The sequence below is a fragment of the Phocoena sinus genome, chromosome 2, assembly GCF_008692025.1.
Source record: "Phocoena sinus isolate mPhoSin1 chromosome 2, mPhoSin1.pri, whole genome shotgun sequence".
NCBI lineage: Eukaryota > Metazoa > Chordata > Mammalia > Artiodactyla > Phocoenidae > Phocoena > Phocoena sinus.
Genome location: NC_045764.1, coordinates 85,615,749 through 85,852,045, shown reverse-complemented (window position 1 = coordinate 85,852,045; position 236,297 = coordinate 85,615,749). Strand labels below are relative to the sequence as shown.

The 236,297-nt window shown below is 40.7% G+C and overlaps 3 protein-coding genes across 5 annotated transcripts; 1 reads left to right on the top strand and 2 right to left on the bottom strand.

Annotated features, from left to right (window-relative positions):
* Window positions 1-7,131: 7,131 nt before the first annotated feature.
* On the bottom strand, window positions 7,132-138,383 carry SHC4 (SHC adaptor protein 4). 2 transcript variants are annotated; one of them, XM_032624094.1, is made up of 13 exons: window positions 136,897-137,729; window positions 97,769-97,839; window positions 71,504-71,567; window positions 68,603-68,722; window positions 57,757-57,810; window positions 54,076-54,127; window positions 44,124-44,247; window positions 42,492-42,663; window positions 40,137-40,197; window positions 32,755-32,928; window positions 27,913-27,920; window positions 18,228-18,479; window positions 7,132-9,547 (listed from the first exon to the last, which is right to left on the bottom strand). In XM_032624094.1, the coding sequence occupies exons 1-13, from the start codon at window positions 137,479-137,481 to the stop codon at window positions 9,392-9,394; spliced, it is 1,893 nt and encodes a 630-aa protein (XP_032479985.1). In that variant the 5' UTR covers window positions 137,482-137,729; the 3' UTR covers window positions 7,132-9,391. The 2 variants fall into 2 exon arrangements, with proteins under 2 accessions (XP_032479985.1, XP_032479984.1); XM_032624093.1 differs by lacking the exon at window positions 27,913-27,920 and having other exon boundaries at window positions 18,228-18,481; window positions 32,749-32,928; window positions 136,897-138,383.
* EID1 (EP300 interacting inhibitor of differentiation 1) lies at window positions 61,080-62,801 on the top strand. The gene is made up of 2 exons (XM_032624095.1): window positions 61,080-62,039; window positions 62,572-62,801. Exon 1 carries the CDS (start codon window positions 61,145-61,147, stop codon window positions 61,718-61,720), a length of 576 nt encoding a protein of 191 aa, XP_032479986.1. The 5' UTR covers window positions 61,080-61,144; the 3' UTR covers window positions 61,721-62,039; window positions 62,572-62,801.
* A 34,093-nt stretch (window positions 138,384-172,476) lies between the features above and the next one.
* SECISBP2L (SECIS binding protein 2 like) lies at window positions 172,477-235,000 on the bottom strand. Of its 2 annotated transcripts, XM_032623158.1 has the most exons (19): window positions 234,701-234,887; window positions 230,645-230,715; window positions 227,254-227,432; window positions 224,951-225,275; window positions 223,238-223,373; window positions 218,505-218,734; window positions 218,186-218,210; window positions 217,730-217,845; window positions 211,897-212,031; window positions 210,354-210,434; window positions 209,643-209,810; window positions 209,360-209,501; window positions 205,873-206,042; window positions 204,974-205,106; window positions 203,014-203,176; window positions 200,703-200,923; window positions 190,710-190,864; window positions 183,501-183,720; window positions 173,580-176,780 (listed from the first exon to the last, which is right to left on the bottom strand). In XM_032623158.1, the coding sequence occupies exons 3-19, from the start codon at window positions 227,367-227,369 to the stop codon at window positions 176,098-176,100; spliced, it is 3,219 nt and encodes a 1,072-aa protein (XP_032479049.1). In that variant the 5' UTR covers window positions 227,370-227,432; window positions 230,645-230,715; window positions 234,701-234,887; the 3' UTR covers window positions 173,580-176,097. The 2 variants fall into 2 exon arrangements, with proteins under 2 accessions (XP_032479048.1, XP_032479049.1); XM_032623157.1 differs by lacking the exon at window positions 230,645-230,715 and having other exon boundaries at window positions 172,477-176,780; window positions 234,701-235,000.
* Window positions 235,001-236,297: the final 1,297 nt, after the last annotated feature.

Here is a 236,297-nt window from a genome sequence, read left to right as displayed (position 1 = left end):
TTCACTACTTGAATTTCCTCGAGTGCGAATGTTCCTGTCACTCTGGTATATGTTAACCTGTCCTTTAGGACAGAGCTGCCCAGTCTGCGGTAAAGTCAATTATTGTATCTACCTTCCTGGGGTAAAAGGGTCCCAGTGAATATCAAGGAGTTGGTAGTACATCCTCTTAACCCTTTCCCATATATATTACTATGGAGTAAAAGTGTTGTTAAAGGTTGTTCACAATCTGGCTAGCTTTCATTTGCTACCTCACCATCCCACTCCTACACTGACCCCTATAACCCCATCCACTAAGCATAAGGGTCTGGCACACATTAGGTACTCAATCCAGAGCAACAGATGAGTGAAATCTCTGACCCAGCTGCCCGTGGTTCCCAGAGTGCTTTTGTTTTGCTCAAGCTATTTCTTTCACCTGTATTGATTGCCCCACTTAACTTCCCCAGCTACTCAGTCTTCAAGATAGACGAGCACCTCCTCTGAAGCCTTTCATGACACACACCTCCCTCCCTTGGTAGAAATGATCTTTCCCCCCTTTGGACACAGTGTACATGTCTTATTATAATCCTTGTTATCTACTATATAACTAGTTGCTATGTGAATGTTTCACTCAGTCCAACGTCAATATCTTAAGGCACTTACTTTGCTTTGTGGCCCCTGGTAGGCACTCAAAACAAACTTGATAAATGAGTAAATGAATGAACCAACAAATAAAATGAAAGCCCTTTGTGCCAGAAAAAGCAAATAAAAAGCATTCAGGTAAATGGCAGTTGTTGAAATCTGAGCCAAGGTGTCTGTTAGTGAGAACTAGGCTTATGGGCTTTCCACGTCTCACGGCAGCCCATCAGCAAGCTGCGTGTAGCATCCTGTGCTAAGGGTTAAGATGAAATGCTACAGCAAGAATGCTAAATGGTCCCTGCCCACAAATGACTGTTTATTAGAGAGATGAAAGAAAAAAGAAAAGATGTTAAGGCAGGAAAGCACATGAGGAGACAGTGTTTATAATCCCTTACATAGTGCTTTAGACGTTGGTAAGTTTTTTCACAGACACTAGCTCACTTTTCCTCACAACAACCTTGTGAGGGGCTAGTACAGGTATTAGGATCCCATTTTACAGTGTAGAAACTGATGAAAAATAAATAAATAATAAAAGTGTCCAGTTAATGTGAGACAGAGACAGAATTTTGAACCCAGCTCCTTTATCTCAAAATCCAGAGCTCATCACTATATATAAAATATAAGTGAGACTTAAGCACCTAAGTCACAAAAAAAATAGAATAAATCAAAATAAAAAATAAATCAGAGCCCCTTGCCTTTTTTAAAAATGGATTTGAGTGGAGTTATGGACATATTATAATCAATGAAAATTTCTTGACGGCCTATCGTGTTTAATTCCTGGTCTAGGTGTTTGATATATAAAGTGAGAGGCAGGACCCCTGCCAGCGAGGCACCCACACTCTGAGGTGCAAGATGCTTACATAAAAAGAGAAATGATAACACACAAAAAAAGTAGTTTACTACATGCAATATGGGTAGATAGTAATAATTCTGGGGAAAAGTGAACATGTAAGGAAGGATCTCTCAGGGAAATTTCCTGGAAGATGAGGAAGAGTCAACAGGCAGGTTGATTAGCAAGAGTAATTGCAATATGAAGGGCAGATCAGCAAAAGTAAAGGATTCTTGTATTTAGAGATAAGATTGGAGAAGTAGGCTGGGACAAGATAGCCAATAGAAGAGCTTGAAGCCTGGAGGGATGGGAAAGGCATGCTACACAGGTAAGGTATGGAAACGCACAAGGAATGAACTTACATCCAGAGAAACACAAGCACACAGAGGCATCCTGGGGTAATAAAGACAAATGCGGAAAAAGAGAGAAAAACTGCCAAAGATGTTGAATGCTGGAAAGATTATTTGTAGAATGTTGGGTCAATGTTTATCCTGCATTTTTGACACATCTGTGAGCTGGGAGGGGCTATCTCTACCAGCCTCATTTACATTTCAAGGGGAAATGCCTGTTGTTGAGATGTGGTCCCTCCCATTCAGATCATTTATAAAGGTGCAGCTAAACCCTCATTCCTTCCTTTTCCTACCTTCTCTTTGGTGTCAGAGCTATCAGGTCAAAGCAATGCCATCCTGTAATAAGGAGTGCTATCCTCAAAAAAGCACTTAACTTAAAGAAGATCTGAGTTCAAGTTCCAGCTCTCCTAGCTACTAGCCATTGTCCACAATTTATTTAATCCTTTTGTGGAGCAAAGTCTTATTTGAAAATAGGAGTGATAATAACTGCTTTGCAGGATTGTAAAAAGGATGAAATAAGATTGTGTGAAGGAGCTTTAAAAACGTAGAAACACTATTTAACAGTGTTATTTGAGGAATATCAAACCATTATTTGTTGTATATTCAATAGTATTTTTTGAGCATCTACTTTGTACCAAGCACTGTTCTAGGGGCTTAATAATGACATAAAGTGTCAAAATGCCTTCCCTGATTAAGCTACTTATCACAGAATCTACACCTGCCCTCAGCCACTATGACCTCACCACCATCACCTCCCCACCACTCAAAGACCTGGCCATACCTGATTGGGCCAAAGGTGAGCACCAGACCCAAGCTGCGCCAATCATATTCCCCTCCCAGATAACAGAAATGACTCCATGAAACTGGGTCAAGTGGTAACCCTACAGAAGCAGATTTTTATTACATTTTCTGTATTTTATGGGAAATATGCTTCTTCCATAGCTGTGTCATGTATATGGTGGAACACAGATGACGATCATGAACTTCTGCCACTCAGAGCCATGGATCTGCCTGGTTCCTGTGCTTTATGAAGCCTGACAGTTCATCTTTTCCTTGGTTCTGTGATAATCTGAACTTTAAAACATCTTTTTACTTGAATAAGCTTGTAAGGGGTGGAATAGCGTTCCCCCAAATTTCAGGTCCACCCAGAACTCAGAATGTGACTTTATTTGGAAATAGAGTCTTTGCAAATGTAATTAGTTAATATGAGGTCATATTGGATGAGGATGGGCTCTAAATCTAATGACTGGTGTCCTTAAAAGAAGAGGAAAGGACACAGAAAGACACGCAAGGAGAAGACAGCCACGTGGAGACAGAGGAACAAACTGGAGTTACATTGCTACAAGCCAAGGAACATCCAGGGCCACCAGAAACTGGCAAGGGATTCTTCCCTAGAGCATTCTGAGGAAGGATGGTCCTATCAACTCGTTATTTTCAGACTTCTAGCCTCCAGAACTGTGAGAGAATAAAATTCTGCTGTTTTAAGCTAGTTTGTGGTACTTCGTTGAGGCAGCCCTAGGAAATTAATACAGGTGGGTTTCCGTTCTTCGCAACCAAATGTTTATGACTAAGATGCATTTGTGACAGGTTATATTTGAAAAGTCTAGACCAGTGATTTTCCAAACATGATCCATGGCCCACTGATGGACCTTAAGGATATTCCTGATGGGTCATTACATGACACAAACACACAAGTCGTTTCTCCAGTTATCATGGGAAAATAACTTGCAATTTTATAGGTTTTTATTTTTACATACAGCTACGGTTTACCTAATAGGAATCTACCAAGTAAGATGTTAGGGGCTACTAATGTTTAGAATTTGTAAATCAAAGTTAGCATGTTATTTAAGTTTACCAAGAAGGATTATTCATCATTTCTATGTGCAACATTGTAAAGTTCCTGCTCACGCACACTTGAAGACAACTGAAATTCCCACTTTTGGGAGAGGGATGTTAATAGCACCATTCCCAGGAAGTCATGGTTTTTAAGAGCTGTTATTCCTGCCTCTTAATTATAAACCAGCTTTGCTTGGCACCATTGATACCAATTAAGTTTGTTGTGAGTTTGGTTAACCTAACTGCACGTAGTGTTAACTGCTTTAATATATTAATTTACACTTTTCCTATAATGACTTTAATATCCAAGTTGAGGTTCAATTTTTGTCACTAGTAATCTATTACTAAAGTCAATTTATAATTCCTCTGAAATTTGCTTATGCTTTATTGAAATGTGTTGGCTATTAATTTATTCTATTTAAGTAACTAACAATGTATTATCAAGGCAAGTGATAAAATTACTCATTTTTTGAAAAATATATAGGGCAGTATTTTGGAATATAAAACCATAGGAACAGTAGTCATATTCCTCCCCTAAAAGTGAGTAAACAATTCCTCTTGTTCCTCTCTAGTTCTTTATCGTCACTGCGTCATATTTTTCACAACAAGAAAAAAAAGGGGTTGGGGGATGAAAGGTATGTGGGACAATAGTCTTTTGCCTCTTCAATGCTCTCCGGCCAAAAGTGTGAGAGCCAATTGCCTGGATTTAATGCTTACGAGTTTCCATAGCATCAAGGTTTTTAATCAGAAAACCAGTAAAAGCTATTAGAAAAGTGATGATGACCATTTGATAAAGATCCAAAGCTGCAAAAATTGTATTTGAACATGGAATGCAGACCCTCCCAGATGCCACACTCTGCTTCTGCTTCTTGAAACAGTAGAGTAAAAAGGAAAGAAAGAAGTACCAAGACAAGATTATAAAACTGGTGTGTACTTTATAAGCTTACATAACATGTTCAATGGATATTAACAAAATACAACATAATGATACCATTTATAAGAAATCATAGGATTTATTTAAAATGTTAATGTATTTGAACACTTAGATATTATTGTCCAGTAATGGGATACATGTTTAAAGTTATTTGATATTCTTCTATTTTTGGTCAGGTTCCCAGAAGTGAACTTTGGGATGAAAATTTGAGTGCAAATGATTTACTCAAGGGCTTCCCTGAGCAAGCTGTTAGGGAGTGAGGAAGTTGGACAGGGAAGGGGAAGAAGCCAGGCAGGGATATGTTTTCAGGAGAAGTGCTGGCCCCAACCTGACCCTACAGGGAGCTCTGGAGCGTAATCAGGATGGGGCAATTGGCTGAGCCTTCCTGTTCCTGCACCAGGGAAGGGGAAGAGGAAGTCCATGGGCACTTCTGGCTCTTGGTAACCCAAAGCAGCTCCCCTAGCCTGAGGTTGTCCTTAGAATCAACAGTCACCTGTGCAGGGAGTTAGGAGCAAAACACACAGAATTGGCTCAGCGGATCTGAGGGGGTCTGGACAGAGCTGACCGTCTATGTTTGCCACCCTTTGATCTTATCAATGTATCTTTGGAGATGCCATCAAACATTTACATTTGAGTAGGTAATGAAGGTGTTCTCATGCAGCTCAGCCAAATGGCCCCTCCTAGTGCTAGAAGGATGGGACCTGGGACTACGAAGATGAGCCAACCACCATGTTCGGTGGATTTAGTATATTCGGTGAATCTGCCAAGGGTTAAAGTGGCAATCTTCTTAAAATCTCTTGCCACATCTAACTTTTACCTCCCAACTTGTTTTAAATTAAACTTTTTATTTTGAGAAAATTGTAGATTCACATGTGATTGCAAGAAATAACACAGGGACATCTCCTGTAAGCTTTACCCAGCTTCCACCAATGATAACACCTCACAAAACTGTAGTACAATAACACGACCAAGATATCCACATTGATACAGTCAAGGTTCAAAACAATTCAATCACACAAGGATCCCTCATGTTGCTCTTTTACAACTGTACTCACGTCCCTCTCTCCTACTGACTCCTTCCTTAATCTGTTCTCCATTTCAATAATTTTATAGAAACAACATTTCAAGAATGTTATATAAATGTAGTTTTATGGGACATAACTTTTTGTGATTAGCTTGTTTTTGCTCTGCATATTCTCTGAAGATCATCTAAGTGGTTGTATCAGCATCTCATCATCTCAATCTTTTTACTGCTGAGTAGTATTCCATGGTACGGATGTACCACAGTTTGTATAACATTCACACACCAAAGGAACATTGAAGACTTTTCCAGTTTTAGGTCATTACAAACAGCGCTACTATAAACACTCCTGTATAAGTTTTTGTGTGAACGTAAGTTTTTATTTCTCTGTGATCAATGCACGGGAATACAATTGTTGGGTTGAATGTAAGTTGCATGTTTACTTTTTTAATAAACTACCAAACTGCTTTTCGGACTGGCTGCACTATTTTACAGTCTCCCCAGGAATGTATGTGTGATCTACTTTCTTCTCAGCCTAGCTAACATTTAGTGCTGTCATTATTTTTCATTTACTCGTTCTGTTATGTGTGTAGTAATAGCTCATTGTGGTTTTAATTTGCATTTCCCTACTGGCTAATGACGTTGAATATATTTTCACCCGCTTTTTGCCATCTGTATACCTTCAGTGAAATGTCTATGCATGTTTTTTGCCCATTTTCTAAGTAGAATTTTTATGTTGAGTTTTAAGAGCTTTTAATTTATTCTAGACCTTTGGTTTGCAAATATTTCCTCCCAGTCCACAGCTTGTCCTTCATCCTCTTATCAGAGCTTTCACAGATCAAAAATTTGTATTTTTTTCTCTCTTTTTTTTTTGGCTTGTTCCCCGACCAGGGATTGAACCCAGGACCTCGGCAGTGAGAGTGCAAAGTCCTAACCACTGGACCACCAGGAATTCCCAAAAATGTGTACTTTTGATGAAGTACAACATACCAGTTTTTCCTTTAACAGATCATGTCTAAGGACTCTTTGCCTTGCCTTATATCCTAAAGACTTTCCTCTATGTTGTTCTTTCCTAAAAGTTATCACAGTTTTACATTTCACATTTAAGTCCATAATCCATTTGAGCTAATGTTTACATAAAGTGTGAGGTTCATTCTTTTGCCTACAGATGTACCGTTGCTCCAGCATCATTTGCTGAAAGGCTATCCTTCGTCCACTGAGTATAATGCCCCTTAGCCTCCTCCCAGTGGAGTCCCCAGGGCTGGTTAAGTGCCTCCTCTGTAGGCCACAGCTCCTAAAAGGCAGCCCTTTCACACAGCTCTCCCTCCAGATTCTGTTACTGCTCCCTCCCCTACTCCTTCACTGGTTGAAGACCACTGCATCCTCCCTTGTGGCTTCCCCATACTTCACCCACACCTTTGTCAATAGTCCCTTTATCAAACTCTCCTCTAGTCACCCAATTTAAGTGAGCCAGCTGTTTCCTGTCAGGACCCTGATGCATCCTACAAACGATAAATTTTCCAAATCCCAAACATCAGACATATACTGTCAGTCATCACAAAGCAATAACCATTTATTTTTTTTAAGTTGTTTACAGGTATTTATACACAAATGGATTTCCACCTTAAGACAGATGAAGATAAGGATGTGACCTTAAAAGAGCATGCAGGCAAACACTTCTTTTGTTGTTTCCCTTTAACTGTGCCCATTGTTGCAAGTGTGGTGTTTGCTCATCCAACTACCACACCGTTACAGTCAAACACTGACCATCTATGTGTCCTGCTCACGCCAGCTCTACTCTTTGCATCATCTTCTATCAAGAACTTCTTCTGGCCACCCAGTTATCACTCTGCTCAACCAGAATGAGACCACAGCCCTGCTCTGTCTCTTTTAAGATAATAAGACCACCCATAAACTTCGCTGATTTACACCCATGCTCATCCCCTTTATGAGGACAAATAATCAAGAACTACAGTGTATGCAAAATTGAGGAAAGATACATTATTTCCTAGTTGTATAAAAGGAAACAAACCTATCTAAGAAGCCAATGGCAGTCAAAGTAAAATAAAAGCATAAACCTTCACATAAAAATACTAGAGTTCAGTGTGCTTGGTTTCTGATGATTTCTCTGTGAAAGAAGTTTCTCTCATTTTACTTAAAACTTAGCAAACGTTTCACAATTACAAACATTAAGTTGTATCTATACATCCAAAGCGAAGTGGAATTAAGGCAATTGTCCAGATAACTCAAGATAAAAAAAATAAACACAAAAAACTCTAAAATAATGGCCATATCTCTATATGCAAAGGCAGGTAGAGGGCTGAGACCGAAGCCGTTTTCTGCCACTCAAAATAACCAAATCTACTTCTACTACCATCACTTATATTTTTCCAAAGTTTCAATGTTTTTGACTGAAAGGCTCCAGATCTCTGCTATCTGAATGATGATCTCAATGAGCACAGACACAGACTAAAGGAAAAAGCTGCAGTTTCAAGCTTAATTATACAGGCTGGTTATCAACACTAACCCCTAATAAATGAAAAATTTGCCTTTTATAAATTCATATTATGTTAGGGCTGAAATGGACCTATGAATTCACCTAGCCCAGCTCCCTCATTTTATAGACAAGGACACTGGAGTCCAGACAGGTTCAGCAAGTTGCTCAAGGTCACAATGAGGCCCAGTCCAGTGCTTTTGCTTACACAATGCTTCATTACATCGTTGGTTTACCAAGTGTGCCTGCATGTGTCAAACCTTTCCAATTGTTTCATTCAGTGTTTTCTCCCTGGTACATTTTTTCTGGTCATATCTAGAAAAGGTGCTAAGGATACATGTAGATGAGGGCCTATGATTCAGTCACCACGAATCAACGGGATATTTCCCCATACTTTAAAATAAATTCGGTGCTTTAAATAAGAATGGAACCAATTTGGAGACTGAATATGAAGAACACTGGTTTGTTTGCCATCTTTTAAATCCATGCACTCATGAGCTCTTTTTTTGGGGGGAAGGGTGAGGGGGAGAGGGAAGGAGGGAGAAATACGATGAAATCAGAAATGACATTGATTTGGCTTCTTTAGTTTGTCACATGTTGCATACAAACAGTCCAAATACCAAAGATTGAGAAATACTAGGACAAAAAATTTGGGCTCCAACCCTTTAAACAGCAAATGGGACAGGCCAGTGAAACTGACGAATGCTTTCAGTGGCCCTTGATTTGATTCCACTGGTATAGACACCGTCCAAATTCAATGTCCAATTTATTTTAACACTGAGGTGAAAGTGTTACCAAACAGAAAATGTAATAAAGTCAATAACTATTAAGCAAATGGCTTCTTATTTTTATAACAAGGAAAAACTTTTTTGGCAAATGGTTCTATAGTTATAGAATATGAAGACATTTAGAACTAATCTCCCCAATATGAAAATGTCCCCAAATTATCAAGTTGAAAGGCACATACCACTGCCCCAGCAGTTCATTCAAGTTGTCTTCAGCACGTGAAATTTCAATTGTGCTTTTTTTAGCTTGTTATCAATGCAATATGGCCTTAAAAAGTGACATCCGTGCATATGTATACTTTCTTTTCAAAGGGACCCATCCTCTTCCCTTTTTCTGATTTTCACTTTCTGAAGATCGATTTTTGTTAGTTCTTTGTTTTATAAAGGACCTAGTCCATGATGGTCTCAGAAAGATACACTTCGCAGTTTGTGCTCTAATTTATCTAGAAACCAAGTGTGAATTATTTTTGTGTCCTAATACAAAATGGACTTTCCTGAAGTATCAGTGTGATGGTACTTCCATACTGTCATTTGTTGGAATGCAAAAGTACTGGATTATTATCTTTTCTCACTGGTTGTTTAAGGCTTACTTCGCTTCCAGAAGAGATGATTGGCAAACTATTATCCATGTGGTATCTGATAAGGTGGCCAACATTATCAAATACATGATCCTTGGTCCTCACCTTGAAAAGGAAATACAAATGTATTTAGGTTAAATGATAATGGTTCTCCTGAAAGGCATAAACAATCATAGGGTAAAAACAGACATATCCTTGAATGAGGTAACTGCTGAATAAAGAAAAATAAAGATACTTTTCAATTCTGGATCCCTTAGTAAACAATTTTCTCATTCCCAATTACATTTTTTTTAATTTATTTTTTTAAGATTTTTTTTCATTTGATGTGGACCATTTTTAAAGTCTTTATTGAATTTGTTACAATATTGCTTCTGTTTTATATTTCCTTTTTTTTTTGGCCCAGAGGCATGTGGAATCTTAGCTCTCTGACCAGGGATCGAACCAACACCTGCCTGCACTGGAAGGCAAGGTCTTAACCACTGGACCACCAGGAAAGTCCCCCCAGTTACATTTTATTGGAGCATAATTGCTTTACAATGGTGCGTTAGTTTCTGCTGTATAACAAAGTGAATCAGTTATACATATACATGTATCCCCATATCTCCCTCTTGTGTCTCCCTCCCACCCTCCCTATCCCACCCCTCTAGGTGGTCACACAGCACCGATCTGATCTCCCTGTGCTATGTGGCTGCTTTCCACTACCTATTTTACATTTGGTAGTGTATATAGGACCATGCCACTCTCTCACTTCGTCCCAGCTTACCCTTCCCCCTCCCCATGTCCTCAAGTCCATCCTCTACGTCTGCATTTTTATTCCTGTCCGAGGTTCTTCAGAACCATTTTTTTTTTTAGATTCCATATATATGTGCTATCATATGGTATTTGTTTTTCTCTTTCTGACTTAATTCACTCTATATGACAGTCTTTAGGTCCATCTACCTCACTACAAATAACTCAATTTCGTTTCTTTTTATGGCTCAGTAATATTCCACTGTATATATGTGCTACATCTTCTGTATCCATTCATCCGATGATGGACACTTAGGTTGTTTCCATGTCCTGGCTATTGTAAATAGAGCTCCAATGAACATTGTGGTACATGACTCTTTTTAAATTATGGTTTTCTCAGGGTATATGCCCAGTAGTGGAATTGCTGGGTCGTATGGTAGTTCTAGTTTTAGTTTTTTAAGGCCTCCATACTGTTGTGCATAGTGGCTGTATCAATTTACATTCCCACCAATAGTGCAAGATGGTTCCCTTTTCTCCACACCCTCTCCAGCATTTATTGTTTGTAGATTTTTTGATGATGGCCATTCTGACTGGTGTGAGATGATATCTCATTGTAGTTTTGATTTGCATTTCTCTCATGATTAGTGATGTTGAACATCCTTACGTGTGTTTGTTGGCAATCTGTATATCTTCTTCGGAGAATGTCTATTTAGGTCTTCTGCCCATTTTTGGAGTGGGTTGTTTGGTTTTTTTGATATTGAGCTGCATGAGCTGCTTGTATATTTTGGAGATTATCCTTTGTCAATTGCTTCATTTGCAAATATTTTCTCCCATTCTGAGGGTTGTCTTTTCATCTTGTTTATGGTTTCCTTTGCTGTGCAAAAGCTTTTAAATTTCTTAGGTCCCATTTGTTTATTTTTGTTTTTATTTCCATTTATCTAGGAGGTGGGTCAGAAACGATCTTGCTGTATTTTATGTCATACAGTGTTCTGCCTATGTGTTCCTCTAAGAGTTTTATAGTGTCTGGCCTTACATTTAGGTCTTTAATCCATTTTGAGTTTATTTTTGTGTATGGTGTTAGGGAGTGCTCTAATTTCATTATTTTGCATGTAGCTGTCCAGTTTTCCCAGCACCACTTATTGAAAAGGTTGTCTTTTCTTCTTTGTATATTCTTGCCTCTTTTATCAAAGATAAGGTGACCATATGTGCATGGGTTTATCTCTGGGCTTTCTATCCTGTTCCATTGATCTATATTTCTGTTTCTGTGCCAGTACCATACTGTCTTGATTACTGTAACTCTGTAGTATAGTCTGAAGTCAAGAAGCCTGATTCCTCCAGCTCCATTTTTCTTTCTTAAGATTGCTTTGGCTATTGGGGGTCTTTTGTGTTTCCATACAAATTGTGAAATTTTTTGTTCTAGTTCTGTGAAAAATGCCATTGGTAGTTTGAGAGAGATTGCCGTGAATCCATAGATTGCTTTCAGTAGTATAGTCATTTTCACAGTGTTGATTCTTCCAATCCAAGAACAGGGTATACCTCTCCATCTGTTTGTATCATCTTTAATTTCTTTCATCAGTGTCTTATAGTTTTCTGCATACAGGTCTTTTGTCTCCTTTGGTAGGTTTATTCCTAGGTATTTTATTCTTTTTGCTGCAATGGTACATGGGAGTGTTTCCTTAATTTCTCTTCCTGATTTTTCATCATTAGTGTATAGGGATGCAAGAGATTTCTGTGCATTAATTTTGTATCCTGCTACTCTACCCAATTCATTGATTAGGTCTAGTGGTTTTCTGGTAGAGTCTTTAGGACTCTCTATGAATAGTGTCATGTCGTCTGCAAACAGTGACAGTTTTACTTCTTTTCTGATTTGGATTCCTTTCATTTCTTTTTCTTTGATTGCTGTGGCTAAACCTTCCAAAACTATGTTGAATAATAGTGGTGAGAGTGGACAAACTTGTCTTATTCCTGATCTTAGAGGAAATGGTTTGTTTTTCACCATTGAGAATGATGTTGGCTGTGGGTTTATCACGTCTGCTTTTATTATGTTGAGGTGAGTTCCCCCTATGCCTACTCTCTAGAAGGTTTTTATCATAAATGGGAGTTGAATTTTGTCAAAAGCTTTTTCTGCATCTGAGATGATCATATGGTTTTTATCCTTCAATTTGTTAATATGGTTTATAACATTGATTGATTTGTGTATATTGAAGAATCCTTGCATCTCTGGGATAAATCCCACTTGATCGTGGTGTATGATCCTTTTAATGTGCTATTGGATTCTGTTTGCTAGTATATTGTTGAGGATTTTTGCATCTATGTTCATCAGTGATATTGGTCTGTAGTTTTCTTTTTCTGTGACATCTTTGTCTGATTTTGGTATCAGGGTGATGGTGGTCTCGTAGAATGAGTTTGGGAGTGTTCCTCCCTCTGCAACTTTTTGGAAGAGTTCGAGAAGGATAGGTGCTAGCTCTTCTCTAAATGTTTGATAGAATTCACCTGTGAAGCCCTCTGGTCCTGGGCTTTTGTTTGTTGGAAGATTTTTAATCACAGTCTCAATTTCAGTGCTTGTGATTGTTCTGTTTATATTTTCTATTTCTTCCTGGTTCAGTCTCAGAAGGTTGCGCTTTTCTAAGAATTTGTTCATTTCTTCCAGGTTGTCCATTTTATTGGCATAGAGTTGCTTGTAGTAATCTCTCACGATCCTTTGTATTTCTGCAGTGTCAGTTGTTACTTCTTCTTTTTCATTTCTAATTCTATTGATTTGAGTGTTCTTCTTTTTTTTCTTGATGAGTCTGGCTAATGCTTTATCAATTCTGTTTATCTTCTCAAAGAACCAGCTTTTAGTTTTATTGATCTTTGCTATCGTTTCCTTAATTTCTTTTTCATTTATTTCTGATCTGATCTTTATGATTTCTTTCCTTCTGCTAACTTTGGGGGTTTTTTTGTTCTTCTTTCTCTAATTGCTTTAGATGTAAGGTTAGGTTGTTTATTTGAAATGTTTCTTTTTCCTTGAGGTAGGTTGTATTGCTATAAAATTCCCTCTTAGAACTGCTTTTGCTGCATCGCATAGGTTTTGGGTCATTGCGTTTTCACTGTCATTTGTTTCTAGGTATTTTTTTATTTCCTCTTTGATTTCTTCAGTGATCTCTTGGTTATTTAGTAGTGTATTGTTTAGCCTCCATGTGTTTGCATTTTTTACAGATTTTTTTCCTGTAATTGATATCTAGTCTCATAGCGGTGTGGTCACAGAAGATACCTGATATGGTTTCAATTTTCTTAAATGTACTGTGGCTTGATTTGTGACCCAAGATATGATCTATCCTGGAGAATGTTCCATGAGCACTTGAGAATAAAGTGTATTCTGTTGTTTTTGGATGGAATGACCTATAAATATCAATTAAGTCCGTCTTGTTTAAAATATCATTTAAAACTTATGTTTCCTTATTTATTTTCATTTTGTATGAACTGCCCATTGGTGAAAGTGGGGTGTTAAAGTCCCCTACTATGACTATGTTACTGTCGATTTCCCCTTTTATGGCTGTTAGCATTTGCCTTATGTATTGAGGTGCTCCTATGTTGGGTGCATAAGTATTTACAATTGTTGTATCTTCATCTTGGATTGATCCCTTGATCATTATGTAGTGTCCTTCTTTGTCTCTTGTAATAGTCTTTATTTTAAAGTCTATTTTGTTTGATAGGAGAAATGCTACTCCAGCTTTCTTATGATTTACATTTGCATGGAATATCTTTTTCTATCCCCTCACTTTCAATCTGTATGTGTCCCTAGGTCTGAAGTGGGTCTCTTGTAGACAGCAAATATTGTTTTTTTATCCATTCAGCCAGTCTATGTCTTTTGGTTGGAGCATTTAATCCATTTACATTTAAGGTAATTATCAATATGTATGTTCCTATTATCATTTTCTTCATTGTTTTGGGTTTGTTATTGTAGGTCTTTTCCTTCTTTTGTGTCTCCTGCCTAGAGAAGTTCCTTTAGCATCTGTTGTAAAGCTGGTTTGGTGGTGCTGAACTCTCTTAGCTTTCGCTTGTCCGTAAAGGTTTTAATTTCTCCATTGAATCTGAATGAGATCCTTGCTGGGTAGAGTAATCTTGGTTGTAGGTTTTTCCCTTTCATCACTTTAAATATGTCCTGCCACTCCCTTCTGGCTTGCAGAATGTCTGCTGAAAGATCAGCTGTTAATGTTATGGGGATTCCCTTGTATGTTATTTGTTGCTTTTCCCTTTCTTTCAATATTTTTTCTTTGTATTTAATTTTTGATAGTTTGATTAATATGTGTCTTGGCATGTTTCTCCTTGATTGATCCTGTATGGGACTCTCTGTGCTTCCTGGACTTGATTGACTATTTCCTTTCCCATATTAGGGAAGTTTTCAACTATAATCTCTTCAAATATTTTCTTAGTCCCTTTCTTTTCTTTTCTTCTGGGACCCCTATAATTCGAATATTGGTGCATTTAATGTTGTCCCAGAGGTCTCTGAGACTGTACTCAATTCGTTTCATTCTTTTTTCTTTATTCTGGTCTGTGGTAGTTATTTGCATTATTTTATCTTCCAGGTCATTTATCCATCCATCTGCCTCAGTTATTCTGCTATTGATTCCTCCTAGAGAATCATTGATTTCATTTATTGTGTTGTTCATCATTGTTTGTTTGCTCTTTAGTTCTTCTAAGTCCTTATTTAACCATTCTTATAGTTTCTCAATTCTATTTCCAAGATTGTGGATCATCTTTACTTTTACTATCATTACTCTGAATTCTTTTACAGGTAGACTGCCTATTTCCTCTTCATTTGTTAGGTCTGGTGGTTTTTACCCTGCTCCTTCATCTGTTGTGTGTTTTCCTGTCTTCTCATTTTGCTTAACTTACTGTGTTTGCAGTCTCCTTTTCACAGGCTGCAGGTTCATAGTTCCTATTTTTGGTGTCTGCCCCCAGTGGGTAAAGCTGGTTCAGTGGGTTGTGTAGGCTTCCTGGTGGACGAGACTGCTGCCTGTGTTCTGGTGGATGAGGCTGGATCTTGTCTTTCTGGTGGGCAGGACCGCGTCCGGTGGTGTGTTTTGGGGTATCTGAGAACGTAGTGTGATTTTAGGCAGTCTCTCTGCTAACGGGTGGAGTTGTGCTCCTGTCTTGCTAGTTGTTCGGCATGTGGTGTCCAGCACCAGAGCTTGCTGGTTGTTCAGTGGAGCTGGGTCTTAGCTTTGAGACGGAGAGCTGTGGGAGAGCTCCACCGATTGATATTACGTGGGGCCAGGAGGTCTCTGGTGGACCAATGTCCTGAACTTGGCTCCCCCACCTCAGAGGCTCAGGTCTGATACCTGGCCAGAGCACCAAGACCCTGTCAGCCACAAGGCTCAGAAGAAAAGAGAGAAAAAAGAAAGAAAGAAAAAAAATAAAATAAAATTTTAAAATAAAAAAACTAAAAAGTAATTAAAAAAATAAAAATAAATTTAAAAAAAAGAAAGAAGAGAGCAACCAAACTAACAAACGAATCCACCAATGATAACAAGTGTTAAAAACTATACTAAAAAAAAAAAAACAATGGACAGACAGAGCCCTAGGAGAAATGGTAAAAGCAAACCTATACGGAAAAAATCACACAAAGAAGAATAAACATTCACACTCACAAAAAGAGAATAAGGAAAAAAATATATATATATACATATATATACATATATCTATATTTAAAAAAAAGGAAGAGAGCCACCAAATCAATAAACAAATCTACCAATGATAATAAGCTCTAAATACTAAACTAAGATAAACATAAAACCAGAAACAAATTCGGTGCAGAAAGCAAACCCCAAGTCTACAGTTGCTCCCAAAGTCCACCACCTCAATTTTGGGATGGTTCGTTGTCTATTCAGGTATTCCACAGATGCAGGGTACATGAGGCTGATTGTGGAGATTTAATCTGCTGCTCCTGAGGCTGCTGGGAGAGATTTCCCTTTCTCTTCTTTGTTCGCACAGCTCCTGGGTTCAGCTGTGGATTTGGCCTCGCATCTTCATGTAGGTCGCCCTCTGGTTTCTGCTCTTCACCCAGACAGGAGGCAGTTAAAGGAGTGGCTAATTAGGGGCCTCTGGCTCAGTCAGGCCAGGTGGAGGGAGGGGTACAGAATGCGGGGCGAGCCTGCGGAGGCAGAGGCCAGCGTGACGTCGCAACAGCCTGAGGTGCACCACGTGCTCTCCCGGGGAAGTTGTCTGTGGATCATGGGACCCTGGTAGTGGTGGGCTGCAGAGGCTCCCAGGAGGGGAGGTGTGGATAGTAACCTGTGCTTGCACACAGGCTTCTTGGTGGCTGCAGCAGCAGCCTTAGCATTTCATGGCCGTCTCTGGTGTCCATGCTGATAGCCGTGTCTCCTGCCCGTCTCCAGAGCTCGTTTAGGCGGTGCTCTGAATCCCCTCTCCTCGCGCACCCCGAAACAATGGTCTGTTGCCTCTTAGGCGTTCCAGACTTTTTCCTAGACTCCCTCCTGGCTAGCTGTGGCGCACTAGCCCCCTTCAGGTTGTGTTCACTCAGCCAACCCCAGTCCTCTCCCTGGGATCTGACTTCAGAAGCCCGAGCCTCAGCTCCCAGCCCCCACCCACCCTGGTGGGTGAGCAGACAAGCCTCTCAGGCTGGTGAGTGCTGGTCAGCACAGATCCTCTGTGCAGGAATCTCTCCGCTTTTCCCTCTACACCACTGTTGGTGCGCTCTCCTCCATGGCTCCGAAGCTTCCCCCCGATCCACCCCCCGTCTCCTCCAGTGAAGGGGCTTCCTAGTATGTGGAAACTTTTCCTCCTTCACAGCTCCCTCCCAGAGGTACAGGTCCCATCCCTATTCTTTTGTCTCTGATTTTTATTTTTTCTTTTGCCCTACCCAGGTACATGGGGAGTTTCTTGCTTTTGGGAAGTCTGAGGTCTTCTGTCAGCATTCAGGAGGTGTTCTGTAGGAGTTGTTCCACATGTAGATGTATTTTTGATGTATTTGTGGGAAGGAAGGTGATGTCCACGTCTTACTCCTCTGCCATCTTTAAGGTCCCCTCCCATTACCTTTTTAAAGCAACTGTCATTCCCCGTTAGGAAAATGGTAAACACTGTCACCCAATCCAAATTTGCAAGCAACCTTTTTGCCATGTTACTTTTTGATACATTCTATCATATATATTCCTATAAATATTTTGCCTCATAAAAGTATGACCACCTCTGCTCTCTTTTGGTTATTATTTGCATGTAATATCTTTTTCCATCCTTTCACTTTCAGCCTATGTGTGTCCTTAAATCTAAAGTGAGCCTCCTATAAATAGCATACATATAGTTGGATCCTGTCCCTTTAGCTCTCCATCCAGTTATTCTGCATCTTTTGTTTGGGAAGTTTAATCCACTTACATTTATAGTAATTATTTATAGAGAAGAACTTACTATTACTATTTTGATAATTGTTTTTTGTCCAGGATCATTTCTGTCTACAGGTATCCTCCGCTCTAGCCATACCTCTTTTATTTAATACCATTCTACCGCTCTGGTTGCTCCTGTGATTCCTTCCTTATGCTCCAAATGTCTCCCTTTAAAACTTTTGCCCTCTTTCAAGGTTCCTCTTACACGTCAGACCCTGCAAGAAGCCTTTTCAGTTTGCCTCAATCAGAGCACCCCCTTCTATCCTGAGAAACACCATAATGCTTTGGTTGAACCATTCTTATGTTATTCATCCATAATTATTTAAGCATCTGTCTTATGAAATTATAAGTACCCTGAGAGCAAGGACTCTGTATGTGATACTGATCAATAGTTAACTATGAATCCCTGTACTTCCATGTAGGAGGTATTCATTTAACTCACTGAACTGCACTGAGAAGGGCAGAAAGAGGCTGTCCTCTAAGTGATCCTCTAGGGTGGCTCCCACTCAAACCCCTCCACTAGCCTCTATTTACCACTTCCTGCTCTAGCTGGAGGGTTCAAGAAAAAGTAAACCCTTAACCTTAAACACTCTTCAGTATCAGGCTTTAGACCTATCACTCAGAGTAACCTGAATCACAAGATCCTGTGAAACTCTAATGGGGGTCAATAATACCTTGCCTTCGGGATCCACCAGGAGAAGATGTTTTGCCTGGCCTCCCTGTAGCCCACTCAGCACATACTGGCCAGGAGATGTTGCACTCTCTCGAACCAAAAAGTCCCCATCCTTTACCAAGAGGCTCTCTGCTGCTTTCCTGCTCAGCTTGCCGTGGTAGCAGTCTTCATTCCGCAGCTGCTGCTTAATGTGTGGCAAAGAATGTGAGCTGGCAGGCTGGGCCGTGGCACCTGGCTGAACAGTTTCTGGTGCCTCTGAAGTCAAAATACAAAGAGAGACACCGCCAAGTTACCTCCTCATCCATCCTTTTGTTCATTAATTCATTCACTCACCAGATATAATTTGAGGACCTACTGTGTGCCAGGCACTCTTTAAATAGTGCTATTTCTGGAACAAATGGGGTTTTTGTTTCTAGAATTTCCAACAGTCTCTAATTTAATGGTAGATCCAAACATTGCCTTTGGCTTCTGTTACCAGGAAAGCCTTGCCCAGGTGCAGTTTTCCTTTCAAATGAGAAATGGAACTGACCCATAAGAACTGCTTTCATAAGTGCAGAAAGAGTCTCTTTATGTCCTATGTTAAAGAGAAAGAGGTTTATGCTGTACCTGGACTATAGATAACTTCTAAAACATTCTCAAATGCTTTGAAAATGCCTACAGTAACTTTGGGCTATGCCCACTTTTTAATATTCAGCTTTTTCTTTTAAACCAAATTACTAACATGCTTCAGAGATGCTTCTGTCCATCAACTTTAAAGCCGTGCTGAAGCTCACAGCATTCCTAGTAAATGACCACCTTGCTGTTTGTGTAATTCCCCTGCCTGGACAAAGCAGAATTGATCAAGTAGAAGAAGGTAATCATCAGGGAGGCATGGCCTGAGGCAAGTTCCCACGGCTCTACAGAATAAATGTCATCCAGAGTTGAGAGCACTGGGGATGAGAAGGTACATCCAGGTAGCCTTTTATAGTATTATTGGTACTCATAGTAATAACAATTATTACGTAGCTCACATTTATTGAGTATGATAGGCACTGCTGCTCAATGCTTTACATATATTATCCTGTTTGGCTCTCAAAATTAGATGGGAAGGAAATGGATCTTTAAAAAGGTTAAATGACTTACCCAAAGTCACACTGCTAATATGTTGTAGATCTGCGATTTGAAATGAGATCTATCATCAGAGCCAAGGTTCTTAATCACCACACTCTAAAACTTGGCTTGGATGAGAAAGTCTTTTAATTTTCAAAACTGGTCTAGCCACTCTACCTCTGTATAACCCACAAAGGTCCCTAAATAGACAGCAAAGCTATCAGGATGATATACAGCATCTCTAGAAGTAATAACACAAAATTCTCAGGTCTGAATCCAGATAAAAGTTGTATGTTTGCTTATTTATGTTTTTTTTTTTTTTTTTTGGCTGTGCTGCACAGCATGCGTGATCTTAGTTCCCCAGTGAGGGACTGAACCTGTGCCCCCTGCAGTGGAAGCATGGAGTCCTAACCACTGAACAACCAAGGAATTCCCAAAAGTTGTATGTTTAATATGGCAAATTTACTAGGAAAATAACCATAGAAATCAGACTTTGTCTTTTTAAATTCAAAGGATCTTTTGCATAGAAACTAGCTTTCTCTTTATAAATGCAAAGGAATGTTTACATGTCCTTACACAAGGGTCTCACAAATGAGAAATCCTCTTGACTTTAAGTTTTATAACTTACACAAAACAAGTGCCCTGTAGACATAATCCAGTCTCCTATTAATATGTTATAGTTTTGGCACTATTTAAGAACTTCTCTCTGCATATCACAATTTCAATGCAGCATTCATGAATATAACTTTTTCAAAATATCTTCAGTCTGTATCTAATGGCTAAACATATTCTCCTCTACAATCAGGTTCTTTCTATGGTTACCAGAAAAAGCCTGAAGAAATGTGTCCAGATTTGATGAATAATATTTGTAGTTGGCCTTAGTGCTGCCTGCTTTCAGGCATAATAGAGAACTTCTGATGAGTAGTTGTGTGTGTGTTTGTGTACGTGAGAGAGAAAGTGTGTGAGTGTGAGGGAGATGCATGCATGTGTATGTAGGTGCACACATCTTAGTGCATGATGGTTTTTGGTTTATTCTGAGATTGTGGAGCACTCTTGGACAAGAACAAAACAAAAGAAAAACAGACATTATATCATCTTGAAAAGAGGCAATAGATCATGGGCCAACCTGAGGATATGGACATTATTTTCCTAACACAGTTTCCCAAATTAGCACAATTTCAATCATCCAAACATTTGCTGAAAATATAACTTTTCTAAAAGCTGGGAGATTTTCAATCATCCAAACATTTGCTGAAAATATAATTTTTCTAAAAGCAGAATATCTAACATATTTTTTAAACTTTTGCTTTAAGTTTAAAAGTTACACATTTAAAAAAAAATCTGGTAAACACAGAAAAACAAAGAAAATTAATCACTTTTCATCCTATCACCAAATACAACCACTCTTTAACATTGTGGTGCATTGTCTAGTATGGACTCCTTTTCATACATAAAGTTGACTTTGAAAAATATAATCATAATTTAAATACAGTTAATTATATATAATTTCCATATACTATTTAATGAATTATTAACTTGATATAATTATATTTTCTCAGAAGTACTGACAGTTAAGGAAGCAACAAGGAAGGTTGCTTAAATCACTCTGGATTGAACTGAGATCAAAAAAGAAAAAAGTGACAGGAATCATGGAAGAAAATAATCATGTCATCTTGGAGTTCCCATTAGCAACTAAAGACACAGTGTCACAACCAGAAATTCAGGAAAACATAAGATATATATGAATATCCACACCCATATGTATCTGGTGAGTAAAACTTTTGAAATGGGGGAATATGGTTTAAGGAAGAGAAAAAAATCTAACATCTAAAATCTGGATTAAACAATTGCAAGTAATTCCAATGAGAAAGAAAGAACAAGACATTTAAAGAAACCAATGTGAACTGTGAAGACAGCATATTCATGCATTCAATTTTTTTTAAAGCACATGTAAATGGATTTTTTTTTGACAGTATTGATCATTATACTAGCAAAGGACAGGGAAAAATTAGATGTCCATCAATAAGGGATTGGTTATACGAATTATGATTCACTCATACAATAGAATACTATAAAACAATTGAAAATAAAAACGGTTTATGCATCCCACATAGGAGCACCTAAATATATAAAGCAAATATTAACAGACCTGAAGGGAGAAATCAACAGCAATACAATTAGAGTATGGGACTTTAATACCCCACTTTCAAAAATAGATAGATCATTCACATAGAAAATCATAAGGAACACTGGACTTAAATTACACATTCGATCAGATTGACTTAACAGACATTTACAGAACATTCCATCCAAAAGCAAAAGAATACACATTCTTCTCAAGCACACATGGAACACTCCCCAGGAGAGATCACATGTTAGGCCACAAAACAAGTCTTAATAAATTTAAGGATATGGAAATCATATCAAGCATCTTTTCCAACCAAAGTGGTATGAAACTAGAAATCAATTACAAGAAGAAAATTGGAAAATTCACAAATACATGGAGATTAAAAAACATGCCACTGAACAACCAATGGATCAAAGAAGAAATCAAAGGAGAAGTCAGAATATAACTTGAGGCAAGTAATTTAATTGAAAATTAAAATATTTTGAGACAAATGAAAACTATGTACCAAAACTTATGGGATGCAGCAAAGACAGTTCTAAGAGTCAAGTTTTTAGCAATTAACACCTCCATAAGAAAAATGAAAGATTGCAAATAAACAACCTAACTTTACACCTCAAGGAACTATAAAATGAAAAACAAACTAAGCCCAAATTTAATAGAAGGAAAGAAAAAAACAAAGATCAGAACAGGAATAAATGAAATAGAGAGTAAAAATACAATAGAAAAGAAACTAAGCTGGTTTTTTAAACGATAAACAAAATAAGCAAACCTTTAGCTAGACTGACCAAGAACAAAGAGAGAGGACTCAAATAAATAAAATCAGAAAAGAAAAAGGAGACATTACAAATGATACCACACAAATACAAAGGATCATAAGAGACTACTCTGAACAATTTTATGCCAACAAATTGGATAACTTAGAAAAAATGGATAGATTTAGATCCCTAAAAACATACAACCCACTAAGACAATCATGAAGAAATAGAAAATCTGAACAGAAGAATTACTAGTAAGAAGATTGAACAACTAATCAAAAACCTTCCAACAAAAAAAAAAAGGTCCACAACCAGATGGCTTCATTAGGGAATTCTACCAAACATTTAAAGAGTAATTAATATCAATTCTTCTCAATCCCATCCAAAAAATAGGAGGGAACATTTCCAAACACATTTTACAAGCCCAGTGTTACACTACTACCAAAACCAAACAAGGATACCACAAGAACAGAAAATTACAGGCCAGTATCACATGTGAACATAGATGCAAGAATCCTCAACAAAATATTAACAAACCAAATTCAACAATACATTAAAAGCATCAAGTGGCATTTATTCCAGGTATAAAAGATCAGGAACAAGACAAGGATGCCCATTCTCACCACTTTTATTCAACATAGTATTGGAAGTCCTAGCCAGAGCAATTAGGCAAGAAAAATAAATAAAAGACATCCAAATCAGAAAGGAAGAAGTAAAACTGTCCTATTTGCAGGTGACATTATATATAGAAAACCTTAAAACTCCACCAAAAAAAGAGAAACTGTTAGAACAAATAAACAAAGTCAGTAAAGTTGCAGGATACAAAATTAATACATAAAAATTACTTGCATTTCTATACACCAATAAACTATCAGAGAAATTAGGAAAACAATCCCATTTATGATAACTTCAAAAAGAAAAAGATACTTAAGAATAAACTTAACCACGGAAGTGAAAGATCTATACATTGAAAACTATAAGACATTGATGAAAGAAACTGAAGAAGATACAAACAAATGGAAAGAAATTTTGTGTTCATGGATTAGAATAATTAACATTTTTTAAATGTCCATACTACCCAAAGCAATCTATAGATTCAATACAATCCCTATCAAAATTTCAATGGGGGCTTCCCTGGTGGCGCAGTGGTTGAGAGTCCACCTGCCGATGCAGGGGACACGGGTTCATGCCCCGGTCCGGGAAGATCCCACATGCCGCGGAGTGGCTGGGCCCGTGAGCCATGGCCGCTGAGCCTGCGTGTCCAGAGCCTGTGCTCCACAACGGGAGAGGCCACAACAGTGAGAGGCCCGCATACCACAAAAAAAAAATTTTTTTTCAATGACATTTTTCACAGAAAAAGAATAAACAATCCTAAAACTTGTATGGAACCACAAAAAATCTCAACTAGCCAAAGCAATCCTGAGAAAGATGGATAAAGCTGAAGGCATGGTGTGTCCTGATTTCAAACTATATTACAAAGCTATAGTAATCAAAGCAGTATGGTATTGGCATAAAAACAGACACATAGATCAACAGAACAAAACAGAGAACCAAGAAATAAATCCATACATATAGGGTCAATTAATTTACAACAAAGGAGCCAAGAACAGACAATGGGGACAGGATAGTCTCTTCAATAAATGGTGCTGGGAAAACTGGACAGCCACGTGTAAAAGAATGAAACTGGATGCCTATCTTGCACCATACACAAAAATCAACTCAAAATGGACTAAAGACTTGAACATAAGACCTGAAATCATAACACTCCTAGAAGAAAACAAGGGGTAAGCTCCTTGACATCAGTCTTGGCGATGTTTTTTTGGATTTGACACCAAAAGCAAAGGCAAAGAAAGCAAAAACAAGCAAGCTGGGACTACATCAAACCAAAAGTTTGCACAGCCAAGGAAACCATCAACAAAAGGAAAAGGCAACCTACAGAATGGGAAAAAATATTTGCAAATCATTTATCTGATAAGGGGTTAATATCCAAAATATATAAAGAACACATACAACTCAATAGCAAAAAAAAAATCCAATTAAAAAATGGGCAGAGGAACTGAATAGACATCTTTCCAAAGAAGACACACAAATGGCCAACAGGTATATGAAAAGATGCTCAATATCACTAATCATCAAGAAAATGAAAATCAAACCACATGAAATATCACCTCACACCTGTTAGAATGGCTATCATCAAAAAGACAAGAGGTTAAGTGTTGGTGAGAAAAGAGAACGCTTGTGCACTATTGGTGAGAATGTAAATTGGTGCAGCCATATGGAAAACAGAATGAAGGTTCTTCAAACATTCTTTTTTTTTTTTTTTGCGGTACGCGGGCCTCTCACTGTTGTGGCCTCTCCCGTTGCGGAGCACAGGCTCCGACGCGCAGGCTCAGAGGCCATGGCTCACGGGCCCAGCCGCTGCACGGCATGTGGGATCCTCCCGGACCGGGGCACGAACCCGTGTCCCCTGCATCGGCAAGCGGACTCTCAACCACTGCGCCACCAGGGAAGCCCCAAACATTCTTTTAAAAAACTGCCATATGATCCAGCAATTCCACTTCTGGGTATATATCTGAAGGGAATGAAATCACTATCTCGAAAAGATATCCACATCCCCATGTGCACTGAAGCATCATTTCTGACAGCCAAGACATGGAAACAATCTAAGTATCTACTGGCAGATGAATAGATGATATAAATACACAGTGGAATATGATTAAGCCATAAAAAAGAAGGAAGTCCTGCCTACTGCAACAAGGATAGACCTTGAAGGCATTATGCTAAATAAAGTAAGTCAGACAGAGAAAGACACTGTGTGATCTCACTTATATGTGGAATCCAAAAAAACAGAACTCATAGAAACAGAAAACAGATGGGTGATTGCCAGAGACAGAGAGTGAGGGATGGGGGAAATGCTAAAAAGGTGCAATCTTCTAGTTATAAGATAAATAAGTTCTGGGGATGTAATGTACAACATGGCAACTATAGTTAACAATTCTGTATTGCATATTTGAAAGTTGCTGAGAGTAGATCTTGAAAGTTCTCATCACAAAGAAAAAGAAACTAACTATGTGAGGTGATGGATGTTAACTAAACTTAGCGTGGTAATCATTTTGCAATATATATGTATATATATCAAATCAGTATGTTGCATACCTTAAACTAATACAATGCTATATGTCAAATTTTATCTCAATAAAACTGGAAAAAAGAAAACTACAAAATATTATGTGCTACTTTGGACAAATCTCTAAAATAGAGGAGTGAAAAAGAACAAGTACAGAAGGGGATACTCCATTTAGTTTTAAAGAAGAATGATTAGATAGATAGATTGATCATTAGATCTATCTGTAGACAGACAGCGGTACATAAGTAGATAGCTAAATACTTAACCATGCATTAACATTTTGGAAGTAGTCAGAAGGAACTCTTAATATCTTAGGGAACTATATATGGTGTTAAGCCTTGGGAAAGTATATATTTTAAAATAGCATTATTTATTATTTCGATTTCTTCTATGAGTATTTGTATTACTTTTTAATTAAAAACACTGTTTATATTGGGCTTCCCTGGTGGCGCAGTGGTTGAGAGTCTGCCTGCTGATGCAGGAGACACGGGTTCGTGCCCCGGTCCAGGAAGATCCCACATGCCGCAGAGCAGCTGGGCCCGTGAGCCATGGCCACTGAGCCTGCGCGTCCGGAGCCTGTGCTCCACAACGGGAGAGGCCACAACAGTGAGAGGCCCGTGTACCGCAAAAAAAAAAAAAACACTGTTTATAGAATAAAAAATGTATACAAGAGTCAAGATAGCCACCTAACTAAAGGGAAAATCAGAAGAGGGATATACTTTTGTGAGAAAAGTGTCAGTCAGGGTTGGGGGACAATCCTCAGTTTTCTGTTGTGGGAAGCAAAGCCTACCCTTTTCTCCCCACGTGTTATAAGACTCCATCTCTGATTCTGGAGGACCATAAGCAGTCTCTTTATGCAAGTAGTTATATTTTATAAAATCGCCAGAACACTGATTTAGTGAAAACGGAACCACTGCCCCTAGGACAAATGCAGGGTTAGGTTCTACCAAGCTTCAGGTCACAATATTTTTATCAATCGATCAATCATTACATAAACTTGTTTTATGTGTGTTTGGGTTTAGACACCTTATTTAGTATATATTGTTGATTTAATAACACTAAACTCATGGCCAACAGCACTGTAACTCATGCTTGAACTCAGCTTATCTAAGACACATATTTTCTCTGTAAGGCACATCACAGCCTTCTTGCACTTAGGAACACTAGACAGCACTTCAGCACTACACTTGGGGGTCATTTTAAACAGCAAGGTCATCAAGAGGTAGCACAAAAATGTGGGAAATGTGGCACTAAGTAGACCACAAAAGTTCACTTGTTTACAGTATGAGCTGAAACAAGAAAGCAGAGTGTCGCCTTGTTTGACCTCAGTTGGGAATGTGCACATTGGGTGACACAAAATTTCTGTTGCTTTGCACATATCCACAAATGACCACAAACGTGCCATGAGTACTGATTCTGGGATTACAAATAAATCTTAGCAAGTAAGCAAATTTTCAAATATGGAACCCACAAATTATGAGAATCAACTGTATATTATTTATCAGTATGGATTACTGGGTGTGTGAAAACTATAAAATAGAAATTTATCGCGTTACTGAGGGGAAAAATACATTCACCTCTATAAAGTGTCTAGAAAGTTGGTTAAATAAGATGTTAACATAAAATGTTAAGCCTAAGTGAAAGATCGAGGTGGTACTAAGAAAAAAAATTAATCTGTAATACAAAGGAAAAATTACATGTCTATTAAGATATATTAAAAAGCCACAGTAATGCATATATAGTAATTAATATACTGGTATACAACAAGCAAGTGGGCCAATATAAAAAGCAGAATAAAGGCCCAGAAACAGATTCACACATGTAGAAGGAATCTAGTAAAATGGAGAGTGGCACTAGAGAAAGAGGACATTATTTAGTCCATGTTGTTTGGAAAATTAGATCACTTTCATAGATAAAATTAAGTTAGACCCCCTATGTCATAGAAAATATAAAGTTCAAGTGAAATAAATATTTTATTTGGAAATAAAACTATAAAGGCAATAGAAGAAAATGTAGTACAAGCTAGATAAAGAGGAGGAAATTTAATCCAAAGACTGTAGAAGGAAGACATAATAAAGATAAAAAATGGAAGTCAATGAAACAGAAAACAAAAAAAATAGAAAAAAATTAAAACAAAATCTGGGTCCTTTGGAAACAACAGTTAAATTAATAAATCTCAAAGAACAGTGATCAAGGAAAAAACAACACAGAAATTACAAATAACAGGAAAGAGAGAAGGCATTCTTCATGCAATAAAAGGACAGTGAAGGAATATTATGGGAAATTTCACGTAGAACTGACTCTAAATGGACAGAGTGAAATCCTACTAAGTTTTTAAGGAAGATACATTGCCAAAGAAATGACAATCCCTTCTTGTCTATGGCTTTTTGGCCTCTAAAGCAAACTCCAATCTCTGAAACCCACATCAACAGGAAATAAGCTGTACAAGTGGTGAAGCCCCAAGAAAGGCACTTTCTCCAACATCTACTTTAGATGGACACACGAAGGATAACAGCAGGGACAACCCAGATAACAATGGACAAGGAGATTCCTCCCATAACACTGAACCAGAGGCCAAGCAAATCACTTTCTCCACTTCCGGCTCAGGGAGTCTTCACAATTACTGCCTGGCAGGATTTGGTAATCATTATGGACCAATGACCACTGTGTGTTTTGCCTGCTTCCCTTTTGTGAATGTGGGTTTTTATTGAGGCTATCTTATTCCTCTTCCACCACTAATTTTGGGTGTGGAAGAGGGCAGACAACTTGGCAAATAGTAAGGATTCTCATCCAATCTTGATTGAGAGGACTTCATATCACTCAGATGTCACAGACTTTAGGCTGGATGCTGTAACTGTTTGGGGTATTTGCAAGGTCTCCCTTTGGGAGAAGGCATATGTTCTAAGTGAAAAGAAGAGCTCATGCATGTTTGAGTGGCAGAAAGGTATGCAGTGGCAGGGACAGTTAATTGTGTGCCAATATCTATTCTCCCTTTCATTACATTATGGAATTCCTAATTTTTAGCTGGGCACATGGCCACCCAGCTAGAGTAACGTGAAGCTAGGTATGGCCCCATGTCTAAGTTCTGCCAACGGCAGGTAAGAACAAATGATGTCTGCCGCTTCTGGGTCATGTCCTTTAAAGAAACATGTGTGCACTCCACGTGCCTTTCTTACTTCCCACTGGCTGAATACAGATGGGATGGTGAGAGCTCAAGCTTTTAGACTAAAGATAGAAGACCTTAGACCAAACTGAAGCTCTTAGACCAGAGATGGAAGCCAAGTGTCACAATGGCAAAGCTGTCCCACCAGTCCTATACCATCCATCTTTGGGCTATTAGCTAAAATAAATAAACTTCAGTCCTTTTTACACTATGGGATTTAGGGGGGTTTCTTTGTTATGGAAGCTAAGACTGAAACTAATAATAAATCAATACAAAAATTAGTTTCAGTACTAATGGTTTCCTTCTGCCATGTTTGATCAGACTAAAGATTGTGTTAGAGCTTTTTCTATGTTGGCAGTGTGACAGGATGAATTGAGGAGCCCTGAAGGCATACTTGAGATATATTAGGTTCATGTCTCTGGATTTGTTTTTGTTATGTTTTACTGAACTAATTAGTAACTAATCTGGGTAAGGGAGGCTAAGTATGCTTAAAGAAGATAAAGAGGATTTTTGCAGGAGGAAGGAAAGAAACAGGAGGAAACATTAGGGGGGGAACGTTAAGAAGTGTATTTAAGACATTCTGCAGGACGTTATATATAAAGTTATCCCTACTCCATCTTACTAGATTTTCTTAAATCAACATTATTTATACTTTTGGAGTTGGAGTTAACTTTTTTTGGAGGGAGCAGTGATACACTGAAATTAACCTCAAAGGGGTAGCAAGAAGTCCAGGAGGGCTATGGTACATTAAATCCCAAATGGAAATAAAGAGTGAGAGAGAACCAGAGGCCTAAATTATTAAACATATTGCCACCAAGGCAGGGAGAGGGAAAAAGGATGATAAAAGAAAGAGGCTAGAATCAATGAAAACGCATTTTGACATTATAGTTTTAGACAGAACAAGCCTTATTCACTTTCAACTAATGACAGGAATGTTATTATGGATTAATTTTGCCTTTCATATTATTGAATTGTCTATGACAAGAGGCAAAGTTTCTTTGCTTGAGTTATAACGATTTTTAAAAATTTATTTATTTAATTTATTTATTTTTGGCTGCATTGGGTCTTCATTGCTGCACGTGGGCTTTCTCTAGTTGCGGCGACCGGGGGCCACTCTTCGTTGCAGTGCACAGCCTTCTCAGGGCGGTAGCTTCTCTTGCTGTGGAGCATGGGCTCTAGGAGCGTGGCTTCAGTAGTTGTGGCTCGCAGGCTCAACGGTTGTGGTACATGAGCTTAGTTGCTCCGCAGCACGTGGGATCTTCCCAGACCAGGGCACAAACCCACGTCCCCTGCATTGGCAGGCAGATTCTCAACCACTGCGCCACCAGGGAGGTTCCATAACGATTTTTAACATTGAAGATTTGCTTATAAAGGAACTGGAGTTGTAAATCAAGGAATATCCCAGATTACATAATTTGGGCCACCCACTAAATATATTTTCTAATAAAATATTGTTGCTTTGGGGCTTCCCTGGTGGCACAGTGGTTGAGACTCTGCCTGCTAATGCAGGGGACACAGGTTCGAGCCCTGGTCTGGGAGGATCCCACATGCCGCGGAGTGACTAGGCCCGTGAGCCACAACTACTGAGCCTGCGCGTCTGGAGCCTGTGCTCCACAACAAGAGAGGCCGTGACAGTGAGAGGCCCGCGCTCCGTGATGAAGAGTGGACCCCGCTTGCCCCAACTAGAGAAAGCCCTCGCACAGAAACGAAGACCCAACACAGCAAAAATAAATAAAAAATAAATTAATAAACTCCTACCCCCAACATCTTAAAAAAAAAAAAATTGTTGCTTTGAAAAGTCCATGAAATGGAAGCTATTGAGTGTATGCTCTTATAAAGTTATTTCCAAAACCTGAGGTCCAAGGCAGGCGGGGTGGAAGGGACTAAATTGGGAGACTGGGACTGACATATACACACTACTATATATAAAATAGATAACTAATAAGGACCTACTGTACAGCACAGGGAACTCTACTCAATTCTCTGCAATGGCCTATATGGTAAAAGAATCTAAAAAGAGTGGATACATGTATATGTATAACTGATTCACTTTGCTGTACACCTGAAACCAACACAACACTGTAAATCAACTATACCCCAATAAAAATAAAACTATATTTGAATAAATACAATTATTTTTTTTTTGCCGTACGCAGGCCTCTCACTGTTGTGGCCTCTCCCGTTGCAGAGCACAGGCTCCAGATGCGCAGGCTCAGCGGCCATGGCTCACGGGCCCAGCTGCTCCATGGCATGTGGGATCTTCCCAGATCGGGGCACGAACCCGTGTCCCCTGCATTGGCAAGTGGACTCTCAACCACTGCACCACCAGGGAAGCCCGAATAAATACAATTATTTAACCTAAAAAACAAACAAACAAAAAAAACCCCTGGGGTCCAGAAACTTTTTTTCAAAACACTGTCCCTCTAACATATATTAGCTATCCACACAGGCTACTCCACATTAAACAGTTAAATTCACTGCAGAAATCTGTATTCATTGCATATCCCATCATCCATGGCACAAGATGCTCTCTGTGGTGGACATGGAGATGCACTACCCAGATCCCACTTCAAGGAAGGACCAAGTACCCCAGGTGCTTTACTGGGGCTGGTCTCCAGCTGACCATACCTTCAGGGTCTGCCTCAGCTGCAGAGAGCTGCTTGCCCAATGGCTTGCCCTCCTTCATGGCCCACATCCAAAGACTGAGATAAGTGGGGCTAAAAGGCCCTGCCCTTGGGCCCAATGTGGGGCAACTCTGACGGGCCCCCACATGCTCTCTGTAGGGTTGGCTGAGGCTTTGTCAGGCCTGCATGGTTGCTCCACCTCTCCCTCTGCCCAAGCCTGCTTTCTTCCCCTCCTTTCCTGGTACTGATCCCAATAAAGACCCTGCATGCCCAGCTCCAACTCAGAGTCTGCTTCTGGAGAACCCAACTGGGTTGTTTGGTCGCCAAGAGTGATCTTGGAAAGCTTGCAAGAAGATGGCCTACTTGCCACCTGGCTGGTAATGAAACCTTTGTCTCAGTCTAGAGAGTTAAGGTGGTCAAGTGAAGCTCAGCCTCAGCAAAATCTCCTTCCAAACTTTATTGTCACTGCAGCCACACTAGCTGGAAAGTCACCCTTGGCAGTCTAGAGTGACCTCCTGGACTAGTGAAAGGACTTTCTCAGCGATTGATTCTCTACCTTTGGAGTGAGCCAAATCTGACACCAATCTCTGAACCCAACAAGATCCAGTACTTTATGAAAAGTATTTTTTAATTTATTTTTTAGTTGATTGTAGGCTTTTGGCTTGTTTTGCTTTTATTTATTTATGTTCCTGTTTATGGACTTACCCCTGGAAGCAATCTGGCAGGAAAATGATGTTTGTCTTACTGTATTTTACTCACAGTACCTAGTTGAAGAAAGAAGTCACCTTATTTTAGTGCTATATAGATGACTTACTAAGGGGTTTTGAAATGAATAAAATTAACAACATCACTAAACAGAGTTGGAACAGTGGCCATTGTTCCCCATGCAAACAAACAAATTCAAAATTATCTCCTGGCTTTGACAGCCCTTCCTTCAGCAAAAGCACACAGCAGAAAGCAAAAGTTGGAGTCAATTTAAAGTGTTTGCAAAGATTATTCAAAATCAAAGTTCCAAAACCTTGAAATCCGTAACATCGCCACAAAGTTCTAACTTTTAATAACTGTGGTGAGGGATTGAGGTAAGAAAGAATACTTTTAACTCTCTGAAAAATGAGGCCAAGGAAATAGCGTTCTTTAAAATGAGAGACAGTATAGTGAGTTGAACAGTGGCCCCCAAAAGATATGCTCAAGTCCTGATCCCTGGTACCTGCATATGTGACCTAATTTGGAAAAAGGGTCTTTGCACATGTAATTAAGTTAAGGATCACGAGATGAGATCTTCCTGGATTTTGGGCCTACCTATAAGAGAAAGGTGTTGTCCTGTAAGAGAAAGAAGAGGGAGATTTGAGACACAGGGGTAAGGCCATGTGAAGACGAGGGCAGAGATTGGAGTGACATGTCTACAAGCTAAGGAACACCAAGAATTGCTGGCAGCCACCAGAAGCTAGGAGAGCAACATGAAACCAGTTCTCCTCCAGAGCCTCCAAAAGGAGCCAACCCTGCTGCCCTCTTGATTTAGGACTTCTGGCCTCCATAACTGTGAGAGAATGCATTTCTCTTGTTTTAAGACACCCAGTTTGTGGTAACTTGTTACAGCAGCACAGGAAACTAATACAGGCAATGAGAAGCCACTTACTTTCACGGTACCATAGGGTCCCCAGTGGGTGAGCTGGACTTTGATTTCCGGCAGAGCCCAGCGTGCTTTGAAGAGTCTGCGTATTGATGTAGCAGGGGTCGTCGAAGAGATCCACTCGGCATGCGGGCTTCATCAATGACGTGTCTCTTTGGGACTGTACCCCTCTCTCGTGTGCATTACCTATAGTGAGTAAAGATCAATGTACGGTGTTTTTGCTTTGGAAACAAGAAATAAAATCACGTTTGAGTCCAGAATTGACAGGAAGGGAAAAGCCATGCCCACCCCATGCAAGGATTGAATACTGGCTTTGAGATTTCACCTGTAAAAACAAAATAAGCACAAGTCTTTGAGAGAAAGCACCCTCTTTTGGCCTCCCTGCCCCTCCCTGCCCGTCCCTCAGCTGACCCTTTGCTTCAACAGCAGACAGCAGACAAACCAGGAAGATGTGAAAGAGGAAGAGCCAGCGGAGGAAGGACGCTGACCGGACAGCAAACAGCACAAACCCGTACACGACACCGCTCAGAGCTGCAGCCCAGGAACCAAGAAAACCACACGTGCCGTGTGGAACTTGAATATCTACTAGTTATTGCAACCGCTTTTCAAAATACTCGTTACTTAATTTTAAATTATTAAGAGTGGGAAGTCTGTCTTCCCTTTATTGCCAAAGTTTCGTTTCGCCAAGCACAGCCCTGCACCAGCTGCTGATGTTCATTCTGTCATCTAATGGAAAGAACTCACCCCTCAGGTTACGTCCTCTGTCCCCTTACTCTGCCTTCTCCTCTCCATTCTATTCCATACATGTGGCCAAAATGATCTTTTTACAACTGAAAATCTGATCCTACTTCTCAGAGGTTTAAAAACATTCACTGCTTCCCACTGCTCTTGGGATACAACTCAAACTCTTCAACAAGCCCCAGGCCCTGCTCCTGGGCACCCAGCTTCCATTGCAACCCTGTCCTCCCCAGTCTCTGCCCCTGCTCACATCAGCCTTCTTGCACTAGAATCCCCACTGTAAGGCCATCTTCTCTGATTGACATGCCCCCTTCCCTCCCCTTCTCCAGCACCCTCATCCTTCGGTGAGGTCAGTTTAAACATCTCTTTCTCAAGAGAGCCTTCCCTGACTTTCTCAGACTAGACTATGTCTCTCTGCTTCCCTCTGAAGCCCATACCACAAGAGTACTTAATTCTATTATGTTATTGTTTCTTAATATCTGTACTGCATCTAGACTGCATGTTCTACGAAGACACACATCCTGTCTTGCTGACAGCTGCAGCCCCTGCCTCTAGCATATGCCTGGAACACATTATCACATCAACAAATAGTTACGGCTTGAATGGATTACAGCACCATATTTCACTACCTGACGGCATGAAGTACTTTGTACCATTCAACTGGTCCTGTCCTGAGAATGCCAGGACAGAATGTTTTTGTCTTTCTGTTTACACAAGTACCTTTATAGTTTTGGCCATACATATACAAGATCCCCGTGAGGCTGCACCTAAAGCAGTGACATTGTTATTTCATTGTCTTACCGTAAAACATCAGTCCTTCCAGTCAACTAAACCCCTTCAAAGGACCAACGTCCCACTGGATTTCACAGCATGGTGAAGAGTGCTGTGATTCTTATAACACAAGTATGGAAACCTAAGAATACACCAGATAGGGGGAGCCCAGTCAAGACTACAGTCCTACCATCTGCTCCTCCTTTGCTCCTCTCTGTCCGGTCCTGCCTGTCACCCTGTCCCACGTCATAATCTGTACGTGGAATATTCTGAGGGAAGGGTGGGATTTGACAGAGGAAGGGGCAATAGGGCCCCTCGTTTCTTTGTTGCTTTTGGCAACATATTTCCATTTACTTTTTTAAGTGGATTTATGAAATATGTTATCCAGTTTAAACTAAACTTACTTTCACAAATGGACAAGTGGCTAAAGGATAACTGCAAAAAGATCAAGGATTGAAGATCATTCTTTTACTGAGTACAGGCTCCTCCTTAGCTACACTCTGAGCTTATGAACAAGAATAATCTAATTAGATCAGAACTTCGGCCTCCTAACAGTTAAAATTATCAAGATTGAAATGTGGATTTATGTCTGTTTTCTTTATCAATAATGCCCTAAATGTATACCAGACCTTGAGATATTACCTAATGATAGTATTCAGCCACTATAACTAGCGAGACAATTTTTAAAAATGTCTATCATTGACTGAAATTTTCTATTTCTGTGTGTGTTTTATAATACATGCATAATATATTAGCACAGTGTAGAGAACTGATGCATGATTGAATTACTATTTATTTAGGAGTGCCTGCTCATAAAAAGTTACTGAGGGCTTCCCTGGTGGCGCAGTGGTTGAGAGTCCGCCTGCCGATGCAGGGGACACGGGTTCGTGCCCCGGTCCGGGAGGATCCCACATGCCGCAGAGCGGCTGGGCCCTGGAGCCTGTGCTCCGCAACGGGAGAGGCCACAACAGTGAGAGGCCCGCGTACCGCAAAAAAAAATAAAAAATTTACTGAAAGTGGAATATGATGAACAGTATTTGTAAGAAGTCTGCTTCTAAATTAACATGGACCTGGGTTCCACAGATCCCTGTGGTATCTCTTACTATTTGTGTGGCCAGGGGCAAGTTACTTAACCTCTCTGTCAGTTTTCATACCTGTAAAATGGGGATGCCGAGCTTAAAATACATTGTGAGGATTAAATGAAAGAATGTGGGTAAGCCCCTCACTGAGCATAGTGCCTGCCTTGCAGCAGGCGTTCTTCTCACTGTTCAGTTGTGTGTCTACTGGGCCTCTCTGCACATGACGCTTATCTCTTGCTGTAATATCCTTCCCATCCATTTCTTGACCTAACTCCTATTTGTCCTTTAAGATTCTGCTCTGAATCCCCCTCCTTCAGGAAGCTTTCCACTGAGTCCTCCCTCCTCCCCCGCCCCCCACCCCAGGCTGGGTAAGGTGCCACTCCATAATAAAGTGTAGGTCTCTGTTTACTTCCCTGTCTTCCCCTTGAGACCGAAAATTCCCTGAGTCCTGAGGAGAGACTAGAACCCATTTTTCTGAGTATCTTCTTCATCTTCAATGCCTGGTATGAAGCAGATGCTCAAAAGGAAAATGTCAGCCGAATGAACAGATGACTGAATGTCTACCCAGTTTTCCTTTCTTAGCAAATGTGACCCCACCACGCTCTCAAGACCCCAAGTCAACCCTTAGCGCAGGGGGCTGACTCATCTGCCCCTCACAGAGCACTGGCATGAGCTGACCACATCAAGTTCACCATCCCACAGGGTTACACAAAAGCATCAATGTCTATACAGTCTCTCTTAAAAACTACCATTCCCTTTTCTCAAATGCACCATTATATCTAAGTCAGCAAAGTTGTCTTAAATTTAAAAAAACAAATAAACAAACTCACCCCATGCTGAAATTTAAAATCTTTCTAGGATAAAGTGTGTGGTTATTCAGAGCTTAACTACACACGCCAGCCATCATGCATTCCAAAAGTTCTTTGTGCAAAGTGTTACTCTGAGAAACTATCCAACCTGCCTAAGAGAAGATTTGTGGCAGAAAATAAATACATACACGGTGTATATACTGGAGGTACCAAAGTTTTTAAGTGCTAGCCCTTAGGGTCTGTGGGAATTTAACATCTTTTTGATTAAAAATATCAACATTTTCATTTTGACTTGAAGGTTGGGGAAACAGTATGCTATTTTGCTAATTATTTTTTTCCACAAGGGAATTTATTATTAAGGACAGGGATCTTTTACACATCTGGCAATAAATATAATTAACTCCTTCAACAGGAAGCCTACTGCAGTACTTATTATACACCAGAATTCAAATTTTAAGTCAATATTTGAATAAATGTCTTTGAATTAAAAAGCCAAAACTTGTTGAAAATGTTTGTATAGGTGTCTCTCAAATGCTTATGTGTGAATCTCTGGGAAAAGCCATAAAAACTGTCTATTTGCTATTTTGGCAACTGCTGTTAATTTGGTGACTGGTCATAAATTTCTGATCTTATTTATTTACTTATTTGGCTTCATCGGGTCTTAGTTGTGGCACGCAGGACCTTTGTTGCAGCATGCAGGATCTTGTGGCACGTGGGCTTCTCTAGTTGCAGCATGCGGGCTTCTCTAGCTGCGGCACGCAGGCTTTTCTCTAGTTGTGGTGTGTGGGCTCAGTAGTTGTGGCACGTGGGCTCAGTAGTTGCAGCACGCAGGCTTAGTTGCCCCATGGCATGTGGGATCTTAGTTCCCCAATCAGGGATCAAGCCCATCTTCCCTGCATTGGGAGGTGGATTCTTAACCACTGGGCCACCAGGGAGCCCTCAGATCACTTTTAAACACATACCCAAGTAGTCATAGGCAGGCCCCAAGATAGGAACCCCTGACTTCTGGGTGTCTGTGGATGAAAAGACACTGAGTTAGGAAAGTCCTTCCTGTCACAGCAGGAGGGACTTATACTTGTCACAGCCCCCGGAGCAGGGGTTGAGTCCTTCAATCCCTCTATGTGCTGAGTGGCTGAGGTCTGGGGAAATGGCTTCCTAGCACTCTGGTTCCCACTGGAAGTTAGAACCTGCTTTTCTAAGAAAACAATGCTGTAGCTCAGTGATTTTCAGGGGAAGAGGATATCCAGCTGGAGGGTTTTTTCCAAACTATAAACACTATCTCTCATCTCCCCGAGATTCTGAAAGGTTCCCAGCCATGAATTGTTACCTTATTGCCACCAAAAAGGAAGACAGTGTGCTGAAGCTCAGTATTGGTCCCAGACTCTTCCACAATTAGAGTATAACTGAAGAACAGATGCTTACAATAGAATATCCTATTGTTGTATTTGTCATTACAACATATGCACTTAAGCTCCAGCATAGGAAACCAAATAGTAGAATATGGTCACTTGTCTAGGAGATAGCCAACATGGCTAAAATTAATTCTACGGAAAAATAGATTCCAGGCTCCAAATAAGTGTTTATTACAAAAGTCTGTTCTTGAGTTTGGATCTGATAGTGGCTTAGGGCATGTGTAAAGCATGAAAGAATAAGGGGTTACGTTGTTTGTTGATTTAAAGGAGAAATAAAACCAAGATAAACAGAAAGAACAAATTGGATTCTATGACAAGGTTATACTTACAAAAAGAAAAATCTTGAATAAAGTTGAAATGGTGTTGCTTTGAGGGGAAGGACACTTTAAAAATGTAAAATAAAAATCAAGGTGAAAGCTTCTGAGGAAAAAAAAAGAAAGGAGACCTTGCCCCTTTTCTCTGATGGTAGTGTCGTGATTTCGAACATTCAACATCATTCTAGAAATGTCGAGGATTCCTGTTCAGTGAGTTCCCTTCAGAAGCTAGGTGGCTGAGGCCAGCGGGGCGTGTCATGACGACTGCTTAATGGGGAGGAGGGATGAGCTGTGGGAAAAGAGGTACTGGGGCAGGGCGAAACATTCTGGAGTTCCACAGGACTCTCTCCTAGATCCAAAACTCTCTCTCCCCCTCCATGTACCCTCTCAATGCAGTGATCTGGGAACTGGTCCTGGCACACTTAGGAATACCAGTACTCATTTATACTCTTTCTCTCCCTTCCCCTCCCACTTCCCTCTCTGTGCCTGGATAATTCCCACTCATCCTTCAGGTCTTAGTTTGGTTGTTACTTCTTTTGGGAGACCCTCTCTAGCCTCCCAGATTAAGTTAGGTTTCCCTGTTATTTGTTCCCGTAACATCCTGGGCTTTGAAACGCTCATCACATTTGTAAGCACTGGTTTAAGGTATGCCCTCTGGCTAAACTGCAAAAGACATGAATGCCAATTGTGTCTCCATCCCTAGCACCCAGCTCAGGGCCCCACCCACAGGATGACCTGATATGATCACTGAGTGCATTGTTGGATAAATGAAGAACACAGAATGAGAAAAAACAGGATGTGGAGACAGTTCAAAGTGAGCTTCAGCACAGGCAGAAAATGGATACAAGACTACAAAGCACATGTGGTATGTTCCTGACTATTAAATCCTAGGTTAGGAATCTCTAGGGTAAAGGAAAAGAGGAAGAAGGAAGGAACTGCAGCTCCTAGAGGACACAGTTTTAAAAAGACATTTACACTTGACACTAATTTGTTTTAGTCATATTATTAAGAATTCATTTGGAATTTTAAATTCCTTTAAAGAGTGGCATCGAATTTTAATTTCCTTCAAAAAGAACCAAGTTTTTAAAGAATTTAAAATACTGCCTCTGCTCACTACTCTGATTATTTTTGCAGGGTGGAGGAAAGTGGTAATCACAACCGTACCAAGACCCTCATGTACCCCCACTGTATAAGAAATAATAAAATTCATGGGTTACACTGGCAAAATTCCATAAGAAATATGAAGATATCCTTGGAAGTGAGAAACTACCTTCTAGTTGGCAAGTGTCTGCTAATTTAATTTGAGTTCCGAAGTGTGGTTCTCCAACTCTATCCTCCACTGCATTATTTACAATGTCCAGTTATCTCCCCCTCTAAAGCTGCAAAATTGTCCTTCCCAAAGAAATAAATACTTTCAACAATTTATAAGAATAAAATGACTAACTAGCAGTAGAATGTTTTTATGAAAATATATTTCCAACCTGAGAGTCTATGCCCTACATTTGTGTTGTGGAAAAGTTGTGCCTGATGTCAGTTATCACATGCAGTAATAAGACATTTAATGCCCTGGCAAGTACGGGGTGTATGAACCTCTAATTGGGACTCTCACATTTCAGATTTCTTTTTGTTCGCTTTGCCAAGCAGAAATAAAGGTTTTTTCTTAATCCTAATGGATCTGACAAGCATCAATTTTCATATTAGCTTATTGTCTGATATTCTTTGAAATGGAACTGCCTTGAGTTTTGAGTAGAGAAATCACCTTTCCAGTAAGAGAGCTTTCATGATATCCAAGCAGTGAGGGACTTCCCTGGTGGCGCAATGGTTGAGAGTCCGCCTGCCAATGCAGGGGACACGGGTTCGTGCCCCGGTCCGGGAAGATCCCACATGCCGTGCAGCGGCTGGGCCCGTGAGCCATGGCCGCTGAGCCTGCGCGTCTGGAGCCTGTGCTCCGCAACGGGAGAGGCCACAACAGTGAGAGGCCCGTGTACCGCATAAAAAAAAAAAAAAAAAAAAAGCACTGAAAGATTCCATAAAGCAGCATTGTAGTGTGGAAGAGTACACAGGAGCAGGGGAGAACCATAGCTTTTCAACTGACACACTTGTGGCATTCTGTGCTTCTCAGAATGTGGGAAGCCTGCAACTGAAGCATTACATGTTTGGTTATATACACCTGACTTTCCCATGAACTATTTAAGAGCAAGGGCCACACACGACCATATAACGTAGAAGAAATAAGGCGAGTGGCAGATGGGGAAGGGCAGTTGTACCTACCTATTGCCCTGCTTTGTTCTAGACAGTTCTCATACACACTGCTGCACTTGGAGTTTCCCGGCTGTATAAACAACAAATTGTGAAACATTTACAAACACAGTAAACGTTCATAAACTTTCAAAAAACACACAAAACACTAATAATGCTCCCAGCAGAATTTAGCAGACAACTCCATTTTCTGACACAGGAAGTGTCTGACAGGTGAGAAAAAGAAACTGAGATTTTGGACGGGGAGTATAGCCTCCTTTCCCAGTGCACTGATTTGGAACTGCAGAGGTGGGTCTGATTAGGGTGGGGGAGGTCATAAATGTAAGGTCTATATCCTGAGGGTTATAGACCTCGGCTTGGGAGGTCACATTCCAGGATTCAATCCAAGCTCAGCCAGAAAGTGTGATTTCCAGGACACTTATATAAACACTGGCCATTTAGCAAACCTCTATTTAACCGTGAACTGGCAGATTGGAGCCCCACTCTACTAAGGTTTGTGCCAGACCCACTTTTCATCCTTGAAAAATCTCATGCTATCAAAGGCTTCAATTATCCCATATACACACAGCTCTCTTCTGTAAGGGTATGGGATCTACTGATGCCTTTGAGAAGGGCAATGTCTTTGCTTTAGAAAGATTAACCCAGCAATACTATGCAAGAGGGTTTAAAGGAATGAAACTGGAGACAAGGAAGGGGCTTTCAGAATCATCTGGGCAAGTGAGGACCAGAACTTAGAAAGATGCAACAGGAATGAAAAAGGTTGGGTAGATTTAAGAGACCTTCATGGTAGGATCCTAAGTCTTGAAGACTGAGTTGATAAGTGTGAGAAAACAAAAGACTGTAGATCAGAGAAAGAATAGGAGTGCCATTAATAAACATGAGTACGTCAGGAGAGGGATCTAGCTTGGAGTCAAGGTAAAATGCTGAGTCTAATCTTGGTATAAACAAGCAATGAAATGCTTGTGGCATCACAGCTGGAGAGGTAGGTAATGGCTGAAGACAGAGAAGCTGGTGGAGTGTGTGCACAGGTGGCATGTCAGAGGAGAAACCAGGGCCAAGGGCAGAGCACTGGATAGGGATTCCACGGTGGTAAGGCTTGGGTTTGCAGGGGAGGGCATGCAAGAAAACAAGATATAAGAAGGAAAGATGTGGGCTTCCCTGGTGGCGCAGTGGTTGAGAATCCGCCTGCCGATGCAGGGGACACGGGTTCGTGCCCCGGTCCGGGAGGATCCCACATGCCGCAGAGCGGCTGGGCCCGTGAGCCATGGCCGCTGAGCCTGCGCATCCGGAGTCTGTGCTCCGCAACGGGAGTGACCACAGCAGTGAGAGGCCCGTGTACCAAAAAAAAGGAAAGATGCAACTTACTTTGAAACGCATCAAAAATCAGATGGATTGATGGGTGATAGCTAACAACATAGGATGACAGGGCAAATAGAGTAGAATTATAATTGTAGAATCTAGGTGGTGAGTATATGAGTGTTCATGTGTAATTCTTTCAACTTTTTTGTAAGTTTGAATATACTCAATAAAATGTAAAATGTTAGAAAACATGAAAAAAGAAAGAAAAGCAGCAACTAGAGATGCAGAATGAGAATGACATGACGAAAATGTTTAGAAGCTAACAGAAGAGGTCTGAAAAAAAAAGAGGCAGCCAACAGATATCACAGGCTATAGACAGATTCAGAATATTGAAGAAGGAAATAGATTTAACAATTAAACCGTTGGTGACCAAAAGAAAAGTTGGTGACCACTGTACAAGAAATTTCTATCAAGTTGTCAAGCAGAGTTCAGATTTTGGAAGCGTAGTGTGGATGTGAATGCAGAAATACAGGCAGTGTTTTCTAGAAGTTTGTGGGTGAAAGGAAGGTGAGAGAGAGGTAGGACATTATTAGATGAGTTGGAGGAGTCCGAGTTTATTTGCAGACAGAAGCGAAAGAACAAGTAGACAGACAGAGAATAAAGACTGAGACAGAGGTTGATGGACAGAACAAGGGCACAGAGTTGGTAAGAGGGGATGGGATCAGGAGCTCAGGGAGAAGATTAGCCATGGAGACAGTAGCTAAGGAAGAGAACCAAGGAGAACACAGGAAGACTTAGAGATGCGGAAGGGTGAAGCTGAAAATAACATGTTGGACCGTCCTTGTCTTCCCAATGAAGTAAGATGTGAGGTCACTTGCTGAGGATGAGGTTGGGGGATTGGGAGTAAAAATTATTGAGTACAGGTTCCGACAATGATTCACTCTCTGGCTCTGTACTGAGGAAGATGATACCTTCTCTAAACTAGCATTTGGTAATCCTCAAATTAAGCTCTCAGTGGTAAGGACAGAACTGCATTGTTAGTTCTAATAGCATTAAAATGTTACTTACCAAATAGCACAACTTTTCACACCGTATGGGGCAGTAAGCCATTTGTTCTGTGGTTTGAACTTTGATCCGTACATCTGAAACACCACCTGCAGGCGGCTGCTTGCCCGGGATTTCATTGTAATACTCACGATCTTCTCTCTCCTCAGCATGGTCATCAATGTGCACCTCCTCACTGTAAGGGAAAAAAGAATCCCCAAGAGGCTGGGTGGGAATTCAAATGCTGTAGGGGATGTAGAGTGATCAGAACCATGCAAATCGTCCTGAAACAGCTGGATGGAAGCAACCAGATGGCTGAATTGTTAGGTTTCTGTAGACAATTAAAGTGGGGTAAGCCAACAGAAAGTGCCAAGGGTGATGCTTTTGTGTCTCCTCTCAGTGATAAAATATATACATACACATATATATATGAACTCCCTGAATGTCAGTTGTTTTTGTCAATCGGATAAAAACACAAAGTTTTCCTGGATTTTTCCAGCACTCTTTCATTGTACCATTTTGGAAATGTTTTGCTCAAAGGAAATTTAAATATTGGGCAGTGGGCCTGGCCCAGTTTACTAAACCAAGATGAAAAAAATAGAAGGCTATGGCCAGCTAACTTGTCTGCACAAATCTGGAGTATATGAGATTCATAAAGAAATATTAGAACCATATGTGGCAAGTGGGGAGATTTGTGTAAACATGCATTGTTTTTAAAATTGAAACAGGGCAAAAAAAAAAAAAAAACAGATTTTTCTTCCAAATTGGAATTAGGAAAAGTTTCTTATGAGAAAGAATAAATCAAGTCCATTTGAATTGAGCTGATTCCACTGACAACCCACACAGTTTTGTTGGGTTCATTACATGTCAACAAAATAACAGCACTAAGAGGTAAGTGCTACCCTAGGAAAAATTCAACAAGGCCTGCTGGTAGCCCCTCCCCTTTGCTACCCCAGACCACCTCATACAGGGAGATCTCCAAACCCGGTGTCTGTTGATACACAAAATGACAAATTAGGGGGGTTCCAGAAATGCATTTAAAAGTGTCCAAATATTTTATTTCTTGGGTGTGAATTCTGCAAGTCAGGGGCCTCACTGCATTCCACACGTGGTGGAGTCTGACAGGCCTGAAAAGGGTTCAGCTTTCATTGTGGACTAGACAGAACAACCAGATCCCTGGGTCATGTCATGTTCTACTCCTGCCACAGTCCGGCTGGAGCTGATCTATTTGCACTGCAAATGAACAAACTAATAGGAATTCCTGCCACAGACATTTGACTCTTATTATTTTGCTCTTCTTTCTTAATTTTTTTAACTGATCTGCAAGGGATGTGGGGTTGAAACAAACCTAAGAAATTTGTTCATGCTCATTGTATGACATTAGCTAATTAATTTATAGCTCTGTATACCATCAGAGAAACAGGGTCGACCCCTTCTCACTTTTAGTGTTTCCTCTAATTCTATTTCAAAGCAAGAGGAAATACCTGAACAAATATGAATGGAAGAAAAATAGAAATGTCACTATTAGTTTGTACTGAAACTGTACCTATTTTTAAAAAAAAATTGCTAAGTTCATCAGTCAATTTAAAATGCCATATGAATTTTAAAACGAAACAAAATATGATAAGTCAAATAATTATAGAACTCCTGGCTGACCTTTCAGAAGAAGTATTCAAAGAAGGATTTTTCAAATACTGTTTAAACCGGAGTTCAAAAGCCTGCCCTATGGTACTTATGACGTCTTGGGCCATTCCATTGCTGCATTCCAATATGTGGCAGGCTGCAAGAGGACACACAAAAAAATTACAATAAATTTTCAGTAAGAGAAGATTAGATAAGTTCAAAATACTCCCAGAACATGAACTGGTAATTGAGTAAAAGTAGGTTTATAAGCTCTCTTCAGCTCTGAAATGGCATACTTCATATTTCATATGCATCAAAGTGAAGAAACATTCATATCTGACAACTAAGTATCTCAAAACACTTACAAATTTGGGCCTGGAGGCAGGTATTTGGGGCCCACATTTTAATAAAGGCAGACTGATCTTGACTAATAATGTGACCCATGTTCAGTGTTAGCTCTAGAATTCAATACAGAAGATGCTTAGGGCAGCAACCTGACGGGAAGATGAGGTTTACAGCCTTGTCTTTGCATGGTACACTACAGATGACTGAGAAAGGGTAACTCTCTAAACCTCCCCCCACAAAACGGGGGATGAGCTACTGGTGAAGAGAGGGGCTTTAGAATACCCCCTCCTCTAGCCATCCCCTTTCCCTGTCATTGCTACTAGAAAGCGGTGATGGTATGGTAATCCCTGTCTTTGAAATCCTATTAAAGGACTATCTCCAATAAACATCCAGACCAAGATTCCATGAAGCTGACATTACTAGAAGATATTAAAAATTTTATTAGACACTTTCTTTGAAAGACAGTTACTGGAAAGGGCTAGTTATCACTAGCAAATTAAAGAAATAAATTGTGGAGGGGGCAGCTGACGGAACATCACAAACGAACTGGCACATCCGCTGCTGCTGCTTCTGTGTAAAAACCAGAGCTTGTGTTCAGGGACTATAAATTAATCTCCCCGTCATATGGAATATCAGTTGCCTTGGTTAGAGTATGGTGTTGTGCTTAGGGCCTTACAATACAAAACCTGAATTGAATTTGAAGTTTCCTCAGGATGGCTTAGAAAAGAGTCATAAGGATGACTTAAAGATATAGGCAATAAAGTCTCATGAGAAATTTTTAAAACGTATATTGGTTTGTATAGCCTGAAGAATTGAGGGATGAGGAAAAGCTTGATAATGGTTCAATATATACAAGAATGTTGTAAAAACTGTCAGCTATTCTCCGAGAATAGGAAAGGCTTAAGTGAGTACATAGCAAAATAGCTTAGATACCAGGGAAGCTGTGAGATGGTGGAACTGTGGAACCAACACTGGAACATTTTACTAAAAGGGATACCTGAGGAGAGGAGGATACCTGTCGTGATGGAATGATTTAACTGTGTTGACTTGGAAGCGTGAGTTTAGGCTCTGCATTGTCTTGAAAAGGATTTTGTATTATTTAAAGTAAAAGAAAATTCATTCACTTCTAACTGAATTTGCAGAGCCTATAACAGTGGGTTAAGGTAGAACTTACAATGGTGTTTCCTAGCTTTATGCTGATATCATCTCAAGGAATCTCAGATAATTCTCATTTCAGAATTAGCTGAACATTTACTTAAAGAATTGATGTCTCTGAACTTTGGGAAGGGGTGTGTGTGTGTGTGTGTGTGTGTGTGTGTGTGTGCGCGTGCAGGGGGTGGCATCAGTAAATCAAACCATGCTAAGGTGTCAAATCTCCAAAAGGGTTAATTATCATTTCTTACAAGGCTGTCCCTTTAAAGCAGCAATTTGGATCTTGAAATAGACTTAGGAGCCAATTACAGTTCTGAAAACGCAATTAAGAATATCTATAAGTTAATATCCTTTTTACCAAAGGAAAATGTTTGGTCTGTCTTTAGACTGCCATTGTATATTGCCCCTTCTTTTTCTCTACACTAGCTTCACACAGGGACCAACACATAGAATGTGTTCTAAAAATACGTGAAGAATGAATAATTCTGATTTTTCTAATCACACCCATAATTCTACTGTGAGAAATTGTCTTCAATGTTACCATTGTGGGGCAGCATCTCACAACCAGTGAGTGGTACAGATGATTGCTTGGGACATTTGTGAAAATGGTCTCCTCTTTCGTCAGGCCTCATATCCTTAAACCTACAAAGCGCCCTTGGAGATGTGTCCTCTGGTGGAGCCAAAACAGTTGTGTTACGTTCTGAGAAGAAAAGGTAATTCACTTGAATTCTTTTCTTTTCATCCATAAATTCCTGGTCCAATTAAAAATGAAGTCAAGACCAGGAATCATATCAAAATGGAAACAATTTTTGTAATTTTATTTTCTCTTAGGATCAAGGAGATGTCTTGAGATAAAGATGGAAAAGATAACGAGAGAGGCAGGAAAAGGAAAGGAGGGAGGGAGGGAGGGAGGGAGGGAGGGAGGGAGGGAAGGAGGGAGGAAGACCAAAGTGTACCTCCCATGAGAGGGATGTGAGAACAAAGATGGCTGAAAAAACTCTGTGAAAAGATTCAGATCCCAGTTCAAGTTCTAATTATGCCACAATCTGTGTGAATAAGGTACTCTATAGCAAGGTCCTCACCTGCCAAGACAGGGCCCTGCGTGATCTCTGAATCCCTTCTTGCTTTATAGAAATCCTATCCTCCCTCAGTCGCAGTAGCTTAAACCCTCTGAGGTACAGGGCAAGGCACGTGGGCACAGGAATGAATGAATCAACCCACCCACTAAGTGTCCTCTACCACTTCTCACGTACTCCTAAAATGTTTTATTTCTTGCAACTTTGCTGACTCTGATACTTGAGGGTTTTGTCCTGTTCCTGGGCTGATGCTACCAACACACTTTCTGCTTTGCTCTGGATGACCTTATTGCTGTCATATTACTTTTTTTTGGATTAAACAGAAAGAAAACACAGTGGTGCCTATCTCCATGAAAGAAACGACTGGACAAAAAGTCTGACCCTGTGCAGGTGTCCTGTGCAGCCTCACCAAGTTCAGGGAACACACACATTTTGATGGTGCTCTCGTTGCCACTCACATGCTGCTCTGTGAAAATGCTCTTTGTTCTTTTCTAGGTTGGTCATGAGCCAGAATAGGAATGGGTTTGCCCCCTTTCCCAGTGCTAGACCCATCTTCAAAAATTCAGATAAGCACCAGCTTAGCCAGGAATTTCCCAATCTTTAGCTAATGGGAAGGAAGAAAGACAGCATATAAAAAGTCCCAATTCCCCAAGAAAGGATTTGACTTTCCAGTGATGTGATAATTTTGCATGGAGGCCTGAGCCTTGATCTCCATATCTGGAATCAGAAACACACCTGGGTTCTTTTCATCCTGCCTTGTAGCCAGATAGACCTACAATTCTATTCTTAGTATCAGGTACTGTACTATATTAAGTAAGATTTAAAAGAATCTTGGATTCTTATTCTTCTGTCGTTTTCATGTGGTTTCCTAATTGGATAGTCATGGACAAGAGGCTGAAAACAATTCTTCAAGAATAACAGGCCCTTCTTTATTGTTTTATATTTAAATGGACCAGTTTTATTGTTTTCGTTGCTCGTTTGCTTGTTGCTTTTGGTTTTTATCAGAAAATTAGAAATTCAAGAGTGCAGCTTCTCAGATCAACCACCAGATGGTGCTGTGGGACTGAAGCGTGGAGCCTACCACCCCTTAGGAAGAAACCAGCCTGAAGGAGCTAGCCTGCAGTCCAGTCCATAGTTTCAGAATGTCACTAGGACCATAACGCATGTATTTTATAACCATAAACATAAATATACATAAGTGGGTTAATTTAAATTGGTTTTACGGTGTTCTTTTGTTTTGTTTTGGTTTGTTTTGGGGTTTTTTTTTTTGCTTTCTTCAGAGACTCAGGACCATGGCCTTCCTATATCCAGGTAGTTCAGGTAAACTGGAACCTCTTCACAGACTAGATTCAGAGAAAATATTTAAGCCTTTCTGGACTGTACACATTTGGAGTAAGAAGTGAAGAGATTTCCTCATTTACAGCAATTACAGGGGCAGGCTGTATTAGTCACTAGGTAAACTCAAAACACTCTTACTGGAACTTACCTTTTCTACAGAAAAGGCCTTTTATAGAATAAGGAGTTCACTAAAGAGTCCTAGCCAAGATGGAAAAAGTGGCAGCTTCCCTGCCTTGAATGCACTAATGCTATAAGTGAATCAAGCAGATGGGAGACAGTGGGAGCATTCAGGATTATTAGCATGAAGCCTGGCTCCCCCCCGGCTCTCCTCATCCCTGAGGTCTGGCTCCTGCCTTGACCCATGCACTGACACACTGTGCTTCCCATGGTGACCAGTGGCCTGTCAACTACTGGACTGAATGGCATTTTCTACCTCCATTGCCCTTAACTCTTCTTCAGTCTGAGACATTCCCAGGTTCTTCTCCCAGAGAAACTGCTCTTCGTGCATCTCAGCGGATACTCATCTCTTGGTCTTCTCCCACTCCCTGAGACCCTCAGCCTTCTTCTTTCTGGGTTCTTCCTTCAGTGATCTAGCTCACCCTTAGGGCTAAGAAGCTGCAGCTTTTCCAAACCTGCACCTGAAGGTCTGTCTCTCCTCAGGCCCCACAAACCTCTAGGCGTCTCCTTTCTACTGAACATGTTCCCCTGGATGAACCAAACTCACCAGGTAAGTTTACAACATTGTCTTTCTGATTTCACTGTTTTTTGTATTTATTCAAGGAATCAGAACATTCTTTTCGTTTTACTAATGTAATAAATATTCATTATAATAGTTTTAGAAAGTAGAAAGACTCTAGGAAATAAAAATTACATAAGTCTCACTATCCAGGAATAACTACATACTATTAACATTTTGGCATGTGTCTTTCCAGTCTTTTTTTCTATTACATCTTTACTGGAGTATAATTGCTTTAGTGTTGTGTTAGTTTCTGCTGTATAATACACTGAATCAGCTACATGTATACACATATCCCCATATCTCCTCCCTCTTGAGCCTCCCTCCCACCCTCCCTATCCCACCCCTCTAGGTGGTCACAAAGCACCGAGCTGATCTCCCTGTGCTATATGGAGCTGCTTCCCACTAGCTATCTATTTTACATTTGGTAGTGTATATATGTCCATGCCACTCTCTCACTTCATCCCAGCTTCCCCTTCCCCTTCCCCCACCTCTGTCCTCAAGTCTGTTTCTCTATGTCTGTGTCTTTATTCCTGTTCTGCCCCTAGGTTCAACAGAACCATTTTTTTTTTTAGATTCCATATATATGTGTTAGCGTACGGTATTTGTTTTTCTCTTTCTGACTTACTTCACTCTGTATGACAGACTCTAGGTCCGTCCACCTCACTACAAATAACTCAATTTCGTTTCTTTTTATGGCTGAGTACTATTCCATTGTATATATGTGCCACATCTTGTCTTTCCTATCTTTTTTCCAAAAAGTTACCTGGAATCATACCATACGCATTGTTTCATAATCTGCTTTTTGTACTCAGTAACATTAATTGCTGCATGGTAGTACAGTCTATGGATTCATTTAAATAGTTTGCTATTTATGAATACTGAATTTTCTTTTTCCTATTGTATCAATAACACATGACAGTGATCTTTACTGCTTAATCTTTGTGCATGGCTTATTTCCTTAGAAGTGAAGTTGCTGGTTCAAAAGTGTTTACCTTTTTTTAAAGTTTGATGCAAATTGTCAGTTTGCTCTCTGAAACATTTGGATCTGCAGTGTTCAAGAGTTCCTACTACTCTAAATCACGTTTTACCTTTTATCAAGACAAAGTATGATATCTAATTATAATTTGTGTTTCTTTGATTACTAGTAAGGTTAAACTTTTTTTTTTTTAATGTTTCTTGGTGCCTTGTGTGCTCCAGACCTGGAGTCGGTCCAGGTACTTACTAGCTGGGTGAGCTTAGTAAAACCATCTTTTCTCAATTCCAGAGTTTGCTTCTACAAAAAAGGAGTAACATTAATACCTACCTCATAGGATCGTTGTGAGGTTGAAATGAGACCATGCAGACTAAATACTCTTGATAATGCCTGGCATGTGGTGAGCACGCAGTAAGTAACTTTCTTGTTCCTATTTCTCTATTGGATTGCTTTTCCTATTTGTAAAACTCCCTGTTTCTTTAGTGCACACCACTTCAGATTGCTCAGGACAGTAATAATAATGGCTATCATTTATAGCATACTTACAATGAGCCAGGCACTGAGAGATTTGCATCGCATACAATATCTCATTAAATCCTCAGGATCATCTGATTTCTTTTTTTTTTTTTAAATCAATGCTTGTATCTAAATAGCTCCCAAGTACTATTAGTTCACAATTTGGTCCAGACTGTCCCTTCTTCCCCCAGTGCAGTTTAAAGCATCATCACCCCTGCCCAGGACCAATGAGACGTCCTCCAAATTGGACTTTACAATTCCAGACTGCTTTCCTGCCCTCCAATATCACCTTTACAGATACAAAGGCCAGAAAAATTATCATTTTTTAATTTCAGTAGAATGGCAGAAGCCAGGATAAGTTTTTATAAAGCTCAAAATCTTCAATAGCTCCCAGTGACCTTTTGGCTGGCATTCAAAGCCTCCACAATCTCCCTACCTTTTCAGCCATGGCTCCCCTACTTCTATTCTTTGCTTTCCCTGCAATCCCACCTTTGCCCACCATCCAAACCCACAGCCCCAAGCTCTCACTGCACAGTTCTTCCACCTGCGCCTTTATTCACTTATTGCACAAAGCCTACCTGGGCACCTGCCAGGCTCCAGGCACTATTCCCTATGCTCCCCTACTTCTCCTGCACACCCTACAGCTTCTGTTTCTCTCCCCCGTGATGATGAGCCCATGGTGGCCAGGAATTATTTTTCTCCCACAACAATTACCTCAGCCCATTGTAAATTAGTATGTAATTAATAATTATTTGAGGACTCAAGAGCTGTGCTGGTACCTTTGTACAGAAATTAAAGTCCAGAGGCTCAGGTGAGGGGGAAGGATTTAACACTAGAGGGATGTGCAAGCAGTGGGTATGTCGTGAACAGAGTGGCTTCTCGCAGAAGGCTTCCCAACCAAGATAAACAAGAGAAGGGGTGAGGGGACAAGAAAAGGAGTGATGAGGAGATACTAACTTTTTTGCCCAAGAAAATCACCATAGATTTCTAAGTCATCTAGCTACTCAACAGAACTGTTTCCCTAAAGAAGAAAGATGAGAAGAGACTGTAAAGGAAATGATGCTTTCCCCGTATTACCTCAGTTACTCCTCCCAATAACACCAGCAAGTAGATGTTATTTCTCCCACTTAAAGAAACTGAGGTTCAGGACGTGAAACAGCTTGGCTGAGGCCTATGGTGAGATGGGGGAAGAATTATGATTCCCACCCAGACTGTCTGACTCCAGCACCTTTCTTACTTCCTACACATGGGCTGGGGACTAAAAAAAGAAAACAATGAAACCTCTATTTGAACCATTTCTGAATCTATTCTCAACTCTCAAATCCCATCCATGAGCTCAGTCAATAGTTCTCATAAATGCCTTTGCAGAATCCGCAGGCCGGGATCCCCGTGGATCCCCTTCTAGCAACTCAGCTCTGATGAACTACTAGGACACCAGAACGGGAGATTTCAAAGTGAACAAGTTATGGAATTTAAGAAAAAAAAAATGTCATGAAGAACCTAGGGGTAAGACAGGAATAAAGACACAGACCTACTAGAGAATGGACTTGAGGATATGGGGAAGGGGAAGGGGAAGCTGTGACAAAGCGACAGAGAGGCATGGACATATATACACTACCAAACGTAAACTAGATAGCTAGTGGGAAGCAGCCGCATAGCACAGGGATATCAGCTCGGTGCTTTGTGACCGCCTGGAGGGGTGGGATAGGGAGGGTGGGAGGGTGGGAGACGCAAGAGGGAAGAGATATGGGAACATATGTATAACTGATTCACTTTGTTATAAAGCAGAAACTAACACACCATTGTAAACCAATTATACTCCAATAAAGATGTAAAAAAAAAAAAATAGTGAACGAGTTGCATCGTATTTGCTCTGCCTCTCGTATTTCACTTAAACAAGCAGGGAGATTTGCAAGCATGTGGATCCTGCTCACCATTAGCCTCAGCAAGGAGCAGAATCTTTGAACGCCTCCTGCTGTTTACTGAAGAGCAATGACATGCCTGAGATATTCAGTGACTGATGGAAAAGCTACTAAACATCTGGATTTCCTGATCTATTTGCTCTTCCTTTCACCCTGCCCTTTTCAGGTTGAGAGAAAGGGCTTTGTTGTTCAGAGACCTTCCCAAAAATAGCATACTTTTATTCTTTAGGGAAGCTCAGGCCTGATTAAAAGAGGTTGCTCTTCTGGTATCCTTTGTTGTGTTCTGTTCCTACTCCCCCCGTTTCCCCTTCACTAGTTCCTGTCTCTTCTATCTACTCTTTGAGTAATATCCATTCTTTATTATGTAGTTTAGAGTCTATTTTAATGCAGTATTGCACAGTACTTGTCACCTGTTCCTTCTTTCCGTCTCATCGAGCCATGTTCTCTTGGCCTGCATTTACTGAGAATCTACTCTGTGCCAGGTCCTATGCCAGCAGCTGGTCCTCATAATTTCATTTCTGACAATCACGATCGCTTCCAGATTGACCTCCCTCCCTCCCTGAATCCATCTACTGCATCCTGCTGCCAAACCAACCTTCCTAAATCTCTGTTTTATAAACAGCCTTCTCCACCCTTTGGCCCATAGGAATAAGTTCCTACTTATTAGCTCTCTCCGATCTGCCCTCTAGATGCCCTTTTGACTTTTTTCTCCTCCAAACACAATCGGCATTCTAGTGTTTTATTCACCTGTCCCCAGTACGCCACACACATTTCCGCCTCTGTGTCTTTAGAGCTCTTTGAATTTCCAAATTCCACTCCATGTGTACTTAATAAATGTTTGGGGGGCAGACTCTAGCCCTGCGGTGACAGGGGATGCTGCTCAATTCATAGGCTCTAATTAAGGAGGAGAAGCAACCGAACACTCATCCCTATGAGGAGTCTGAATGTCCCAGAGTTAGGAATGAGAAGCAACACTCTGCATGTCTGTCTGCAGGGGCTCAATGGCCTAACTTCAGGCCCCTGATCCAAAGTGTGGCTAGAAGGTGAGTTTCTTAGGTACCCTTGCCAAATCCTGGGATAAGACAACTAATCAACTCACCCTTCCATTCGCTCAGTCATTCAATAAAAATAGTTATGGAACATCACCTATGTGCAAGGCATTGTGATGAGTGCTTGGGAAACAACGGTGAATAAGATAAACAGGTTCCTGCCCTCCAGGAGCTTTCAGTAGAAAGGAAAGACACTAAACACATAAACAAGTGAGTAAAAGAAATAACAAAAGTGTGGGATGACTGTCAACAGAAGAGAAATAAAGTATTATGACACAGCAGGGTGGCATATACTACTGGAGATGGTAGTATATGAGTCAAAGAAGGTCTCTCTGAAGAAGAAACATTTAAACTGAGATCCAAAAGATGAGAAAATGCCAGACAGAGTGACATGCCAGGCTCCTGAACAGCAAGTGCACAGGCTCAATGCATATAAACACACACACACACACACACACACACACACACACACACACACACACACACACTTGCCAAGGCCACTGCAGGCCAATGACGTCACTGGTTTCGGTCTCAAGGGTAACTCATTTGTCCGCTGGGGATGTGGCAGCCAGCCCCGTCTATTATAACCAAAACAGCTTCTCTTTCGCTTATACAAATAGATGATAAGCCTTTTGGTTTATGGGATGTAAATGGCTCAAATGACTGGTGGGATTTAAATCCCACCTATATATTTTTTCTACTTTGCTCTGGTAGCAGGGCTATTTATTTCGAACTCAGAGTTACTTAATATTTCTAGACCCCAGTATAGCATTCTAGTGACTCTCATCACTTTGCATATTGAAAATAATTGCTTGTTACTTTTTAAAGTTGGTATATACCAGCTCTTAAGAAAATCTAGAAGTTGCTTTCCATACCTCGTTGATTAACTGGATCTTTAGCTACGTAGGCAACATAGTCTGTAGTATCCTATAAAAAAGGGAAAATGATTGCATTTAAAATGAATGCATTGTTACTGTTGAATGATAAGAGTACATTTAGGATATGATACTCAGGCAAGGACCGATACTAAGGTTTCTGTTTAAAGAGCAAAGGAAAGCCATCCTAGAAGGGAACATAAACAAATATACACTATATATTTAGCAACTGTGTGTGGAGTCCACATTCTCTGCCCCTTGGGGAGAGAATTTGAAGATTAAAAATTTAGAGGCAGACCATGCCACTAAGAACAAAAGAGAATGCAGTAGGGAATAGGTTAGGACAAACATTCACCAAAAAATGGTTAGGAACTATAACTCTCCTGTGTTGAAAGTTGAAATACCAGGGGTTACGCAGTCACAAAGGTGTCACAGACTAGGATGTGGCACCATGATTTCCCTGCTGTCCAAACAGATACCACACATATCAGAAAATAAGTTGATTAAAGAGACATGGGTTTTATGGTTGTTAGCTTGCCTGTGTGCAGTGCAACTTACGGAATAAAAGGGCAAAAATACAAGGCACTTATTTGATCAATATACGGAAAGGAGAGATCATTTTTGAGAAAGAGAACCCGTGAAAAACCTAAGGAGTTCAAAAAGAGATGTGTTGCAAACTAGTGCTTACCAGTGGAGGAGGGGCAGGTGGGCAATACAGGGGTCAGGGAGTGAGAGGTACCAACTACTGGGTAGGATCAAGGATGTATGGTAAAACATGGGGAATAGAGCCAATATTTTGTAGTAAGTGTAAATGGACTTTACCTTTAAAAATTGTATAAAAATAAAAAACTTTAAAAGAAAGATAATAGCACCATTTAAACTTATGTTAAAAAAGAGAGACGTTGCTGGCTTTGGAAGAACAAATAAACAAAAAGCTACTTGGTAATTCTGACTTTTATTGAAAACAGTATGCTGATGAATAAGATTTTAATAATTAAAGATGCTTTTTGTTATCTCAGTTCTCAGGAAAAAAAATACACACAATGCCATTTGCAGATTGGAAGTATGACTCTCTAGAGGAAAGATGCAGTCAACTGGCAGGAAATAAAAGCCCATGTTTGTAATACCCTCAAGGACAATCACTTAATAACCCACAATGAATCATACAGGAAACAGATCTCAGGGCCAGCATAACTTGCCTTCAGTTATTTTAAAAAATAACACACACCTAAGTAAATCTCTCTTATGCAAAAAGACAAAAGATTTGAAATATCTTATAAATAAATAAGGTCGTATCTATGAGCTTTACATTATATAATTTAGAAGCAAAGCCACAACTGCCAGGGGCTTGGCTGCTCATTTTAAAGTTGAAGAGGTGGCATGATGCTGTCTGCTATATTAGTTGATGGGAAAGAGGTCATGGGGCCTCTCCAGACCTCAGTTTCCTCATCTTCAAGAGTCTCCAACATTCTCACAGTCCTAAAGTTCTATAACTGTAAATATCTAGGAGAATTTAAAGGATGTTAAAAGTAAAGCACAGATGGGGCGGGGGGAATCTAAGAAATATATTTAATTTTGACATACTCATAATGCATTCTTGAGATGAAGAAAGCATATACAGACACAGAAGCATTCCCAAGAACTGCCTTCAGGGCTGAAAGAAGGAAGACAAGTAAACTGTTTATGAGATGAGAGTAAAAGTGAGGGTGAGCAGCGTGGAGAGGTGAGAGGAACACCCAGTATTTTTGAAACTTTGGAGGGACAATGGTAGAAAGAATGGGTACTACATTGGGCCACGGAGACTTCTGGTTGCCTACCCCTTGGACCGTTATCTGATGTGAAGCTGTAAATTATCTCAGTGAGTGTCCTAAGAAAATACAGACATGTGTTAGCAGCAGTGGGGACAGTTATCACTCCGTGCCAGGCACTGTGCTAGCAGTTTACATGCGCCATTCCACTTAATTCTCACAGCACCTGAGGCAAGGGTGATCATTCCCCATTTTACAGATGAGGACCCTGAAGCTTAGAGTCTAAATAAGTCAAGTCTTATTTGACTCCAGAGCCTGGCACTCCACCATGCTACCTCCCTGACCTGAGGGTAGAACTTCACTTGGGGGACCTCTAATGCCAAGGCTTCTGGTCACTCCAGTTTTCTACTTAAAACCAGCAGGCTTTCTCTCCAGCTGCAGAGAGCACAAGGGTGCCACTCAATTCAGTAGGTACAAACTTTCCCACAGTGGCTACAATTCTTTCCTGTTTGTCTTTGTAGGGGCAGTGCTTTGGTTGGTCAAAAGAAATAAAGAACGGAAGGCACATAAAGACAGTCTAAAAAGAATTAGGATTCTGGAGAACTATGGTAGACACCATGCAGGGCATGCCTAGGGTAAAATAAAGATTTTCATACCAATTCTAAAATGACAGCAATCATTGAAACTTGAAAAGGAAAATTTAGGGCAAACAGCAATAATTATTTTTCACACTACTCTTATAGAACTCATTACTTTAAATTGCTTAAGGAAAGTATTCGAGTTCCTTCATGGATGGTTGAGTTATAATGGGTTAGGAAGAGAAGTAACAGACAATGTGGGCCTTTTCAGACTGGCAGTCAACCCTCTCTGCTACCAAACACATCCTTGGAGTCGCTGTTGAAGCCAGATTACAAGGCCAGATGGAGGGCGGATATAGAGGACCTGGGGATATGGAGGGCCCACAGTAAGTCATATGAAGATTTTTGACTTGGTGGAAGATTGGGGCCCCCAATCCCTGCATTGTTCAAGGGTCAACTCTATATTTCAAGGTACAAGAAAAATGTCACAATGTCACAGAGGAGCAAAACCCTCCTCCTCCTCCCTCAGTTTAAACAGATTTGTTTCTTGGTCAGTCACAGGCTTCCTAGCTTCAGTGACCCTCTCCTTTTGCTCTGGTCCACAGTGGATGCAGTTGGAGGTCAGGGAATGACCCTCCACTCTGCAAAGAAGGCTTGGAGGCACAGCACTGACTCAGTCCCGCACAATTCATGGGAAATGAGCATCACATGGCCTCTTGGTAGGGAGGAACTGCAAGTTTTCTCTCCCCAGCTCAGCGTTCCCTCCATGAGTTTCTGCAAACCTAGTTGCTCGTTTCAGATTAGATTTAGTTGCCTTGGTTGATGGCTAGAATGGCAAATAGGCTTCCCCTTGTATACCAAATCCAGCTGGTTAGTAGGATCTGCCTGGAACTCTGCGTTGAAAAGAATTCTGAGGGAGGACCGCCAAAACACATATGACATGCTTGTTTTTTATGAACTGGATATTATCTACAAGAAGCTTCTCAGATAATAACACAATGGAGTATTATAAATTCATCTACTAATCCAAATACTTAAAAAAAAATCAGTGACAGGAAATATTCTGTCAAAACCAAATTTTTGATTACCAGCTACATGTGGCTATTCACAAACTGTAATAAGATATTTGGAAACGACAGGTAGTGGCTAATATGCTTTACATGGAAGTTCTTTTAACTCTTATAAAAATAACTTTTTTTTTTTTTTTTTTTTTTTTTTTTGCGGTACGCGGGCCTCCCACAGCTGAGGCCCCTCCTGCCGCGGAGCACAGGCTCCGGACACGCAGGCCCAGCGGCCAACGGCCCACGGGCCCAGCCGCTCCGGGCACAAAAGAACTCTTATGAATTCATACTTACCGGATCCCCGCCAGAAGCAAATGAAATAGACTGCATATGATGATTTGCAATAATCTGGAAAACATAAACAAATTAAACATGTATAATGCTAGAAACTAATTATACCTAGTTACACACCATCTAACAGTAACGTACATACATTGGCTTGTTTTGCTTTTGCCTGCTCGGCATGCCTTGGGAAACCACTCCACCCACTTTCTATAATAATCTCACTTAGACCATGAGGTTCAGGTGGGTTTGAGATGCCCATCTCACTACCCCTCTCCCTGCATCTGGATACATGATCCAGGCCTAGCCAATCAGAAAACACCATCCCGCTGGATACAGCAAAGTCAATCAACATCTTTGGGGAGGAACTGAGATGAATAATAGAATGCATCTCTTGTTTCGTCAGTTCAACCAATACATTCCCCCCATCCCTTTATGTTTTTAGGTACTTTTTCTATTTTATTTATTTAATTTTATATAAGTTAGTTTGAATTGAGTTTCAGTCATCTGCCACCAGAAGTATTCTTACTAAGGCACTACTATTAAGACTTCCGATATGAAGCAGGACAATCCAGGTGAACTGCGTTAGTCAGCCAAGAAGACTGTCTCTTTTACTTGAGATTCTAGGCTTGCTTATTTGGAAACCACAGTGCAATGACCAACTTGCAGAGATGTATCTGTCGTACTGTTTATTAAAACAACGATGCACCGATTGGCTAATCCTGTCTTCAGATTTGCTTACCAGAATCTACTGAAGCTGCTTACATATGGTGACCAAGAAATCCTACTCTTAGATGTATATCCAAAAGAACTGTGTAAACACGTATACCGAAAGATCTTCTCAATCAGGATAATCACTGCCCTGTTCACAATAGCCCCAAATTGGAAACAATCCCAATAATGATCATTGTGGTATTCAAACACGGGGCTACTACATAGCAACAATATATTTCTTGGGCAAAAAGAAGCCTGTCACAAAGATTGTATACTGCACAGTTGAATTTATATCAAGTTCAAACGCAGCAGGTATTTTATTCTGTTTGCGGTCAGGATAGTGGTGACTTTTGGTGCAAAGGAAGAGAAAGCAAGTGGTTTTCTAGAATCTTGCAAATGGTGTTCCTTGATCTGGGTAGTGGTTATACAAACATGTTCATTTTGTGATAATCAAGCTATACACTTATGATTTGTGCACTACCCTATATTTATGTTTTCTATATTTATGTTTCAGTTTAAAATGATCACTAAAAACAAAATCAATACACGGATTTCAGTGTCATTCCCATGTATTAGCAATAGCCAATTTGACACTGCATGGGGGAGAGGGGGAAGGTACATTTTACAAGAGAACCTAAGTATAAAACTAATAAGAATCACATAAGACTTTTTGGAAAACTTCATTGAAGGGTACAAATAAGACCTGAACAAGTAGAAAGACATATATCACCTTTATGGATGAGAAGACAATACCGTAAAGATGTCAATTCTCCCCCAATTTAATCTATAAATTCCATGCAATTCCAATAAAAATTCCACCAATGCCATTCAGGGAACTTTTCAAACTACTTCTAAAATTCACACTGGAAGAATAAATGTGCAAGAAGAGCTAAGGCAATTTTTTTAAAGAACAAAGAGACAAGATTTTCCTTATTATTAAGACATATTATAAAACTACAGAAATTCATTAGACTACAAAGTCTAAAAACAGATTGACACTTTTGTGGTTTTTTAGTCTATGATAGATGTGGCACCAAATAGCAGACAAAAGGACAAGTGATTAAATTAGCGGAGGTGGCTGAATTAGCTACATATATGAAAAATATATATAAATAAATCCTGTCCTCATGCTATTTATAAATAAATGTTTGATCCATAAAAGATCTATACAAACATTAGAAGACAGATAAAAGATTATGCTTATGATTTCTGAGGTAGGTAAATCCATCTTAATAGAAAGAAAAAGACAGGAAAGAAACCCTTAGATTTGATTGCATGAAAACCCATTTTTAAACTTTTGCATAAGACCCCCAAAACAAGAAACAAGAGGGAGAATATATTTGTAACATGTGAAACAAAGTATTCACATACAGAGTTTATAAGAAATTCCTATATCAATAAGAAAAAGAAATAAACCCAAAATAAGACCATTTAATTTTCAGAGGTAATATTGATAGAAATGTTCGATAAACATATTGAAAGATAATCTCCAATAAATTAAGGCCATAAAAAATAAAACAAGACGGCATTAAATGGATAAAATTGTTAAAGTTCAACAAAATCATGTCTGGTAACGGTGTGGATATTCTCAGACACCGCTGGCTAGAGCTTAAATTTGTACAGCAACTTTGAGAGCAATTTGACATTCACTAAAAACCAAAGTATGCATACCCCAAAATTCCACCTTTGCACTTCTAGGTTTTTATTCTAGAAAAATACTGGCACATGTGGATGTTCAATTACGCATAGTTTATAATATCAAAATATAGAAAGTTATTTGTGCATAGTTAGGTCAACTACAGTATAGCTATACAAATAGAATAGTATGAAAAAATATATGTCTATGTATACTAACAGGTAAATCTTCAAGACATTGATGAGGGTTTTTTGTTTGTTTGCTTATTTTGTCAGTTGAAGACAATTATGTAAGACACGTAAAAAAAGTAAGATTTTTTCCCACGAGGACATAAAGATTCATGTAAAAGTAAAGAAAAAGGGTTTAAAGAATACACACCAAACTGGTAACAGTGTACCTTTATCTCCTGCGAAATGCAATGGGACTATGTATTTCTTGTCTGTTTTTTTAAAGAACACCGATAATATGCTTATTTGTGAATTTAACTTTTTTTAAAATGAGAAAAACAGGAGAGATGAATGGATAAATTCTAAATATGTTGATCTGCGGTTGAGAACTTCGTGTGGTTTGGAAGTGCGGATTTAGCGGTCATTAGCGCACAGATAAAAGACAGATAAAACCGTGGAAGAGACGCGACTGCCTGGGGATGGGGGATAGAATAGGCGCAGAAAGAGGGAGAGAAAGGAGGGGGGCGATGAGGGAGGAGGAGTACGGGGTCTTACAGAGCCATGTATTTTCAAGCTCATCGCATCATAAGCAGCAGAACGGTTAGGTAAGGCAGTGGTCAAGCAATGCTCTTGCACGTACAGCATCTAGGTCTGAAGTTCGAACGCACGGAAAGCCGACCAGCGAGCCCCGGGAACATTCCCGGGGTGGAACTGCGAGCTGCCGGCCCCCAGTCAGCCCTCCGAGGGGTAGGCGGTGTCTGGGGGTCGCGCACACGCACAAGGTCACGCAAGCGCACGGTGCTTGCGCAAGCGCACAAGCGCACGGCCGCGTAGCTCCGATCTTGCCGAAAACGCCTTGCGGGGAGGTTGAGCCGCTTGCACAATGTCTGAAATGAACGAGCTGTCCGAGCTCTATGAGGAAAGCAATGACCTACAGATGGATGTGATGCCTGGCGAGAGTGACCTTCCGCAGATGGAGGTAGGCGGCGGGAGCCGGGAGCCATCCCTGAACCCCTCCCGCGCCGGGGCCCAGCCACAGCTGGAGGAGGAAGGCCCGATGGAGGAGGAGGCCGCCCAACCAATGGCGGAGCCGCTGGGGCAGCGACGCCTCGCTAGCCGGCCCGGCCCTGGGGAGCAGCCAGGCCAGATCGCGGGCCCTGATTTCGAGAGCGAGGACGAGGGCGAGGAATTCGATGACTGGGAGGACGACTACGACTATCCGGAAGAGGAGCAGCTGAGTGGTGCAGGCTACAGAGTATCAGCGGCCCTTGAAGAAGCCAACAAGATGTTTTTGAGAACCTCCAGAGCAAGAGAAGCAGCTCTGGATGGCGGGTTTCAGATGCATTATGAGAAGACCCCGTTTGATCAGTTGGCTTTTATCGAAGAGCTTTTTTCACTCATGGTTGTCAATCGTCTGACCGAAGAGCTCGGCTGTGATGAGATTATTGATAGAGAGTAGTTAAACGCTGTGAAGAGAGGAGGAAACTACTTGAGGAGAGACCTGGCATTCCACTGTCTCTTGGGTTCATTCCAAATAGTTCCGTGCCAATGAAAAACTTGGTCTTCAAAAAAAAAAATTTTTTTTTTTTTGTAGAATAAAGTAGCGACTGCACAGTTATGAAAAAGGAAATTGTTAAAGAAAAAGGATCTAAATACTGTTGAAACCTGTCTTCAAGAATGTCCTGAAACATTTATGGCTTTGACTTTGTTATTGATCCAGATTTAATTTCCTTGCATTGAGGAAAATATATGTTCCTGTAAGGGATGGCTTTGCAAGAGTAAGTCATGACCAAGATAGACTGCCAGTACAAGAGCCCACTGATATTATATGAGGAAAAGTAACTAATTTATCCAGCTTAGGACATGAGATGTTTTTTGAGTTATTTGGACTGAAAGCAAATTGAGAAAACTGTCAGGTTCCATTTTGTGATCTATCCAAGCCATGGTTATCAAAAGCTAAATTTTTAGTGTAAAATAAATCGAGTATTCTTCAGTATCCCGAAAGGATAATCAAACCCCAAAAGAAATATGTATCATGTGTGCTATATCTTAAAATGTGTTTCCAAGAGCATCTGAGATTTTGTTTGTACATGTATCTTGATCATTTTTAAAGCTACTGTAATCTTTAATTCATGAAAATTCATTGTCTTGAACATTTTTAAAAGTCAAAAATTAAGATGTCCTTAATAAGTTTCAAATGTAGACATTAATGTGTATGTGAAAGTACAAAGAAAACACACTATTTCTAACATCCGTATATACTAGAGAAATATTGTGTTTTACTTGCTCTCTGTTTTTCATTTTTTACAGGCAAAAGACTCTGGTTGAACTTCATAATGTAAGAACTGTTAAGTGAAAATTGTCCAGTAAAAGGAAAGCCCTACACCTAAAAAAGACTTCATGAACAACCCTTAAAGCTTTTAAACCTGCCCAGAAATCCACCTCGGTATCTGAAGTTTCCCTCTGTCTCCTCCTCTAATTAAGCTTGTTAGTGGTTATGCACCAGCATTGAGGATAATAAAAATTTCTTGTTCTGTGTATTTTGTTTGGCTAATGGTATTGCATACATACTTTCTCTAATACTACTTTTTATTGTGTTATACTGGTTTTATTGTATGATTGCAATCACCTTATGATTTAAACTTAATGACTATAAGGGAACGTGCTCCAGCTTCAAATACCAGATTACAAATTAATTTGTGGAAATTAAACTTAGTAAATTCCTATAAGAGAATTTGCCAACCTGGGAAAAACTGCCAAATCAATAAGGATGTTACTGTGGTTCTTAAGATGTTGATGTTCTGTGTGAATAATAATTAGTCAGGAGTCTGTGCCCAGTAAAACTGAATATACCAACAGGTCTTAGGATCAGTACAAAGGTACCAGATGTTTTTGCTCCATTATGGCAGTAAAGGACACATCCAATACAGCAGGACAACTTAGAGCCTTATTTATGTTAACAGTCATCCTGTCTTTTAGGGACGGGTGTTCTTTTCTGTAAAATATAGGACGGACAGGCTTCCCTGGTGGCGCAGTGGTTGAGAGTCCACCTGCCAATGCAGGGGACACGGGTTCGTGCCCCGGTCTGGGAAGATCCCACATGCCGCGGAGCGGCTGGGCCCGTGAGCCATGGCTGCTGAGCCTGCGTGTCCAGAGCCTGTGCTCCGCAATGGGAGAGGCCACAGCAGTGAGAGGCCCGCATACTGCAAAAAAAAAAAAAAAAAAAAAAAAGAAAGAAAAGGACTGACAAGGATGATCATAATTCACACATGAGCTTGGTGGGGAGAGGTGAGATAGATGGGCGAACACTAGATAGAAGGTTAAGTGTTGGCACTTAAAACATCTTAATCCTGCTTCCTCTCACATGGCTCACTTCTTTCATTGCATTTTCAAACAGCTTGTAGATGCAGTTATGAGTCTGGATACATAACTGCTTGTGTGATGTGAATTAACGGGACTCTGGACAAAAAATTAAAAGGGTGCCAGTACACATGAACTGACTAGTTGCATTTACCTCCAGATAAAGATGACGGGAAATAGGTTCAGAAAAAAACAGATCTACAAACCAGGAAGTGTAATTCTCTTTCTCTTAGGGATCAAGTAGGGAGCAAGAGGAGGGGGAAAGAAAACCACTCCCTGTTGGGTTTGAAGGCTCATTTGGGGGAGAAAGACCTGGACTTTCTAACTCCTCTGATGGTTGGTTTGTTGGTCTTAAAACTAGGCAGGGGGCTTCCCTGGCGGCGCAGTGGTTGAGAGTCCGCCTGCCGATGCAGGGGACGCGGGTTCGTGCCCCAGTCTGGGAAGATCCCACATGCCACGGAGAGGCTGGGCCCGTAAGTCATTGCCGCTGAGCCTGCGCGTCCGGAGCCTGTGCTCCGCAACGGGAGAGGCCACAACAGTGAGAGGCCCGCGTACCGCAAAAAAAACAAACAAACTAGGCGATAACCTGAGAGACCGCTGAAATTAATACTTGTTAATATTTACTAAAGGTAGAAAATAGTAACATTTTTAAATGTTACAGTTAAATCACAGACTGGAACCAGCCTACCTGATTCAAATCTGGGCTCCACTGCTTATAGCTCTGTAACTGAGTAGATTAATCTCTCTGCCTCAGGATCCTGAACTGAAAATAAGGATAATTGGATGAACCTTATACATTGTGAGGATTAACTGAAGATATACACACATCTATATAAACAAATAAACGAAAGAAAGGAGTTCTGGGGACGTTGTAATCCTGATTCTTTGATGGGGGGAGAGGATGGGGATGTGGAATGGGGAGAGTTAACTTAAACTTATGAGTGTGTAGTGTGATTTGTGCAGAGCTTTCTAGGTCTATCCATAGTTACTTTAAATGTTTGCTTAGATCAGATGCCCCACATTGGCTCATCTCAAGAACGCCTCTATTTTGTTTGGCTCATGCTTATAATTTTAATTTCTTAATTAAAGACCAACATCTCATAATCCAGAGAGAGCAGCAAAACTCCCAGATTTCCATCTTTTTTTTTTTTCCCCCAAAAGTGGAAGACCTGGCAGCCCTTGACCTATAGTCCCATCGGAAGCATCTGATTGGCCTTTACGCAGGGAAAGTATTCTGTTTGCAATGTTCCCCAGTGTTGTCTCCCCAACATGGAGACCAAGTAGCACTCGTCATTTATCACTGTGCTCGCACCACTGTGTGTTCATGAACCTGGACAGTTTGCATTACCTGCCTGGCCTCTGTAGGTGTTTGAATTGCCTCTCTTCTTGGAGACTAAAGGATGTCTCCATTTTCTGCCCGTTTTACCTTAGCTCTTTAGTACCCGTCTCAATTTCAGTAGCTGTTAGAGTCGATGATAGGAATGTAGAGACGAGTAGAGAAATAGTGGGAGTAGGAGCTACTCAGACTGACATTTTTGCCTAACGCCTTATTAAAGTATGTCAAGGAAGTCTGTTGCTTGAATTTTTTTTTTTTTTTTTTTTTTTTTGGGTAGGCGGGCCTCTCACTGTTGTGGCCTCTCCCATTGTGGAGCACAGGCTCCGGACACGCAGGTTCAGCAGCCATGGCTCACGGGCCGGATCTTCCTGGACGGGGGCACGAACCCGTGTCCCCTGCATTGGCAGGCTGACTCTCAACCACTGCGCCCTGTTGCTTGAATTTTTAAAACAAGGACTATATAAAAACCCCTATAACTTGCTTTTGCAAAATATATTTTCCCATCCCCAAATATGGTAAGTTTTAAAAATTGCAAGCATTGCATGTTTGCGTGTTTAATATCTTATTTTCTGCCTCTGAGGTTCTGTGAGACATTTTCTGGGAGTGAATGGTTACATTCTTAATGTTCTCAGTGACAAGATAAATGTGAACCATCTGACCCATAAATGCTCTGTCATCTATGAATGTATCTATAAACCTGAAGCTGTTCATGTTTTCAGTCCAAAGTATATCTCTGAAGTTAAGGGTGAGGGGAGGATACTTGTATTTATCTTAGAACTTCAGAGGCTAGTTTTCTTTAAGGAAAATTTAATTGATAAATCATTTTCTCATGCTACATCCACACGGTCACTTCTCTGCTGCCTTTATCCCTTGGACATTTTAGCTGTCCTTTTGAAGGAACGTATAAAGCTTATTGAGTTTAAGCATCTAGAGTGGCACATCTTTTTTACACCCCAAACCCCATCCCCGTGGCCATTCTCCCCAGGTCTGCAGAATAGTTCAAAGTTATTTTTAAAAATCAGCCCCTGGGTCTAATATCAGTGAGATCCTAACTTTGGTCCCCACTCCAGCGGTGGGCTGAACACAGCCCATTCGATGCCACCAGCGCAGAAAAGATGTGAGCCACTCCCCAAAGCAGCTCTTGGCTGTAACTACTGGTCGTGGAAGCCACCCATGCCCACTGTCCCTCCTTTTATTCGCCTGAAAGACTATGGACGTGTGGCAATACCAGCTCTAAGTGCAGTGGCCTGGAAGAGGGTAGCAGAGGGGAAAGAGATTTTGAGAATAACGTGCCCTCCACCATACACACCACAACCCTCTTCTTCCTAAATTCCCAATTCACTTCAGTCACCCATGGAAAGAGCCATTTTTAAAAATGCTCATTCAATTCTGCACAGCTGTCATCGTGATGGCTCTCGCTTTGCCTACTCTTCCTCCCCTACAAAACTCAGATAATTCAGGGGTTCCTATACTCAATGAAATCCTGTTACTAAAAGAGTTGAGCATCCCTGGTACCATCCACATGGGTGAAAACTAAAAATAAATTTTACATCCACAAATGTCTTGAGGGCAAAGCATCCGAAGGACAATTAATGTTTCACCTTCCACCCAGATTGGCTGCATCTTCCAAGTACAGCCCCATATGTTCTGCTGTCAGATATCAATGGTATCACCTCTCTTGGATAACCAATCTTGATTCAACCAGACAGGAATCTATTTAAAATTGTTTCATATTAAACATTTTCCTCTATGGTGCTTTATACTACTGTGTAAGCAATGTATTTTATTCTGCTTTTGAATTTAGAAAATAAAGCAAACCTCAAAACCACAAGTGAAACAGTCACAGATGTAGAAAACAAACATGGTTACCAGGGGTGGGGGGAAGCGGGGTTGGGGAGGGATAAACTGGGAGATTGGGATTGACATATACACACTACTATATATAAAATAGATAACTAATAAGGACCTACTATACAAAACAGGGGGGCTTCCCTGGTGGCACAGTGGTTAAGAATCCACCTGCCAATGCAGGGTACACGGGTTCGAGCCCTGGTCAGGGAAGATCCCACATGCCGTGGAGCAACTAAGCCCGTGAGCCAGAACTATGAGCCCATGTTGCTAGAGCCTGTGCTCCGCAACAAGAGAAGCTACCACAATGAGAAGCCCACACACCGCAAGGAAGAGTAGTCCTGCTCGCCGCAACTAGAGAAAGCCTGCGTGCAGCAACGAAGACCCAACGCAGCCAAAAGTAAATGAATGAATAAATAAATTATATAGCACTCTTCTCAATATTCTGTATATGACCTATATGGGAATAGAATCTAAAAAAGAGTGGCTATATGTATATGCATAACTGATTCACTTTGCTATACAGCAGAAAGTAACACAACATTGCAAATCAACTATACTCCAAGAAAAATTTTTTTTAAAAACCTGCAAGTGAATTTTTTGGTAAAAAATGGAAATCAAAATGTTTATAACTGTACTTATATGTTACTGACAATTTTATAATTTTACATATTACAATATGCTTTCCCTGCTAAGTACTGAGTATATGAAAAGGCCTCAAGGAAAAATGCACCATGCAACGGGCACTGTGCTGACTGATTTACATCCAGTGATTTACATGATCTTACTTAATCCTCTAAATAACCCTATAAGACACATACTGTTGCTAAGACCATCTTCTCAGAAACTCTATGTTTAAGACTATAATTCTCATTTCACTGATGATGAAAATTGAGTGGTAGGGTAACTTGCTTGTTAGTGGCAAAGCCAGGCTTTCAACCTACATGTGACCTCAAAGCCTCTTACTGTTTTATCACTGACAAGTACACGTTAAGCCTTGCGTGAGTCCCTGATCAATAGCGCTCCACACAGTAAAAACTTAAATACTAAGAACCTCAAATCACTACATATTAGACAAAGAAAAATTAGACTCTAACATACATAAATAACCTGATATAAGGAATTTAGTTTAAAAAATTAAAAAGTCAAAAAAGAGTGTCTCCTAGTTTAAAGTACATATTTAGCCCAATGCCTGTATATCTTTTATATTTGCTTCAGCAATGCTGTTCTTTGAGAAATAATGTTTACAGTGAGAACAGGCACACCATAGCATCATAAATCATCAAAGATGAAAAAGTTGTTCACACAATAACATTTGAGAAGGCTTTTCAATCTTAAGGGTTGGAAGAAAATGTTTTCTGCTTAAATTTCGGTTAGCTAGAACATTGACCCTAACATCACCCTTCCCCTCTGTCCTTTATGTGCATCCCCAGTCCAACACACAGTCTGTTAGTTCTGATGATGGAATTTCTTTCCCTTTGGAGAGGGGTAGCGGAGAGTAATAAATGACTGACTCAAGTATATTCCAAATGGTACTTAATATGTTCTTTGCACCTTAGTTCTTATTATAAAGCCGATAGGTAGGGGCAAGTATGTAGGCAGTTAAATGCCCCAGTGATGGGTTAGTAATACTGTTGTCCTAATTATTGCTACACATAAATCCTTGGAAGATTTTTTTCCCTCATGTCTTATTAAGTTTTAGGCACACTGTCTGAAACTTTATTCTCTTCATTATGCCCAGACTGTTCTAGAAAAATAGATGATATGTTAAACTATAAGTGACATTCATGATCTTACCTGTTGGTTGTCAAGATTCATCAATGTGAGGCTGCATGTTGAGATGGTCAGTTTTATATTCATTCCCGAAAACTGAAGATTACTTTTGCCAAGAACTGTTGACAGGAACTTAGCTGGAGGCTTTAAAAATAACATAACAACACTCTGTAAGTTATGGATTTTGTTACAGAATGAATATTTATGTTTTTTAAATGGTAAAAAACCAAAAGTTGGTTCTTCAAAAAGATCAACAAAATTGACAAACCTTTAGCTAGATAAACTAAGAAAAAAAGAGAGAAGACTCAAATTAGTAAGATGAGAAATGAGAGTGGGGTCATTACTACCAATTCAACAGAAGTAAAAGGATTATGAGAATACTATGAACAGTTGTATGTCAACACACTGGATTACCTAGATGAAATGGACAAATTCCTAGAAACATAAAAGCTACCAAGACTAAATCATGAAGAAATAGAAAATCTGTGTAGACCTATAACTAGTCAGAAGGAAGGAAGGAAGGGAGGGAGGGAGGGAGGAAGGAAGGAAGGAAGGGAAAATAACGAGTGTTAGCAAGGATGTGGAGAAACTGAAACCCTTGTACACTATTTGTAGGAATGTACAATGGTACAACAGCTATGGAAAACAGTAGAGCAGCTCCTCAAAAAATTAAAACTAGAATTACCATATGATCCAGCAATTCCTACTTTTTGTTATATACCCAAAAGAACTGAAAGCAAGGACTTCAAGAGATATTTGTACATCCATGTTCATAGCAGCATTATTTACAATAGTTAAAACATGGAAGTAACCCAAGTGTCCATCAACAGATAAATGGAAAGCAAAATGTGATATATACATACAATGAAATATTTATTCAGTCTTAGTAAGGAAGGAAGTTTTGACATGTGCTACAGCATGGATGAACCTTGAGGACATTATGTGAAGTAATGTGAAATAAGCCAGTCATAATAAGACAAATACTGTATGATTCCACTTATATGAGATACTTAGAGTAGCCAAAATCATAGAGACAGAAAGTAGAATGGTGGTGGCCAGGGGCTGGAGGTGGGGGGAATGGGAAGTTGTTTTTTAATGAGTATAAACGCTCTGTTTTACAAGATAAAAAAAGAGTTACGGGACTATTCCTAATAAATTGTTTAACTAGATTGTGTAAAATAACTTCATTGCTTAATATGAAATTTCGAAGTTAAAGCTTGGGGGAAATGGGCTTTATAGAAGCAAACAATTCTAAGTATATTCTGTTCTTCAAATAAATGACTTTATTTCTTAAAAAAAAAAAAGAGTTATGGGGATAGATGGGGGTGATGATTGAACAACAGTATGAATGTACTTAATATCCCTGAACTATACCCTTAGAAATGGTTCCAATGGTAGATTTTATGTTATGTGTATTTTACCACAATTTTTCAAGTTGGGAGGAAAAAGAATATAAAAAATATAAAGTGCGTGGAAGAGTCCCTGGCATGTATTAAGTACTCAATAAAAAAGCTAGCTATCAAAGGGAATTAGCTCAAAATTTTCTTTTTTTTTTTTTTTTTTACTTCTTTACATGTGTACTTTCTGGAAAGATGATAGCCTGGCTTGCTTTTGTTTTATTTTGTTTTGGAGTGTGGACTCCCACTACTCCTGAAATGAGAAAGTCTTAAGTGAATAAGCCTGTTTGTTGGGATCTTCCAGTCGGAACCTCCTATTCACAGAGGTTATGAGAGGCAGGAGGAGGCTAGAGGCTACAGACAGACCATCGGTTCTGTCAGAGAAACTAGTAATGGGAGTTCTAGTAGAATTCAAGAGCCATTCTTCAGAGTTTCCCAGATCATGTGGCTCATCTGAGTCACTCTGGGTGACAGTGGGTTCAGTCCTATGCAAAATAATGAGTAATGATAAAAAATTAGGCAGGGTGGTATGGAAATAGAGCAGTAAAGCCGGGACTCTGAAGATCTGGCTTCTTCAGCTAGCGCTGACCTTGATCTTCCTAGTGACTCAAGGCAAGTCTCTTCTCTGAGCCACAGTTTAGCAACTGGCAAAGTGAGAGGGTTCAACTGGGAGATCTCTAAAAATTCCTCCCCTCTTAAACAGACTATACTTCTATAATTTATATAGTTATCTTAAGAGCCATTGCACCTCCCCTTTGGACTTTTCAAAGCAACTAAGTATTCTAGGGATAATACTAACTAGCATTAGCGTTGAAAGCCTAATGGAAGCAAGACACTTACACATCACTTCATTTAATTCTTACATAATTCTATAAACTAAGGGCTATTTTCTCCTACTTTACAAATGAGGAAACCAAGGATTCGAAAGGTGAAATGACTTGATCAAGATCACACAGTTAGTAGGTGGCAGAGACAGGATTTAAGTGCAAGTCTAACATCAAATCTCATGATTTCTTTCAACATGAAAAGCTCCTTCTACCCATTTATTACCCTTACCTCTACCAGCACTCTTGTTTCCATCTGAAAATAGGCCATGGAGTCCTAAAAGTCTAAAATGTTAAAATGCAGAATACATACATTATAAAATATGGAAATTGGAAGGTACCAAAATTGGTCATCTGGTTCAACAGCTTAACTTTACAGGAACAAGAATGGAGTTTTGGAGAGATGAGATACCATGCTCAAAGGTAAGTAAATACCTAGCTCTGCAACGAGATTTTATGACTTGAAAAGACCCAGGTGCTTTCTCCACTCTGACCCTCAGGCATCACCATTTCAGACAGTGTCTGGCAAGTCAGAAAAATTTGAGGGACAAGAACAACTTTGAGTGCATCTCAGATAGCATGTCAAATAATCAAGGCCATTCTAGACCTTGGGTCATGTGGTGGAATGAACTAACAACTATTTTGATACTATCTTTCCCATAGTCAGGGAAACTAAAAAAAAAAAAAAAAACACCAATATTTACCTTTCGCTTTTTAATGGCTCCATTTGCCCCGGGGACAGCTTCACACAGGCGACTTATTGCTTCCCTACAGAACAGAAACCATATAAAGACTCAGCATACAATCAAGCACACCATAAATGTTCAATAAACATTAGCAAGTATTATGACCAAAATGTACACTCACATAATGGTGAGCCTGACATAAATGACCTTCCCCACTCCCACTGGAGAAAACACGGAGCTTAGTCTCTCTGCAGCTCAAACCCAAGAAAATCCAGCAACACCCTAATATTGAAAAATTGCTTTACAGTAAGGAGTCCTACTATTCACCTTCTTCGTCTTTTTTCCTTGGCTTTTAAGGATTGGTTTTCAGTGCTATTGATTTCTAACCAAAAACGACTGATGGAACTTTACTGTCTGGGAATCCTTCACAGTTTTACCTTTAGCAAAATCCTCTATGGTGTGATGAATAAAAAAGCTTCATAGTATCTCAGCACCAAAGATAATTATATACAAAAGAATCCAACACTAGAGGAAGTTTAAAAGGATTGAGAGAGAATTGAACTTCAAGGTGGTCTCAAATGGAGCCTTATTGACTAAGTTACTGCTCCAAGCCATTGAGCTTTCATGTAATTTCACAGAAGAAAAGAAAATCAATAACAGATTTCCTCCTTTGCTTATTTTTCTGCCCTTACTATATATTGCACTTCCTGAGAGAAAAGCACCGCTAAAAGAAGCAGTTGTTCCTTAATGGAAGTGGTGAACGAACTGGCGCCCTCCTCTCCAGAAATGCAGTTATAACTAAGAGCTTTTGTCTCTGGGACTCAGCATTCAGAACCACCCAAGCTTTCACGTGGCGTAATCTGAACCTTCGCTTCATGGCTTTCAACACACATATCAAACTTTTCACAAAGCAAATGGAAATCTCTAAACTCCTTCCGGATCCACCGGACATCATCATTTAAATTAGTACACTGTATTCACACACACACACACACACACACACACAAACACACACACACAATATACAGTTTTTATATATATTAGATTTCATGAAAATATTTTCTATGAGATGTTTTTGATTCCCAAAGGCAGGGGATGCAGAGAGAGGAATGCAGACCCATTAAAAAAATATATACGTTATAGATAGATAGATATAAAGATATATAAATAAATATAGATAGATAGTTAGATCTATATACATAGTATATATGTTCTCAACATAATTACCTACAACCAATGGATAGAAAGGCTTTTTGCCTTAGCATATCTTCTCAGAATTTTATGTTTATTGCTTCTCTAGGATTCCAAACTTGTTTTGTGGAGTCAAACAGGACAACTCAGAGAGTTGGTCTTTTTGGTTTGGTTGGTTGATTGATGTTTTGAGTCATCTTAATGATTAGTTAGTCAGTAATTGCTGACACATCTAATTAATCTGAATTGGCCTCTGGTGTTGCCAAAATAACTAGTCCAGGCACCCAAATACGTTGTTGGTATTTAACAAAGAGAGATTATGGGAAAGGTGTTCTTAGATCCTTTACTCCATGAGAGTCAACAGGGGTGCTTTGGTCTAAAAAGCTCCCTGTAAATGGTTTGAAATAAAAGTAGAAACAAAGGCGGGCACTGATGCTGCCAAGTATAATAATAGTTATTATTAGAAGTTGTTACTTCTATATAGCACCTATAGTTTTATAAACTGCTTTTCCAGGCATTGTTTTCTTGATTCTCATTCCAACTGTCAATATCTTCTAACAAAAAGTAAAGTTATGAATTTGAATTAAAGGGAATGCTTTATAGGATGAGCACCCCTCAAGGAGGGTTTGGAAGGCTGAACCTTCCTGGCAGGGTGGAGTTGGGAAATTCCAGACAGAGGGAAGAGCATGTGTAAAGACACGAAAACATAAATTATCACAACATGTGGGGAACTATAGTACTTTGACATTGATATTGCAGGAGCATAAATTTGTGGTAGAACAAGAGTAAGAGCTAAGAGATGGGATTAGAGTCTGAAAACTTTTTCTATAAAGAGCCAGATAGTAAATATTTTAGACTTTGCTCTGTTGCAACTACTGAACTCTGCCACTGTAGCTCAACCACAGCAGTAGACAACATGCAAAAGATGAGCACAGCCGTGTTCCAGTAACTTTATTTCTAAAAGCAGGCAACTGGCCATATTTAGCCCAAGGGCTGTCATTTGCCAATTCCTGGATTAGGTAATTCATACAAACGGAGTTAGAAATAGTTCAGTTTTAAGAAACAAGAAAATGTTGACATTCATTATACTTTTAGAATTAAAAATTAAAGCAACTATAAGGTACTTGCTCCACTCTTATTACATTCACAGAAAAGAAAATTACAAAGCCAGTATTGGGGGAAATGGGAATAATTCCACTTAAGGTATATTTATCCATTGCTGGTGGCCTTGATTAGTATTAATACAATCTTTCTAGAGATAAAGTTCATAAAAGATGACAAATGTCATAATATTTATCAGAGCTTTTGACAAGGGAGGAGGAATTTGTATTGAAATAGCATTGAGTAGTTATGTAAAAGAAACATTTATTTGAGAGTAAAAAAGCAACCCCAAAGCTTCTGATATAGATATAAAACAAATCAATATAAATATCACCACTTGAAATGTTAAGTATGAGAACTACAGAAATATGGGGGGAATCTATACAAATTAGTGGGGAAAAGTAGAACTTGGAATGGCATATACACACTGGTAGCAGCTATATAAAATTAATTCTGTATAAATAGTGACATAGAAAGAGCATATAAACAGTGACTTGGTTTAGGTGTCTTCTGTGTGTGATTTGCTGTTTCCTGTTTTTGATTCTATTGATGTGTAGATGTAAACAGTGTTATGTTTTCCTTCATTGTACAGTTGATTGCATAAAAAATCTTTTAAAATATTCAAAAGAGGGCTTCCCTAGTGGCGCAGTGGTTGAGAGTCCGCCTGCCGATGCAGGGGACACGAGTTCGTGCCCCCGTCTGGGAAGATCCCACATGCCGCGGAGCGGCTGGGCCCGTGAGCCATGGCCGCTGAGCCTGCGCGTCCGGAGCCTGTGCTCCGCAACGGGAGAGGCCACAGCAGTGAGAGGCCCGCGTACTGCAAAAAAAAAAAAAAAAAAAAAAAAAAAAAAAAAATATTCAAAAGAATGCAAAGTTAGTTCCTCAGCAGGAGTTTTGCTCATGTACTGTGAAGATATGAGGGCATGTCGAGGATGTCCCGATGGAGTGACACAGCCTGCCTCTCTTTTGCCAACAATTGCAGAGATGGGACAATGCTCATGTTACAGATAATAACAGATCTTTATTTCTCTCTCTGCTCGCATCCCCGCTTAGCCTTTAACGCCTCCATCTTTATAGCCACTAAGTCCAGATTTATCTTTTCAGTTTGCTTGGTAGACTTGCTGGTTTCCACTCCACAAAGTTTCACAAACAAAAAAACCCTTGACCAGATTTAGCAATGCTTTCACATTAGAAATCCCTACCTTTAGATTTGTAGCAGAGAGCCTGGGTTTTAATGAAGAAGCTGCTCCTATTTATATGGTCAGGCTCAGCACTCATCACCTAATGTACGTCTTCTCAGTCTTAATAATGTCATTTCACGGCAGGTATTTTATCCCCATTTTACAAATGAAGAAACTAAAGTTCAAAGAATTTTAATAACTGCCTCCAAATAATGCAGCGGACAGTGGGAGAGACAGAATGCAAATCCAAGTCTGACTTCAAAATCCACACTCACCCAGGGAGGGACCATAATGCCAAGTGCATGAAAAGGAGGGAGTCCCAGACTTTGGGAAGTAGGGAGGAGAAACACATTGGTCCTTCCCTTGCTCACTCCCCAGCACAGAAAGAGGCTCCTTTTTGGCCAGTCCTTCTGCATTGTGGCTGGAGTAACCTGCCAAGGGAATAAGGCAAAGGGGTAGGGGTCAGCTCTGGAGAAGGCCCATGAGGATGCCCCAGCCCTTTGCTTTCTATACAGCGGCTGTTATCTCCTTAGGGACGAGAAGAACTTCCAGAGCCCGGCCACATGCCCTCAGGGGAAGAACACACATGTGTGCAAGGCACACTCACTCAGAACTTTAAAGTAAGTTGAGGCACCAGAAGCTTCACAGATTCAGAAAGTCTCTTAATATACAACTCAAAAGAAACAAGGGGAAACTTGTGCTTATGAACTTGCTTTTAAAAAGTAGTTATACTGTACACCCACGTTCACAGCAGCATTATTCACAATAGCTAGGGACTTCCCTGGTGGTCCAGTGGTAAAGAATCTGCCTTCCAATGCAGGAGACACAGATTCGATCCCTGCTCAAGATCCCACATGCCGCGGGGCAACTAAGTCCGAGCACCGCAACTATCGAGCTCACATGCCTCAATGAGAGAGCCCACGTGCAGCAAACGACAGAGCCCACACGCTCTGGACCCCACATGCCATAACTACTGAGCTCACGCACCCTGGAGCCCGCACACCACAGCTAGGGAGAGAAAACCCGCACACCACAACTAGAGAGAAGCCCAAGCACCGCAACTAGAGAGAAACCCGAGCCCCACAACAAAGAGATCACGTGCCATAATGAAAAGGTCCCGCATGCCTCAACAAAAGATCCTGTGTGCTGCAACTAAGATCTGACGCAGCCAAAAAAAATAAGAAAAATAAATAAATAAATTAATTAAATATTCACAACAGCCAAAGCATGGAAGGAACCCACATGTCCTCAATGAGTGAATGGATAAGCAAAATGTGGTATATACATACAATGGAATATGATTCAGCCTTAAAAAGGAAGGAAATTCTGCAATGTGCTACAACATAATGAATCTTGAGGACATTATGCAAAGTGAAATAAACCAGTCACAAAACGACAGATACTGCATGATTCCACTTACATAAGGTACTTAGAGTAGGTCAAAGATCATAGAAAGTAGAATGATGGTTGCCAGGGTCTGGGGGAGAATGGGGAGTTACTGTTTAATAGGTACAGAGTTTCAGTTTCACAAGATGAAAAGAATTATGGGGATGGACAGTGGTGATGGTTGCACAGCAATGTGAATGTATTTAATGCCCCTGAACTATATAGTGGGCTGGCCAAAAAGTTCGTTCAGGTTTTTGTAAGATGTTATAGAAAAACCCAAAACCCAAATGAACTTTTTGGCCAACCCAATACTTTAAAGTGGTAATTAAGATGGTAAATTTTATTTTATGTGTCTTTTGCCATAACAGAGGAAAAGAGCTACCAAAAATAAAGTAGTTATTACTTTTTTTTACTTGAGACTCTAAGGAGAATCACAGGTCTCTCTTCAATAAAAGGCCTATTTGTACAAATGTTTCTATTCAATTTTAGAGGGCCCATCCCACCCCTACCCACCGGCCCTCAGCACCATCCCTGGAAAACCATCTGTGGGCCTCTTGGGAATCCACACATCCCAGGTTAAGAACCACCGCTTTAAAATAACCTCTCAAAACTCTCCTTTCTTTGCTGTTATCAGTGTTAGCAAATCTGAAACCCTAGTCAGGGAAGACACATACGTGCTTGCGATTTGTTGCCTTTCTCCACAAAGATCTTTTCTTCCCCTCAGACTCCGACCAAGAGATTAACTGTAACATTTTCAAGAACAAATAGTACTTTCAATGCTTTCCTGGAGTTCCAGACACACCCTCCGACCTAAAGCACCGACTTTACAAATACTGAGAAAAAAGAAAACAGAGATCCTGAAGCAGGGATTCCTCACAGGGCGGGGGTGCCCCCCACCATCCCAGCTGCTCAAGCAGCCTGCATTTCTGCAGAGCGTCTTGGAAGCTGACGACCATGGGACATTCTCCAGCGAGCAAACATTCAGCAATCGTCCTCTCTTAGAGGAGCAAGACTTTTCAGAGTTTAAACGGCTAAAGATATCCATCCTGGGAGCCTGTACCAGAAAGAGAGAGAGAGAGAGAGAGAGAGACCCACGGCACCAACAGTGGTCACTTTGTTTATTGTTTTGCCACATGAGAGGGAAGGGGAGAAGCGGGCTGATGTAAGAGAATGAGAATGCAGTTGAAGATTTGCTTTTAAGCATATAAAACCCTGCCTACGCCATAAGACCAAAAAAAGATATTTTTGTCTGTTTTAACAGAGTCCAAACTAATCACCCAAACAAAGGCACCTTTCTTCATCAACCCCTGGCCACTACAGTACTTAAGAAGTTATAATTTTTCTGTGTCTTTAACTCTTAAACAGTTAAGCTCCTCTGGGAGCAATATTGCCCAATCTTTGTTTTTTAAAATTTGGAAGGCAATATCCTAATCCAAGACAAAGGCGAGCATTTAAGGGAGGGTGGGGGCCTGTGGGACAGAATGTTTCCAATGAATGCCAAAATACAGTTCTTCAGGAAATAGGAAAGCCAGAAACTGTGTCACATGAGACCAGGCAAATGGCCCAGCAGAGCAGTTAAAAGCAACTATCCCCATCTCCCAACACACACACACACACACACACACACACACACACACACACACACACACACACACACGAGTGGCTCTGTTTTGTCGAAGAAAACAGAAATGAGAATACATCTTAATCCCAGCAAGAGCCTTTCCAAACTAAAACTCAAAAAACATGTAGGCAGAACAAAGGCACAGGGATTTTCCCTTACTTTTTGTCTCCAACATGAACCCTTAAAGAAATCAGTTAACAATGTCGCAGGGACAAGTTGTCACCTGAATGTCTCAAACTGCTTTCCTATTGATGAATGAGAGGACTCGTAAGTAATTCAGACTCCACATCAGTGTGGTATTACGGTGTTCCTATTGTTCTAGGGAAACTAGTACCTGCTTTTTTGAAATCTTTGCCTTCAGAACATCAAGCCTCAGTGATCTATGTGTTCAATTTTGTTCAGCTTGGTGAAATTAAAGACATCCAAGAATGTGTGCAAGCCCCAGACAGGACACTTTAGAACATGAGCCTGCCTCCATGGCGATAAGCACACAATGAGTGCAGTCAATGCCCCTAGACCAGCGGAAAATGGAAAACTTCAAACTCCCTTTGTGCTATTATCAAGGGGCATCGCCCATGCACTCTGGGAGGGTCGACACAGCCCGTAAAATATATCCTTTCATTTTAGAAATAGGCACTTCAGGTCCCAGATGGTCAAATCAAACCTTTCAGGACTGCCCACAGCATTTACTCTCACATGGACTTATCTCACCACTCCGTTCAACCTGGATTCTATTTAAAATCTGATTTTAAAGTACATTTGCAATTCTACCCAACACAAGCCACCATAGAACACAGGTTGTTCTGTCTACTCTGTGATTCTGCCCTTTGGCTCTGATGCAAAGGTTGACCCATCAACTGCACTTTAATGAAGTGAAAGACCATCCTGTCCCCAGGATGGCACCTCCCCCGCAAGTATCTCCCCAGTAAACAGAAATGAAGTGGTGATTTTCTCCTATCCCCACAATGATTTCCTGTAATAGAATCACATGTTTCAAAATGCAAACACATCCCCATACTGATGGCTTATACACCTTCAAATATGAAATGACAACAGAGAAATGGGGTTGATTTCACACAAAACACACTGGAATTGGTAAATCCAAAAGACTGTTCTCCTTTACTTTGGAATAAACTAAAACAACTCTGTTTTAGACAAAATACACTAAAATATTATGAAGGCATGTCTTTTGGGGTTAAAGAGTGTACTGATCATACAGTGTGGTCACTTAAGAACCAAAATTCATTTTTTAAAAAATCAAAACAGATCCAACATAATCACCCATTTTATTCATCGCATTTCACTCCAAATGATGTTTATCTACTTCCAAAAATTAGGCCTATCTTCAAAAAAGGAAGATTTGGTGCCATTTAAGATACTTAAAACAGTTTACCAGAGGTATCTATAATGTTGAGCAAGACAGTAATGGGTAGAACGAGTGTATGACTTCCACCACTGTTTAAAAAAAAAATAACTCCTTCTTTTTCTTTTTTTTTTTTTTTGCGGTATGCAGGCCTCTCACTGCTGTGGCCTCTCCCGTTGCGGAGCACAGGCTCCGGACACGCAGGCTCAGCGGCCATGGCTCACGGGCCCAGCCACTCCGCGGCATGTGGGATCTTCCCAGACCAGGGCACGAACCCGTGTCCCCTGCATCAGCAGGCAGACTCTCAACCACTGCGCCACCAGGGAAGCCCCATAACTCCTTCTTTTATGGGCCATTTGGTGTATATACTATAGATTTTATCTGGTAAGTCCATTTTTTTTAAATGTGTGTGTGTGCCTCTGGAAGGAATTAGTAACTGGCTTAGCCAATTGAATCCACTGGTCGGACAACTTTGGCATGCACATCTGCTAAGAATTCACTGAGATAAACATTTAGGTACATGGCGATCAAACTTCAAAGTTCTTAAGAATTAACTGGGATGCTGGTTCAAAATGCAGATTCCTGGGACTGTTCTTGAGATTTTGATTCTATAGGTCTGCAGTTTAACAGCCTCCCAGGTGATTCTGAAGCAGATCAGTTCAAGGACCACATAGCGGATTAGAACTTCTACTTGAACTCACTGCACAGTATGACTGGTTCTGTGCTCTACAGCTTCAACCAGATGGCCGTATTAGTGGATGCTAAGGAATTAGGTCACCTGCTCCTAGCAGCTACGGTTGGGGAGGCTACACTACCTGCACATTTGATGATGTTCCATTCGGCGAGAAATTTGTATTCAACTTAGTCATATGCTGGGAAAGATATTTGGTATAATCCTCTCCTGTCCACTCTGTCCCCTTTATCCTGGCTATCTCCTCACGGGAAGGGCTTTCACCAGAGGGCATCTGGAGGTCCTGAGCATCTTTGCTCACATGACCCCCTGCACACATGGGTGGTGATAAGTGACCTGCATTCTCTCCCATTTGGCCACCCGTATGCTGGGAAGCCTAGTCCATCTGCCCCTCGAAATGTATTCATGCTCTAGGCAGTGGTTCTCAACCTTGGCTGCACACTGGGGAAACACAGGGGAGCTTTAACAAATCCTGATGACTGGGTCTCATCTCCAGACATTCTGATTTAATGGGTGAGGGTGGGACTACTGGGAGTTTTAAAAGCTCCCTCAAGTGCTTCCAACAGAGCTAAGTCAGGTTGAGAATCTCTTCATAGCAGTAGTCAGCATGCCTTTTTATACAGGACCAGAGAGTGAAAATGTCAGGCTTTTAGAGCCATACAGACTGTCGCAACAACTCACCTCTGCAGTTGTAGCTTGAACAGCAGCCACAGACAATACATAAACGAATGGGCATGCCTGTGTGCCAGAAACACTTATGGACACAAATGTGAATTCCATGTAATTTCCACATGTCACAAAATATTCTTCTTTGATATTTCCCCCCCAAACATTTAAAAAAAGTCAAAAACCATCCTTGGCTCAAAGGTGGCAGAATCAAAATCAGGTAGCAGGTGGTTTGCTCACCCTTCCTCTGGAGCAAACCAGAAAGGAATGTAAGAGGCCTTGGGGTCACAGTCAGCCATTAGCTTGTACATGGAAGAAAAAACATTAGAACACAACCTTTTAATCTTCACAGACAAAGATGATTTATACGTATTTTGGACTTGGTCTTGCTAAGTATCTTGGTACAGGAAGCTGGGTTTTATGAGAGATGGGTCTTCTACTGTATAAATATAAGGATTATGGAACTTCTTCTACATACTGTTAATTATCATCTTCCATTCTTTGTTTCCCCTACCAGCATTCAGTGAAGGGAGAGGGGAACTGACATTCTTCTTCTTTTTTTTTTATATCAACTAAGCTTCATTAAGTGACATGACATCATGTACATGATACAGTACAAGGTGCTTGCAGGAATACAGAAATAAACAAAAGTGTAAAATTACTATAAATAATTGTTAAAAGGGAAAAAAGTGGAGCACTTTAATTTATCTATAACTCTTCTAGGATAATAGAATGAAGAAAGGCTCATTGAGTGGGCTCTGCAATCAGACAGCCAGGATTCAAAATCTAGCAGTCTCCTATAAGCTCTATCATGTGAACAAGTTTTTGGGTTTTTTTGTTTTTGTTTTTGTTTTCGGTACGCGGGCCTCCCACTGTTGTGGCCTCTCCCGTTGCGGAGCACAGGCTCCGGACGCGCAGGCTCAGCGGCCATGGCTCACGGGCGCAGCCGCTCCGCGGCATGTGGGATCTTCCCGGACCGGGGCACGGACCCGTGTCCCCTGCATTGGCAGGCGGACTCTCAACCACTGCGCCACCAGGGGAGCCCCTGAGCAAGTTTTTAAAGCTTTCTATGTCTCAGTTTCTTAAATTGATAAAGTGGGAATAATAACAGTGCTTTGAACAATGCTTCAGTAGATGTTAGCCATTATTATTGCTTTATCCTTAAAATGTCTGTCTGCTTTGAGAACTGGGTCTAACCTGCTTTTTACAATACCTAGTACCCAGCAGCATACGCTATGGTTATAACTGGAATGTTATAAATAATATGTTGTAGAAGAGGTCCAATTATGTCTATTATGCAAGTAGCAATGGATAGTTCACATTTCTATAAAGGCAGAATGCTTATCTGATTTTCTTTAGATACCCCATGGCACCTGCCTTGGATATACTGAATGTTCAATATGTAAATGTTTAGACAGCTCTATGGCACTGAAACAAAGTACAACCCTTGTCCCCCTGCATAACCCAGATCCCCCTTCAGAACAAAGGGAGTCATTGCCCCTGTTGCTGGAGTGTTCACTGCTAATGGCTCACAGCTGAGTTCCTTCCCCAGAACTTGTCTTCTCCTTAAGGCAGTTACCTAGCCCACAGATATGTCCCTCCCCGGAGGCAGTAAGCACCAATGACAAGTCAATACGGGGTTTGAAGGCCCGATCTCTTTACCCACGAGATCTGCTGAAGCCTTTGTTGAGACAGCATCACTATTCAAGCCTCCCCCGCTGCCCCACCAGGTCTAGTCCTGTATCCCTCACTCCCTCAAGTGTTAATTTTGAGACTCTTCCCAGCAAACCTTTTGCATTTGACTCTCCATCTCAGAGTCTGTTTCTAGATCCAGCCTAAGTCCTGCACATGAGCTGCTGCCAGAATTATGATACTTTACTTTGTCATAAACACTTAACTAGAGGATGCCTTTCCTTTTTAAGAATCTGCGTTGTCACAGCTGACAGTGAAAAAAAAAAAAAATCAGAGAAAATCCTCGTAAGTGGCTCAGATGATCCAGATCAAAAAGATCCACCCTCGGGCTTCCCTGGTGGCGCAGTGGTTGAGAGTCCGCCTGCCGATGCAGGGGACACGGGTTCGTGCCCCGGTCCGGGAAGATCCCACATGCCGTGGAGTGGCTGGGCCCGTGAGCCATGGCCGCTGAGCCTCTGCATCCGGAGCCTGTGCTCCGCAACGGGAGAGGCCACAACAGTGAGAGGCCCGCGTACCGCAAAAAAAAAAGATCCACCCTCTTATTAATCGAACATACGTGAAAATGCACATTTTCCTAGAGTAGGTGCAGCTCTCACAAGCTCCAACTCATGTTTAAGAAAAGGGGTCAGAGCCTGCATTTATTCCATTAGGCATTTCACAGTTTTCCTAAGGAGAATCCTGACGGGAAACGGAACAAATCTGCCTGGCAGGTGGAGAGACATGCCAACTGTCCTGTATTTCCTTTGGCCACAAAGCTCTCTTTTTATCAAAGAAAAGTCTTACAGGCTGAGATTAGTTTTTAATGAATTCTGAGTGCTTCCCATTTAGTTCACTCTTCCTAAAAGGAACTGTAACATTGATTTTTCTGGAGATATGTATATATATACATACATACATATATCAGAATTAAAACTCGCTGCTCTGGTATTCCCTAGGCTTTGCCCTTTTCCTTTCTTAAAAGCAAAAATACCTCCAGATGCTTTGGGGATTTTCTAGGGATCCACCTTTTCAAAATAAGGGATTTCCATATGATCCGTGGTCCAACTAAGAGAACTCATTTTGAAACAACTGATAGGGTTCCCTTACAACTGTGGTTCTCAAAGTGTGGTCCCCAGACCAGTGGCATAAGTGACACCAGGAACCTTGTCAGACATGCAAATTCTTGAATTCAAAACTCTGGGAGTGGGGCCCAACACTCTGTGTTTTAACAAGCCCTCCAGGTGATTGATTCTCTCGTGTGCTGAAGTTTGAGAACCACTGTCTGACACAATTTTTTTTCCTTAGTAGAGATCAGAAAAGGATACTAAAAGTATCCTCACCTACATGCTTTTGAGCATCTTTATGAAGGCCCTTCCAGAGAGAACTCACAAACAAGGGATCTGGTATCTTGAACCTAGGACAAATTCTAACCTGAGGTTTGGATGTTTCCTTATTCTGTCACTTCTGGCTTTCAGCATTGCCCTGAGTTTTGTTCCTTAGAATTCTCTCATTTTGACTGAGGCATAGTACAAAAGAGTCAGGCAGCCCTGATTACTGGTTCCACCACTTACTAACTTACTAGGGGAGTTCCATAATTTCTCTAAGTCTCAGCATCCTCACGCGCAAAATAGGATTACTAGTAATATCTTTTATAAATGTTAACTTTTATGATGCTGACTGTAGCTATTAATTAATAATAAACTGCTCTGTAGACTGCTTCCTAAAAGTTGAAAACCGTGTTTGAATTCCTGAACTAGAAAGAGGTTTGAAGTACAGCCAGTTCCCTGGGATCAAGAATCTTTCTCTTCATCTGAATCAACTCCTTGGACCCCAAGGCTCTCTGAATTAAAACTGAGTATCTTCAGCGAATTTATTTTCATTCCTTTGTTCGAACAATGTATACGAATGGGTCCATGTGCCAGACGCTCTACCATGGAGCCAGGGACCTGACTCAATTGTCTAAGAGCTCCTCGTTCTGGAATTTGGTCTAGTTCAGGATGCCAGATTCCATGTTTGTAGAATGTCTAGGTCTTTTCTGCTTTTCTCTACTAGCAGTGACCTTCAAGACCTCCAGAATCATCTAAAGAAATGTGATCTAGGCCTGAAAAGCCCTGAAACCTCTCTGTTAACCAATAAATATTTATTGATCCAACTATGCCCCAGTCACTGTGGCTCTGCAACCTATCAGGCCCATGGAATAGGCTTCCAGGGAGAACCTTAAGGCCCAAAGATGATGGATGATGAAGCCCTTGCGATTGACTGCCCCACTGAAAAAGGACCATAGGGACCCAAGGCCTTCTAGGCCAGACACACTCTGGGGCCCACTCTGGACTGTTTTCAGGAAGTGCCTGTACAACCACAGCATTGGTGTTTCCAGGAGCAATGGTTCAAAAGGCCTATTCTATTGCATTGTTAAATTATTCATAGCAGGAGCTGACCACTATGTCCATTAAAATCAAAATTAGAAACCCCGTTTCTTGGTCCTGGAGACATTTACACAGAGTCTAGTTGAAAATGCTTGGGGTGTTACAAACATTCAGTACTGACTTCTAAAGGAAACCGAAGAGGGCCACAAAAGGGAGATACCAGAAAGTATTCTCAACTGAACTCTGCATGGTAGAGAAGGTCTGGGGGAAAAAAGTTACTAAAGCTAAAAATACTGGGGTCACCCACAAATGCATACGCTTTAACATTCATGCATTTTAGGCTCTGAATTAATTTGTTTCTCCTCAAACTCTTGAGGCCATCCACTATAATCCATACTTAGACATGGACAGATAGCTAACTCTTCTCACTTAGGTCAGTGACTGTGTGTATATTGCCTGTTAGATAGAGAGAGAATGTACGTGTGTGTGTGTTCATACAATAATGTCTACACATCTGTAAGTTTCTATAGATTCATATGGATAAATTAGCAGGCCCTGATTTCAGCTGCAACATATTTTTAGATGCCATTTCATAAAGTGGATCACATTTGCCATGGAAAAAATACTGTAATTGGGAGTTTCATTCCTGACCAAGGATTTCTCGGCAAATCAAATATAGATGCTGTAAACAGCCTGTTGCAGAACAAAACTAATGACCATTTTATAAACCTCTATAAATATCTCAAAAACACTAAAACAATGCCCTACACCCTATAAAAAAGGCATAAACATATACAATACCTATACATGTCGTTTCAAAGTTTCTTGAAATATCCAAACACCACTTAAACATACAGCTCAATTGAATTATGTTCAAAAATTAATACACTAACTATAATAACATCAAACATTTGACTAACAATTTTGCGACCCTTAGATTTTAGTGAAGCATTTGGGGGATGATTTATATATTCCCAATTTTATTTCTAAGGTGTTCGAAGAAATCGATCTATTGTGTTCTTTTCCCTTTGAGGTAGGAATCCATTTTTTACTGCATTTACTACTGCTGTTTTTACAAGCTGTTTTTCCTCCTCCCAGCAAATGCCCTTCTCAATATGAGTGTTACAGAACTACCATAATGTCCCAATGCAACTCTGCCCTGGCCAAAGATGAGTGGCTCAGGATTAGGCCCCAATCACCATCCCACCTAGGAATCTGATATTTGGAACTGAGAAAACCAGAGATGGGGAGTCTCTGCACTCCTGCTGCTGAGGTCTCGGCAGCCCTGACCGTACCCTTCTATTGGTTTGATTGTTCACTGATCCTCAGCTTCCATGAGCTGCCCCAACATCTTTTCAAGAATCCCCCCTTTGGCTTAAGCTAGGCAGAGTCATTTTCTGCTACTTAAAGCCAAAAGACTCTTAATAAATATACCTATGGCAAGTAGATGCACTTAAAATTATTTCTGCCACCTTAAAGCTCAGGTCAAAGCAAGTACTGGTCATACTTAATGACCTAGAAAATGTGCATAATAAATGATTAAAACACATCACAAATTAATAAGCACCATATAATCTCACTTTAGTTTCCAAACATATGACTGGAAAAACCTTATACCAAACTGTTACTCTTGATTACCTCCAGTGATTTGTGTGTTTTTTCTTTTCTTTTACCCTACTTTCCAATTCCCACAATGAGCCACATTTAATTTTTATAATCAGAAAGAAATAGTGAAAAAGTGTTAAGAATTAGATGCTCCACAGAGACCTGACATCAGCGATGGTAATGATCATAGCCGTGCTGTTCTCTCAGTTAGAAGTGATTTTTAAACACAACTCAGGGGAATTCTCTGGCGGTCCAGTGGGTAGGACTCTGTGCTTCCACTGCACGGGGCCTGGGTTCAATCCTTGGTCAGGGAACTAAGATCCCGCAAGCTGAGATGCACAGCCAAAAAAAAAAAAAAAAAAATGTGGATAAAGATGACTCAGGCTTGCCTTTACTGCCTGAATTGTCTCCCAGCATCTTAGTCTATTCACAGCTATAAGAGCAGTTACTTCGCTTCAAACCAAAGCAATGTCACTAGGAAACATTAAGCGCTGTAGGGACAGGATTTGGTTTAAGAGTACCTGGGTTTGAGCCCAGCAAAAGAGCTGTGTGGTCTTGGGTTAGTCACTTATCTTCTCTGAGCCTCAGCTTCCCCCTGCTCATAATGGGGAATTACAGTGCCTTCTCTCAGGGTGATTGTGTGGTTCATAAGAAAACATGAATGTAAAAGCCCTGGGCAAGCGAAACAAGTGTCAGCTGTTGTTAACTACTCTCGCCTCTTGTCCTACAGCAGCCCTCTCCACCAGCATGGTTTCTGGTTGGGTTTCCCGGTCAAGAAGTTAGAAGAGGCCACTAGGCACTCCTTCCCTAATACTCTCAGCTGTGGCACCTGCTAGACAATAGGTCCTGATGCTTCAGTTGTCCTTCTCTTACTGGCTTTGCACCTTTTCAGCAAAATAAACAGACAACATTGAATACTTCAAAAATATAACTCATCTAGTAACTGATACTTTTCAAAAATCATGGTAAAACATACATACATAAAGTTTACCATTTTAACCAGTTTTAAGTGTACAGTTCAGTGGCATTAAGTATTGATACATTCATATTGTGCAATCAGTACCACCATCCATCTCCAGAACTTTTTCACCTTCCCAAACTGAAACTCTGTACCCATTAAGCACTAACTCCCTCCCCTTAAAACCCCTGGCAACCACCATTCTGCTTTCTGTCTCTGGATCTGACTACTCTAGGCACTTCATATAAATGAAATCATACAGTATTGGTCTTTTTGTGACTGACTTATTTTCTTAGCACAATGACCTCAAGGCCTACAGTGTGCTGAATGTTTGTGTCTCCCCAAAATTTGTGTGTTGAAATCCTAACCCCCCAAAGGTGATGGTACTAGTAAGTGGAGCTTTGGGGAGGTAATTAGATCATGAGGATGCGGCCCTCATGAAGGAGATTAGTGCTCTTATAACAGAGGTACCGCAGAGCTATCTAGCCCCTTCTGCAATGTGAGGATACAATAAGTCTGTGATCTAGAAAAGGGCCCTCACCTGACCATGATGGCACCTTGATCTCAGATATTCCAACTCCAGAGCAGTAAGTAATAAATATCTGTTGTTTATAAGCTACCCAATCTATGGTATTTCGTTATAGCGGCCCAAATGCACTAAGACAAGGTGAATCCATGTTGTAGCATGTGTCAGAATTTCCTTTTTTTCAGCTTTACTGAGGTATAATTGACAAATAAAGTCATAATATATTTAAAGTGTACAACATGATAGTTTGATAGATGTGTTCATTGTGAAAGAATTCCCAAAATCAAGTTAACTAGCACATGCATCAGCTCACACATTTGCCTTTTTTTGTGTGTGTGAGAATACTTAAAATCTACTCTCTTAGCAAATTTCAATACAGTATTATCAACTATAGTCATTATGTTATACATTAGATCATCAAACCTTAATCATCTTATAACTGAAAGTTTGTTCCCTTTAACCAATATCTCTCCATTTCCCCACCTGCCCTCCAGCCCTTGGCAACCACCATTCTACTCTCTGTTGCTATGAGCTGGACTTTTTCAAAAAAGATTCCACGTATAAGTAATATTATGTAGTATTTATCTTTCTCTGTCTGGCTTATTTCACTCAGCATAATGCCCTCCAGGTTCATCTGTGTTGTCACAACTGGCAGGATTTCTTTCTTTTTAAAGGTTAATATTCCATTGTATGTATATACCATGTTTTATTTATCCATTCATCCGTCAGTGGATACTTGAGTTGCTTCCACCTTTTGAGTTTGTGAATAATGCCGCTATGAACATGTGTGTACAAATAACTGTCTGAATACATGCTTTCAGTTCTTTTAGATACATACACAGAAGTGGAATTGTTCGATCATATGGTAATACTATTGTTAATTTTTTAGGAACTGCCATATTGTTTTCCACAGCAACTGCACCATTTTACATCACCACCAGCAATACACAAGAGTTCCAATTTCTCCACAACCTTGCCAACATTTATTTTCTAGTTTTTTGTTGTTTTTGGTTTCTTTTTTAATAATAGCCATTCTAATGAGTGTGAAGTACTATCTCGTGGTGGTTTTTATTTGCATTCCCCTAATGATTATTGGTGTTAAGCACCTTTTCATGTGCCTATTGTCCATTTGTGTGTCTTCTTTAGAGAAATGTCTATTCAAGTCCTTTGCCCAGTTTTTAATAGGGTTGTTTGGTTTCCTGTTGTTGAGTTGCAGGAGTTCTTTACATATTTTGAATACTAATTCCTTATCAGATATATGACTTGAAAAAATATTTTTTCCATTCTGTGGGTTGCCTTAGTAACTGTACTTCTTGGCCTCACCTGTGCTCATTCAAATAGTAACTGTACCTGCATGTGAGAGACATTGTGCTAATGACTCTAAGGAAAAGGTGCCCTTGACTTTCACACCCTCTCTCTGTGGGTTTGACTGTCATGCTATCAGAATCCTTCCCAACTGCTTGGGAACTTTTTTTTTAAATAAATTTATTCATTTATTTATTTATTTTTGGCTGCATTGGGTCTTCATTGCTGCACGTGGGCTTTCTCTAGTTGTGGCGAGCAGGGGCTACTCTTCATTGCGGTGCACAGGCTTCTCATTGCAGTGGCTTCTCTTGTTGTGCAGCATGGGCTCTAGGAGCGCAGGCTCAGTAGTTGTGGTGCACGGGCTTAGCTGCTCCGCGGCATGTGGGATCTTCCTGGACCAGGGTTCAAATCCGTGTCCCCTGCGTTGGCAGGCGGACTCTCAACCACTGCGCCACCAGGGAAGTCCCAGCTTGGGAATTTTTTTTAATTACTGTATCTTTGAAGACTTCTAAAAGGAATTTAATTGGCTTTTCATTTCAGATACCTGAGAAGTGAGATCTCAGTCCTAACGAGGTTGTGAGGAACTGGGAGTAGCATAGCTTGAAGCTAGCAGAGGTGGTCACTGTCCACACATTCAGACACACACCACACAAAACCTCCATGAGGGCTCCCTGACGTCCCCACGTGTGTGGGAGGAAGTACGTCCATTCACACCGGTGCCTGCTGAGGAGGATTTGACTGTTATGTGTTGTAACTGTTCTCACCAGCTGATAAAGGTCATAAGCCCTGGCCCTGGGACCCCAGACCCTTCTTGGGGCCTTTACATTCCTTCCTGACCAATGAACAATGAAACTTGTTTTATCCAACCACGTACATTCTGCCTCAGCAAGTGCTCGTTGTCAATTTTTAGCATGACCACTATGAACTAGAGCTGTAACATTCTTGATTTCTTTTTTCTCCTTGCCACTCAGTAAATGTCTTCGCTGGGGTATGTTCCCTTGCCTGGCAAGTTAATAAACTCGGCCCTTTATGCCCGCTCTGGTGTCTTTACTTTGCTTGCCATGTGAGCTGCAATCCCACACTTCACTGCATGGTCTCCTCACAGGTCGACACAGAACCCACACACCAGATGCCAGACAGTTACTCCAAGTTTTACACTGATACACTCATCCATGCATAGCTGCAATCAACCTCATTCATACATTCCTCAGGAAATTTACATAAATGCCAGCCTATTTTCAGACAAATTGATATCTTAATTTAGCCACCTAGCATGCAGATATTTGACCTCTACAGAATACTTAAAACCTTCCCTCCTGATGTTCACATTTCTTATAAAGCTCATCCATGGGACTTTAGGTAAGTGTTCAGCTGCATCTTGGATCTGCTTTGCATCTAATAGTTGCTAACACCAAAGACACACACACACACACACACACACACACACACACACACACACACAAGTATGCATTTGTCTCTGAAGAGCTGCCTTTAATGTCCTGTTGAAGCCAAAGAATCAAAATTTCAAGACAGTGAATTAAATTTGCAGAATCAGGGCTCAGGAGCAGTAACATTCCAAACAGGAAACTACTCCAATTACAACATCCTCTGAATTATGATCTCTGCTTACTTGCTGCTTTACCTACTACCAATCTCCCCAACAGCCTGCTTGCTGTCTACAGCAGCAATTCCAAAAAACACTACTCAGGGTTTTCTTCCCCCATGGAATGGAATGGGGCAGAAGGGAGGGAGTGGGCTTTAGGTTTTAGTGACATGATTTCTTCTGTGTGTGTGTGTGTGTGTGTGTGTGTGTGTGTGTGTGTTTCAGATCAAATGAGGTTTTTGTTTTCTTTATCTTTGTTTTAAAAACCATGATGAATGGTAATTAGATTTATCATGGTGATCAATTTGAAATGTATAGAAATATCAAATCACTATGTTGTATACCATAAATTAACATAATGTTGTAGGTCAATTACATGGCAAAAACAAACAAACTCATTAAAAAGGTCAGATTTGTGTAGAACTACCATATGACCCAGCAATCCCACTACTGGGCATGTACTCTGAGAAAACCATAATTCAAAAAGAGTCATGTACCAAAATGTTCATTGCAGCTCTATTTACAATAGCCAGGAGATGGAAACAACCCAAGTGTCCATCATCGAATGAAGGGATAAAGAAGATGTGGCACATATATACAATAGAATATTACTCAGCCATAAAAAGATACGAAATTGAGCTATTTGTAATGAGGTGGATAGACCTACAGTCTGTCATACAGAGTGAAGTAAGTCAGAAAGAGAAAGACAAATACCGTATGCTAACACATATGTATGGAATCTAAGAAAAAATAATGTCATGTAAGACGGGAATAAAGACACAGACCTACTAGAGAATGATCTTGAGGATATGGGGAGGGGGAAGGGTAAGCTGTGACAAAGAGAGAGAGAGGCATGGACATATATACACTACCAAACGTAAGGTATATAGCTAGTGGGAAGCAGCCGCATAGCACAGGGAGATCAGCTCGGTGCTTTGTGACCACCTAGAGGGGTGGGATAGGGAGGGTGGGGGGGAGGGAGACGCAAGAGGGAAGAGATATGGGAACATATGTATAACTGATTCACTTTGTTATAAAGCAGAAACTAGCACACCACTGTAAAGCAATTATACTCCAATAAAGATGTAAAAAAAAAAAAGGTCAGATTTGTCGATATGAGAGGCTGAAGGTGGAGGGAGGGGAATTAGAGGAAGGGAGTCAAAGGCACAAACTTCCAGTTATAAGGTAAGTAAGTACTAGGATGTGATGTAAACATGATAAATATAATTAACACTGCTGAGTGTTATATATGGAAGTTGTTAAGAGAGCAAATCCTGAGTTCTCATCATACGAAAAACAATTTTTATATTCCTCTAATTTTGTATCTATATGAGATGATGAATGTCCAGTAAATTTATTGTGGTGATCATTTCATGATGTACGTAAGTCAGATCATTATGCTGTACACCTTAAACTTATACAGTGCTGTATGTCAATTATATCTCAATAAAACTGGAAGACAAAGATAAAAATAAAGAAATTATGAAAGAATAATCTTAAGAAATTAAAGAAAGAACAGCATAAAATAAACTTAAAAAGGAGGAGAGATACACTGAAGATAAAGAGGAAATAAATGAATTAGAAAATCAAAGACCAAGTAGATTTGAATAATAAAAACTAAACCTGGTTCTTTCAAAAGAGCAATAAAATAAACAAACTTCTGGCAAATCTGATTTTAAAAGATCACACAAACAAATCAGAAATGTTGAAGAGAGCATAATCACATATATAGAGGCTATGTGAAAATTAGATGAGAATACTATGGCTAACATTATGTGACAAATTTGAAAAATCAAGATAAAATGCCCAACTTTTGGGGTAAAACCACCCCAAAATTATCTTACCAAAGGATAAAAAAAACTTGAAAAGACTAATAAAAAAGAAGATTTGACAATGGAGGTAAAAATCTAACAAGCTCTGAGAGTTGTTTGGGCTAGTTCCAAAGAGTTTTATAGTAGCAGATAATTCCAACATTGTTTAAATTGTGTCAGAGCACAGAAAATATGGAAAGGTTCTGCAATCATTCTTATGAGGCTAACGTATTCCTGAAACCAAAATTTCCTAAGTATAGTTCAAAAAAGAAAACTCACTTAAAATAAGGACGCAAAGGGCTTCCCTGGTGGCGCAGTGGTTGAGAGTCCGCCTGCCGATGCAGGGAACACGGGTTCGTGCCCCGGTCCGGGAAGATCCCACATGCCGCGGAGCGGCTGGGCCCGTGAGCCATGGCCGCTGAGCCTGCGCGTCCGGAGCCTGTGCTCCGCAACGGGAGAGGCCACGGCAATGAGAGGCCCGCGTACCGCGAAAAAAAAAATAATAATAATGCAAAAATTTGAAATAAAATATTAACAAGTTGTATGTAACTGCTACCTATGATGACATGACAATTAAGAAGGGTTTACAGCAGGAATTCAATGATTGTTCCATACTATAAAACTTATTAATGCAGTTCTCTACAATAATAAATTAAAGGGAAAAGTATTTAACCATCATGACATATTAAAATAGTGCCAAAGAGCAAAATTTCCTAATCCTGGAGCCTTAACCTGAAGTTCCATCTTCACATCTATTAGCTGTGTGACCTTGGGCAAGTTACTAAATCTAAATTTCATCTCCTCGTTAGTAGAATGAGAGTTTCTAATAGAGATAATCTTAGTAAAAGTTTTGAGTTCCCACTCCCCCCCAACAACTAAAAAATAAAAATCATGTTGAGAACATTTTTATAGGAGAGAGGAATGACTATGTCATCCTTACTATAATTTTCATTTTCCCCTTCTCCTATTTCCTTTTTTTTTTTTTTTTTTTTTTTTTTGCGGTACGTGGGCCGCTCACCGCCGCGGCCTCTCCCGCCGCGGAGCACAGGCTCCGGACGCCCAGGCCCAGCGGCCACGGCTCACGGGCCCAGCCGCTCCGCGGCACGTGGGATCCTCCCGGACCGAGGCACGAACCCGCGCCCCCCCCGCATCACCAGGCGGACTCCCAACCACTGCGCCACTAGGGAAGCCCCCTCCTATTTCCTTTTGATATTGTTTTCCAGACATTCTGAAGACAACCATCACTGTGAGCCTTTGTCTTCCTAATCATCTTGCTTCTCTTTTCTATCAGGAAAAGCCTCCTCCTTTGCCCTTTCGCATGAACACTAGATTACTAAAAATGAAGATGTGGTCCTAAATCAGTCAAGTGGATAAATGCCTGGGTGAGAACTAGTGGATAAATCTGGAGTCCAAGAAGTGTGATGAGAGCTTTAGAAAGGGTGTAATCCAGGGAACTGCCGACAAAGTACATGGCCTCCTTGTCCTTTTCTCTGCTCGGAGTATCCTCTGTGTTCTAGAGGTCCTATGGATTCAGCCCTCAAACAATTGGCAGAAAGGTCCCTCATAATGAGAAGAATTTGACTCCATCTTTGTCCTCTGTTTCAAACACTGACCCAACTGTTGTATCTTAACCATGGCTCCTCCTTTATTATCAGGAACTTCATGTTGCCGTCTGTCTATTAACTGGAACAATGTACTAACTAGTAGAGACATGGTAAGATCAATTAACATAGGTAGGACATCAGCCTGAATACACCTGTTTGTATGCGTAGTGGCAATTAGCTACATTAGTTTATCAGCAGTCACACCTGATTAATCTGCTTGATGGTAAATGTCAGGAGATATCTGTGGTCACACAAAATAAAGATCTTTCTTATAGAATTCTCACTGGTCCATTGAATTTTTTTCTTGGGTTAAGTAGGATTATGAGTTAAATGAAACTTTGTGAATATGTGAAATTCAAATTGTAAACTATTTGAAACCTGATTCAACAGTTATATATTAATAACATCTTAGGCAATTGGGAATAGAGCAACTTGAATAGTGGCTGAATGTGAATACCTATGTAAGTTGAGAAAAGAAAGGAGAAGGAGATAAAGAAGGAAAAATTAAGAGAAGGAAGAGTAAATATTTGCGAAGTAGGGTGGGAATTAGAGGTTTATGGAAAGTGAGCCACCCTCAAGCTTCCACAAATCTGCCCAGAGCACAATTTGCCATGCCTGAATCTCATACGGACACATCTACAAGGAATAATATCCAGGTACTATGCCAGACACCTCCCCTTGGATCTGTACATTAGTCATGAACCGAATCTTCATGGCAGAGAAAGAAATAGTCTTTTACCATTTACTAAACAGTAGGAAAATACAGACTGACAAATTCATAAAGATGTTTTAAAAATAGAAATTAGGAAGTTAAGATTAACATATACACACTACTATATATAAAATAAATAATCAACAAGGACCTACCGTATAGCACAGGGAACTCTACTCAATACTCTGTAATAACCTATATGGGAAAAGAATCTGAAAAAGAATAGATACATGTATATGTATAACTAGATCACTTTGTTGTACACCTGAAACTAACACAACATTGTAAATCAACTATACTCCAATATAAAATAGAAATTAAAAAAATAAAATAAAAACAGATAGTAACAAAAAATAGATACATGGATGGGAGGGAGGGTATCAACTAGTATATGGTTCTTCTGCAGAACAATCTAGCAATACAGATCTAAAGCCTTCAAAATATTTATATTGTTTGACCTAGTGATAAACCTTGAAGACATTATGCTAAATGAAATAAATTAGTCACACAAAAAACAAACACTATATAACCCTACTTATATGAGGTACCTACAGTAGTCATATTCATAGAGACAGAAAGTGGAATGGTGGTTGCCAGGGGCTGGGGGAGAAGGGAATAAGAAGTTATTATTTAATATACAAAGTTTCAGTTTGAAAAGATGAAAAAGTTCTGGAGAGGGATGGTGGTGGTGTTTGCACAAGATGAAACGCACTTAATGCCACTGAATTGGACACTTAAAAATGGTTAAAATGGTAAAGTTTCTGTTATACGTATTTTACCACAATTAAAAATTCTTCTGAATATTTAGCAACAGGAAAATGGCCAACATGGGAGAAACAGTAGCAAATATTTTTCAGATTTTCTACAAAAATCACTGTAAGCACACGTAAGGAAGAAAAGATCAGAAGGTTTTTCCAAAGCACAAAATGTTAGTAGACATTATTTCCAGGTGGGATTATGAGTGATTTTCTTTTTCATACTTATCTGTATTTTCTAAATGTTCTAAGTAAATATACAGTATAACTAGATAATAAAATAAAATTTAAAAGCCCACCTACTACATCTCTATCCTCTTACCCTGCTTTATCATTATAGTAATGGCACTTATTACTACCTGAAAGTATATTGTCTCTTTATTTGTTTCCTTGCCATAGTCTGTTTCCCCAGGTAGAATGTAAGTTCTCTGAGGTCAGAGGCATCTGCACCCTTTATTCTTGAAGAGTTTCAGGCACTTGATGAGCACTCCATAAATACTCAAGTGAAGGAGAACAAGTCAAAATGAATGGATGAGGGAATGAACAGAAAATCAGTCATCCTCAAGTATGGACAGTGGCATTCCTTTCTCCTGTATCCCCACTCCAGCCACCTGGGGTAGCGACCCTCTTCCTCCCACCTGTAACCAGCTCAGGATTGGAGGAAGGGCTTTCTCCAGATTAAGCATCATCAGAATGAAATAAAACCTGAAATGTGTCCAAATTAGGGCTAAGAGAGTAGGAAGTAATCTAGAAACCCTCTCGCTTAAAGGATAGTTGAAGGGCCTGAGAATGTGAAAGAGAAGGCTTCAAAGGGAGGGAAGATGTAGCCATTTCCAAACCCTGGAAAGTAGTCAGGTGGAGTCATGCATTTACTCCATAAATATCCATTGAGCCCCTTCCGGGTGCCAAGAACTGAAATAGGCACCAAGAATACAGAAAAAAAAAAAAAAAAGAAAAATAGAATTAGATTTCATTTGTTTAACTCCTGAGGGAATACCAAGGATTGGTGAGAAATTTGGAAAGACAGATTTGATGCATTGTAAACAAAAGAGTCCACAATAGCATTTCTTAAAGATCATTTCATGGAACCCCAGAGATACATGGAATGTTCATTTCTGTTACATAAAAAAAGAATTCTGGGGCCAGATAAACTTAGAAAATCTCAAGATGAAGTTAGTGCGTTTTAAACTATAGCACGGGACTTCTCAGGGTCTTTAATACCGTACATCATTGTAAACTGTGACTCTCCTAAAGAGCGTATTCCTTTCCCCAAACCTTTTGGTCAAGAGGACAATTTTTCAAGGCCTCGGACTTCTATAAGATAAGCATTAGGAAAAGTTATCCTCTCTTCATAATGAGAACATTCACCTGTGGAAACTGCGGCCTGCAACCATGGATGCAGACAGGCACTGCAGCTTGCCCCTGAGACACATACTGGCACCACACACTGCAGATGCCCAAGTCTTCATCCTGAATCACTCCTATAAATCCAGTCCTCTCACCTCATCTCCCTCACCTCACAATTTTCCCAGTTACCAGTCTCAGCACTCAATTATTCCCCTTTCCATCATTGCTTTGAACCTGGCCTTAAAGAACCATGCCTTGTGTTTCTGCTTCTGACTTGTGCTCTGTGTAATAATGATTCTGGTTCTTGCCCTAAGCTGCCGGAGGCCACCCTGGGTAACGGTCCCCGGGTTCAACTCTTTCATCCAGCTCACCTTACATGGAGGAGGGAGACCCAGACAAGGAGTAAGAGTTTCTTGGGTCAGGGATGCCATAAATGGGGAGAGCTTGGGCTTGCTGATGTGGAAAGATTTTCCCTGTTCTTATTTTCGGCTACTTCTTCGACAGGTCTGAGATTCTGTAATGTCCTATTTCTAGACATTATTTTAAATACATTTAGTATCTGGGAAACCAGCTATTTCTCTGACTACATCATCTTGTCAGTTCTCATATGAAATGCAGATGCTCCTCCACACAACTGAGAAATCTTTCATGTGATGAGGCAAAGCTACTCATCGAAGGTCACTGGGCTTTGGTGTACCTTCCAGCCTTATGAATAAAAACCCACGATGCCTTTGAAACCTTGTATGAAATTCCTGTGGGGAGAAACTCTTGTGACTTTAGACTATAGTCCTCAAAGTCTGTCCCATTTTTGTTCTCTTACCTTGTAACTTGGGTTCTCATTCCAAAATCCAGTGACCTCATTGATTGCAGCACCTCAATACAGCCCATGTACTGGAAGAAGAAAAGAAAAAAAAAGAACAAGTAGGAAAAAATAGCACAAAGATAGCTCTTGGCTTCAGAGTGATTTCCTGGGAAACACCGTAAATCAGCCCCTGATATCAAATTACATTTGCACACTCAGCCTACCATTGATATTTCCGACCATTAATGGACACAGGCCTTCAACTGCAGTTCAGTTATAACACATCAGCTGAATCCAAAATATGATATCAGGAATACAGCTGTCATCCCTGACCAATGTGAGCTCAGAGGTTAAGAGCTTGGGCTCTGGGGCCAGACCATGTGAATCTGTATCCTGGCTCTGCCAGTTGTTAGTTATGGAACCCCAGCAAGTTATTCAACTTCTCTGCATCTCAGGTTTGTCACAGTAACGTGGGGATACAATCAGAATTGTTGTGAGAGTAAAATTATTTCCTACAGGTGTTCTAAGAGCAGTGCCTGATACATTCATGTGCTCAGAGATCAGAGGAAGCAAAACTAAAGGTAATACAGGAATATCAAATCTTCTAGGGAGATAAAATAAGCATATAAGTGCAGATAATATAGGACAGTAATATAGGAAGGTCTTATTTTTTTTTTTTGCAAGATCATTTATTTATTCAGAGGGTTCAAGGGAAAAAAAAGTCATGTCCTACACCAGGAATGAGTACATTTCTTGAGTACATAGCTTGAACATGGAGTATTGGAAAAGGCATTGAGACTTATAAAGCTAAAAGATGGTTTATATTTAATGTGGCAGCAGCGGGAGCCATCAGGCTGCTGGGAAGAGAGTGATGGGATCGTCTGTGTTTGAGGAGCTTTAATGTCAGCAGCAGTATGAAGGTGGGTTCATGGCGAAGAAAAAGTGAGGATGCTCCGGTCGAGAGGGAAGTAATGACAGCTCACACTGAGGAGGGACGGTGGCAGTAGGAAGGAGGGGACAGATTCAAGCCACATCATAGAAACAGAGACTACACCATTTGGCAGTTGATTTGATCTAGAGAATAAGAGAGAAGGATGAGTCAAGAATGACTCAGATGTTTCCAGCCAGGGTAACAGAGGGAACAGTGATTCCATTAAGAGAAACAGGAAAGCCAGGAGAGGGGAAGATGAGTTGGTTTAGGACCCACTGACTGAAAGACACTGGTGGGGTACCCAGGAAATGACAAGCTGATAGTTGAAAATTGGATTCTGGAATCATGCAGAGGCATTAAGTGTAGGGACTTAGTAGTCTTCTGTGTAGCTTTGCCAGGTGAGGCAGTGGGAGTAATCCTCTTAGCAGGGCCTCAGTTGATGAGGGAGAGTGTTCCTCTGAGAATGAGCTCGGAAATGTTATGAGAGCCAAGTGGTCTGATTGAAAGTGATCTGTAGGCTCCTTGGAAAAGATCTGCTTCCTGTTTAGCTTTCCTCTGCAAGCCTTGCAGCCTCCCTCTGCTTGTGGAAAGATGGCAGGAGCTGGGGGTGCCTCCCCAGATACTTCTTGCAGTATTTCTCAGCGAATTCTACAGATTTCACATCCTAAGAGGAGGTCAGTGCACCAAGTGTTGCTTAGAGCCTCGTGCAGGGTAGAGCGTGCTGGCCAGGACAATTACCTGGCCATTCTCAGCCAGATTCCTGTTCATCATATCCCTCCTGCGGGATCTAGTATTGAGAAAAAAATTTTTTAACATTTTATTCTGTCCCAATCACATTTAACATCCCAAGGCTTGAGTACCTCAACGAAGTAAGCGATGTCTAGAGATTTCTGTTCAATAAACCATTAGACGTAATAGGAAAGGAAAGCTAGATGTAGCACGGTATTAAGCCCATCTCAAAACTGTCATGAGGGCTTCCCTGGTGGCACAGTGGTTGGGAGTCCGCCTGCCTTTGCAGAGGGCGCGGGTTCGTGCCCCGGTCTAGGCGGATCCCACATGTCGCGGAGCGGCTGGGCCCGTGAGCCATGGCCGCTGAGCCTGCGCGTCCGGAGCCTGTTGCTCCGCAACGGGAGGGGCCGCGGCGGTGAGAGGCCCGTGTACAGCAAAAGAAAAAAAAAAAAAAAAAGAGTATCAGGCCATGTCCCGCCATTGCTTAAAACCTCTGGCATTTATTATCAGAACAAACTTGTTGCCATAAACACTTAAACGCTGTGTTTTCTGACCCCTGTTTACCCCTCCCACTCCATCTGTGTCACTCTGCCCCCGTGCACTTTGCTGCCACATTGGCTTTCCTTCTATTCCTCAAATACACCCAACACTTTCCAAATACAATGCCTTTGCACTTGCTGTTCCATTGGCAGCTCTGCCTAGCTCTTCCCCCACTGCACTGCAGGACTAGCTCCTTTTTGTCCTTCAGGTTTTAATTCAAATGTCACTGCCTCAGAGGCCCCCTCCTGTCACCCTTCATCACAGTCCCTCATTTGTTATTTCATGCCACTATCAGGTTTACTTGTCAATTTGCTTGTTTCTTACCTGTCTTCATCCCCCTGGCCATAAGCACCGTAAGAGTCAGGACCATGATCGCCATGGTATTTCCAACACCCGGGACAACGCCTGGGCCACAGTGAATGCTATAGAGTTTGCATCCAACAAATACTGGATGAAAGAGTGGAGAAAGCTTCTACTGTTCAGCTCCAACATGAGCTTTAAAATGAGCAGAGAGAGGTGAAGGTCTGACCGTTCTCCCCATCCTGGGGGATGAGTGAGGAGGACAGAACTGAGGACTCAGAAAGAGACTCAAGAGGAAGGTGGGGAGAATGGGCCCAACTCCCCAGGTATTCCAGGGCTGGGGGGTGTGGTCGTGGGGAGCGCCCGGAGCGATAAAGTTGATGGTGGGGACTCCAACTGGGAGGAGAGTAGTCTGCGGATCTGAACAGGATGCGGAGAAAGAGGCAAAAAAATGTCAGCTGGGACAGAAATGCTCCAAGGCTGATGAAGCTCAACAGCCACGTGAGGGAGGGTGTCAAATGGTGCCATCCTCAGCCCAGTGAAGTGAAGCACCCATGGGGGGATTCTGGTTAACAATGCGGAGAGGGGTTTCTAGTAGAGAGTGGGAGAGCAAGTCAGGGAGGAGGGGAATCTGCCAAGGTTTTGTTCTTAATCACGCTTCCTGGCAATAACCACCTCATGCCCTTCCTTCTAAGGCAGCCCCAGGCATGGCTTCCGATCCCCTCCCCTTCCTCGAAACCTGTTTTGCTTCACACGCTTGTCTGTCATCAGTGGCACACCTTCTGCCAACCTCCCTGTGATAAACGTGAATCCTAGCCTGAGGTGATCGTGACAATAAGCACATTCCCCGCCGACCCTGGGCACGTGAGGAAGAAGCCACTCTGGGCAACGTGAAGGGAGAAAAGCAATGCCTGATTTTTTCCACAGTGACCCTGAAGCCCAGATGCAGCTGGTCTTCCCTTTGACTCATTCAGTCCATTCCACTCTGAAACCATCGCTGTGTGGAAGCAGGGAGAGGGCAGTGCACGAAAAGAATCTGTCTGCATCTTCATTCAGGTACCTGATGACTGCCCAAGCGGAAGGTAGCTGAATATCCAGGCCCGAGGGATGAGGACTTCAGTTTGTTGATTTCAGTATAAACTAGGGATGATAGTACCTCCCATTCATTTATTAAATGTAGATCTGCATAAGACGTGCTCTCTGTTCTTAAGAAACGCAGCCCCGTGAGGATAGGCCAACCATGAAAGAGATGATTTATCTTTCCTTTCTATGAGGTTAGTCATTGTTAATTCCATTAAATAGATGAAGAAATTAAGGCCTATTAAAGGGAAGTGCCTGGCTCGGTTTCATGTATTCAGTGAGACTGAATCAGGGCTTATTCTGGAGGCCACAGCCCATTTCTGGGAACCTTTGTGTGAGCCTTGTGGAACAGGAAAAGCAAAAAGAAAAAGAGTCATCCAGCTGCTCCCACTGACTCTTCCTTTGGTCTTCCCAGGTGTGTAAGAAGGTAACGAGCCTGGGGGCCCCACGGTAAGAGCAGGCATGAATCCAAGCTCTTCAGGGGCCTGCAGGAGGTGGCACATGAGGCAGAAGACACTCCCTAGTTCCTGACCCTGTGATGAGAAGAGGACACTGGAGAGCTTTATTAGAGGCACCCAGGAGCGGCAAGAACGTGGCGACACTCAGACAACCTTCCCATTCAGCACCCGAGGGACGGCTCACCTAGCTCCCGGCTCACGCGCTCCCTTCGTGCCCCAAGGCACTCATAATATTTTTGTACTGTCTGAGCTACAGCCACTTGCTTCCAGGGAGAGATGAACAGCCTATTCATGGCCTGCGTATCTTGGGTTTCGCATTCCAGAGAAGAAATTACTGCAGTTTTCAGAGAAAAGGAATGAGAGCTAACTTATGGGAAATTTTCACCTGACTCTTACAGAAGGATGACTTCAAAAGACCTAAAGAAAAAGGATATATATTCTTATATCCTCAGAAAAAAATGTCTGCAGGATACATAAGACACGGTTAACAGTGGTTACCTCTGGGAATGGGACAGAGGCAGCCTTTTACTTTACATTTTTGTATTGCTTATGTTTGAAAATAAGTAGATGGTATTATTTTAGAGTTTAAAAATTAAATAAGGCCTACCACTTAACCTCTTGGGATCACAATTTATAAATTACTAAGTAGGGTTAAATCCCTTTTGTTCAATGGCATACTCCCTTCCTTAGAATGTGCCTGTCCCTGTGCTAGGAGAATGGAGAAATATTGTTCAAAAGAAGGTTAAAGGCATTGGCCCTGCACTTAATAAGATGGGAAGGAATGACACTTTGAAACAATCAGAACACTGAAGAACAGTATATCAAATATGATATGACAAGGGTCTGACCTTCATGCAATAAATGTTCAACAATGGTAGAGGCCACCAATGTGGCCTGAAGACACTGCAGGATTTTTCTGCCACCTCTAAATAACATCTAGTCTTTCCCATTAAAAAAAAAAAAAAAAAGTCGGGGGGAATGGGGAGAGGACATTCTCTTCATAACCTTGAGACATTGTCTCCACTTCTTTACTTTCCATTCATGCTTCAACCCACTACAGTAGTTTCTGGTCTCAAGACTCTATTGAAACTCCCTGAGCAAACCAATGATCTCCTCGTCCACTGTGACCTGTTCTGGTCTCCAATTCACCTATCCAGAGCAACTGCCATTGCTGACCTCTAGCCACCTCCTTCTCTTTCCCTGGAGCTTCTCTCCTTGGTTTTCTTGAGAGTATTCTCTGGTTCCCCATCTTTATCCTCTGACTCTTCCTTCTCTGTCTCCTTTGCTGCTTCCTTTCCCCCCCCGTCTTTTCTTTAAACAATGTCCCTTCTCCCGTCACTCTATACCATTGGTTCTTAACTCTGACTGCATATTAAAACGCCAGGGAAGCTTAGAAAATTCTGGTTCCCGAGTTTTACTCCAATCCAATAAAATCAACCTCTACCATGTATACTCCTTTGCCTTCGCTTATTGCCTGGATGTTGATGGCACACGGATTTTCAACCCAAGCTCTCTCCCAGGTTCCAGATCTGTATAATCACAGGAATATTCCACTTGCATCTCAAATTCAACAAGTCCAAATTATTCCTCTACTTTCATTTCTGATCTCAACCAATGGTATCACCATCTACCTCTTTATACAAACTGGAAAACGCACCTCTTCCCTTTCTTTCAAACCCCTCATCCAACCAGGGGCCAAGTTCCATCAATTCAATCATCTCTCACATCTGCCCTCTCTTCTCCCCTCAGCTCCACACTCTGCCCCAAATTGTACCACCCTAGTTTAGGCAAACTGTGTCTCTCAACTGCAATAGAGTGGACTCACATCCATTCAATGCACTTAATTCAACTACTATATCCATTTGGCTGGCAGAACATAAGAGATCAGTCCCTTCGTTCAGCCCTTCAGCCCCCAACCCTACTCCTCAAAGACTTTGACCTCAACTGCCCCAGGAAAAGGGGACCTCTGCAAATTCAAACAGAAATACCAGTGAATGACTCTGAGCCTGGATGGTCCAGGTACACAAGTGTTAGAGATTTCAGGGATCACCCAGTGCATTCTTTACTCTACCTGAGTTTCACCCTGGTGTTGAATTTAGAACACAATCCCCCGAAGGAGTGTCCTACCCTCTGAATCTGCCTTTCGCAGTACAGCCAGCACCTTACTGAAATGCAAGTCTAGCAGGATATCACTCCATCCTATCACATCTCATTCCCACTTAAAACCCTTCAGACCCCCCACCTTCTTAAAGCAGAGCTTCTCAAACTTTAGAGAACTTCAGAGTCAACAGAGAAACTTCAATGGCAGATTTAAAAAAACAGATTCCTAGGGTTCTGACAGATTCTGCTTCAGTCGGTCCAGGAGATTGCATTTTAATAAGCATTCATGGGTTCCGCTACAGCTGGTCCAAGAGTTAACACTTTGGAGAAAACATCAGTCTTCAGGAAGAGATCCTACTTTCTTAGTTTAATGGACAAGGTCTCCAGCTATTATCATTCAAAAGTCACTTACATGAAACCTCTCCTCTTTTCCTCCTTTCTTAATTTCAGGCTTGACCACTACCTTCTCTGGACCCTCCTCCACACACTGTATGGATGTCCAGAAGACCTTTCATAAAACATTAATTGTCCATATGGCTTTTATTGGTTAATGTGTGTGTATCTCTTTTAGGATAGGAATAGTGTCTGTTTGTATCCTCAGTGTTGAGCCTAGCTCACCAATGTTCCTGAGATGAATGAGTAAAATAGGGCTTGAATAACTTTTAAGAAAAGATAGGATGTGTGTATAAAAATAATTATATTAAGGATTTAGATCATATTAATCCTTTTTTTCAAACTGAATCTCATCTAACTTAGATTTTCCAAAAGAATAATCATAAAGGTCAAAAACGCAATGCTTAATAATTAAGGCATTGGGCTTCCCTGGTTGCACAGTGGTTGGGAGTCTGCCTGCCGATGCAGGGGACACAGCTTCGTGCCCCGGTCCGGGAGGATCTTGCATGCCGCGGAGAGGCTGGGCCCGTGAGCCATGGCCGCTGAGCCTGCGCGTCCGGAGCCTGTGCTCCGCAGTGGGAGAGAGGCCACAGTGGTGACAGGCCCGCGTACCGCAAAAAAAAAAAAAAAAAATTAAGGCATTAATGAGTGAGTGGATCCAGGTAGAAGAAAGTAGCCAGATACAGGCAAATCTGGAACTATACGGCATACAAGAAAGACAAAACCCAAAGTACTCTAGCTACTTCTTGTCATTTGGGAAACCAGGTCTGATTTTTCAAGAGAAGTCAGAAATAAGACTTTATTTATGAATTTTCCTAAATTTAAAAACTGACAGGTCACAATGAACAATCCAAAATTTAAATTTAAAAGATCTATTTGTAATAGAATCCAAAGCAATAAAATATTTATGAATAAATTTAACAAAATAAATACAAAATTTATGCTTTGAAACTATAAAATATTGTTGAAAGAAACTCAAGAAGACCAAAACAATTGGAAAGACATTCCAAGTTCAGAGATGGGGAAGACTTAATGTTAAGGTAGCAGTACTCTTCAAACTGATCAACTAACTCAACTAATTGCATAAAGAAAGACATAGAGATCAGTGAAATAGACTTGAGAATCCAAAAATAAACCCTCACATTTACTGTCAGTAGACTTCTGACAAGGGCACCAAAACAATTTAAGTGGGGGAACAACAATGTTTTCAACAAATGGTGCTGGAGCAATTGGATATTAACAGAATGGAATAACATACAAAAGAATGAAATCAGATCTCTATTCGATACCATATGCAAAAATAAACTCAAAATGGATCTAAGACCTACATATAAGAGTTAAAATGATAAAACTCTTAAAAGAAAATAGGCAAAAATCATCAGGACCTTGGATATGATACCAAAAGTACAAGCAAACAAAGAAAAAAACAGATGAATTGAATTTCATAAAAATTACTTTTGTGCTGCAAGGGACACTATCAAGAAAATGAAAAGAGAATGGGAGAAAATGTTTGCAAATGATTTATCTGATAAGGGACTTGCATCTAGAATACATAAAGAACACAATTCAATAATAAAAAGACAAATAACCTAATTTTTAAATGGACAAATGATCTGAACAGACATTTCTCCAAATAAGATATACAAATGGCGAGTAAGCACATGAAAAACTGCTCAGTGTCATTCATCACTAAGGAACTGCACATCAAAACCACAGTGAGATACCACTTCACACCCTTTGGAATGGCTATAATTTAAAAAAAAAAACAACTGAAAATGGAAAGTGTTGGCAAAGGTGCAGAGAAACTGGAACCCTCATACGTTGGTAATGGGAATGTAAAATGGTGAAGCTATGAGGGAAAACAGCTTGGCAGTTCCTCAAAAAGTTAAACTAAGAATTACCATATGGCTCAACAATTCCACTCCTAGATATACACCCATGAAAAGTGAAAACACATGTTCACACAAACACTTGCAGTCAAATGTTCATAGTAGCATTAGTCATAATGGCCAAAAAGTAGAAACACCTGAATATCCATCAACTGATGAATGGATCAGTAAAAAGTGGTATATCATGCAATGGCATAGTGTTTGACAATAAAAAGGAATGAACTACTGATAAATGCTACAACATGGATGAACCCTGAAAATATCTTTCCAAGTGAAAGAAGACAGTCACAAAAGACCACATATTGTGTGATTCCATTTATATGAAATGTCTGGAATAAACAAATCTATAGAACTAGAAAGGAGGGTTGGAAGGTTTGGGGGGATGCGGTATGAGTGCTACAGGTTACAGGGTTGCTTTGGTGGTTGATAAAGATGTTCTGATATTGGTGATGGTTGCACAACTGTGCATACACTAAAAGCCGTTGGATTGTACCCTTGATATGGGTGAACTGTATGGAATGTAATTATATATCCATAGAACTATTATCAAGCAACAACAACAATAACAGGCCAACAAATAATATCTTCAGGCAGTGCGGGATCCTGACATAAATTATTTAGAAAATACGTGTGAATGGATGAATAATCAATCTATGGATGGGGCTTCAGAAATGATTATAGTTGTTTGAAATCTTCAGCACTCTTGAGGCAGAGGTCATTGCTCTTCCTCTGGGCTCCCAGAACATCTTGGTCACGCCACAAGGTTGTACTCACCCAGTGGTGCTGCAATTTATCTGTTTAAATGTCTATGCCTGCTCGCTGCTGGACTGTGGGCTTCTCAAGGGCAGGCAGTGAGTCTTAGTCATCATTATCCCCAGCACCTCTTACAGGGCAATAAACAATTTATTTGAATGAAGTAGCCAAGAAATAATGCTCAGGAAGTCTCAAAATAACCTGCATCCTAACTGGTCCATCTGTAATGTGTTCCTTCTTAAAGAGGTATATTTCCAGTTAAAATAATCCTGAAGTGGAGCTGGTCAAAGCCCTCCTTGTGCCAGGTGTGAGTCGGAAGTTGCATGTGTGAGAAGGGAGCGGAAAGTCCTTCCCTGTTTAGTGCAGCACCAAACTATGCAAACCTGGGCAGATGGACACTGGGGAGGGGGACTCTGCCTCTGGAAGGGGAGCAACACCGGGGAGTGAGTTCAGGGGGGAGATCAGTGAGACAGGCCTCAAGGGAAGAGGCACAAGGGGTTTTAGCCAACACTGCCTTTTCTTCCTCTTTTTTTTTTTTTAAATTGAACTACAGTTGATTTACAATATTGTGTTAGTTTCAGGTGTACAGCTTCAGATTCCTTTCCATTACAGGTTATTGCAACATACTGAATATAGTTCCCTATGCTAAACAGTAAATCTTTATTGTTTATCTACTTTATATATAGTGGTGTGTATCTATTACTCCCATACTCCCAATTTATCCCACCCCTACCCTTTCCCCTTTGGGAATCATAAGTTTATTTTCTATGTCTGAGAGTCTATGAACACTGCCTTTTCTTAGATGATCTTACAGCACCTTTGAAACTTCCTCTCCAAGAGCACAGGGCTGCTGACACTTTCCTGCTCTCCACCATTCTTTGTCTTCTTGTATTTGCTTTTCTTCAGAGCACTTATTGCTGACAACAGTCAGTATTTGTTCATAGTCTGTCTCCCCCACTAGAAGGTTAGTAGCGGAAAGCAGGACTGCTTTCTCTCCAACACCTAGAGTACTGTCTGGTACACAGTAGTCCCTCAAAATAAATTTTGGTTGATTAAATTGAACAGGTTTTTAAAATCCAAACATCTACCCTGATGAAAACTCCTTCTGCTCCAGGTTCAAAAGCCTGAAAATTTGGATTTGGTCATTCATTCCCACTTGGGGTCTTTGCAACCAGGGAATTTCAATCCTCCAAGTCCTTAATGTTTACAAAGATGGAATCTCCTAAAGTAAGTTGTGTGTTCTGCTTCTCCTTCCAAAAACAAGATCTCTCTCTCCAGGTTTCCTGTCCAAGCCAAAGCAGGGCTGTGAAGGGAGCAAACCCTATCACTCTGGCCCAGAACCTCACCTTCTATGCTCCTTCCCCACTAAGTAGACTCCTTTGCCTGCAGCAGATGGAGAGAGCACCTATATTTTAAAAGTCCATCCCTAGGGGGCTTCCCTGGTGGAGCAGGGGTTAAGAATCCGCCTGCCAATGCAGGGGACACAGGTTTGAGCCCTGGTCCAGGAAGATCCCACATGCCACGGAGCAACCAAGCCCATGCGCCACAACTACTGAACCTGCGCTCTAGAGCCCATTAGCCACAACTACTGAGCCTGTGTGCCACAACTACTGAAGCCTGCATGCCTAGAGCCTATGCTCCGCAACAAGAGAAGCCACTGCAATGAGAAGCCCATGCACCGCAACAAAGGGTAGCCCCCGCTCACTGCAACTAAAGAAAGCCCGCGTGCAGCAACCAAGACCCAACACAGCCAAAAAAGAAAAAAGTCCATTCCTAGTTACCCTAAGGCAAGCAGAACTGAAAACATCTTAAATATAATCTCCTGGGGAATTTTAAAATTAAATAAGGGCATTTCTAAGTTGATTCAGAAGAAAAGTTTCTCTTTAACAGTGGGCAACCAGGATCCTGCAAATAGAGTGTCTTGAGGGCCAGAAGCCCAGGTAAGCAATAAAGATCTTGGTCTGGTTGGCATTTTGTTGACACTCTAATATGCTACGATATAAGCTGCCTACAAGCAACCAAAAAAAAATTTCAATTCATCTGAAAAAGAGTACTGGTTGTCTGTGGGCAAGGAAAGTATGACAACCATCTGCATTACACGAGGTGGCTGTGCAGCATCTCATACCAACAGTCCTACTTGCATGGAAAATCCCTTACACTCAGGAATTTTTTTGAACTGAGAGAGGTTTCATATCTGCCTACAGACCTGAGCACAGAACAGTCAGTCAGCTTGAGGGTCATCCCTGCAGCAAAATCCACACTGAGACCATTTGGAGGGCTCTGACCTCTCCTAGGAATAACTTTACACCCACGTCTTGGGAGACACGAATAGCTCTTTCTGCTGCTGGGCACAGCCAGAAAAGTCATCGTACGTGATCATGAGCTTTTGTAGGAACAGCGATTTACGTTGTCTGTTCTCACAAGTGTTATCTCATTTGATCCTCACGGTGAAACTGTGACAGAACGTGAACGGGTGTATGATACCACTTTTACAGATGGGAAACTGATTCTCAGGGGTTCAGTGCTCTGCTCAAGGGCCACAGGACTGGTTCATGGAGAACCCAGATCTTTTGATGGTTAAAGCTATGCTATTCCACGTCATCTTCCTGACCTGGAGAAGTTGACCATCTAGGGGAGTCTCCAAGCCCTACATCTATAAAAAATACAAGGTAATGCACAGTGATGTTGAACACCAATGTAAGAGACTCAGGTGTGCCATTTCCCCACAGTACCTGGGTCAGGTAAGAGAAGATTCCCCGTGATGCTTACCTCCTTGCAGTGCCCTATGTTACATGATGGGTAGAGTCCAAGGAGACATGTAAAATGAAAATGAATTCAGGGAACTGAAAACTTGTGGATTGAAGACATTGCATTGTATCTCTCCTCCACTCACCTACCCAAATAGTCATTTTATATATATATATATATATATATATATATATATATATATATATATATATATATTTCTCTTTTTAATATATATATATATATTTTCATTATAGCATGAAGAGAAAGAGTGGGAAAGCCAGGCATCCTCTATAGCTGGCAGATGTTTTTATATTCTATAATAACTTACAGGAACTTGAGGACTGATTGCTGCAACCATCACCTAAAACAGTAAGTTCCCCACGGTGTTGATCACCCTTTGTGTTCTGGAGAAATAAACACTGCATCGTACAAAGGTGAATTCTCCATGAAAAAAATATTCCCAGTGTGCTCTTTGCAGAAACTCCTTGGGGGCCTTATACCTTACATTCAATTTTAATATTGTTGAGATTCAAAAGCTGCAACCAATAGCTTCAAGCTAAGTCCTTTGTGGAGAAGATCAAGTGTTGGCCCTGTGACCCAGTCTCCTAAGAAACTTTTAAGAGAGTTTTATCACTGTGTAGTTATAATCCTAGGGAATCAAGAATGCTATTTTCTGTTGTTCTTGGAGAAGGCCTCTAACCTGGAGGACTGGCCCCCATAATAAAAATGAGATTTGGAATATTAGCCCTATTCAGATTATGTTGCCCTTGACATAGCAATAGACTACTCTCTCCTGGTGGATCCAGTGAAATCATAAGTTGTGTCAAAGCATTAACATGTTCAGAAGAGAAGAAGCCTTAGCAGTGCTGCTTACAGGAAGAACAACTGAATAACTGATCCCAACAGCCATTTAACTAGAGACCTGTGGTTAAAAAGGCAATCTTTCTCTTATTCCCTGGAAGGTCCTCATGCTTCTGGACACTATCGTCTATGCCGCTGAGATGCTGGGATTGCTTATTAACACAGAATGACCCAGTCTATCCTGACCCATATGGCAACCATGAAGGGGGAGAAGGAACAGACCATAGAGTCTAGGAGCATGGGCTCTGGTAGTCAGGCAGGTGGGGTCTGAAACTCAGCTTTGCATGTGTACTAGCTGTGACACCTTGGGCAGATAACTTACATCTCAAGGACTCAGTTTCCTCATCTGCAAAACAGGCACAATGACTTGTCTGTTTCATAAGTTTATTATGAGGCTCAAATAAGGTAATGCAGGTGGGGTGCTGAGCACAGTGATAGAAGGGCTCAGAAGAAGTCAGTGACTATCCTGGGATGCCTCCTAGTTTGGGGAGCTGATGAATAAGCCTCAACTACTGTGAAGGGACCTCAATCAAGAACACTCTTTACAGGAGTGTGATAAACACTGGGATGCAAGGTGCTATGGGAGTATGTAGGAGGGGCTCCAACCCAGCCTCAGGGAGTCAGGGAAGATGTTTCAGAAGAAGGCATGCTGGTGTGAGTCATGATGGGCAACTAAGGAGAGGATGGGGGAGGGTGTGAGGCAGTGGGCACAGCATGTGCAAGAGGTGAAGGGCAAGAATAAGTGGTGCTCCAAAAGCCCTCAATATTCAATATGACTAAAGTCCAGAGATATGGCTGGAGGTATAGGCAGGGGCTACAGTATATTAGTTACCTAGGTCACTGTCTGTCCACATAATTCAATGGGCTCTTGGTGGCCAGCATCTGGGTCCCATTTACCTTGCATCCTTAGAGTCCCGCACAGTACATGGCACACAGTAGGCTCTCAATAAATGATCACAGAATGTCTGATGATTATAACCAAATTTCAGGCCACCTAAGATTAAGTGTGATGCCAATTTCTCCTCATTCTTCCGTAAGTTTCCAAACAACACTTCCACCCAGCCCACTTCACAGACCCAAATAAATACAAGCTAAAAATATAGCCCAGGTCATGAATCATAAATGAGATGGAAAAGCAGTGACTCACCGAAGTTAATCTGCTTCCCAGGAGAGTGCTGCTGGATGTCCTTTGCTCCGAAGGTGAGGCAAAACGCCAGCACCATCACTGCGCAGATACAGCTAATGTAATTCCCAGGTCTGCCACTGGGTGCTCATCTGGTATTCTAAGGCTCCCATTCAGAGGTGCCTAGGGGCAGCAGCTCTGTGCATCCCATACAGGGCAGCAGAGGGATGGGCCCCGGCACAGAGGCGGAGAGGGTACTCTGGGTGTGTGCTCAAGAAATGGTGTAGGGCCCTGTCTACTGTATCAATGATCCAACATATCCACCATCTTGCTGGCTATGGCCTTAATTTGGTTATTGCCATAGCCAAGGCAACACCTTCACAGAATGGCTTAGTGGATGACTTACCGATATATTTGTATCCTTGTCTAATTAAGAACTTAATATAATCTAATAATGATGGTGTGTGTATGGTCTCTCCTGTAAACCTATAAATCCCCTAAAATGCTACAGCTTTGAGCTCTTATGTCTTTATTTCTCAGTTCTGAGCATCTCAAAAAAATTAAAGTATAGCCCACACCTCCAAATCCCACAAATCTGACTCAGCCTTGAGTACTCAGGACATAGAGTTTTTGTAAAATTAAACACTTATTGAAGGAACACTACACACTCACAAATGAGAGCATCTGCAAGTACTACCACAAGGTAGACAAACTTTAGCAGCCCCATCAAACTTCCTCTTCTTTTCACTTTTCTCCACCAAGCAGTGTCTGCCCCCATCCCAGGAGAGACTCAAAGACCCCTAAACTTTTGCTCCTGCCCCTGCCTGTCAAATTGAATCTTACCCTCGATAAATAATCTGAAATCCCGGATAGCAGTACATCTAACTAAACTACTATGAAAAACTGGGTGCCATTTAATTAAGTATTACTGGAAAAGGCCAATTGAAAAAGGCCAAAATTTTTGTCATCAGTTGCCATGTTTAGTCAAACATGATGTCCACAGTAGAAGCATCCACGTGACAGTGGTTTCCAGCTCTCTAGGACTGTAACCATGCCCAGTGTGTGGTCATGTCTGGAGGCCATGGTGGCCAGAGAACCTCATTCACGCCACCTTCCTTCCCAGTCACGGCACTGAAGACCTATATGAATGGTCAGTTGTTCAGTTATGCTGAAACCACAAACCACATTTGTCAGTCTCCCACTTGGTGATAAACAGCTGAATGATGCCATACTAGTTTTCAGCTTTTATGATTTCTCTGAAAAAGAAGCAGCTAACAATGTGCCTTTGCAGAACGGCAGCCCAAATGTTAATAATCTCTCATTACACTTCTTTGTACATGAAACACAAGAGTTTTCTGTAGCTCAAGTCAGTGAATTCTGACTCCAGATAATATGACTAAAAGGATACGAGGGCTTGAAAGGAACTTAGAGATTATCCATTTCAACCCCTCTACTTTTCATGGATAAAAATATTAAGTGGTTTATCTGATGTCACTCAGCATTTAAAGCACAGGCAGAGGAAAGTCCACTAAAGACACAAAACGAAAGTCAGAAATGTACAAGGAGAACCAGAAGAGTATGATACAGTAGACATCGAGGGCACAGAGAGTTTTACAGAGGAAGAGATTGTTAACTGAATTCAGGGCGGCTGAGAAAACCAATAGGCTAGAGGCTGGAAAATGTCCACTGGAATTTGGCAACTATTGGTTTTAACTGTTGGTTTTAGTGGACCAATATCAATAAAGCAGAACAGTAGAAGTCAGAGAGCAGGACACTTAGAGGATGGTCTAGAGGTGAGGGAGTAAACCAACGAGCAGAGCGCTTTTGTTGTTATTTTTGTTTTGAGAACTTTATATTTTAACAGAAGAGTAAAGATAAGCTAAGGGAGGAGTTTACTTTAAGGATGGAACAGACTTGAGTGTGTTCATGCTCATATGACAGAAAGGTTGACGGTAACAGAAGAAGGTGAGATCATGGTCCCCGGGAGGCAGAAGTGTAGACTACCCAGGAAATATGTAAGGCCTGATTCAAATAATTTCTTTAAATGAGTCAAAGTCTCCCAAGTACCCAAATTAAACAGCTTTCAAAGTTGGAAGAAACATTCGCCCTCTCATATGTCTGGATGTTATTTGCAGATTCTTAAATATTCTTTTAAATAGTCAAGACCAAGCCTAAATTCGCCTAAGTGGAAACGCCGTTAATGTTGGACAGCAGCAAGACCTTACCACTTCAGCAACCACAGGGTTGCTTCAGAATTAAATCACAGGAGGATTGTGATTGGATCGAGTCAATGTTTGAAAGAAAAAAACAAAATAAAACAAAACCCTAGACTCATAAAACTTTTGCTTTGGAAAAGACTATTTTTCCCCAACCCCTTATTTAAGTGACTTGAACAAGGTCACAAAGCTCTAAACAAGTATAGACATTTGCTGATCTGTTCACGATCATAGACATCAAGTTCCCAATGAATTCTAACGTAAATTTGTGAATCAAACTCAAACAATGCCTTTAGACTGCTTAAAGTGACACCTTCAGAAAGTACCTCAAATAGACTCTCAGATTCAGTTTGCTTATTTTATAGCTTGTATTTTAAAAAAAAATCTCAGAATTCTTAGCTGAGGAGAAAGAAAAGAGAGCAGGAAGATCTTTACTTTCCTTTAAAGTCCATTACCATGAGGTGGCTCATTAGTACCATCAGTTATTAAATTAAGTAATGACTTTCTACAAGAATATATAGTTCATTGTAACTAATCAAAGAAAGGGAACAGAAAGTAAGATTCTAGAGGCAGGGAGAGGTCAATCAATAATAGCTAACTGGGCTTCCCTGGTGGTGCAGTGGTTGAGAGTCCGCCTGCCGATGCAGGGGACATGGGTTCGTGCCCCGGTCCGGGAAGATCCCACATGCTGCGAAGCGGTTGGGCCCGTGAGCCATGGCCACTGAGCCTGCGCGTCTGGAGCCTGTGCTCCGCAATGGGAGAGGCCACAACAGTGAGAGGCCCGCGTACCACAAAAATAATAATAATAATTATTATTATTATTATTAATAATAGCTAATAATGTGAGTTTAGTTCAGGTTTGAGATTCTCATGGAAATCAAGAAGCTTCTTTCCTTCCCCAGCAGCTAACTATACTCCAAACCTCCAACCATTGTCCTGAACACCTCATCAAATAGCACCCACTGAGGACACAAATAGAAATCAAGAAGAGTAGGTAATACCACACAGATGGCTCTAGACCAGCCATTCCCAAAACACCTGAAAAGGATCTTTGTTCATACCATCGTTTCCTTTAACATCCTTCTGAAATCCCATATCCTCCAGAAAGTCCTCTGGTCCTCCCACTGAAGAACTGAGATGGACAATTCATTACCAAAAAACATCCTTCTCAACAATCTACACCTACACACTTTGAAGTGATCCAGGGACGGGCAGCTGTAAAGTTTGCACAGCTCTGTGTGTAACACTATGTGATGACCTGCCTTGGTCTTGTCCATCCTAAACCATGAGTTCCTAGGAGGCCAGGGCAGACTCTGGTTGCCTGCTTATATCTTCCCCCCCCTTTTTTTCCTTTCTTCTTTCTTCCATACTAACAGAACCCTCAATGTATCTAGCTTAAAAACTACCATTTCTCATATTCCCTTGAAGCCAGGAGGCCAATGAGATGTAAGAGAATGTCATTGGGTAGGACTTCAGGAAAACTACTTAAAAGGGGCCAACTCAGCCAGGGGTTGCACCAGTTTTGTCCTTGCCCTTCCTTCTTCCTGCTTCCTGGAAAACGGACATGATGGGGGCTGCTCCCACGGCCATATTGCAATGAGTGAGTCTGACGATGGAAGCCATGTGTTAAAGATGGACAAACAGGGACTTCCCTGGTGGCACAGTGGTTAAGAATCGGCCTGCCAATGCAGGGGACACGGGTTCGATCCCTGGTCCAGGAAGATCCCACATGCCACACAGCAACTAAGCCCTTGCGCCACAACTACTGAGACTGCTCTCTAGAGCCCGCGAGCCACGAGTACTGAAGCCCACGTGCCTAGAGCCCGTGCTCCGCAACAAGAGAAGCCACCACGATGAGTAGGTCCTGCTCACCACAACTAGAGAAAGCCTGCTGCGCAGCAACAAAGACCCAATGCAGCCAAAAATTAATTAATTATTTAATTAATTAAAAAAAAAAAAAGATGGACAAAGATGGAAGGAGCCTGGGTTACTAATGACTATAGAACCACTATGTAGCCCTGGTCCTACCTACTTATGGATTTTTTTCTCATGAGCAAAACAGTAAATCTCTGTTTGTTTAAACTCCAGTTATTTGAGCCTTGTGATAACCTACTCCAAAGTGATACAGAGGCCTTCTAACCTGTGCTTTGCAGATGGCAGCTGAGGACTCAGGGCTCCTCTGTGGCTCCCTTCCTACCGAATGAGAGCTCTGTGAAAAGGTCCAGGACTAGAATCAGTTCAGTAGTTCCTACATAGATTTTCCTATATACCAGCAAAAGTAACATTTTAATCCCTATCACCCAAAAGCAGAGCCTTTACAATAACACCTTAAATGGAAGTCTCATCCTTGACAACTTTAAATGTCCTGAACGTGGCTGAGAATACAGAAGTAAATGCCCAAAGTGACTTTTTTAAGTTAACCTTAAAGCTTATGCTTGTGTTTTTCTCTTAGGAAAGCACCTCAGTCCTTCACTCAGAACCAATTTACTCTTTTTTTTGAATCTGTGGAAATTTATTTATTCAACTTTTTATTTAGCCAATATTAATTGAGCTCCTATTTCACAGCAGAAAATAAAAAAGCTAAAATTGAGCATAATTATACCAACCAGAAACGGTCATTATTGACGTGTTGGTATGCTTTATTTTATTCCTTTGGACAATGTATATATAAAAAATATACTTTAATGTCACTTTTAAAGTAACTTTCTATCCTGAGTTTTCCAGTTACCATTATCTCATAAGTTCAATTATATAATAATTTCATAATTATACCATAATTTCAATTTAGCATTATAATATAACCTTTGTCTCAAATTATCCAAAAAACTTCAAAAATATGATTTTTAATGACTTCACAGTAATATTTGTCAGCTATTGCCTCATTAACGTTAACAAGCCACTCCAAAACATAGTGGCTTACAACAAACAACATTTAAATCTTATAATCACAGGTCTGTGGATAGGTTTGGGTGGCTATCCTCCAAGCTGGACAGAGAAATGGCTGGACAGAGCTGCAGGTTTTGAAATTAGATCTGAATCTGCTCCATGGTCCCTACATTCTCAGAGCCCATTTATTCTTGATTTAGATACAGTCATAAAAGGTGGCCCTCTTGGGAGCTCAGAAACCCACACTGAAGTTGTGGGTTCCTCTGGAGGCAGGCTCACTGTCAAAAGCAAAGAGTGATAGGTGGCTGAGTAAAGAAATCTGAAAAATTGTAAAAAATAGACATATAAACTTAAAAAGCTCAGCCATCTGGGGACTTGCAGTTCAGGACAACTAACCCACCACACTCATTAGCTTCTGAGGCCCTGGGCCCCAGCATAGCACCACGATTATTAGAATGAAGATTCCATTTCCACCAGAAGAATAGTGAGGTTACATTCCAATCTGTGTCCACTCACTGATATAGACCGAAGAAAGTTGAAAACACATGTCTACACAAAAATTTATACATGAATGCTCACCGCAGCATTAGTCATAAAAACCAAAAAGTGGAAAGAGCGCAAATAAATGTCTGTCAACTAATGAATGGATCAACAAAATGTGGTATATCCATACAATGGAATATATTCAGGCATAAAAAAGGAATGAAGTACTGATACAAGCTACAACATGGATGAACCCTGAAGATATTATGCTAAGTGAAAGAAGCCAGACACAAAGGGACACATGTTATATGGTGCCATTTATACGAAATTTCCAGAACAGGCAAATACATAGAGACAGAAAGTAGACCAGCGGCTACCAGCGCCTGGAAGATGTGATGGGGGAGTGACTCCAAATGGGTACGTGGATTCTTTCTGGAGTGATAAAAATGTTCTAAAACCAGATAGTGGTTATGGTTGCATAGCTCTGAGAATATATGAAAAAACATTGAATTGTACACTTAAAGGGTAAATGTTATGGTATGTGAATTATATCTCAATAAAACTGTATAAAAAAATAAAACTCAGATCTAGAGAAAAAAGTCTGGCATTTCCCTCTCAAGAATTATTTTTCAATCAGCTATCAAGCATCTCTGAAGAGAAAAAAGCATATAATATTCATTAGACAGAGGTTTCCATATAAAATATTTTAAGTTCTAGAAGACTGACTTCTAAAGGGAGAAACTTCAGTTATCTGAAAAGTTCAATGATTTCCTGGTGAGGCCAACTAAATGAGCCTGACTTATCAGGATTTCCTACCAGTGGTGCTGACAGCATCTGTGGGCACCTCATTCAGAAAAACAGCCCCACTCTTAGGTCACTTAGGACAGTTGGGTGATGACTCGCAGAGTTTCTGCCCTCTCATTTTCAGGGTTGCTCAGTGTGTGTAGGAAGCATTAGCTCACTAGCAGGTGAGCCACGTCAAAACCTTTCTGGAAGTCAGCAGGGTATAAATCAGAAATAAATATATCACCCGTGAGTATGCACATTACTCTTCCTGGAGGCCTCCAGGATCAATACTCACTCCTTGCCAGGACCCAGGGGCCTCCCACGGCAATGTTCACGTCCCACCTCATCCTTCCGCTTCCTCCTCCTCTCCCTTTCCTCTCCTCCTTCTCTTTATAGCTGATAGCCTAGTTGGCAAATCCGATTCTTACATTTTCTGAAGGGAGATTTGCAAATTCACCACACACCGCAGGCCAGAATCTCTTACTTGTGTCACGCTGGGGTTTGCTGCATGGCTCTCTCCCCTCTTTTTTGCCCTCTCTCTGTGCTGTGCATTCTGAATATTCCCTCCACAAAGCATTCCTATCACTGGACCAGGCACAGTGATGTGGCACTTGAAGTCTTAGCCTTTTATTTTCACAGAACTTTGCAACCTATTACTGTTTGTCACAGAAGATAAAGAATTTAAGATCTGGTGTCGCAGACCTACTAGAGAATGGACTTGAGGGTATGGGGAGGGGGAAGGGTGAGCTGTGACAAAGCACGAGAGTGGCACGGACATATATACACTACCAAACATAAGGTAGATAGCTAGTGGGAAGCAGCCGCATAGCACAGGGAGATCAGCTCCGTGCTTTGTGACCACCTAGAGGGGTGGGATTGGGAGGGTGGGAGGGAGGGAGACGCAAGAGGGAAGAGATATGGGAACATATGTATATGTGTAACTGATTCACTTTGTTATAAAGCAGAAACTAATACACCATTGTAAAGCAATTATACTCCAATAAAGATGTTTTAAAAAAAACTGGAAAAAAAAAAAGATCTGGTGTTGAAGAAGGGTTTCTTTGTTTTTGAGTGAACAGCTTAGAGCCACTCCACATGGGTTAACATATTTTTTAAACTCATCTCTGTATTTGAAGGGATTGAGAAGAGACATTTGTTTTTGTTTTTGTTTTGTGTTGCGGTATGCGGGCCTCTCACTGCTGTGGCCTCTCCCATTGCGGAGCACAGGCTCCGGACGCGCAGGCTCAGGGGCCATGGCTCACGGGCCCAGCCGCTCCGCAGCATGTGGGATCTTCCCGGACCAGGGCACGAACCCGTGTCCCCTGCATCGGCAGGCGGACCCTCAACCACTGCGCCACCAGGGAAGCCCGAGAAGAGACATTTGAAATAACTCAGACAGGTCCAGAGAGCCCAGCATTATGCAGCCAGGCATGTGTGAGCTCCCATGAACTGCGTGACGGGGAATTGGAGATAGGGGTGGATGTACAGTTAGAGCTACTCTGAAAGTTTTAAGCATTTATTTCAAACTTTCAGTACTTCCAAGACATTTTATTTTCAAATCAAAAACTTTTTCCAAGTATCTCTTCATTTAGCCTGAATAGCATCTTTAACACCCTTTCAGAAAACCAAAAGAAAACCAGCATAAAAATACTTGAGCCTCTGGTCCAAGGTTCTCCTCCATCTCACCGCACAGGTTCTGTTCCTGGCTGAAGTACCAGGCCTCGCGGCAGTCCCCAGCAAAGCCACTCAGGTCAGTGGGCAGGAGGGAGAGGATCCTGCCTGCCCAGGGATATCGCCCCCAAGTCCACACCTTCTCTCATCAGTTCAAAGGTAATCACATATGACCAGTTTTGACTCCTAGAAGCTAAGTTCGAGCTGAATGATGAAAGAGAGACCAAGAGCCTAAAATGAGGTCATCCTTTCTAGCCCTAAATAAGCTAGTCTGTATGCTAGAATGAACCAATTGCCAGCCAAAAAAGGCACACCTGAATTTATTTAATTCTGGTGCTATTCTCTAACAGAAATACATCAGACAAAACCACAGGTTTTGCTTTCCAAAATAACATACACACTCACATCGACAGACGTGCTCCCACACGCCGGGGTGAGTTGTTGCAAGGTGGCTAATCTTAGTTAAGTTTCTTTCACTTTCCTTGGGGAAATGGTCTGTCTTGATGGATCTCAGTGTCCCCAGCTACAGAATAAGTGGAAGAGCATGTCCCTATGCTGAGGACCAGGACCCCCTTGGGCTGGGAGCACCCACCTCCTGGGGAACCGGGCTTGGGCAAGCAGCTATGCAGGTGAGGAGAGCAGCTGAGGGACAGAAGACATCAAGCTGAACGGGGCAGGAAAGGAGAGGTCTCCCTCTCAGGGCCAGGAATTGTCTCTCAATAGAGGAATGACCAGAAGCACGGCCCCTCCTCTGGGACACTACATTGCACTGAGGGTCAGCATGTACTGACACAGGAGGGTGCCCCGCTCTACAGTCAGAGACAAAAGAAACCCAGCATGATACAGAACAGGGTGCCCGGTATAATCTTCATCTGTGTCAACAAGTATGTGTTGACACAGTCTGCCTGTGTGTATATATAAATGCGCAATGCTTAGGGGAAGAGTCTGACAGAATACAAAACAAACTTAATAGTGGCAATTACCCTACAGAAGGGGCGTTCACCTTTAACCTTCTGCATTGAATTTTTCCCAATTGCACAAAATACAATAAAGAACAAAATTAGATTAAACAAAAAGAACTCAGAAAAGTTAGTCCTCATAGCTCTTTTTTCCTTATTATAGTCGTGACTTTTCCATTTTTAAAAAATACAGATGAGGGGCTTCCCTGGTGGCGCAGTGGTTGAGAGTCCGCCTGCCGATGCAGGGGGACGCGGGTTCGTGCCCCGGTCCGGGAAGATCCCACGTGCCGCGGAGCGGCTGGGCCAGTGAGCAATGCACGCTGAGCCTGCGCGTCCGGAGCCTGTGCTCCGCAACGGGAGAGGCCACAACAGTGAGAGGCCCGCGTACTGCAAAAAAAAAAAAAAAAAAAAAAAAAAAACAGATGAGAGAACAACCTCATTTACCACAATCCGGGAAGTCTTTGCACCCGTAGGAGCACCAGGCAAATAAGAGTTAAAATATATCCATTTTGTTGAGTATGACAAATAGCTATGTAAAGCCAAATTGGTTTTTGGTAGAGCACATTTCTAATACTTAATATTGTTGCACCTGAGAAAGATACGTATTTTTTCCAAGTGACAAACAAAAGCTACTGAGAATAAATTACATCTGCCCTTGTAACAAACTTATTCTATTTGCTTAATGTTTACAAAATTACATGGAGATGCAAAACTCACCCTATAAAATGCAGAACGTTATTAAGAGAAAAAAAAACAGGGCCTTCTTAGTCCCAAACTGGTAAAAATGTTGATAACAGTGAGGGGAACTCAAACCCCAAGTGTTTTCTGGTTTTCTTTATTAAGGGAAAGGCTTAGGGCCATAGATGAGTTTCTAAATTTAAACTTCCATCCCCAGAGATACCCTTACAGTTGCTGATTCAGATTCATCTCTGAAAAACAGGATCTTGAATGGGATTCTTCATGGGTAGTCAGGATATCTGCCGTATTCCTAGCTGTGGTTTTTATTTCCTAGTTTGCCTTCGGACACTCTCTGTACATCATTTTCCCTGAACAGAAACCATTTGGAGACTAAGTACAACAGAATTCATTAAATGCTGTTTGCTCTTCAAGGGCAAGATGTTGTTGTCAAGTTTAGTAGGAAAAAAAGTAGAATGGACAATATGCTCACTGATTACAACCATGCAACAAAGCGTTTCTATGTGATGACAAAAATTGGAAATGCATTGTGAGACATATCAACAAACCAAGTTGCTGTACTGTTAACACACAATACTACAATAAAACTCTGCTAACTGGTTGCCACTTAACTAACTTGCTGCAGCCAGCAGGGTACTGGAATGTCCACATCTTCTGCTGCCACCATTTGAATTGTGGACTGACCAAGAACCCCGTTGTATTTGTGCCATACCTGCATATGGAAGTTGTAACTGCTATTGAAATCACATCATCTAAGTAGTTATTAAACAAAATGATAAAATATGGTTTTTAAAGGTTATAATTTATCTGAAAATTAAGTCAAAAGCTTTAGAAAGACTTTATGAAGACAAGATGCTTTTAAAAATAATGTTGGGCTTCCCCGGTGGCGCAGTAGTTAAGAATCCACCTGCTAATGCGGGCGACATGGGTTCGAGCCCTGGTCCGGGAAGATCCCACATGCCGCAGAGCAACTAAGCCCATGCGCCACAACTACTGAAGCCCACGCGTCTAGAGCCTGTGCTCCGCAACAAGAGAAGCCACCGCAATGACAAGCCCGCGCACCGCAACAAAGGGTGGCCCCTGCTCACCACAACTAGAGAAAGCCCGCGCGCAGCAACGAAGACCCAACACAGCCAAAATATAAATAAATTAATTTAAAATAATAATATTAAATTAGATGTGGATAAGACAACTCTAAAAGATTTTTTAAATAAAACTGATTCTGCACTCAGATTGATTTGAAGATGTCTCTGAGAACTCACCTCACTTGAAAAAAAACTGAAAGGAGGAATGTAGATGAGAAACTATATAAATTCTATGAGTAGAATTTATGCAAGAACGATGAAAAGGGATATTAATCGTTGTATGTATAAAACTGAGAGAAAAGGCCTTGACTCTACAACACAAAAGCACATTTATAGAATTTTAACTTGAGTCAAAGGTATATATGAAACATTTCATCACAGAAGGGACCTTCTACTATATAACATTAAGAAACCCTCCATTCTTTACCACTCTCAAAAATCACCTAAACTCTCTCTGACTCACTGGGACAATTGTCAGATAAGGACGCCCAATGGCTTGGCTTGACTCACATAGCGCACACCAGGCCTGATGCTCTCCCCAGCTCTGCCCACCTGCAGGACACCCCCCTCTCGTCTAGATAACTCTCAGCAACTTCAAGCTTCACGTGTCAGCAGTTGAACCTCTCACCTCTTCCCTCTCAACTCTGCTTCTCCTCCTGTCATCCTCCGTGTCTTCTACTGGCATGTCCTCCCATCCCACTCCAAGCCTTTTACCTCAAAGCCTCAGGCAGGTTGGATAGGAATCTGCCCTCCTTCTCTGCCCTCTTCAAATTTTTCTTCTACAATGTCTCTACCAGTGTTTCTTTATTTCACTCCCTCTAACAAGACCCTAATATAGACACTTCTCACCTTGATTATTGCTGTAATAAACTTTGAGAGGGCTTCCCCACCTCCAGTCACTCCCTTCTCTAGCACAAATGAATCCTCATGCCTCTGCTTCAACCTCTAGACTCCTTAGCCTGACATTCAAGGCCTGCTCAAATAATAATAATCTGGCTCAAATCTCAGTTTACTATCTACTGGTTTTTCCCAAGCAGCCTCTACTCTAGTCAACCTGAAATCAGTGCTCTTTCTTATATATAACCTATATTTCCTTATCTACATCCCCTCATCTGGAGTACCTTTTTAAAAAATAGTCCCTGTGGTTAGACTTCTATCCAACCTTAGGGACCATCTCAAATGGCATCTCCCCTGGGAGCCTTCCCTTGACCACCCAGCTAGAAGTTGTCTGTGCCTCTAAGAGTTCAGTACACTGATGTATCTATTTTCTATGGGTGTATATCATTTCCCACCTTATATTACGATTATTCATCTCCTAGTTTCAAGCTACAACAGTAGAGTTTCGCAAAGTGTGTCTCATAAAACAGTTCCAACAGAAGCTGATCATTGAGTCTGAAAATGCTGCCTACTGTAGTCTCCACCTTAGAAACTGCAGTGGAGGTGGAGAAAAATGGATGTGCATGAGAAGCGTCCTAAAGGTGGAGTTGACCGGACTTGATAATTGCAGGCTGTGTGGAGTATGACAGAGTGAGTAGCTCTGACTTGGACAAGTGGGAGATGCCACTCACCGAGAGGGCAAAGGGAGAGAGTGCGAGTGTGGGGCATCCAATGCTGTGCTTGGTTGGCAACACTTGAATCTGAATACCTTAGTGGAGAGGGGGAGTAAGAAGATGAAAGCACACACCATGGCTCTTTCTCAGTTCTTATCTTCCTTGAATCCTTCATGGGCTTGACACTCTTTCATTCAACCTCTCTCTCCTCGGAACTCTGTCCTCCTTCTCCCTAGGTGACCCTGTCCCCTCTCCACCCTGGTCCTCATGCTGCTAGTTCCATCATCAAGGCCTGTTCTTCCTCCCCCTCCACAGAATACTTCAACGTGGCATCCCCGAAACCCTCTTCTCCCCCTCCTCTACACTCTCCCTTTGGTAGCCTTGTCCATTCCCTGGGCCTTGATGCCAACAGCAACAAAGATAATTTCTCCTCAGTCCTAACCGTTCTATTTTCTTTGGGAGATTTCCACCTGGAGGCTTTGAGGTCACCTTGAAAGCAGCACATGTGAAATGGAATTCACCCCTGACGCCCAAACCCTTCGGGCCTCCGCCCTCCCTCACCAAGTGGCTCTCAGATCTTTCCTTGTTGCTATCGCCACTGCCTTTGTTCCCAACCCGCTTCTCACCTGGGCTTCCTCTCTTCAGCCTCTCTCCTTTTGGGTCCTCTCTGAGCACTGCAGCCCATAGAATCTTTCTAAAACATACCTCCGAGTTTGTCATTCCCCTATTCAAAAAACTTTCAATAGTTTCCTGTTGGAAAACCCAACTTTTCAGATACTATACAAATTTGTTATAGCACCAGCCCATGCTCTGATCTCCAGCATATACCTAACACACTGTCCAACCGAATCCAATTACTCTCTATTCCCCAAACACATCCTCTACTTTCCTGCCTCCATGCCTTCACTCCTGTCATGTTCTTTGCCTATAATGCTCTTCCTCCATCTCTGTCTATGGAAACTCCACCCATTTCTCAAGACTCAGTTAAGATGTCTCGTCCTTCAAGAAACCTTCTATAATCACCTCAAAGGAGTCCCCTTTCCTCCCCGCACTCCCACACATTTTACTCGTGTCACTTTGGTGTCATCTATTATGCCCTACCTTATATTACAGGAACTTGTGTGGACACCTTTGCTCTTCTTTCATACTGTAACCTCCTCATGCAAGGTTACATCTTATTCACAAAAGGTAGTGAAAAGAGCCCTGACCTGGGAGTCGGGAGACCTGAATTGTAGTCCTTGCTCGGCCGCTTATGAGCCCTGTGAACTTGGATCACTTAAGTCACTGTGAAACAGAACTTTGTAGTCAGTGAATCAGTCTGAGTCCTGAGTCCAGGGTTAAAAGAGCCATGCTGTAGCACAGGGAGATCAGCTCAGTGCTTTGTGTCCACCTAGTGGGGTGGAATAAGGGGGGTGGAGGGAGATGCAAGAGGGAGGAGATATGGGGATGTATGTATATGTATAGCCGATTCACTTTGTTATAAAGCAGAAACTAACACACCACTGTAAAGCAATTATACGCCAATAAAGATGTTAAAAAAAAAAAGAGCCATACTGAGAAGAGAGGACAGGGAGGGACAATGTCTTTCAAGGACCTGGAGTTGGCACTAGGTAAAAAAAAAAATTTGAATTATACATTTCACCATTTCCCAGTGAATGACTCATATAAATTATTCTCTGATGACACTGAGGGGAAAAATCTAATTTCTGGGGTTACACTTACAGCATACAGAATTTTTGCTCAAGTTGCTTGCTTTCTGGCACTTCCTTCCCTCTAACTAGAGGAAGTTTCCAATCCAAGACAGGCTCGGTTCTTAAAATCTACTTGTAAGTTAGCTGTTAAAGCCCTGAAGGCATTTCCCTATAGAAATGAAGGTACAAGTAATGGTAGGATACCCTGGTTAGGATACCAACTTAGCCTATAAATGCCACTTAGCCCAGAGCACACCTGAGTGTTGAATCTGCTGCCAATGTGGACATACCTGATGTACAGCTGAGTCATAACAACGTAGCCACCCCCCCCCCCCCCCGCCCCGACTCTCATTCCCACCATCTGAGATCCTGATACGGAAGCCAAAGGAGTATTGCCTGGGTGGAGGTAAGAGAGGGAACTGTGATTTTGGAGACTCTGTGGATTTAAGAGAGGGTAAAGGAGAACGCCTGAGAAAATTAGAACTACCTCAGGTTAGACTTTTACAAGTCAAATGCTGAATCAGGTGTTGATTCTTTTAGTCATAATTACCTCCTAACGCACAGCACAGGTTTACGTGCTTCATCCCTCTGACTCAGGTTTTCTCAGCCTCAGTGCTATTGACATGTCGGGCCTGAGAATTCTGTGTTGGGGGGGGGGGATCTCCCGTGCACTGTAGGGTGTTTAGCCCCCATCCCTGGCCTCTAGTCTCTAAAGACCAGTAGCGCCTCCTCCCCCTCCCCCGTTATGACAGCTAAAAATGTCTCCAGGAGTTGCCAAATGTCCCCAGTGGCAAAATCATCCCTGGCTTAGAACTACTTCACTAACTCGACTCAGCAGAGGTTCCCAAATTTCCTCTGCATCAGAAAATTTGTGCGTAGGAAGCTTGTTTAATATGCAGGTTTCAGGGCCCCAGCCTCAGAGATTCTGATCCAGCAAGTTCAGAATGGGGACAGGGGGGCAGAGAATCTACACTTTTAGCAAGTATTTTTGACTGATGTAGTTGGCTCTTGGCAAACTTTGGGAAATACTACAATGAAGATGCGATGAAGTAATAAATGTTTTCCAAAAGCAAATGCTTTTCCCTCTGCTGCACTGAGGGAAGAGGAAGGCTGACTAGTAAAGGAATACTAGGCAACTTTAGAGAAGAGGGCAGGCCTGTCCTGGTGAGCACCGTAGGAAAGGCTTAGGGAAGAAAGTTCCATGGGGGTGGCACTGCTGGTCGGGAGAAAAGATGCCAAAGTTAGTCTATTTCAAATTTCTTTTGCCCAGAGGCACACCTAGACCTTTGAAAGTTCATTCTCCTCCCTCCACCTGGGACTTACCACGTGACAAGCTCTGAGCTAAGCTTTGTACGTATATACCTTCATCTCATCCTCTCCCTAGCCAGATGAGAAAACTTTATCAACCTTTAACATTATTTCTCTGGGAAAATTCATTGTAACAAAGAACTGATATACAAACCAACCTTGCCTGACACATCTTCACAAAACAGGGACAGCCTGTACTAGTCCTGGAGCTCCACCACTCTTGAAAACCCTGCAACTTTGTTAGGATGGGAAGAGGCTCTCTGAGTTGAGAAGGCCAGATCCCGGCCTCCTGGGTCTCACCCATTCCCAGTACTCTGTCCCATGCCCTGCATAAAAGAAAGAAGCCCTGCTATTTTGCCCACGAGGAAGCCATTCTCAGCTTCTCTCCCAGGTATTCTGAATTGGAAAATGAAAGATAACGTTACAGGTGGGTATGCAAACTCAGCCACCTTCGGGGGGGCAGACAGGTGATGTAAGTGAGTGAAACTGGGTGGGACCGTGGCTCAGCCCCCAGCTCTGGTCATCTGTTGACATGTGGTCAGCCTGGTGCTGCCAGCTCTTCTAAGAAGCCAGAAATCCAGAGTTTTATATGGAATGTCTTCGTTTTTAAACGTTGGCACTAATCCAAAGAAAAATTTTTTTTTCTAATTTGGCCAAACAAAATACATCGCTAAAATGTTGCTTTATGACCTCTGTGTTCCAGATTCTTTTCTGGGTAGGCACTGCCTGTACTCTGCATTCTTTTCCCTCTCTCCCTCCCTCTCTCAATCTCATGAACCTCCCACGGGCAACAAGATTTCCAATTCCTCCCAAGAACTGCCTTCGGCCTCATTTGACAACTGCCGGTGTCTAACCCTGACAAATGCGAGCAGCTCCTTCACCTTCATTCCATCCTTCCTTAGCCTTAAGTGTCTGCCCTCTCCTTCCTGCCCTTGTGCTGTGTCCTCCCACAATCACACCCCTTTGGTTGCTGGTTGCTTCTGGGTTTCCCATGAACTTGCTTTAGCCATCTGTCATCCCTGTTCTTCAGGGGCATAAATGGGAAGGTGAAGGGTGGTAGATATTGGTGGGCCTTCTAAGCGTTACAGACCCCCAACCTGCATCCTGGCCAGGCTCCAGGGAAGTACAAGGCCTCTAGTGGGGAACGGCTGGAGGGGCAGCTAGAGAGGCTGGATTCTCAGAAGGGGCTCCCAGAATGAGTAAAGATCCTAGTGGACAAATGGAGGTCTAGATGCAGGGGTGCTCCTGCCCTTAGGGGACCATCGATAAGCAATGAACTGAAGCTCAGAGACCTTTCCCCCATTTAGGGGTGCAAAATAAGCCCCTTGATTCATTACGTGATCCTGAGACTGGGGGACAAATAGTGATCAAAATTGACAGTATTGCCAAACAAACAAGAGAGGGCTTGGTGTTGGATTTCATGTGATTTTAAATATATATATATATATATATATATATATATATATATATATATATATATAAATGACATCCCTTGTACACCCGAGCTAATGGTTGCAAATTTATACTTCTTTATCATCATTGCTATGCTATCAATACATTTTCATATGATGCTCCCAACAAATGTTTTCAAAAATCCAGCTCCTTGAGGCCTCTTGACTTTTCCAAATACCCCTTCACAAAACTCTCCTGTTTCAGATGCAATCTTTTCATGTAGCAGCTGTTTGCATGCAGCATTGAGGCCTGCATCTTTTGGTCACCATGATCTTAACACTTCATTGCAAATCTGACCAGACCTCCCTGAGATCCAAAGCTTGTATCTCTTAGGAGAGGGTAAGAGACCCCAGCTACCTCATACTCCTGCTGTGGGGAAGAAATTGTGAAATGGCCTTGCCCTGTGAGCTGGGTGTATCATTTACATCACTCTCCTCATGATGGGACTGTCACATTGGGAAACAGGGTTGGTTCAATCCAACCCATGTGATGACATGGTATTGGCTCTAAAGTAATATGAAAATGGAAGTGAGAGGAAAAGCCGCATTAGGGAAATGACCCCGAAGGGTTTCGGAAGATGAATGAAACGGGGCCAGTCCATGCATGTTGTACAAGTCCTGATCCAACGTGGACACGTTGCCACCCACAGGGACCTCCATAAACAAAAGGGTAATACTGGCAAAGCCACTGAACTTTGGCCTCCTTGCCACTCTTCCTTGCTCTCTTTTTCCTTCTCACTGCTTTTTAAAAACAGTTTTCCTATTAGAAAAAAGTTTTTATGCTGGTGTTTAAAAAAACACATATGCTCAACATTTCAATCAAGTAGACATGTTTGACATAGTGCATTTACTCTGGGGAGTGAGGGAAGGTGAAGCAAGATAGGGGCAGAAAATAGAGTATTGGACATACACACTGCAATATATAAAAGAGATAACCAACAAGGACTTACTGTATAGCACAGAGAACTATATTCAATATTTTGTAATAACCTATAAGGGAAAAGAATTTGAAAAAGAATATATATATCAGTTATAAACACACACACATATACACACACACACACACACACACACACATATGTATGTACAACTGAATCACTGTGCTGTACACCTGAAACTAGCATGACATTATAAATCAACTATACTTCAATAGAAAAAAAAAGACTGTTGTAGACAGAACTGGGAGCTCTTGTCTGGGCTCCACCAGTAAGCTGCTGTGTGGCTTGGGGCACGTCACTTCACATCTCTGAGCCTCTTTCCTCAACTGCAAAATGAAGGTTTTGGACCTGGTGATCTCTGAAACTCTGTATTCCAATTAATGCTCTAGTGGTCAGGGGTGGTCAAGGACTGGTCAGATCAAGGGATGTGTGAGAGTTTAAAGAGAACAGGAACAACAGGTCAAACCTACCAGGATTTTCCTAAGTTCTAGAAGAATCTACCTCTTCATCTACTTCAAGAAAGAAACAGGAAGGAAATATAATACCCTCCATGCCAAATTGTCAGTTTTAGCTGGAATTATTTCCTCCCACCCGTATTACGTCTCTTTTAACCACCAATAACTTTGAAAAAGGGGAAATTAGCGGAGGCAGAAAGCACCTCCATTAGCTGTGGGCACCTGATCCACACCACCAAGGTCTGCCTTTATTTTGCATAAACCATGGGACAGTCTCTTCAAGGGTTTCCCAGGGTTAGGAATCTTCCTCTTTCAAGGTTAGAGTTACCAGACTGTCTATGTGTGTGGCAGGGCCTTTTTCTCTTATCACTTTTGTCCAGAGACAACAGAGAAGGGTTAACTCCTGCTGCTCCTATAGACCTCAGATTGGACACCAAGCCCCAGCACGACCCGGCCAGCAAGACCACGTGAGCTAGGCCACGGCCCCAGAGTGCCGGCCACCATCATGCCCCCTGGCCTGCCCCCTGGACCTGTCCGCCCTCTGCTCCTCCCTGGAATCCCACACTTGGATACTGTTCTGTGTGACGCCTATCTCGCCATCTCTGTAAAATTTTGACCACCTGCACCCATGCCAGTGCAATGTTTCTGCTTTCCTGGTGAAGCCAGCTCAGTGTTAGTAAGAGGGTGCTAAGGACATTCCATCTCTTTTCTACTAAGACAAAGATGTGAAAAGTAATTTCCTTCAGAAAAGAGATCCTGATAGAAGGAGATTTCAGACCAGTGGGAAAGGAGACCTGGGGTCTCAGGATCTTAGGCAGCATTCTATTCAAACTCTTGTTTTAAATATGAGAAAATGAGGAGCTGAAATGACTCATCCCAGGTCACACAGCTGGCTAGTGTCAGAGCCATTACTTTAACCCAGATCTCATAATTCCTAGACCAGTGCTCTCCTGCAGAAAAGACACTTGGGGCAGACAGAACGTTGTAGTACTGTCGACCACATCTATTGTAGACAGCAGACAATACTAGTCTACAGCTTCAGGATGGTGAGACTATACCGTGAGATTTACAAAGGAAGTAAAAAAGATCATATTTGCACACAAAGCTGATGAGCCCAATACCCAAGAAAGTCTCTGTGGACAAACACATTGCACTAAATGTTCTTGGGGACTGTTAAGGGTTGAACTGCATTGCTCAAAAAGATAAGGTGAAGTCTTAACCCCCAGAACCTATGAATGTGGCCTTATTTGAAAGTTGAGCCTTTGCAGATATAATCAAGTTAAGATAAGATGAAGTCATAATGGGGCAGTGTGAGCCCTAATCTAATGACTGGTGTCCTTGGACACACAGGAGAGAAAGCCATGTGAAGATGATGGCGGAGACTGCAGTCACGTATCTCTAAGCCAAGGAATGCCAAGGATTGCTAGCAGCCCCCAGAAGCTAGAAGAGGCAATGAAGGATCCTCTCTGAGAGCCTTCAGAGAGATCATGTCCTGCCGATAGCTTGATTTCAGACTTCCAGCCTCCAGAACTGAGAGAGAATAAATGCCTCTGGTTATAAGTCACTCAGTTTGTGATACTTGTTACAACAGCCCTAGGACACTAATACAGTCTGGGGAAACGGCTGGGCTGGGTGAGGCTGAAGTGAGGAGACTGAAATCATGCAAATGAATGCAAGAGGACAAATTCTATGGGTTGGTCCTATAATAAAGTTCTCCTGCCCAGAGTGGTCCTTCATCTGTGCTCCTCCACTTACGAGCCTGCAGGATTGCCTGACTTGTTCAGAGGTGAGGGGAGACGGTGGGAAGGAGACAAGCACTGGAGTGAGACAAACCTGGCTTTGAATTCTCAGTCTGCTACTTACGTAAGGTGTAAAGTGTAGGGGAGACGACAAACTCTTGGGGTCTTTGTGCCCTCACCTGGAGAAAACAGCCTTCCTCAGAGGGTTATTGTGAGAAATACTGTGCTTACCTGTGGCAGTTCTATCCAGGTTAGTTTCTTTGCCTCTACTTTACTTAGTCTTTGAATTAATTTGTAGGTAATCTATGGACTGGGTGTGGGAAAGGAAACGAACATTTAAATACCTCCCATGTGGAGAAAGGAGCCTTAGTGCCTTTAAATGCTGGTGATGGTTCATTAGGTATGAAAGTGGTTAAGAGAGTAAATCCTACGACTTCTCATCACAAGGAGAAAGTATTTCTTTCTTTTTCTTTTATTTTGTATCTATGTGAGTTGATGGATGTTCACTAAACTTACTGCGGTGATCATTTCATGATGTACGTAAGTCAGATCATGATACTGTACACCTTAAACTTATACAGTGCTATATGTCAATTATATCTCAATAAAACTGGAAGAAGAAGAAAAATTCTGGTGATGGGGGCACCTTAAAGGCCATACAGACCAGTCCTCTCATTTTAGACACGCGAGCACTGGTCACGTTGTATATTTTCCACGCTCACCATGCACAGACCACGTTGGGCACCTGGGAGACCTCCACATGAATGTTTGTTGCTAGATGAAGTGACTTGGGAAGACCTCATAAAGAAATGAAACTTAATCTTATGGTGGGAACAAATGTCACCATTTGGCCACATTTAACAGACTTCACCCACGTCACTACTTTGCCCAGACCCAGTCTGGCTGTCCATTTCTAACTTGATATCTCTCAAAGAATGGTTTGCTAGCCCACCTTCCTTGAGAGACCTTCAGGGGGTTCAAGTTCTGAGCTTAAAAGAAAGTTACTCAAAAATAGGTGCTCAGGATTCATCAAGTATTCTCAGCAGTAAAATTGATTCTACATCATAAGACCAAAAGAAGAGTCCTTTTTAAAAGGATACTTAATCCAAAGTCAACTCTAACTTAGAGTAGATGGCAAATTAAGTCCCTAATATGAAGATAAAAGATGCAAGACAAACTTAAAAGTAGCTCTAACTATGCCATTTTTACCCAGAAAGAATACAGTATCCTCCATCTCTACCCAATAGCTGCCTTATTGCTCCCTAGCACTTATTACATGTGACATATTATATTTGCTTTTTTATTCAATCATGGCTCAACTTCCCTCACTGGAATGTAAGTTCCATGAGGGCTCAGACCTGGTCTCTTAATTCACTGATGTATGCCCAAGGCCTGGAACAGTTCCTGTCACATAATTGGTTCACAGTACATATTTTCTCAATAGATGAAAGAATGAATAAAATAAATTTGGGCAAAGAGAGGAGCAGTCACATGATGTGGGTAAGAGAGTAGAATATGTGGCTGCCTTTTGCCTAAAAGAGTTGCCCCTATGTCCACTAGCCATCGAGAATATCTCTATCACCTCATACCAGTCAGAAGGGCCATCATCAAAAAATCTACAAACAATAAATGCTGGAGAGGGTGTGGAGAAAAGGGAACCCCCAAACAATGTTGGTGGGAATGTAAATTGGTACAGCCACTATGGAGAACAGTATGGAGGTTCCTAAAAAATTTAAAAATAGAACTACTATACAATCTAGAAACGTCACTTCTGGGTATTTATCCAAAGAATTCAAAACACTAACTCAAAAAGATATATGCACCACGATGTTCATCACAGCATTGTTTATATTAGCCAAGGTATGGAAGCAACCTCAGTGCCCATCAATGGATGAGTGGTTAAAGAAGATGTGGCATATATATATATATATATATATATATATATATATATACACACATATACACACACAGACACACACACACACACTGGAATATTAGCCATAAAAAAGAATGAAATCTTGCCATTTGCAACAATGTGGATGGACCTTAAGAGTATTATGCTAAGTGAAATAATAAGAGAAGGCAAATACCATATGATTTCATTCATATGTGGCATATAAAAAAACAAACAAACAAAAATAAGCAAAGCAAAACAAGTAGATACAGAGAACAGAGTACAGGTATCAGAGGGGGAGGGGCAGGCGGCAAAATGGGTAAAGGAGTCAACTGTATGGTGATGGATGGAAACTAAACTTTTGGTGGTGAGCACCCTGTAGTGTATACAGAAGTAGAAATATAATGTTGTACACATGAAACATATAATGTTATAAACAAGTGTTACCTTTATAAAATAAATTTTTTTAAAAAGAATGTCTCTCTTGCTTCTCTGCTCTGATTCCATCATCACCAAGAAACCTTTGATTTAAATCTTTCTGTGTGCATTTTCCTACAGATGGGATCACAATTTTGGTTTACTTGGCACAATATTTTTCACTGTAAATTAATAGGTTGGCATTTTGTCTTTTAAAATTGGTTCACATCACACCTAAAGGAGTTCTGAGAAGGATCTCAACCAGGATGAAAAACTGTGGTGAAAAGAGCAAAGACTGGCACACGGGGCAATTGGGTTCTAGTGCTAACTCTCTTTTTGACTCACCTGTGTGGCCTTAAAAAATTTCACTTTTCTCGGGCTTCCCTGGTGGTGCAGTGGTTGAGAGTCCGCCTGCCGATGCAGGGGACGCGGGTTCGTGCCCCCGTTTGGGAAGATCCCACATGTCGTGGAGCGGCTAGGCCCATGAGCCATGGCCGCTGGGCCTGCGCGTCCGGAGCCTGTGCTCCGCAACAGGAGAGGCCGCAACAGTGAGAGGCCCACGTACCGCAAAAAAAAAAAAAAAGAATTCACTTATCTGGACTTCAGTTTCCCCATAGAGGCATTGAACTTGATAACTTCTGAGTTCCTTCCATCTTTCAAAGTAGGGTTTTATAAAGATTAATACAGTAGGCTTTTCCATGTATTTTGACTTCCTAAAAGAGGTGTTGACTGGTGTCACGTCACCGTCTATTGGCAGCCTAGTATGATTCACATGGATCATGGGGTCAGCACTTTTCCTGGGGTCGGTCATCATTGCCAGGAAAAGGCAGTCAGAATCCTCGTTAAAAATCTAAAATGCCAGTGGCGACACTCCCTAAGGAAAATGGAGATCACACAGCAATTCTTTCACATTTAAAATTGTACAGGTGTGTGGGTGTGGGGAGGTGGAAGGAAGTACAAGAGGGAAGGAAAGGCAAGGCAGACGGCAGAGGATGTCTAGGTGATGGGAAGGCAGGTGCCAAGGATGGGTTTGGAGAGTCACATTTTTCCATTAGAGCCTGGCAGATGCTTAAGCTTGACCAATGAGAATTGCCCACGCACTTTTAGTAGATACATGTAACTATTTCCATTTTGAGCTGTGTCACTGTGAGGGAGGGTAAGAGCTGAGTGTCCCATAAATGTATCTTCCTTGGAGATTTTTGTTATCAATTCGCCTAGGCTGCCCTAGCCTGCTCTCACTGGAACCCTTCCAGTGTTCATTATTTGGCCTTCTTTGAGATCTTAACTGCCTGTGTGTGATACAGTTATTGGGCTATCTCTTAAATGTCTACTTTCAGATCAGACTTCTCACCTGAATGCTAGTCTTATACGATTGCTACCTACAAATGAGTACCACTTAGATATCATCCCTTTAAACATAACATGTCGAAAGCAAACTCAGCATGACCCCCTTCCCAACTCATTCTGTTTCTATCACTGACATCACCAATCCCATTCTGAGGCTTACATTTGAAGTTATTTTTCATTCCTCACAACTCCTTTATCAATAATCATCCACAACCTCTATAAATAGCAACAACACACTCAGCAATCTACCCACTGCTTAATAAATGTTCACCATTCTGTTATGTGTATTATGATCTGTCACCCAAGACTGTTGAGGCTTCTCACAGAGGCTCTTACATTCGTCTCCTTTCTCTCATCTTCACATTAATCCATGTTCCCATCCCCTGGTGCCTAAACTCCCAGAGCATCTTTCTTATCGGCCTCCACATCTCTAATTTTTCCCTGCTTCAGTCCATCTAAAATAAATGCACAGACTGATCTTTTTGAAACCACTTCCATCAAGTTATAGTTGGCCTACAAACCTATGATGGTTTCTGTTTATGAATCAGAGTGTTTACAAACTCCCCGTACAGCATTAAGAGCTTTGGTCAGCTGCTCCCTCCTCCCCAAGCTACCCGAGATCTGTATGTCTTTATCTGACTCAAATTTGTTTGAGCATCAACTATGTGCCAGCCATATTCTCTATCACCCACTGCCCTCCAGCATCCCCTCTCTTCTCCAGTTACGCCCAGTGTGATGCTCCCCTGCAGCCACCACAGTGATACCTGCCATTTGGGCTTTGCTCATATTCTTGCCCTGCCAGGAGTCTCCCCTTTTCTGCCAATAAAAATCTGATGGCTCTTCCAAGATGCACCTTCTCCTGAAGGTTTCCCATATGAATGAACCCCAGACCACAACAACCTCTCCCTTTTTCTGAATTCCCTCAGCATTCTCACACCAGATATCTATTGTTAAATATTGTCCTCTTATTATTTCACATGCATTTGTTGGTCTCCCCGATTGAAATGTGAGCTCTAGAAGGGCAGAGGCCAAATCTTCTATTCTTCGTTTACCCAGATCTGGAATGGAAAAGGGCAGATGCAAGGCCAGTAAAGACCTTGATTTTGCACATAGCTCATGGGCAAGGACCAGTGGGCACTGCGTAGGCAATAAAGACAAAAAATGTGCACCGAAGACCTAAGACTAGCTCCTAGCACAAGGCCATGTTCTGAGAAGTGTTTGTTAAATGCTGAATTAGATTTTCAGAAATAATACAAGTCCCTTACACACCATGTATTCCTCTAGCACAAAAATCTCTACTGAAGCACAGTGGCCAGTAAAAGTTATGGGGTCTCAATCACTAATTAGATTTGAAATTCTTGAGTTTTCTTGGCCAGAATGATCAGTCCAGTAGGGACATCTCAGCTGTCTCTATGAGAAGTTGCCCCTACACCTGGCAACTACCTATGAGCTAGCACCAGTTCATGCCCCTGAGCCAAAAGTTGTGTGACTCCAATACAAGCCAGATATCTGTAAGGAAACCTGTAAGCTCAGCCTCCCTCCTCCCCTCCCTCCAGCCACACAATGTCTTATCCAAACCTAGAACCCGGCCAGGTGATGTGCAGCCCCTTTCAGAAAGCAGAGAAGGTGCCCCTTGTAGAAGGGGTGCAGACAGGAAAATGGGACTTACCCTCACATAGTAGTTCATGCCCATCCCCAACAGGTGCCGCAGAAAGTGCTTGTCCTGCCTGCTCCCGGGGGTTGGCTCCCCAGGGCCGGGAAGGGGGCAGGCATCAGGAGTTAAAGAGGTCGCCCTGTGCCCCAGGGCGTCCCGCTGAGGCGGAGGTGCTGGCATGGCCCTATTCAGACTGGTTTCAGGGGAAGCCGGGCTGCTGGGAGCCGGGTCTTGGCTTTCCTGGAGCTTGAGTCGAGGTACCTCTTTGGTACCCAAGCAAAAGTTTTTCAGACTCAGCAAGGTGGCTGGGTTGGCCAGCTTTACGCTGGCCATGCGAGGGATCAAGGTGCACAGTGGGGTGGGGCTCTCCTGGGACGCCAAGGTGGCATCTTCAGCCGGCACGTGAGGTGCCAGGGCGGGGTAGGGAGGCTGCGGCGAGCCCTTGTTCCCCCCCGAGCCTCCGGGGCTGCCTTCGTCCAAGGACGTGATCGACTCGTTCCGAAAGCGGCTATACTTGGCCCTGTGCAGCATCCCGGGGTGCCTGAAGAGTCCTACATACAGCACGAGTCCTGCCAGGCTGTCCGGACCGCGTTCTCGCATAGCCTTGGCAGTGCTGAAACAGGATACTGTTGCATAAATCGCCTCGTCGTCTGCTAGATAAACAGTGCGGAAAGCAAATGCCTCAACGCCCCGTGCAACTTGGCGGCTGCCACCTCTCCAACTCCGTTCTCGCCCTCGCCCGCTTCGGCTCCGGGTCCTCGAGGGTAACAGCCCAGGGGAAAACGCCTTCCCAGCTGATTTCAGTCCCTCCCTGGCCCAGCGGCGGCACCCGGTGTTCTCGCGTCGGATCCCTTGCTGGGAAAGCCTGGACCCAGGCTCGCGGCTGTGGCGGCAACCGCTCACGGCCAACTCTTAGGCACGGAACGGGGCCGCGCGCCCGGCCAGCCGGTCCCGCCGCATCGCTGGCGGTGCGGGAGCCTTGCAGAAATATTTAACGCCCCCTACCCCCCAGCCTCCCCTTCTGCACACAGGAACTTTCAAACCTGCTCCCTCCGGTTCCCACAGGGCGGGGCAATGTCTGGCTCATTAACCCTTTACTTGTTCCAGTGATTGCCCTTTTTTTAAAAAAGGAGCAAAGAAAATGTATATGTGGGCCAAAGGCCCTTGTGCCTGGGTTCGTTTCTTCTGATGGCTGCCCTCTCTTGGAAGATCTTGTCATGCATCCCTTCTGGGCCACAAGCCAGGAGTGCTAGTGACAGGCGCTGCTCCGCATTATTTCAGGGACTTGTGATCCCTCCGTGTTCTTCAGATCCCCTCCCAGCCTGCCCACCCTGGCTCCGAGCTTCCCTCCCTCCCCGACTCCCCTCAGAGCTTCTTTCAGGAGTCTATCTGCAACAGAAGGCTGAGATGTGCAGGATGATAGGCAGAGTGTTGAAATTTTTATGAATGAACTTTGCTGAATGAATTTCTCTCTGTGTGTGCAAGCTAATAAATCAGTGAATGAAGCTGAGAATAGCTGTAATTGACTGATGGTCTCAGGGGTGCTTGGTTTTTATCCAATCAGGCGGCAGCTTGATGACTCATGCACCATAAATATACTAAACTAGTAGCCAGGAGAAATAAAGCTGGAGGGAGAGAAAGGAGAGATTTTATTTTCTGATATCTGAGGAAAGGGTTAAAGGGAAAGGCAATCTTTAGTGTAAATCATCTGCAAGCTGGGCAGCAGGTTAAAAGGTCCATTTTCTTTTTTGTTGAGATGACCGGGAAAGCCAAGCAGAAGAGCTAAAAATTAGACCCATTGTTCCACGGATATTAGGACATATGGTACACAACTCCTGGGGGAAGACATGATGCATTTTTCTTAGAAACATAGTTCTTTTTTTATTGATTGCTGGTTCCATCTCCCGTCTGGTGCAACTTCCTGTACCTATCAAATGCATTCTGAAGACATGATGACAACTGCAAGAGGCTTAGCACACAGGAAGCCAGGAAGGGAGCTGAGAAAGGGAAATGCAGGTTCTTTTAGGAACGGAGAAGAGGAAACTGCTGAAGCACTGAGAGGATGTGAAATCACATATCAGAAGAGACAAGAAAATCTCGGCTGAAGGTTACATTTCTTGGTGGGCCAAGGCTCTTGCATCTGAAACTGAACATTAATCCAAAAATCAAAACAAACCGGCAGCCACGGGAATCAGGGATGCCGCCTTCACTGTCTTATTGCCCACAAGGCTGCATTAGGCTCATGTGTTTTTATGACTTTGGTGGCCTGAGTTCCCTTGAGATCCAAACACAGGTTCTGAATTAAATGGTTACTTGTAAGCAGCTGAAAAGGCATCCTTGCTGGCTTCCTCCTCCCCCACAGAAATTCTGCACCTTTTCACATCCCACCTACCAAAACTGTTAGGATGGTTTTTCCCTGGGAAGGCCTTTTTTTGCATCTTCATAAATCTTCCCGTCAATGCTCACTGACCTTCCCTCTCTGCCCTCACACCTCCTCCTGGCAAAACTGAAGAGTGGCTAAGCCAGCTGGACTCCACATCCCTGGGGCTGAGGAGACAGGCTCTGGGCAGGACTGTGAAGTAACCTTCCTCATTTTCTTTCCTCCCCACCTCTCTCCTTCTCTCACAAGGGTCCCTTCCTTGGTGTCTTGAGAAAGCTAGTTTACCTCTCTGTGCCTGAATGCCCTCACCTGTTAGGAGCAGCCACCTAGTGGAGATGTTAGAAGGGCTCCTGAGATAATCCTAATCCCTGTAAGGCACTTGGCACCATGCCCCAGACATGGGGCATGCCTCACCAAGCACATGACTGGCAGTGTAAAGAAAGGCCATTGGAACTTGGGCTGCCTGCCCCTGAAGCTGGCACTCTTACCCCCTACAGAGTAGAGCCTACACCATCCAAGGCAGCTAAAAAGAAAAATTAGCACAAAGTAGGAGAAGCTGAGAAAGCCAACACTGTTCAGAGAAACAATTTCCTAACACTCGTGTGGGCCTGGAGAAGGAAGGATAAACAGGAGCCCGCCCGGCTTGTGTGAGTCCTGGCTGAGGTCTTCATGCCTGGAGGACGGGGTGCCCAGGGGGCCTGCTCACCCAGGCAGGCACTGTGCCGGCCACACTCCAGGGGCTCAGACCAGCCCCCGTCCCTCAGGAGGAATGAATCCTAGAAGGGCTGGGGAGGAGAGGGAGGGGAACCAAGTGGGACCAGGTAAGATAAGAAAGCAGCCATGGCCACCGTGGGCTGCTTCTCTGTCCCTAGGGACCCTGGAGATCTTGGCTCTGGTAGGCATCTCTGCCGGGGCCTTTTATGAGGGTGAGAGAAACCAGATCTGCAACTGGGGAGTGGGGAACAGCCTCAGAGGCCCAGCCAGGCCGGCTGGGCAGCTCTCAGCCCAAAGACGGAAGCTGAAAAACTACCCCAACAGCCCCAGAGCAGGCTCCTTAACTGAGTAAGATCTCCATTCCAGGTGGGTGGGTGGGTGGGCAAGGCCGATGGCTTCCTTTCTCCCAGGATGTCAGAACGTCCTCTTCAGTTAGTAATGATGAAAATAATATTAACAAGAGCTACTAATGATGGAACAAAAGACAGCTTACCTGCACTCACATTCAATCATTATAACAGATGTCGGAGGCCGGCACAATTTTCATCACCGCCTTACCGATGTGGAATATAGGCTCAGAGCAAGGTCAGTGACTTGGGCAAGGTCCCCTGACTGTTGAACATGAGGCCAGGATCCCTCCAGCAGCTCCGCCTGGCTGCAGAGCCTGTGCTGGTAGCCACTGGACTCCGCTGCCGCCCAGGACACCAGAGAGCTCAAGTCTAGATCCCAGGCCTGTCATCTCCACACTACAGGAGACACAGTCAAGGTTCCGAGTTTACAGTAAGCCACTCCAGTTTACTGGCTTGTGCGAGCCCCATGGTGGGTCTCGTGCAGAACTGAGTGCTGGCTCACTTCGGGCACGCACCCTTCCCTGCTGGGAAGGGTGACAGCCAGTGTGCATAAGAACCTAGCTACTCATACTTGGTGCTCACTACATGTCAGCTTTGGCTCCCCTCTCCTCTTTGGAGATCATACCTAGAAAATTTGCCTGAAATACCTCACAGGACTGTTAGGAATAAAAATAGGGATAATACATAAGAAAAACCATTATTGTCATTAAACCATCAGAGTACATTAACCCCTCTCATCACTGCCCTTGGAAAGCAGGGTTCTGCTTAGACCACTGTGTATGCCTCCTCTGCTTTGAGACACACTGCCCCCCCTCCAAGGGAGCCTGTTGTGAATCAAAGTGTCAGTTTAAGGGACAGCCTGCCCTGGCTGGGCTACTTGGGTGGAACAGGCAGTTTCAAGGAAGTGCTGGGTCAGGCTGGGCCATGATAGAATTAGCCAGGTCCTGCTAGGATTTCTTAGAGGAGTGGAGGAGAAGAGGACCTGGGCAAAGATGCCTGCCCAGCTTTGGAAGAGAACCCAGTGTGGGATTTGGGGTGGAGGAAGGGTGTGCTAGAGAGTATAGGGGGGTGGAGATAGAACAAGACAAAAATAACTCTGGGAGATGGTGGACCGATTGCTACTTTGGAACAAAGCTGAGCAGGTGGCACCAGAGGCTAGGACTCCTACTCCAGCCACTGATACCATGTCCATCACAAAGCAGACCCACTCCTGAAGAACAGTCACTGGGCAATACCTACTCCTGAAGAATTTCCACTGAGGATGAGTCCAACAGCCTATCAGTGAGGAGTGGAAACACTGCTGAAGCTCTGTTTCAGGAAAGAAATTTTCCACAAGACAATATTCATAAAAAGCTCTTGGCAGAGACCAAATACCCTTTTTAAAAAAAGTTTATTTTTGGCTGCCTTGGGTCTTCATTACTGCGCACAGGCTTTCTCTAGTTGCAGCAAGTGGGGGCTACTCTTTGTTGCGGTGCGCGGGCTTCTCATTGCAATGGCTTCTCGTTGTGGTGGCTTCTCTTGTTGTGGAGCACAGGCTCTAGGCATGCAGGCTTCAGTAGTTGCAGCATGAGGGCTCAGTTGTTGTGGTGCACGGGCTTAGTTGCTCCGTGGCATGTGGGATCTTCCTGGACCAGGGCTCGAACCCGTGTGCCCTGCATTGGCAGGTAGATTCTTAACCACCAGGGAAGCCCCAGACCAATACCCTTTTAAACATGGGGTAGTGAGATAGTGAACAAGGGTTGAGTCTCCGAGAGTCACGGCCTAGCTTTGAAAAACGGAGGCAGAGTTTTCCCCAGAGTTGTCATTAACTCTGAAAGCAACATCTTCTTTTTGCCTCCTGAGCCAAATGTTTCCAGTTTTACCACAGTCTTCAACTTTGGTAGGTAAATAGCTCTCTGATGGTTGCTGTTGGCCCTCATTGGCTCTCATGGAACCAGGGCCAGCTAGAAACAGCACAGGAAAATGGATATTTTCCCATCTGTTGAAAATGAGATAATGTACCTGAAAGTGCTATGTAGAGTTAGACATCATGCAGACGAAAAACAGATGAGTTACTTAGGGTCAGGTTCAGTTGAAAATAACACAAAAATTCTAAAGAAGAGTGGCTTGAACAAAAAAATTTATTTCCCTGGAGGTGGGAAGTCCAAGGAGAGTGTCAGCTCTTGGCCAACCTTAAAGTATATCTCTTTTCCTCATAGTCCAAAATGGCAGATAGAGCTCCAGCTATTTCATCTCCACTCCAGGCAGCAAAATGGATGAAAGGACAAAGAAGGACATGCCCACTCTCTTTAAAGAAACCTCCTAGAAGCCCAACACAATGTTCCACTTACATCACATTAGCCAGAGTTTAGTCACATGGCTGCAACTAGATAAAATGAAGTAAGAGAAAATGAAGTCTTGTTTATCTGAGAATGAAGAAGTCTCTTGTCTGGGTGCATGGCTGCTGCACATAAAATCATAGTCTGTTACTGAGGAAGGAGAGGAGAATGGATATTGTGATAGAAAATAGTATCTCTGCCATAGTAATATTTTCAGAAGAACTTCTACCTAAATAGAATTTAAAACTAGCATAGAAAACAAACGTCTTTGGTCAACGTGGCCTATTTCCCCTTATTTCTGTACGCACATGCACCACGTTGCACACACACACACACACACACACACACACACACACACACACAGCTTTAAAATGACCCATTTCAAGACAGGTGCTGTCAGAACAGAAGCTTATTTGTACATAGCCAAAGGGACTGGTGGAGTCTCTAGGCCTCTGAAAGGTGGCCAGGTGCTTCCAGGGCCAGCAGCAGACAGTGACAGGAAGTGCATCCAGATCCCTGCAGATGGCATTCTAAGTGGTTAACTGGGGTTAGGGATATCTTACAAAGAGTGTGTGGGTGTTGGACAGGTGGTCAGAGCACAGTCATCACGAGGTGTCTGACCCAGGAGCAGGATTCCAACTCTAACTGTGGATTGGCAAGAGAAGAAGGCAAAGACAGGGTCCTGGACCCATTGAAACTCTGGCATTATGAGTTGGCTAATCCAAACTTCATTTCCAATCCTCTTTTCCTTTGCCCACCTCTACCGGGAAAAGCTGAATACCCACTTTCTCAGGCTTCCTTGCAACTGCAGGGTGTCAGGGCATGTGACACAGTTCTGGTCTATGAGATGTAATGAAAGTTTCACGGGGGCTTCTGAGAAAACACCTCCTTTCCTGACAAAAGGGGCAGAGAAAACTGGAGCCTCCCCTCCCTTTTCCCTCGTCTTCCTATCCTGAATGTGGATGTGCCATCTGGAGCTGTGGCAGTCATACTGCAATCATGAAAGAAAGACCAACCAAGTTATCAAGCCAATGGTCTTGAAATCCTTGAATCACTGCAACAAGACCAGAAATCATCCCTAGATACATTGTTATATGAGAAAAATAAACCTTTACTGCTTTAAGCAGCTCAAGCAGCTCTTGGTTATCTGGTACCTGTTACTTATGGCCCAAAGCATTATCATCTGATACAAACACAGTGGCAAGAACAGGGGTACAACATGAGCAGAGCCTCTGGGCAATTAGGAAATAACTATGGAGTCTGGTGAAAAAAGTCCAAACATAGTCAGACTAACCTGGGTTCAGATATGGGTGCTGACAGTATGGTAGGCAGACTAAAGACTCCCAAAGACATCCATGTCCTAATATCAGAAACATGGTAAAAGAAACTTTGCAAATGTAAAAGGTGGTCTAATCACCAGATTCCAATGTGTGCGGGGGGGGGGGTGTTTCCCCCACACCACTAGGTGTCCTACAATTCAACTCAGTTCTGGCACTTTCTATCCAGAGATAACATCAGATTGCACATGTTACGGGCTCAGTTCCACAAGACTGCCCTCCACTTCAGATGCCAATCCCAAGCCCAGGTTGTTACTTGTGCTTCTGACTGACAGGCTATAGATTGGAGGTCTCAACAACCCCCTCCTTGGGTTCCATGAATTTGCTAGAGCAGCTCACATAACTCAGAGAAACATTTTATTTATTAGATAACTGGTTTATTATGAAAGGATATAGCTCAGGAACAGCCAGCTCAAAGAGATGCATAGGGCAAGGTGTGCGGAAAGGGCATGGAGCTTCCGTGCTCTCTCTGAGTGTACAACGCTCTCTAAATCTCCAGGTGTTCACCAATCTGGAAGCTCTCAGAACACCATACTTTTGGGTTCTTATGGAGGCTTCATTACATAGGCATGATTGATTAAATTGCTGGCCACTGGCAGTCTATTCAACCACCAGCCCTCTCCCCTCCCCAGAGGCTGAGGGCTAGAACTAAAACTTCCAACCCTCTAATGACATGCTCGGCTCCCTTGGCAACCAGCTCCCATTCTTACGTGCTTTCCAAAACTTACTTCGTCAATATGACAAGAGACAACTTTTTTTTTTTTTTTTTTTTGCGGTACGCGGGCCTCTCACTGCTGTGGCCTCTCCCACTGCGGAGCACAGGCTCCGGACGCGCAGGCTCAGTGGCCATGGCTCACGGGCCCAGCCGCTCCGCGGCACGTGGGATCTTCCCAGACCGGGGCACGAACCCGCGTCCCCTGCATCGGCAGGCAGACTCCCAACCACTGCGCCACCAGGGAAGCCCGACAAGAGACAACTTTGATGCTCTCATCACTTGGGAAATTTTATAGGTTTTAGACCAAATATATATTTCTTACTATAAATCACAATATCACAGAATGTGATTAAGATTACAGATCTTGAGATGGGGGAATTATCTGGGTGGGCCCAATCTAATCACATGACACTTTCAAAGCAAAGAACCCTTCCCAGCTGTGGAAAGAGCTGGGAGATTTAAGACAGAAAAAGGAGGAGAGATTTGAAACCTGAGAAGGACTCAACCTGCCGTTATTGGCTTTTAAGAAGGAGAAGGCTGACCATGAGTCAAGGAAGCTAGGAAGGGCCCTCAGTTGACAACCAACAAAGAAACAGGGGTATTAGACTTACAGCTGCAAAGAACTGAATTCTAACAACCCAAATGAGCAAAAACAAAAAACAAATAAACAAAACTCTCGATGCTTTCCTAAAACCTTCAGAGAGGAATGCAGCTGTGCCAACACTTTTTTTAAATTTAATTTATTTTTTTTTATATAGCAGGTTCTTATTAGTTATCTATTTTATACATAATAGTGTATATATGTCATTCCCAACACTTTGATTTTAGCCTGGTAAGACCCATGGCAGATCTCTAATGTGCAGAGTAGTAAGTTAGTAAATTTACGTTGTTGAAGATAAGTTGGTGGTAATTTGTTGTGGCAGCAATAGAAAACTAATACAGATTTTGATACCAGGTGTGGAGTGCCACTGTAGCAAATACAAAAAATGGAGTGGCTTTCAGACTGGGCAACAGGCAATGGGTGGAAGAATGATTTTAAAAGTCTAGATTTCTTTTGAGTGGATTACTATTAGAAATATGGACTTTAAAGGTACTGCCTATGAGGTCTCAGAAGAAACTAAAAAACAAGCCCTTAGAAACTGAAGGAAAGAGAATCCTTGTTATACAGTGGCAGAAAGTTTAGTGGTGGACTTCCCTGGTGGCCCAGTGGTTAAGAATCTGCCTGCCAATGCAGGGGACATGGGTTCAAGCCCTGGTCCGGGAAGATTCCATATGCCACAGAGCAAATAAGCCTGTGAGCCACAACTACTGAGTCCATGTGCCACAACTACTGAAGCCCACGTGCCTAGAGCCCGTGCTCCGCAACAAGAGAAGCCACCACAATGAGAAGCCCGCACACCACAATGAACAGTAGCCCCCGCTCGCTGCAACTAGAGAAAGCCTGCGCACAGCAACGAAGACCCAACACAGCCATAAATAAATAAAATTTTTTAAAAAAGAACATTGGAATTGTGTCTTGCAGTTGTGTGAAAAGCAGGATTTGTAAAAACTAAAATTGGACATTTAGCAGAGGAGATTTCCAAGCAAAGTGTTGAAAGTGAGTTGTAGTTTCTTCTTGCTGGTTTAGTAAAATGTAAGAGGAAAGAGATAAATTGATGGAAGAACTGTTAAACAAAGAAGAACCAGGATTTTTATCATTTTGAAAACTCTCAGAGTATCTGGATGGCAAGGTGCTAAAATTAAAAGATTCACTGTTGGAAATGTGCACTCTACAGAAAAAGCTGAAGGTGTGACATATTGGAAAGATCAAAAGGTCAGAGAATAAAGTCACAAAAGGCCCTTGGATTAAGGATGTGCCTCATAAATACCCTCAATCAAACTAGAGAGTTTAAGGTCTGTTCTCTCAGCCACATAAACAAAAGCCAAAAATAGAAATGGGATTACCTAGGAAAGGTTTGTGAATGAGCCTCTTGTCTAAGGGAGTAAATCCCCATTACATACATGGGAGACCCACAAGGTTCTTGAGAATGTCATGCCAGCAGAAACCCTTCCAGCTTGAACTGAAATGGACAGAGAAAGTCCAAAATTAAAGAAGGTTGTCAAACCTTCTAGTTGAAGGTTGTCAAACTCCAAAAATTCTATAGGTAGGAAACAGGCTGATAAAACTACTCCCAGCTGCAAACCCACGCTACCCTTCACGAAAAAGGAAAGATGACAGAAGGCAGAGCCATGAGTCCAGGGAACAGAGCCACAGGCCACAAAGGATTATTCTCAGACCTTGAAACCTAATGGAATTTGTTTAGCTGGATTTAGAAATACTTGAGACAAATGACTCTTTTTTGCTTTCCACTTTCTCCCTTTTTGAACTGAAATACCTATAACTGTTATCCTATGCCTGTCCCACCATTATATTTTGAAAGCAGGTAACTTGTTTCTTTAATTTCACAGGTCCACAGGTAGAAAGAAATTGTGCCCCAGAATGGATCATTCTGAGAGCTTCACCCATACCTGAGTTGATGATGAGATTTAAACCTTTTGAGCTGATGAGATTTGGGACTTTGAGTTGATGCTGTAATAAGTTGAGACTCTGGGGGAATTTGGGATGAGGTGAGTGTATTTTGCACGTGGGACAGATGTGGACTTTGGTGGCCAGAAATACACTTACCTGTGGGAAGTTAAAATAATACACTTGTGTCATTTAAGCTGCTAAATCTGTGGCAATTTTTTAATGGCAACAATAGAAACAAATACAGACACTTAGTACTAAGAATCAGGGGGGAAGAAGCATTTTGCACAGAGAGATTAAAAAAGCAACAACAACAATAACCTGAATAAATAAGTAAATAAATAAATGGTAGAAAAAGTTTGCCCCATCTAATTCTGATATCAGAATTAGATGATATCATGAGCCTTTCCTGTAACTTACACACTCCCTACCCAAACTGCTTTTGCAATACTGATGAGTGAAGATATGTGATGGCTTCTGCAGATGTGGTAATCACAAGAGAAAATCGGTGTTCTTCCACCATGAGTGGACTAAGTGCAAACCTGGTAACCTTGGTAATTTTGTGTTATTCTCTTTAAATATCGATTTAAATTTCCCCTTAAATACCTGTTCAGCCTTGGTAGGGTTCAGTTCTTCTCCTCCCTCTGGCCTCTGTTCTAATAATAATGGCTAGCTCATAATGATGGCCTACTCTGTGTCACACACCCACTTAGTCCTTACAGCAATGCTGCATAGTAGACATTTATGTATCTATCTATTTATTTATTTTTGGCTGCCTTGAGTCTTCATTGCTGCACGTGGGCTTTCTCTAGTTGCAGAGAGCGGGGGCTACTCTTCATTGCCATGCACAGGCTTTTCATTATGGTGGCTTCTCTTGTTGCGGAGCATGGGCCCTAGAGCACGTGGGCTTCAGTAGTTGTGGCATGTAGGCTCAGTAGTTGTGGCTCGCGGGCTCTAGAGTGCAGGCTCAGTAGTTGTGGCCCACGGGCTGAGTTGCTCCGCGGCATGTGGGATCTTCCCGGACCAGGGCTCGAACTCCTATCCCCTGCATTGGCAGGTGGATTCTTAACCACTGCGCCACCAGGGAAGTCCCAACATTATTTTTCTTATACATAAAGAGAAACTGGGGCTAAAACTGAACAGAAACTTTTTGTGTGTGTGTGAGCTAAGCTTTCAAAAGCCTGGGCTCCCTTACAGAACCTCCTTAACAAGGTAAACAAGTCTTTCTTTTGACCAAAAAATGCTTTGGTCTCTAGTCTTCCCTTTATACCATCTATGTCATTTTGGCAAGTTACTTCACCTCTCTGAGCCCCAGTTTCTCTTCATCTGTATAAAAAAGATAATGTCTGTCATACACGTAGCATTACTGTAAGGGCTAAATGGGTGTGTGTGACATATAGCAGGCCATTGTTATGAGATAGCCATTATTATCAGAGCAAAGGTCCAAGGGAGAAGCAGAGCTGAACAACAGCAAGGCTGAATGGATACTGAGCCTATACACTCTAATCTAGAACATCTTAAAATTTTCCCTAAATTATGTCCCCTTCAAAATCCTTATCTTTTAGAGATACATATGAAAGTATTTAGTGATGCAGTGATGTGATCATTGAAATTTACTTTAAAATAATCTAGCAGGGGAGAAAAGTAGGGGGAATGGGGCACAAATGAAGCAAAATGGTTGTGTGCTGATAATGATTAAAGCTGGATGATGGATACGTGGGAATTAATTACACTTTGCTCTCTACTTTTGCAGCCTGGAATCATGCTGATCCTACAGGTGGGGCATGGAGGTCAAGAGAAAGCACTGCAGAAAGCAGAGCTGGGGAGGGACAAAAATAAGGTAGACAAATTGTCCCATACTCAGCTCTGCTCTTATCAAGCTTGTCAATAGACAGGAAGGCACGAGGGGTGTAAAGTTTGGGTCAGATCACCTGTGCTTGCCAGGACTGCAGCATTACCCCTAGGAAGTGTTTCTAGTCTAATCTTCCATTCCTGCAACATACATTTAAGAAATGTGCTTTGTCTTCCTAAGCCTCCAATTCCACAAAGTAAAATGGCTGTGGGAAATGCATATTTTTTGCCAAGGTGGTTGACAGTGAACTCTTCATGGCTCTGAAAAGCCATGGACTATTCACCGTTCGTTGCGCAGCTCTGTTCATGGCAGTAGCGTACTGTAATTGAAGAGGATGCCCTCTGGTGAACGATGCAATTGTTCCCTAGCCAGTGAAGTAGTGGAGAGGTTTCCCAATGATATGTTTTTCTTCAACACTCATATGCATGTCCATGGCTTCGATTCATAACCAGTGAACCGCTAAACTTCGTTTTCTTTCTAGTCCAAACTCTTAAGTTCAAATTTCTGGCAATCTTCAAACTCAGCAGGTCAAAAATACAGACTTTGATCAACATCACCATCCTCCCATCCATCCAATTGTCATCTCAGACTCTCTCCTCTCTTCATTTCCTACATCTCATCACTCACCAAATCTGTCTGTTCTGCCTTGGAACTGCCATTTGATTTTATACTCAACTTTCCATTCATATATGTTCACATACAAGTCAAACCCTGGTCATCTCTCACTGAGATTCTCCCTCCACCCATCCAATATACTCTTATCAAAATTATCTTTCTTTCTAATTCAAAACTACGATCCTATCAGTTCCTGGATTAAAACCTTTAATAATTCCTATGATTTACAGGGTACAACTCCAATCTCTCACCATGGCTAACCCCAACTAGCTTTTCAACCTCTTCTCCAGTCATTATTCTTTGTAAATCCTGTTTCTCGCAAGGCATGCTTACTGGCCACTGCTCAAGGACAAAGGAACTATGGAAAAAAGGAACTATGTGAAGGTATTCTCGTACAACTGTCCTGAGAAGTTTAGCTAATCTCCCCTCCCTGCAATGCACCCTCTCCCGCATCTTCCTCACATCCCAAATACTGTATCTTTCAACTTCTCAAAATGTGTTCTCAGATTCTTCATTCACAGAGGCAAATAACTGATAATATTTTAAAGTGGTATAGGTGGTAACTGCCTTTAAATAGATTTTATTCAGCTCATCAAAGAGGGATGAAACCAGCAGTATGGTAAGGCTGTTTCAAATGGGAATTGGAGGAACAGGGATTTATACAGTCTACCAGGAAAGGTGTAATGAAATAAGTCTGCCAACCTAGGGACAAAACTGGTTAATGTTCTACAGGGCCATAAAATCATAACCTTTGGGGTTATCTTTTCTACTGGACAAAAATAATTTGCCGCTATTCTAGACAAAGTCTACAAGTTAACATGTAACTTCAGAGCCTGAGTCCTTAATTAATAGTAAAAAGCAAAGTCAGACACAACTACATTCCCTGGATAATTAAAGAATTCTTGGTTGAGTCTGTTAAACAATGCTTCACCATAACATTGAAAGGATATACTATTCACTTTTCTTTTTTACTTTATTCCCAAGTTTTTAATGATATTCTTTTTCAAATACATCAATGGAGACGATTGAACTGGAGGAACTTCAGGCATCAGTCAGTAGATGTATACGGGTAGATTAGAATTCTAATATGTGTTCCTGCCCTTGAAACCAACTGTAAGGATAGTTTTGCTGGTAAAGCAAATAATGAAATTAGGGAGGAACTTCTCAAAGGCTAATACCATCTGATGAGCTCAGTGATTTTTGGATCAAAGACACAATTTGATCCACTGGGCTTACTCTGGTGACCCAAGTCTAGCCAAGACTTTGAAAAGCAAATCAGGCCTGTTTTCTGTCAACTATTTCCTGGAAGAACCACAAAGCAGCCTGGTTACACAGACACAATCTGGAACAGGAGAAAATCACTTGTCTGGAGCAGACAGACTTGAATTTGAATCCTAGTGCAACCACTTATGAGCTGATGATCTCTGAAACTCAGTTTTCTCACTTGCAAGTGGGTGATTGTACGTATCAAAAACGATGGAGAAATGGTTCCCAAATGTTGGTTCCCAAACCAGTGCTTGTCTTTAAAAAAGTTTTTGCCAATTTATAGAGAAATAGTAATAATATCAAAAGTACATAGACGTGAGAAGATAAGCAAAATAGATAAACCATTAGCCAGACTCATCAAGAAAAGAAGGGAGAAGACTCAAATCGATAGAATTAGAAATGAAAAAGTAGAAGTAACAACGGACACTGCAGAAATACAAAATATCATGAGAGATTACTACAAGCAACTCTATGCCAATAAGGTGGACAAACTGGAAGAAATGGACAAATTCTTAGAAATGCACAACCTGCCAAGACTGAATCAGGAAGAAATAGAAAATATGAACAGAGCAATCACAAGCACTGAAATTGAAACTGTGATTAAAAATCTTCCAACAAACAAAAGCCCAGGACCAGATGGCTTCACAGGCGAATTCTATCAAACATTTAGAGAAGAGCTAACACCTATCCTTTGCAAACTCTTCCAAAATATAGCAGATGGAGGAACACTCCCAAATTCATTCTACGAGGCCACCATCACCTTGATACCAAAACCAGACAAGGATGTCACAAAGAAAGAAAACTACAGGCCAATATCACTGATGAACATAGATGCAAAAATCCTCAACAAAATACTAGCAAACAGAATCCAACAGCACATTAAAAGGATCATACACCATGATCAAGTGGGGTTTATTCCAGGAATGCAAGGATTCTTCAATATACACAAATCAATCAATGTGATAAACCATATTAACAAATTGAAGGAGAAAAACCATATGATCATCTCAATAGATGCAGAGAAAGCTTTCGACAAAATTCAACACCCATTTATGATAAAAACCCTCCAGAAAGTAGGCACAGAGGGAACTTTCCTCAACATAATAAAGGCCATATATGACAAACCCACAGCCAACATCATCCTCAATGGTGAAAAACTGAAAGCATTTCCACTAAGATCAGGAACAAGACAAGGTTGCCCACTCTCACCACTCTTATTCAACATAGTTTTGGAAGTTTCAGCCACAGCAATCAGAGAAGAAAAGGACATAAAAGGAATCCAAATCGGAAAAGAAGTAAAGCTGTCACTGTTTGCAGATGACATGATACTATACATAGAGAATCCTAAAGATGCTACCAGAAAACTACTAGAGCTAATCCATGAATTTGGTAAAGTAGCAGGATACAAAATTAATGCACAGAAATCTCTGGCATTGTTATACACTAATGATGAAAAATTTGAAAGTGAAATCAAGAAAACACTCCCATTTACCATTGCAACAAAAAGAATAAAATATCTAGGAATAAACCTACCTAAGGAGACAAAAGACCTGTATGCAAAAAATTATAAGACACTGATGAAGGAAATTAAAGATGATACAAATAGATGGAGAGATATACCATGTTCTTGGATGGGAAGAATCAACATTGTGAAAATGACTCTACTGCCCAAAGCAATCTACAGATTCAATGCAATCCCTAGCAAACTACCACTGGTATTTTTCACAGACCTAGGACAAAAAATTTCACAATTTGTATGGAAACACAAAAGACCCCGAATAGCCAAAGCAATCTTGAGAACGAAAAACGGAGCTGGAGGAATCAGGCTCCGACTTAAGACTACACTACAAAGCTACAGTAATCAAGACAGTATGGTACCGGCACAAAAACAGAAAGATAGATCAATGGAACAGGATAGAAAGCCCAGAGATAAATCCATGCACATATGGTCACCTTATCTTTGATAAAGGAGGCAGGAATGTACAGTGGAGAAAGGACAGCCTCTTCAATAAGTGGTGCTGGGAAAACTGGACAGGTACATGTAAAAGTATGAGATCAGATCACTCCCTAAATCCATACACAAAAATAAGCTCAAAATGGATTAAAGACCTAAATATAAGGCCAGAAACTATCAAACTCTTAGAGGAAAACATAGGCAGAACACTCTATGACATAAATCACAGCAAGATCCTTTTTGACCCACCTCCTAGAGAAATGGAAATAAAAACAAAAATAAACAAATGGGACCTAATGAAACTTCAAAGCTTTTGCACAGTGAAGGAAACCATAAACAAGACGAAAAGACAACCCTCAGAATGGGAGAAAATATTTGCAAATGAAGCAACTGACAAAGGAATAATTTCCAAAATTTACAAGCAGCTCATGCAGCTCAATAACAAAAAACAAACAACCCAATCCAAAAATGGGCAGAAGACCTAAATAGACATTTCTCCAAAGAAGATATACAGACTGCCAATAAACACATGAAAGAATGCTCAACATCATTAATCATTAGAGAAACGCAAATCAAAACTACAATGAGATATCATGTCACACCAGTCAGAATGGCCATCATCAAAAAATCTAGAAAGAGTAAATACTGGAGAGGGTGTGGAGAAAAGGGAACACTCTTGCACTGTTGGTGGGAATGTAAATTGACAGAGCCACTATGGAGACAGTATGGAGGTTCCTTAAAAAACTACAAATAGAACTACCATATGACCCAGCAATCCCACTTGGGCATATACCCCGAGAAAACCATAATTCAAAAAGAGTCATGTACCAAAATGTTCATTGCAGCTCTATTTACAATAGCCCGGAGATGGAAACAACCTAAGTGTCCATCATCGGATGAATGGATAAAGAAGATGTGGCACATATATACCATGGAATATTACTCAGCCATAAAAAGAAACGAAATTGAGCTATTTGGAATGAGGTGGATAGACCTAGAGTCTGTCATACAGAGTGAAGTAAGTCAGAAAGAGAAAAACAAGTACCGTATGCTAACACATATATATGGAATTTAAGAAAAAACAATGTCATGAAGAATGTAGGGGTAAGACAGGAAAAAAGACACAGACCTACTAGAGAACGGACTTGAGGATATGGGAAGGGGGAAGGGTGGCAGTGACAAAGCGAGAGAGAGGCATGGACATACATACACTACCAAACGTAAGGTAGATAGCTAGTGGGAAGCAGCCGCATAGCACAGGGTGATCAGCTCGGTGCTTTGTGACCGCCTGGAGGGGTGGGATGGGGAGGGTGGGAGGGAGGCAGATGCATGAGGGAAGAGATACGGGAACATATGTATATGTATAACTGATTCATTTTGTTATAAAGGAGAAACTAACACACCATTGTAAAGCAATTATACCCCAATAAAGATGTTAAAAAAAAAAAAAGTACATGGACGGAGAGGTATACTTTATATAGTTAGAATTTTATAAAGTTAAATTTAAATGCTGGGGATTTTTGTTTGTTTTTTCGAGATTATTCTTTTTATTTTGTATATGTGGTAAAATGTCTTTTCTGTTATGAAGTAATTGTAATCATAAATAGTAGATTTTAAGTGATTTTACATGGCAAAATAAACTCGGCAGCCCTATGTCCATCTCCAAATGACTTTTGATACTGCTCTGGGAACCACTGTAAGAGAATGTATGAATTTACTTTGTGAGCTAAAAATATGTGTATAGAGTGACTCTTATTGCTGTTGTCTCTGAAACTGCCATTTTTTGTATGGTGATGAAAATATTATCCAGCTGGTCCTAAAGTTTCCTGAGGAACCCAAACTAAAGCAGAGCTTCTCCTGGGAGTCTAACTGGGGCCAGGCTTCTCACAGAGAAAGAACTCAGGGGCCCACAGGCAGCATACAGCCCCTGGGTTAGGCCCTGGCCTTCTCTTGAAGAAGAGGAATTTCATCCCCCAGGACTTTTACTTCCAGGAGGGGACCAAGTGAATAGCATGATAGGACTCTCACTCTTTAGTGGCTAAGAACCTCTCTGCCTACGAGTCAGTGATGAGAGGGATAAGTCCAGTTTGCTGCAGGAGAGCAGGGACAATGAAGGAAAGGAGAGTCTGGTGCTCATACTTGGGAACCTGTGTCAGGCTGGTGGAGCTCTAAATGGCCAGGACCAGCGATGCAGCAATGTTTGCATAGGGGACGGAACAGCCCAGGACTCCTGTCACAGTAAATGGTGCTGGAAAATCCCAGACAGCCATGTCGGCCTCTTGTTTTAAATCCATTTTTCCATACATGTTTTAAATCCATGTTTTCACCTTACAAAGACATACTTCATTGAAAGAAATAAAAACAAGCCAGAGATGAAAATCAAATTCACTAATATGCTAAGTTAGACACAATCCTGTTAATATTATAATATATAACCTCAGGGTGGTTTTTTTCCCCTAGTCATGAACATTTTTTCAAACAAAAATAACATAATAGTGTGCATACAGTTTTATACCTTTTTTTTCCTGTTAACAGAAAACCCACATTTTTTCACGTCACTAAATGTACCATGTTATTTTAATTGCTATGCGGTACACTATGCAAATGTGCCATAATTCAACAAACGGGGTGGGAGGGGTATTTGGGTTTCTACACACCACACACACGCACACACACACACACACACACACACACACACCATAGGGCAGTGCTAGCTCTTATAGCTAAACCCTTCCATACAAAAAATGCTAATTGCAGACTCTAGATAATGGGTATATGAGTATCCACTTTATCATTCTTTCAACTTTTCTGCAAGTTTGAAACTTCTAATAATAGGATTATGGTGAAAAAAATTTAATATCCTCGTATACAGAATGAGTTGGGTCAACGAGGATGCCTGTTTACAAGTTCTGGAATGAGAGCTGGACGACCAGCTTCCCGGATGATCTCTGGCACGGGTGGGCTCGTCCCGCGCTGCCGGAGGCCGGGGGCTGAGCACCAGTCCCGGGGAAACCCGGGGCCGAAAGAGCGCCCTGTGCGCACTTTCGCACGGCCTCCCTGAAAAAGAGCAGCTGAGCGCCAGGCTGCCAGGCGCTCCGCATCTAAGCTGCAGGCGCCCGGAGAAGAAAAGGGCCAGTGTGCGCTCGCGAAACTCAAAAGCCCGTCTCCAGGCCCAGGGACTCACGGGGGAGGGGGGGAGGGATACGAAACTGCGCTTTAACAGTGTGGGCAGTCAGGCCGTGGGTGCCCCGCAGGACAAAAGGGCCTCAGTGCTGGAGAGAAGGCAGCCCCCGGGGCCTGGCAGCAGCATAAAGGGAAGCTGTGTCCCCAACAGCACTCAAGTTCACCTTTGTCTTCTGAGTCCAAGTCGAAGGAAGGGTACAGAAGGAGCCCGCAGGCTCACCTCCCTCCTCAGGGATCCGATGATAAGAATGGCCAAGCTCTTTCTCCAAGATGCTGGGAATTCAGATGAAAATAGCAATGAGCTTGCCTGCTAGCTGGGACAGGGGTCAGTGTTTATGTCAATAGCTGCATCCTCTGGCCAGGGCCAATGAGGAGGAGGGAAGCCAGTACAAATTACTTGAACCAGTGGCCGTGGAGGGGCCCAGGCAAACATGTTACAGAGCAATAAGAATTTGCCCTTGTTGGGGTGTTGAGGACAGGAGTGGGAGATGAGCAGATTCCTTTCCAACAGACCCTAACTAGCTATTGGCAATACAGATGCTGCCACTGCCTCTTCCCAAGAGAGAGAGGCCACCCCTGTATCCTGGCCTGACAGTTGCCGCCCATTGACCAGCAGGGGAAGGTCAATGGTGGAAGGTTAAAGGCTACCCGCTCTTACACCTGACCTTTGCTGAGTTTTCACCTGGAGTTGGCACAAGATCAGCCATCGTGGGCCAGGTCTTTGTCGGCACTTAAGGAGGAAAAAAGGCTCTTAGCTGAATTCCTAAATAATTTCAGTGGCTTGAAGCAGAGTGAGGAGTGGGTATAATGAAGAGCAATTCATAAGCCACTCCCAACGCCATCCCCCCGCCACACATACACACACACACACACACACACACACACACACACACACTCTAGTTGTACCTAAATTTTGTAATTTTACTTTCTGCTCTAGAGAGGTGAGATACTTAAAACAACAACAACAAACAAACAAACGAGCTGACACACAAACTGTGAATCTCAGACTGAGTTTCATTCCTAGCCTTGCCACTTACTGTCTAAGACTTTGGACAACTAACTTAACCTCATTCAACTGCCTCATCTATAAAGTGGGCATATGATATCTACCTTATAGAGCTGCTGTTGGAATTAAAAGAGAAAGTATATGCAAATGTACCTAGCATGGTAGTAAGCTTTCAAATAAAGTTTTTTCTTCGTTTGTTTTTTAAAACCTGATTATTCCTAATATTGTTCCAGATGAATTTGAGGCTGCTTACACAAATAGAGACAGTACCACACCGTAATAATAAATGAATACTTTCAAGTCATGCTCTGTATAATTCTGAGTTTTTATCTTTACAAGAATGTATTCATCCATTAACTTGTGAAATAAACACACTGAAGAACCAAGTGAAGATAACAAACAAGGAAATTAAGGTGACAGCAGTGGTGATAGTATATAAAGTGTTTGACAGAAGGGCAAGTAAACTTGCTAGAAATAGGCTGTCAATTTAATTCCTGGCTCCCAAGTAGCCAAGACAAAGAGGGAAACATGATCATTTCCACGATTCCTGGTGTTCACTGATGAAAACAAACCTGCGTCTCAGGATCACAAGCTATTTCTCTACAGATTTCTCTTGAAAGTTTTTGTTTAAATAAACACAGCCCTTTTGTGAACATCAGCAATGCTCTTTAGGACTTTCACAGGGATGTTTTTCATACTGCTCCTCAGTGATGGCCTAATGTCCAGGCACAAATCAGTGAGGGCGCTCTTCCAAGCAGCTCACTGAAACCACCTTCGCCTACACCACCAACTACGATAGCACTATGCAACTGACTAGCACTTCACAACTGGCGCACCCCATTCGAGTACACTAATCCATTTACTCCAGCAATCCTGAGACTTGATCAAGGCCCTCTGCTAGAAGATGGTAGAGCCGAGACTCCAAATCATATGTTTCCACATCTGTACATATGGTTCCACCAACACGGAATAAGTCATGGGCAACTGTAAGAGAATCAAAGAAGAAAAGAGACCTAGTGTCTTATAAGGATAATATCTAGCGGGCCAGAGAAAAGCTGATAAGAAACAGAATAACAGAGGGCAGCTAAGTTAGTCCAACTAACTTGAAGGTGAAGGATTTGAGCTTAGAAGGTGAGAAAAAAGAGACAAAAGGGGCTTCCCTGGTGGCGCAGTGGTTGGGAGTCCGCCTGCCGATGCAGGGGGCGCGGGTTCGTGCCCCGGTCCGGGAGGATCCCGCGTGCCGCGGAGCGGCTGGGCCCGTGGGCCGTGGCCGCTGAGCCTGCGCTTCTGGAGCCTGCGCTCCGCGGGGGGAGAGGCCACAGCAGTGAGAGGCCCGCGTACCACACACAAAAAAAAAAAAAAAAAAAAAAGAGACAAAAGAGTTTACACAGTAATGGGGAAAATGCTAGGCGATCACTTGTGTGAATCACATGGACTCCAAGCCTTATCGTGAAGATGGAGGGTGGAGATTTGGTCATGGGAACTATATTAGTGTGCTCAGGCTGCCATAACAAAATACCACAGACTGGTGGCTTAAACACCAGACTTTATTTTCTTACTGTTCTGGAGACTAGAAGCCCCAAATCAAGGTGCTGGCAGGGTTGGTTTCTGGTGAGGCCTCTCTTCCTGGCTTTCAGATAGCTGCCTTCTCACTGTGTCCTCACGTGGCCTTTCTTTTGTGCATGCACGGAGAGACAGCATGCTGGTGTCTCTTCCTCTTCTTATAAGGACACCTATCCTGTCCGATTAGGGCCCCACCCTTATGTCCTCATTAAACCGTTATTGCCTCTTTAAAGGCCCATCTCCAAATACAGTCACACTGAGGGTTAGGGCTGTAATATGTGAATTTGGCGGGGAACACAATTCAGTCCACAACAGGATCCAAAGTTTGGGTGAGGGGAGTGTCCCTAGAACATGGAAAGGAGAAAATTCCAGATCTGCCAATGAGAACCTTATTCCTTCAGGCTGTGGGACACAGGCTAGTCCCAGCTGGTAAAGAACATAGAACCGAGAGGCCCTTCGGTACAGGGCGGAAGCTGTGCAGGGTCTCACAAGGGATCAACATGTAGCATCACAGCATGTTAGCACGAGAACCCTGCAGTTCAAACCCCTGGCTTGGCCACATATAAGCTCTGTGACCTCGGGCGAGACACTTAAGTGTTCACATTCTGAGTGTCCTTATTGCTAAAATGGGGCTAATAATACCTACTTAATCCACTGCAGGAGGTAGAAAATTGGAGACCCATTCCCAGCCTCCCCACACCAACACATCCCAACTGTACATAAACCTTGTAATCAATTATGAAATAAAGTGAAATGGTGGGTATAAAAGTGCTGGGGAAACTAGAAGGTACCATATAAACGATGCAAACGGTAACATCGACAGCAGTGATGACAGCAGCAGAAGCTACCCTCTGGCATTTTGCCAACTCAACAGCGGCCTCGGCTGCCTCTGTGTGAGCCCTGCCGGTGCTGCTCGAGGCCGGCGCTCATCACAGCAGTGGCACCAGGAGCCCCTCGAGAGGACCCCCCGAGATTGCCAGGCCAAAAGGGCCCATCCTCCCCCTCCTTCAATAACGTGCCCAATTACTCCCTCCCCTATTACTTGTCTCTGCCTCACTTCCCTCCAGTCTCCCCCCGGAACTTAGATGTTGGTAAGGCGAGAGCAGGTACAGATAGAACCCCAGTGCTCCTGAACCACGTGGATCCGGGGTCTGGCATGTCTTCATTGTCTATCATAACTGAGTGGCCATGGGTGCACGCTGAGGGTCCCCAGAGGTTGCTGGAGTGGCCACCTTGTTCCTGCTCTGGCCCAGGCCCAGAGCCACAGCAGGACTTGGTACACACTGGAGAGCAAGGAGAGATCCACCCAGGAAGCACCCTGGGTCCCCGACGTCCTGGTCTTAGTGACTCTCTTCTTTGGGGAGCCAGGTGGCAAGAGGAGGATGAAAAGGAAGTTGCCATTTCTGCCTCTGCCTTGGCAGAAGTTCTTGAAGCCTTGGTTTCCTTCTGTGAAAAGGGAGCAATGCCATCCTCACAGCGAGGCTGAGAGCATTAAGTGAGAGGACCCAGGTGAAATGCCAGCAACGGGGCCCGGCAGGCGGGAATCCCAACGGAGGGGCTACAGCCATGTTTCTCGTGTCATTGTAATGCTCCCCTTCTCCCCCTGCTACCTTGACACCTGGTACGTATTCCTACTGTGGCATTTATTCATATGTGGAATTAGATACTATAACTATTAAAATCACTCTTTATCGAATGTCTATCACGTGCCAGGCACTGTTTTAAGTGCTGTGCGTTATTTCACTTAATGCTCACAACTCCTGTTTTGTAGACAAAAAAGCTCAGGGTGAGGTAACTTGTCCAAGATGGGATTTGAACCCCAGAATGTCTGAATCCAGAGTCTGTACTCTTATCCTCTAATCGATTGAGTGCTTCTGTTCATTCTGCTGTACTATAATTTGTTTGTTTATTAGATCTCCTTCCCCTATTTTAAATGATAAGCATTCTAAGGGCCAACACCTCATTTTATTAATCTCCCTTCTCCTGGACCAGCACAGGGTCTGGCACACAGTAGGCACATAGGAAACAGCCAACATTTATTGAGCACATGTATTATGTTCTGAACACATTACAGATGCTGCCTCACTTATGTGTTAGGAGTTTGTTTGTTTTGGTTTCAATATTCATTTATTTATTTGGCTGCACCAGGTCTTAGGTGTGGCACGCGGGACCTTCATTGCCACGTGAGAGATCTTCGTTGCAGCATGTGGGATCTAGTTCCCCAACCAGGGATCGAACCCAGGCCCCCTGGATTGAGAGCTTGGAGTCTTAACCACTGGACCACCAGGGAAGTCCCTGTGTTAGGAGTTATTACATCCATTTGTCAGATGAGAAGGGTTATGTTACATGAACGTGATCAGTGCCAGCTCTGCCGTAGATCTGCCTGATTCCAGAGGGCATGTATTTAACTCCCCCCAACCACAGGAGCGATACTGATCCTTAGGGAAGGCAGCTTCACATGCAGAAGTGGAAAATACATTTGTTTAAGTGAATAAAAGCAGTCCCTCCTTTATGTTTATACACACAAATATATGTGTTTATTAACATGTAGCCATATATATTGCCGGTATGCGTCTAGTTTAGCTCTGGAAGCTGTGTCTCTAGGAAGTTGCATTTTGGGGGTAGGAAGAGCTGATAAGCAGGGAGGAGACTTACTTTTCACTGTACACCTTTTTGTACCTTTCGAATTTTGAACGATGTGTATTTTCTAGTTAAAAACAATTAATATATTTTAAAAGACTACTCTATTTTTGGTGGAAAAGATACTGAATCCAGGAGACCCTGGTTCTAACCTCATCTCTGCCACTGGATAAATCTGAATAATGATCAGATTTATTTTCAGTTTCTTCATCCATTAAATGGGTACAGGAATAGCTGCCCTACCTTCCTCACAGGGTCAAAGAAGATCACCTGCCCAAAAGCATTTTGTAAGGCGCGAACCACCCTGCATATCCCACACATTACTAACATCATAGTTGAACATCCAGAGCACGTCCACCCACTCCGGACACCTGAGGCCCTTGAAAAAAGCAGCATGGCCTTGAGGGAGATAAATGGCATTTCCAGGTTAGAAAAGAGATTTGAAGAGTCCAGCAGACATCTGCGGCTAGAGCAGCATGAAACACCAGAATGAAATCTCTCAGCAAAGCGCTTATACTTCCCCTTCTAACACCATCGCACACCCACAGGAAGTGGTCTCACTGCTCTTGGGGCTTAAGGACATATACAGAGGTAAGAAAATGGCCAGGAGAAAGGCAGCCCCTCTGCAACTGGTGGAGGTAAATACAGTGATGATGGTAGAAGCTGCTGGTGGTTGGTGGTGCTGCCCTGTTGCTATTTTCTGCTTGGCTAGAGAAGATTCCAGGTGCAGGGAAGCTGTAAGGTCTGCAATGTCATGGGGTAGTAAAGTTTGGCAACCTCTTCCTCAGGAGTTCTATCACCCCCAGCTCAGCAAGCACAACTATTTTGGCCAGAAAACAAAGCTTTCCTTAGAGAATTTATTTTCAAAAGTAGAACTGGGGGCTTCCCTGGTGGCACAGTAGTTAAGAATCCACCTGCCAATGCAAGTGACATGGGTTTGATCCCTGGTCCGGGAAGATCCCACATGCCGCGAAGCAACGAAGCCTGTGTGCCACAGCTACTGAGCCTGCACTCTAGAACCCGCGAGCCACAACTACTGAGCTCACGTGCCACAGCTACTGAAGCCCTCGCACCTAGAGCCCGTGCATCACAACGAAGAGTAGCCCCCGCTCGCCACAGGGAGAGAAAGCCCGCGTGCAGCAATGAAGACCCAAGGCAGCCCAAAATAAATAAACTAGGGGATTTTCTAGTTTCTGAGGCAAAGGGTGAAGTGGCAAGAGCCTGGGGATTTGGATATCTGGGTTCTTTTAATATGCCTCCAAAAGTCTGTGACCTTGGGCAGGTCCCTTGACTTCCCTGGGCCTCAGTTTCCCCATCTGTATATGAGGGACTTGAACTGAATCATCTCTTTGGTTCTCTCCACACCAAAGATCCTATGTCCTGGAAACTCTGCCTTGGGCTCTGCCCGCGATGTCCTCACCCACATGCTGCCAGCCCTGTGTCTCTCTCTGACAGTCTCTAGGGAGTCTGCTGGGTTTCCCCATCCCAGTCATCAGCATCTGGAGGCCACAGATAGGCCTCCCTGAGACGTGAACACCCCAGCAAAGGAAAGTGCCACTGGCTTGACATCACACCAGGAAATCTTGATTCTCACACTGTCACACTGGGGTGGGAGTTTGGGTAAGAAATAGACCACATACATGATCCAGCAATCCCACTCCCGGGGGCATATATCCGGACAAAACGATAATAAAAAAGACATATGCACCCCTACGTTCATAGCAGCACTGTTCACAATAGCCAAGACATGGAAGCAACCTAAATGTCCACTGACAGATGAATGGATAAAGATGTGGTACATACATACAATGGAATACTACTCAGCCACGAAAAAGAACAAAATAATCCCATCTGTAGCAACATGGATGAAACTAGAGATTATCATACTAAGTGAAATAAGTCAGAAAAAGAAAGACAAATACCATATGATAACACTTATATGTGGAATCTAAAATATGGCACAATTGAACCTATCTACAAAACAGAAACAGACTCACAGACACAGAGAACAGACTTGTGGTTGCCAGGGTGGGCGGTTGTGGGGGAAGGGGAGGGATGGACTAGGAGTCTGGGGTTAGTACATGCAAGCTACTGTATCACAGTTAGAATGGATCAACAACAAGGTGCTACTGTATAGCACAAGGAACTATATCCAATCTCCTGGGATAAACCATCATGGAAAAGAACACAAAAAAGAATGTATATGTGTGTATAACTGATGTACAGCAGAAATTAACACAAACATTGTAAATATTTTTAAGTATTCCACTCTACTTCAAAAATTAATTAAATTAATTAACTAATAAAGTTACTGACCATTACCTTTATTGAAAATTTTGTAATCTATTATTGCTCAAAATATTTTTAAAGGAATGGGTAGAGTACTGATGTTCACACAACTGACATTCTTCTCCTATAATAAAAGCTCATTAATTTAGGTTTCACTAAAAAAGAATAAGAGAAACAGAGCTCGTACATACTTGTGTATGTGTACACGCACATGTGTATTCACTTGCATGTGTTAGGAGGGGGGGCCAGGAAATTGTGACTGTGCACCTATCATCCTGAGTGATAGGCACTTTCTCCTAGAAACAAGGGGAAATCACAGCAGCAGTTTCAACCCAGGTAGCTGAAACACTGCATTTCCAACCGCTTTGCTTCCTGTGGTTGTGGTGGTGGTGGAAGGGGGTGATGTTCCTATCATTTCAACTCTGAGTTATATTTTAGGGCTTCTGGGGTTTAGCTTGGAAGTATAACCAGCACTTTAGTGTGGTTTCTTTGGGAAAATGTCCTGAGTTCCAAGCAAACTGTTTACACACTCTCAGCACACAACCATGTGTGGGTCAGGACTACTGGGCTCCTCTCGACTCCACCAAGGCACCTAACTCAATCACGGGCACATGATCATCAATACTCCACTAATCCAATTAAAATATCAATATAATAAAGGGTCTTCTTTTCGTGACTTAATAAGTCTCCCTATGTCTAGGAACAGTAGGGTGACCAACTCTCCCTAGATTAGCCAGGACGGTCTCGGTTTTAAGATTAAGTCCCACATCCGGGGATCTCCTCACTCCTGGGAAAACCAAAATATGACTTAAAGAAGAGAGCGAGGGGCTTCTCTGGTGGCGCAGTGGTTGAGAGTCCGCCTGCCGATGCAGGGGACACGGGTTCGTGCCCCCGTCCGGGAAAATCCCACATGCCGCGGAGCGGCTGGGCCCGTGAGCCATGGCCGCTGAGCCTGCGCGTCCGGAGCCTGTGCCCCGCAACGGGAGAGGCCACAACAGTGAGAGGCCCGCGTACCACAACAACAACAACAACAACAAAAAGAGCGAATCTTCTGTAGGCAGGGGTTTTGCGCTCTATTCTCCTCTCCGGGAATACGGAGGCTGCTCATGCATTTCCAAGCCCCTGTCCAGGGACCCTCCTGAGGGGCGTGGCCTGGGCAGCAGTTCCCCGAGAAGGAGTTTAGAGTAACAAGCAGAGGCTTTAAGGCCTCTGCCCCAGGGACACTGCTCACCAGGGCAGGTGACTGGATTCCACTTTGTGGTGTTGTCCTCACCACTCGTGCTTGAGTCCGTTGTGTGGTCAGGGCCGGACCAGCTCATACCCTAGGCCTTCCGTGAGCATCTGACTCATGCTTTTCTTGGAGCATTCACTGAGCAGCCCTTACCAGACGTGCCTCCCTGCCCTTTCGCTCCTCACATGCCTCCCCATGTGATGGGAGAAAATAAATAGGAGGCGTGGGAGGGGCACTGGCATGTGATCAGAAGCTCTGGGTGAACTCTCCTCATCCTCTTCCCCAGGGTGCATGGGAGAGAAGGGCCTGTTTTATCCAGAGGATCCGGATGTGCCTGGTTAAGTTCACTCTGGAACATTAGAGTCTGAACATGTGTCAGAAACACAAGTCCAGAGCACGGATTGCACGGTGTGAGTCTACTGGGGTCCCTGAACCCATTCAGGACAAATCAAGCATCCTGACATTGTTAGTTCAGTTTTTCAACCTCTGTATTGTTGACATTTGGGGGTCGCCGTCCGGTACATTGTAGGATACTTAGCAGCTTTTCTGGTCTTAACCCACTAGATGCCAGTAGCACTCTCTCCAGTTGTGATAATAAAAAATATTCCAGACATTGCCAAATGTCCCCTGGGGAGATAATCATCCCTGGTTGAGAACCTCTGAGTTAGAGCAGTCCAGGAGTCCCTGTGTGTCCCATCTTCCTGGACCTTCATAGCTTAAGCAACATGCTTTTATGCACATTACATGAAAAGCTAGTTCCCCAGGAAACCTGAAAACTATGAACTCTGAAGCCGATCTCACCAATGCTTGCTCTGAGCCAGCCAACCAGATGGTGAAATGCGACCCTTGCCATAGTAAATACATGGCTGGCTTGCTGCCTGTAGTACCATGGCGACATGGTTTCCGAAGATGTCAATGCTGCCACTGCCACCATCAAGACCAAGCACAGCATCCACTTTGTGGACTGATGCCCCACTGGCCTCAAAGTTAGCATTAATTACCAGCCTCCAGGATGTTCATAGTTTTTCCACAGGGAAAGCTCTCTATGGCCAAGTAAATAATCACATGTTCCATGGTCCAACATGTTGAGGAATTGCTGACTGACATATAATAAATCTTTCCCCTCATGGAGAGTCAAAATGCATTAGGATATTAGAGGCTATAAAAAGTCTGACAGTAAGGAAACCTGTTCAACTCTGTTTGACAAGACAGTAGATGCTTGGCCACAGTCCTTTAATAGCAATTTCCTTTAAAAGTTCTTTTCTTTTTTCCTTTGTGCTTTTCCTAAATGTTTAGGCAGCTTCATCTTGATTCTTGCTCAGATTTCATGGAAACTGGTGGCAGCCTACCTAAATTGCTGTAGAAGTTGCAAGGACATGGAAAATTTTTCTTCAATTCTTGAAGAGAATTTGGTCAATATTTCCAGGGATTGTAGATGGGGGCCACTATAACTGGCAAGGGTGAGTTGGCTATGGATACAGGTCCAGAGTGTTTGCTATGATTATACTCTAGGTGGTTGTCCCTTTAGTGTTTTGCTACCTGAACAGGTGTGAAAGAGTCTTTGAAGAGGTAAAGCAGCCCTGAGCAGACCCAGGGCACCAGGATCAGGCTTACTTAATTTCTATTCTGAGCAAGGGAAGCCATCACTTTAAATACTGTGTTCTCGTTGCTAAGGAAACCAGATAAGTGGGTTGCCAACACAGTCTTCAATCTTTCCATGAAGATTAAAGCACCTTGTTCCAGCTGGAGAGCAGATAGGAAAGTCATAGGTGTGAGCCATATTTCTCATTACCTAGGGGAGGGTTAGGCCACATGATGGATGAAGTGAGACAGTTTCTGGTTCATGGGGAAGAAGATAAAATCTGTAGCTATCGGCTCTTAACAATTGTAACTATTTGCTAAATCAATCAAGATAGGGATTTAATCCTGACTTCTAGTTCCACTTCTACCACTAATCTTCTTTGTCAGTGTACTGAAGGCAGACTCAGTACAAAGTGTGGGAAGTCAGTTACAGAATAGAAAGTGGTTGCATTGTAGTTGGCCCGTTCCTTTTGGTTATTCTAATTAAATATCTCAAGCACGTAAAAAGTATATAAAGAATGATATACCACACTCTTATGTACTGACCATACAGCTTAACAATGAAACGTTACAGATACACTGGAAGTTGCTTGTGCATTCTTGCCCCCTCCCCATTTAACCTCATAGAAATGTCTCACATATGTGTCACCTCCGCGTATACAGGAATCATTAGGTACTAAACCTACCATATGTTTTGAGTTATAAGCAACACAGGACCATTAAATACGGAGTAACTCGGGGAGCCCCCCCTATTCTAGGGTAAGGCTTTTTCCCTTTGAGATTTCGGTTAGTTTTTCTTCCAATCCCAGACCATGAACAAAAGGGGAAGTAGGGGTTGTCAGGAAGTCAGAGAGTAGGGGTGACTGCACAGAGCACGGCTGCACTGCAAATGCTGATTTCCTCGCTTTAGCCTTCTTTCATTCATTAATCCGAAAGATTTATTGAGTGCCTATTTTGTGCCAGGCATTGTACTAGGCACTGAGGGTAAGCAGAAACAAAACAGTCCTAAGTCATTGCCTGCACAGGGTTTAGTAGGGGAGGAGAGACAAGATGAATAAAATCTAGAGGAAGTTACAGCTTGGTAAGTACAGATGGGTGGCGGAGGGGAAGAGCAGGTTTGGGCAATAAAATGACGAAGGAGTGTTCCATTTCAGATAGGGTAGCCCCTGACTCCCCTGAGGCCTCACTGTAAAGGTGCACTTGAGCAAAGACCCAAAGAAGGTGCGGGATGAATGGACTTTCCAGCAGAGGGAACAGAGAGTGCAAAGGCCTTGAGGCAGTGGTATGCTTGCCATGTTCCAGACCTAGCAAGGAGGCCAGTAGAGTGAGCAAGGGTGGGCGGAAAGGTGTGGCAGAAGAGGAGGTCTCTGTGTGAGTACACAGGCATGTGGACCACTGTAGATAAGGAAGAAGTCGTCTTCTTCTCCGGGTGAGATGGAGCCATGGGAAGGCTTAGAACAGAGGAGTGACATGATCTCTTAGGTTTGTAATAGGATTGTTATGGCAGCTGTGTTGAGAATAGACCACAGGAGCACAAGAGTGAAAACAGTATGATCAGGGGAGAGATGGTTCCAAGAATCCATGTGAGAGATGGTGAAGCCAGGAAGGAGTGAAAAGTCATTGAATTCTGGTTATATTTTGGTATGAAACTAACCGAATTTCCCGACAGACTGGACGTGTGGGAAGAAGAGGGCTCAAGGATTTGGGCTAGTTGGTTCTGGACACCCTATCTGAGTGTAATGGAGGTGGTGGTGGTTGAGAGGCTGAAAGGCTTCCACACCTACAGCTCTGCCTGGAGAGAGCACCCTCCAGGTGCTCTTGCGTCCCCGCTGCAGCCCTGGTACCACTCTTTATGCCCCCAGCCACCCACCCTGACACGATGCTGGTTCTTGCCACATGTAACCACAAAGGTGGAAAGTTCTCAAAGATTTATGGTGAACGCCTCTCTTCATAGAATCATAGACCATTTGGGTTTGAAGGAACCTTAAAGATCACCTATGGAAGACTCCGTTGGTTGTTAAAAACAGACAAGCTCTCTACAATTAAGAAAAAACAGTAGTGATCAAAGGCCTAGGAACGGGCTGAAAAGGCAAAGCTGTCAGCATAGAAGGCAGATCCTTGTTCTGTTGCTCTCATGGTGAAACTGAGCAGAACCCTGAGGGGCTCCTGGGCACGAAAGCCTTTCTGTGTCCCCTGTTTCTTGTTTGTAGGGAACGGCCTCCAGCCTCCATGACCTTCCCTGAGTTCCACAAGACAGATTCGAACAGTTGCCAATCAGGGAAGGGAGGGGATGCAGAGACAAGGCAGGAGCAGGCAAGAAACAACAGTGCAGCCTTGGGGCAGGTCCTGGTTCTGCCTCAAGGGATACACATAACAATCTCTTTGAGCTCTTTACAGAACTAAAACCCCCAACAAATGGAAGATGTCAGCATTCTTCACTCCAGAGATGACAGTTTGATAACCTTGAGAAGCTCATCAGACCACCTGAGGCCAGATTACAGGAGTGAAGACCCTGCACACATCCTGATCCTTATCAGCAAGCCTGCCCTTGAACCCTTGCTATAAAACTCCTCACCAGGGGCTTCCCTGGTGGCACAGTGGTTGAGAGTCCGCCTGCCGATGCAGGGGACACGGGTTCGTGCCCCGGTCTGGGAGGATCCCACATGCCGCGGAGCGGCTGGGCCCGTGAGCCATGGCCGCTGAGCCTGCGCATCCGGAGCCTGTGCTCCGCAACGGGAGAGGCCACAACAGTGAGAGACCCGCGTACTGCAAAAAAAAAAAAACTCCTCACCAAATCCTCCTGGGTTGGGACACACAGTTTTTCAGGGCACAACTCCACTGTGTCCCCCTTTGCCTGCCAAAGCAACAACGTCGTTCTTTTCTATTTTACCTAAAACTCCGTCTCTGGGATTTGATTTGGCACTGGTGCACAGAGGCCAAGTTTTCGGCATCAGGAGCCTCTCTACTGTCTTGGCACACCCACTCCATTCACTTCCTGTGGCCTTCAGTTCAAATTTTTGAGGAAACTAGGGTGATTGACTTAATTACCATGGTCCATTCTGGGTACCAAGCTGCTTTGAGGGTACTGGCAGCCTTTGGCTATGGTGGCCTTGGAAAGTGCCCAGCCTGGTCCAACTCAGGACCACCCTTGACCAAGGAATGGACTTGCTGTTTCCCCAAGGAGGATAACTGACTCAACCGGCACATCCCTCGTTGATAAAGGTGAACCAGAGAATCAAGGGACTTGGCCAATGGTCCAGAGGGAGTAGAGAATGAGAAACATGAACCCAGTTCTCCCAAAGCCCTGTACGGACAAAGCAGCAGGGCTTGTTTCCAGTGATGCTCCTCCCAGGCAGCCACATGCCTTCTACCACTGGGTAGAACTTTATACTATTTCTAGTACATCCATGACAGATGTATCATCCCTAGAAATAAAGGGAAGAACTGGGGAAAAACTACACAAGTATCAAGTGCTGTTGGACATCATTATCCATTTGAGAGCCTGGCAAACTTTCTGTGAAGGACCAGATAGCAAATATTTTAGGCTTCGAGGGCCAGATGGTCTCTGTCACAACTATTCAACTCTGTCAATGTAGCACAAAAGCGGTCATGGACAATATGTAAATGAATGGGTGAGGCTATGTTCCAAGAAAACGTTATTTATAAAAACAGGCCGCTGGCGGGACTCCCCTGGTGGCGCAGTGGTTAAGACTCCACGCCCCCAATGCAGGGGGCCCAGGTTCGATCCCTGGTCAGGTAACTAGATCCCACATGCATGGCACAACTAACAGTTCGCATGCCACAACTAAGGAGCCCGACTGCCACAACTAAGACCCGGTACAAAGAAAACAAACAAAAAAAAGGCTGCTGGCTGACTTGGCTCACAGGCTGCATGCAGTTTGCTGATCCCCTTAACTAAAAGGTTATGAAATAGTTTAAATGGTGCATCTTGAGTACTAAGGAACAAGTAAAAATTAACTAGTTGAATCCTTTTTCTTGGCCATCATTGTGTTTGAGTATTTGTAAAGTAGGAACACAGATCTTTCTTACCTTCCTAATCACAAATATTAGAGCATTTATGAGAAATCACCATTTGCCTTACAAGACAGGTTTTAGGAAGGGGAAAGCAAGGAAAAAGTACAATGACAGGGATAATCACCTCTAATATTTCTCCTATGATTGAGAAACCAATAATTTTCAAACTTTCTCTTATTCCTCCTTAACCAGAGCTAACACGCAAAATTAACTGCTTAAATTTCAATCATTATCCTATTCTCAAGCAGAGGGTTTACAAAGCAATGAAAATGCTCCAACTCAGGTAAACAAAGAAGCAAAGATAATCTGGGGAAACTGTACACCTAAGTAGGACCACTTTTACTCACATCACTCTTCCTCTAATAGATAAGGGTGCAACCAACACTGCCTTAAATCAGAATCCCACCATAGGAAGGCTGTGGTTATTACCTGTGCCCTCTAGTAATTCAAGGCTATGACCAAGCCTGATGCTTCTGAGAAGACAAAGCACTCATTCCTTCCACAGAAACCTGTACTACTTCAGGCCCCAAACCACAGCTAAGTCACAATTGCATTCTCTGGTTGCTCAGCTAGGAGCTCCAAACTTCATGCAATTCAGTATCTTATTTGCTCTAACCCTCTGTACCTCGAATACAGGCAGCCAGGTTATAGCCACAGTTACCCAACGCATTTCTGCAAGAATAAATCTCTTTCCTTACCAGAGGGTTGCCAAATAATTACTCAAAGTGTCAGAAAGATGGGAGGAGCAGGGTGAGGGGAAATAAAAGAGATTGAGACAGGGTCCAAAATAGAAACATCTCCCCCTTTTCCAAACTCTGCATTGTGGGAGCTCCGGCAAAACATGCTTTGGCCCTGTGATCCACAAGGCTGCCATTATTACCTATAATAAGCCAGGTGTCATATTTCATACGTGTCAGAAGAACCCATGTTAAGCTAAAATACTGAATTGCTAAGATAACTTAGACATTTCAAATAACTGAACTACTTAACGTGTGACCTAAATGTCTTTTGATGGTGTTCTCTTTCTAAAATGAAATACTTATGTGTATGGCTCCCAAGTTCTGAGCTTAGACTCAGAACTAAGCACCTTTTACGGTCAGGCCCATAGCTCAGGATACTTCTCTTCCCTCTCTCCTCACTTAAAAAAAAAGTTATTAATATTACATGGTAGCCTTTGACTGTTTTCAGGGGCCATGCACACCCTCTTCTGGTCACTTCTAAGAAAACCTGATCACTATTAGGGAAGGAACTCTGTCAGCAGTAGTACAAATTTTGGTCCAAGAAAGGGAACTATCCTGATAACAACTGAGAGGCATCCCTCCCTTCTCTTTGTGATCATCAAAACTTAATTCTTCATTATGAAAATTAGTGAACCTACTATTTTCTAACAGATGAGTTTTCAGATTTCCTCCACTTCATTGTGATACAGTGACAAGGTCTGAGACAACTCCAGGCAAAGGGTGATCAGGTGAGTCTCAGTAAGTCCAGTCTCTGAGGCAATCAGTTCAGTCCCAGCAGATCTCACACTGCAGAAGACACATGAAGATGAGGGGAAGCCCTGCTTAGTCTGTGCTGACATAACATAGAAGACATAGTGAATAAAAGCATAGACTTGACCACAGGACTGAGTCTGAATCCCAGATCTGCTAATTTACCAGCTGTGGAGCTTGGGCAAGTTACTTAACATTTCCATGATTATTTCATCATCTAAAAAGTGAGAAATTATAATAGTGTTTCCTCATAGGGCTGCTGTGAGGATTAAGTAAGTTAATATTGGGAAACGGCTTAGAACCATGTCTGGCACAGAGTAACTAGCATAAAAAGGAGAAGGAATTGGTAGGAGCCTTTTCCTAACACTAAGATGGTCTCTGGTGAGATGGTTAGACCCATGCCACAGATCACACCAACCATAGAGATTTTTACTAGTTACTCCTTCCTGCAGATTATACCTTCTTTGGGCAAACCCATGAGAGCACTAAGGGATACCACAAGCTGGACTCTTCTTTTCTCTATCCTACATGCTCGGCAAGTCAGGAATTCCTCAAGCACCTATTCTGAAATGATAGACTACATTTCAATAATCATTTTATTAGTTACAGAAGAATTTCCACTAGTATTTACATAGTGCAAAAAAGCTATTACCCCTATAATGTGATATAGCAATCATCCTTCATACAGCAAAAGACCTATCAAGATGAAGATCCCTTCATGTTATAATTCACACTAACTTTGCTAGTTTTTAATTAGAGCATTACGATTAAGACAGTAAATTATAAATTCATGTGGTATACTTAGAAATTAAATTACAAAATAATACAAATCCTCTTAAGGTGTGATGTGCCAACAAAGTTTAAATTTTTATCATTAATTAGATTTCAGATTAGGCAAACAGTCTGGCTGATTCTGTGATGTGTGTAAAGGTTGGAAGGAACAAGGGAGGAAGAAGATATATTATTTCACAAAAAAAATTTAAGTCAAAAAAAGATAAAGTGTTCAAATGGATAAGTTAATGTTCTACTTTGTTGACACAACATACAGAAAATACTTAAATGACAGGTCTTTTTTTTTTAAGCAAACAGCAGCTTTACAAACAGTAATACTTCTTTATATATATATATTAAAGTAACAATGTGTTAGGATTGAACAGTTTTGTGCTAAAGAGTTGAAAAATGAATGTGGAGCTCACTACTCATTTGCACACTGTAATTCCCATCCCACCCACCTCCCCCAGCTTATTAAGAAATCAGACTATTACATTATTTGGATATTAATTTCTCAATATTTGAACTATGTGAATTCCTTTTGACTAATTCTTTTCCAAATACTGGAAGCATATAAAATACCATCTCTGCAAAAATGACATCCATTCAGAGCCTTTAAAAACTTTTCAATGTATAACACATTTTTTCCGTTTAGTCAAAAGAAATATATTACAACATTTACAAACATATTTAAACCAAAAGTTAAGCTAATATGAACATTGTCTTTTGAGAAGTAATCTTCACAGCAAACAAACCTACTGAAGCAGAAATCTAGTTTTGGGAGTGCAATTCATATTTTAATTAATATATTTATGTATTGAAATAGAAATCTAATATTAATTATTGCCACTAAAACCACCTCTACACATGAAGAAAAAAAATCACTATGGTTTTTATTTCTTGTGATGATGAACCTTTATTCTTCGCATTAGATCTCTCTAGATCTCCAAAGAGCTACTCACCTCAGATCCAAAAAACACTTTCCTAATTTTCACACCTCTGCCTGCATATAATATACACAAATTCCAGAATTTATAAAAAGGAAACGAATTATAAAGACATTATCAATACTTATCTTATTTAAGCATACGTTCTACACAGTAGCACTTCCTTTAATAAATTTTGGGTTGTCCTCTAGAAGTGACCTGTCTCATATAAAAAAGGCCATGGTCCCTTGGGTTTGCTGGCAGAAGATACTGCACGTGCAAGAGCGTTTATCAAACACATAACTGAACACTTCTGAAGTCTATAGCAAAATTCAAAGTTACTGGTGTTCTGAAGATTTCTTCAACTTCCCTTTTGATACAAATGTCAAAAAATCTAAAATGACAATTCTCATTCAGTAGAGATATAAAACATAAGAAACCTTTGAAAAGCCACTCATTACCTTAAGATCAAGAGTTATTTGAATCACTGACACCAAGCAAAGGAAATTTACACCATTAAAAAGTATGCAAAATTTTTCAATATACTTTTAAGATTGTCAGTAGTTCAAAACCTCTATCATTTCTTTAAACCAACTAACACTTCCAAATGTACAGAGACAGTAGGATCTGCCACATATAAATCCATGATTACTATTTCAGAGGCTTCATTCCTTACATGCTACATACCTTTAAGTACTGGATACTTTGTGCCTAAGAAGTCTATACTGAAGAACAGTTTAGGCAGGACAGTACAATAACGTCCCCTTTTAGCACGCTAATAGAGTTGATAGACTTGACATTTCCTACACAGCAATGCTCCTAAACTTTCACAATTCACAAATAACTAAGTCATCAACCAAGAATCTGGTCTCTCCAGTAATTAATGTTGGGATTATCAATAAATACATCAATACTAGAACAGTAGTCCCAATGCATTCAGTAAAGAATCTGCCCAATTCTTCCCTCTCACCTCTGTGAGGCAAAGCTCTGCCCCATAAAACCTGGGCAGGGAAAATACCCCTCCCTCTTCAGTTCTGTGCCTGCTTATCAGAGTCGGAAGTGTAAAGCTGGCATGCGTGTGTGTGTGTGTACACGCAGACACGTGTGTTGGTTAACTGGACGTGGTGGGTGGTTGGAGGGAAGACAGAAAAATAGGTAATTTGTAATTCTCCCACCATTATAAATTTGCAGAGGTCACTACCAGGTGGTGACTGACTAGCAAAACATTTAGCTCAGTAACTTTAACTTCACCCAAGGAGGTACAAACATTCCAGGAGAAGGGTAGAGATAAGGAACAGTGATCAAGAATTAATACCTGTGCCTATCTCCACACTCTAAAATCATCTAATAGTTTCAGCACAATTAGAACTTTCTCTTTTCTTCAAAACTTCCTCTTCCAAACCTTGATTATCAGGATACATGTTACAATTGCATGAAGTTCCTTTCCCTGACTCCCGTCAGTAACTGTGGTCAGTGTTACCTGGCAGGTGCTCAAGGTTAGGGACAAAATATTTTTCTTAAAAGGTGCAACGGTTTTTCACTCAGGACAAAGTATGAATACTCAATCAGATCCATATTTTAGGTCCAGAGAATCCCAAATCAGAAGCATGCAAGAGAACACACCAGTATAAGACTCTGCTTCTGGATAGTTTACAATTAAGTGCTGCAGTCATACAACCGGTTACAATTATTCACCTGTCAAAATTTGCCTAATTTTATGCAAATACGACTATGTACAAGAGCATTCCTGAGGTAAGTAAGAAGCAAATGTGAAACAGAACCCAGAATGTCCTATCATGGGTGACTTCTCACTATTAAAGACAAACATACCTAACTTTCCACAAATAAGGCCAGCTCTAATCTACCACGGTGGCTCCTTTGCTAGCCTAAGTATTGGAGGCTCTGTCTTAGCCCGTCCCAACTTTAATCAATTACCATGATCAGTGACTTCTGACATACGCATTTGTGGACTAAATAAAAGGTGCATCCATTTTTAATACAAAACACTTTGCGAACTTAGTTACCCTCAGCCATTTTTTTAGTTTTCTAACTCTACCTCCAGTTCTTTTCTAAAGAAGCCCAAACAACTTTTTGGTCAGACAAGTTAGAGTATAGGATGTATAGTCTTGAAGCAAACACTGGTAACTGCTCCTTTTCTTAGAAGCTTAGCCTTTAACCTTCAAAATGACTAAACAGGCATTTTAAATTTACTTTCTTTAAAATCTGGTCTTCTTTTTAAATCGTTATTTTCCATAACAAAATAAGCTGAAACAATTCTGAATTTTCCGTACAGTTCTTAGAAAGACACTTAGATGCTAATTAAAAGCTAAGCTATGGGTCATAACAAAACAAGTGAAAGACAGCTACAAAAATATCTGTCAGGAATTAAGTACATATATTAAATACTGGACAGTGCAAAATGTTGAGATGAAGCATGGAAGATAATGGCTGCGACCCTTACACAGCTGGAGATAGATAGCTGACATTTCCTGAGTTATAGATTTGGGGGCGTATAATTAGAATCAGAGTGCTCCTTGCTCAGCGAGCTGCAGTTGCTGGGCTTCTGCTGTTCCTGACTTGCTTGATGATCAGTAGTCCAGGCCTCGCTATCCACTCCTGGCTCTAGCACCTCGGCAGCCTCTGCTTCCTCTTCCCCACTTTGCTCTGCATTGTCTTCCTCAGAACCATTAAGGGTTTTTCCAAGTTGAAGAGTTTCCATCGTTCTCTGAGTCTCAGAGACCCAAGACTCAATTCTACTATTGAGCTGCACTTCTACAGATATGGGTTCATGAGTATAATCTTCCTCCTCCTCCTCGTCTTCATCATCTTCTTCTTCCAGCATGCCAGGTACAAGAGTGCTGGTGGTGCTGGTGATGGAGGAATTCAAAAGATCCCGGCCACTGCCATCCAAAGAGCCGGTCTCTGTACTCTGCTGTGAGGCCCATTCCAGGTCATCTGGCTTCACGTCCTCTTTATCACTCACTGTTGGTTTTCCAGGGTTTGTAGCTGAGGTAGTACTGCCTGCAGCCACTGATGATGGCTGCTTACCAACAGGGGCTGTGTCAAATGCAAGTTTACTGGGTTTTTCAGATGTGCTGTGCTTACAAGAAACTTCTCTCTCATTTTCTGATGTTTCCAATGCATCCGAAGTTTCCACCATGTTTCTCCAATTTGTTTCTGCAAATATCAAACAGATTTTTAAAAAACCAGAACACTGTTTCAGAATCATGCAACTCTTACAAGAGAGAAGAACAAACTACAGAAATCTGTTGGCTCACCAACTGACTGGAATGTTATAAATGGAAAACAGTTCTCAAAAAACCCCAGCACATTTAACATAAAGAAACAAAGAGGCCAAAATAAGTATATTAATGCTTCAGAATGTAAAAGATCTAATACTAACAGGAGCTCACTGACTCTAATATATAAAATCCATGTATTCATAAAAATCAATGAATTGCCTTTTTTTGGCCCTGAAGTGTCCTGGGCTCAAGGATCCACAAGTCACAGATGGCAGAGCCAAGATGTCCATCAGAAAAAAAAAGACAAAGAAATAGTTCTGATTTAACAGGCTTATATTGTGCTCCTTTAGCAAGTCAGAGCTGTCTTTTGGCCTGTAGTGGAACTTGTGTTTCCATCTATAAGCAAAGATGCCATACATGTACTTCTAATATTTGTGAAAATGTGTTTTATAACATATATATGTTGCCTGGCTTACCAAGTGACTTTGAAGCCAAAAAATAATGAAGTGTTATTATATAATACAGTGGTGATAATCTAAATTACTTTTAACAACAGGTAGTCAGTTTAGAGCAAAAAATGTACTAGGAATCAGGAGATGAAGAACAACTCTCCCACCTGTTTTTTTGTACGTTTTATTTTATTTTCCATTTAATTTTTTTATCACTGAGGTATAATTGACATAAAACATTATATTATTATAGTTTCAGGTGTACAACATAATGATTCAGTATTTGCATATACTGAGAAATGATCACTACAAGAAGTCTAGTTAACATCCATCCCCATTAATAATTACAAATTTTTTTTAAGATCTACCCTCTTAGCAACTTTCAAATACACAATAATATTAATTGTAGTCACCATGCTGTACATTAGATCTCCAAGCCATATTTATTTTATAACTGGAAGGTGGTAACTTTTTACCCCCTTCACCCATTTCGCCCACGCCCAGCACCCCCTGCCTCTGGCAACCACCAATCTGTTCTCTGTATCTATGAGCTTCGGGGATTTTCTTGGGGTTTTTTTTGTTTATTTTTTGTTTTGTTTTTAAGATTCCACATATAAATGAGATGATACGGTGTTTTTCTTTGTCTGACTTATTTCACTTAGCATAATGCCCTCGAGGCTCATCCTTATTATCACAAATGGCAAGATTTCATTCTTTTTAATAGCTGAATAATATTCCACCGTGTGTGTGTGTGTATATATATATATATATATATATATACACACACACACACACCACATCTTCTTTATCCACTGATCTTCTTTACCGATTTATCCATCAATGGACATTAAGTTGCTTCCGTGCCTTGGTTATTGTAAATAATGCTGCAATAAACATGGGGGGTGAATACCTCTTTTTTGAGCTAGTGTTTTTATTTTCTTCAGATAAATACACAGAAGTGGAATTGCTCGATCATACGGTAGTTCTCATCTTAATATTTTGAGGAACCTCCATATTGTTTTCCTTAGTGGCTGCACCAACTTACATTCCCCATGAGCAGTGCACAAGGGTTCCCTTTGCTCCACATCCTTGCAAACATCTGTTATTTTTTGTCTTTTTGATAACAGCCAACTAACAGGTTGTGAGCTGATATTTCATTGTGGATTTGATTGGCATTTCTCTGATAACTGGTGATGTTGAGCATCTTTTCATGTACCTGTTGGTCATCTGTGTGTCTTTCTTTGGAAAAATGTCTATTCAGATCCTCTGCCCAATTTTAAATCGGACTTTTTTTTTTTTTTGCTATTGAGTTGTATGAGTTATTTATATATTTTGGTTATTAATCCCTCATCAGATACATGATTTGCAAATATATTTTTTCCCATTCAGTAGGCTGCCTTTTCATTTTGTTGATGGTTTCCTTTGCTGTACAGAAGCTGTCTGATTTGGTGTAGTCCCACTTATTTTTGCCTTTTCTTAAAAAATAAAAATCCCCTTCTATTTGCATTGTAGCTGCTATTTGCATTTTACAGGCATAATGATCAAGCTGTAGTGATAAAGCAAGCCTATTCATACAAATATACTTAACTTGATTGCCCCCCATCCATTATATATTGCTACAGACCATATTTTGGCCACCTGAAGTCAGGGCGCATGGTTTGGGGAAAAAACCTTCCTTTCCTGCAGCTACTTCAAATGTAGAACAGGTCTTTCCACTTGCACTCCTACCACATGACAAACAAATCTAGTCCTCCTCCTTTATTCTTTCTCAGTTAATAACATCCTTTTCAGTCTCAAAGCAGAAGAAACCTTATAGTAATCCTTGATCCTATCTTTCTCCCTTACTATATATATCCCTTCATTCCATTGAACTCATAACTATACCATGTCACTTCTAGCCCCAAAACTATTAAATTTGGTCACTACTGCCTTAGCTCAAGCCTCCTTTATCTTGCTGTACATCTACTATACCTTTCTAATTGGTTTTGTGAATTGACCACATCACTGTCTAACTGGCTTTTTATTACCCTAGTAATCCAAACTCCTTAGTTTTAGTAACCAAGCCCTTCATAGTCTATCCTTCTGGTCCCATTCATTTTAACCCCCAGCCATGCATTCCATGCTCAAGGTCACTTTGAATTCTCACTGCTCACAGAAGTCATCCCCTTTCTGTTTACAATTCTTTGCTTTGCATAAGCTGTTCTTTCTGTATGAGATGTGTTTTCCTCATTTACCCTTCACACTCCTACTCATTCTTGACAACTTTTAATGCCAGTTCCTTTGTGAAGCCTTTCCTGATTTTCCTAAGACCGTCACTAACCTGAACTCCCACAGCACTTTCTGCATATTTGGTTCAAAAGCATTTGTTTTTTGTTTTCTGTTCTACTCCCTCCTCCCTCCTCATTCCCACTCATCTCTGTGTTCCTGTGGCTGGCATACAGTATGTGCTGGGAAAATAAGCCTTTACAGTAAATGGAAATTTTCACCCATATATGTAATTATGCAGAAAATAACTTTCAAAAGCCATACAATTTACAAAATTTAGGTACACATATTTCCTTCCGACAGTTTTTTTCCTCTTTCAAAAGTACTATAAGAATTCATGTGGGGTCTTAGAAAAACCCCAGTGAGTCAAAGGAACAGGAAAAAGAAAGGTGGTCAGAAGACTGAGCAGGGCTGATCTCTCTCCAGGCTCTGTCTTGGGCATTCAGCTACTAGGTAGGTGAGCTGAAAGCCAGACAGGTCCTTTGGAAAGGAAAGGGAGATATGACCTTGGAAGCAGAGACAAGGGACTCTGTGATTAGCCATCAAGAGACCTGTCACAATGATCAAAGAGCCACTGAGGTCACATATCCACGGGGAGGGTCCAGGGTTCCACCTTAAAGTAATAGGTGAAGCTTGATCAACAACTAATGAGCACACAAACACATAACTGTGACGGGGAGAAACAAAGCGAGTATGAAAATGCCGTCTTTGGTTGGAGGAGCGGGCAGGGGATGGGAGGGGGTTGGGCTGAATACAGGAGTCTAAAGCCAGAATAGCACATCGAGAAGCCCACTTCTGAAGAAGGGATTAGGAAGCAATGTAAAGGCAGGGTCAAAGATCTCAACAAACCTGGAAATGTTACTGATCCAAACCTACCCTGATTCTGAATTGTTTACTTTAGCAGAATTTAGTCAATAAAGCTGCTTATTAACCCCTCTATGCTCTCCTGTTTTGTTAGTTGGTTCTTTGTGAAACTACCTTTTCAACTTTGACACTAGTTGGTTTGTCAGAGGATGAGGTGTGTGTATTTCTCCCATCAGTCATTACACAGAGGGAAGCTGTCCATCTTTAGATAGTTGTATATAGTAGAGGAACACAGAGATGAGTTCAAGACCCTACAGAAGAAGGTGTGGTGGCAGAGAATGAGCCGGAAACTCAAGATAGATAGAGGTAGTCCTCCCCTCACAAGGGGTTACTGAAAACCTACTGTATGGTCCTACCGGAAATTCATTCAACACACAAGGAATTCACATCACACTGGCTAAGAATTCTAGAGTCAAACTTAGCAGCTCTGTGACACTGGCAAGTGATTTACCTCACTTCATTTTAGTTCTCTCATCTGTAAAATGCAGTACAATATTTCTTATCTCCTAGGACTGCTCAGAGGATTAAATGTCTTAATAAAAGTGCCTAGTAAGAACTCAGTAAGTGAGCTATTATTATTATATGTCAAGTGCCCATTAGGTGTCAGGTTTCTATCTCAAAGAACGTACTGCTTAGTTGGGATTTATGTTTGAAGCTATTTGTTTCACGTAAGTATGACAAAATTGAGACTCAGCTCCAGTGGAAGGAAAACATAAGCAAAGAAAACAATTACGGTGTACACAAAGAACAGTAAGACTGAACTATCATAGGAACCTTTCTATTCTACCAATGTTTAGCACCCCTTTCCCAGCTTTGTTTTCTCTTTAGACTGTGGAAATCACAAGAAAACATTTTAGAAATCTTGCACCAGGCTGGCATGGGAGACACTATTTGTTGTCTACCCAAGAGTCATTCCCCATTTTCTTCCTGGCTAACAGAACCCCCAAACCTGAGATGGACTTGAACACAGTCCCATGGGAGGAATTAAAATAGTTCTTAGACTATCATGACTATCCCATTCCCCTTTGCCAGATATTCTCTTGCCCACATCTCCCTTGCAGCTAAAAGCAGTCACATGGTCGGCTCTGGCCAAATGAAACAAAAGGCAAAGTCTTCTGAAAATTGTTTCCTTCACTGATAAAAAGAGCATACTGCTTGAAACTCCTGCCTGAACTGTTGTGATGCCCAGGGCCACTGCAGCCATTTATGAACATGAGATTATAAGCACAAGGATAAGAAGTCACAGACTGAAAATGGAAGAATAGAAAAAAGGAAAGAACTAGGGACATTGACAACATTGTGAAATAATTAAATATCCTAATTTCTCAGGCCACATTAGTGGGTTGTTTTTTGTTTGTTTGTTTCTGCGGTACGCGGGCCTCTCACTGTTGTGGCCTCTCCCGTAGCGGGGCACAGGCTCCGGACACGCAGGCTCAGCGGCCATGGCTCATGGGCCCAGCCGCTCCGCAGCACGTGGGATCTTCCCAGACCGGGGCACGAACCCACGTCCCCTGCATCGGCGGGCGGACTCTCAACCACTGCGCCACCAGGGAAGCCCCATTAGTGGGTTTTATGTCTGTTGCTGAATACATCTGATACTGACAGAGTAACTTTGTGCTTTACTCCCAAAGCAAATTATTTATGATTATTTCCACTTATTTTGTTGGCGTCCTCATAAATCAGATCATAGGCCAGAATCTTTAAGGTTCTGTCTAAATCCCTTCTTAGAATTCAGCCATTAGCTCACAAAACTTTCGCTCTGAATGAAACAATATACATGATCTAGACAAACCCTTCTCACTTTACTGAAGACAAATCTGAGGCTCAGAAATTAATCAATTATGCCTAAATACCCTAGGCAGACTGTGGAAAAGCCAAGGCTTCAATCTTTGAACACTTTAAATCTGGTGTTTTGAAAACATCTTCTAAGTCTTTGAGAGGTTCTTTTTATAACTTTTCTTTTTATGTGCCCAAATGAAGATCACGGTCATTTCCCCAAACCCACAGCTTTAGGAATTTATCTTGCAGTTTACCTTTGAGATCTGGCATATCACTAATCACTACATAGAGAAATGATTTCATTTACAAAGCTGGCCCTTTATCTTCTTTACTTTCAACTAGTATCACTTTAACCAAAGAAACATCTCTGCCTCTAAGCCAGAATCACCTTTGCCTGACCAACAGTTTCTGAAAGGTGCACAATAACTCGTTAGTTGCCTCTGGTCTGCAGCTTTGTCGAAAGCATTCCAAACATTTAACTACAATCACAGACAAGGAGAGCAGGAAAGAGAAGTGTGGGAAGAAAGGAAGAAAACGATGACTCAGTTTTTTACATGTTACATTTTAGGTGGCAACAAGCTATTTGATAAACTTTCAGATACGACTAAAAAGAGAAAAGAAAAACAAGAAGCCAAGGTGAAGGAGGTGGCTGCACTATTTTTAAAAAAGAACAGGGGAAATGAAACAGAAACTAAATCAAGAAAGTAATCTAGTATTCTAGTACTAGTGTTCAAAGTATTATAGAAACATTGCAAGGAAACTACTAAAATGCAGAGTACAGTAATTATTGTTACTTTAAACCTTATACATAAATACTGTTTTAGTCTGTAAGTCCTTTTCACTACCATCAGATTTAACTCAAGACAAATGTCACAAGTCTACGTTTGATAAGTTTAGATTGAATATTCAGGTCTTTTGTTTACACAGTAAATACAAAATTTTAATAATCAAGTATAAAGTATTAGAATTAAACTTCCTAGAATTTATTTATTTACTTAGTGATAGGTCAGAAGAATGGCACATTTGGCTTTTTAAATCCCTTTGGAATTTTCTTTTTTCTTTTTAAGATTTTGGAAATGTGACTAATTTCAGGGACTCACAGAAACTCTCAGCCCCAAATATTCTCCTAACTTTCAATGGACACGCGTAATACAATTTTTAAATCAAAAATGTGAGCAAACTTTGAATAATCAAGAAGATAAAAACAAAAGGTAGCATGGAGAGTCATTTTAAAAATGACATTAATCATTAAATTATTTCAAAATTTCAGTCATTTAAAATGGTATGTAATAACTTACCATATTCCTTTTCATTGACTTCAGAGATGGGTTCAGAAATAACACTGCAGAAAGAAATGGCACTTGCTGCAGAGGGATTCCGAGAATGCCCCATGTGGTGTGGCACCTTTTTCACGTTCTTCAAGGCTTCCTCGGCTTGCTCCTGTTCCATTGCTGCAACCATATCTTTATATGCTTTCCTGGCTTCTTCAGTGAGTTCTACTAACTTATTAAACAGGCTCTAAAAAGAAAGAGATTTTGCCCAGTCCATTTTTTGTTATACTCTTTATTACTACCATTAGCAATAAATACCTCTACTGTTTCAGGACTGGATACACTTTCTATCAGCACAAAATCCAAATGGTATGCAAACCACAGAATCTTACAAAATACTCTGTAACTTACATATATTGTTTAGTTAATTCTCACAAGTCTGAGGCAACTTCTTGATTCAGTACTAGCCACTAAATATGCTATATTAAAGTTCTTACAGAGTTTATCAATTCAACAACTGCACCCTTTAGCATGTGGCACTATAGTGGGTACCAAGACTACTGGAACCACCCCTCTGCTCTCAAAGAATCTTCCATATGGCTGAAAGGAGAGGACAGAAGACGATGATTCAGGGACAATACCTTAAATGCCTTGACATGTACAAAGTGGTTTAGCTTTGGGAGGAAACATCTAACTGCTGGGCATCAGTGAAGAATTCATAAAGGAATATGACACCTGATGTAGGCCTTGAAAATCTGGTATAGTTTTGAGGAGTGGAGACAATACATTCTTAGCCAAGCATGCAAAACCATAAACCAAGGTACAGACTTAATAAAGTTCAAGGCTTGTTTGGGGAGCAGTGAAGAATCTCATATGGGTTCGAATATAAGGGAATGAGTGTATGCAGGGTGATATCAAAGGATGCAGAAGCAGATGGCAGTCTCCACAGGAATGAAAAGTTCCCTATCATGTTTGCTTGTTGAAAGAACTCTTTACAATAAGACCAAAAAGAAGTGATGGTATGGCTAGCTGCGGCCTTGAAAATGATGAAAGGCTAATTATAAAAATAGAATAAAGAACCTGGAAATAGAATGTGGAGTTAACCAGAAGTTCTTCCATCAGCAAAAGAGAATGAACATGAATGGAATTAATAACCCCAATGAAACTGTAAATGACAGAGCACATTTGTGTTAATAAATGGCAAAATTCGTTAGGCATTAAAGCTGTACTTCAATAACTATGACATCTAGCGATGTCTAAAGAAAATTGAAGTTTTCACAGTAACCAGAAAGACAACCAAAGAATGACTTTTAGTGGTTCTTACATCAAATGACTTTTAGTGATTCTTACATCACAATTCAACAACATTCTACTCCTGTTTAATGTCTTGATTTAGTATCAGAATGCAACATACCCACAAATGAAGTAAAAAATTTTAGATGGTAAATATGACCTGGCCACCTGGAAGAGTATGTTTAATTATATATATAATATATATATATATAAAAAAAAGTATATATATATATATATATATATAAAAAAGTACAGCACATTTTTTTTTTCTTAACAAGGCACTGTCATTTAAATATAAACCATAACAACACGAATGCATGGGAAACGTGTCATATTACTACGGAATAATGTATCTCTAAAAACTAAACTTAAGCAGGAAAAGCATAAGTAATGTGCTTTACCCGGCTGCAGTTTAAACTGTTTAAAGTACAATACAGGTACAATAAACACTGCTGCTAACTGTATTGATTTTTGAAAAGGGGTGGGTGCTAGTAGTATCAAAACTATATTCAGGATTTACTTATTTTTAAAAAGGAGGATGGATTCTGATAAAAAAAGCCCCCATGAGTTACATGTAAGAGACTTCATAAATATTTGTTTGCAATAAACCATGCACTTAAGCACAGCCAACAAAAAGAAAATAGGCTTATGGATATGCAATTTTGAGATTAACATTGGTTTTACAATATAAATAAAACACAGAAACTGTTGGGAATAAAACAATACACAAGAAGAAGAGAAAATAAAATTGAAGAGAAAAGCTATTAGGGAATAAAAGCTTTGAATATCAGGGTAAAGACAGAAAGCTTAATTCAAAGGTTAGCATTATTACATGGTAAATATAGGGTAGGTGCACTACATTACTATGAGTAGACACTCTGGACAATATAGCAGTACTTCCTTTACCTCCGTTTTATGAATGTGTTTTGGTTTAAACAATAACTTACTATCTCAAAATGGAGAAGGCAAGAAAAGCAATGTACAAACAAAACTGCCAAACATTTTATAATATAATATCATACATATAACCTAATATACATAGTTCAGTAAGAAGTCAATACAATTAAAAACAAACATATCCCCTTTTTCTGACCCTGATTCCATTCCTATTCCATAAACTCTAACAGTGAACAAAACATTGTTATTATGTGTCCTTATCACAGAGCTACTTAGCACCTAAATTCTCACATGAAGTTTAACGTAACAGGCAGATATACATCAACCATACAATTAATTAAAGAAACATTTATTACCTGCTCATCCTTGAGTAATATAAAAGGTTTTCGGGGATATAAAGACAAGGGAAATCAAAGAGGAAATCAAGAGATACCTAGAAACAAATGACAATGAAAACACGACGACCCAAAACCTATGGGATGCAGCAAAAGCAGTTCTAAGAGAGAAGTTTATAGAAATACAATTCTACCTCAAGAAACAAGAAACATTTCAAATAAACAACCTAACCTTACATTTAAAGCAATTAGAGAAAGAACAATAAAACCCCCAAAGATAGCAAAAGGAAAGAAATCATAAAGATCAGATCAGAAATAAATGGAAAAAAAAAAGAAGGAAACAATAGCAAAGATCAATAAAACTAAAAGCTGGTTCTTTGAGAAGATAAACAAAATTTATAAACCATTAGCCGGATTCATCAAAAAAAAAAGGGAGAAGACTCAAATCAAAGGAATTAGAACTGAAAAGAGAAGTAACAACTGACACTACAGAAATACAAAGAATCTTGAGAGATTACTACAAGCAACTCTATGCCAATAAAATGGACAATCTGGAAGAAATGGACAAATTCTTAGAAAAGCACAACCTTCTGAGACTGACCAGAAGAAACACAAAATATAAACAGACCAATCACAAGCACTGAAATTGAAACTGTGATTAAAAATCTTCCAACAAACAAAAGCCCAGGACCAGATGGCTTCACAGGCGAATTCTATCAAACATTTAGAGAAAAGCGAACACCTATCCTTCGCAAACTCTTCCAAAGTATAGCAGAGGAACACTCCCAAACTCATTCTACAAGGCCACCATCACCCTGATACCAAAACAGACAAAGATGTCACAAAGAAAGAAAACTACAGACCAATATCACTGATGAACATAGATGCAAAAATCCTCAACAAAATTCTAGCAAACAGAATCCAACAGCACATTAAAAGGATCATACACCAGGATCATGTGGGGTTTATCCCAGGAAGGCAAGGATTCTTCAATATATGCAAATCAATCAATGTGATAAACAATATTAACAAATTGAAGGAGAAAAACCATATGATCATCTCAATAGATGCAGAAAAAGCTTTCGACAAAAATCAACACCCATTTGTGATAAAAAAAAACCCTCCAGAAAGTAAGCATAAAGGCAACTTACCTCAACATAATAAAAGCCATATATGACAAACCCACAGCCAACATCACTCTCAATGGTGAAAAACTGAAACCATTTCCACTAAGATCAGGAACAAGACAAGGTTGTCCACTCTCTCCACTATTATTCAACATACTGTTGGAAGATTTAGCCATAACAATCAGAGAAGAAAAAGAAATAAAAGGTACCCAAATTGGAAAAGAAGAAATAAAACTGTCACTGTCTGCAGATGACATGATACTGTACAGAGAACCCTAAAGATGCTACCAGAAAACTACTAGAGCTAATCGATGAATTTGGTAAAGCAGCAGGATACAAAATTAATGCACAGAAATCTCTTGCATTCCTATACACTAATGATGAAAAATCTGAAAGAGAAATTAAGGAAACACTCCTACTTACCATTGCAACAAAAAGAATAAAACACCTAGGAATAAACCTACCTAAGCAGACAAAAGACCTGTATGCAGAAAACTATAAGACACTGATGAAAGAAATTAAAGATGACACAAACAGGTGGAGAGATATACCATGTTTTTGGATTGGAAGAATCAACATTCTGAAAATGACTATACTACCCAAAGCAATCTACACATTCAATGCAATCCCTCTCAAACTTCCAAAGACGTTTTTCACAGAACTAGAACATAAAATTTCACAATTTGTATGGAAACGCAAAAGACCCCGAATAGCCAAAGCAATCTTGAGAAAGAAAAACGGAGCTGGAGGAATCAGGCTCCCTAGCTTCAGACTATACTACAAAGCTACAGTAATCAAGACAGTATGGTACTGGCACAAAAACAGAAAGATAGATCAATGGAACAGGATAGAAAGCCCAGACATAAACCCACGCACATATGGTCACCTTATTTTTGATAAGGGAGGCAAGAATATATGGAGAAAAGACAGCCTCTTCAATAAGTGGTGCTGGGAAAACTGGACAGCTAGCTACATGTAAAAGAAAGAAATTAGAACACTCCCTAACACCACACACAAAAATAAACTCAAAATAGATTAAAGAGCTAAATGTAAGGCCAGACACTATAAAACTCTTAGAGGAAAATATAGGCAGAACACTCTATGACATACATCACAGCAAGATCCTTTTTGACCCACCTCCTAGAGAAATGGAAATAAAAACAAAAATAAACAAATGGGACCTAATGAAACTTAAAAGCTTTTCCACAGCAAAGGAAACCACATAAACAAGAAGAAAAGACAACCCTCAGAATGGGAGAAAATATTTGCAAATGAAGCAATTGAAAAGGATTCATCTCCAAAATTTACAAGCAGCTCATGCAGTTCAATATCAAAAAAAACAAAAAACCCAACCCAAAAATGGGCAGAAGACCTAAACAGACATTTCTCCAAAGAAGATATACAGATTGCCAACAAATAAATGAAAGGATGCTCAACATCACTAATCATTAGAGAAATGCAAATCAAAACTACAATGAGGTATCACCTCACACCAGTCAGAATGGCCATCATCAAAAAATCTACAAACAGGGCTTCCCTGGTGGCGCAGTGGTTGAGAGTCCGCCTGCCAATGCAGGGGACACGGGTTCGTGCCCTGGTCCAAGAGGATCCCACATGCCGCGGAGCGGCTAGGCCCGTGAGCCATGGCCGCTGAGCCTGCGCGTCCGGAGGCTGTGCTCCGCAACGGGAGAGGCCACAACAGTGAGAGAGGCCCGCATACCGCAAAAAAAAAAAAAAAAAAAAAAAAATCTACAAACAATAAATGCTGGAGAGGGTGTGGAGAAAAGGGAACCCTCTTGCACTGTTGGTGGGAATGTAAATTGACAGAGCCACTATGTGTGACAGTATGGAGGGTCCTTCAAAAACTAAAAATAGAATTACCATATGACCCAGTAATCCATTACTGGGCATATACCCTGAGAAAACCATAATTCAAAGAGTCATGTACCACAATGTTCACTGCAGCTGTATTTACAACAGCCAGGACATGGAAGCAACCTAAGTGTCCGTTGATAGATGAAAGGATAAAGATGATGTGGCAGATATATACAATGGAATATTACTCAGCCATAAAAAGAAATGAAATTGAGTTATTTGTAGTGAGGTGGATGGACCTAGAGTCTGTCATACAGAGTGAAATCAGAAAGAACAATATAAATACAGTATGTGAACACATATATATGGAATCTAAAAAACAAAAAATGTTTATGAAGAACCTAGGGGCAGGACAGGAATAAAGATGCAGATGCAGAGAATAGACTTGAGGACACAGGGAGGGTGAAGGGTAAGCTGGAACGAAGTAAGAGAGTGGCATGTACTTATATATTCTACCAAATGTAAAATAGATAGCTAGTGGGAAGCAGCTGCATAGCACAGGGAGATCAGCTCAGTGCTTTGTGACCAGCTCAGTGCTTTGTGACCACCTCAGTGCTTTGGGATAGGGAGGGTGGGAGAGAGACGCAAGGAGGAGGAGATAAAAACTGATTCCCTTTGTTATAAAACAGAAACTAACACACCACTGTAAATTAATTATACTGCAATAAAGATGTCAAAAAAAAAAAAAAAAAGACAAGGGTCCTACCCTTGAGGAATTCACACTTACGTGAAGAAACACGTTAACTATGACAAAGCCGTGTGATATCTATAACTGAGGAAAGCATGGGCTTCTAATGGCAGGACAAATATTAATTACATGATCGTAAAGAGTAGGTGGGTAGACAGATAATTTAATGGGTAGTGGGAGAGAAACTGGATGGATAGGGGAATGGGGGTATTCAATATGGTGACTGGATAGGAAAGATAGACACTTAAATATACACAAATAGTATGGCTGAGAAGAGGGAAAATGGTCCATCAGTTGTGTCACAAAATACTTTAGAATCAACTTCATAAAAAAGTTATTGTATGCACAGATTGTATACAATTTAAAACAAGTACAACTGAAAATGTTTCAATGTAAGAGCCACAAGTCAAATGATGTTCTAAAAAGAACCCCACACATTCAAAAAACCCCACCAATCTTAAAATGTTATCAGTTAATAAGCATTACTCTAAATAAATAACATTTACTTTAACATTTATCAGCTCCTATGGGCAAAGTTTGTATTAGTCGACTATGAGAGGAAGACAAATATCATGGGTGTAGAATTATTCTCTCAATTGGTTTAGGAATTTCATTTTCAAAGGAAAATTCTCTCCAAATAAAGGATTCTTTTCTCTCTTGACTCCTAGCAGCACAAAATGTACCCAACATACAGACTGAAGAAATTTGTTTTACTTTGTACAATACTGGATACCTTTACCCAGCAGTTACATATATTGTCAAGTAGTACATATCTGAACCCAGGAAAAAAAAAAAATCACTGTAGCAGAAATACAAGCTAAAATCTTTTCACAATGCTATAGGATTGACTTACGCAAATGTTTTCAACACTAAAAAAGGAAATGTAATACTCAAGAATTTTCCACTCATTCCTGGAGAGTCATCATATCACTTCTCCAAATGCTCAAACATAACAATGGCATGTGTCCAAAGATGTACTATGGCAGGTGGGCAGTGAGGGACTGCATCTTCTAAGTCTTACCTCAGCACCAAAGTAGTTGAAGATTCCCACCACACTAACAGGAACCAGCTTGTTCACACAGCGTCCTAGAGCTTTTCTTCCAAGGGCAAACACAAAAGGAATTTCTTGTTCCCGTGCCATGGCTATAACATTATAGAGAGCCTCATCCAGGCCACCTGAGAAATCAACATGTATAGAAGTTTTTAGTTATTTCCTAAATGGAGCTATTTTAGCACCCGACAGCATAAAACACAGCAGCAAAGGAGTCCATGAATGCTTGTGGCACTTAGGCTGTTCACCACATTTTCCTATCTGAATTTGTACTTCCTATCTGAATTTGTACTATATTTGGATATTACGTACATATTTTCTTTCTCCCAGTTAAATACTATATTCCTTTAATGCGAGTATTTTTGTTTCTCTACAGGGACTAGTATAGCAGGAGTCAAATTACAATATAATAAACATTTTCCGTTTTTTTAACTTAATTAAAATTGTTAATAGTGGCTGATTCCTTTATCTAATCTCTCAGCTCAAGTAAGCAACCTATCACATGCAATAAGACCGATTATACATTACTGTTTTTACTGGTATTTTTCCCCTCTGCCTGCTACTGCTACTTGATGCCTCTGTCTACTCCAATCACCTGAAATGGCTCCTCCATGAAAAACGACAAATAACGGTGCACGACATAGTACAAAAGCCTCTGTTACTGCTGGTTTCTCAGAGACAAATCTCCACCATAAACAGAGGCAGAGACATGTATCTTTTTTTTTTAAATAATGTATTTAACTGATTTTAAGATGTAAAATTTTTTCCACATACTAACAACTCTGAACTAGGGTAGCATTTTACAATCAATGGAATCTTTGGATTGATAAAATTTTTCTTTCTTAGTGGAATATAAAATATTGCTGCATCATACAATCATCATGTTCTATCCTGAACACTAATTTTAGGATACAAAAATTACAAATTATATTTTTTTTTTCTGAAATAGGGTAGGATAACTGTCTAGAGAGCCCATTTTCATTTCTGACATTAGTCACTGCTGTCATATTGTTTCTACAATCATGTTGGCTTATATTAAATAAGAGAGAGTTTGATTTCCCAATTGGAAAAACTCAATGAACTATGGTAAAAATGCATATATCATAACCATTATGTAAGAACTGATCTGGAATTTGGGATTTATAGGAGATGTTTAGGTATTGTTATTAATTACTACATAGTTTGAGAGAGTCTTTCAACTTCTCTCTTTCATACAATGGACGTAATTATTTTTGTCTCTCTGGCAAGATCAGAATGCCCCAATAGTAAAAGGAAAAATATTTGAAAGTGTTTCTTTGAGGAGCATTAATTATGTTGCTTAATATATTTAAAATATACCCCTCTAATGACCAATTAAGTACCCAAGTGTTCAGGACAGGAAACTGATTTTGAAATTGTTTTAAATATAGTGGCAAATAAATAGTTATAAGGGGACAATGGAAAGCAGACCTTCAAAATTAGATTGTATTTCTTCCTAAAATAGAAACATTTTTTAATAAAATTTTGATTGATATTATAAAGTCACATAGCCCAAATGTTTTCAGGTTCATTCAAAATAATTATGATTTGGAAAGGTCAACCATACATCAATTAGAAGGCAGAAATGTTTATCAAAATAATTTCTTTATTTTTAGAATAATTGATTTGTAAACTTTCTAGGATGATTAGAAAGTAGGGCCATTTATTACTAAGAATGCCACAGACCATGATCACATAAATCCATATCCTCTTCATAAAAGAGGATATTTATCTCTCATTTATCTAGAGAAGCAGGGAAGCATTCGGCTTATTCAAAAGTAGCATGATCATTAAGGAACACATTCAAAAAAAGTTGATTAGCAGAGTCTATCCTTTTTATCGACGGTGGAAACTATTAACTGGACCTTTAAAAGACCACTCGTAATGACCTTGGCTTCAGAATCAAAGCACGGTACTATGTTTGTATGGGCCTACATAACCTAGGGTCTATAATGAGAAATACGTTTTGGCCTACACTTGACTCCTGTCCACAGTCAAAGACCAAGAAGGAGAACTGTACCTTTTTCCTAATTTTTTTAGAGAAAAGAGCCATCAAAGGAGGGTAATACAAAAATTTTAAAGCAGAATAGGCCAGAAATGAGCCATCCAGCTACACGGTAGCACCTCCGGGAACCAGCTGCCAGGTCGCCACTGCTGGGTTTTTCACTTGCTCCTTTGTGGGGCTAGTGCCCCTGCTCCAGGCCTGCCTGAAGAGCTGGGGAGGAGGCTGCACCAGAGGAGACCTTCAAGATGGCAGAAGAGTGAGATGTGGAGATCACCTTCCTCCCCATAGATACATCAGAAATACACCTACACATGGGAAACAACTCCCACAGAACACCTACTGAACACAGGCAGAAGACCTCAGACCTCCCAAAAGGCAAGAAACTCCCCATGAACCTGGGTAGGGCAAAAGAACAAAAAACAGAGACAAAAGAACAGGGACGGGACCTGCACCACTGGGAGAGAGCTGTGAAGGAGGAGAAATTTCCACACACTAGGAAGCCCCTTCACTGGCGGAGACGGGGGGTGGCGGGGGAGAAGTTTTGGAGCCACGGAGGAGAGCGCAGCAACAGGGGTGCAGAGGGCAAAGTGGAGAGACTCCCGCACAGCACTCACCAGCCCGAGAGGCTTGTCTGCTCACCCGCTGGGGCAGGCGGGGCTGTGAGCTGAGGCTCGGGCTTTGGAGGTCAGATCACAGAGAGAGGACTGGGGTTGGCTGTGTAAACACAGCCTGAAGGGGGCTAGTGTGCCACAGCTAGCCGGGAGTGTGTCCAGGAAAAAGTGTGGAACTGCCTAAGAGTCAAGAGACCATTATTTCGGGGTGTGCAAGGAGAAGGGATTCAGAGCACCACCTAAAGGAGCTTCAGAAACGGGTGTGAGCCACGGCTATCAGCACAGACACCAGAGATGGGCATGAGATGCTAAGGCTGCTGCTGCAGCCACCAATAAGCCTGTGTGCAAGCACTGGTCACTATCCACACCTCCCCTCCCGGGAGCCTGGGCAGCCCACCACTGCCAGGGTCCCGTGATCCAGGGACAACTTCCCCAGAACACACAGTGCGCCTCATGCTTTTGCAATGGCACGCCAGCCTCTGCCTTCACAGGCTCGCCCTGCATTCCGTACCCCTCCGTACCCCGGGTCTCAGTGAGGCAGAACCCCCTAATCAGCTGCTACATTAACCCTGTACTGTCTGGACAGGAAGAGACGTCCTCAGGGGACCTACACTCAGAGGTGGGGCCAAATCCAAAGCTGAACCCTGGGAGCTGTGCGAAAAAAGAAGAGAAAGGGAAATTTCTCCCAGCAGCCTCAGGAACAGTGGATTAAATCTCCACAATCAACTTGATGTACCCTGCATCTCTGGAATATCTGAATAGACAATGAGTCATCCTGAAATTTTGGTGGTAGACTTTGGGAGCAACAATATGTTTTTTTTTCATTTTTCTCTTTTTGTGAGTGTGTATGTATATGCTTCTTCGTGTGATTTGGTCTGTATAGCTTTGTTTTTACCATGTGTCCTAGAGTTTTGTCTGTTCTTTTTATTTTTTTTTTAAGTATAGTTTGTAGTGCTTGTTATCACTGGTGGATGTGTTTTTTCGTTTGGTTGGTCTCTTCGCTCTTTCTCTTTTTTTTAATTACTTTTTAATTTTTCTTATTTTTAACTTTAATAAATTTACTTTCTTTTTTTCTTTCTTTTTTTCTCCCTTTTCTTCTGAGCTGTGTGGCAGACAGGGTCATGGTGCTCCAGCCAGGTGTCAGGACTGTGCCTCTGGGGTGGGAGAGCCAAGTTCAGGACAATGGTCCACCACAGACCTCCTGGCTGCACGTAATATCAAACGGCAAAAGCTCTCCCAGAGGGCTTCTCTGGTGGCGCAGTGGATGAGAGTCCACCTGCCAATGCAGGGGATGTGGGTTCATGACCCGGTCCAGGAGGATCCCGCATGCCACGGAGCACCTGGGCCCGTGAGTCATGGCCGCTGAGCCTGCGCATCCGGAGCCTGTGCTCCGCAATGGGAGAGGCCACAACAGTGAGAGGCCCACATACCACAAAAAAAAAAAAAAAAAAAGCAGCTCTCCCAGAGATCTCCATCTCAAGGCTAAGACCCAGCTCCACTCAATGACCAGCAAGCTACAGTGCTGGACACCCTATGCCAAACAACTAGCAAGAAAGGAACACAACCCCACCCATTAACAAAGAGGCTGCCTAAAATCATAATAAGGTCACAGACACCCCAAAACACACCATCAGACGAGGTCCTGCCCACCAAAAGACAAGATCTAGCCTCATCCACTAGAACACAGACGGCAGTCTCCTCCACCAGGAAGCCTACACAACCCACTGAACCAACCGCAGCCACTGGGGGCAGACACCAAAAACAACAGGAACTACGAACCTGCAGCCTGCGAAAAGGAGACACCAAACACAGTAAGTTAAGCAAAATGAGAAGACAGAAAAACACACAGCAGATGAAGAAGCAAAGTAAAAACCCACCAAACAAATGAAGAGGAAATAGGCAGTCTACCTGAAAAAGAATTCAGAGTAATGATAGTAAAGATAATCCAAAATCTTGGAAACAGAATGGAGAAAATACAAGAAATGCTTAACAAGGACCTAGAAGAACTAAAGAGCAAACAAACAATGACAAACAACACAATAAATGAAATTAAAAATTCTCCAGAAGGAATCTATAGCAGAATAACTAAGGCAGAAGAACGGATAAATGACCTGGAGAATAAAATAGTGGAAATAACTACCGCAGAGCAGAATAAAGAATAAAGAATGAACCGAATTGACAACAGTCTCAGAGACCACTGGGACAACATTAAATGCACCAACATTCGAATTATAGGGGTCCCAGAAGAAGAAGAGAAAAAGGAAGGGACTGAGAAAATATTTGAAGAGATCATAGATGAAAACTTCCCAAATATAGGAAAGGAAATAGTTAATCAAGTCCAGGAAGCGCCAAGAGTCCTATACAGGATAAATCTAAAGAGAAACACACCAAGAAACATATCAAACTATCAAAAATTAAATACAAAGAAAAAATATTGAAAGCAGCAAAGGAAAAGCAACAAATAACATACAAGGGAATCGCCATAACGTTAACAGCTAATCCTTCAGCAGAAACTCTGCAAGCCAGAAGGGAGTGGCAGGACATATTTAAGGTGATGAAAGGAAAAAACCTACAACCAAGATTACTCTACCCAGCAAGGATCTCATTCAGATTTGACAGAAAAATTAAAACCTTTACAGACAAGCAAAAGCTAAGAGAATTCACCAAATTCTTTGCTTTGGTAAAGCACCACCAAACCAGCTTTACAAGAAATGCTAAAGGAACCTCTCAGGCAGGAAACACAAGAGAAGGAAAACACTTACAATAACAAACCCAAAACAATTAAGAAAATGGTAATAGGAACATACATATCAATAATTACCTTAAATGTAACTGGATTAAATGCTCCAACCATTTACTTAAATGTAAATGGATTAAATGCTCCAATCAAATGCTCCAACCAAAAGACAAAGAATGGCTGAATGGACACAAAAACCAAGACCCGTATACATGCTGTCTACAATAGACCCACTTCAGACCTAGGGACACACACAGACCGAAAGTGAGGGGATGGAAAAAAAATATTCCATGCAAATGGAAATCAAAAGAGAGCTGGAGTAGCGATTCTCATATCAGACAAAACAGACTTTAAAATAAAGACTATTACAAGAGACAAAGAAGGACACCACATAACGATCAAGGGATCAATCCAAGAAGAAGCTATAACAATTGTAAATATTTATGCACCCAACATAGGGGCACCTCAATACATAAGGCAAATACTAACAGCCATAAAAGGGGAAATCTACAGTAACACAATCACAGTAGGGGACTTTAACACCCCACTTTCACCAATGGACAGATCATCCAAAATGAAAATAAATAAGGAAACACAAGCTTTAAAGGATACATTAAACAAGATGGACTTAATTGACATCTATAGGACATTCCCTCCAAAAACAAGAGAATAAACTTTCTTCTCAAGGGCTCATGGAACATGCTCCAGGATAGATCATATCTTGGGCCACAAATGAAGGCTTGATAAATTTAAGAAAATTGAAATCGTATCAAGTATCTTTTCCGACCACAACGCTATGAGACTAGATATCAATTACAGGAAAAAATCTGTAAAAAAAAAAAATACAAACACATGGAAGTTAAATAATACACTACTTAATAACCAAGAGATGACTGAAGAAATCAAAGAGGAAATCAAAAAACACCTAGAAACAAATGACAATGAAAACATGACGACCCAAAACCTATGGGATGCAGCAAAAGCAGTTCTAAGAGGGAAGTTTATAGCAATACAATCGTACCTCAAGAAAGAAGAAACATCTCAAATAAACAACCTAACTTACACCTAAAGCAATTAGAGGAAGAAGAACAAAACACTCCCAAAGTTAGCAGAAGGAAAGAAATCATAAAGATCAGATCAGAAATAAATGAAAAAGAAATGAAGGAAACAACAGCAAAGATCAATAAAACTAAAACTGGTTCTTTGAGGAGATAAACCAAATTGATAAACCATTAGCCAGATTCATCAAAAATAAAAAGGGAGAAGACTCAGATCAATAGAATTAGAAATGAAAAAGGAGAAGTAACAACTGACACTGCAGAAATACAAAGGATCTTGAGAGATTACTACAAGCAACTCTATGCCAATAAAATGGACAACGTGGAAGAAATGGACAAATTCTTAGCAAGACACAACCTTCTGAGACTGCACCAGGAAGAAATAAAAAATATGAACAGACCAATCACAAGCACTGAAATTGAAACTGTGATTAAAAATCTTCCAACAAACAAAAGCCCAGGACCAGAGGGCTTCACAGGCGAATTCTATCAAACATTTAGAGAAGAGCTAACACCTATCCCTCTCAAACTCTTCCAAAATATAGCAGAGGGAGGAACACTCCAAAACTCATTCTAGGAAGCCACCATCACGCTGATACCAAAACCAGACAAGGATGTCACAAAGAAAGAAAATGACAGGCCAATATCACTGATGAACATAGATGCAAAAATCCTCAACAAAATACTAGCAAACAGAATCCAACAACACATTAAAAGGATCATACACCATGATCAAGTGGGATTTATCCCAGGGATGCGAGGGTTCTTCAGTATATGCAAATCAATTAATGTGATACACCATATTAACCAACTGAAGGAGAAAAACCATATGATCATCTCAATAGATGCAGAAAAAGCTTTTGACAAAATTCAACACCCATTTATGATAAAAACCCTCCAGAAAGTAGGCATAGAGGGAACTTACCTCAACATATATAACAAACCCAAAACCAACATCACTCTCAATGGTGAAAAACTGAAACCATTTCCTCTAAGTCCAGGAATAAGACAAGGTTGCCCACTATCACCATTATTATTCAACAGAGTTTTGGAAGTTTTAGCCACAACAATCAGAGAAGAAAAAGAAATAAAAGGTACCCAAATTGGAAAAGAAGAAGTAAAACTGTCACTGTCTGCAGATGACATGATACTATACATAGAGAATCCTAAAGATGCTACCAGAAAACTACCAGAGCTAATCAATGAATTTGGTAAAGTAGCAGGATACAAAATTAATGCACAGAAATCTCTTGCATTCCCATACACTAATGATGAAAAATCTGAGAGAGAAATTAAGGAAACACTCCCATTTACCACTGCAACAAAAAGAAAAAAACACCTAGGAATAAACCTACCTAAGGAGACAAAAGACCTGTATGCAGAAAACTATAAGACACTGATGAAAGAAATTAAAGATGATACAAACAGATGGAGAGATATGCCACATTCTCAGATTGGAAGAATCAACACTGTCAAAATGACTATACGACCGAAAGTAATCTACGGATTCAGTGCAATCCCTATCAAACTACCACTGGCATTTTTCACAGAACTAGAACAAAAAATTTCACAATTTGTATGGAAATACAAAAGACCCCGAAGAGCCAAAGCAATCTTGAGAAAGAAAAACGGAGCTGGAGGAATCAGGCTCCCTAGCTTCAGACTACACTACAAAGCTACAGTAATCAAGACAGTATTGTACTGGCACAAAAACAGAAAGATAGATCAATGGAACAGGTCAGAAAGCCCAACGATAAACCCATGCACATATGGTTACCTTATCTTTGATAAAGGAGGCAAGAATATACAATGGAGAAAAGACAGCCTCTTCAATAAGTGGTGCTGGGAAAACTGGACAGCTAGTTACATGTAAAAGAAAGAAATTAGAACACTCCCTAACACCATACACAAAAATAAACTCAAAATGGATTAAAGACCTAAATGTAAGGCCAGACACTATAAAACTCTTAGAGGAAAACATAGGCAGAACACTCTATGATATACATCACAGTAAGATCCTTTTTGACCCACCATCTAGAGTAATGGAAGTAAAAACCAAAATAAACAAATGGGACCTAATGAAACTTAAAAGCTTTTGCACAGCAAAGGAAACCATAAACAAGATGAAAAGACAACCCTCAGAATGGGAGAAAATATTTGCAAATGAAGCAACTGACAAAGGATTAATCTCCAAAATTACAAGCAGCTCATGCAGCTCAATATCAAAAAAACAAACAACCCAATACAAAAATGGGCAGAAGACCTAAATAGACATTTCTCCAAAGATATACAGGTTGCCAACAAATGCATGAAAGGATGCTCAATATCACTAATCATTAGAGAAATGCAAATCAAAACTACAATGAGGTATCACGTCATACCAGTCAGAATGGCCATCATCAAAAAAATCTACAAACAATAAACGCTGGAGAGGGTGTGGAGAAAAGGGAACCCTCTTGCACTGTTGGTGGGAATGTAAATTGATACCGTCTTTATGCAGAACAGTACGGACGCCTTAAAAAACTAAAAATAGAACTACCATACAACCCTGCTATTCCACTACTGGGCATATACCCTGAGAAAACCATAATTCAAAAAGAGTCATGTACCACAATGTTCACTGCAGCTCTATTTACAATAGTCAGCATGGAAGCAACCTAAGTGTCCATCGACAGATGAATGGACAATGAAGATGTGGCTCATATATACAATGGAATATTACTGAGCCATAAAAAGAAACGAAATTGAGTTATTTGTAGTGAGGTGGATGGCCCTAGAGTCTGTCATACAGAGTGAAGTAAGTCAGAAAGAGAAAAACAAATACTGTATGCTAACACATATATATATGGAATCCAAAACAAAAAACAAAAAATTTTTATGAAGAACAGGGGCAGGAGAGGAATAAAGACGCAGACGTAGAGAATGGACTTGAGGACATGGGGATGGGGAAGGGTAAGCTGGGACGAAGTGAGAGAGTGGCATGGACTTATATATACTACCAAATGTAAAAGAGATAGCTAGTGGGAAGCAGCCGCATAGCACAGGGAGATCAGCTCAGTGCTTTGTGACCACCTAGAGGGGTGGGAGGGAGACAAAAGAGGGAGGAGATATGGGGATATATGTATATGTATAGCTGATTCACTTTGTTATAAAGCAGAAACTAACACATCATTGTAAAGCAATTATACTCCAATAAAGATGTTAAAAAAAATAAAGTAGAATATATTTGCAGAGGTAAAGAAATGCCTGCTTAGTAGCTCCCACTCTGATCACAACACAGCAGACACTTGGTTGGCCCCAACTAAATCCTTCACTAGTGTTCATAAATGGGGATTTTTCTTTACAATCTGATCTCAATTTTATTACTCTACCTCCGGTGCTGAAACATTTCATTTTCTTTCTTCATGTTCAGTATTATGTTTTATACCTAAACTCTGCTAAAGAAGACATATGGCTTCCACTTTAAAATTCACTGCATATTCTACAATTATACTACATAAATATCAAAACACTTCAAAAGTAAAATGTTCATACCTTTGGACTGGATTTTTTCACAATTTGGAGAAATTATAACACATTTGATCTTGTTTAACTTCATATGTTTCGTAACCTCTCTTAGACCCATGACCAGCCGTCGCCTCGCTTTTGCTCTTACAGGATCCTTTTGGTAGATGCGTTCCTGGAAGCTGACAAGCTCTTGAAGAAGAAGAGTCACACATTCATCAATCTCTTTACAAAGAACCTGATTACAGTACCTGTAAAGGAACCCAAAAGTAGGTAATTATAAAATTATTTTAGGAAAAAAATATATCCAGTAAACAGGTTTTCATTAAAAAATCAAGTCTTGAAAAATCTCCTAAATCCTTCAGTCAATTAGGAAAACAGAAGAGTTTTCCTGAATTACAACAGATCGGCTTTTATGCAAAGGACAGATTAACCTCGAGGAAGTACCAATCAAACACCCAATTATTAAATTCCTAAGGATATAAATCAAATGTTAACCTGCTATTAGATAAACAGGTATAATGTTTTTGGTAAGGAGATAATGTATAAAGTTATTTCATTCCAATGAATACTAAAGATGCTTCTAATAAGAAACAAATTAATTTCATAAAAGCTAACTGAATGCCCTAATACCAACCATTCATCCTCCATGCTTGGATAAATCACAGTCTCCAGCACTGGCTTCCTCAACCATAAAAATAAGGAGTTACGGATGACAGCCTCAATGGTCCCTCTACCTCTGAAAATCTATGGTTACAGCGGATGAATTCAGTAGTTAAACTGAAGCCAAAACCAAAGAGGTCTTGAGGTAAAAGTCATATGGCTTTATATCAGGCAAAGTAACTGAATGAGGCTCTTTGTGAGATCATATCATATATGGCTACAACGCAAAAACCAGAAAGCAAGTAGTGTGAGGCCACTATAGTACTTAATTTCAAGGATAAGGAAGTCATTCTAGTTTAAGTAAACTCCTTACATATTCCGCTTTGCTAGTTTTCAACCATAATCTATCTCTACCATAAGCAGGTACTTAACAAGGAAAATTGGTAAAATTTCTCATCTAGGAATGCCAGGCCAGCAAATTACCAGTTCTAAATTACTGATACATTATATGGTGGGAAAATCTAGGCCTGCCTTTCTTTAGTGATAAAAAATGTTCTGCTTTGGAAATTTTTTTAATGTTTATGTGAAAAGTGTTTAAATAAATGCAAGTATGACATTACTTCAGAACAGAAGATATAACTGGACAGGCTGAGGAAAGGTTATCATAAAGTATACAAAATTAAAGAAAGCAATTGAAGAATAAAACATCAAAAATGCAATTTTCTTCACTCTGCTTTTCTTCCAAGCTGTTTATTTCACACATATGTAAGATTTTATTCTCCAAGTATTTCCTTTGTCACACATGTGATATTTAATTAACTCCCCAAACCTAGGCGACAAGTATTTGCTCAAAAACAATAAAGGAACAGAACAAACCAATGTGGTTTGGATTCACACACATTTTACCTTCACCCTGGGATTCTTTCATAGGTAAACTTAATTTCAAAGGTAAAATTAACTTACCTACACAAATGTTTACATTCTAAAATCCTTCACAGCAATAACTGTCAGTTCAAGGTTATTCACAGATGGGCATTTTCAAACTTAGAAATATATGCTTAAAAACAAATAGGTTTAGGGCTTCCCTGGTGGCGCAGTGGTTGAGAGTCCGCCTGCCAATGCAGGGGACATGGGTTCGTGCCCCAGACTGGGAAGATCCCACATGCCGCGAAGCGGCTGGGCCCATGAGCCATGGCCACTGAGCCTGCGCGTCCGGAGCCTGTGCTCCGCAACGGGAGAGGCCACAACAGTGAGAGGCCCGCGTACCGCAAAAAAGAAAAAAAAAAAAAAAAGAACAAAAAAAACCAAATAGGTTTATGTAACAGGTTCACTACACGTAGGAGGATCTTAGAAACTTGTTATTAATTGGTTAGAGGTTTTTTTTGAAGGGCCAATAATATAAACAAAAAAGCAAAAGCATTTGGAGAGGAAAAATGTCACAGTATGACATTTTATATAACACATAAGCTGTAAGAGGTAAAATTTCATGGGTATAAACACTAGCTGATATAAAAAGAATGTATTTACTGTCAAATCACTTTTACATGAACACTGACAGCTGACGGAAGGCAAATACTTTCCATATAATAAAACCCGTTGTTAAACAAAATCTGACAGAACTTAAAGATCTTTGGTATTCTATCTGTTCAACCCACTAAGAAAGAATGACAATATTATATTCAGAACTACAGTCAAGATACCTAAGCTATTCAACCTCAATAATGAGACTAAAACTTACTCTCTAAATCTTTTGCTGTGGATTTTGGTTATTGTCGAAGATGCCATTGGACTGCCTATCCCAGAACTAGCCGGAGAGCCTTGTGACACAGGTGTCATACAGTACGGAGAGTTCTGACTTGCTGGAGAGAGGGATGCATCACTGGGCATGCTCAGTCCAGCATCTGTGGAGACGTGGGGTGAGGGGAAAGAATTTAGAAATTCTGAATGTTGAAAAGCTCTATACTCTTCAACATAATTTAGAATAGCAGTTACCTTTTGTTATCACTTCCAAATTCTCCAGAAGCTACCAAGTTGGGCATTGTTCGTATCACAAACATTTCTCATATACTACAAAAATCAAATTTTCCTATTATGTCTTAAAATATACTCTGAAAAACATCAAGCATAGCCTACAAGTCTCCACAGCAGAGATGCAAGAAGGCCAAGTTATCTAAAACATGTATTCCCAGGGGATCTAAACTGAAGAACAAAAGACGTATCCGCTTCTGCACTCTTTCCAGATCATATTACCCATCTCCTTCATCTGTATTTTTCCACCTATTTCTTAGAAATAATTTTTTTTAACTGTCTAAGAATTCCCATTGCTGCTGGCAATGATGAATTCTACCTCACTCATTCTCTCCACACCACTCCCAGTTCTCCAGGCACCACCCCAGTTTCTCTTTCATTTGGTCTTTGCTCCTGTGCTCAGGCAGCCACGTTTGCAGATGCCACCTCTTGACTCAACTGCCACCTTTAGTTACTGCTTCTTTTCTAAACAGCTCTAAAACTCAGGAAATGAGTTAGTATTTGTCCAGTCCATTAATCTGCAAAGTTACACATATATCTTATCTCTCTACTGGATTGTAAACTTTTTGTAACAGGGCCAGTCCACTATATATCTTTATGACATTTCCTGACCTTCCCATCCCTACCCCACTTACTGAAGTACATATGATGGATGTTCAACACACACTTGTTGAAGGAATGCATAAACAGATACACCTAAATACAAAGGCAATGATACTTAATTGAGAGTAAAGGGGAACCCTAACCAAACATATTGGAACAATTCTTAGAAGAAGTAAACTTATTTTCTAAACACAAGGGAACACTGCTACTAAATCTATTTAATGTTTTGCCAAGATTTAAATGTTTTGCCAAAAGTTGAAGAATAAATACCAGGAGAAACAGGGACCTAGTCAGGTTTCTCTTAAAATCTTTCTTGCGCAGTAGTATAAATTTTAGAAGGCATCTGCAGTTTTGCTGAGGTCCCATCTGAAATCATGTGCTGGCTACCCATTGTATGGGACTGAATCTTACTGACCAACTGGACTCTACACTACAACAAGCTTTGCAATTCTCTACTCATTGTGGCATATGTATTAATTTCACAAAAGCAAGGAAGAAAATCAACAAAAGCAATTCAATAAAATATACAGGTGACCCTTGTACAATATGGGGATTTAAACCTCATATAATTTATAGTCCGCCCTCTGTATCATAGTTCCTCCACTATCTGTGGATTCAACCAATCATGGCTGAGTAGTACTGCAGTATTTATTATTGAAGAACATCTGTGTACAAGTGTACCTGTGCAGTTCAAACCTGCGTTGTTCAAGGGTCAACTGTAGTCCTGCAAAGAAAGTCAATTGTGTTCTAGATATAAAAGAAGGCAAGATGAAAGGAACTGTGACAGTTACAGAGGATGCATTAGTAAGATCATAATTATGAGGGTTTACAACAAATTCAGGATTTAAGCTTCAAAAATGCCATAGACCTACTATGTAACACCTGCCTCCCTGCCCTTTAAATATCTCTCTACAGAAGCATCTTCAAAAGAAACCACTCTCAAAGATTAAAAAATTTAGATAAAATATGGAGCATATTTAGGAGATCAACTAGTGATATGTTCTTACCTACTAATTAAAATACTTCGGATCATTTTATAAGAAGAAGGGGGAAAGAGGTGATCTTACCTTCTTGGGAAACAATCTCCTGCGGCAAATCATCAATAAAATCTAAGTGCATTTCTATTGGTTCCTCAGATCCCAAAAGACTGTGGTCCACAGTTAAACGGCCCTTCTTTTCCTCTCTTTCTTTCAAAATAACCTAAAAGTCATTACCAGTCTTTAATTACTAATTACTCTTTAAGTATGTACTGAATGATTAAAATGGTCACTATTACACAGGAATAGTAGTGTTCACTTAAAAAATGGAGGTAAGGATTTTGGCTGGCTATGTAGAAACTGACTGGCAAAAAGGTGAATGTAATTTTAGGCACTGCAGTTGAAGGAAGTACTATATCCAAAATAAAGGAAGGCAATATAATACTACAGCTATCAAACCACATCTGCTTCATTCTTTAAATCCTAGTAGACAAACTAGGGTTTCCCCCAAAATGGATAAAATAAAACCTTTGGAAACCAGGTCACATAGTTACGTTAGATTTATTTGGTCACAGATCATCTCATTCACTCCTCCTAATAAGAGTACTGAGTTAAACAGAGCAGATATTATACCCAACTTATAAAGAAGATGAGGATAAGAAAGGCTTGCTAAAACTACACAATAAGTACTGAAGTTAGTACTAGAATCCCAGGCTTCTGATACCTAGGGTCTCAAGTTTTTGGATACCTAAATGTTTAACTTTTTCTTTTAAACTTATAGACAGAACTCATTCCCCAGGGCCTTGGTCAACACAGAAAGATAGTCATGATGCTGAGATCCCCAACCTTAAATTAACTAGTCATCATAAAGATGCATGTCTAAGAACTTTTCACAATAATCAGTTGGCCAAAACGCCACAACTACTTTTGCAAAACGATTTAAACCCTTTTTTATACTGTAAAATAAATATCCCCAGGTTTTGTTTTACCTTTTTAAGTGCTGTGGGCCGTTTTAGTTTTGCAATTTCCTTTTCTTTTCCTTTTTTCGCTTTAGAGGAAGTAATGTCCAAAGAATTAAAGGATGTCAAACAGGGCTGACCTTTGGTTAAGGGTTTTCTGTTAGTAGAGTCTTTAGTGTGAAAAGAAGCTGCAGTGACCACTAAAAACAAACAAGAACATTAGTTTTACTATTATGGCCAACTCCACATATTTTCAAAATTTCTAATAATAAGCCTATAAGAACAACAACATCCTCTTCTTGTGGAAAACAGACATCACAACAGCAGGAACAGTATATGGCCGTGCAGTATCCCTCAGATACAGCTCCAAAGAACCATTCTACCTCTGAAATTTCAAAACTCTGTACCTCTCCTTATTCCTAATGAATCTAACAATGACCCTTACATAAGATAAGTAGTTTATCACTCCTCTCCTCATTTCAGCCTGTCAGTGAAGAATGATGATTTTCCCCTCTTGGCTGCACTGTCAGTACTATTCAGCAATTCTTTTATGCCTGATTGATTGTTACCCTCATTCTCCCGTGGATACCACCCAACCTTCAGCAGACCTAGCCTCTAATCTCAACTCTCTCACTCTAGCAGAAAAGCTTTCCTGCTACTTCCCTGAGAAGATGCTTTCCAATATAAACTTCTAAGCCACCTGAGAGGAGGCAGCAGGCATCCTTACTCCCACCGAAGGCTTACCAACCACCTCTTCTCATAATCCCATCTCAGGATTAATTCCTCAAGGATTTTGCTCTATTACTTTCCCCTTGCATCTTTCAAGTTCCTCCTTGACTTGACCCCTGACTCTTTTACCTAACTCCCCAAAAGAAGTTAAAATTCTCCTCTATATAAAAGGAAGAAAAAACAGGCAAACTAACAAAACCTCTCCCCTAACTGGCTTCTAAGATACCATCACTCCCCTTTCTTCCTCATTACTTCCCAAATCATTATAATCTGGCCTCCGCCCTACCCACTCTCTTGAAACTGCTATTGCCAAGATCACATAAAACCTTGCAACTGCCAAATCTAACTCTGATTCTTTGCTCTATTCTAGAGCAAAGCAGCATTTGTTACCAAAGACCACATCCTCTTCCTCAAAATTCTATCCTCACCTTTTGTGACATTACGTTCCATTTTTCTCACTCTTTCTCAAACCTGTTTTTCTGGTTCTTCTTCCTTCTGTCTTTTAACTCTGAGCATTCTACAAGGCTTTATCCCTGAACATCTTTTTCCTAATTTTTCTTTCCCCTGACAATCTTATATATTTCCACAGCTACAACAATCATCTCTATTTGAAATTCACTGACTTCTAACCTGAACTGCACATACCTAGCTATAAGTTAAATAGGAACCACCAGGACCTCCCTAACCAGCATTTCAAATACAACAGGGCCAGAGTCTGTTCTTCCCAAGAAAATTCTTCTTCCATGATCCTTATCCTGTTGGATATCGTCATATACCTAACCCCCACCACAGTCCTCCAAGTCAGAGAGTTTGGAGTCATCTTTGACCTGTTTCCACATTCCACCAATTAAAAAACCCTATTAATTCATTAAAATCCTTTTACATCTCTGCCATAGTCCCGTCCTTCTTTTGGACTTCCCAAGAAAGCTGATTTCTTTGTAATCAACACTTCCCAATTTAAACACTGGTGATAGATTAGAGATTAATCTCACTTCCATCTGTCAAGAATCTTACTCCCCCTTTAAAGCCCAGTCCAAATGCTATCATATATGAAGGCATTTGTAACATACATCCCTGTTGACATAAATCACTCTTTCTTCTATAAGTTCATAAAACTTTGCTGGTATCTTTCCTAAGGCACTGCTTTTTATTAGTTATGTGGGTATGTCTTTCTCTCAGACTAGATTATAAACTCCTTGACCACAGGTGTATCTTAATCCTACCTGTGATTCCACAGTTCTTGACACCACACTTTGCATGTAGATACTTACATCTGTATATATTAATGTGCTAAACAAACCAAAGTTGTAATAATAAGCCACTTGAAGTTATCATAGGCTAACAATCTCTTTCCCAAAATAACTGGCTAAACTTTATTGAATGATTATAACCCAGACGCTCTTCTAAGCACTTTACATGTATCATCTCATTCAATCCTCAAAACAATCCAGAAGCAGGTACTGTATTATCTCCATTTTAATGTAAGGAAAGTGAAGCACAGGAAGATTAAATAACTTGCCAAGGAAAAACATGGAAGAACAGGATTCAAGACGCAGCTCAACTCCAAAGCCCCCGCATGCAGCCACTAGACCACACTGCCTCTGGAACACTAACTCAGTTTCATTCCCTAGAGTCCTTTACTCTTAGTGAGATGTTACTGCCACATCCCTGATCTCAACAGCATGCAACTCTAAAGCTCAGTATGCACTCAATATTATTTTTACTAACAGTTACTCAAAGCTAAGGTTCATACCGGATGGTAACTAGCTATAGGTTTAAACATTTTGCACACACGATTAAAGTTATAAACTGTTACTTATATTTTTGTTTAAAAGCAGTAGACCCTTTACATAGGAACCGAGGAAAGAGAAAATTCCTTTCTTCCCCTCAACATCAGTGCTTTTTGTTGGTGCCTTTCCCTTTCCTTTACCTTATTCCTCATCCTCTAAAAACAAAGACTATGAAAAGAAATGAGGGAGCATGTCAAAGGTGCTGAGCTGTAACTCTGACGAGGTTTGTTAAAATATAAATTATTGTTTCAGCAGAAAGCCAGCTCATTTTCTCTCTCCCTCCCTCCCCTCCTCGCCCTCCCTGCCCCCACTTCTCTCCCTCTCTCTCCCTCCCTGTCTCCCTTTCTCTCTCTCTCTCTCACACATACACACAAAATCTGATTAACACTCCTATGTTTTCCATTGGGTTTTAAATTGGATAATTTAACAGTTATAGAGCCAAATTACTTGTGATTCTTACTGACACCTTTGAAGAAGAGAAAAATTTGGTTGGTTCATAACATATACCAACCGACATTTGAACAGAGACCTGGAGGACCTGATGGAACAAACTATACTGATGCCTGAGGGAAGAGAGTTCCAGGTAAAGGAAAGAGCAAGCACAAGGACACTGAGCTTGGAGCATGTTGGATGTGTCTGCGGAACAGCAAGGGGGATAACGTGGCTTAGAGCAGTGAGTGCCGGGGAGAATGGTGATGAGGGCAGAAAGGTAACAGGACCAGCTAAGATATGACTTAGGACCCTGGCTTCGCTCCAAGTGAGATGACGAGCTACTAGAGGATTTTGAACTTATATCTGAAAAAGAGTGCTCCTTTTAAGACAGACTGGGGGTTAGGGGGAATGAAAGGTAGGTAATAGTTAGGAGGCTACTAGTGGCAGGAGAGAAGCTGCTGAGTAATCAGACTCTGGATTTTTGTAGGTATATATAATTTAGATTAACAGTTTCCAAAATACATTACCAAAGCCAAATAGCACATTGCCAGGATTAATGGTATCACCTGTATATGACAGAGGTCTGGTATTAGTAATTTGCCGTGCTTTCATGGCTTGTTGTTGTTTTTCCAGAGCTGCTAACATGTCCCCCAAATCTAGTTGTACAGGTGTTTTATTCTTTTTCCCAGCTGCCTTTGATAAAGCTTCCTGCAAGGTAAGCATGAAAACATTTTTCATTTTAGTATGAAAATGTGACAATTTAAGATAATTATATTTGTCAGTCTTCCATCCATCCCCCAAAACCTACCAAATAAACTATCGTATTTGTTCATAAAAATGAATACATACCTGTAGTTTTTTTTGCTCCATACTTATTTCTGAATATTCTTGTGCTGTGGCAAGGGCTGCTGCTAAAGCTTTCTTCTTTTGACTTTTTGCACGTTTAGGAACTGAGGTTGTAATGGGAATTGGTGTCTGAACTATATTGATTGGTGAGTTCTCAGGTAAATCATCCAACTACGATAACCAGAGAAAAACATTTGTTAGTGATTCCATAAAAGTCTAATCATAAGGAAAGACAATCTAGAATGTGAGATGTTCTACAGTATAACTGGACTAGACTCTTCAGAAGATTCAATTACATAAAGAACAGAGTGAGATGGTGGGATCATTCTAGACAGGGAGACTGGAAAATAATAGAGACAAAACAGCAAAATGCAATAGGTGATAACTGACTGGATCCTGGACTGAAAACAAAATAACTCCAAGGTAAAGTTTTGCAACAACTGGGGAAATTTTAGCATGGACTGTATGGTTTATGATGTCATTTAATTAATGGTATTTCCTTGTCTGTAATGGAACTATGGATTTCGAAGGACAGTGTCTCTGTTCCGGCTATGCTGAGAAGAAATACTAAAGATCAGTACTAAATACAGTGCTTCTTCTACGCCACGCTGCCCTACAAGTCTTCATACTTAGCTGGAATATTTCTTTTCAACATTGCCATAGCTCAAAAGATGTTCAAATATTTTGCTTATCTTTTTTAAAAGAGTCACTTACTACTTTTGAAGAAAGTTTCTGTTGAATATTCTCATCTTTAGCACTTCCATTCTCATTTAGTTCTCGAAATCCATCTTCATCCTGAAATAGTTCCACATTTTAAGTAAAAACAGAGTTCAAAGCAATAAACTCTTAAGAACAACATTTATAATGCTTAAGAGTAATGAAATGACAGGGAAGTAATTTTTTAACTCAATATTAAACTATTTAAAAGTCTTAAAAAGGAAATCTCATTTCTCACATGCTAAAACATAGCTAATTTAATTATTCAAGGATGGGGATACATCCACACGTGTCCATCCTTTAGATTTCTGCATCTACTATTCCATTTTTATTAATAATTCTACCCTAAGGTGGGTAAGTAAATAAAAAGAAATTCAAAAAGGATTTTATCACATTTCACATAATTTTGAGAAGATTTTAAACAAATGGCTTAGTATGAATTTCATTAATACATTCCCTGTCCCATTACTACATACACCAGTCAATAACGTTAAAAGTTAAAAAATAAAAATAAATTCCCTATTCAAAGTAATTTCTTAACCAATATCCTCCTTTACACTGAAATTTATATCTATTATTTTTAACTAAATATAAGTATGGAACCAATCATATGATTAAGTGCAAATAAAAAATCTGCCACATGTACTGTTCTTGATACACTACTTGAGCTGAAGCCTCAAGTCCTTTAGCTCAATTACTAAGCTTATCTAACATATTATTCATCTGAAGCCTCTGGCCTCAAGCATATTTAAACTCCATCTATTAACTCATTTTATAGAAACTATGTAAGAAAAATGAGTTACCTGGGATGTTTGTTCACCATCCTGACACAATCAAATTCTACTCATTCTTTAATACCTATTCCAAATGTTATCCCTATCCTGCCTCAAACCCAAAGGGACTTATTTCTCCTTTCAACTTCAACCACACCCAAGAAGTATCAGGTGTGTACATGTCTACATTCCTCTATTACACAGCAACCTCCCTAAGGGCAGTGTGTTTATTCACCTTAATGTATCATGCAGAGCACCTTACTTTAAACATACAACAGGCCTCCAATGAGCACCAGTTAGATGAATAATAGAAACATTGCAATTAGAATATAAACTGTCTGCCTATTAGAAAAAGTAAAATAGCCTTTTATCTTCCTTCTTCAAGACTCCCCTGGCTAGCAGCACAAATTGACTAGACTGAAGTTTTTAAATCTGAAAACTTAACAAATAGATTCAACAAACATAATAAAAGTTAGGAAGAAAGTTTCAAACTAGGTGAAGTCCACATAAAACTAAGTTCTACCTCCGTATGTTACCTCAAAATGAATACTCATGACAAAAATTTATGAAAATAAACATTAATAAAGTTAATGTTAGACTAACTATATATAACCAAGATAAAAATGACAAGACAAATACATCTAAGTAACTTACAATCTACTTGCAGTCACATGTTAAGACATAAAAAGTACTTATCATAATGTAAGAAAAATTAATTTCTTAATGGCAATAATTGTACTATAACAATATACAGTTTGAAACAATACCTCAAAATATAAAGACTCGGAATTTGGGTCGCCTCTATGACATTGACTGGGGTTTAACTGCTTATTATCTTGTCTCTTTTGCAAATTCTGTCTTCTTTCTGAGGAAGTACTATGTCCTCGGCATCTGAATCCAACCTAAATAAACCCCGGGGGGGGGGAAAATATTACTTTTAAGTAAAATGTTTTATTGAAGTATAACATACAGAAATGTACCCCAAAGTATACAGCACAATGAATTTTCATAAAGTGCATAACTTATTACAAAAGGTTAAAACTTTTGACAAATAAGGTCATTATAATGAAAATACAAAAATGTGATAATTAGTGCATGTTACTTTTTTCCCTTGTGCATGAACATTTATATCAACTTTATTTGTAACGCCAAAAACTGGAAACCCAGATATCCTTCATTGGGAGAGTAAACTCACTGTAGTATATGCATCCTATAAAACAGCAGTCAGTCACGAAAAGGAACAAACTACCGAAATACCCAATAATCTGTATGAATCTTCAGAGAACGATGCAAGTGAAAAAAAGCCAATCCTGAAAAGACTGTATGAGTTCATTTATACAACATTCTTGAAATGACAAAACCATAAAAAGGGGGAACAGATAAGTGGATTCTAGGGGTTAAGGAGAGGCTGGTGGGGAAGGGAAGGGGGAGTTTGGCTATAAAAGGGCAACATGAGGGATCCTTGCAGTAATGGATCTGTTTTGAATCGACTATATTGATGTCAATATCAGGGTTGTGATACTGCACTATAGTTGCAAGATGTTATTACCATTGGGAGAAACTGAGTATTACCTTTTTATAAAACTATCGTAGGTCTTTTAATATCTGTAGTTTTATTGTTTTTTAATTCCTAGGAAATATTAAACATTTTAAATCTTGTTTATAAGAAAACAGGTTTAAAAGAATAAAATTGTCATTCAATCACATAAATTATTATTCTACTGACCCATTCGCAAAATGTTCAACTGTCATAAAAGCAAGAAAAAAACAGATTAAGCACTTTAAGAATCTTAAGACAACCAAGTTCCCTCTCTTAAGTACCTAATGCAACTTAGATGAAATGCCTCTGAACCACGACACCTAGATAAGATGTGAAAAGTATGATCCTCTTTACCAGTTACCCAAGAATTCTAACAATATACAGAACTTGAAGCAGACCTGGACTGAAGGTGCTGTTGTACAGACTTTGGATTATTAAATCAAAAATATGCACACAAAGACCTAGAAGCACCTAGCAATTCCCATGCTAAGCAACTGGTCTAAAAAGACTTGCTGATAAGAAACATAATTTTTTTTTTTTTTTTAAGAAACAGAATTTTTATACTCTGTTGGGAAGTAGGCTGTATGGCAGAACTATAGGCCAGAAGATAGTCATATAGCAAATGTAATCTTCCTTAGAATACGCACAATGGGGCTACTTCCTATAACGTATAAGCATCTGTTAAGAAACTTGATAATTTGTCAGGTACCCAACAGTTCCGTGGTTTTAAATATTTACCTCATTTTAAAATAAACTCATGAACATGGATAGAGAGAGACAGAGGAATACATATGTGATGAAGCAAATTTCTGTAAAATCTTCGAGAGCATCAAGCTAGTAGCTATATGAATGGTCTCTATAAAATTGCTTCAACTTTAAGGTCTGTTTAAAAATTTTCATAATAAAATATTTTTTAAATTGGCTCATAAAAAGCAGCTTATACAAGGATGCTAAAACAAAAGCAATTTACAATGTCTAGGTACTAAAGAAACAACTGAATTCACATAAATTATTAACACTGAAATGAAAACCAATAATCAAGCCCCAATATTGGGATGAATAGAAGCAAGAGAATAATGAGTAGAACTCTTCATTTCTTTGTACAGTCACTATCACAAACAAGTAAATGTAAACCTGCCCTCCAAACAGCATTATAATTATATCAAAATGTAAGCCCTGGGCTTCCCTAGTGGCGCAGTGGTTGGGAGTCCGCCTGCCGAGGCAGGGGACACGGGTTCATGGCCCGGTCCGGGAGGGTCCCGCATGCTGCGGAGCGGCTGGGACCGTGGGCCATGGCCACTGGGCCTGCGCGTCCAGAGCCTGTGCTCCGCGGCAGGAGAGGCCGCAGCGGTGAGAGGCCCGCGTACCGCAAAAAAAAAAAAAAATGTAAGCCCTGTTGTAAACCAGCCTTAGTATATATGCATTAATGTTGTTACAAACATAAAAACAATTTTTTAAAAAAATAAATGCAACTTGATTCTTGTACTTGGAGACATAAAGTTCCAGGATTAAGTTAAAACCCCCAAGCTAATGGTCCCAACAAAGTTCATGAGGACCAAATATGCAAGTATTTCCATTACCTCCTGGAATGAACTAATAACCCCCCCTTCTAAAAAAATTCTTCTAAGAAAAAAGAGTTTTGTTGCTAGAAAGTGAGCATAGGGAACAAATCAGAAACTACAGCTACAGCTACAGCTACATATTAAGATTCTTAAATGACTAGCACAAAATCAGTATCTAAAGATTCAGGTGTTTATATTCCACTTACATAACAAAAAAGAAAAATACTAGGAACTGACAAATGAGGAATATGTACAAATTTATTTTCAGAAAATTATACAATACTTCTGAAGAACACAAAAAGGTAACTCAAAAATAAGAAGACAGGGGACTTCCCTGGCGGTCCAGTGGTTAAGACTCCTCGCTTCCAATGCAAGGGCCCTGGGTTCGATCCCTGGTCAGGGAACTAAGATCCTGCATGACGCACTGCACGGCCAAAAAATTAAAGAAAAAAAAAAAAAAAAGCAGGAAGACATTGTTTTTCTAGAAAGATGCCATATCATAAAGGCAATCCATTCTCCCTAAGTTGATAGATTAGTTCAAAAACCAATGGAACAAAACAGAAAATCTGGAAACAGATTTCAATATATATGGAAATTTAATAGGTGATAAAGGTAGTTATCTCAAATAGGTGAAGTAATGGACTTGTAAATAGATGGTGCTGGGAGATTTAGGTAGCCACTTAAAAAATACAGAATAGGACCCATATCTCACAACACCTACCAAGACAAACTCTAAATGGAATAAAGATTTAAATGTAAAAAAAACACAAGAGCATAAACACATTGGAGGAAAACAGGCAAAATCCTTTATAAAAATAAACTTCTTAATGCTATTTAAAACAAACTTGTATATGGCAATAATAATAAGCAAAGTCAAAAATGAAAATCTAGCAAAATATTTTCAACTCATATTACAGACTACCAGCTCCCAGAAATTAAAAATATTTGATAAGAGCTTGATCAAATTGATTTAAAAATGTACAAAAACAGGGAATTCTCTGGCGGCCCAGTGGTTAGGACTCACACTTCCACTGCAGGGGGCTTGTCTTCAATTCCTGGTCAGGGAACGAGACTCCCACAAGGCACACGGCCCAAGAAAAATAAAAATTTCTAAATTAAAAAAAAATTTTTAATGTACAAAAACAGAGAAATAGATCAAGATACAAAAAATGGTCAGAGTATGACAAGTTCACAGAAAAGTACAAACGGCCCTTAAACATATGGAAAGATACTCAACTGCTTTAATACACTATTCCTCTCTCACTGGCACAAATCCAAAATCTTGAAAACACATGATTACTGAGGCTACTTGGAAATAAGCACCCTCCACATTATCGGTGAGAATGCAAAATGGTACAATCTGGTGTTATTTACCAAATAACAGAAATGACTTTATCTTTTCACTCAGCAATACCTTATCTAGGAATTTATTCTACTGCTATACACACAGATTTCTAATTAATACTGCAGCACATCTATTAACAGCAGTAGTTTACAAACAATTCAAGTGTCCAACGACAGGACTTCAGAGATTAACAAGGATATATCCATACAACATTAGGAGTTGTTAAAAATTAAAAACTCTGGGAAAATACACAGATATAGGGAAGAGAAGAAGACAAGTGGAGACAGGGTAAAAATGAGATTGTTCATTGTATAACCTTTTTCATATATTTTATTTTTCAACCTATTCACAAAATAAAGCCATTTTTAAAAACTTAAGTTTTTACATTCTGTCCCTCATTTACAATTAAGGGCACATCACAGTATAGAAAAAATCTGCTGTTTCAAATGTTAAAACACTGGTAAAAACATTAAAAATCACTGCATTGTACAGTAGTTAAAGCAGCATGGTACAGGTGCAAAAATCTGATAAATGGAACAAAAAAGCCCAGAAACAGGACCCAAGACATAAGAAATTAGCAAATGACTAAAAGGGCAGCACAAATCAGAAAAAATAATGGATTACAATGTTAAGACAACTGGTTTACTGTGAAAATCGACCTCATTATGTTGTACCATGCATCAAAAAAAAACCTCAGATAAAAAAGTTTTGAAAACATTACCCTGTAAAAAAGAAGCAGAAATTACAAGTGAATATTTACTAGATTTCTAAAAGACTTTTTAAGCCGAAAAACAATCAGAAATTGCAAAGGGGGAAAATATTTTGACTTAAAAAAAAGGTTCTGCATATCAAAAATCAAGCTACACACTTAAGAAAAGTATAACAAAGCCTCAGAAGTAGAAAAGAAAACACACACATTGTTCAACATCTGGCTCCAGTTCTTTTGGAATGAAGGGAGACAAAATAAACAAACGTTTATGCGTTTCTATAATTGAAAGTTTTGTGTTTTTTCACCATTCCGCATCAGTTTTGAGGCAGAGATAAAATGTTTTTCTGTATCAGTATTATTTCCTCTCTAGTGGGCTACTGATACCAAAAGTACCAATAATGAGACTGCAAACTTGGCAGGTCTAGCAGTTATGATTTCAATATAAAATTTCAGTCCTTAACCAAACATTCCGTAGATTTTGTTTATCTAATCTATATGAACAAGTCTTGTTTTAGCTCTTTTGTTTTTAATCAAATAAAGCTAGACTGCCTCACAAGCCTGCCACAAACAACAATGACTCATTTTCGCAATAACCATAGGGAAGAGGGCATTATTCTACTTGCTTTCCCAACAGCCTAATTAACATTAGGGTACATCTGAAGTACTTCATTTCAGGGAAGCAAAGGCACACCAGCAAGTATTCGGTTTCCTCAATCCATTGGTAACTTACTCTTACTTCAGTTCATCCAGATCTATTCGTATGGTAACTTTAATTCCTTAACTAGATTTAAGGAATCCAGGAACTCTATCTAAAAATTAAAAAGGAAAAATACTGACCAATCAACACCTCCCTGATATCACAGACAACCAACGCAGGAAGACAATTATTGGAAGTTCGTAGCAGTATATAACTCGCTCTGCTGTACTGCAGCTAGGTCTTGCTCCCCAAGACCAGGAAGCTGCCCCGTCTGGCCACATTATGGCAGAGGCAGCCATCACTATGGTACTGCAACAAGCACCGAGTATGGCTTGTGGTGTTTATAGTCAACTAAAGACACGTGGACCAGGCTACAGTCCTAAAGTTCAAAGAATCAGTATTTAAGGTATTAAAATGCTTTAAATTTTTTATATGGATAAGAAACAGTCACAAAAGATGAAGTAGGACTGGAGAGTATTCTTTTTTAAAATTATAAAATATGCAAATATATTTCTTAAATATAGAAAAGTAGAAAATGGTACAATATACGTCCCACCTACATTCAACATCTTGCCATTTTGTTTCATTATTTAAATAATAATTGTATTGGCTAAGCCATTTAAAAGTTACAGATATCATCACAATATGTATCACCAAAAATTAAGGACACTGCCCTTCAAAACCACTATACCATTTATAATAATGCATCTCACACTACTCAAATTTCTCCAACCTAATCCAAATTACCTGTGAATTATTTCTTTGTTCAGCCTGCCTTCCACCTCTAGAAAATGTCTGATTTTTTTCCATCCAAGGTTTTTTCTGAGTTGCCTGGCAAGTTACACTGGACCAATTTACACCACCTGTAATAAATGAGATTTAAAAATATAAAGATGTCAAAACCTAAAGGGCCCCCTAACTTCACATACTGAAACTCAGTCACTATAAATGTAATACTGAAAAATTTTCCATAAACTTTAAGTGGTATTCCAGTTCTTAGTAATACAAGTTGTCATCTTTCAGAATAGCTCTAGCTGGAATTTTCTCAATTTCATCAACAAAACTATACTTTCAAATTAACTTGAATTTCCTTGGAAGATTTCTAATTTTTCTGCAGCATCAGCAAGCCTCATGCTTAAAAACAAAGCTGGGACATGGACAAAGAAGAAAGTATAGCAAAAACACTATGCAGAAAGTAAGTACCTGCACATATAGATGATTCCACATGCTAAAAATAGAAACAAAAAAGACAATTATTTTCCGCTTAAGAGTCAACACCATATACCTTGCAAAACATTTCATAATTCCGTCTAGTGTGAAGCATGCTTATTATAATCTTAGAAAAAATACTTCTGCATAAATGAGTATTCTTATATTAATAATAAAACATACAAAATACATTTTTAACCATCCTGTTATTATAGGAATTGTTCATGAAAATAGATACTTCAGCTTTAGCAGAGGACACAAAGATAATACTGACACAGATGACTGATGAGGAAATCAAAGTAATGCCACATACACTGATGGTGCTAGAATCAGGATTTCGCAAAGCCCCAGCTGCAGGCTGGTTGTTGCTGTGTTTGGGACTGCAGTAGCCACTATCACTGTCAATGTCAGCTTCACTAGCCCCCTGCTCACTAGAGGATTCAGCAGTAGGGTGGGATGCTCTTCTCCTCCTGCCTTTGGCCTTCCAGAGCATCGTGGCAGAGCTCTCTGAGAGAGATTTGTTAGCGATGTCTGATGGGAAATCTGTAAGGCAAGGAAAGTGTGACAACTCTTTTTGAGGACAAGTTGATCAATTCTTGTTATCATTAAAATTGTAAGAAAACAAAGATACCTAACTTTGTAAGCAGAGAAAACAGGTGAAAACTTTTGAAAAGATCATCAAAAGGTAAGCTGTTCCTGAGAAATTGGTTTATGTGTTTAGTATGAAAGGAGAATATTTGTATAGCTAAAATATTTGTATAATTAATATTACAGAATAATTAAAACAAACCACCATTACCTATTTTAAGAAATAGAACATCACCAATCCTTTGAAGTCCACTGCATGCCTCCTCCACCACTGCATTCTCTTTCTCCCTCAGAGGTCGCCACTATTCTGAATTGTGTTTACCATTCCTTCACTTTTTAAACGAGATTTACCAAGGTTTTGAGATTCTGATGCATGTGGCTGTAATTCATTAAGGCCACTGGAATCTAAAATGTCTGTGTATGAATATACCAAAATGCATTTATCCTTTGTACCACTGATGGGACACCTGGGTTGTTTTGGGGTTTTGCTATTAAGAACAATACTGCTGTAAACATTCTTATACAGACATATAAATGTGTGTGTGTGCACGTGAAGTTTCTCTAAGATTATTACTACTAGGCCCGCTTGGTAATGCCAAATCATTTTCGAAGGTGGTTAAAACAGTTTACACTCTAACATCAATATATATATATATCCCCACTGATGCACATATTCACCAAATACTTGACACTGTCCTCTAGGCTATAATTTTTGCCAATTGTTGGGTATAAAAAGATGGCTCATCGTGGGTTTTAATTTGCATTTTTCTGCTTAATAATGAGATTGAGAATCTTTTCTCATGGTTTTAGCCACTCATTTTCCTTTCTGTAAAATACTTGTTAATTTTACTTTTGGTTTGTTTGACTTCTGCCTATTTTTCTACTAAGTTGCCTGTTTCTCATTTTTGTATTTCACAAATTGTAATTACAAGACATTAAAAAACCTCTTACAATCTCCTAACCTATCACAAATATTCCTTTTTCCACGAGCCTTTTTTCACATACACAATTTTTTCCATATATAATTTTTATACAGAACCAATATAATTTTTGAGTTGCACTGTTTAATATTATGTTCTTCATTAATTATAATATATGAAGGCCCCAAATTATTCCACTGAGTGGATGTCCTGGAGCCTTCTTTTGACTTGTTGCCCGTTACTGGACATTGAGAAGTTTTCAGTGGTTTTTTTTGGTGCTGCTGCAGTGTACACACCTTTAATCAAACAGTTCCTTTTCTTTCTAGGGGGAGATTCCACTTGGATACATTCACCTGAGTAGGACAACTGGGTCCAAATATTCCTATAGCTCTACCAAACTGTTTCAGCCCCTTGGCAGCACTGCATTCCAGGGGCCCTGAGCACAAGGTGGGATCATTTTCTTATTGATTCCTATGAATTCTTTATATGTCCTCACACTAACCCTTTGTCAGTTACATGCATGGTAAAAATCTTTTCCAAGATTTGTGCCTTGTTCTTTCACTCACGCTTGATAAACAGAAATTCTTAATTTTAGAAATAGTTCTCTCCATGCAATCATAAAGATATCTGCTGTATTTTCTACTACATGTGGTTTTCCCATTTAAGCCCTTAATCCATCTGGAATAGATTTGCATGATGTATATGTTAGGGGTCTGTGATGCTATCTTTGTCGTTTTCCTTATATGTGTTTCTGGGCTCTCTGTTCTGTTTGATTTTCACATACTGAATTTTATATACTGTATTTTTGTATAAGCCTATAAAAAATAAAATGGCTTAATAGGTCTTGATATCTAGAGGAAAAGTTATTTTCCAGGGATGTCTTGGCCAGTGCGCTCCTTTATTTTAGAATTAGTTTGTCAAGTTCCAAAAAAATCCCCACTGGAATTTTTTTTTTTAATAAATTTATTTATTTTATTTTTGGCTGCATTGGGTCTTCGTTGTTGTATGCAGGCTTTCTCTAGTTGTGGTGAGCAGGGGCTACTCTTCGTTGTAGTGCACGGGCTTCTCACAGCAGTGACTTCTCTCATTGCAGAGCATGGGCCCTAGGTGCACGGGCTTCAGCAGTTGCGGCGCGAGGGCTCAGTAGTTGCGGCTCGCGGGCTCTACAGCGTAGGCTCAGTAGTTGTGGCCCACGGGCTTAGTTGCTCCGTGGCATGTGGGATCTTCCTGGACCAGGGCTTGAACCTGTGTCCCCTGCATTGGCAGGCGGATTCTTAACCACTGCACCAGCAGGGAAGCCCACCATAGGAATTTTGATTAGAACTGCATTGAATCTATAGACTAACTTAGGGGAAAAATGCCATTTGCAACATCAAATTGTCCTGAATGAGCATGCTATTTATTTTTTTAAATGTCCTATAATATAGTTACAGTTTTCTGCATCAATGTCTTATTATCTTTTGTCAGGTTTATGCCAGAAACTGTATTTTTGTTGCTACTGTAAATAATATCTTTTCTTAAATTTTGTTTGTTGGCAGCACACTGAAATGCAATTAATTTTTGTATATTATCTTATATCTAGCCATGTTACTAAACTCTTAAATAATATGACCTTGTGTTCAAGAGGAAAAAATTGTTACAAATTCCTTTAAAATTTTCATTCTACCTGTAGTTGATACCAATTAATCCTGATAACTTAAAAACAAACTAAAGAATAAGAATACTGATAGAAGGTATAATCTTCTACTCAAATTATATCTTCATCTTTTCACTTTCTAATTCTTGTGCTTCAGAAGGCTGTCTTTGTGGACACTTAATGAGCAAACCAAAGACGTTAGGATAAATTTTTAAAGCAGTTCCAGGGTTCAAAGCATGTAGAAATGGGTCACTATGTCTAGGAACAACCAAAACATAGAAAATTTTGTCATATATTACCTTGTGACTCTTTCCCATAGCCAACCATTTGTCAGTCTGTTAATCTCATCGCTTTATGCCCTACAAATCACACAATGACTGCACTATCAGCAAGATTGTTTTTTAACTGATTCCCAAATCCTTTCTTGCTCCTAACAGACCTAAGCAATTGTAAAAGGAAACTGAATAGACGTCCAACAGAAAAGGTACAGTCCAAATGAAAGAATGTATGTGCCACCTAATTCATTTTAAGCCAGACGGTATTTTTGTGAAAACTATAGGGGGTAAAAAGCAAATATGCCTTTGAACAGATCTAATTCCTAGCCTTGGATCATTAATAAGGATTTCTTTAATCACAATGGATGTAGAGTAGAAGACGGCCATCTACTCTATAGCTATTAGGCTGAGACCAGAGATACAAAATGAAATTTCACAATATAAACTGGAAAACAGCAAGAATATTTTAAGACTATTTATTAATTCTTATCTATTACCAGGATAAAGCTTTGTAATTTAATGCTTATACAGTCCTCTAAAACACTTTTGACAAAATGATATCCAACTAGTCCAAAATATTTACTTATTTGAGGATATAGGTATCACTCATACATCTGGTTCAGATCTATGCTAAAATACGGTGCAGAAAACTTGGTAACTTCGTCTATAAAGATATTACAGGATGTTAGGATGTTTTAAAAAGGATTTTAATCTAGCTATAAAACACGTACAATTCTGATTTCTACCAAAATGAGTCCCTCAAATTTCTATAATGTCTGCAAAATTCCATCTCTGACTTCTGAACTGCTCCACTACTATAAGGGGATAAGGAAACATCAAATCCTGCCCAAAATTGTACATAAGCCAGCATGCAAGTTGAAAGAACATTAAGGACATGGACTGTTTTATCCTTCCTAGAGAATTTCACAAAGTGGCAGGATAAACGGAAGAAAGCCTAGAATCCTAAAAAGTGGTAGAGTCCATGGAGTTCCCTTGTGGTCTGCTGGTTAGGATTTGGAGCTTTCACTGTGGAGGCCCGGGTTCGATCCCTGGTGGGGGAACCATCCTGCTTGCTTTGCAGCATGGCCGAAATACAAAAAAGAAAAAAGTGGTAGAGTCCACAATTATAAAGTCAATGATGCATGACAACAGATGAAAATCAGTGATGTATACAGACATAGAGAACAGACTTGTGGTTGCCAAGGGGAAAGGGGGATGCAGGAGGGATGGATGGGGAGAGTTTGGGATTAGCAGATGCAAGCTATTATATATAGAATGGATAAACAACAAGGTCCTACTGTACAGCACAAGAAACTATATTCAGTATCCTGTGATAAACCATAATGGAAAAGAAAACAAAAAAGGATGTATATGTATATAGAACTGAATCACTTTGCTGCACAGCAGAAATTAACACAACACTGTAAATCAACTGTACTTCAATAATATAATTTTTTTTTTTTTGGCCTTGCCATGTAGCATGCGGGATCCCCAACCAGGAATCAAACCCATGCCCCCTGAAGTGGAAGCATGGAACCCTAACCACTGGACCACCAGGGAATTCCCTCAATAAAATAAAATTTTTTTTAAAACCTATAACGTATATATGTAAGAAATCTTGCCTTACCAGTTTGCTGTGAAGCGTCTACCAGTAGCACAATTTTTGATCGGTTATCAGGACCTGCTGCATTTGTCTCTTTCTGAGTAGCTACATTTTTCACCAGTGGCCTTTTGCTTTTTATGTGCTGTTGTAAAAGCTGTTGCTGATTGAAGTTAAAAAAAAAAAAAAAAAACTTAAGATCTTATTCAATGTACTAAATATTATAAAATACACATCCTTTATAAAAGATACTTAAATGTAGGCTACAAATTAGTGACTCCCAACCCATGAGGAAACAGGGTTACTGTGTTAGGATTTCATGAAATTATCTTCAGCCAATGATAACAGGGTAAATAATGTATTATACACACATTTATATACTACTTTCAAATAACCATTAATATTACTATAATAAAATATGAATTCATTTTAATTGTCATTTGCATTTTTAGTTTTCTCAATCAATATCTAATAAACAATAAAAGTATAATCATGTCAAATTAGGGGTTGCAAATTTTTATTTAAAAGGGTAATAAAAAGGATGGTAACTTATCCAAAAGAGAAATTTTAGCAATGAATTACAAAAGAAATTTCTGTTTGAGAGTTTAAAAAGAAAATATTAAAAAACCGATCCTTTCCTTCATTTTAAAAAATATGGGTATTCATCACTTAATAGCAATTTATACAACTCCAAATTTAACTTCTTAGATTCAAGTGCTGGAAATGCACTCTGAGAAATCATGTTACTTCAAACTCTGAAAGTTATATACTATTGTCTTCTTTTCATTCTCAGAGGTCCCAAAAGGATTTCCCTTGATCCAGAATGTTTCCATGAACAAAGTCTAAAATGCTTTTCAAAGCAACTTCTGCTGCTTGTTTGTATTTTAATCTGTTAAAAGTATGCCAGAAGATAGCAAAGACTTTTCACCAAAGAGGCTAGGCTAATGGAATCTAGGAAAGCATCAACTCCTTGACAATAAGTCATAAAATGCATCTAATCCCTCTGCCTTCTATTAGCTCAAAAGTGCTGAAAAGAAACATGGTTTTTCTTCTTATGTGCTTTGATATCATGGCCTCAATAGAAAAGTAACCTTTTAGTTAAGAAACAGTCACCTAGAATTAACCTTAATCCTCCTGTGATTTCAAGGCCTTTGTGTCTTTTTTTTTTTAATTTAGTCAAAGGCTGGTGCTGATAAAAGGTCATTTCCCACATTTATCTTTAATTTTCTTTAGCCCTGGGAGACCTTGTATTCACATAATAAAGCATCCCTTGAATAACGAAGTGCTATTCCTACTAAAAATTGACAGAACAGAAACAATGAAGTTGAAGAGACAAATGTTCTTTTCCATAATATCTCCTGCTTATTTCTGAAGACTGAAATGTCTTGATGTGCATTAGCCACTCAACACTGCTAGCAAAGGACCCAAACTAATCACTTATTAAAACTGGTGTCACTATGCAATTTTATCACTAAATTAAAATACTTTGGAAATATCTGTGCATTATGCTTATGTAAACTCTCTGAAGGAAGTGGAAGATGACTGTAAATCATATCACCATTTAAGAATGAGGACCAAAAGTAATGGAAAAAAAATTATTTTATAAATGCTACACCATTGACTGTTTTTTAAAAGGTAAATTCAGGATTAAAGGCTAATCAATACAAGTAGCAAATTACTTATACTATTACTAACAAGAGAAATATCAAACACAAAAGCCAATCAAATTCAGTCACTTACTTTTGGTACCACTGGTCCTCTATTACTGTTTCTGTTTCGATGACCAGATAACGGGAAGACCTGTCCAAGCTGATTTGGACGCTCAGTGCATTCTGCAGTTATAGTATTGACAGTATTTGCAGCCTGAAAAGTGTTGGAGTAAGGTGCAGGAAAAGGATGATAGAAACCCATAACTTGGGCACATGGTGCTGGCATCAGCTGATAATATGTATACTCTGTAGAAACAGGTGGCTGAGCAGATATAATGGGGTAAGCAAGGTATGGTCCAGCAGGGTTTGGATTAGGCTGTTGCCATCGTATATCATTGTTATATAATGGAAACTGTCTGTAAAACCAAATCAAAAAAGAAAAAAATCTATTGACATGTATGTCTAAAAGTAATGCTAAAACAAAATCTCAGCGTATTTTAATAAAAGAAAAAATAGTAGCCTCATAGTAATTCTGAAAGAGATAAAATTACCGTTTTATAAATTTCCTTGCTATAACTAGAGATTTTTATGTACATGTAATTGACAGTACAATTTAATTGACAGTAAAAAGGAATTCAACCTGATAGCTTACTGCATTCCAAAATTTAAAAATTTTGGTACAGACCTTTCTTATTTGTAACACTCCCCTCAACCTCCTCAAGGTATTTCTGCTTAAAAGTTAAAACACCTAGTTGCTGAATCTGCCACTAAAGGCAGTCCAAAGTTCCCATCCAATGGTAACAACTGTGACAGTCTTCTGCAAAAAGCAGGGTAAGGTGATCATTGTGTAAGGTGATCTTTACAACGGGTGTTTGATTCTTCCACCTCCCATTCTTTAGCTCAGGCCCACAGCCTCCTACTCCTCTACCATACTCCCCTAACCACCTGGCCAAGTCCAGCTCTTTCCCTGGCTCCCCTCCTTGGCAATGGAAGCAGGCACCAGGTCCAAGGGAAAGAAGAGAAGAAAAAGGCAAGCTTGTTCACGACCATCTATCTCCAGCATTAGAGTTCTCCTAGTGCAATCCCTTCCTATAAAGCACCAGTCCTTCCTGTCTCAGCAATTCTCCTTGCAGACAGTTGCTGCTGACAAATGAGGGGTCATAGGGGGCTGGAGTACAGAGCTTTTCCTCACTGTTCCATGACAAAGCAAAAGGGAAAAATACTCCCTGCCACAATTCTAAAAATATTTTCAAATAATCTGATGGCTGGCTTACTCATGAATTCTCAAAGATTATTTGGTAAGGAAAATTAAATTTATCATACTGGACACTTGGCCACTTTGTCAAATGCAGAATAGTATTTTTAATCTAGTTTACAAATCACTTCAAACATAACCCAATACAGGTCAGAGATCTTTAATATAATGTTAACGACTCAACTGAGAAGACTCCTTTAGCTTCTACTGTTTGCCTAATGCCCAAAACTATTAAGAGTTTTAGACTATTAACTTGAATATTTAATATCTGAGACAGTAATTTAGTGATCCGTTATCTCATACAACCAGAATTTATCAACGAATGTGCCTGGGCACACTAGTGTGCCACAATGGTTATAGACGTGTAGAAATATTGATTGCCTTAGCCCTCAGGGGTGGCTGGGCAAAGGCTAGAGCCTAGACCCCTCATCCATTTACCCCAGAGTGCTGGAGAAGTACAATTTTTTGTGTGTGATATAACTTGAAAGAGGCTGAAAGTACTTTTATACAGCAATAAAATGAACGACACCAATGAAATGCTAATCATTCAGACAGTCTAAGCAGGGTTAGAAAGGCTATCATGACTATCACAAGGTACACCCTAAACACTAGGTCACACATTATCTAAACTGTAAGCATTTTGCTACATCACCCTGTGACTACAGCACAGAAGCTAAATTTAAACTACAATCAGAGTCTAAACACATATATGCTAACTAGACACAAAAGCTTCAAAGTTAAGGGCTACCCCTTGATATATTCTTCTTATGCCACACTGTCTTGGCAATTATGATTAGATGCCTATCCTCAAAAAAGGATTTCTGTTCACCCCTCTTTCTGAATAATTCATTTCTCCCTTTGAGTCAATTTATTTCAAACAAATTTCAATGACTTATTATAGGAGACACATACAAAGAACTCCATTTTCTCTTAGAAAGAATGAGAAAATAACAATAATCCATGTTAACAATTTTTAAATTTCTACATCATTTGGTTTTATTTACTCCTCTTAGAAAACAGAGAAATGGTTAATGTTTAAAAGTTAAAAAAGAAAAAATTAAGAAGTATCCTTTGCCAACTTCTATATTTCCCTACCCATTTCTTCCCCCACCAAAAGAAAATAATAGTAAACAAATTACCTATTGGACTGGTTTTCCTGAACAAATGGATAACAAGTAATCAGGTAGCTGGGAATTGGAGTTGGTTCTACACCAGAAACACTGCCGTTATCATTTGGGAGTGCCATAGGGATCATAAATGTATCAGGATTCTTCTTCTGGGGAATAAATGGTTCTACCTCAGCTGACAGCTTGACATTCTTCAAAGAGAAAGTGAAACACATTACTAACAAACGAACAAAAATTTAAATAATACAAATTCACAATTTAACAATAAAAGAGACAGTCTTTACAAACAGTAATTAGGTCTCTAATGTCACAAGATATTCAAAGGAATAGCAAGGTCAAATTAAAATAATTAAATATGATCACGTTATTTAAACAAAGCCATCAAATAGGAGAAAAGTTATCAAAGGTTACTAGATTTCAATGAAGTCATTCCTTACATAACCAAAGCTGTTAAAACAATCAAGAATACAAGGAAATTGTACCTCACAGTCCAAAAATAAAGCTGGTAGTAAAAAAAACAAACTAGCTCTTCAGACAAAACAATGTGTTTTTAACTAATTTTGTTAGGGGAAAAAAAATCACTCAACAGAGTTCTGAAGGATACTTTATATTTGTTTGAATAGTCTAAAAAATAGTCTATTTCTGTCCATTTCAGGAAATTAGATTAGTATGGTTAAATTAAAAGGAAGGAAAATGTCTACAATAAATGAAAAAAAAAATAAGGGAGAAAAACTTTTGCTTCACAGTTAAACTGGGGAAAAAATGAGTACTTCAGCTTCCCAGTAGACAAGCGGAGTAAACTAAAGTAATCCAGTCTACGTACTCCATTTTAGTTTATTTTGTATCTCTCCTTATAAATCTATAGAGGTTTAACAGACATAATAAACTACCATACTAAGGATGTACAAGTTGGTGACAAAACTATAAAGAAAAGTAAATAAGAGCCATGAAAATTAGGATAGGAATTACTCTTAGGAAAGAGGGAGCTGTGATTGGGAAGAGGCACCTGTACGGTTTCTGGGTTACCTGGCAAAGTTCTATATCCTAACTTGGGTGATACGAGGTATTCATCCAATAATTCATTTAGCTGTACACTGGTTTTATGCAGTTTTCTTTCTACAGTTGTTATATTTAACAACAAATTTTTAAAATTTAATTATACAAAGAAATAATCTATAGGCACATTCTGTAAAAGCAGAATGTTAAAAACCACAAACATTACAATCTAAAAAGATATTAAACACTTATTAGCAAAACCAGTAAGTGGAATGCAATCCAATTTTTCAATAACTCAAATCAACTACCTGAAAGCAATAGCCCTAACCAGAACTTTTTCCCCACCAGGGTGGCATTCAGTAGAAACTCCCATCAAGGCATATTTCTCAGAATAAATTTCATGCATGTTTCTCACAAAAGTAATCAGTAGCAAATCCAAGAAAATCTAAAGAAAAGACTTGATATGCTAAATATAGAGCCTTTTTCAGAAAAACTGTTCTCCAAAGAGCCCACTGTAAATATTCAGTAATATCTGTCTGGGGGAAGAAATCTGAACTATATAGCAGTATCAATTCAATATCCTTCCTCCCCACCTGATTTAACTTTGAAGCCTACTTCTGTACTACTAACCAAATCTGAAGTTGATAACGTCATTGAACTCACAAATATCTGTGAACTGGAGTTGGTTTCTTGAATTTCAACACAAGAGGCAAAAACAAATGTTAACAGTGTAAGTCAGTGATTGTCACTGTGATAGTCAACATGATTCAAAACTTATTTACATAAGGTATAAAATATCAACCTTTGAACATATGAGAACCTGAACAGTTTTATAAATCTGGACTAGAAGACACCAGGATTTCTTTTTAATGCAAGGTATGCAGTTATATTAAATTCTCAGCCCAACATGAAAAAAAGGAATAATACTAATATAAAGAAATAATTTAAAAATAACTTTTCCTGATCCCCCCAAGTAATACCAACTCATAAATTACTTTGGTAACAACAAATTCAAATTCTTGCTCAAATCAAAAGGTGCAGGGAATTCCCTAGCAGTCCAATGGTTAGGACTCCACTTCCACTGCAGGGGGCACAGGTTCCATCCCTGGTCAGGGAACAAAGATCCCACAAGCCAGGTGGCACGCAGGGGAGGGGAGACAGTGCCACAAATTTTTTATGCCTAGTCTCATTTGTACTCTATGTTTTATGAATTTAGGCAACCCACTATTCAAAAAGTGTCATGCATAATTTATAACTAATATCTGCACATATACACAGTATATGTCCTTAAAAATTAAAGTCTGTATTGGTTTCTATTCTAAGTGCAATTCTAGATATTGGCATTCAACAATAAAACTCACAAACACTGAAACGATCCTTTGTTTTTAGCAAAAAAGAGAAGCTGCTGTAGTCAACAGCTGCACAAACAGAAGATGTCACTAGTAGGAACAGACTGGCAAACTTTCTCCTATAGTTACAACTCCGTATGGTTTTATAAGTTGTTTATTGTGACTTTGGGGCCTTCAGTGTCATACATCAAAATGCAGCCTAAGTTGTTCTCAGGCCTGAAAAGTAAAAATCCCAAACTATTTTTTAAATTCCATATAATAAAGCCCAAGAGACAATATGTTAAGCAAGCAACAAATTCTGGCAATATTTCAATTATATTAGCATAGAGATCAAAGGAAAAAATGTTTTAACATAGTGGACAACAAAATGTTATGAAAAAATTAGACTACTTACTTCATACAATGATATGCCTCAGTTTGAATTTCTGTTTAGTCTCTCTACTTTTGCCATGATCTGTTTTTTAGAAATCAAAAATTTTATAGCAAAAAAAAACAATGTATAGCAAATTTTTGTCTCCTTAATTAAAATATAAATATGAAAGAAGTCTGAACACAGAACAAAATCTATTCCTGTACTCTGTTAAAAAAAAAAAACTACACAATAAAATTTTCTTTATCTTTCAGAAATTATTTCAGAATTTTCCAAATTAATGAAAAATCATAATCCCAGAAACCTGTATTTGAAAAAACAAAACTTAAGCTGTTTCACATTCATTTAAAATTCTGCATATAGTAAAACAAACATCAGTAAAATTTCTTTGATGTGAATAATCTAGAAAACCCAAGAATTTATCAGAACAAAAAACTATAAAAACCTTATTTAAAAGTTTATTGAACAAACGCATTCAGATCACTGAGAGCCTATATATAATTCAACAAACATGCATTGAGTTCATGTTCTGAAGAGAGCACTACACGAGGCTGGTTTAGGGAAAATGGGCAAACATTACTACGAAGCACACATCAACAGAAAATGCATACTAAACTCCTCTGAGACAGAACATTCAGAAGAGTGCGAATAATACTCCCAAATTAAGCAACAGAAAAAAGACACTCACTTGAAATCAAAACTGAAGTAGAACATAATACGGCACGCTCCCACAGTGAAATGTCAGTATGTACTACACACCTAGAGAAAAAATATGACCATGGAAACCCTCCACATTCTTCCTATGTTAAGGTAAATACGATATATCAAACATTATTTTACATATCATGGCCAAAGATAAAATGTCTTCTGAAGGAAAAAATCCTTCAGAGATACCTGCTGGCTTTATTGTTTTCTGGTTGGAAGGTTTTATACTGAAAGTAAACCACTTGCCAAAACAAATCACAGTAGTTATACATATGAGTTCTGCCAAGACTTTAGAAAATATTGAAAAAACAAAAAAACCATTTACCTTAGACTCTGACCACTTGCTTTCCTATCCATACAAATTTCTCCCTTTTCTTAAAACAGACCACATTTAATCCTGTTAAAGTCTGGTGGTACTTTTCTAACATCCAACTTTCTAAATTTAATTCTAGTTTTTGGAATATCTAATTAATTAATTCCTGCTTTTACATTTTTTTTCTCTCTTTCTTTGAAGGGTTTACCCCCAAACTTCTTGCCTTGGATGCTTAATTTTTAATTTCCTTTTAAAATGTTGAATAATGAAAACATTTATGACTATGCATTTGCCTCAGAGTAAGCTTCAGCCACATCCCATACATTGTCATGTGTAGTATTTTATTACTTTTTCAAAAATCTAAAATTCTACTTTATATTTCCTCTTTGACTTAAAAGCTTAGGGAAAAATGCCTTTTAAAATTTCCAAATGGTATTTTCAGTAAATGAGCATTATTTACCTTCTTTTTAATTACAAAAGTATTATTTTTAAAATCTGTTAAGACAATCATTTACTTAGATCTATAAAAGCTAACTGTAAGTACTGCTGAATAATAAACATTTTAGAGTAACTTATCTAGAATATATTTAGTTTGCAGTGCTGATATTATTTGAAGTTTATAAATTATTTAAAGAAAAAAATTATAAACCAAATAATTTTATATCTTTATTGGTAATCAGCACTTTGCATGAAGCCATATGCATTTATTACACATTTGCTTTTCTAAGAATTAAAGACATCACTGATCAATAATTTTGCAAATTATTTTAAAAGAACTTATCTAATGTTAATGTACTAAATATCAAGCCAATGTTTAAATTATTTGATAATACAAATGAAATAGTAAACCTCAAGTGTTCTGTTACTTCTAAGGTTATTGTTTATTTTTTAAAAATCTCAAAACACTGTCCTAAATTTACTAAAAATAGAAACACTAAGACTTTATAAACAAAATGAACTCCATGATTTATGCTTCACATCCCTTTATACCAGCTTTTTTTCCCTTAAGAACAACAACAACAAAAAGGCACAATACCAAGTAGTTCTTAGAACTAACTCTGGCAATTAAAATTAAGCTACTTGTTTTGATTTAATATAGTCTTGGTAAAAGAGAATACTCCTGAGATTCCCTTCTGGTTATAACATTCTTTCAAATACTCATTACTACAATTAAGACTATCAGCTAGCATGTATTCCCAGTAACTTATTTTTTATAATCTTGATCAACGCACACACAATTTATCCTTTTATACAAAGATTTTATATTTTTTTTAAAAAAGAGGTAATTCAACAACAGCAACATGAATGCCTTCAGGCAAAACATGCTGAGTTTTTTTCTTAAGTTACACTTGTGCAATACTACAAGGATTTCGCTTAGATTAAGACAAAATGCAGAAAGTGTGTATTAGTACTATTTTTTAAAAATCAAACTTCTATGAATGGCTAACCACTACAATATTATAAGTTTTAATGCTGTAGACATTCCCAGAAATTCTAAATACAAACCAACAATGGTTTAAAATGAAAAAAATAAATGTTTTGTGAGAAAAAATGGGAATTCAGCACATATGGCATCTGTTTTTAATGACTTTTACCTATTAAATTCACTTCGTTATTAAAAATATAAAAGTACATTCCAAATAACTTGGAAAAGCCATTGCATTACTCAGTGGTATAGTGAAAACAATCAAGAACTCCACAAAGTGGACAAATCTCAGTTCTAGCCCCTAATCTATCATGAAATGAATGGTTCTGTGCCTTTTTTCAATGATGAATATGAGCATATGATGAAAATAATGGAGTCTTGCCCCAGAAAAGTGCTAATTAAAACGAAGAAGACTCCTTCCAGGTCATCCATGGATCCCTGAATTAACTCCCTACAGCACGAACCAGGCATCACTTCCTGGGGTCTCAGCTTCCTGTGAGCATGTGGGGGGAAAGGGGGATTGATTCAAATTATTCTCTCATTTAAGGTTAGGCTAAGGAAGAGGAAGGAAAAAAAAAAAGAAAAATTCTTCAATGGAAAACCTACATTTATGATTTTTCTCTGAACCTTAAATTTCTACAAGATTTTAATAGGTTGTGGACTTTGGAAAGATACAGGATGAAAGATGAAGAGGCTCTCTAAATAATTTGCTCATAGCACTTGCTGTTAAGATAATCACACACAAATAACTATGCTAAGGGTTACCATCTAAATAGTTCATTACATTTCCTCTGGGATGAAGGGAACCATAAGTATACATATGGCAGCATTACTAGTTACAGTTCTGTCATCACAGAGAACGACCAAAATGTTTAACCCTTTCATTAGTGACACACATACAAAAAAATCATTCAAGAAAATTTCCTATTCACTTGTCAGGCTTTCAAATCTCAGACACTTTTGATAGATACCTTGAAAAATTGTTTTTCATTAAATTGGATATAGAGTGTATATAAAATACCCTGGGTCACAGGAAAGCCGGTATGTATTTGCCAAGGGGCCCCAATCAATTTTGCTTCGGTAAATACACATATTGTTTCATAAAACTCATTTGTGTTTTCAGAGGCATATTCACATAAAGCTTTTTTTAAATAAAGATTTTGTAAAAATACACACACACACACACACACACACACAACCAGGAGGCTGCTCTTTGCCTGCTAAGAGATCCCGATTTAAAATCAGAACTGGCTCTCACTAGCTACAAATATACAGATACAGGAATTTGGGGAATCCGGTCTCATTATTCAGGTGTTAATTATCCATTTGTAAAGTAATTAGGCAAATCCCTAGTCTCTGTTTTTCCTTCATCTATTTGCCTAGTTCATCACTGGGCAAGGCCTTCAACTGAAGAGGGGAATGGAGAGTGAGTAAACTTAGATTTCATCAAATTAAATCGTTTCACACAGGTCTCAGGATGGAAAATACCGAAACTTCTGTGGGGGAAGAAAACTATTATTTTAGATTATTTTTTTAACACTATCACCATCCCAGCCTCCCAGCACCTACTGGCTTGGATAATCAATAATTTGATGCAACTGAAAACACTAATGGGACTGCTTTGTGAATATGAAAACGGGCTCGGAAATGAATTCGCGCTTCGGTCCTACACCTTTAAAATATAATAGCGACTTTTTAAAAACATTTATTTTTGCGAAATAGTTGGCTAGAAGGGCAAAGGGAAACCGTAGTATTTCATATCTAAAAGGGAAGACCTCCCTAAAACCACTGCAAAAACAATGCTTCACTCAAGGTAAACGTAGATATTAAAAAAGCCCATAAACCTCCCCCCACCTTCGTCTGTAGTTATCACACATTCTATGACAGTTTTTCTAAGTGAGAAACCTTCAAAAGCCTTTCCACCTTGAAAACACATTCCAGAACTGAAGGGAAGGGAAGTGGGGGGGAGGTGGTATTCTCTGCAAGTTATAAACCCTCTCTCGGGAAAGCACGGACAACTTGGGAGCCGTCTGGCCCCTTTCACCAAGCCAGGGAGGAAGGGCAAAAGCGAGTCCCCAGCCCGGGGGGAACGGGGCTGGAAAAGCCCCCAAGCTCGAGACAGCAGCTGGAACAATGCAGGAGAGTGGGGCGCCGCCAGGCTCCCGGGGAAAGGAGGTCTGCGCCAGCAAAAACCCGAAGGCTTCGGCCGTCCGGGCCCACGCTCGGAGACCAGGGCCCGCCCGGGAGGAAGCAGCGACCCCCAGCTCCCGGCCCGGCCGGCCCAGCCCAAACCCGCGTACCTGGTCTGCGGGGGCTCGGTCCATGGCGCCTGCAGCCGCAACGGGCCCGCGTTAGTCGGTGTCGAGAGCGCCTCGGGCCGCTTTCTCCATGGCCCCCCGCTCGGGTCTAGACCGGGCTCCAGACCTCCGCCCCTATCTATCTGGCCCCGACACAGAGTCCCGCTACGCCACTGGCCGAGGAGGCGTCTCCAGCTCCGGGAGGAGGAGGCGGCGGCAGCCTCGCCGAGGGATCATCTGGGACGGAAGCCGAGGAGGGCCCAAATTGGAGAAAGCCTTAGGCGGAAATGGCGGTGCGCAAAAGGGAAAGAAGGGGGAGGAGACCGAGGGGGGCAGTGGGCGGAGTGACCGCAGGCGGCGTGAGCTGGCAGTAAACGAGCCAGAGCTGGCTGATCTGGATGCTGAGGCCAGGTGGAGATTCTCAGGAGCAAGTGCCCATAACCACTGTGCACTTTACGCGGGACTTAACTGCCCCTCTGGACTGCTAAACTAGAGGAGCGTGGGACCATTTGGGACTCAGGACACTCGGTTTTTAGTCTTCAGGGACCTCAGAGACCACTTACTTATCTCAAACTACCTCTTAGTGATACTGGAAGAGCTTTTAGCTGCCTGTACATATGATCCTTTCTTATGTTATCCGGCTAAAGGGAGTCTTGACTGTAAAGGAAAACACCGCAGAACGGCCACCACTGAGAAATGGAGACAGGAGGCTCCACAAATACTGATTTGGTAATTCTCTGTCAAGGTCCAGGTCCACTTCTAGGCTCACCTTCAGGCTGATTTGCCCTATGTCAGAACCCCTCATTTTACCCAGAGTCTGTATCCCACCACCCAACAGGTAACATACCCAACTCTGGTATGTTGCTTTTTCCAGTGGGCCTATTAACTGTTCCTTGAGGAAAGAGACTGCCATGAAATTGGACACTTGGTAAGCATAGCGGACTGCCTCTGGGTATCTCCTCGAACACACCCTCCAACACAAACCCTGAAAGTTATTGCTTGCTGGTCAGTTCCAGGGTGAGGAAGAAAAATAAAAAGCTACATAAGCTAACTCACACTTAAGTGAAGGGAGAGAGTAGAGGTGGCTCCTGTGTGGGAGAGTGGTGTGGAGATTCACAGCTGGGAAAGAATTTTAAGAAGTTTGCTTTGTTATGCTTCAGGAGACATCAGTAAAAAGTTGCATTGCCTTTTCAGTTAGGCTGACTTGGTAGTCTGGTTTTATTTGACTAGGACTCCAAGAAGAGGTGGTCTGTGGAGCCCCTAACTGTACTTAAGTTGATACTATGTTTTGACCTGGTGAAAGGAACTATAGTAGGTTAATAAGACTTACATCAAGGCTGGCAGCGGAAACCATTTCTAAGGAGAAACATTTATATTTGTATGTAGAGCTCTCCCATTTATTTAGGTTTAACTCTGCTGCCTCCTCAAATTTTACATGTATGTGTGCATGTGTGTGTATATATATATAAGATCCCGCATGCCACGCAGCCAAAAATAAATAAACACATACAAATTATAAACTAACAGATTATCATACTCCTTCACAACTGAAAGATAAAAAGAACTCTGAATTTTCAGGATGTTCCCCTATGGTCTCTAG

What these genes read in the sequence shown, in the direction of transcription:
- EID1 (XM_032624095.1), top strand. Translation starts at nt 61,145, where the DNA reads ATGTCTGAAATGAACGAGCTGTCCGAGCTCTATGAGGAAAGCAATGAC.
- SHC4 (XM_032624093.1), bottom strand. Translation starts at nt 137,481, where the DNA reads ATGCGAGAACGCGGTCCGGACAGCCTGGCAGGACTCGTGCTGTATGTA. An exon ending in GCATGAACTACTATGTGAGG is followed by an intron (nt 97,840 to 136,896) that starts GTAAGTCCCATT and finishes TTCTTCTTCCAG; the next exon opens with TACATGGGCTGTATTGAGGT. An exon ending in GACCCTATGGTACCGTGAAA is followed by an intron (nt 18,482 to 32,748) that starts GTAAGTGGCTTC and finishes TTTTGACTTCAG; the next exon opens with AGGCACCAGAAACTGTTCAG.
- SECISBP2L (XM_032623157.1), bottom strand. Translation starts at nt 234,724, where the DNA reads ATGGACCGAGCCCCCGCAGACCAG. An exon ending in CACAGCAAAAGATTTAGAGA is followed by an intron (nt 200,924 to 203,013) that starts GTAAGTTTTAGT and finishes GTTCCTTTACAG; the next exon opens with GTACTGTAATCAGGTTCTTT. An exon ending in AGTCAATGAAAAGGAATATG is followed by an intron (nt 176,781 to 183,500) that starts GTAAGTTATTAC and finishes TGATATTTGCAG; the next exon opens with AAACAAATTGGAGAAACATG.